Raw genomic sequence first — 275,370 nt, 5'->3', positions numbered from 1 at the left:
GATCAGGCTCCCTGTGTATTTGGGAAAGGAGATCCTAAACACATTAAGAACTCTATCCACATTCAATACACTGATAGGAAGAAAAGTAAATCTCGAATCCTCAGGTCTCGTAAGAAATGAGGTACAAAGGAAATAGAAAAGTCTACAAGACTAGCCAGACATTTTGTGAATGCCAGTAGTGTCTAAGTGCTGTTCCTTAATAAATCACAGACAGGAGTGGGTCTCCATCTTTGATAAAGGGTAAAAGCAAGTGTAATTGGGTAATTATAGAATGACATGTTGAGGTGGGGAACGCTTCCAATACCTTCAGGCAGCACATTAGTCTATGCCTTCAGGGATGATGTTTTTGTTTCCCAAAATCAGGCAATCTTTTCCAGAATTAAATGACCCTTCAATTTTATTCTCAAAGTTGCAAATTTAAGTGGACTTGCTTTCTAGTCTATTGAGACCTTGTCTTCTTGGCATCAACGTATGTTTTGTGAAAATGTCTCCTTAATTTCTTCTCTTTCCAGAATTTTTCATGTCTCAAAATTGGTCTTCATCTAGCTGAAGTGCAGAGAAGAATCTGCCAGCTCTTCGGACAGTGACTGTGTTTTCACATTTGCTTGAGTATTTTCTCATTAGAGATTCTGCAAGGTAAGGCTGCAGGTGTCTAAGGTATTCTGTGGGATAACTTGAGTTACCCCTTGTTTTACTCTCCTGTGTCTCAAATGTTTTGTTTATTCTGGCAATCAGTTTTCTGTTTTCATATTTATTACCAAATCTGTCGGGTAGTATTTTCGTCGTTTGCAGGGTGACATTTTCTCCAGAAGTCATTGTAGTGACCAGCTCTTATTTTAAAGTGTTATGCAGCTAGCAAGCTGTGTTACTGATATTTCACACAACTCTGTCAGGCTATTTATCTGTGTGCTCTCTGCTGCTCCAGAGTCACCCTGATGAAAAGTCACCTCTGGGTTGAGTTGTTGGCCAGATGCCATACATTGCCCTTGTGTGATCTAGCTCACATACCTGTCATGGTCCTGCTGACAAAGCAGTCATGTCTTGTGCTTCAGAGTGGTGCTCTTGCTTGGGTCTTATATTTCGTTTGTACCTGCACAGTTTTTAAGTCTGTCTGAACCACAGACACTGCAGGCCTAGACTCCAGCACTTGGGATCAAACTCTTCATATTTATGTTTTAAATCCCATTTTCTTTTCAGATTTCCACTTTGTACTTAAACCATTCCTTACAGACATAGCAATGCAAGTTGCTTTTTCACAGGACCTACTCTCCTGTATTATCTTGTGGCATGTGACAGAAAGAAACATGCCTTCTCACATGTCTTCTCACTCGGTATTTGCCCCCTACCCTCAGTCACATGTTGAATTTATAGGCATCAGCTATATTATTAAACTCAAGAATGCCTGGCAGTTTTCCTGGAACCGGGTTGTCTGTGCTTGTAAAGTGTTAGGACGGTCCTAGTAAAGAATTTCATGTGTTTATGATATTCCCCGGACAATTCATACACTTGGTGTGCCAAAGAAAATTGGCACAACTAAAGGCAGATTGCTTACAACCTGCTTGGTTTGAAGACTGTGGCAGTTTATTAATAGATTTGAGGTGGACTGTGATAATTGTTCTCAGTTACTGAAGGTGTGAGTCACATGTTCTGAAGCTGACATGCATTCAAGAGTACACTTCTCTTCAGATGGCTGCATCATCCTATGTATTTTACAGTGCAATCTATCCTGATCCATGTATATGGAAGAAATAGCCATGTGCCACAAAGACTTCAGCAAAGTGGTCCTTCAGTGCTCTATGGGCATCTTGCAGCTCCCTTCCACTCCTGCTGAAACCTTAAGCACTATCAAGCAAGAAGCAGAGCAGTCTATTTTCCTATTTATCCCACCAGTTTATTTCAGAATATTCTTCTCTGGTTTATGGAGAATTGTTGAGGTCAACACCTGGAAACGTGCTGCCTTCAGAAGAGAACTGGCAATTATGAGCTCCATGGTACTCTGTTGAAATTATCAGCCTGCCTGTGGTCTGTATCCACAAACAGCATTTTTTGGTCAAGGCACTGTCCATCCTTTTGGTCATCCTCCCTGTATCATCCTCTTAGAACATATGATCCTACAGAGTAATGGTAAATTGTGAAAATATCTTGCCAAAGAAGGGCAACAAGGCTGGTAAAGGGTCTGGAGCACACGTTCTGTGAGGAGTGGCTGAAGGAGCTGGGGGTGTTTAGCCTGGAGAAAAGGAGGCTGAGTGGGGAGGGACCTTATTGCTCTCTACACCTACCTGAAAGGAGGTTGTAGCCAGGCGGGATTGGTATCTTCTCCCAGGTAACAAGTAACAGAATAAGACGAAATGGCCTCAAGCTGCACAAGGGGGGGTTTAGATTGGTTATTTGGAAAAATGTCTTTACAGAAAGGGTGGTCAAGCACTATAACAGGCTGCCCAGGAAAATGGTAAGTTTCCACTCCTGGAGATATTTAAAAGACATGTAGACGTGGCACTTGGGGATGTGGTTTAGTGGTGGACTTGGCAGTACCAGGTTAACGATTGGATGGGGTGATCTTAAACATCTTTTCCAACCTAAATGATGCTATGGTTCTGTGTTTTTTAAAGATTCCCAAGACATACACAAATACAGAAAAGGATATTTCTCTGAAATGTGTGTACTTTGGGAAATGCTCATCATGTTCTCTAGAGACATTTCTAATTATGTGATACTGTGCAAAAAAGAACTGTCTTACTTTATCACCACTTGATAGCCCCACATGCCATTTTGAGCAGCCTGTTTGCACAAGTTTTTATCTGTGAAAGTAAAGCAATATTTGTAGATTATATCATACTCTTTTAAATTGCACACCTGTGGAATCCCAGAAGATAAGAGGCTAATGTTTAGGTCTCAGACACTGATAGCTGGATAGCTGTGGACTCAACTAAGGATTGTTGGTAATAACAGACAAGAATCGTTGGTAATAGCACATCATGAGAAAGAACAAGATGGGGCTGGAGGTGAGGGCCATACAGAGGTATAGCAGCACTTTTCTGGGACAAACATCCTTGTTTTATTTCCTGGAGATAAGCAAAAAATTTTGTGAGATTTTGCAGACCCTCTGATTTTTGTCGTTCCTTTTGACCATGAGCATTTATGAATCTTGGGTGCTCCCTTTCCTTTAAGGGTGGCATGTCACCACATCTGTATAGCAACACCAAAAATAAATATTAACACATATATGTAATAATTTATTGTTCAGTTTTATGTTGTATGCTCTTTATTTATAATTCATTGAAGTGATGAATGTTTAATAAAATTAACTTCTGTCACTGCTGTTACAGTCCTGAAACATATTTATTGACACTAGTTGCAACTGTCTGCAGATGCCTACAAGGTACAGGCCTAGATTTGGACAAGTTACCTTCAGCCCTTTTTATAGGCAATGAAAAATAATGGACATTTCCAGAGTTCAGTTTCCTCTCACACTTGTAGCATGCAATATAGAGGTCTCATCTTTTGCTGCAAAAAATCATCAGCAAGAACATGAAGATCTTTTCACCCCCATCTGCAGTACTCTCACTGGTATTCTCATGAAGGTTTTTCTGAGCATGTTTCTCATTAGAAGAAGCATGTTTCTCTTTTGCCACAGAACCCTCCACACTCTTTTCACTGCTCCAAATTCAGCAATTCTCCAGGGATAATTTTAAGTGTCCTTCTCCCACGCAAGTAGCTGGTGCAGAAGCTACAGATGAACTGCTTTTCTCAAAGTCCTTGGACAACTGACAAAGTCAGCAATGTCCAGAGGGACTCCAAGAGACAAAGGTCTGGAAGTTCCTTGCAGTGGTTGCTGAAGGTTGCCTGCAGTGGTTACTGGAAGTTTCCTGCAGTGTTTAGTGGCAGCCGTTCTGGAGACATCCTGATGAACTCAGAGACCTGCTGGGCAAAAAGTCCAAGTGAACTTCATGAGTGGCTCCAAAAAAGTTCGGAAAACTGACAGACAGTTGTAAAATGGCCAAAGCCACTAATAATTTCCAACATGCTGTAAAAGGAATGACAAGATATAATGGTTTTATTGATAAAAACACGTTTTCTTAATATAGTCCATGGTTGATCTATGAACACAATTGAGAAAATGGTGATCAAGAGCAATGGGAGACAAGGAGTGTTCCTGTGATGATAGCCACATTCATCTCTGCGTTGACAAGAGTTCCTTTGTGTTTGGGGGTGGTTATTTTCTTTTCCCTATTCTGCATGCAATGTAACACATTTAATTTCACTATACTAGGTTCATTGTATAATTTAACTATGCATCTAGATTTTACTTTTAGAAGAATGTTTTTATACCAGAGGTTATATCTAATTAGTAACTAAAAATGAAGTCCATCTCTGGAATAAATTCTACATGCTTCATTGGCTTGCAGTCTGAATATTAAAACATTTGTTTAGAGCTCACATCTTTCAAAATGGGGAAAAAAACCCAAAACAACAAACCAAAAACAAAAACAAAAAGCCAAACCAACAGAAATAATACAGAACTGTTTTCTCTAGAAGAAAAATAAATGAACTTTACAGGTGAACAAAATTGGCTACTGTGTGTCTGACTGCACTGAGTTGTGGTCTACTATAGAGAAACATCTGTTTTACTACAGGCTGAATTCTGAATTGCTTTGATTCTGTGTGTGTGTACATGGAAATCATATGAAAAAAGACAGAGACAAAGCTCTAGGGGGAGGAAAATGCTGAAAGCCTCATTTCTCTGTGTATACTTAGGGCAGGAAGAAAGTGGATATATGGACATCTGAACACGATGCCTGTCTTAGAATTACAGATTTGTCATAACAGACATGCCTGAAAGGAATTAGAGCTGATAATATCCAAGTCAAGGCAGTCAAGGAGTGCTCTTCTCAGAGATAACATTACATGGCTGAAATACAAGAGGAGTTTCACATGAGATCGTGCTCAGTTTTATCATCTCCTTAGAGAAGCCTCTTAAAGCCAAGTGCTGAAGTTCATAATGGAGGCAAAAGTCTAGAAACAGACTTCTTTCTCCTCATCACACATTTTCTGATTGAAAATGTCAGTCCCATTCTACACAAAAATGTTGTATACATTTACCTTACCACATTGTAAGTAAACACCAGGTGAATGTAATAGGCAACTGACCTCCACTATGGCTTAATTTTGTAAGACATAGATAGAATTTTTTTTAAAGTATTTATCTAATGTACATATGCAGTCTGAAAGTATGACTGTGAAAATTTTTTTATTTGTAACAGTTTTGACAATTTAGATGTGTTTTTCCATTATCAATTAATAAAGAATATACAAGGGGTTACGGTGTTTAAGTAACAAACCAAAGAGAAGTTGCATTAAGCATCAGAAAAAAATGAGCTTGTAGAAATACTGGTTATAGTGAAAATAAAAAAGAAAAATCAGATTTTTTTTTAAGTTTAGAAAATAGATTAACAAGGAAGTGAAGTGTGAAAATTCTCATAATAGCCTAAAATTTCAAACATACCTTTCAGGGGAATGGAAAATAAATGTCAGGTCCAGGAAAAAAAATAAAATATAGTAATAATTTAAAACAGGGAAGGTTTCTATTAGAGCTTATGTAAACCTTCCAACTGGAGTGGTAGTTTAGCACTGGGAAAAATTGTATCTGAAGGTTATGGAAATCACAATAGTTGCCTACCAGAGACTGTTATGGCAAAATAAATCCAGACATATTTAATGTAGAGAGACAGAACGACGCTGCTTTTGAAGTCCCATGTACTACAACATTTAATTATTTGTGATGTCTTTATAAGAATTTGGCCAAATCTGAAGATTTTGTTTCAACACCATGATTTCTCATTCATGTGAATCTTAGTGTGCCTTTACACAAATTTAGCTTGCTCAGTGATCTCTTCTTCCTCAAATAATCTTTTTGGTTATTTGTGAAAATATCCTCATGATAGTTTCTCTTCTCTTCCTGAATATTACATGGAAATATTTTAGTGCAAGCCTTAATGTATGACAGATTAAAACATAGCTCTTTACTTACTTTATAGAAAATTACAAGGATTTGAGAAACTTTTTTTTGAGGTTGAGGATTTTTTTCTAGAGGCCATACATGTGGTCATTCATTGGTTCTGAAAGGATTCCAAAGCTCAAAGGGGAGTCCAGAGTGAACAAAACAGTATTAAAAAAATAATCAGAAAGCTGTGCATGAAATTAATCCAGAATAACTGAGGGATGTCTAGTTACCTCAGTATGCAGCTGCTGGTCCACATTCAAAATGCAGACTCTGACCATCCGGATGAGCCTCCCTAGTGCATAGTAGGGCTGACCTGTACTTGTGAGGTGAGCCAAAGTGCTTAAGTTGGGCAGCAAGGTTCATGGCACAATCAATGGTAGGAGCCTGTCACCACCAGGAGAGAGGCTGAACTCTCCAAGGAGGTGCTGAGTATGAAATTTAACTTAGACTTTTCCATCAAAACAGAAAATGCTAAGAAAGAGATCACAAAGTAACATGGCTCTGTAAACTAATAGTTCAGTAGTAAATAGGCACTCAAGAATATATACATTTTTTCTTTATAAGTAGTAGTTTCCAGCTGGTAAAACCAGTAGAATGAGGATGCTCTCACTTCTTTTTGGGAAGTTAAATTCACCTTTTCAAGTCTGATTGAGGATGAGAGTTAGGTGGAAATATCTGTGGCTGCTCTGACCAAGATAACTTGAAGGACCTCATGGTTTAAAATATAAATCTGAACCTGACCACATTCAGGGAATATTAGCATTCTCTTCATTTATCTCAATCTTCTTAACTGTTCTTCAGGTTTATCACTGGCACCAAAGTAGGTGATCTGAAACTTATCTTGTGTGTTTTTCACAGTAGGAACAAATAAATTTGTGTGATCCTTATTACCTGAGTAGCTATCAATGGAACTTTACTTCAGAAATTCCTAGGATATTTTGCTTTTTAAAGATGTCTTCAAGACTAAAAACAGCTACTAAGGTAAGGAAATTATTTAACTGCATTCTGTCTATTTCCTTCTTTTGTTGAGCCTTTAATAAAACCTAGAATACTGCTTAGGTGGTGATACAAATGTGGGCTAAAACCTCCTCATATTCAGGGCGATGTACTCATCTAATTGTTCTTAATCTTCCTTCCTCCCCATCTCCAATTGTTTCATTAATTGATAACAATTTCTAAGAGCCTGGAGAGGGAATTTTGAAAGAGTGGACCTGTTCAAACAAGATTTCAGGGAAGTCCTATGTCTTGCATTATACAGTCAGAAACTATACTCATAGTTCAGCACTAGTTTTTCCAGTTACAGACTGGTTTGTGTTGCATTTCTGCTCAGATCTACGCAGTAAAAGACCTGATACCCACTTGGTGCATTTAAGTGCTGTGGTAGCTCCAGGCATAAAAACATTGCTAGTGCCATATGCCAGGGTCCCTAATGACTCAGGGAACGTAGAAGCTGGTTCCTTCCATTGATGGCAACTATCTGATTATCAAGAAATTCATAAGCATAAATGCATGCTTTGCTTCCAAAAAAGCTTCCAGTAATTCCACTGACAGTATTTATAAAGTATATTGCTGTACATCTCCTCTATCCAACTTCACATCCTGTTATCATGAATCAGGACCTTTTTCTGTCTTGCTTCTTCATGAGTGTTTAGATGCAGTAGAAATTCACATACCACTTTGTTCTAATTTTTTATGCATTGCTTCCTTAATTTCATGCCATTACAGGAATTGGAGGGATCCAAAGCCAAAGCAGGACTGGGCAGGGGGATTTATGTAACCCTGTACTGATACTGGATCTGAAATGGGGGACCTGGTGCTTATGAGCATCCAGCTAACATGAGGCTGAACAGCACTGTAAAAAGGCAATAAGATAGAGAATGAGTCAGTCCACACTCTCTGGACTGTGGCTCCCTTAGCAGCCCTGCTTATGTGGGTTCCTCTTATGAAGAAGGGGCACAAGGAAAGATAAAAGAGTTTTAGATTAAAGTGACCTTGAATGGCTGACAGAGAGTTCTAACCACCTCTTGTTTCTCTCAGCTACTCAAACCACAGCAGTCCCATCTCACTTCTGTTAGACCATTACTAATGCCCATTCAAATGATTCAAACATTCAAGTAACCAGTAAAAATATGTGATTAACAGAGAATTCTGAATCTTCTTCAAGCTCAGTCTGAGCATGTGGTTTTGATGTTTATCTGTGTCCAAGTCAAATTACACAATGTGCTGGCCATCCAAAAGCCTTACCTTCAATCTCAGCAGAATTAATCCTTTGCCTGATTATGCTGTTGAGAGATTCAGGGGATTTAGGGCAAACTCATAACAGGTATTGGAAAAAAGAATAGTATTGAACATGTTAACTTCTTTTTTGTACATCACTTATCTTCACAAGATCTCAGAATAGCAATCAAGACCAATATTTTTTAGTTTTTGCTAGGCAGTCAAAACAGGAGGAGCCAGCTCTGCAGCAGGTATTCCACTAGAGAGGTCCAATGCAACAGCAGCCACAGTAGAACCTGGGATTCTATCAACATTCTGGAGAACATCCTCCTTAGTGGTTTGGCCCTCCCAGACAGGGACAATGATGAGGATGAAAGTTATATATGACTAAATTCTTGGGACTATACAGTGTGCAGGACCTCCTAAGAATTTCCAGAGTTTGTGTTTGAGTGATATGAAGTGAACACATGACCACACATCAGGCCACAATCCATGATCACCCACCACCATACCCCACCCAAAAGTTTCTCTCTCTCGGCTACAAAACTGTTTTCTTCCCTTATTTTGTCTCTGAGTTTTTTTCTCAGACATTAGATTAGAAGGAAAACCAAAAAAGGGTTTTTAAAGGGTATTTTTAAAGCTGAAATCAGAACTTTACTGCACATATCTGATTGAAACTCTAAAATAAAAATACTGTTAAAGTAAAACCATAGACTTCATAAAAAGAAAGAGAGAGATGGGGAAGCAACTCCTGTATGCAAACTGGGAAGGAACTTGTGAAATCCCCAAGCCTAGATGTTTTACTTGTTTGGAAAACTACTGAAATAGAGTTAGACGCACAAAACCACATCTATATTACATACATTTATAAAGAAAGTTTTTTGTTAGGGTGAGTTTTAGAAGTAGTGTTACAAGGAAGAGAAGAGCTATGTCCTCTAAGGGAAATCTGAATTTAAATGAAAAGTCTGAAGCTACCCTTAGAGAGGGAAGGGTAATGCAATACTCTAGGGAAGATTTTAGAGGAAAGCAGGTTACACTGTCTTCATCTCATGCTGCACTGCATCTTCCTTTTATATGTTCTATAAACCATTTCATAGGAAAAGTTCTGACATTTAGCCTTGAATCACAGGATTAATCTTTGTTTATTCTGGACTCACAAACATTTTTTCTTAAGGTTGTCTCACAATGTCTTCCTAGACCCTAGACACCTGGCACAGCAATTCCCCACCTTGAATAGATGCAACAGAGACAGGGCAAGCCTTGGAACTAATACTCAATTTTGTTACTCCAAGGAATAGGCCTGGGAGGTGGGTGGAGGTTGGCTCAGGCTGAGCAACTCCCCCTACAAGGAGTGAAGAGGAAGGTGGTGGGAAAATGTGTAGAACTGGATTTGCAGCTTCTACTCATTCCCAGGAGACAGGGAAATAAGGATGGTGCCTGATGCTTGGTGCCTGGAAGGAGCTCCCCTTCCTCCTCTCTCCAGCACTGCACAGCAGCCCACTCATGATAGAAAGACAAAACACCTTTGTAAGGCTCCAGTATCATAAACCATGGCAGGGGAGAAGGGCAGATGTTTTGCTTTTTTTTATAATCTGCTTTTCTAAGCAGCTGCCTACCTTGCCCAAGGCTAAATCAATCATCAGTAGGAGCAAGTTAGTATCACTCGACACCTGAAGCGCAGTTTCTACTTTGGCCTGTTGGAGACAAGAACAAGGCAACCTGGGGTCTCAGAACAACACTGACAGAAATGGCTGTGGGCAACCTCTCATGATATCATTGATATCTGGGTGCAGTTCTGTTTAATATCTTTACTGATGATTTAGATGAGGGGATTGAGTCCACCATTAGCAAATTTGCAGATGACACCAAGCTGGGGGGGAGTGTCAATCAGCTGGAAGGCAGGAGGGCTCTGCAGAGGGACCTGGATAGGTTGGAGAGTTGGGCTGATTCCAACGGGATGAGGTTCAACAAGGACAAGTGCCGGGTCCTGCACTTTGGCCACAACAACCCCCTGCAGTGCTACAGGCTGGGGACAGAGTGGCTGGAGAGCAGCCAGGCAGAAAGGGACCTGGGAGTTTGGATTGACAGGAAGCTGAACATGAGCCAGCAGTGTCCCCAGGTGGCTAAGAAGGCCAATGGCATCCTGGCCTGGATCAGGAACAGTGTGGCCAGCAGGTCCAAGGAAGTGATTCTGCCCCTGTACTCAGCACTGGTGAGGCCACACCTCGAGTACTGTGTCCAGTTCTGGGCCCCTCAGTTCAGGAAAGATATTGAGGTGCTGGAGCAGGTCCAGAGAAGAGCAACGAGGCTGGTGAAGGGACTTGAACACAAGTCCTGTGAGGTGAGGCTGAGGGAGCTGGGGTTGTTTAGCCTGGAGAAGAGGAGGCTCAGGGGAGGTGAGGGTGGGGATTGGTCTCTTTTACCAGGCAGCTATCAGTAAGACAAGAGGGCATGGTGCCAGGGGAGGTTTAGGTTGGCTATTCGGAAGAAATTCTTTACAGAGAGGGTAATCAGGCATTGGAATGGGCTGCCCAGAGAAGTGGTGGATTCTCCATCCCTGGAGGTTTTTAAGATGAGACTGGATGTGGCACTTAGTGCCATGGTCTGGTAACCACAATGGTATTGGATGAAGGGTTGCACTCAAAGGTCCTTTCCAACCCACCTGATTCTATGATTCTATGATTTATCTCAAGTACAATCTACTGATTGGGCTGATTTACTCTTCTTTATCTAGCTAACAGGTTTATTGGTATTAGTCCAATCTGATGAAAGTTTCCTTTTGGGAAACTCATCAGGTATTTCTATAAAAACTGCAAACCATTGTGTTTCCTCCATTTGGAACATTTCGTACTGTGGAGTTCCTGTCTAGAAGTTGTTCCTGCTACACCTCTTTTTAGTGACTGCCTTCAAAACGCCAAGACATGTCTCCTCATTTCTCAGCTGTGCAAATTATCTTTTTACAGGCCTTCAGATTCAATATCTGAGTTTGTGATCTCTGTATGTGATAAGAAAGGCATATAAGGATTAACAGAGATAAGATAAAAAACTTATTGGCGTCTGCTCATTAGTACAGGGACATGCCTCTGACTACAGTAGCTGGTACCCAGGAACAGTCAGAAGATCCCTATTTCATTCTAGTACAGTGGCTCTCCCCTATACCTGGTAGTCTGAGTTATCTGGGGACCCTTGCAGTGGTTCTGGAAGGTGGTCCTTTCACTGTAGGAGTAGACAAATTTACGTCCTGTGTTGACAGTTCATTCCTGTCACTGAAATAACACACCACTGCACATTTTTCAAAGTCAGAATGCACCTTTACCCCACTCTTTTAAAATTTTGATGGATTTTAATAAGATTGGGTAATGTAGTCATGGCTATTGTCACAGTTATGGCTATTGTCACAGTCATGGCTGGTATCCACAGGCATCCATTCATGGCTGGCATCCATCCATCTTTTTAAATACTGAATATGCTTTACACACTGGCTTTGGTTCTTGGTGGCAGCACACAGGGTCAAGGACTTCTGCTTCTCATAGATGATTTTCTATTGCCTTGGTTGTGATTCTCTTTATCAGTGAATGCTACTTCTAAAATTTTCTTGCCCATTATGTACAGCTATTGAAGATTACTCTCCAAGAAGGAACGTATTTGGGGATTTTCCTTTAATGGACTAAACATCTCTGGCTGTTCCTTCTCATTAGGATTTTCTAGTTGACACAGTGAATATTGTTATTTATTTCCTGAGATGCTTGTTGAAAATTGTAATTTCAAATGCTACTTGTCTGAATTCTTCATTCTAGTGCTTCACCTGAGCAGTGGCTACATCTTCTATCAGCAATATAATTTCATGGTGAGATGTTTAACTACTTTTGAAAGAGGCTACATGGCTTTTACTTAGAGAAACAGAGTTGATCTCATGCTTTTACTTTAAGTGCTGTATTTTCTTACTATAAACAACATAAGAATCACAAAAAATGTTCATTAACTATGTTTAAGTGATGTATGTATATGTTTTTTAGTAAGTTTTAATATTTTAGTTGTATAGAAATTGGATATAAACTAGTATGGGCTAATATTTAGTGTCAGCTCATTTCTGATTTATTTGCATAGATTTGTACGATGAAAGCCAGCAAAGTAATTAGAAGCTTATGGAGAACATAGATACTTTGTGTGAGAATTTTATTTCTTAACAATCTGCTTTTAGGAGCTTTTTGAATAACCAATGTATATTTGTGCTTGTCTTCAAAATAATTCTGGAACTTTGATGCTACTGTAGTTATTGACAGGCAACACCAGGCTTGTTATAATGTCTTACTTTGAATAAATTGTTTAGGAACATTTTAATTTTGATATTTCAGGTAACAATTTCTGAATTTAGTCTTTTAACGCTTACTGGACTGGAGTTTTGAAACCTTCCTTAGGAGCAACAGATATTGGAGAGTGTAAGGCTATGCTTTTTCACCCCTTTAAGTTGCCAAGTTGAATCAAATGAATTTTCATTTCTCTGCTGCTGCATCATACCAGCAGTGTAGCTGTTCTGAAATGGCGAAAAATGAAAAAAGACCCAAGAACCACCTCAAAGCACCCCCAAACCTATTTCTGGTTGTAAAGGGCATGGTCCTAAGCTACACTTTCCATGTTTGGTTTGCTGTTATCAGTGTGGGATGTCGATCTTTCAGTTAACAGAACGCTGCTTACTGGAGCTCCTTCTCTCTGTAAATGTGGCAAGATGAATGTGATCATGCCTCCTTACATTCCTTGGGAGCCCTTTGACCTGTGGCCACTCAGCCTTTTACTGTCCAGAGAAAGGCTCTCTGTCCAGCACGACCGGCAACTTCTCTGTTCCAAATGATTTTTTGGCATTTGTACATTTCCTACTAAAGAAATGAAACAAATGAATCAAACAGATGTTGAAAGATTTGCTCTTCTCTTTAGAGTGGGAGAATATCAAAGTTTGCTGGGGCAACACAAAGCTTGGGGAAAGGGATATGTTATTGTAGGTTTCTTTTAGATGTTTTCTCAAGACACAGACAGCAGCTGCTGTGATTCTTCTGCTTTGGCATTTCATTGTAATATTTGACAGCAGTCCTACAAAAAAAAATAAAATTAAACAAATAAAAATTAAAAAAAGGATAATTTCAAGCTAAAATATACAAAACAGTGATTGCTATGAACTTTATTTGAAAGGAAGTATTCCTGTGACCTGTCTGCAATGGAAATAAAAAATCCAAGTCAGAAAAGCAAGGTCTGAAAAGTTATAGAAGGAAAACATAGCCGTACTTTTCTAAAGTTGAAAAAAAGGGGAGCCTGGTCCTGACTTTTGAGTTACTGCTACAGTGGTATTATTCTACTCACTCTAGGGAATTTATTCCCAGTCTGCTCCATACCAGTGTGGAATATCCTTCTGTGTCCTTAACTCTTAAAGAACAAGACATCAGCAACAGGGGTTGCTGCAATGCTGAAGCTGCAAGAGTAGCAGAGGGTATGTTATTACCCTTAATAGGTTTGTGTATATGCAATGAACACAGGCACGGAGTACTTGGTTGTTTCTGTTTTCTCTCTCATGCTTTGTAATAGTAAGAGTAAATTTGAGAAATTTATTGCACTATAGGTGGATAAAAGGGGGTTTAAGATCTTTGTAGTAAATTCTTGCTATCACATGGTTTCACAGATAGTGTTTCAGAGGAGCAGTTATTCTGGTATTCCTGCATTTCCCACAGCTGTGGCTCAGCAAACCCCAGGCATATTACTAGAGCACAGGTCCTTCCCCTGATTGCTCAGTGATTAGATGCCACTTCCTGCTTATTTCACTCAAAAATGTGATTACTCTTCAAGATGCAGGAAGGCTCAAGTTTAGACACAGTTGGAAACTGCACAATTTTTTTTCCAGTAGAACAACAGGGACAAACTGTTTATACAAATATTGGCATGCTTGTCCAGCAGCACTACACAAAATGCAGATGGTTGCTGGCAGTTCTGTGCCACTCCCAGAGGCACAGCTGAAGATTCAGTAAAGAAAACCTGTTTCTACCAAGCACTACAGAGAAAGCAAGCTGACTTAATGGCCACAGCAGCCACCTATCATGTTTTCTTTAAAGACAATAAAAACTGTTCCATTTTGTGAGAATTTCAGTCAGTGTTTCTTTAATTCTTATTTTAGAATAAAGGCTACTTGTGTAATTGCTGGATTATACATTTCTAAACCTCTGACTCAGCAGTAAATCGATATTACACCCTCCACAGTTCCTCAGGCAAACAGTGCTTACTGCTATGACCCACCACAGCCAGTGAAAAATTCATGACAAATCTCTGTGCCTGTGAATAGCCTTTGCTAAAGGCAGAAGGAAGATTATAATGCTTGGGGAACTGAAGAATCGAGTTCTTTAGCCTCACACATTCAATATTAAATAATTCACTTAAAAAATTTGATTTAGAGTATTGCTGTCTATGTAGCAGCACATAATCAGCTCTATCCTCCTGAAAGTAAACGGGTCCTTTTGGCCATGTTCCACCACCACAAACAGGGTATCTAAAATCAAACCTTTGAGCACTCTAATTGTGTCACTTTGCAAAGCTAACACTGCGCTGGATTAATATTTTAAAGGACCTGTTCATTGCAGCTGGTAATTCTCTGCTGTAGCAGGCCACCAGCAAAATGCTGATGGTATAAAACAAAAGGTTCTCCAGTTTGCCATTGAGTAGGTGAACAGCTTCAGGTTGCTCAGCCTGTTGGTGTTCTGGTCTCAGCCTGACTTTTTCTGGCAGCACTTCATGCACATTTGTACCACAGTAGCTTTTTCTGAAATTTACTATGTATTTGAGATTATAAAATAGGAAATCACCATAAAATATTCAATAATAGAATGTAAATAGCTTTTTTCCCAGATAAATGGTCTCATTTATCTTTTCCAATTCCATTTATATTATTTGTATTTATATTTATATTTTTATTTTATATAATAAAAAATATATGTCTTTATTTTTTCTATTTATCTGTCCCATTTATATGATTAAGTAATAAGCATTATGTAATAACAACAAGCAATATTAGAAGTACACCTTACTGCTTGCCAGTTCCATTATTCCTGATAAGCTTAGTTAATATTAAGAAATATTTATTTTACTTGACGGGTTGTTTTTTTTGTGACCTGAGATAAAATACAGGGACATCTAACATGTTCTCTGTGCCTCTGTAAAATTTAAAGATACCTACTTTTTCTTCCTGTAGCAATATGCTTAGTGTAATCACAATCAAAAAGGTGGGGGAGCACTGGCTGCACAGCAAAGGGAGGGAGTTTGGAGATTTGCTGTCTATTCTGGTACCAGCTGTTTGGGCTCTGGGCCAAGCAGTGCTGGTTGAAATTGCAACACCCTGGTGAGCCTGAGCTGTGATTAACCAGCCAACTGACCCCTGGCATATTGCAAGCTGCAGAATTTAATGTGACTGCTCTCAAAGACAGCATAATAATTTGAGCTTCAATAAAACATATTTGGTTTTCATTAAAATGTGTCTTCAAATGTGGTTTGCTGGATTAGCACAGAAGTGAAACTCCAGTGGCATTTGGAGTCAATATGTTCTTGGCTGGAGGCCAGTTTTGAAGCAATCCAGTGCAAGTGTACCAGTGAATGATAGTCACTTCTTTGGCATAGAGCTGGCTCTAAAACAGGACAAATTCACAGCAAAAGACTGAGGTGATACATGAAACAGAGAGGAATGAATGATTATGAGATTATGAAAAAACATGGAGGCAAATTTAGCTAGCAGCTATATGCCACCCAGTTGAACTGAAATAAATGTGTAACCATACGTCTCTATCCACAAAGCGGAGAACATGTTGTCAGACAGTGGCACTTGAGCCCCTCAGAGAAAGGAAGAGTGTTAGAAATGGGAAATCTGTTTTCAAAAAGCTCTGATTGGTTTTCATGGCTCTCCTGCACTCAGTTTCATGGCATGGGCAGTAGTACAGTTGGCAGACTGGGCATGCTGAGTGTGCACCAGCAAGAGCTTCTGTTGAGGCAACAGCGAGTTTCAAGCTTTTAGTCCATCAGAATGATCTATGCCCTTTCTAACACAATTCTGACACAACTAGATGCTCCTAAAGTGAAAGGCCCAGCAGTTGAATTGAAATGGTGGCAATAGCATCAAAATTAGTGCAGAAATTCTGGTCACAAACTCATGTTCCCATGAGAGGTTTTTGGTGGGAGTGGAAGTTAGTTAGTTTGTGTAAACAATCCAAGAAATCTTCAAGTCTTTTTGGTGAAAATGTTTTAGTATAAATGCTAGACAATCCAGACAGGTCTATGTCAGGGAAATCTCATTCTCTAACTATTGAACCAGCTAGTCTTTATACTATGAAATTGCATGAACTTTCTTAATAGTATGAAATTGCATTATCTTTGATTTTCTGCCCACAAAAAGTGCTGGTAAATGTGTTTGTAGGGACTAAGAGGCAATGCAACTGCAGTCTAAAACTACTTCAGAGGAAATTGTAAAGTGAAAGCCAAAATATTCTCAATAATGGTTGATGTATGACAAGAGAAGAGAGCCAGAGGTTGAACATTTTTAAACATTAGAAAAAGCTCCTTTACTTAATAGGGGTGGGATAATACAGTATTGGAAGACTATGGAGAATCTGCCTTTGGAGGTTTTCAAAGCATAGCTAATCAGAGTTGCACCTGATTAAACTCTTGGTTTAAGCAGGAAGTTGGACCTGAGATCTCTGGATGTACCCTTTCCAGCTAACATTTCTGTGAATAGTTTGTCTTGTGGTTCTTCATTCTGCTCAAGTTCAAGTGGATGTCCATTTATCTAAAGATGTTACACTGAAGAAAAGGACTAGGAATTCACTTGAGATGTTAGGAGATTAACCTATGACTTGTACATGACTTCAGCTTGCCACTGTCTTACACCCTTTGCAACACAACCCGAGAGCACACTTTGTACACACAAGTGTAGGACTCCAACAGCAGGGAGAAGGAACAAGAAGTTCCCAGTGGCAACCTCTGTTTAAACCTATATTGGTTTCACGTGCCTAATGCTTGTGGGAGGGAAAAAAAGTGCCAGATGCATTAGATGCAGTGTGATTCAGTTATAAATTCTTCTACCTGCTGCCACCAAACAAATATTAAGCCATACACTTCATGACCAAGCAATGCAGTTGTGTGAGATTACACAGTACTGGGCCACATCTCTTCATAGTCCTGTGTGTTCCTTCAAAGCTATTAATGAGAAGAAAATTTTTCTCATCTAGTAACATGCAATTGTAGTTAAGGATGTGGGGAGTGGGGAGTACTACCAGTAATAATTAGGCTTACATGACACTGTAATAAATACCTTTAGCAACTCAGTCCTACCCCTTCTTTCAGTTTTTTTTTTTTAACACTCTTGTAAATTGCTCTGATTTATATTCTTACTTATTTCATTTTAGTTTCTTTTTTTCTATAAATCTTCTTAATTTCAGATAAGAGTTTTGGGGGTTCTCCTTTTTAGTATATCAGACTTTGACTCTGCTGATGCAGCTGTATTTCACCTGACAGAAATTATTGCTGAGTCAGCTGAATCCCGAATTCCGTCATAGCTGGGCTGGGCAATTTGACCTGGTAGATTAACCATGGCAGGATAAGCCGGAATTTGGTCTTACGAAAATGATCCTTCAGACAATCTTCTACATGTACAAGTACAGCGGTTTTTTTTTTTTTGTTCCATAGGTGGAGATAGGAAACAGGTGGTGATACTTTGGATCCAAATCTCTTTCTAGATCTGATCCTTAGCTCAGCAATAAAATGCTGCCTTTTATATGAGCTGTGATAAAAACTCCATTTTATTTAATGGTGAGTGATGAAGCCATTAAACATGAATTGCTAGAACATAAGTTTCCTTACAGGAGATGTCTAGAAACTCCTTATTGATTCTGTTTGACACCGAAGAAGCCCCACAAGTATCTGTATTATGCTGCAAACTTAACTGTGAGGATGGGGTTAACTTGCCTGTCCAGCTGCCACGTGCCATATTTATTGGCATAAATATGTATTTAAAATAATTAGGCAACTCCTACGCTTTTACCAGCTTATGTGATTCCTCTGTTTGTACTGCTTCAGGTTTGCTGTATTAGGAAACATATCCAGCTGGAAACTAATCAAGGAAAAAAGGGGCTTGGTTGCAATGATTGAGAAGAAGGAACAAATCAAGGGCCAAGAACAAATACCTGGTGTCACATAAGGAATGCTTAAAATAGTACAGCCAAAGAAAAAACGAATGCCCAAGTCTTCTTTTTGTATGTACATGCTGAACTGCTTTTTTAGGAGATCTTCTGTTACAAAAGACACTTCAATGTGTTCCTTCCTGTGGAGAAAACCTTTACTGCCCAAAGCTCATTTTTCAGTTCTGACTTGCAGCAATCAGTAAGCTGTACATCTGCTGAAGGGATGCTCTCATCACTCAGGAATGGTGTCCAAGCTGACCATCTGATGTAAATTGTCTCACCATTTAATTAAAAAATGTGTGGCCACCACCATCACCAGCTGCAATGTGTATGACCACTGGCTTCTGAGACAGATCCTTTGTGCTGCAGCTTCTTTACATCTATCAGCCTTCAGACTTCATATTTAGAAGTCAACATTCTTAATTTATTCCCTTCAAAGAAACTGGTTGTTTTTAAAAGCACAATTTCACCACCAAGCTTTCAGGACAATATACGATAACAACAGTAATTAATAAGCACGCTCTTTCTAAAGATCTTGCTGAAAGTTACAGGAGTTTCTAAGAAATTAGCCCTTAGAACATCACTGTGATTAAGGAAAGATCTATGATTTTTTTTTTTTGCATTAAGAATATCAAACTTTTACAATAAATCCCTTATCTAAGATACGGAAACAAATTCTGACTACAGACTTGGAGTTCCATCAGAATAAATGAGTTTAATGATTTGGTGCTCATATCAATAGAAATTAACTCACTCAGCTAAGGCAAGTTTAATAGAATTAGCTGGGCTGACTCCATAATTTGACCATAAATTTTTATCTAGTTTTCACAAAACTAGATAGAGGCTTGTAAAGATGCATTCAATTCTTTCTCTGTGGGCAATAGTCTTTCTCTTTGAGTACAGATATCTGTAGAACTGTGCAATGCACAAAGCTGTAGGATTGTACAAAAGGCAAGAAAACTAATCCTGTTTTAGGGTCGTTCATCCATCAGGTAAGTTTTGAGTGAGTCTTTAACAGAATATAAAGAACATGTTCCTCATGAGGAGATGCTGACTTAAGGTGATCTATATTTGTGAGTTCTGGTGGTTCAGAAAGGTTTGTCCTTTTCTGCTGTCAGGAATATACTGTAGAACAAGATTCCCAGTCCTGCAAACGCTTAAATGACTCCTGAAGTGAGAAGACTTTTCTTTGGTTTAATTAGTTGTCATATGCAAGTTGCAGAGGGGTTTTGTTCTTTGGGTCTAGAAATGTGATATACAACTACTAGGCACCATTGTGGCCATTTGGGTACTTTCTGCCATGGACCACGACAGAAAGCCAACACAAGGCATTCTTTGATCCCTAAAAGCAATTTCTGCTTTATTTAAGCTTCTACTCTTCGTGGTCAGGCCAGGATGTCTAAATGATCAACTCTGAGGGAAGGATTTCCTTGACTCTGTCTGTAAGTAGTTTTGTATGTAAGTGACTCTTCACTTCTGGCTTTCCTGTCACGAGTCTTATTCATAATGTGTAAGCTATTTTTGTGCCTTTTCTGATACTTCCTCTTAAAAATAGTTCTTTGTCCATTTACCCTAGAGATTGTTTAATTGGAGCAGTTTTCCTTATACGTGCTTCGAAAACTTAATCTCTAATCCGTGTCTTGAGGGCCCCTGGCTCCCTGTGATGTAGTTAGTACAGCTCCTCTCCCATGCCTCAAGTCTTCACAATATTGTAAATCAAATTTGGAAAGTCACAGATAGATTCAGTCTATTGTGGTGACTTAGGGGAAAGTCTATGTGTCCTCAAAACAGGACTTGGATGTAGCTTAAGCCATGCTATACGCTTGCTGTACTTCAATGTTGTAATTATTATTTCTTAGCTTTGGAACTCAAGCCCCATATTTGTTAACAGCACAGATGAAGCACTCAGGTCACCAGTGCATAGGATTTAACTGTTTTATGTGTTTCACAGAATCACAAGAGTATGCTTGGAAGGGACCCACAAGGTTCATGGAGTCCAACAGTTAGCCCTGCACAGGACCATCCCCAAGAGTCACACCATGTGCCTGAGAGTATCATCCAAACACTTCTTGAACTCTGACAGGCTTGGTGCTGTGACCACTTCCCTGAGGAGCCTGGTTTGATCTAGCAGAAACTATGGAATGATCCATAGGCACCCAAAATATATCTTAAAACAAGCAGATAAAAAGAACTTTCATTGGTTATGATTTGAAGTGTTTCAGAGGATCACAAATATTATAATTTACGTATACGGGTAGTAACAGACAACTAATTATGAAAGAGAAAAGTTTACACAGTGGCTATGTCAAGCCAGTCAAGCTTTCTGATATTCCTCAAAATATGTCAATTTTGTTTATAAATATCTGTCAATTTTGTTTATAAATATCTGTCAATTTTGAGCAAAAGTACTTTTGCCTGTCAAAATCGAGACGAATTAGAATCAGTGGCACTTTTGCTGGAGGCAGAAGGTTTTCAGCCTCAAAGGTTAAAAAGTGATCTTTGATTTATGCAACTTTCTTTCTTAAAACTCTGTCACAAAATCACAAAATTTATGAAACTTTATGAAAGAGTCATTTCATACAAGAGAGCTTAGGGATGCCACTTCCTTGGAAATTGTAACACAAGTGATTACTCTGTTCTTCCAAGACTTCCGAGACTTAAGCACTGCCTTAAAAAGTGACAGATTGCAGGTTGACATTTGTATCTTTAGTTGTAGACGTTGCTGCAGTTTATGAAAAATGCAAAAGAAAATCCTCCAAAATTAAAACAAAGCCAAGAACCCTCAAAAAAACAGTAGGAGTTTTCACTACTGTCTTCAAAAAAAGATGAATCAGGATTGTAGATTCTGTACTATTTGCCAAAATGATGCTTTGAAGGTGATGAAGGTCCAGAACATGCAGCCTGGGCAGTGTGGAATATTTGGTCCACACCTTGCAATTCTGGATTAGGGAGCAATGTGTTAATTAAAGAATATTTTGTGCAAACGTGGTGCAACCAACATTTGCGCAAACCAGGAACGTTTAAGGGTTTTTTTCTTAATGAATAATTATAGTATTTACTCTTAATTAGTGGGATTACATTGCTTTTTCTTTTCTTGAAAAGAAGCACACCTACACAACAAATCAACATCTGAATGCCAAACAGCTGCAGGAATAAGAACATCTGCACACAATACCTATCCTGTCAAATATTTGTGTCTCGTAATTTTTGTTAGTCAAACTACTCTTCAGAGTGCCCCAAAGTGAAATGAGTAGAAAGGACAAAAAGATATCTGCAGAAAAAAACGAGTTGTTGGCAGTGGAACAAGTGAGCAAAAGAGACAAAAGAGCATTTCTGAAGGTCATCTTGCTATCAGCTTTCTCTTGTGCACCCCTAGAACTGCTGCTCTGTTCTCCTGAACCATGCCACTTCACTCCTCATACCTGGGGATCACAGCTGACAAACAGAAAGCTCACTTTAACTTCAGGGGCCAGGAGTGAATCAGTCAGACTCCTTGGTATTACATGAAATGACTAATTTTCAAAAGGATGTAAAAATTGACACAAACAAAAAAAACCCCACTGATTACACCTTCTTGAGGTCTGTTGCCTCTCCTTCGCACAATTCTTTATTCATTTAAGGATTTTCCTTCTCATGCTTTGCCACTGAGTTTTCTTCAGCAACATTTGGTGGATGGTTGAGCTGAACAACTTTTTCAAACTGAAGAGACTGCATACACAGGCTTTCCCATGTCCATTATTGCTCACTTCTTCAAAGAACACTCTGAGGTATGAGTTGCCTTGACAAAGGGGAGGCATTTAGTAATTCTTCTCTGGTACTTACTTATTTCCTTGACTTATGTCAGAATAGAGTTCACATCACCTCCCAGTTTCAAATTAACAAAGAAAAAGTCAGAGTACTAAGTAAGATTGATATCAGACTACAGGGTTAATGCTTGCATGGGGACCTGGAAGACTGAATATTCAAAAACATAGTCAGTCTTCTAAAAAAAAATCAACTATTTAACAACTGAAAAAAAGTTCCTCTCAACTTCAACTACTTAAATTTTAGGTAAGAAACTAAGAAGGAGAAACATAAGTAGTCTGAGAGGCAGTCCTTCATATTCTGACATAGGACCTGATTATAAATGAAATTTTGATGTTTTCAGGCTTCAGAACAGGCTCTAGGAGTGGGATTCATTATGCTGGCATATACACCTGAAAGTGGGATGAACATAAATGCAGGTGATGGGTTATTGCACTCTTGGCAACAGTACTTTTATTTTGTTCAGGAGTCTGGTGGTTAGGAACATAGTGTTAAAGGCTGCAGATCAAAGTTCAGATTCTGTCTCAGCCTGTCCCATACCACTCCTTTGTTGTCCAAAACACCATGGAATAACAGAAAGGAAGACAGGAATTAACCATCATAAATCCAAGTCAAAATGTTACAAAGACAAGAATCCAAGATTTTAGAGTACCTGCGAAGGAGTTCACGTTGGCAGAAGAAGACATGGTTACTAACAGGAGATGGCTGACTATTTTTATCACCTTATCAAAATTTAGTTTCACTTATCTGTGAGATTCCTTCCCTCTTACTCTTTTTTTTTTTTGTGCAGCCCTTCCCTTCCCTTCTTTAGCTGCAAAACCGCTGTGCTTATGTGTAAAGGTTGAGGATTCTTTTATTTTTCTTTTCATTAAAGTTTTATGAAGGTCCATGCTTGTGTGTCTATGTGTCTGTATTACCCTAATAGTGGTAAAGTGCAGAAATTTCCCATTGAACTTGTTATATCTTGCTTGTGTCTAGGCCTCTCCTCTGTACCTTTTTCTCTTTTCTGCTTCCTTTCCACCTGCCTGTCCGGACTGGTGGCCAGCAGCACTTAACTATGGTTGAAATATGCCCTGGATTGCCAGTGCTGCTCATGCAATTTCTGGGACTATTACTCATCTCCACCAGGGAACCTGGCAGACAGCACCAACCAGAAGAGACCAGCTTAGTGATTCTAATTGCAGCTCTAATGTTATGATTTGCTTTCAGTTGCTGGTAAAATTACTATAATCATTCTATCTCACTGTTTAAAGTAGGCCAATATTATCTTAATCCTTTACCTTTATAATTTGGACTGAGTTCTAAACAATGGATTAATCCTCTACTGTTTTGATTTATTTCCAAGGTCAGAGATACAATAAGAAATGTTCCAGAGCTTTTCTGCACTTAATTTTTAACACTCTACGTAAAGCAGAATAAGATAAAAGCTCTTTACAATGACATGGAATACTGTAGGATAACATCTATCTATCCTGCCTCAGATAGGGAATATTTTGTTTAATCACTTGTGATCATGTTTTCCCAGGCTATGTTTCAATGCTGAGAGACTTTAAACACTTTTTATTGTGTCCTCTTTCAGATAAATTCCTGTTGCCAGAGAGGATTTCAGGACTTTGCCTTACAATTGATCTTTTACATAAATAAGATGAGGATGTCTGTAAATAAATTAATTTGGTATGCTGACTGATTTTAAAAAATCCCAACCAGTTATTCACTGCACTAAGTATTGGACTCACTCTTGTAGATTGAAACTTCTGTCTTTACTAAAAAATAATTTCCTACACACAAGAACATATTGGTATACTTCTCAAAAGGTGATTGCACTCATTGCATGAGTTTGGTCTATACAAACAGGGCTTCTAGGCTTACTTTTGTTTTGTATAATTTTGGATAGAAATTGCAACTTAGACACTCCAAATAAAAACTTTGATTTCAGCAATCGCCCACAGTTCTTGCTGAAGGAAAAGAGCACCCAGCTTCTCTTTACCAATCACATCTGAACACAGAAGAGACTTTTCAACTGTAGGACACATAACTGAGCTTTCAGCTTTCTTCAAACATTAATAAAGTACAGACAGCAGCAAAAGAACCTTATTAAGTCAGCTTTTGTTCCTGTCTGCTCAACCTTACTTACTCCAGGGCTTTCTTCAACACAGCTATCAGGAAAGCAATCCTTTAAAGAAGGTGTGCTGAAGTGGGAGGACAGGAAGGAAGGTCGGGATCTGCAGTCATCAGTCGGAGCTGTCAGTTCAGCCCAACTTTTCTGTTTAAATGAAGGCACAACACGGGACAAGGGGAAAAATGGTTTACACAATGTGGAAACCTTGGAGTGTAGTAAGAAATTTAATACTGTTGAGCAGTTCAGATAACCTTATTTTAATTAAACAGACACAGTACGAAGCCTGAAAAAAGTGATGATGACTATGGCATGTCAGAAAAAGCAGAGACTCCTGGAAGCTCTCATGATATGGCAAAATTAATATAACCTCAAAATCTCGTTCATTGCCTTGTCCCTTAGCAAAAAATAGTATTTGCAATGAAAATATACCAGTCTATTTACCACAAATAAATGCAATCTCACCTTTTCAAGAGAGTTGCAATCCATTGTATTGTAATTAAAATTAGCATGAACTGCCTTGTGATAATACATCTATGAATACTCTTGTTTAATTAAAGTATATTAAATACGTCTTGAAAGTAGTTTTATTGCTATTAGAAGGCTAATATGCTACTACACTTAAGATGTTCAACTGCAACTACTGCATTTATATGCTTGTTTTTCCATCAAGCCTTGTGTTGCTGTTGAATTATCCTTTTTAAATAGGACAATGTTAAAGCACCTGGGTGGTTTGAAGTAATTACTGATTTAGGCAGCACTGTAAGTGACAGAATTTATAATTGCTAGATGGATTATGAGACACCAGAAATGGCGATGCACAAAAAAACAAAATTGAGAAATCCTTCCTTGGACTTGATTTCGTCTTAACGACTGAGACAAGGTCAGGCCTGTCTGATTCGTGATTAAGGGCCGTCTTCCTTCTTTTGTTCATGTACTTCTCTGAAACCCTGTGACACTGGAGAATCACTAACAGAACGTTACTCTCATAAGTAATGCTTTTTATTTGGATTTAATTCTCTTACTTTTATTCAGAATAATTTAAAAGAATAACTGGTTCCTTAGATGCTATTGAAATAGCTGCATATTGCAGAAGGTTTTCTTACTTTTTCAGTTAGATTATTGCCAGAAAATCACTGCAAGGTTAGATGAATCTGAAATGTTAATCCATCAAAACAAGGCTGTTTATAGAACATTTACTATAACAATTTCCTGCATTTGTGTGATTAGAAATTGTAGGAACAGGAGTTCATTTTCAAGGACGTTCAGAAGTGGTGTCTAAATATCTTCTGAGTTAAAAAACCAGTTGAAACATAGAAACCCCCACTGAAATTTAACAGATCTTTAACAAAACCAAAGGAGGAAATCTGCCTCTCCAGGCCCTTTTTGGAAGTCTGTAATAATGTATTTTAAGTAAACATATATGCTTTATTTAAAAACTGCTAAGACAGCACTGATTCTTGCAATTTCTTTTTCATTTCTTCAGCAAAAAAATGTAAAAGTCAGATTGCTTTCTGTGTATAGTTCTTAAATGCTTACCACTGTGCTAAACAAAGAGAAAATCTTGTTTAAAATTATTATTTGCTCTCAATAATTATGTAATAATCATGTATTCCAGTACTTAAAATGTAGCCACCAGAATTCCCCCAAAACTATGATAAATTTTTGCAAAAATTGGAACTTTTCAACACACACGAGCCCACCACATACCCCAGGAATAGTAAATTAACCTCACTAGAATTAGGAGACTGGATTCACTGCAATTTTTTTTCTCCATTTTTCTGCTATACCTCTACTAGCCAAAAAGTTTTCTTCAGAAATGAAAACTGAGATACTCATCCTGAAGCTTGACTCTACAATTAAAGACTCATACCATCCCCATGTCTGTTGAGTAATGCTGATTTCATAAAATTCAAAGCTAACTGAAGGCTGCAGGTGTGTCTTCTCTGAGAAACTGCCAGAAGTTCTCCCCATGTCTGACACAGCCAGTCGCAGTCACTCCAAGAGGGACCCACCGCTGGCCAAAGCCAAGCCCATCAGTGACAGTGGGAGTTCCTCTGTGATAACATATTTAAGAGAGGGTAAAAAGAAAAGCTGTGCAACAGCTGGGAGAGACAGGAGTGGGAAATTGTGAGAGAATAATTCTTCAGACACCAAGGTCAGAAGAAAGGTGAGAAGGCGCTCCAGGTGCCAGATCAAAGATTCTCCTGTAGCCCATGGAGAACACTATGGTGAGGCAGCCTGTCTTCCTTCATGTTGGAGAAGTTCCTCGAGGTCTATTGCCCATGGGAGGGACCCCACACTGGAGCAGGGGAAGAGTGGGAGGAGTCCTTCCCCTGCAGAAGGAGGAGTTGCAGAGACATATGGGATGAACTGATCACAACCCCCATTCCCTGTCCCCCAGTGCCACTGAGGGGGAAGACATAAAAAAGTTTGGAGTGAAGCAGAGCCCAGAAAGAAGGTGTGTGTAGGAAGTTGGGTTTAGATTTGTTCTTGTTGCTCATTATCCCACTCTGCTTAATTGGCAATAAATTGAATTAATTTCCCGAAGATGATTCTATTTTGCCTGTGTCAGTAATTGGTGAATGATCTCTCCCTGTCCTATGAGCTTTTCAGTGTATTTTCTTCCCCTCTCCAGTTGAGGAGGAGAGTGATAGAGCAGCTTGGTGGGCACCTGGTGTCCAGCCAGAGTCAACTCACCACACTTGTCTAGGGTTTTTTTCTTAGCTATTTTTACCATCTCTTTAGAATCTTTACTTATCTCCTACTTTCACTCCACAGCACAGTCAAGCTTGAGGGTTATTAGTCAATTTGCTGTCAAGTCCCTTGAGGCTGTTCAGATAGTACTTAAGTGTTGTTCTCCATTATTAACATCAGAGTTTCCTTTACCCTTTTACATACTCTTTGGATTTAAAAATTGCCTCCCAGCTTTCCTACAATTAGGCATTGTTTCTACGTGTCTGGAACAAAATGATTAAAAGGGAAAAGAGAGGCCAAGTATCTTTGGGCTAGTGGCCTCTGAATAGTCATTCTTGGCACTCATTTAAGTATGACTTGTGCAATGTCAAGATCTGTCTCAGTCCCAAAATGTTTCTTACACTTGGCTTCTTACTTTCCTACATCGCTGCTGTTCTTCCCACAGTTACTGCCAGAGCCATTAGAGACCCAAAGTGCACCACATGTGGTTCCAAGTCCTCACAAAGTGCAAGAAGTATTCTTGTGACACTTTGTTCAGTAGCTTCCTAATTTAACAGGGATCAGTGTTTGTTACAACTGCTCAGTAGGGCAGACGGTCTTTGAGCACAAGATACAGACATTTTCAATTTTCACGCCAGATTCTGCTTTCAGATCCTAATAATAATGCAAACAGAAGAAGATGTTGAACACAGGTTTTTATTTGGGCTTCTCATTAATTAGAAAGTCTGCATATTCCACAGAGGAAAAGTTTGTTTACCTATGTTTGAAAATGTTGAAATAAAAGAATATTTTTTCAAGATACAAAGAGATCAAATTCTTATCACTGCTCACTTCACAGGAGAACAAAGCCTCGAGGAAGCAAGAACTTTCTGGGCATTCGTGTACTTTATTAAAGAATCCTTCATTTCAGAAGTGCAACAACCAGATTGGTAAAGTTTACACTTGTATGTAAAAGCTTAAAAGATAAGAGTTGTAAATAATAAATTAACATTTTAAGATATTAATGTTAATGGTATCCTCTGCTGATTGACCTGTGGCCTGATTGTTAAGAACTTCAAGACACAGATGTTCCAAGAAAGATGTGATGAAGAATACTTGGGCCCCACTGGAAGCCAATACTTGTTCAAAAGACAAGGTATGTTCAATCTTACATTTTAATCAAAAGGTGTTTTATTTTCCAAGCAAAGGTGCTGTATCTGTAAAAGTGAGAGGCCAAAGAAATGAAAGCTAATTAAAGTCTGTTCAGATGAAACCCAAATATTAAGGACATTTGCAGTAGGAAAGGAACTAAGCACTGTGAATGTTCTGCTGGAAACAATTCATCTGACTCTGGTGTGCAAAATTCTGAGTTATGTGGGTAAAAAAAACCAACAGAAAGTTTTTTTGCTTATGTTTTGAGAGATAGCAGAGAACTATCCACTTGAGCAATCTAAATATGGGGGTTTTTGGGGTTTGTTTTTTGTTTGTTTGGGGTTTCTTTTTGTTTTTCCCGTTATTACAAGCAACTGTTATTTGGCAAAATAGAAATAATCTAAACCAACAGCTTTATTTTTACAGTGTGTACAGACTGTATAGACAAACACAACACTTCCAATTATTAAGTAATCAGCAATTTTATATTTTAAAAGTTTTTTGGCAATGCTAATCTCTCTGTTTTGAGGAACATAGAAATTTCAGTTGAAAGGGATCTGCTTTTTCAAAGAACAAAGAGCAAACTTCATAAAGCAGCTATGTAAATTTCAAGGCATCCAGTACAATTTGTGACTTCTGAGAATAACAATTTTAGGATTTATGTATATTATCATATTGCAGTGTTTGGTTTGGAAATAAAGCCAAAAGTGCTGTTTTCAGGCATGCTGAGACTAAAAAGTGTGCATGGAAATAAATGGGCTTTATCTCTGAAAAACTGAATAATACCATGGAACTTCTGATTTTCATCTGCGTTATATTTATGTAACTTCATTACTTTGTTAATGCAAATACTTTTGGATTCCTGTGACCTATCACTTGATGTGGCTTCTGTATCTAAATGGCTCTGAATAATTCGACTCAGTCAAAGAAGAGGACAATTAATGTCACTAATTCTGGGCATGTGAGCAACAGGATGAGGTCAAATTCCTCCCCTGACATTTTGGTGTGCACCACGGGAGTTTCCAGTCTCACCACCTGGACTTGGCACTGACTTTCCCCTGGGCTCTGTGGATACTCTGTGAACACACAATTACCTGAGTAAATCTGTCTGGGATGGGTTGTTATTAAACAAGGAAGTACAGCGTTTTGTAGTTTCTAAAGTCAGACTAACTTTTAACTTTTTAACATGTACAGAAAGTAGCAGCAGTATATAAATTTCTCTTCATATTTTTTTTCATTACTTTAGAGACTGTTAGGCTCCCTCTTCACAAAAAGCACGTAAAACAACATTTTCAAGGGCTCTAAAATTTATAAACTTTACAAAAGTTTATTTCTCATGTCAGAGACTGAGCTACTGAACTTTTCAGGAACTATTTTGATTTCATTCAAAAGAAATAATCTTGCCATCTTACTTGCTATCCTACTTGAAGCACCAATTACTCATGTAATGCACAGCATAATGCTGTTGTACTTTCTGAAAACAAATGTGGCAGCACTATCTCCCATTTTGTCATGTTATTGGACATGCCATACAAACAGACATAGATGTCAAATATTCATCATTGTAATATTATTTTATTAACATCACTAAGTATTGCATAGTGTAGATTAACATGCTCCTTGCTAAACCTTAATATTGAACTAATTTATATCTTAGTATCTAATTAATTTAGACCCGTAACTGTTGAATTCATATGATGGGTCCATTATGTGCCTCTAAAACTGCTTGAAGTAAACAACTGTTTGGAATTCCATCAGCACTCCATGACGTTTAGGCCTCATGCATTGGAAGTGCAGAACATTTGACCAGAATAAAAACTTTATGAACCAGATAAAATATGACAATTTCATGCTGTGATAATTTAATAAAGAGTCATATGATCTCTTTGAACTGTGATGAAATTCACCCTGAGCAAAACCCAGGAACAATGCTCATAGGCTGTTTAAATTCAGGTTATGCCACTGTATCAAGTCTCACTAAGTACAGTCAATTTTCAGGACCAAACTCTTTCCACAGTAAGTAAATTTGAGTCAAATAAGTCTGAATAACAAAATGAGGATTAGAGCAGGTCAGATAAAGTTTATAATATAATTTTATTTGTTTCTGCTCCCTTCTGAAGCCTCACGAGTTTGCATAGGAGATATTTCTGAAATCCTGAAATTCTTTCAAAATTTTGGAGTCCAGTTTTGCATACTTTTTGTGGGTATTATACTGGGTATTATTCTTCTTTTTTTTGCAAAGCAATAGACACTAGTGGCAGATAGCTCATGAGAGCTGCTTTTAATTTATCATATAGTAAAGATGAGAAGACTTAAGTCCTAGAAATGTGTATTTTTCTCTGTAGACAATGAAGGGATTCTGGGTAGACATTCAGATGTCTACAATGTGGACAACTAACCGCAGAAAGATGAATCCCACCCAGAATAGCAGGTCATTTCCTCTACTTCACAAAATGCATATTGATTCAGAACTGAAGATTTTTCAGGAAAAAAGAAATATGGTCTGTTGCATGATATTTGCTGGTTTGTGGGGGTTTTGTTGTTGGTTTGGTTTGCTTTGGTTTGGTTTTTTTAACTAAGAACTGTTAACTTTTAGTCCTGAAAAAATTTACTGAAGTTCAAAGACAGGAAGCACTGCACTGGCTCAGTTGTCCTGGGATGCTTGAGGGCTGCACATCACCTTCATTGCAGGGAACAACAGCAGCATGAAAATTTCCTGCAGTAAATTGGAAGATGTCACATATACAGTTAAAGGCAAATTTATGCTGGATTTTGATCCTTAGAATTGTAAGATCCAAACAAGGTATGTTTTCAGGTGATCCAGAAAGATCTGGAAGTGAAATTAGGTGACGTGTACAGCTAAAACATTTACATTGGATCTATACTTAGGAAGTTGGTCTCGTCCCAATTATAAAATCTGCACTGGGCACATGCTTGGTGTATAATGTGAATTAAGAAGTACTGAAGTGGTATTTAGATGAGGAATAGCTCTAAAAGTGGCAAACTGTTCATGGATTAATTTCCTCATAAGAAAATGAAGGGTACCTGGAAATACAGTAGCCACATCAAAAAGGTTTGCAGCACCTCAGAAAGCACCTCGGTTTAAGCAGCACACTAAGTGTGGCAACATGCCAAAGAAATAGGCCTATATTACTGCCACGTTCTTCAGCTGAGGAACCTGGATGGTATTAAAAGTATGGCTTTATTAAGGCTCTGCAATGAATCACAACACAATTTCAAAGGTCTACATAAGCCCAAATCCTCCCAGCAACACGCAATTCAGTGAGGCACACATGGAAGTTTCCAAGGAAAAGGTAGTATTTTTCAGGGTGCTTGCATGGTGGAAAATGGCAATAGGCAAGATTGCAAGAGGCAAAAAGGCTCAGCTACCCACTACGTTACAGGAGACTTTCTTTGAAACTGAAACCAGGCACCAGCACGTATGTTTGTGTGTACATGTAAGCATGTACAAAGTATTTATTCGGTCAAAAATCAGATATTATTGCCCTTAATGAGCCCTTAAGGGCCTTCTCATTTTACTTGGTCAAAGGAAAGTAAAATATCCACAGGAAAATATATTCTCAGGTTTACTATCCAAGAAAACATAAGACCCTCTTACAAGTCTCACCAGTTAATGAGGCAGCATATGCCTGTCATGCCAAGATAAAGACTCTTTTCATTACATGCAAATGAAGAATCAAAATACTAGGAACTGCTCGCTCCAAATGTCAAAGACATTGTCTTTTAGTAGCTTTTTCATAAACCCAATAGAAGAGAGATTTCTGCCATGAAAGCTGTTGGAAGGCCATGAAAAATCATCTCCACTGCAATTGTTTCTGTCTGTTTTAAGGAGATTTGTACGTCACATGAATGTGCACACAAACACTATTAGGCTGTAATGTGTACATTACAATCACAGACATCTTAAAACTATAGACAGAGGCATCATATGTAATCAGACAGATATCAGCTGATAGGTGTCTATGGTGTTTGTTTGACCAAGATGCTGGAATGCTCCCTTAGGTACGCAGACCTTGGACAATATAATGTTCAGATAAGACCTAGAATGTGTAACTGTTGTTAAAACAGTTTTCACACACAGAAGCATGGTGGGAAAAAAGCTTCCCTACTGCATGAAAGTGCAATGCTGAGATGAGCACATAGAAGGCTTTTAGAGGTACTGTTCTGATATGGGCAAGATTTATCCTGTGAAAGCGGGTGAGCAGACAGCCTCGTAGTGAGGCTTGGGGAAAGGAAGAGAGGTCCATGTTAGAATCTTGCAGCAAGAAAAGGAATTCTGAAAGAAGGACTGGTGAAAAACTAACTAGGAAAACCACAAACAGGGCAAAGTGCAGCATGGAAGAAGGGGTTGCCAGAAGTTGGAGAGACAGAGCATTTATACGCCTGTAATCCTGTGGCTGTTACTACCCAGAAAGTCTTGGGAGTGTCCTGCTGAATCCTCTCCAATACCATTTTGAGAATCTGATAAGTAACTATTGTTACTTTTTGCCTAAAACAGAGAAGCCTGAGTATAATTACATGGAGGGTGTGTGCTTTACCACAAACATGCCTGGGGCGTTTTATACTGTGACGACATGTTTACAATTCTGTCATCTTTATCCTATATAATTTTAAGGATTGTGTTTAAATGCTAAACACTAACGAGTGCTCTGACTTTCAAAGCACAGGACAGAGATGAAGGATACATCGTATTTTCTTTCTAGCTGTTGTGGGCTGGAAGGAAGGGCACAATATTGGTTTGGGTAGTCCAATATGCCTGCTTTGCTACTGGACCTGCCTGACCCTGCATCCAGAGAAGTCTGAGCTGTTCCCACCCTCGTCTCAGATCCTCTCTCAGTTCTGGTCCAGGTAAGATGAGGATGAAGCTTGCTTTTCTTATCTGGCCCACCTGCTTCTTTGTGTATGGGTGAAGCTGTTCAGTATTAATTTTCTTAAAAGTGGAAGGACTTCCAAAAGCATGCTGAATGACAGCTGGGCAGAGAAATAGATAATGGTCAGAAATACTGTGGGCTTTACTGTTTTGATGTTTAGGAAGGAACACAAACAAGAATATACTACAGTATTAAGTTACCAAACTTAAATTATTATTTATAATTAACCTTTTCAGGTAAGACTTGTCTGTGTACAAAAGAACACTGATAAATGTGCCTTTCATTTACAATCACTTTTGATTAACTGATGGTGTGAGAAGGTTATATACTAGAACTTCAGGCAGAGGGAAAAGAAGAGAAGTGGGAGGAGAAAGAAAAAACTATCAAGGGAGATTTGGGGAAATATAAATGTTAATGCCAGGGAACAAGGACAGAACTGATGGAAAGCTGTAAATTCTGGGAGTGGGAAAAATACCCTAGAGGATAATCCAAGGGGGGAGGAGACAGACTAGAGGAGATGCTTGGTGGAGGAGTGACTGCTGAGATGATAGGGTGGAAGATGAGAGAGGTATACATAGAGCTGGAGGAGGGAGGAGATTCTTGGAGAAGGAAGGGGGGGTAAAAGGAAGCATATGTAGAAAGGAAGGCAGAAGGGAAGTCTGGCAACAAGCTGGAGGCTGCAGCTGTGAAAGCCACACAGGAAGCAACCAACGGGACTCCAAGAAGACCAAAGGTAGAAGAACAGCATTTACATAAAAGGATAGGTCAGAAAATATCCAGATCAATGCAAATTTCAGGAATATTTTTGATTTCTACCTTTTCTTTGTAACTTCATTTTCTGACTAACTTTAGAGACGTAGAAATTTCATAGAAAGTCAGGTGAAGAGGTTTATGCCATGGGGTACCTCTTGAGTTAGTACATGTAGATGTAGTTTTATAGCTACTATTATACTGACTCACCTCCAGGGTCCTATTAATCCTCTGGGACAGCTTTTATCTTAATTATGAAAGCACTTGGCAGACAGGCTGATCACTGTTGCTGTTTGCTGTAACTGTCTGGAAGGAGGTGCCTCAAATTATTGTTCAAATAAAAAAAAATACAGTGCTTAAAACGTAATAATCATCCTTGCTATAATAAGTATCATCCTTGCTATAATAAAAGGATTTCTCAAAGATCCAAAAAGACTGGCAGAGGAAGCAATACTACTGCCACTTATCTCAAAAGTTCATTTAGACAACCAAATTCTGAACCAAAGCCTGTGGAAATTGCTAGAAGGAGTCCTGTGAATTTGAATAGCTGTACTCACAGCTGGGATCCCTCATCCTGAACTGTCTCTGTGTTTTGTGTAAGTAAATATAAAAAGCCCAAATTGGAAGAGTTATCTCTAATATGACACATTTCACCTGGCTTCCAGTACATTGTGGGGATTAACTGGGATTAGACTATGTTTGCAAAGAGTTACTGCAAAGAGCAAAATCAATTAAGCTGTTCTAGATTGGCAACAGGGACCTGAAACATTTTTCTGACTGCTGGGAATTGCAGAGGGTAAAGATATCAAAGGCAAAGGCTGGTCCTGAAAGAGTTTCTTGGAGCTGGTCTTTCTTGCAAAGCATAAGTGTAAGAGAGTATTATCTTGGGCTCACAGGTTTTATAGTTCCTTATCACTTGAGACAGTTTAGCTATTAGGGAGTTTAAAAGGTCTGTGCAACTTTCTATTTCTCTTTGTGGCTAATGAAAGATCAACTGGCTGGTAGGGCACTGGGCAGCAGGGTTGCTTTGGGTTGCTACAGCAACTTGATTTTTCTGTGAATAAGGAGATAACTTTGCAGGCTCTTCTGCACCTCTTCAGTTCCTGGTGGCAAGAGCAGTGAGAGCAGTTCTCCCTGCATACAGGTATGTGACCCTGCTCCAGGGCTAAAGGCAGTTTCTCAGCACACAGTTGGATATTGTATTCATTTCTCGTGACCATACTATTGCATCCTATAACTTGCAAAATGCTCTTAATTGCTAGTTATTAAAAGCAAAGACAGATGTCATCCAGCCTCTATTTCGTGCCTGTTTATAACTCTAAGTTGATTCACTAAAATTTAGAAAGAGTAAATATAGTGGTAATCAAATTATTTCACTTGCATATTAGTATCTTGATAATATTGTACATATTACTAATGTTTCACTGTGATTAAGAATAAATATATTGATATTCAAAGTGCAACAAGTGTATTAAGAATTTGCCTGAGTCATTATCGTATACACCTTTGTTATAAAAAATATTAATGAAGATATCAAATTTATGGCTGTATGCATTTAATAACTGTGTTATAAAATAACATCTGTAAATACTGTAGTAATTATTAATTATGGGAATTATGTAATTATTCATTAGGGTAAAAGGCATATATCTGCATTTCTATGTTGATTTAAAATTATAATTTGTGTGCAGTAATTATGCTGATGTAACAGAAATTTATTTTTATATGAGAATCCTGAGATCAACTCAGTACATACAGCATAGTCATTTACTATTTTAGTGATCTGATTCTTTCAACAACTGATATAATAACTGATATTTACTCAGTGTTTTGTTTTATTTTTAACTTGGCAAAAATATCCTATTCATAATAAATGTGTAGTCTGTAGTTTAGTTTGGGATTTTTTTTTTCCCTCAAGTGAGACTTCAGAAGCTTTTATATAATTGGCACAACCAGGAAAATGGTCAGAAATGTAAGGGGTTTGGATTAAATTACTGTATTTTGGAACTACTTTTTTTTCCTTTTTTTGTAACTGATAGTTATATGCATATTTTTGTATCATGTTTTCATCTGACAGAATAATTTCATGTCTTAGCATCAGAAAATTACATGATCTCAGAAGTTCAGTATATTTATTAGTTCCTTCTTGCATTCATTGCTAGTGCACAGAAATCACTGCTAGTACTTTTCTACTGCTCTGTTCTTCATAGCTGTTAATGTTTCTTAATACACAATGATAATACACAATTTTTTATAATCTCTTTAGAACTTCAGCTTCTGTCAAGATATCTCTTGGGACAAGGGCGATTTTATTTTTCAGTTTAGGGTGGGTTTTTTTGTCTGTGTGTGAGCTACATTCTTTCATTGTGGTAGTTAAATATCTTCTCAAGAAAAATATGTAGAAAGGAAAAATTCATTTTTTTATCACACACAAAAGAGCATCACATTAGCTCTTAGAATAAAGAAGATTCTTTGATATAAATATCCTTTGACATAAGAAAATTTATATAATTAATTTTCCATATAATCAAGTCGTTTAAATAAAGTCTAACTAACCAGCTCCATAGAGAAAGGCTATAAAAGGTGAGAAACTCTATGGCAGTCATAGCACATGTTCTTTAAAGTACCTGAATGTTTCTCCCTCACCCAGAGTGCCAGGCAAGACTCCCCCAGTCTGCACCTCTGCTGCAAGCTGGAGAAGAAAATCTGCTTTTCTGAGAGTGTTTCCATCAGCTTCATGCTGCCACTGCCACAGTCTCTGAGATTTCCTCTGGAGGGAGAAAACTTACTCAGGAAGGGCTTGGGCCTGAATTAATTCTCAAGAGGATTTGCTATGTCTCCCTTTCTATTGGTAGAAAACACATATCTGGATGGCAGAGGCCTAGATCCTGTGGAACTATCCCAGCCACCAATTCTGGTTCTCAAAGTGGGGCTGCTGCCCCAGAACATGGGATGGCTTCAGTAAAGGTTTCTTCTTGTGCTGGCCTGATAAGGAGCAAGGTTTTTCCTAGCAGTAGGCTCATGTTTTGGCTTTGGTGTTTGAGGCTGAACCAGGTCCCAGGGAAGATCTTCTGCACATTGTTCAGACCAAGGACATTTCTCCAGGTCTGGAACATTTGAACTGAAAGAAAAGGATTTCAGTTATTTCATGGGTCACTTGAGAAGTCATCGAGAATTTGACCTTAAGCTTAGGTCTTCACCACTGGAAAAATCCCTTGTACCTTTGTTGTTCTTAATTACTACAGAGACAAAATTGCAGTGTAGTTGGTAGGCAAAATCTAACATAAGGACTACCCAGTCATTCATCAAAGCCACTGACATTGTCTGAGATGATTCATTTGGTGACTATTTCTCAACTAGGTATTGCACTGGTGACAGATTTTAGAATTACTCCATTATTCTGTGACTTCTTATCCAAGGAGAAGAGTTTTGCAAGAAGTGGAATATATCCAAGTAGGGACAAGATTTATTAAATTTCTCTTGACTTTCAGAAGATGCCTGCTTTAAAATTTTTCTCTCCTACCATTGGAATTTCCTCTCTGTACCCTTCTTGTGAAGTGTAAGGCAAATTTTTTGTCAGTAGAGTTGCCTTATTGAAGTTTAGGGCCTGACCTGCTTCAAATGTCATAGACTCAGTGCGGTAAAAAATTTTGGGAAGAGTGTGCTACTGCAGGTCATTCAAGATAAGAAGAAACCAAAGGGTTAAGCAGAACACCCAAGATAAGAAGAAAGTAACAAACCCAGCTCAACAATGATAGAATATCAAACACTGATGACCACCAGGCTGTCCAAGATAAGAAGCCAGATCAGCATAAAACAGAAATAGTCAAGTAGTAAATAATGAATATATTAGATAAGCAGAATATATCAAAATTAACAGCATATAAAGAGTGCTTGTCTTTTCTGCTTGGTGTGCTAGCTTTGTGTACTTACCACCTAGCACCCAAATTTATAAAAATATTGAATAAACAAATACCTTGGCTCTGTGTGTGATTGGCTTACTGGACATCCTGATTTTTGAGGCAACACTTAGGTTGCAGTGAGAAGGGTCTCTAGCATTAATAGACTGATCCAGCCATTTAAATAACAGATTTTTATATCTCCTTGCTGTTTCAGACTCACAAGAAGTGTATATTATTATATCACAGTTTCTGTATTCGATCCTTTTGTACTAAGTTCCTCCCTATCTACACCCTGAGTGACTCTCACATGAATCCACAATCAGTGAAGAAGAGCTGAGAATTAATATTTCCAGGGAAAAAAAAGTGAAGCAACTACTGGGTCTTCCATCACCCATTTTCCCCTTAAAGAACCTAGTTACAGTTTGACAGAGGAACTCATCAGTGACAGGAGCCAAATATATCACACTGTTTCCACTGTACTGCTGCCAAGTTGGCCTGAGCTGTTGGTATTTTAGGACGTTTTCCATATCGTCAGGACACACTGAGAATCACAAGGGACAGCACCTTAGGTCCTAACTCTTCACAGAGCTGGGAAAGCTACAGCTGGGAGTCTTTAGTGGGTAATGATGGAGCTACACACCAGTTTGGAATGACTCTTCCAAGCTCTTGTGAGGAGAAATCAGGTATTAATGCATGTTTGGGAGCATCTTTTTTCAGGGGATTGAAAACTGTTTGATATGAGTGGTTGGAATATGCTTCAGGGCATGCATTGGCAAGCCTTGAAGGCCAACACACCTGCAGTAAAAGTCTGTGATGTGAGCTCGGAAAAGAAATGCTACACCATGTCTGCAATCTTTGGCCAAACTTTCCATTAATGTCAGGTGGTTAATATCTTGAAGTTTTCTTCTTGCTTCACAAGATGTATGCATTTAACAGAACCTTGTATGGCTGCCCTGGTACTACTGTCAGCATGATGCACTGATGTGGAGTGGAACTGAAAGACCTGTTTGGAGAGTTTGAGTGGAATTGTTCTAACGTTGACATTCTAATCATTAGAGGTCTAATTTAAGTCAGTTGTTTAGATTCTCTGCAGTTAAAAGAGAGACATCTGTAGCTCTAAAGGTTATGCACCCCCTGGAAGTGTTCAAAAACTGACTAGATATGGCACTTTGTGATATGGTTTAGTGGGCATAGTGGTACTTAGTCAAAGGTTGGACTTGATGATCTTGGAGGTCTTTTACAACCTTAATGATTCTATGATTCCATATATTCTTGCCTAAGATAAGCATTTAAATCACATGGGATGAGTTGTGTTCATTCCTCTCCATTGAGAGGAATTCCTAATTCCTAAGAGGAATTAATTCCTCTTCCTTAGGCCAGCTGTCTGCTTTTAGCTGGATAAGTTTATTTGCAACAAATATTTGCAATTAACTTTACACAAAAAAAGAATTATTAATATGAAACTATGCCTTTCTTTTATTTTAGGTCCTTAGAGATAAGATATTAAAAGCAAAACTGAAACAACTGAAATATCTTTTTACTTCCTTCCTTTTTATGTGAGGTGACTATTCCTGACCTACAGAACTCTGTTCTATCCTGTGCCTTTTGGAAAATGAGGTGGTACAAAGTAGCAGTCACTATGAGACAAAAAGAGTAAACACAAAATTCAGGAAGAAAAATATTAGTTCTGTATCACTATTTTATAATTTGTGTGTCATATATTCATGTTCCTTATGGGTAATACCTGAAGATAGCCCATGTTCACTCTAGGGGAGGTTCTTGTTCAAAAGAAGTGAATTCACATGTGGTTTGGATGGATAGCTCAGGTGCTGCTTCTCATGTATTATGAGATGAAGGTTTTAATTTCTTTAGGAAATCAAATTAACTTTCATGGATACAAAATTCACTCCCTATAAAACAACACCTCCTAGTATCTCCAATACACACAGAGGATCAAGTCTTATGCAGCTGGTGGCATATTGCACATTTTCTTCCCTAGACTGTTCATCTTGATTATTCTCCTCCTCAGTAGAACTAAGTGTACATGGGTGAACATGAGAGCTTATTTGGGGACAGGAGCAACAGGATGGTTTTTTTTGTTTGATTGGTTTTTGGGGTTTTGTTTGTTTGTTTTTGGTTTGGTTTGGGTTTTGTGGGTATTTTGAATGATTTAAGTCTTTTACTACTGAGCAAGGTACAACACTTCCTGTGGGACTTCTCCACTTCCAGTGAAGAAGCCAGAGGGCCACTAAGTGGTAGCAACAGGATTTTTAGTAGAGAGTGTAAAAGCCACATAAGATGATGCTAATAAAATAACCTGGATAAACAATAAATTTGTGCTTTTACTTACCATAGAAAGGGCAGAAACATAATTCCTCACATCTTTATTTCAAAATAGGGAGAGTACTCAAAAGTTCCTAGAAAATCATGTTTTGAATGCTAAGAATATTAACCTCATCTTTGGCTTGGCACTTTACCTAAGAACTAGAAAGTGGATTTTGTTGGGGTTTTTTTAACAGTTATTGTCCTTAAAAACTTGATAGGGTGCAAAAGCACAGACAGGAGTTTCCCAGAGCCTTCTAGTTTGCTTCCTAACCTCATCTAACATATGGTAATATTTCCACATCTGAAAAGGAATTAATGTTAAGATTGTTTTTTATAAGTTTCATGATAGGCAGCTGAAGAAAAACTCTGTCTCATGACGATGGAATCACAGGAATATAAAATTCTGTGCTGTACTGTATATCAAAGAATTCCCATAGGGATGTGGAAATGTTTATGTAAATCTCCTAAAAATTCAAATTATATATACTGTAAAGGTATTTCATACCCCGATGGACTGGATCATAATGTAAAAAAAAAAAAAAAAAAAAAAGGAAAAGGGAAACATAGACTGTTTAAGAACCTCAGGGCATATAGGAAAGAATCCCAAATAAAGTGCTTTCCAAAAGACCCAGCTATGAGATACCTATTAAAGGCATAAATAACACCTCTTCAGCATTTTCTTGTCAGCAGTATGTTTACTCCAGGAAATGTAGGGGGACTTTATTTGGAGTTAACTGCATTTCTCTTTTTATGCTTCTTGCAGTTTTCTGTGTCTTCATCAAGTATGTGAGTGTCATTTACCCTATTTCTCCTTCTTGACAGTTTTTCCTGGTGGGGCAGCTTCTCTGTTGTTGCACCACTGGGGACTCCAATGAAGTACATAATTGTTTGGTTTTTGTGTCTTTGCTCTGTTGTTGTGTGTCTCTACTTTCTTCTCTATAACCTCTGAACTCTGATGTGAAGCCAAAGAACACAGGACCATTAGGCACTTATGGTTTGTTTTGCTTTGTTTTTAAGAAACAGAAATGACTGACATCCAGAAGTTAACAGCTTCTCTCTGAGTTTCCAGTTCTTATAGCTGGTTTCTGCAGTTGAACCAAGTAGTCCTCATTTCCTGGGCGAGCACTGCTGCTAGGAGAGATTTTGCTTATATGGGATGATAATAGGTTATTGTAAGTCACAAAATTAGGTGATACAACTCAGCATGTGTATGCTGAAAACTGAACTTCATTACATCAGCATTAGTGCCTTTAGGATTCCAACAAAAAACAACAGTAGATATTTTCATCATGAATGGTGCACAGTGACTCCCATACACTGCAGAAAATGAGCGTGGCAGGGACCACCTTCATGGGCAGCAGTGAAAGAGGCAGTTCAGCCTGGAAGAAAATCTGGGGGATCCCAAACAAGAGTATCCTCAAGGGAGCATCACATGAAGAGAGGTCCAACAGAAACAACTAATGACAATATTGACAAAAGTAGTGCATGGGACACATAGTGTGGAGGGCTGCTTCTTTCAGCGCTTAAATTCCACTCTTTAGTTACAAAATAGAGGAAAACAAATGTACTGCACTTTTCAAGGATGTGAAACTGGAGTTAGCTAGGGTCACTAAAGTTCCCTGGCAGCCAGCCTTTTACACAGACTCCCCTATAATAGGTTTCCTTCAAAAGGCCAGGCTCACTTTCAGTCTTGCCTTCACTACTACGAGATAAAACCTCAGATTCATTAATCTTCATCCACTTTAGATTTACTTAGCAGAAGTAGATTAGAAAACAGCAGATACAAAATAGCAAACAGTCAGTCAAACCAGCAAATACTAAACATGGGAATCACAAACTATTCAGTGCCGTACCCTGAAAGTCTGGACCTAATAATCTATTTTTAGAAATATTTTCTCTCTTATAATTAGGCCAAGTAAAGATCACTTCCTCTTGCTGCTGCCAGAAGAATCTTTTAAAACAATGCATTCATTTAATTCACCTGAGATGAGGACATATTTAGAAAATATTTGTGCAAAAGCTTGGCAAACTTCATTATTAGTAGACACTATGATGGAGCGACATGTTGGTTGACAGAGATAGCAGTGTAAAAATAAATAATTTTAGATATGTTCAGAAAAAGAAGTTTCTGGCATGATGTTATCACAGAATATTGCAGAATACCACAGAATATGATAAGTTGGAACTTGCAGTAAAAGAGGAAGGGCCTTAGCACTTTGTGAGGAAATGTCGTAATCCAGTATCTGAAAAAAATTACTCTGAAAAATATTCTAACATTTCTTGATTCTTATTACTTTCAAACATGCTATCATGATGATTAAACTGAAAAGATAAACAGCCTGAGTAGCTCACACCAGTGAGTGTATTTTAACAGGGAATGACTGCAGTAGTAAGGCTTTATTTATAATTATATAGCAGACCATGCTAGATAGAAAAGAATATTTGAAAATATTCTGTATCTTAAAGAATCTATCAGGAACTGGTTGGTCATAACCTACTAATGTGAGCAGTTTTAAAGCAAATATATATTAAAGAAGTGACTAGGAACCAAATAAGTAAGTTACCCTTTTGTCTCCTTGACCTTTGACTCACTTGGATCAAAATTTGATAAAGACTGCAGTTGCTAAGTATATTACCACGCGATGTAGGTAGTGGCTTTTAGTCAGACTGTAAAAATAACCCCCTCCCCCAGCACGAGTACAACTTAACTTTTTCTTCTGGCAAAAAGATAAAGTGGGAACTGACGTCTCCTGGAATATATAAACACTCCCTCAGAGTTCAGAGCCTATGTGCTTGGTGGGGAGATTTAGCTGCTTGTCTGCTGGTAACTTGATGCAAGTCATGTGTTAAGTACTCGTTTGTTCAGCTGAAAAATCAGTTGCCCTTATTCAAGGTGAGTCATATGATACAACATTTAAAATCAGAAGGTTTTCCTCAGAAATACTTCACCGGTCAGTTGGTGGAAAGCTCTTGAAAATGTTTATTTGTAATGCAAAAAAAAAAAAAAAAAAAAGATTTTGCAAAGCTGTTTGCAAGCAAGAGTGAAATTGTACATGTATTAGTAAAATGCTTTGTTATTATGATAACAATGGTATGTTATGTTCAGTATTGCTGGCTTTCCCAATTGCATTCTATCTTTTGATATTTAATATTCTTCAAACTACTGTTCTGAAGTCATGTGAATTTATAAGAAATGCAGATTTTTAAAGTGAGATTTCTAGCATTTTCTATTGCAATTAAAAAGCTTGGAACTATAATTTCAAAGTACATCAAATATTAAAAAATAGCAGAAATAATCTCTTTTCTGCAAATGCATCTCTGAAGAATTTCAGGATTTTTAAGTCCTCCATCTGACCTTGAAGAAAATGGAATTAGAGTGTGATATTGTGTTGCAACTCTTGAGTTTTCAAAACACATTTTAATTTTCACTGCTTTTTCACCACATAATTGCTCTCATTTGGAGCAATAAAGATGATTCTGTTTCAGAACTGAAGCAATGTTGAGTCAAACAGTGTTTAAAAATTGCTGTTAGAGTTGGAGAAATAATTAAGAAAATATAGATGAAATTATTTGGGTTTTATAAGGACTTGTTTTAAACTGAAATGTACAGAAGTCTAAGTTAAGTAGAGAAAAAAGAATTTAGTAACATTTTGCATCTTTCCTCCTATACAGTTGCTTATAAATTGTCTTTTCAGAGATTTGAATGGACCATTTTCATTGTCAATATTTTGTGAAGGATGTTTGAAACAATACTGAAAAGTACATATCCAGCACTCTAGAATGGGGTAAATATTCTTATTAATCCTGTAGTCAAATCTAAGTTTAAATTATACTACAGTCTCATAGACCATATCTAATTTTGTTATGGTATTTTCTATTCTGCTTAGGGTACATAATAGTCACTTGAATATGAATCCCCAGAAAGTGCATTCTCATGGGAAATTTCTACCTTAATCTTTATATTTTGCATTCAATTCTGATAGATGAGAATAGTTTGTTGACTTCTATGTGCAATTGAGTGTTATTGTGTGAGTCTCTTCACTGCAGTTGTGTAATGGATAATTTGAATTGCATAAATTTGGATGTCTAGACTCTCATTGTGTTTGGTGGGAGAAGGGTGAATATTTTACAATTTGCAGAACTTGGAATAGACATAAGTTGTTAGCAGTCAGTTGCTTGCTAGCTGTTTATTGCTAGTGCTCATGAGGGATGCCTAGTCTGCCTAAAACAAAATAAAAACATTGGAAAAGCTTGCAGAAACTTAGATGGAAGTGTTTCTTGGTGGAAAGTGTATTTCTGTTGAATTTGAAAAGCTTCTGGAAGTTAAGTCAAGAAAAAAAGCCTGATGATATCTAAAAGACTTTAAACACTTACGAAAAAGAGCTAATTTCCATTTTAAATTTTAAAACATTTATTTCCACACTTTAAAAAAGATCTGCTGAATAGATAGTATTATGGGAAAAATCAACTGGAAATATGTACTTTTCAGAATGTGATTCAATTGAGAATTTTTTGCTTTTCCTTAGATTTGCTACAATGTGTAACCACAGTCAGGTTTTCAAATCCCCACACCAACTATCCAATGAGTTGCACAACCATATCACAGTCCTGCCTTTGCTAAACTAAAACTCCTGATCTGAACCTAGCTACAAAGATATGAGATTTGGTCCTAGTGACTTTCACTCATAAGTTCTTCAGGTCTAATGAATTTCTAGCTGAAGTTTGCTTCGAAATTTGCCCTTAAACACATTATACATCCATCCATAGTATCAGAGTCTTTAATGACTTGACAGTTTTATAATTCAGTTAAGTCAATTTCCAGTTATCTTTGTGAAAAGTGCAACAAAATGCATGAAAAGTCTGAGAAAACTGATTTTTTTTTTTAATGTTACCCCTGTGATGATTTTCTATTGCTAAACAAGCACAGAGTAACAGAGCTGGTAGAGAGGAGAGCAACTCAGTAAACCTGCAGTTCAAATAAGGTGTACCACCTCCAGTAGAAAAGCCAGTTCTACAGATGTAAAGTGACTTAAGACAAATGTAGCTTCTTTTAGCTCCCTTGTATGTACAGGCCAAACAATCAAAGGTTTAAGCTTTCAAGTGGGAACCACATGGAATGACCTGGTGGCAGGTGGACGGACCGGATGACTTTTATAGTAAGGACATTTTTCTGAGGTTGTAAGCAGTCTTTTGGTCATTCTGCTTGCAAGTATCCAAGGAGAAGTTATTAACATACCAAATGAGCTCAAATGTACAGAAATAGAAATTGTTAAAAGCAAGAGAGCCATAAACTGCTGATGGTGCAAGAGCCCGCAAATGGTGGGTTTCCAACGCAGCTAAAAGGAGCTGACTGGTCTCAGGTACAGATGGGATAAATTGTGAGTTTGGGATGACAAGGGAGGACACATCACTGGCCTGATGACCATGCTAACTTATCTGTTAGGGCATGCTGTATGTCCTTTTTTTAATAAAAGGACTTCATAACTGATTATGAAAATGCAAGACACACTATTCCTATAGCTGCTTCACTATGTAGAAATTCATGAAATCCTTTGAGTCCTTTAGGTATCATGAGCAAACCGGTTCTTTCATTGTTCTTCCACTTCATCTTTCTGTTTTCCTTTTCTCTCTGAGTTTGCTCTTGAATGCATAATTAAACCTGCAACTAATACCTCCGTAGAAATTTATTTAGAGATGATCACAACATATTAACAAACAGAAATTGATAAAAATAAAAAGGACATAGACAGTGGCATCTAAAATAGAAAAGAGCAGATTTTCTGTTAACTGGTGGTCTAAAGCAAATAACAAACTTGCAAATTCTCTGAATGTCACTAATTCCCGACCAAGAATAAATTTTAAATTAGGCACCTCTTTGTCTAAATTATTCATAAATGATAACAAGTCAGAAAAAATATCACTATGAGTTTATATTTTACCATATCTTTCAACACTGGTGCCATTCTGATTTTCTTTACAACTCCTTTCACTAGGGGCTAGGTCTTAAGGTATGTTAACACATATTACCAACGACTCTTGTTTTCCAAGTAATTGCAGATGTTTTTCTTTTGGGACTGAATAATCTTGAAATTTAAGGTATTACATCTTTCAAAGATCAAGCTCTAAACTCGCTTTAAAATCTCTGCTGCTCTGTAAGGCAGTTGGGATTGATGAAATTTGGTGGTAGGAATGCAGCTCAAGAAAAAAATCCAGTTGTGCCTTTGTCATGAAGTTGCTGAAACAAAGTTTTATCCCTTCAGTAGAGGACTGTGGACTGATGGAGATCTGGAAAGAGGCTTCTCACAATTGTCTCTCTCTAGGGACTGCCATTCCCACCGAGGTGCTGATGGACTTGGGGACTGTCTTAACTGGCATAATGCAGAAACAGCCTGAGTAGCTCACACCAGTGAGTGGTGTAACTCCCGGTTTTGCCTGAAGTGGGTGCCATGGGCATGGCAGGCTGAGATCAGAGAACTATCCATGTCCTCCTTGTTTGGCAGAGAGAGATTTCAGAGATGTCTACATCAGGAAGGGTGTCAGCTGAATAATAACTATATTAGATTGCCCTAATGCAACAGAGATGAAAACAAACAAACAAAACAAAAAGGCTAATGAAAGAACTTATTAATCTGTTTAGAGAACTGGAATGAAGAAAGATAATCATACATAATAAGCGATCAGCTTTCCAAAACTACCTGCAACTTGTTGTTTTGGTTTTTTTTTACCAGTGGCTGGCCACTGACTGGCTGTTGTAGACTTGTTATCTTCCTATCTTCTTCATGTCACGTACTTTGTACTTTGAGCTTTGGAATTTGATTTTGGTTCACTTTTTGCTTACATTAGCAGCTTCTCTGCTGAAGATCAGTGAGTCTGTTGGGACCAAGAAGTGAGGAAAAAGCATCAAGCCTTACAGCAAGGATATTTGTACATTGTCTACCTGCACTCTGACAAAGGAGAGGAATGGGCTGTAACAGAAACTGTGGGCTCCTCACTGGGGCCATTGTTGGCGCTGTGCTGGCTATCTTTGGGGGAGTCCTAATACCAGTTGGAGATAACCTCATAGGCAAAGCAATAGAAAAGGTACGGTTTTTTTGATTTTGTTGTTTTGGGTCCATTATTGAATAGTTATTATTTTTAAATCTTGTATTCTGTTTTTGCTTTGTTTCCTTTTTCTTTTTCTTTATTAAATCTAGTTTTTGTAATAGATGGGATCCAAACTTCTGTGGAAATACAGGCTACAACAGTATTTTTTTATAATATAGATGGGATCCAAACTTCTGTGGAAATACAGGCTACAACAGTATTTTTTTAAAAATATATTAATTATATGGCCATGTTTACTTGCTTGCTCTCTTTCATGCTTCACATTAGCAATCAAAATATTTTTTTCAAGATTGTGTTTTCAGTATGTAATTTAAAACTAAGTGGGGTTTATGTTTGTTATATTTATGATTGTTTCTAGTTTCTTTATCTTTTTCTTTATTTATTTTACTGGGGCTTTTTTGCTTATTTTGGTACTCATTTCATGCACTTATATTTATGTACTGCAAATAATCTAAACAGTATTCTGCTGCAGAATCCAATCCTACACTTCCTGTATTCAGCTACATTCTGTGATTATATGATCCAAGTCAATGTGCTCCACAGGACTGTAGGATCTGATCAAATATCTCTCCTTGGCTTAAGTGTGGAGAACAATTAAAGTAGAACGTTGTAGACCAGGCAGACACAGTTATTTTCTGCTTTTTAGATAATTTTATATCTCAAATCTAGTTTTATCTTTAAAGGAAAATGAAAAATTAATTTGTTAGACCTTTGGTGAAAAGGGTGTATAACTGAGGCTCTAAATCATGGAGTAATCTGGAGCAAAAGACCATGGAAGCCCTGGCATGTCCATTATGGAGACAAAAAGTCTCCTTGCGGTCACTGCAGCAAAGGTGGGTTCTCCAACAGTTAAATATCTAGAAATCTTAAGGTCTGTGGCTATTGCTTAGTGGTCTGCTGTGGTGCTGAAGACTGTGGACATCTTGGAGACACTTAGGCTTTTCTGGAAGACTACCCTTAGCTCAACAGCTGTTGAGTCAATTGAGGAGGTAGATATATGAACTATCAGGAAATGTGGAACTGTCTGTTGAGTCCCTGCCTAGATTATAGAATCACTTTTTAAAAAAAAATAAAAATAGATGCTTCTATATAACATCTTTATTTTGTCAGCCAACTCAGTGAAAGCCAAACTGTAGAGGAATTTTCCAACTGTTGTATTTTTCAAGAATTTTTCAAGTGTATAAAGAATAAAAAAAAATATCACTAGAGAATGTCTCAAGCACCTTGCAACATTTTACAAAAAAATCATACTCTATATTTGCAAATAATTTTGATTGCTGTACTGAGGAAGTGAGATGTTTTCTAGAAAACACATCATTTTGAAAATGTGTATCTCCTTACATTAAATATTTACTTTGAGTTAAACCAGTGTTGTCTTATGCCATCAAGTATTTTGAAAGCAAATTACAAATATTAGGAGTATTATGTGTTCATCTGTTTACTTACAATAATGAACCAGTTATACAGCATGGTTTGCAAATGTCTACATATTTAATTATACCTGCATGAGTGCTTAGTGGTAGAGCATTAGAGGGAGTAATTTTTCCCTCCATCTCTTTATAATTTTCTGCATTGTGATCATGTTTTAGATACTCGTACCTATTTCAAGGCAGCTTGTTTGATGTGTATAAAAAGGAAAATTTGTACCTGTAATCATACAAAACATAAAAGAGTAAATTTGTAGAGGCTTTATTTATTTATGTAAATGAGTACTTTTTTTCTAAGCACAAGTCATACTAGACTATTGTCTTTCTACTAAGTGTGCTGACTGTTCAGTGAGACCAAAAGACTCTTAAGACAACTCCTTTTCAGCCAAGGTGTGCCAACGTACAACAGCTGACATATGTGATCATTTCAGCTGATGCTCAAAAGGGACTTGAATATAACTAATTATGATTTAATTATGTTGATGAAAGGTTTATTAATAAAAGCAAATTTGTCATTCACTGCAGTTATATTTAGGATAAATATAGAGCTGACTGCAAATCAAACAAGTTTGCTGATCACGGTGTACTGAAAATACATTTTTTTCTGGAATATTTCACTTTTGGAAATGTAATTTTTACAGAAAATCTTTGGTAGAAACAGCTCAGTTTCAAAGACAAATGTTTTTTGAATTTTTGAAGAATAGTGACTCTAGGACAGGAAAAACCCAAGGAGTGAGTTATTCTCTCAGATATGGCCTGTAAGCATTTATATGGAAAAGACTGCCTAGGGAAGTGGTGTCATCACCAGCCCTGGAAGTGCTAAAAAAAATTAGTAGATGTCACACTCCAAGATATGGTTTAGTGGGCATGGTGATATTTGGGCAAAGGTTGGACTTGATGATCTTGGAGGTCTTTCCCAACCTTATTGATTCTATAATTCTATGATATTTCCATTTGGACTCATATGACGCAAAATTTAAACTTAGGTACTCACTCGCTGGATGAAATAAAAACTCAAAATGCCATATTTTTAATGAAAGGGGAAAACTGTTTCAGATACAACCATTACATTCAAAATCTTGTCTTAAATTCTGCACAGTCAAAGCTTGAAAAAAGACCCCTAGTTTTTCCTCTGCCTATCCTATCTCAGCGTACATCTCAGTTCCTTACACAAGTTAACAGCAATGTAGTTAAGACCAAATCTATATTTCTAGGGGAACTGTTGCTATCATATGTTATTGCTGGATTAGAAAAACAAATGTTGAACAGTTTTAGGACACTTCATACTATAACAAGTCAAATTGTCATAAATTAACTTCTTATGAAGATTTGGTCAAATAACATGACCATCAGTTTATTCTCAAGCAAGTCCAGCTAAACTTCTTAGCATCTCCCAATAAATAGGGAGAACTTTAATTTCAAAAATCAATGCAATCAATAGTTCTGTTCTTTTCTGCTAGCAGTGGAAGCCTAAGCGTGCTTCTCTTGAGCACACATCTTTACACTTCATCAAATCCTACCGGCCTCATTTCTCCTTTATTGCAGTCATTGTGAGATTAGCCTGAGTAAACACTGCAGAATATATTTTGCTGGAAGGCTGCATACTGTTGTTGAAGCAAAGAGAAAGCATCTGGAGGTGTATGGGTAACCTCAGGTGCCATTAGAATTTGTACAGAGACTTTGAGGCTATAGGTGCTTATCTCCTTGCAGGCAGGTGTTGTGCTCCACCTACGAACAGTCCATGAGCAGACAACCCAAGCAAAGTCCATGTAACATGGAACACCTAAATGTCACCTCTTGTTGTGTTCCAGTTTATTATTGGACATCCATGCTTCCACACAGAACACATGGTGGTGTTTTCTAGCTCCAGACCTTTTTTGGATAAGTTGTTTCAACTCCTACCTCCAGCAGGGGACGGGTTGTTTTGGTTTTTTTTAAATCAACATTACATATATTTTGTTAGTCTTTTTCAAGGCTCTTTAAAGAAACTGTTACTTGAAGAGCGCACTCAAAATGACACCAGCAGCAGCAGCATCTTGGCAGGGATCCACTGCAGGAGATTAGTACTAAGCTATTTCAGCCCTGATACTATTCATGGAAAGGAGACTTCCCCCTTAAAAGGTGTCTTTGATTTCAGGACCAAAGGGCAAAAGTCCTAGTTTCCCCAAATACTGAATCTATCCAGAGGGGAGGGACCTTTTCATGAAGGTTGTAGAAAACTGGCCTTGGTAGAGTTACAATGAAGTAGGAAAGTTTCAGAGTTCTTTATGAAAAATATTTTGTTTGAGATTGTCAAAATGTACTTTTTTAACTGACTCCACACATTTCAGTTGCACATTAGCATGTCCGTTGTCATCATTACTGGATATTATCGTGTCTAAAATTAAAAAAAAAAATACAAAGAAAAAGAAGTGAATTCAAAACAACAAATTATCTGATACTGTTGAATGAAGATATTTTGACATGGCTCAGTTACTACTTTTTGCCTTTCCTTCCTTAAAACAATACTATCTATTTAGGAAAAGTTCTCATAACTTCAGTTATGATTTTTTTTTTTTTCAGCTTATCAACTTTTGTTTCCAGCTAGGTTTAACCACTCAAAGCTACTGGTTAACAGATTCATTCACCAGAAAAGTCTCTATCACCACTTCTCTAAGATCTTCTGCCTTCTGAGTGCATGAGCTCAGGAGTTTCACAGAAGTTACATAATAATACTTAATACGTTGAATTCCTGGTGAATTGATAATACAGAATGGTGTATGATTTGCCACAATGCCTCAGTGCTGCTCTGGGTTAGTCTCAGTTATTTTTAGAAATAAGGCTATCCATTTTAGCTATTATTATGTTTAGTCACCTGTCTGTCTACATATATCTTTTATCTATGATTGGCCAGATTATATCTTATCAGCTACCAGAGGCATTGGAAACACTTCTAATTTAAAACTGCATTCATGACATTCATATGCCAGTTCTTTATGCAAACTAATGAAGCAAGTTCTAGCTCTCAGCAGAACATAAGTGATCTAACCACACATATTCCTGCATTATCAATTATAAACTTGATTGGCTCCCCTAATGTTTTACTATCAAGGACTGAAAAAGGGCTAAAAGTTTTGATCCAACAAAGCCTGAATAGAAAGGCTAATAATAAGCTAATAATCATCACTTAAGAAGTAATAAATGTATTCCTACTTCCAGCTGCAAAATGGTTTTCTGGAGCTTAATTTGTTAGGTTTTACACAATTGTATTGTTTTTTTCCTCCAGTTTAAATAGGCAGACTGACATATACAACACATAAACTAATAACAATTTTGTTACAGCCGAAAGTATTTGTGGCATCTCTCAGTTTTCAGAAAAATGGCATCTTTTGTCCTTCTGGCCAGATCCTTCATCGAGACAGAAACCTTGTCTTAAATTTTGTATTTCTTTGTCAGAAATCCTGATGGCTGAGTTTAGTGTAAATTCAAAGTACAACAAGCTTCTATTGCTGGCTGCTCAGCATTCCTTTGAATTTATATGTTGCTAGTTGACCCACATCAAGTGGGGAGAAAATTATATCAGAAACAAAAAGGTGTTAAAATTCCCACTGGTTTCACTCAGTGTTGCCCAGTTAGGTCATGATATGAACTTGGCTGTGTAGAAATTAGATATTGTATAGCTACTTTTGCTAACAGTAATTAACTATTATGTAAGATATTAGAGCTGATGCAGATTGAATAGGGAACTGAGAAGTGTTTTGAACTATCAGTTGCAAATCACTTTCCAAAATTACTCCATGTTTCATAACATAGCATAGCAGTATTAATAGAGAAATATACAAATGACCAGCCATAGAGAGGTAATATCTAGGGATGGATCACCTGTGATCAAACAGTGAAAATCAAGGACTTGCTGGTGTGAGGATATTAGTTTTATTAAATGAAGACATGAATAAGGACAGAGCTCTAGATTGCCTTCCACCTTAACTCACCATTGGCACTCTCAAAGTTTGTGTCAGAGACTCAAACCCACCTCCTTTGTGGGAGAAATGTTATTAACAATAATGGCTGAATGCCACTGAAAATAATGGTCTTGCTCCCTTCCTCCCCCTCCCTCTTTTGTCTTTCTGCTTCCCTTGTTTTAACCCTGGTTCCCCCTACACAGACCCCTGAGCCAAATAGCTAACTGGTAGAAAGGTAACGCAGAATGAAGCAAAAAAAAGGGAAATAATCTTCCTCCTGTCCAATAGGGAGAAACTCCTGAGGAATGACAGCTGGCAAAAAGGGAGGCACATAGATCAGGTACGGGGGACTGCAGGAGCCACTTGCCCCTTTGGCTACAGTACTGTAGGTTGGATCAGCTGTAGTCTTGGAGCATCCCCCAAGAGTGTTCACAGTGCATTAGTACAGAGTGAGTGGTGGGCTGCAAATCCACACAGTAACTCATTGTGACCTGGCAGAGTGCAGTGGCTGAGTTAGCACATCATTCTGAGCTGCTCTAAACCCGGCAAAGGGTTCTAAGGGGAAGGGGAATGGATGGAGAAGAAAACTTTTAAAAAGTAACACCACCTTAAGATCTATTGAATAGATCTATTGTCACAAGGTTGAAAATTTATTCACCTATGTTCCTGAATGTTGTCTTCTAGAGAGATCAGTTTGTCCTCTTGACCATATAGCTGCAAGGAATCCTTAATCATTTCCCTACCCCAGTTACACAGAGGTGGGAGGTCAAATCCCACCTCTGTCCCCATCTCAGGATCCTGCTGAGTACAGATCACAGGCAGACAGATTTGAGCCTTTATATCAGCCTGTTTCTCCCAGATTCTTTGAGCAATTCTCCGTGAAAACTGCAAGGGTGATTTCTGAACCATGCAAGCATGATTTCTGAATCATGCAAGTTTTTCCCTCTTCATCAAGGACATGGTCTGTCCCACGCTGGATCACAGCTGTGATAGTCTTTGACCTTCTGAGGTTTTCAAAACAAGACTGAATAGAATTTTAGCTGTCAGGTCTGAGTGCAAGGCCTCAGGATTGTAACACACTTTCTGTGGCAAGGTTTCCTTCCATTTTTGCCCTTAAATTATAGCAGATATTTAGATAGCAAGCCCAGTGCTTTTACACTAGTGATTGCTAAGCAAACTGTGGAGGCATAAACTAGAAAGAAAATCTAGCAACTTCTGATTTAAAATGTCTTTCCTTGCTATCTAGAGAAATTAGAGCCTTTTTATTCCTGGAACTCCGTAAATTGTGCAAATTAATTCATATTGAATCACTCTAATAAAAAAAATATATGTTTTATGTTGGAGACAGGCAGCCTAGATTTTTCTTCTCATTGAAAAAACTTCTCTGAATTTTTATGACCAAGGGGAAAAACTACACTATCCCAAATCTTTGGGAAAATCCTATAGAAGGTGATGTAAACCAGGCAAAGCAGGCATTCCCCTGACTATGCAGGTAGCATCCTTTCAAACTCTCCTCACTGTACAGTCCTGAGGACTGAATTGACGTTTACCAGATGGCTGAATGCCACAGACTTAAAGCTACTTATTCCTCTAGTGTGGTTCCTGATGTGCTGTCTTGTCCTTATAGCTGTATTCTACCCTGATTCCCTAGACCTAGGAAACTTTCCTAACAAAATGTTACCAAAAGCAGAGAGATTTTTTATAAAGTCTCAGTTTTGGTGATGAAAGTTTTCTGACAAAAAAGCAGTTCTTCAAGAGCACTATTTGACTTCTCTGGGTGCGTAATTATCTAGTACCTGAATAATGCTCAGAGATAACTCTTTTTTCCTCCCTTGGGCTATTTGCAAATGTATGAAAAGTAGTTTATGAATTCTATAATCTGCTGGGTGTCATTCAGTCACTCAAAGATTTTCTCTTTATAAATAATCAGTGGCTTTAGCAAGTGTTTGAGAACTAAGGCAGTGCCCCACCACAGCAATAGGAAAGTTCTGCTACTGGGTACATCAGCAATTATATCAGCTTTGTGGTCATTTGTTTTAGGGGGACTCACTTTCACTCTCACTGAGCAGGAATGTCAAGCTGCCTTCAGATGCTGGCCAACTCCACTGTATGCCTCATATTGATGATAATGGTGCTTTTTTTCTGTTTCCTTCGGAATTTTCTACAATAATCCATAAAGTAAATGCAACTTGTCACTTGGGGCTTTTTTGTGGATAATTTTAGCTTTGATTGTTGTACTTTCAGGAAGCTGTCATTGCAAATGGTACCACTGCTTACCAAAATTGGGTTGTGCCAGGAAGCTCAGTTTACAGAGAATTTTGGATTTTCCATGTGCTAAATCCTTCGGAGGTTTTAGATGAAGGAGCTCGTCCAAAACTTGAACAAAGAGGACCTTACACATACAGGTAAGAAAGGACCCTTGAATATTTGACATCATATCAGAAGTTTTGTTAAAGTCAGAGAAAGGTCTGCTGAGTTAAAATTTATTTTTTAAATTCCATCATTGCACTTTAGTCAGATTTGACAAAAATGCCTGAATTGCAGCTACACACTTTCTGGATTGAAAGTGTGACACTTTCTGGATTGAGTCTCACATTAGGAAAACACAAATAGAAATATGTAATTGGATATGAAGCTGCTTGCTCTTGTGCAAAACTATTGCTCATAGCCACAATAACACAGAGGCAGTTGCATTTATTCCATTTTCAGTTTTGCCAGCTTTATACATAGAAGAAAATACACCAGATGCCCTAAAACCAAGAGATTATCTTATCACCCATAGTTATTTTAATAATGTGGTTTGGGTTTTTTTCTCCTATATGACTTTTTTTCATCTATAGCTTTTCCTTTTCAAATTTTCCTCGGAAAATCATTCCTCTTTCTGATGATACTAGCTAGGGCCTAGATGCAGCAGTCTTCCCAAAGTCAAGGAAGCTTTTAGTTATTTGTTTCATTTTAAATGTGATGTTGACATAGGACTAGTTGATGCTTCCGGAGTTATTAAGTGCAGTATCCAGCTATCACTGGCACTCTTGGTAGGAAATTGCTTTCCTATGATGATAGGATATTTCTTTCTTGATATCTTTGAGGATGTATATTATATTTGCAAGATGGTTATCCATTGCAGCATACACAGCCTAGGTGCTTTGACGTCTAAAAGCCTATTTATTTCTCATTGGAAATAGAGAACTCTTGGTTCATAGAATACCTGGGGAGACAGAGGAAATTGTTACACAGGAATTAGGAAAACAACCAGTTAAGAACTTCTGCAGACGGTGAATTCCCACCAAACAGAAATGTTTTGCTCTGGTGCTGACCACGGTCCCTGTTTTCTCAGGGACAAATCTCAGCCAGAAGTGTAGATAAGACTAAGTAAAAAATTATGACTGTGGCTCTTCTCACAGCTGCAGTCATGTCACCTGGGATATTTGATCTACCTGAATAACTGTGACATGGGGTCTCTCTCTCTCTCTCAATCTTCATTTAAATACTTAATAATTTGTTATAATGTAGAAAAACTTGAAAACACTACTGTCCCCCTGATTCTGTTGGGAAATCTTGTTCTAGATCTTCTGTTTCCAGTTAGAAGTAACATTAATTAGAAAGAAAAATCTCTCAACTTTCAGGTGCTCTACACATTAGGCCATTAATTAAAATGACACGCACACAAACCAATTCTGAGAAGCCAAATCCAGCTGCTCTTCAGAGAAGACCCACCTGAACTGGCTACATCTGTACCATGGGAAAATGTTCGCTGTATTTTTTGTATCCCCCACACTCAGGCTGGAAGATCTGATGGAGTGTCCTGAAGATCCCTTCTGGGACTCAGCTGGAATAAGCTTTCTTGAGCCACAGCATAGGCCAGGTGATTTGATCCCTGCTGGCTGCCATGCCTACAGAGAGGTCAGCAAGAGGATAGGAACTGGAAGAGTTGAGCTAAAGCTGGACCTGCATCAGAGATTTGTACCTTAGAGATCTGCTGACAGGGCATGTCTGAGACAATCTCAGTGGGGCTGAAAGAGTGCTTATAAATCCCTACGTGCATATGAAATATTATCAAAATGGTATTATAGGTGTAACTTGTAATCTGTTTTGTTGCAACACATGCCTATCAGATCAAAACTTAAAGAGTATTTATCAACCAGCCTGTGTCATCCCTTCTAATTACATGCAACCATGAATTAGCTTATGAAAAAATGTGACAAAACATAATTAAAAACAAAAATATAAAAATATACAAGGTACATTAATGATATAAAAATAAAAATAAATATTTGTTTTCATTTTGGTATCAACAAAAATATTGCATTTGACACTAAAGAAATATTTTCAAAAGAAAAATATTTTGCAGAAAATGAAACTTTTACATGAAAAGTTTAGAACCTTTTCACCGGTTATAAAATATTCAACATTCATCTTACAGAAATTTTCATCAACTTTTCAAAACCTTTAGTCAAGCATGGTTATGTGTTTTCTCAAAAGTCAAAGGTTAAAAATATTCTGCGTTTGTGTTTTGTATTTTAAGGGTGCGATATTTACCCAAAGAAAATATCACGGAAGATGAAAATGGCACGATATCCTACATGTTGCCTAATGTTGCTCGTTTTGAACCTAATATGTCTGTTGGGACAGAAGATGATAACATCACCTGCCTCAACCTTGCTGTTGTTGTAAGTAAAGAAAAAAAAAAACATAATGTCCAGATTCAAATGCTGAGGTACTGAAGGAAATAGTGGAGAAGTTCATAAAGTCATAGAATGGTTTAGATTGGAAGGATCCTTAAAGGCCATCCAATTCCAAACCACTGGGATGAGCATGGACACCTTTCACTGGACCAGGGTGTTCAGAGCTCCATCCACCCTGGCCTTGAACACTTCCCAGAATGGTATTAGCATTAGTAATAACGAAACTGTCACAGGATAAATTCCCTCTCCATAAACACAGATGACATGAGTGTCAGATACACTGAGGAGAGCTGTATTACTGTATTAACAAATAAATATAAAATCTTAAGGTTATATTGCCTGACTGTCTTGCACTAACTGTGGTGTCTACATGTGAGCACTCAGGATTGCTGTGAGGGGCGGAGTATAGAGACACATGGTGTAGATACAAAACAGAATCATAGCAGCAATCACAGAACCATAGAAGAGCCCTTGTTGGTTGAGATCTCCACAGATCATCTGATCCAACCTTTTCTGCAGTTCTTACTTGGATATGTTCAGAATCCATCTGGCCATGGTGCTGGGCAACTAGCTCTCGGTGGCCCTGCCTGAGCAGGGGGTTGAAGTAGATGATCTCCAGAGGTTCCTGCCAACCTCAACTGTTTTGTGATTCTGTGATGAGGGATGATCTAGTGAACTCATGTGAGCTGGAAACTGGCTTTGCCAGAGATTTCTTGAAGTCAGTCTCTGTGGTTTTTGATGCAAAGCACATGCAGAATTTGATGCTAAACATTAATTGTGTTGCTGTTGTAGGCTGCACCTGCCTTGTACCCCGGCACTTTTATGCAAATATTGTTAAACACTTGGATTAAATCTTCTAAGTCAACCATGCTGCAGAACAGAACAGTAAAAGAAATACTGTGGGGATACACAGATCCCTTCTTAGACAGTATTCCCATCTCCATAAACCCAGTTCTTGGAGTGTTCTACCCGGTAAGTGAAACCAATGAGGAGGCAATGCCTTCAGTTATCATTCTGTGAATAAAACTTAAGGCAGCTGCTCTGACAAAATAAAATCTGACAATGGTACCATTTTTTTTCAATATTTCTAACTTATATTCCTTCTTGTGTCTGTTACAGTATAATGGGACAACTGATGGACCTTACAAAGTCTATACTGGGACAGAAGATATTACAAAAACAGCAATAATTGAAAGCTATAAAAACAAAAGGTATCATAGCAATGTAGACCAAAAAACCATATATATTTTCAAGGTATGGCTTTTAAGCCTTGATTCACTAAGAGCTACAGATAAATGGAAAATCTTCAGCAATTCAAAGGAAACAAGATCAAGCCCTGGGCTTAGCAAAACCATCTCTTTCTTTCAGCTATTAACAGTTCTGTTAGGAGCTGGATTTAAGACAGTTATTGGTTCTTTGATATAACTATTTTTTTCTGTTTTGCATGCTTAAGTAGCTAGATTCCTTTTATCCTATTCTAATGCATCTTACAATTTATCTGAATAAATGAACATCTCTATCCTTTGCCTTTGCTAATGGGTAAGGCTTATACTGGAAAGTTATATTTAGCAATAGAGGTAATTAAATTGCTTACATGGTATAATAAACTACATGCAGCATGACTTTTTTTTTCTATCTTAAAGGAATCTTTCATACTGGGAAGGTCACTGTGATATGGTTAATGGCACAGGTAAGCTATTAAATCTTTTTAAAACTTCAGTACTTTTCTTAATATTGCTGGGGAGTAATGAGATACAATATTTAAATTAATTCACCTGGGCTTCAGCAGTTCTATATTCTGTCTATTAAATATCTTTATACATGTATATATACTACTATAATGATGTATGCATATGTGTATCTATTAAAATACATATTATATGTTACTATACATTATTTTACATGTACTTGTGCACATAGTCTTTACATCTACAGTAGATGTGGAAGAGTCTCAAGAAAATAATCTGGTTCTCTTGTTTCTACTAATTATCTTCATAGTACAATATAACTAGGAATCTTTTTCTTTGCTATAGCAGTTGAAAATTATCTTTGGATTTTAATAATGCACATTCATTTACACTGTTGAAAATTTAATTAAATGTGCCATAGTGGGTGTCCTGAGTTATGTAAAGAAATTAAGGTGACAAGGGTGAAGGCTGTCAGATGGATGGTTTGTAGGTCACTAGAAAGTGAAAAGGGATGAAGAAGAAAAGTTGTTTAGATTGGAAAAATTTTACCATAGAGGAATATTTTTAAATTTGCTTTTGGTATGCATATGAAAACAGGTGAGTTGTTTAAGATACATTTGTTCAAGGTGATATTTTTCTTTTTGGTAAGTGAAAGAATCACTGTGAGGACACAATCTGTGGAGCTGAGGCTGACAGATGTCTCAGTGGAGGCTTTTGCAGAGAGCTCTAGGCCTTCAGTAAGCAGGCTTTGTGTTGGGCTGTTGGGGTTTTTTTTTCTGTTTTCCATTCTGCTTTTCCTGGCATAGATAACTTTCCTTATAACCCAGAGCATACAGTCAGTTATTTTGAAGTATTTAAAATACATCACAAGAACCTGATCTTCCAAAAGTCTGTAAGTCACAAAGGATTAGTTCCTTTTTAAACCATGCAATTAATTTTATAAGAAACAATATTTTCTTAGATTCTATGACTCTTACAGGGCCTGAAGTCTTTTTTTTACCTACCAGCTTTTTGTTTTTTTCTTCTTCCACAGCTAAAAATAAACATACTCAGCTAACCAGATTAAGTGCTCCAGTACAGTGAAAATATGGAGCTTTTCCTTGTTAGCAAAGATTATTGCACAGTTTACAAAAGCATTCAGTGTGACTGCTTAGGAGAGACCATGTGTTTACAGAGGCAGCAGGTTTAAATAGTCTTGTAAGTGTGAGAATGTCAGCCTATCTTGTGAGCTTTCACACAAAAGTTCAGCATGTACAGTATAAGAAAATACAGAGACAAAAACATTGAACAATACACTTGTATGGGCTTGGAATGACTCCATGTTTGCCAACCTTACAAGACTGCCAAGACTTAGAAATAGTGTGTTTAGGATGATCTTGAATTTTCTTCAAGAAAAAGTGCTTCTGTCAGCAGTGGGCAAGTGGCAGTATGCAATTTAGCTTTCTTGCTCTTGCCAACTAGATTCAGAGAGACATCATAGATGTTTTCAACTCCGTTGTTATGGCTGCTGCCTGAGAAACTAAACAGAGATTGTAGCAAGAATTAACCAATGTACTGGTTTGTTACAACACCTTGATAGGGAAAATGGCAGAGGGTCCTCTTACGTAACTCTGGTGCTTGCAATGCAGAAATACACATCTGAACTGTCTGAACTGTTTTTATATTGAGTGGAGAGAAACACAACACCAACGTGCTACTCCTCTGACCTGTTTTGCATATCTACTATGGTGTGACATGTATTGGATTGTGCTCTAGAAGTGCTTCCTTCTCTCCATTAGCTCTAGAGGGGACCTCAGCTTGCAAAGAACAGGTCAATTTGAGCAATCTTTGGTGAAACAAGGTTTGATTATTAAACAGACAGTGTTGAAGTCTAAAGCTGTGTTTTTTGTAAGTGTTGTGTCATAACTGCAGGTGAACCAAAAATCTCTAGGAAGGTTTAGGTCTATAGGCTGCATAAACCTTGAAGCAATGGCAACAGGCTTCATATTAAGCAGGATTTTTTTTTTTTTTTTAATATCCTCTGTTTTTAATGGGCTTGGTCATAGAGCTTCACATCTGGGAAAAAAAAAAAAAAGGTGCCATAACTTGGCTCACTTTCAAAAACAATTAAATCTTATCTGTGGAGTGCCTGTCACTGTGCAATAACTTACATAAATATTTTCCCCATAAATGACTCATTTGTTTACCTTTTTCACAGGTTTATAGGAAACCAACAGCTGAGTATTGCGCTAGAAATTAAATCATGTCTTCTAAGTGGAATTACTTTCAAGCCTTTTTTCTTTTTCATTTTTTTGTTTACAGATGGAGCATCATTCCCACCATTTATTAAGAAGAATCAGGTACTACGCTTCTTCTCCTCTGATATTTGCAGGTAGGCTGGTCCCTTCCTGGAGTGTGTACACAAATGCGTGTGCCACTGAGTGCTCTTTCCTTTCAGAGAGTGGCTGCAGTGGCTGTGCTTGGGCTCAGGTCACTGAGGCAGTGCCACATAAACATTTCATCTAACCATAAGTAAAGTCGTGAGCTGGGCTCATGATTCAGAGCTTGATTCCACTATTTTTTAATAAGGTTAAGCAACAAGATATTTATGATGTATTTTATTTCAGACAGTTACACATGTATAATTCAGGAAAATCTGACATTGTTGTGAGCTGTTAGAAATCTGTAACTGCCTTGATCATAACCTGCCTTGTTTGATCTGAGAAGGGAACAGGTACAGCAGGGTCCAGTTAGATCTGTCTTTGGCATTTCTGGAGAAAATTATCTATGTAGAACAGGATTTACTGTCATTCATTAGATACTTAAAATTGTTTTCTCACAGGATATTTTTACATATTTTATTTTTATGTATTTACAAACAAACAAACCTGCTTAATACATCCCATACTGATGACTTTTAAGCCTGCTGCTTCTGCTGTGGCTATCCAATGTCCCTGAGTTCTCCAGTGGGATCACTGAAAGCAATGTTAAAAGACTTAAAGTGCATCACAGTGTATTTACTTTGGGAGGTTCAACCTCTTTATTTATTTTGCTGCCTGGAAACAACTACATCCTTTTTTCTTGGTTTGAAGTAGGCCATTTGCTTTGCAGAGTGTTTATTTTCAAGATCAGTGTTTTTACATGAAGTTAAAGTTCTTCTTTTTTTTGTGTAGCAATTGCATTCCCAAACTGGAAAACATTGCACAAGTTGTGGAAAAGGGAATTCTATGTAGAGGAGAAATGATAAAATTCTTTGGATCAATTGCACAGAGTTTAAGAGATCCCTTTGGCCATTTAATTCTCACAATTTATGAACAATTAAGGATGGTAACAATCACCCTAAGGTCTTGCTGAAACAGAGTCGGGGCAAATGGTTCTGTCCATGTTGCAAAACCCGGAACCCTTCTTTTGTTTGGCTGCAATACGAAGTGCTGCTGTCCTGGTTACCTTATTGTGTAACAGCCATATCCCTATATCAGCTGATAATGAATTAGCAAAAAGAAGCTTAAGTGATATGCTGATTCATATGCAATGGAATAAAGTTATATGCAGGATGTTGCCTGCTTTATAAAGCTTAGATTATCATTAGATCCGCAAAAAAACTATAGCAGATCTGATTTACTTCTCTACTGTAGTCCAAAAACTTTCAAAAACCTCATAATGACAGAGGGTATAGAAGTATGTAGGGAAAAGAGATCTTAATTAATTTATTAGTTTTGTCTATATTGTTTATTCTTAGTATTAGAAGTTTTGTCTGTCTTTTGTGTATTGTCATGCTCACCTCTGAGCTTCTGCAACCTTTTGTGAAGGTGGGGAGTATTCTCCACTACAGAGGGGCACCCCTACAAACTGCTGAACACAGTGGTGGGAGCCTGGACATTGGCTAGTTGTTTGCTTTAAGAGGGAGACAGTTTTTGCTTTAAGAGGGAGACAGTTGGGAGATCCTTCCAGGGTATTGCCACGAATTCAGATTTTTAATCTAAAATGACTGAAACATGCTTCTCCTCTTTTGTATTCAGATCAATCTACGGAGTTTTCCAGAGCAAACAGAACGTGAAGGGAATCACCCTCTATCGTTTCTCAGTTCCTCGTGAAGCATTTGCATCACCAACCGAAGTGGGAGATAATTATTGCTTCTGTACAGATCAAGTCATATCACAGAACTGCACATTAGGTGGAGTCCTAGACATCAGTGCCTGCAAAGCAAGTATGAAACCTACTACCAAACACTCCATTTAACTGGGGAGAAAGAGTGTGTCCTGTAACTGAGGCGTTGCTCTAAGATCCAGGATGTTTGTGTTAGTCTGTAAATTCTTGCACAGACTGCCTGTGAGACTGTTCACATTTCTGCAGCCTCATTTCCCAAAACGAGGACTATAATATTTCTGTATTTTGCATAGTGCAATGTAAAATTGTGATACTACAGACTGTACATTGAAACTGCAGGAATCTGTGTAGCAAAAAGAAAGAAGGGGCACTGTATAAAAGACAGACATAGTCACAGTCCCTGCATTTGTGGCAATTCTCACACAGCAGGGGGTGGGTATGTGCACAATTACATACACATTCAGAACCTGAGAGACACTACTGGCTTAGTTTACTGTTGGCATAATAAAATAAATATATACAGAGTCTGTGTTCAGTGCAGAGTGGATGGCATGGGGTCCCTTCAAGCTAAAACAAGATCATGAAGGTGGGGGAAACAGTGACAGTCATGTCCTCACTTCAGCATGAAACTGGTAGCACTGCCAGCTCCACAATGTAGACAAAGACAGGCAGGATTTGTGGCTACAGTTTATTTCACCATGCAAATTCTCCTCATGACAAAAGAATCACAGAAATGCTCTTTTTTTTTTGGGGGGGGGGGGATTAGACTTAACATTTTTATCAGGATTGTACATATTTGTACTATATTTGAAAAATTACCACAGAATATGAGCACCGTAACAAGGCTTAATGATTCAAGAGAGTTTGGGTTTTTTTCAAACAGAAAGACCGGTATACATCTCTCTTCCTCATTTTCTTCATGCAAGTGATTCTATATTGCATGACGTGGAAGGCCTGAGTCCAAATGAAAAGGAGCATGAGACATTTCTAGACATAGAGCCTGTAAGTACAAGTATTTAATAACTGTACCTCTGTAAACTTGCAATGTTTAAATTGAATAGTAGTAGAGTTGACCTTTTACCAGAGGGATGAGCGGAAGATACAATATTTTCATGCTTGCTTTTGTAAGATCTGCTCACAAAGAGGTATGGTTTTAACAGCGAAAATTTAGAGCAAAAGTGTATCTCATTCTGACCTTCAAAATTTGGAAAGCCAATTTTGATTTTTACTTATTGGGAACGTGGTATTAAATAGATTCTGTGGACTGTGAAGTATGCTGTAGATATGTATGACGTTCAAGTACTTTGAGAAAATTATATTCTGTGAAAGTTCTGCTTCCTCTACACTTGTGGTTTTTTTGTTTGTATTTTTTTTTTAATTTTTTATAACTAGCCATTTTTGGATAATTACTATCTCAATTGAAGCTAAATAAACATAGATTGACTCATTTCCAATTGCTAGAACTCTGAACAGACTGATCTAGAAAAGATGTAATATAGTCTTTGTGGCTTGGATTGTCCAACAGAGCTCCCAAACAGAATGAATTTATGGCAGCTCTGATTTTGATTGCCTTCAAATTGACCTGTATTTCTGTTCCAATGATTCAGATCTTTTAAGTGCATTTACCAAAGTTTTCTGAATTGTATGATGAATTCTAAGGTTCCAAAATTTTACTTTGTTCTCAATTTGAATGGAAAATCTAGAATTTTTCACTAAAATATTTCTAGTCATGTAATTTGACAGTTAAGCTATGTAACTTCAATGAGGAGATATGAAGTTAAATCTTTGTTTCACCTTATTTGGAATAGAGATATGAAATTTTCAAGAATGACACCCTATCTTATTTTTATGGAGGATAGAGAGTAGAAGAAGGAGATAAAGAAAAGGTTTGACCTTTATATAGATATGTTTCTTCTGATATGAAAAGTTTGGGTTCTGCCCTATGTAAGTTAAACATCCTTCATTTTAAAAAAGAAAATTCAGCTGATTTCTGGTGGAAAAAACCCTAAATCATATTTTATATGAAATATTTCAATATTTATTTAGTATTTTTAATTATTTTTTTTAAATTTGCCTTCAGTTTTAAATGTAAATTACAAAAGTAACTATGGTAAAGCTGCAAAATTAGAACTTAAATGAGAGACCCTTAGAAGCATAAAAAATTCATAAAAAAAAATCCTTCAAAACATAAGAATAAAATAATCCCAAAGTGCTTATTGACACAGTCCACACGCTAGGCTTTGGCATCAAACTAAAAAATTTAAATTAATGGGTTTAGTTGTTGGTTTTTTTTTTTTCTGGTTTTAGATCACTGGTTTTACACTACGATTTGCAAAAAGGCTGCAAGTAAACCTTCTTGTAAAGCCTGCACCAAAAATTGCGTAAGTGCTACTTCATTATTTTATATTTAAAGATGTTTTTTCAAGAGAGATGACTGGTTATGAGAGTGTCAGTAGAAATGTCTGGGAGAAGAAGGAATAAAAATAAGCCTGTTCATCTTTCTTCCAAAAATTTCAGTCATGACTTTTCAGAGAACATGAACTTCAGCAAAAGAGCAAACCTTCCTGCGAAAGGCACTGCCCAAGTATTTTAACACACGTTTGGTTTCCCTACAGAAGCTTAGAAGGCAACATGTTCTTAAAAATAACATTCTTACAGAACCCAAATGGGGGCCATGAGGATGAAGTAGTGAACAAAATGTATTTTCTGTAAGAAATCCAATGAGAGACAGAGTTTATGTATTCCCTGTCACTAGATGGATTTTATCACAAGGATCAGTGGGTGTCCAGCTGTTTCTCTTCTCTTTGTTGGCCCAAATGTACATGGATAGACATGCCCTTGGGATCTTGTACATCTGGCGGGTGAACACCAGACCCTCCCACCACACCTCGCTGTGTCCAGCCTTTCTTCTGTCTGACTGCCCACATATGGAAGATCAGACAGAAAGCGATGGTTGCCCAATATGAAAAATGGCTGTTATTAAATGTAGAATTATTTTTTTTCACTCCATAACTATGTTAAAAAGGTACATGTGGAAGTCAGAAATGCAGTTAGAGGAGAAGAAAAAAATTAAGTAGAAACTTATGTAGCAAACTAAAAAGTAACACGCTGTACTTATTTTCTCATTTCAGCGCTTTATCAAAAGTTAAAAGCCCTTATATTTTTCCTGTTCTTTGGCTAAATGAGGTTAGTATATTTTATCTTTATTACCCTTCACTGTTTAAAAACAAACAAACAAAAAACTACCTAGCGTTTTCAGTCTTTGTGCCCTGAAATTCGGTAATCAAACTCAGGCTGTGATTTGTGCACACCAAAAATATATTCAGCAAGTGAGGGCTTGCACATATACACCTTTCACTGACATTTTTCTCATACTGTTTCAGTCTGCTGTTATTGGGGATGAGAAAGCAGAAATGTTCAGAAACAAGGTCACCAATCGAGTCCAGCTGCTGAACATACTGCAGTTGGCACTACTGATCGGAGGTTCTGTGCTGTTCCTGGCGTTCATGGGCTCCTTTTTCATATGCAGATCGAAGAAATTAAAATAAGTAAGTAATCACTAATGGCTCAGTCCTCAGTAGTAATTTTTCCTCAGGATTTCAAGAGTTCAGAACAATTACCTATTTAGCTGTTCTTATTTTTTATATACTAGAAAATTCAGTAGTTGTTCTGTGGGAAATCATCCAGGTAATTTTCCTAATGTTTTCAAATTCTCTTCCGGGCTTTAATCTTTCAGGATGCTCTTAACTTGGGAGAGGGCGTTGGGAACTACATGAGAAGAACAACATTTATTTTAATTTCAGAAAAGACAAGAGGGCATGGCCTTAAGCTGCGCCAGGGGAGGTTTAGGTTAGACATTAGAAAGAAATTCTTTACAGAGAGAGTAATCAGCCATTGGAATGGGCTGCCCAGGGAAGTGGTGGATTCTCCATCCCTGGAGGTTTTTAAGATGAGGCTGGACATGGCACTTAGTGCCATGGTCTAGCGGCTGTGGTGGTAGTGGATCAAGGGTTGGACTTGATGATCTCAGAGGTCCTTTCCAACCCGTCTGATTCTATGATTCTATGATTCTATGATTGTTGGGATTTTTTTTCAAATGGATATTTTTGTCAAGACTGCTAAAATTCTCAGAAGTGTTCTCTAGTACCTCTCTGAGAGAGAGGCCTCACAGCTGCAGATTACTGTGCTCTTCCAGGACATACACCTATCTAAGGTTCAGAGTGAATGATACTGTCTATTGAGTACTGGATAGGGTTGCTCACTTTTTTCTCTCAGTTGTGTATCACTGTCAAGTTAGTCTAAACATCTCCTGAACGTACCTAGCCCACAAAGACAAATTATAGTCACATCAGAGGTAGCCTGACATCTAAGGAAGCAAACACATTTTTTGGAATTATTTAAAAAAAGTGCAGAGGCATGATGGTGAAAGAGATATTAAAGAGATATTTTTAAGATGAAGACTTACCTCATCATATGCTGAATTCTGATTTTATTTCACTACAGGTAACAGAAGACTTCAGAGGTAGTCAATGTTTAATTGAAATTTCAGCCAAGCAGCATGTTAAAATTCAGAGACAAAAGGTATGATTCAAGGCACAGTCAGTCCACATGCTGTGGAATTCAATATGTTTTCCATTTTGAGAAGACCAACTCACTAACCCAAATAAACTGATATTTCCAAAGGCCCACACTTCTGACATCACTAAAGAGGCCACCACGGAAACTACACTTTCAAAGAACTTTATTTGAAACTTGTTACAAATTTTAAATTACATTCAAGCAGACTGAAGTTGAGGTGCAGTGGATTTTAGTCCACCTTCTGCCATTTATGCAACTTGCTACTTATTTTCTTCTGGGATTTGCAAGACAAATGAAAGCTGTTTGCTGATGTTCTGAGCACAGGCTGGGAATGACAAGACTTTTGAGCTCATGCTGTGCTCTAGATGCTCTCATTGCAATACTTCTCTCTGTTGCTTCAAGGAATGGAAGCTGCTGCAATAGCATTGCTCTCTGTCCTCTATTCAGGGATGTGAATTGCATTGAATGTGAAGTTTATTATGTAAAGTTACTAACTGTAATACAGAAAGAAATTTTATAAAAGACTTACTAAAATATGTGGTGTATACATTTTATATGGAGATGGCTCATTGATACACCACAGTCATTCATATGTTGATGGAGCTCCTCAACATTTGGCTCCACAGCTGTTTATTACTCTGAGCCACTCCTGAACTCCCAGCCTCCTCCACTGCCCTTCCTGTTGCCTCCTGTGTGCTTTTCTTTTTGGCTCTTGCTTGAACACCAGCCTGTGCTCTGCCCAAGGCCTCCCTTAGAAAATGATCTCACCTGACAGGTCAAGAGAAAATACTCCAGAATGCTCCAGAGACAGGAAAGACTGGATAATGATTTTGATCAAACATCAGAGGGGTCCACTTCCTTCCTATAGAAGCACATAAATGAAAGCAGGTAGCCCCAATTCTTTACTGATAAACCACCTGCCACAAGGAAATTTGTGCAACCATTTGTTTAACGAGGTGCATCAACCTGTAGACAGGTAGCAAACACTGCCATCTGCAAAAATGGTTCACCTTTTCAAGTGATCTGGATGCCATGTCTTATTCTGAGAGTCGATGGGGCAGATATTGAGCGTTGTAGGGTCTCTTTTCCCATGGACTCATTGAATTCAGAACAAGAGCCTAAAGCCAGCACTTTGTAAGATTTCTTCTTGGATCTTTTGTCTCCTTATTTAAGAGCTGTAAAAAAAAAGGAAAATCAGACATGACCAGACTCTCAGAGCCAGGTGTTTGGAAGCAATGCTACAATGGACTTTAACCATAAATGTTTGTCTTGCTAGTAAAGGACGATATCTTTGGTTGGGTATCTTTAGTAAGGTGTCATTACCCTTTGGAAATAAAAGGGAAACTTAACAGACTAAAGCATTGGTGTTTTATTCTCATATTCCTTGTGGACAAAATTGTGTAGCTATTAATAGAGCTGATGAGTCACAGAAATCCCAAGGGATTATTCTTGAAGGTGAGGTCTGTGTGGTACATGGCTACACTCTTTCCAGCAGTGAGCTGGAAATGTAAGGTAACAGGGCAGGAGATGTGAAGGGGGCATGACACTCAAGAGAAATGCTGCTCTCAGCCCATGCCGTTGATTACTTATGGTGCTTGCTAGTCAATGAAAAACAAGACTTTTCTCTCATATCTACATTATTGCGAGTGTCTTATATGATACTCTGTTGCCAAACTAGTCTGGGGAAAATCTGACACAACTAAAGGCATCCCTGAAGTCCTGTGGTCAAAAAAGTATGAGGACAGCTGAAGTTATTGTCACCATCTCCTCTGAGTCAAACACAGCTCTGCTGTGTTTCAAGACCTGACACCAAGTTTTTATAATAAAATGTCTTTTGTGCCAGAACCTAACATGAAAGAAACAAGAGCAATGCTCCTGTCATGTTTGATGTACTAACATTTCAGCTTCATTTTATTTGAGTTCAAGTACGTTGTCGGTAAGTTAGTGTTTGCGTTACTAGTGTTGTTAAGTGCTATGTGGTGCTCCTGCAGCAGTGATCCAGCAAGTCAGGCCATGATTTTAAATGTCTCAGGGCCAAATTTTACATGCACAGAAATATGTTTGTCCATATGTATAATCTCATTGGTCTCAAAGCAGGTTTGGACTTTCAAACTATGTTCAGCACCTAGACTGCACTTGAATTATTTGTAGTTATTTTATCCAAAGCATCAGTTACAGTTATTGTTAATTCATGATAATGAGGCTAATGTTAAGTATTTACACTTGTTCAAACAATAGAGGATAAAAATTTCATGGAAATGTTAATGAAAATACAAATACGATAAAGCTCAAAACCTTTTTTCTGATATACCTATGTCTAATTGTAAATAAAGCCTTCTGTGTTGAATAATGAAGTCCTTGTGTCTGCTTCCTTGGCTTTTTGGAATATGTTTTCATTTTCTAAAAACTGATTTTATAAATTGATGAATAAATGAGCCTATGGCAAACCTTGTTAAGTCATTGTACTCTGGCACATTGCAGCTTCTTAGAAGTGCATATCACCATTTATGTTGCTGTGTAATACATTATAAATACCAGTGACATGCGACATTTATGCTCTGGATTACAAAAAGGAGAAGACAAGGTGAGCACCAGCATGTCTGAACTGAAGCAATTCTAAAACAAACCCAGGAAGCCAAGCTCAGAGGTAGACCTGTTTTCAAATCCTTTGAGCTGGAGGTGTTGGCAGAGTGGTGTTAGCACATCCAGCAGCACATTACAATATCCTTTCCTGGCACTGCTAGCCCAGCAGGTCGGGTGGGAGGCAAGCCTGGCTATGTTCATACCTCATGTTCCCCACCCATCCCAGGTCCTTATGTGTGAAAATTACTGGTGAAAGTCTGATCTGACCCAAGATCTAACAGCCCACAGCTGGTGTGCCAGCTCTTGATCTCTAACTGTAAATATGCTTTGAAAGCCTTTCTTAAAACCTGTTCTTCCCACCTAGCCTACTACTGTCTGTTAAGGTAATGTAAACATGCTACTATACTATGAAAAAGAAAGAAAACCGATGCTTTCTCTGTTCTTTTAACTGTGAGAGTAGGCAAGAACTTGTTTTGTTCATGGGTGTACATATCAACATATTAAAAAAATAAATTTCATAACTAATTAAATATGCTTACAGCTGGTTTTTTTTCCAGTAGCCCTATAAAAACAGAAACCAGAAAGACAAGTGACTCACACTTACCAAATGCACTCTGCATTTATAAATATACGTTATTCATTTTCTGTTCTCTGTTCCCTCTTTGCATATCAGATAGCCCTGGTGCTCTGTGGTTTCGCCCTCTCCCAGCTGTACCCAAAAGAGACAGGGACTTACAGCCCACCCAGCCAACACCAGGCTGGGACCTTTCTCAGCTTTATTTTGCAAAAAAACAAACGTAATTTTTTGCAGTGGGCGCCACCCAAAGGGCATCCAGGTTTTTACAAGTTCTCCTGCTTCATTTCGGCATAGGCAGTAAAAAATTATGCTGGCTAAAATTAACTTTTGCTTCTTCTGCTAGTTGACATCACCAGATATAATTACAACACTTTTAAAGCAGTACAAGAAAAAAGGCCATCCTAAGTGTCTGCTAGATGACAGACTGTTGAATGCAGCACTAATACAGAAATTTTAATGGCCATTAATATTCTGGAGTCTTATGCTAAGATCAGGGTTTCCCTTAGGTTCTGTGAATTGGTATTTCACAAAATACATGGTGGATATAAGTAGGTTGCACCTATAATTTCCAGGACTCTATTTCTTGCTCAGCATCCCTTCTATAACAGCAAGGATGCGTGGACAAATCAGGACTTACATGGAGCCTTGTGTGTGCTCTTTTAGGCCACTTAGGTTTTGGATGCACCTTAAACACATTTGCAATTTTAACTCTACTAGAATATTTGGGTGTAGGACTAGGAAAGTCACATTTTTGCCCTTACTTTTTGTTCTCATAAATTTTCCAATTGGAAAGCCCCCATGTGAATGCTTCTAAAGTTAAATTTCTTGATTGATACCTTCTTTCATGATAGGAGCTAAAACAGCAGCAGAAGGTAAAAGCCTCTGGGAGATGCAGGTACTTTTGTGTACTGACATATAAATACAAATATTTCCTATGTTTTTTCCTCAAACATGGAAGCATATGCTTTTCTATGCATTCCCTCTATGATTGTAACTATATTTGCACTGGTCAAACACTGGGTCTGTTTTGCAAAATCAGAAGTTATCACTACAGTTAAATACACACAGACACACACAGACACTGTGATGTGGCAGCAGATACATTTTATCCTGCACACTTTGCTTCACAGCTTCACGAACATGAGTGGTCTGTAGCCCTGGCTGCAGTGATGGAGGTCAGATAACACCACATCAGAGCCTCCCAGATAGCAGATGATGGCTTTTATTCCATAATGTCTAATATCTCCTTATTCGCTAATAGTTGAAAACTGAATATTATTAACATTCCTAAAGTGGACTGAGACAGCCCAAGTCAACTAGGTATCTGAGTTTAAACCATTCATGATGGTTCTACCGTAAATTAATACATCTGACACTGGATTTCAGCCTCTCTAATGAGCACACAGTGGATCATTGATCCACTTTGATTGATCTTTGATCAATCAAATCTGAGCTGAGACCTATTAAATGGTTTTATGAATATTTAAATCTTTGGCTAATGGTTAAATTCTCCTCTTTGGTCTTCATCTCAAAGAGATCAGAAGTTCTCACTATTGCACAAAGGATGATGAAATATGTTTACAGACACAAAGATATATTTGTGGGGTCCATAGTTCATGGTATACAACTGTAACAACAACTCTTTCAAAACAAAACTCAAAAAAATATAGAAGGGAAGGAAGATGAAAAGAAAGAATGGAAAAAAAGGGAATATGCTCTCAGGTGGCTAGCTGGGATAGGAAATGACAGGGCTCCCTCCAGAAGAATATCCTCTTCAGGATATCTTTTCCGGTAAAGCATTGCCTGTAAACACCATTTTCAAAGTAACTGCAATTACATCTTGATCTTTCCACTGTGACACTTTTTCCCCTCCCTCATTGTGCTAAAAGAGTTGGCTGAGACAGGATTCAGTCTGGAACAGATTTTGTATCTCTAATTGGCTGCTGAGCCTTGTGTGTGTATGTTGCTTGGAAATGCTAATTGTCTTAACAACTCATCTACTATGCTCTACTTTCTCCCTCATATACGGCTTTGAAGTAAAAATTATGAAATGGGGAATGAAATGTAGAGGCACTCACATGGTGATGGGAATGACTTTTGACAACATCCAACTGAACAGCCATAACAGCAATTTTTGAGTGCCCCTTTGCAAAGTAATCAGGATAACAGCACTCTGGAAGGCTAGGATAGGGAAAACAGCTGCAGATGCTGGTAGGGGCATGCAAGCAGATGACTATAAAGTGAAAGGTAGGCTGAAGTGCTTCACAAGAACTACCAGGCTGAACACAGCAGGCCCTGGGAACAACACAGGTTGGGACACCAGGAACATCATATCACTAGTGAGTTTGTTGCCCACCAACCCCAAAATGCTATCTGCTGATACCCTACCAAGTATGGGTGTCTACCTACACACGTGCAAGTAAACCAGGGAAAGCAGGAATGCTCAGAGAAGTCTCAGTTGCCTATCTGTATAAATGCAATATATCTCAGTACCTCATTTTTTATTAGCATCTAGTTTAGGATTGCATGGGTCTCCCAATGAGTCCATACCATACGTCTTGTCCCTCATGGATATCTCAAATATCTCAGAGGATGTCATGTGAGAAGTCTTCCTAGATAATTTGACAATCTCTCTCCATGGTTGCCTTTTTCAGGACTGGGCTCCTTAACACAGTTACTAGCTGTAAACCAGGCAGAAAGAGAGGTCACAAGTACAGGAGGCCACGAAAGTAACATAGGAGGTAAGTCACTATTTGTCTAGCTTTGGCAGAGTCCCTCTGAGACGGCTGGCTTTGCCTATCCCCGTCTCAGATACCCAGTCCTCACTTACTGAGCAGGCAAGTTACCTTATTCATAGGTATTTAAAACTTAAATCCTTTGCTGTTCTTGCTTCACACCTGAGCCCTTTTATGGAACCTTCCCTAAACCTCTTTGTAGGCAGAAGAAATGAATGAAAAGAATACCCAACTAAATAATTCAGGAGCAGTTTTCTATTAACTTCTCTTGCTCATCTCGTCTAAGTTTCACAGTGACTTCTTGGATGTTCCAAAACAATGTTTAGGAAGAAATGCTCTCTTGTAGCCTGAAACCTCAAATGCTGTGTTTAGATACAAAAAAGCATATTTTGCTGTTTTGACAGCATTGAATATTTTTGTGTATTGGATTTGTGTGTCAAGGTTTTTGTAGCAGAAGGCTATAGGGATGGCTTCTGTGAGGAGCTGCAGAAGCTTCCCCCATGTCCAATAGAGCCAATGCCAGTTGGCTCCAAGACAGGCCCACTGCTGGCCAAGGCTGAGCCCATCAGTGACAGTGGTAGCACCTCTGGGATAACATAGTTAAGAAGGAGAAAAATTGTAGAAATTGCAGCTGGAGAGAGGACTGAGAATACATGAGAACAGCAGCCCTGCAGACACCAAGCAAGGTCAGTGAAGGAGGAGGAGGAATTGCTCCAGGCACAGGAGCAGAGATTCTCCTGCAGCCCGTGGTGCAGACCATGGTGAGGCAGCTGTGCCCCTGCAGCCCATGGAAGTCCATGGTGGAGCAGAGATCCATCTACAGCCCCTGGAAGACCTCATGCTGGAGCAGGTGGATGCCTGAAGGAGGCTGTGACCCTGTGGGAAGGCCACACTGGAGCAGCTCCTGGTGGGACCTGTTGCTCTGTGCAGAGAGGAGCCCACACTGTAGCAGGTTTGCTGGCAGAACTTGTGGGCCTGTGGGTGACCCATGTGATAGCAGTCTGTTCCTGAAGGACCACAGAAGGGATCCACACTGGAGCAGGTTGTGAAAAACTGCAGCCTGAGGGAAGGACATTGGAAAAGTTCATGGAGGACTGTCTCCCATGGGAGGGAGCCTACCCTGGAGCAGGGGGAAAGACTCTGAGGAGTCCTACCTCCAAGGAAGAAGGGGCAGCAGAGGGAACATGTGATGAACTGACCACAACCTCCATTCCCTGTCCCTCTGTTGCCACTTGCAGGGCCACTTGACCCATGAGCCTTTCATTATATTTCCTCTCCCCTGCCCAGCTGAGAAGGGAGGGATAGAGTGGCTTTGGTGGGCACTTGATGTCCAGCCACGATGGTTCACATGCATGCATGCAGCAAAGCTTGGGAATGACATACACCCACGAGAAGTGGCAGAGATCAGTGTTTTACAACTCACTGAGTCACTGTTCACAGTGTAGGAGTAATGCGCAAAATATGGAGCAATCCCAAAGGCAAACAGTGAATAATTTTGAATGAGAAATGAGAGTTCTGTATTTGCATTCAGATTGCAAGCAAATACTGAGCTGAAAGAGGAAACACTGTGCAAGGGTCACCGGCAGCTTTTCCTTTCTGTATTTATAGGGAGAGGGTACCAAGGCTCTTCTCTGAGTTCTCCTACATCCAGGAAAGGAAAATAGAAGAGCTAAGAGTTTCAAATTTCTCTTGCTGTTCCCTCAGAACATTGATTCCTGTTCCTTTAGAAAAAGAAGGAATGAGGCTGGGGAGTACTATTAAGACTTTTGTTCCGCCTTTGCACAACAACCCTGCAACCGAACTTTTCTGAAACCTCTGCTTCCTTTTCCAGGTGTTTAGTGCTGGGCATCTCAACTTCCCAGCCTCGCCGTGCAGTCTCAGCGATGTTCACTAGATGGCAATGCAATATCTAGTCTGACAGCCGAAATCCTCCAAATGTCCTGTCCAGAACAGCTCGCCCTGCACCAGCTTTTGGGTGGATACACTTGGACGAGACGAGCTTTCAGTTGAGGCCCCTTTTTTCACATTAATCCGGAGCATAAAAAATATGCATCACATCACCACCTCACACAATATGGAATGTTGTAACAGTTAGGGTATAGCTTCCACAGGAAATAGATATAGAGAATGTTTCTTTTACAAAGCTACATTTCAATATTTTAACTAGAAAAGGCTCTCAGGGTTAGTAAAGATAGTAAAGTTAGTAAAGATACTGCAGTTGCTGTTTGCCAGCTGCTGCAACTCCTGATGCCTGCTTTGTGAGTCAGACTGGACACCTCTGACGAAGGACATGAGAAATTATGCTAGACCATCATGCTCAGCAAAACCAACAGCTGCCCTCTACCATACCATCAGAACATCAGGTCCCACTTTTCCTCCTTTTCTTCATCCAGAAAGCTCACCTGCTCTGTTTGTCTCTGCTTCCTGTGGCTATACATAGGAACATCTTATCATGACCTGCCTGAGCATTTCAGCTCAGTTTTACTTACAATGCTGTCATGTCTAAAAATGGCTCTGTATGTATTTCTGTAATTTTGTATTTAAAATATTTGTTTATATATGGTTACAGCATCCCTCACAGATTTTCTGTTGTAAATCAAGGCTCTAACCATTAAATGATATGCTACCTTTATTGCAGGAGACGTTTTGGTTGTAGATAAAGGTTATGTTTCTATTTTCTCTATATGGGAAGAACACATGTATTACAAAAAAGTGGCTAGACAGAGACTGGGAAAACATATTTGTACCAATGATAACAGCATCCAATTAATAGGATGCCCATGATACAGTCCTAAATGACCGGAACAAAAAAAAAATCATGTAAATTGCAAACTTTACTTTTTTGCTTGCCTTCAAAAATGTGTCTACAGGGTGTTCTGAAGCAGGATATGAGCCATTTCTAATCCCCATTGTCAAACCCATAGTTCAAGACCTGGTGAGAACCAGCACATCAGTAAGCTGGTCAGGTCTAATTGAAATTCACTCTTCACCTGTGACCATTATTCATGCAAATGAAGTATTTATCCATCTGCATGTATTTTTAAACATAAAATATATATACTTCATGGAGTTATAAAGATACTTTTTAGAAATATTTAGAAATATTTTTTTAGAAAATCAAACATAAAAAACATTATTTTTGGTAACCAAATCATATTTTAAGTTAAAAATATTTAAAATATAAAAGGTCTTTGAGGAGAATATTGAAAAAAATTCTCAAAAATATGTTTCCCTCAAAATAACAATTTTTAATATATTTATTTAAAATATTTTTTTTGGCATTGATAAACTTCAGGGAAAATATGAGAAATTTTGAGTCCTTCCTGAAATTCAATCACATTAAAATTGAAGATACCATAAAAAAAAAAGAAAAATAAGATTTTTTTGGGTTTGATCACCTGGATTTCCAGGTGATTATTTGTGGATGCATGGGAGGCATGATATGTATATCTCTATGTGGTTTTATATATAATTACTGCCACAAAGAGTAATGGTGGAATCTGTGCCTGAAAACTCATGGGCTGTGATGTCTCATCCAAGTGAGATGACATCCCAACACCTAGGTGAAAGCACTTCTTGTAACACTCAAAAGATTCTTTTAAAAGATGGAAGATCGGTTTATTTTTCAAAATTAAACAGCTCAAATTGTATGTACAGAGAGTCAGAACTAAACTCTAAGTTCTTCCTCAGAGAAATAGGGACAAAGATGTTACATCAGAAGTTCTCTGTGCTGCTAAAGAGACAAGGTGTCAAATGCTGGGCTTATTCAGGTTTCCCTCTCTGTTCCCATTTGCAACATGCACACGTGGAAGTTCTGAAGATATGGTTTCAATTGGTTGGCCTACAGCTGGTATGAGGAGGATATTGAATGTGTGACCAATTGTCACTCTATATTATGGAAGTCTCACATAACAATTTTAGGATGAGAATTTAATCTTAAATTTTACAGTAATTTAGTATAAAATTTCTCTTATGGTCTTTTCATATATATATAATTACCACAATGGTCTTTTCATGTATTTTAAAAAAGAAACTTCTACCTTTGACTACTAGCTGAAATTAGTTTTTGGCATACTTGCCATTCACTGCAAAAATGAGTTTTAAGTAGCTTTACCCATACAAACTGAACTTGGCACCGAGATAATCCTGTGGGGAGCTGGTACCATAGTGAAGGCTTTTGTGTTCTTGCGCTTTAAATGATTTAGAAACTTGTATCCATTATCCAAATTAGCTCCACAAATGAGCTTTGCAGCAAGTCTTCCCTGATTGAAGCTCAGCATATGGTAGTTTATCTCCTTGATGAAGACTAAGCCTTCAAGCTGAGTGCCTGGAGGGCAGGGAGAGTGTTTCCAGGTCTGAGTGGGTGGTGGAGGCGTGTTAAAATGATGGATATACAATGTGCATTAAACTTTCTCCATTACTGGCTTTGCCAAAGAAGATTCCATAGGCAGCTGCCATCATATGAATTCATCTCCAGCTGCTGAATCCCCAGGGAGCACACACAGCTGCTGTTATACAAAACACTGTCTTTCGCTACTTCTGTCCCCATCGGTCTGCTTCCCCCAGCCCTCAGCAGTGGCTGCTGACAGCTCTTCTAGCCAGGCACTGCCAACTAGCAAACACTCAAAAAGCCATATTGTGAAGCAGAAGTTGCTGCACACATGACATCATTACCACATACCCACATAATTGAGAACAAAAAGTGAAATTGCACTGCCTTATGTAAGGCTGGAACTCTCCATTGCACCATGTGCAAACACACCCATGGCATTGCATGCTACATCACACTCTCCTGGTTACACATTTCTTCTGCCTTGATAACCACCCATTGCTTTGATAATAATTGTTTTCCATCTCCCTCCACAACTATACCTGAAACCCCCAACTACTCAGAGGGATAAAGTCAGATAACTGGCAGTGAGGCAACAAAAACACATTTGAGAAGACAATAGCTACCATGGCCCTTCAGTTGGGTGTGGCCCCACACTCTTGAGCAACTTTTCCATCATAAATAAACAAAATAAAAGTGAATGCAATAGGGGAAAATATGCAGAAATGTGTTTTGGACATGCTCTATCTTTTTCCTGCATAATGCAGCCCCGTACACAAATCTGATAATGACTTTAAGTTCCCTTTGCTTGAAGAACCCTATGTGTCAGTCCAAAAAATGTGTGTCCAGGGCTTTTCCATGTGGGGTATTAATGACTTAGTGTGTGCCGACAGTTTGTTCACAGCATGGGGTGATGTTTTAGTGCAGAGCTCTGCAGAGCCTGAGCTGGGCAGCCTCAGTTCCACAGGAATTTCCATGTGCCATCCATTTATGAGCATTACAGGATTAGGAAAAGGATTGGAAAAGAGTCACAGGTTTCTTGGCAGGACTGCTACCAAAGCACACTTTGGTAGCACTATAACTGTGCTACCAAAGGATAAAAACCTTTTACACCTTTTCCAGGCCATGGTCCCAGCTCTTGATGGTAGCAGGTGGGACTCAGGGAGGAACTTCCCTCAGGCAGCAGTCCTGTCGTCAACAGCTTAAACCTGCACATGCAGGGCATTTAAACCCCAATGTTCACAGATCACTGCATGTTCACAGATGATCGCTGCAGCACTGCTTACACCTAGGACTCCTAATAATTTCAGTAGATCTTAAATAACAGTTAGTTAGGCTCAGGTTGCTTTGGTTGTAATGAGCCCAGGGCAATGGATCATAATACCTACTGATACCCACCTAACCCAAGGAGCAGCTGATAAGTATAACCCAAAGCTAGCTATAATGGATGCCATTTAAATAGCACAGGCTTTGATGGCAAACCACTTGTGAGCTGCTGCACGTGGTGACCTGGTTTGCCTTCAAGTAGATGGCCTGCCCCAGCTCCCATAGATCCAATGGAAACTTTGCCATTAGAGCAGTCAGTGCTGGTTCGAGATGTTTGGCCATAACCACAGGTTTCTTGCAGATGAAAACTCATCTGCTGTGTCCTGTTTCTCTGTTGAGAGATCGTGCGTTGCAAACGAGAAGGCATGAAAGCAGCAAGCATTTACCAAAGCTCCAAATAATGCCTCCAAGTAAAAGGTTTTACTCTTTCTTGCATGCATTTTTCTACTGAAAAATCAGTGGTTAGTAGTTAAAAGTTAATAAATGTACCAGCTTTCAGCATCTGGAGAAATCAGAGTCCAAAATAAGTTGTATGCTTTACATATTATTTAGCTCTGGTGTGGTCACTTGATTCCTGAGGAATGAACACATTCTGTGTGTGCAGGACAAACTCTTCACCCTAAGAATGCAATCTAGCAAACAACAGCTGTTTAGGGTTTTAGCCAACAGAACAGGAGTAAAAAAATCAAATTTAAAAAAAAAAAAGCTAGAAAACTGTATTTACAGCTGCATTAACACTTAATAACAAGAATTTCTTTTAGACTTAAGAACAAAACTGACCTTTAAGAGTAGCAAACTTAGAATATAAATGCAAAACATGGCCTGATTATGAAAGCTCTGATAGAAAGCAGGTTTTATTCTTACAGTACTTGTCAAGCCCTGGACTTGGAACCACAAAGCTCTTTGCTTACTGTGTATTTCCAGGCAGATGATAAATCTGCCTGCTTTGTACAGTTTGATATGACAGCATGGCTCGTGCAATTCTTTTAAGAAATGGAAATACGCCCTAGACCACAAGATTGTGTCACAGATAAAGGAGATCCCTCTTGCATGGTTTTTCTTTTCCTCAAGGATGTTAAGAGTATTGAAATGTTCAAGGTTCATGCACATATGGTCAATTATTGATTGACTTTCTAGATCCAGTTACCGCAAATGACATTATACGCTCTCCTCCCTAATTACTTAATGAAATCCCCTTGGGCTGCAACAATTTCCATATCAAAGTGGGTGGTTCATGCATAAATATAATGACTAGAGCTAAAGCAATTCTTTAAAAAGCAGAGGCTTAAGGCCAAAGGCCATTTCCTACAATTAAATTAGGTAATTTAAAATGAAGTTGGAACAGGTGCTGTGGTCATAGAGGTGTGCTGGGTAGTCTCAGTTACTTGTCAGAAGGAACATTAACATTGTGTATCTCTCCTGTTGTAGTGGCCTGGAAGCTGGAAAAGGTGAAGGAGGCAGCTCCTGGGAGCAGATCCCCAGCAGCATAGAGAGGTCAATGATCATCCAGGTGTATCTGCCAGAGTCAAGCAACTTAGTTATCACTGCTGCCTTCCACTGTCCTGCCCTGTGATTCCTGCCTCTAACCTGCCTGGCTGACCTAGAGGAAGGCCATCATTTATGTATTTGACAGGGACCAAGAGCAGAGGAGTGCTGCTCTGGCCTAGGGTCTCTAAGTGTAGTCACAGTGCAATATGGAGGAAGCTGATAGTCTTCAGCCAAAGCACTTTGCCTTTCTCCTAGAGCCAAGGGATGAGGGGAAGGAACCCAGGGCACTCGCTGTATGTATGTGCCAGTGCATGTCCCTGGGTGAGCTGGCATGTATAATCTTTCAGCTGCTCCATGGTGTTGGTGTTACTGCTCTTCCTCTCTTCCAGTCATCCCAGGAGGAAGCTGTGCTGAGGCTTAGCTCACCTAGTGTTAAGTGTTGGATTCCAAAAATTGGATATGAGAAAAAGAAAACTGCTAGGTTTAAACAAAAGCCTTGGGCTGACAGAGACTGGGAAAAAACCTCCATCTAGAGTCCAGACAAGGACCCATTGATGTCGCGGATTTGGAATGTCCTGCCCCAGCCTGGAGAAACCATGCTCTGATCTCATCAAACCTGCGCAGAAGACCTTTTGTGTTTTATCTCTCCCTTTGCATTACCTGTTCCCTCCATGTAATCTCCCTAAGATAAAATGGGTTTTCCCCTATGATGTAAGTGCTAAGACCCAAAAGTTTGTAATTTAAGATTTCCCCTTTACCTCATCCCTGTGAAGTCCCTAATTGTGATAGTTCTGCCCCCTGGTAAATATGTAAACCCCCTGTTGAATATGTAAACCCTAAACCCTTTAAATATGAACTTGTGAGACCAATAAAGCATTCCAGTTTTCTACCTCCGCTGGGATTGTCGTAGTTACTGACTTGCTACAGTTAAGTGTCCTTACCATTGGTATTATACCATGACATTACACTCTTTGTATAATTAATAGACAGAAAGAGGCACTTATCAGTCATGATTCCTGTAATCTTAAGATTTGTTATGAGATACACCACAAATGACAAAGGCTTATTTCTAACTCTTTGACCAGGGAATTGAAAGAAGTATTTCATATTAATGCCTCCACTCATGATATTTGGTGTGTTTAGGGCTGCCCAACACTAGAGAGAAGGTCTGGGGTTTTATTTTGGAATTAATCTTTCATGTTGCTATGTGTGTCATGGGATATACCTTCAGGAGAACTGTCTCTTCATCTGTTTCTGAATGCCTAAATCAAAACTCCTACTTGATCTAAGTTACACTTCCTGTAAGCATCATCTTCCATCTGAGCATCATCTGCCCACATGTGAGCACACTGGTTACCTAAGCTCATAGGAGTTTTGAGGTTTTCCACAGCAGGTATCATTCTGATTAAAAGGTATGAGTCTTTGTTCTCAGATTATGTACAACCACAGTTAAACACATCCAGAGGATGTGTATCCATCCTCCCTTTTCAGTCATAGGTCATGGCTTAACTCAAATGCCAGTCTCTCCCCAACCAGAAAAGATTTTTATTTGCTTCTCTCAACCAACTTGAGGCTAGCTCTCTCACTGCATCTTGAGCAGGGGAGTCTAAGTATCACTTGCTGAGGTTCCTTTTGCATGGAGAAGGGAAGAAAGGAAAAAAGAAATCTCACAAGCCTCAATAGCACAGTGCTAAGGGCTGTCACCTAGCAGACAAACCAACAGTCTGCTCTCTCTGAGCATTGAAATCTCCCTTCTGCACAGAGTGCACTGAAAATCCAGCTCAGAGTATCCACCTAGTTTATACTACATGAGCAGCCCAATGTTGTGGCCTGAGACTTGCTCAACACCTCTTGCCTCATGAGGGAAGACTGACAGCAGCAAGTTCTAAATGAATGAATCAACGAGTTCTGCATTTATGTGGCAGGTCTTTTTGCAATAATTTGAAACTTACTCCTGCAGAAGGTGTGTTAATGCTTATTTGAAAGCCCTTTGACCTCATAGAGGTATTGTTTTTCTCAGTATATTGGGCAATAAACAGCTGCATCAATATTTACCTTAACAGAAAAGTGTTTTCTCTGTATCAGTTCTCTTCTTTTTTTGTGTTTTCTCCAGCACATGGGCTGCAAAAAAAAAAAGTCTCTTTTTAACTTCAGATTTCAAACTGGAGGGAAGAGGGAACTTCCCGCTATTTTACAAACATGCAGCTACATCTGTGGCAACAGGTGAGCTGTGGTCAGCTTTCTCATGTTGCTGAAAGTCACTGTGGGATGGTAGAATGCTCCTGCAGACCTTGCAGCAGTCAGCACACACCAGCAAAGGTCCAAATCATCTTGCCAAGGCTTGCTATAAAATACCAGCAATTGTTTGCTTACAAGCAGAATATGATGGCTGTATAGGTATACATTATGTTTATTCACTCTAACTCTAACTCATTTTTCAGCAGTTCAACCCCTTTTTTTTTAATCTTTCTGAGAAGGCCAGGATGCAATTTGGGGTCAGTGGTGATAAGATAAGCTGAAAATATTGAGGTTAAATATCCTCTGAGACTTACATTTTCATTTCAGCTGTTGCTCTGTGTATGTAGCTGTCCACAGAACAGTGTGAGATGTGGAATGACATATTCATTTTGAATTGCAACCAATTCTCTGACCAGCCAAATGAAAACATAAATTCAGGCTGTGCTCAACTGTCTCTGCAGCTCTCCCATAGTAATTAAATCACATGTTTCTTCGAGTCAGTGGACCCAAGTGAGTTACAAATAAACAAACAAAGAAAAACACAGAACCACCCTGAAAAGACAGTTTGGGAAATCAAGGGGCAAGATTTGAGGCAACACAGAAAATTAAATTGCACAACTGGTACAAATTTCTATATTAAGGAAGACAAAATAACCTTCAGAGATACGAAGCACCAGTTCGCTATGGTAATGGAAGGGATTTTTAAAATTTACATTTTTTAAAGTTTTTATCCTTAAAATCAAGTCAATATTTTGTTAATGGTGCGCTGTTAAAAGTTTATGGTCCAGGGCTGACCTATAGAACTGACTCATTTTACAATTTTTAAGTGTGGAGGTACACTGTAAAACCAAGCTTTAAGTATTCTCTGATCAACAGTAAGGAGAATATGAGCCATATGCTCATAAATGTGATGCAGCAGCATGTTCTAGCACCATCTAGCCAACTTTAAAGGCAATTTCAAGGCAGCAAACAGGTCCCAACTGTCACAACTCATCAAACTGGAAATAATGGTGTTGATGTAGTTGATGAACTAAACAGAATAGTCACAGGACAATCAGGATTGCAAATTCTTCCAAGTTTCCCCGTTTGGTTCAGGATTGCATCCACTCTGGAAAAAATGTGGTTCTTCCCACAATGGAGAACCTCCAGTGAAAAAAACTGTTTAGCAAACTTACTTATCACTCAGTGTGGAGGAAATAATCCAGTGGTTTGGGATATAGAGATGATGGAGAGAAATAAAATTGTCACAGTTATAACTGAGATTTGTCAAAATCAACAGAAGAGTGCATTTTAATTTCTCTTTTACTATATAGTGCCAGAAATCTGTAGGAGATCATTTAATTTTAATTTTGGTTTTGACTTTTTTCTTAATATTGTTGAGACCATTTTTCTCTGCTTACTTTTTTTTGTTAAATATTTTTGAATAATTGAAATACTGAATAAACATTAAATAATTGAATAATTATTATATTGAAAAATTGCATAATTTCTTGTTACTGTGTTTGCAATATCCTAAATTTGTATATGGTTACTATGGCCATAGTAACCTAAAATAAATAACACAGGAAACAAGTGTTCTTCTCAGTGACTTGGAATGAATTTATGAAGAGAGGTTATAGATCACCCTTGACCAGGTGGTGAGAAAAATTTCAAATTCAGAAGACCCAGGACACAGGAAAAAGGAAACTGAGCATGATTCTCAGAAAGCTAAATCCCTCAGGCCTTATTCAGTCCTCACTCATCCAAGCTGAGCAACGTCAGTAGGAGTTTTCACTAGGAACCTGGCTTAAGGAGCTGAGAAAGGCAGTACATTAGACTTGCCTGCAATTTAATAAGTCTTCAAGGAAATACTTGCTGGATGTTTCCTAGGATCTGTGGATAGGAATTGCTAGATTATGTGTGCATTAGCCAAGTAGTTTATGACATTGCACAAGATTTGGGATATTTTAGCATGAACTGCCTTGACTTGAATTCTGATTCTTTCATGAATTACATAGTTCTTGCTTTTCTCCAGTAGCTAATTTTCAAGTTGAAAATATGTTGCACCTTGTTTAGTGAAATACAGGTATGCAGCATGCAGAAAGCACTACACAAACTCTTCTCCCATCTTACAGCTGAAAGAGGTCACTACCAAGGATTATTTCAAATCAGAGCGTTCCTGGTTGATGCACCAACCTTCCCAGTGCTGTGCCCTTCTTTAGGTGCTAATGGGGCCCAAAGCTGTCTTTGTGCAACTTAGTGCTTTGTCCTGGTAGAAGGATTTAAAATAACAGCCTAGACCCAATGGTTGCTTTGCAAAATTCTGGGGATGACAAGCAGCTGTGAGTTGACTTAATCAACCAGTTAAATGGTGTTTATGACTGTCTCAGCTTTCTGGGACAGCACAGAGTAGTTGGAGTTAACCGAAGGAGAGGCCCAGAGTTGCCAATCTGAGGTAAAAGAATGGGGACTGCACTATCTCCTTCTCTTCCCACACTGACAAGTAAGGCAAAATCTGGTGTAAATGGGGCTGGGGGAGGGTATGCAGCATCTGGCATGGCATGACTCTGTCTGCCACACTCAACTCTGCCTTCACAGCCAGGAACAGCTCAGTCAACAGCAGTTACTTCAGAGGTTTCCCTCAGAGTGAGATTTATTCTTGGCACCCAAACCTGAGTGCTCGCAATGCAGGAAGGCTTGTACCAATTCCAAGATTTCTTCTGGCTGACTTTACAGTTGGCTAGAGGATACAGGGGAAGTTTCTGTTCAGCTTATATGGTTTTCGCCATCGTGTCGTTAGCTCCTTTCAAAATAACAGCTTGCCTTCTTGACAGGAACGAATAAACTGGCAAGGCAATTCTTTCTTTGTTAATCTCTAACTGGTCTCCAGCAACACTATAAAATGAACTGTTTCCAAGTCCATCTAGGGCTCCTTGGCCAGTGTGTACAGCACCACAGCAGCCCTTCTTCAAGGAGATGATTAGCATCCTCCAGACAGCCAGGTGCTGACAAATTGGCACCAAATATTATTCCTTACTTCTGGAGCCCTGGATAGTTCACCAGGCATGTTATTGTCTGCTTTAACCATTTCTTGATAGCTCAGACATTGCTAGGTGGAGGGCACAGCAGAGGACAGATCCAATCCATACATGGGAAAAATCCATATATAGGTAAATATCATAAATCTTTCTAACCTTCAGAAAACATGTGAAGGGAATAAAACTTGTGAATTCCTTTTTGTGAGCTCCTTTTTGTCACACATATGCAAAGGAGGTACCTGGATTTGTTGCTATGATAATAAAGGTGATCTTTCCTTTCTGTGGCAAAGCCATTTAATCTTTCCCTCCAAAAAAACGAGTCTGAGGAACAATTTTTGTACCCATTGTTTTGGATAGCTTGAAATAATTATTTTCATTATTGACCTGAGTTACAAAATAATTTATCCTACAGGTAATTTAACTGAATGATTTGTGACTGGTAACCTGACAAATGGATCTGTATGACATTATCTATTGATATTTTTTTCTCTCTATCCTTTACTTTATCTCAAGTTCCCCCCAAAAAAATCTTTTAGCTAGGGTACTTGTAGTGTCAGGCTTGCAATAAAGAATAGTCTGCAACATGAATGTAGAGCTGAAAATAAGAGAACATAACGTTACATATATGCTTTTTGAGTGTGAACATATACATACAATTTAGTAGCCTTGTTCTGACCCTTGTTCTTAAGCTCAAAGGCTACAAACATCTTGAAGGTACTTTTTATATTGTTTGCTAACTGAAACTACAAAGCAGAGAAGCTTGATGAAGCAAATAAAGTGCAGCATCTTTTGAAGATTGTAATAGGAAATATATTTCAGAGCATTGATGTGAAAAGGGGTTATAATGACAACAGTTAAATTAAGTAACCCTTATGGGACTACTAGCCTGAGTTCAGCTGAGGAAAGGAAAAGAAATAAAGAGGAGTCCATACAGGGGAATAGCAGAACCCTATAGGAAGGAGGGCTTTTGAAGGAAGCGACGGTTGAATTGTTAACAAAAATTAAGAGGGGCATAAAAGCTCTTGAAAGGGCTCAACTGAATCCTCATTGTGAGCTGTGAAAGGACATTAGTCTTGGTGAGCTTTGACCTATGGGAAAATTGGGCTTTCAAGGCTAATATAAGAATAATATTTTTGTATGTAGAATTGAGTAAATGTTCACGGTGTTCGTATGACCATGGCATATTCCATGGCTGTGTTTTTTCTGGGATCCTGTTCTTCTCTCTGTGTCATTCTGAGCAATGTCTTACAAATACTGTAAGTTTTTTTTCCAAATATCCAGCAACTGAAGAAATTATTTGGGCAGATATCATGGGCAAAACTGTATGTAATACTATTTTTGCTTAGGTCTTATTAGACAAAAGACCCGAAGAGATGCTGTGGACATCATGTCCTAAGCTATCAGTTTGAAAACAAACATAAACCCTATGACTCTCAGTGGCCTTTGAAAGGGAGACAGGGAGAGCAGATACTGGAAAAAGAACTACTGCTAAGAGCCAAGGAACAGCAAGTATCCAAAAGAGTTGTGAACCTAAGATTAAGCAAATGCATTTTTCTTACTCCTTCCCCATGCTGCATGTTGCTGTACAAGTTGCTCAGCTAGAAAACAGTCTTTTCTATTGACTCTCATTTCCCACAGACAACAATACTGGCCATTTTTTTAATCTGTGTTTTCTTTTCTAAAATCCTTTGGAAAAAATGTAAAATGTTGGATATGTGGAAATCCCTTGGCCTAAACTGTCTTGAATGTGGAATTCAGCAAACATTGGGGTTTGTTTATAAGGCTGGCATATAAGGCAGTTTGCTTACAAGGCATTCAAATGAGGAATAATGAAGCTGATAGAGTGCTAAGAATACACAAACGCTATTTGCTTTGTAAAGCTGTATGTGGAATCCAGTAATGAGTCCTGGGATACAGCACAGTCTATCACTGTAAAGTAATTATTTGTTGACTGCTGAGCCAGCTGGGTTGAATTTGCTTCTTGGAGTGTTCAGAATGCCAAAGCACCTTTAAATCTCAGTCTTCAGTTTAGATTAGACATGTTAAATGACAGCACATTTTTTATGTCTTACACTGTCTTAGTCTCCTGATGCTAAAAGGAAATTCTTGTTGAGATAGTACAGAACAAGGTAAGTTAGAAAGGAGAGTGAATAAAGAAACAGCTTTCAAAATGCTCTCAGAGATGGTAATAGCTATACCTGCAAGCTATTGATATCTTGGGACTGTGAGGCCTGATTCTGCCCATGTGGAAACAGAAAAAGTACATATATATAAATGTTGAAGAAAGGTTAATACTGTATGGAAAGAAAAACTTCTCTGGATGCAGGTAGCTGTATGTATGCACGTGTGTCTGGGACCTGCTGGTGAGTATCTGTGTGTAGTATACTTGGGCTTAGAGCACACGAAGTCACTTCTCCCCAGACCACCCTGGGGTGCATGAGAAGGGCTTAGCAAAGTTGCAGTGCAAAGGATAAAGAAGCATTGGTCTCCTGAGATCTAGTCCATTGCTTCAGGCAAAAGCCACAATGCCACAACCTGCCTTTTACAGCCTGCCTCACAGAATTACATCTGCTGACTTAATTCTGGAGGCAAGAATTAATTCCAGAGGCAACAATCATCTGGTAGCATTGGGAGCCACCCCAGTGTTAGTGGTACCTCCTGTGCAGTCCCCTCTGGGCTTCTCTGGCCACCTAGAGGAGGTTGTGCTTGACACTGCTCTGTCCCATGAGGAAGTGAGTTTTGCATCCTGCTTTTACTCAAAGGGAAACCTTAGAAAGACACTTGAACATCTCGTATCTGATGTCCAGAGAAGTCCCATGTCTTGTTTTGCTACTGCTCAGAGCTAAGGAATCAAAACCTTAAGTGTTGAACCCTGCAGAAGGGGGCAAAGAAGAGTACAGGGAGAAGACCAGCAAAAGACAGCTGAGGAGGATGGACAGAGGACCAGACCTAGGAAAGGTTTCTCAGAGCATAAAACTCTGTAAATGTCCATCTTTTTTGGAGCCTAGTCCATACATTTCCTACAGCACATGGGAGTGCTTGAAACCTCAGCTTCCAACCCAAACTGGTCTGAGTGCCGAGCAGGTAACTATCCAATATCAGCACATCTAGGAACCAGCCAGCACGGAAATCCTGGAGTGAGGTAATCTTATCCACTCACACCTCATAAAGCCTTGCAGCAACCTATCTATCTGGGAAATCCAAATCCAGGTTTAACGATCCAGAACCTTGTTGTGAAGGTCAGTATTTGTGACATTTAATTTTTAATTATTATCCCAAAGAACTGAGGAGGCCCCATGCTTTCTTGTTAAAACCCATCTGGAAAAACAGACAGTAAGAAGAGCAGCACTAACATTGCTTGGATGATAAACACAGGAAAAAGGAGTGTCTGTAGGTGTCAGGCAGGTTATTTCACTCCAAGTACACACCAGGAAACAGGAGAGAGCTGTGACTCCCTGTGGCACAGCCTCAGCAGCCCTTATTCCCTGCAGTGGTGCCTGGAGAAGGCCAGGAGCATCAGCTGAAAGAAGGAAGATTTCACAGAATGTGCTTGTTTTTTGTTGGGTTTTTTGGGGGGGTTGGGTTTTTTTTGGGGGGGGGGGGGCTGGTGGTTTGCTTTTTGGGTTTTTTTTGGGTGTGTGCTTTTTTCTTTCTTTTTCTTTTTTTTTAAATGTAATACAAGTAGAAAGCATTTACACTTAACTCCCCTTTTTTTGTCAGACATTTCTGACTGACTTTATACCAATTTTTTCTTCTCTTTTTTTTCCAAAGGAATAATAAGTTAATCTGCTTATACGCAAGGTGTTTATAAGGGATAATTTCTGAAAGAATTAACCTCTGACTCCTCTGACTCCTTGATATCTCTGTGACTGAGTCTTTTGAGCCCAGAATAGGGCTCAAAACTGACCAATACCTGATGCTACAAGTATTTTCTTGTTTGGAAAGTCTAAGGGATTGCTTTTCAGTTGTTTTTTTTCTAAGCTTCCTTATTTTTAACACACATCCATAAGGGGGAAGACAAAAAATTTTAAAGGTGTTGCAACACACTTTATTTTGTCAGGCAAATAGCATTTTAGATATTCAATTAAATAGCACTATGTTAAACTACATTTTGTTCTTTCTTACACACTATATGATGCATATTCACTGTAATGACAGTTTCATCATGCTAGGAACTTATACACATACCTACACTTTTAAAAACCAGATTTTCTTAATAAAACACACATATCTACAGTAACAACAATTGCAAAGAACACACTGTTAGGTCAAGATTTCAGCAAACTTTACAAACTACACCAAATAAAAATAGCAAAAAAATAATCAGTACACGGTGAAGTTCTTAGCAGAGAACATATCTTTACATTTGGTGAAGTTATGCCTAGAAGTCATTTTTGCTTTCATATTTTTTTAAGGAATAAAATTATATACATTATTTAGTAATTCTCAAAATAGGAAGTATTAAATAGCACAAATAATATTACAGTCTTAAGTTTTGGTGTTACCTACAGTAGAGGGGCTACTTTAAACAAATAAAAATTGCAGTTTGTCTATTCTGTACACTTAAGGCCAAACCCTCAGCTGGTATCAACCACAGTAGCTAAATGGACAGCAAGGAAGTTACATTAGTTTATACCAGCTGAGCATCTGGCTCCTGACTACTCTATACATGGGGAAGGTTCCTAAAGCATGGGAGCTTGGACCAGTTACGCACTGACAGAAGCTTATTATATATATATATATATATACTGATGTTCTCATGCAGCAGGAAAAAATGTTAGCTTAAGTATAATCCCTTAACAGTCATACCATAATAATGGTATATGAAGCAGCTTTAAAAATATTATTTTATAATCATATGAAACTCTGAGCTATGCTGATTGTTTTAATGGAATCCCTTATTGCCAATATTCTATTAGAAAACAGTGTAACTGTAATTTCTGAGGCCTAATGGGGGCCTATTAAACTATCACTGTACCTAATCACTTACAGGGCAAATTGTACCCTTAAATACCTATTAATCACTGTATTCCATCTGGAAGCAATTATGAGCCTCACAATAGACATTAGTATCACACTAACTCTGCAGTGAATCTGCTGGGAAAATAGGAAGGGCATGGCAGCATACAGAGAATATGCACTAGTGTCATTCCAGGAGGTAGTTCTATTTTATGGCACTCAATTTTTGGTTTGTCACTTACACACTTCAGAAGTCAGTCATCCTCAGGAAAAAAAAAAAAAAAAGAAAGCAGTGTGCTGCACTGAAAGTCAGCTGGCAAAAAAACCCAAACCCAACCAAACCCTTATTTTCTCTCACCCATTTCAGGTTTTTTTATTTTTTGGTTTTGTTGGTTATTTTCTCCAAAGTCTGCTTTGCCAGGTCTTGGGGCCAAATCCAAGCTCACTGAAGTCAAAATTTCCTGACAATTTCCATAAGAAGGTCCTTAGTTACCAGCGGCTAAATATTGCTGAAATATGCATTTAGGCCTTGATTAAGGAAAGCACTTAACTAGATAGCAATATATGAGCAGGCTGGCACTGCCATGTTTTTTGATGCAAGCAATAATAACAAATTAAATTCAAAGGGCTCCCACCAGCATCAAAGGGATTTAGAGACAATGTTTAAGTGGTTAGATCAGGGCCCATTTCCCAGCTATTCTGCATCAGGTGGTGATAAAGTGACACATCTAAGTGATACCAGGTAAATACCAGTGTTACTTCCATTACCAGATCTGTGGGCACAAAACCCCATGCCTTGTAGAGTTACTCCCAGAGTATTCTAATAGAAGTAGCATTTTAACTTAACATAGCTCAGTCTTGAGCCGAACATCAGTTTGTATTTTTGAATAGTATCATAAATAATCATAATTTTTCTAAGGTACTCACACATTTTTAATGCTTCGAACAGACGCAGTGGCTTCCAGAACACTCTTACATAGTAAAATGATTGATGATTTGTCCCTGTTTTTTGGCATTAGTGTTGCTCAAAAAAAAAAAAAAAGGTGATTGTTTTTCTTAGGATGGCTTGATGCACATTCACCCAAGTTTTAACAAAACCTTCTTCATTAGACCTGACAGCTGCTTCTTAAGCAAAAGATTTCTTTTGGTTTTTGACCCAAACCCATTTTTCAGTTTTATTTTTCCCTCATTCTTTTTTTTTCTTTTCTTTTCCTGATCTGCTTTTCAGCAGAGAACTGAAAGCAGGAAGAAGTTGGGAAAATAAGGTAGAAAAGAAAAAGGGTACAAAGACTGGAAAATGGGAATGGTTTAATTAAAAAATTCAAGTTAAAATATTTGCAACTTTGAGAAAACAGTTGAAAAAATAATGTTTTAAATTTTTCTAAGATACTTATGACTTGTTTCCACATTGCAGAACCAGCTCCAATTTAATCATGGAACAGAATAAAAATAATCTATGATTTTCATTTCTGAGTAAACACTAGACAGTATACCTACATTCTGTCCTTTGCAAAAAATTGGAGTGTAATCTGTTTGAAAAATAGCTAAAATACCTAAGTCACTTAGGTGTTTTTCAAAATTCTGTGTATAATGAACATTCTTTTGGTACCTTTGTGCTGCTTATAAAGCTACATAGTGTTATAGGACACCCTATTTTAATAAAAATCAATATGAGCAGAGATATTTTAAGTTACATTCCAGATCTCACTAATTTATTACAACTCATACTATGCACAATAATCAGTGCTTCCTTTGATAAAGTATAAAGTCTTTGTTTTTCTTCTGTTTGTTCCTTCATTTGACCTCTGGATGAATGAAACATTTCTACTATACTTTACTTGCTTCCTATCAGCATGCATTCACATGATTTGGACAATGAGTGAAAGCTGTAAACCCAATATTGAGCAGTAAACAAGAAGAAACTCATGTTCTTAAATGCAGTGCAAGAAATCCTAGTACCACCCTACTTTGAGCATACATCTTACCCCAGATTCTTTCACCACCATTCTAGCTGGTACAGTTCCAGAGGTGCAAGTTAATTTTGTAAAAATTTCTACTCAGCTGTAATTAAATACTGAGATGTTAAAGATGAATCTGGTTTATGATGAATACCCAGTGCTGCATCTAGGACAGAGCCCAGCCTAGTGTCAATAAGCATCTAGGAAAGAAAATGCTCTAAGTTATTTTCTTTAGATAAGTTACACTGCATTTCATTGGGAGAGAGATCTTTTCCAAGGCTTGCTGGCTTTTCATTTAATTTTTTTATCATATTTGCTCAAATTTGTTCTCAACAGACAAATATAAGCCCCCTACAGTGAGGAGAAAGATACCTATTACTACAAAATAAAATTAAGATCCAGGTAATTGATTCCTTCTATTTCTACTTTTCCTGCTATTGATGAGGGCCTTCAGTTTGCTGTAGTCACCTCTCATTTTCTGGGATTCTTCCCTCTGCTGACTTGGCTGTCTGCTGTCTTTGCAGTACTGGTTAATCATCTGCATCTCGGAGTGGCTGAAAGCTCCCACAAAGTCCTTTGGGTGGAACTGCAGCGCTCGCACTGAGCTGGCCCAGGTCCAAGGGGACCACTTGTCAGTCATGACGGCCACCATCTCTGAATCTAACACCTTGAAGTTGATCTTTGCCAAGGTCTGCTTGAAGCTGTTCTCCGTCGCGATGCAGTGGTAAAGCCCCCGGTCACTGTCTTGCACAGAGCGAATGAGGAGTCCTTGCTCAGTAGCTATGATCCTCTCATTCAGCTTGACCTGAAGAGCAGAAAGGCAGAAGGAACTTTTTAGGGAATGTCATGGAACAACATAGTATCGGACCTTTTGGTAAGTTTCACTTCAAACACGACTTCCTTTCTTAAAGTTGCTATATTTTTATATATATATGTTTTCATAATGTTCAAATAGCAGAGTTGAAGAAATGAACTTTTATTTGCCAGAATTACACCCCTGAGAATGTCTCTTCCAGCATCAGAGATTGCTGCTGAGACTCAGCTGAAGAAAGGTGCAGGACTGAATGGGTTCATTTGGCATTGAGCTCAAAGTGGCTTCTCATTAAATATTTTGACTTTGAGCAGGTTCCTCGGGCTAACTTCTGAAGAACTCTTATCTGTTCTTCAGAGGTTATAGCCTGGTATAAAAATTATCATCGCAGTAGCCTCAGCTTGGACTTGGCTCATTGGAAACCAAAAGCAATTCTACTCTCCTGTGTTCTTTCTGGCTTCAGACTCTGGACAGTCCCAGGAGACGGTCACATGATCTGAAAGAAGCAAGTTACCATAGCTTGTTGAGTTATCATCCAAAATAAATGACTGTGCAGATGTCCTTTTGCATATCAGCTGTGAAGTAAAAATGTCTAGTTCAACCCATTATGAAAGAAAACCAGTGGTAGTATTTTTGTGAATGATTTTTCTATTTTGCTACTGCACTTTGCATTATACCTAATACTTTTGCTTCACTTATTATAGTATTATTCTATTGTAAAATTTTGTAGGTATTGTGGAGGATTTCCAGAAATATGAGGGCTTGAAATGTAATTAACCCTTTGACTGCTTTAGTTTGCCTGTTGCTATTTGAAACTGCATTGATTCTAATTCAGTTATTGAACATAAGAACAAAAAAGGGAGATGTTCTGTTGAAGCAAAGGGTTAAAGAACTGCACCTATTGCCAGCACATGGCTTGAGTCTTTGAAGAATAAGTGAGAAAACTCACTGAGAGGCTTCTAAGTCCCCTCTGTTTTTGCAAAATGGCCTGATAAGAGAATAATGCTTTTCACTATTTATAACCTATCAACAGACACCACATTACTTAATGGTTCCTTTTGAAAGATGTTTCTTTTTATTCATATAGTAACTGCCTTGGATTTGAAATGGATTTTTTCCCCTTTTAAATTACTTAAGGAAGGTACATTCCCCATAAACAATCATACTGTATATCACAGTGCTGAAACTCGAGAGCCATAGAGACTGTGGTAATGGAAAATGTGATTGCACCATGGTGAGGAAATGCTTTTGTCAATACGTGTTCTTACCCTGGACTAGTTTCCTGCTAAAGAAACCTTTCACATTTCTCCTACTTTTGCCTTTTATCTCTTCAATAGCACAGAGGGGCTACTGCATGCTGACTTCTTCCTGAACTTTATGCCAGTTATTGCTTTTGTGCCTATTTCCTTAGATCAAGAAGAAGTTCTGAGTGCTGCAAACCTTCAGTTTGCAATTAGTAAGGTGTGAGGGAAAAATTCTTTAATTTTCTGATAGCTGTTTTGATCTGATAGAAACCACTGGGGCTGAGAATGAAGTCCCAGCTATACTGAAGAGTCTGCTCTTATTCATATGAGTCAATGCTGGTCACTGTCCTGCATCCACATAAGTAAGTTCTCCAGCTTCACTGTAGCCAGACTACCTGGTGAAAACACAAACTGTCCCCTGCCTTTGTCTGGGGAGGGAATGTGATGCTGACTGAGGATCCTCTCAGAGCTACTGTTCACATTACTCACCTCTTTCCTCCTGTCATTGTCTTTCTGTAGCAGCCACTTAATAGAGGCCTGAGGAGATTTAGGTGTGCATTCCAGAAAGGTGGTGTTGTTTTTCACTCCATACTGAACTATTTCTGCAGCATTTCTGTATGCTAGAAAAAAAAAAGAAAACAGGTCAGGATACTGTGAATGGTGATTTAATGTAGAAAACAGGTAGCTGTTTGCAATACAGACAAAATGAAGTATGTCTAACTCCGATACTGACCAATAATAAGTAATTTAAGGGAAAATTTTTTCAAAGAAAATAAATGAAATGTGAAGAAGCACATTCAGTTCCAAGTACCAATGTTTTTAGAGTGACATGGTCTGTTCTGAGAAATTAGGATACCTGTATCCTGGTAAGCCTTGCTGATGGGGTAGCTGAGCCCAGGGATATTTTTCTCTGAAATTATTTCATTCTCCACTATTCCAAAGGAGAATGAAGCATTTAATATATTTCTTCACACTTCACCATTCACAATGAGTTGAGGGAATATGGTTGTATGACCAAAATAGAGCAGCATGACCTAAAGAAATCTCCAGCTACTCCAGCTGCGAGCAGCATCACAGGGAAGAGAGAGAGAGCAGGCTGGGCTCCTGCTCTTCTGCTTCTCTTCCAACACAAGGAAGGGACTTGGCTCTCAATCTTAAATGTGATGAATACATAGACAGGCCAGCAACAGAGAGAAAGACAGATTTACAGCACTCCAGTAACACCTGGGCAAGTGCTGAGCATATGTCATCGCTTAGACTTGTTGTGTCCCTTTATAGTCTCAACGGATGAACAATTGGCAGTCACTGACAGAAACTTTTAGGTGCTTATTGCTTGGCCCAAACCATAATATTTGTCCTCAAAACAAAACACCTCCAGATTTAAAAGCTTGCTTCATAAATGAAATACAATTCTTTTTTTTTTTTTTTTTTTTGAGAAAGGAGCAATGGACACCAAATAATATGAGAAGTGCAAATACCTAGAGGTTACATGTCTAAAATCTGACTCTGTTTTTGAACAGTCCTAAGACTGGTTTTCCTCAGACTCTACTTTATCTCCCATTCTTTTCAGCTACTTTCATCAACTGATATGTGAAATTAAAATCTATTCTACTAAAGGAAAGAGACTGCCTGGTTCTAGTCCTTCAAACTTTTTAGCACATTTATGATATTGTACCAAAACCAATTCTAACTTTAGCAGAATAATGCAGAAGTATTTTGCATTCAAAGGCTATAAGCCACGAAATAACTTATCTGTGGGCTGACCTATCTGTAGCTGTGGAGAATCACAGGTGTACCACAATATTACTTTTATGTATACTGGAACTAGGTGTACCACAGACAGAAAATTTTCTCTGTTTAATTGATTAACATATATCTAATGTTCTGCTTACTCTATACTACTACAACTTATACATGCTGAGAAAAAGATTGAGAGAACACAAATGCATTTCTCTAATGGCCATAAGGGCTAACACAAGCATAACAATATTAAACAGACATTTGAAAAGCAACCATACAAGACCCTTAGTTCTTGATGATGTATTTAAAAATTACAATATGCCAAAAATATTGAGTTTATACACGCTTAGAGGTCTAAGGCACACAACCTACTGTGTTTAAAGGCTTTGATTCAACATTATGGTTCTCTATGAACTTGGAAGATTTCTTGCTATTGCCTGTCTCTCTGCTCTTTTGTCCTGTAGAAAGATTTCATTTTTTCCCCCAAACATAGTAGTTTTGCTATATATGGCCCTAATTATATTTTGAAATAGTCTAAATTGCTGTTTCTTTTTATCTTGTTTTCCACCAGGGAAACAACTGCCATCTACCTATGCTATATCCCACTTCTGCCACTGAGACATCCTTTATAAAGTTTCTAAAACACATAAATCTATAAATACATCCACATCAAAAAAGAGGTTGGAAAACAAGAAACCTGTTTCCCAAGACTGTCAAGGTTGAAACATTTGTTTCCCCTCAGCCCAGAAGGCAGAGAGTTGACATTCTCACATTTTCCACATGGAATGAGAAGACACCCACCCTTGGGACAGACAATGGGTGGGAGGTCACGGCACATGCCTGCGAGGGAGGATACACAGCTCAAGTTGCTTCAATACAGATCTCTCAGAGCTCAGGTGCATATTCTAAGGCTGGGGTCATCTTTTGTAGTTACCTGTTCAAGCTACTCAGTTTCATATAAATGACCTAATACTGAATCATGGGGAAAGACCCATTTGAGCTGAGGAATCTACACCCGACTGACTGTTGTGGTCTTTTTTGATCCAGGACATTCTTTTTTGATCCAGGACATTTTTCTGAGACCCCGTGGAGACCGTTTCAGTAGAATTATTATTAATGGAATAATAATAATTCTTAAACCAGTGCTCTTCTATTAAAAAAAAAAAATCAGTAAAAAATTTACAGTCAGGTCTATTATTTGGTCTCCAGATGGTACGGATGAGAATGTACTTCAAGATTCAGGATCATAAGCAGAAGTGAAAGGAGCATAATTCTCTGATGTGTGCCCCTGGTCTGATGGCATATATGGCCAGCTTCTCATTTTGAGTATGATGAACTATGTATTTCATGGTTCATCATTCTATCATATATATGCAAGTTTCATACAATTGCAAGAAAAGATGCTGAAACCAAACCAACCCAAAACTTGGACTTGGAAAAAAATTACGCTTTACCAGTAAACCACACAGATAATGTGAGTTATGATGAATCACATAAAGGTTCTTTATATAGCATGAGGATCTCTAAATTATAGTACCTTTCAGGTTGAAACCTCGGCACTGAGTCAGAGGGTTTCCATGTCTCACATCTTGCCTGCGACTCCTCCTGCAGTATTTTGTAAAAAAAAAAATGTTACTCCAAGATAACTACACTGCAAATAAACACTTTTTTATTTTTGGATTTGGTTTTTTTTTTTTTTTACTAGATCAACTGGGAGGGCTAGTTCATGACCTACTGTGAGTGTGCTTTACTCTTGGCAGGCTTGCTGGAGTGGAGATACTGTTTAAGTGAAGAATCAGTTTGTTGAAATTTATAAAATAGTTGTAGTTTTGGTAGGTAAAATAGTTTTCCAATGGAGGTATAGAGTTGGAAGGATTAGAAGTGATACATGAAAAAGACATCTGTTCACTCATGAAGACCTAACATTCAAAGCCAGAAGCCCCAGCTGGAGCTCTTCATAAAGGCAAACACCTAAGAATGAGATGCATGAGAGTCATAGTGCTCATACCTAATGCACCAGCAGAAAATTATGATATAGGGCATGCTCCCTCCCCAGTTTTAGCAGGCACCATATTTTTGGAGCCTGTAACCACCTTGGCAGCAGAGTGACTGAAGTGTTCATCCAGAATGGTGGAGAGCTATGATTCCATTCTGTTATTTACTTGAGGGATGTGACTATTTCCAAAATATAATAGAACTCAGTAAGTATCAGAATACTTCTAAATGGATACTTTATCATATTATCTGGATGACTGATTCAAAATCATAATTCTGTACCAAACTGTCTAGGGAGCTTACCGGGACTGGGAATACTGGCATTTCAGTCCTCAGCTAAGAGGTCAGAGCTCACAGAATTCAGTGCATGAAAAGCTGGTACACAAATTTTTTAATCTTAAGATATATTATTTTCTTTGCTAAATATTCTGTAAGGTAGTTCAGTATTTATCAACTAGAAAAATATATTTGTGATAGGTTGTTGCAACTGGATGTTGCTGTGATATGTGACAGCTCTATTTTGAACCATTGCACTAAGGGCTCTCAGGATCCGAAACCGGAAAAAGCCCCAGGAGCTGCAGTACCACTGAGTGAAGGGGGATGCCTCTATGGCCACATTATTCCAGGTAGTGTACAAACACCCAGAGATAGTGCTTATAATCCTCTGTCACCTGATCCTTCACTGTATTGTTTGAAAAGGAGACATTTGAAAGGTAATGTTTCAAAGGAGTAATTTCTGACATTCCAAGTATAGTTTTGATGTTTACCATCAAAAATATTTCATGCTATGCCTTGGGTTTCTAATCCTTGTAAAGTATTTATGTGAGTCAAAGGAGGTAATGGAGAATTTCTGAGTAAATGTCAGGATTCCTGTGCTACTGTGAGCTGCTCCACAGTGTCATTTGCATTAAACACTTCTGAGAATGTAAACTTACAGTTTGATATTTATAAAAAAAAAAAAGGAAGTGGTGGTTAGAAAATTAAGCTAATACTGTCAGGAGTTTGGGGATAAATCAATGTTGGATGAGGAACTACAGTAATTCACGGGAGACAGAAGTGTCAAAAGAAGGAAATAAGCAAATGCATGCAGCAGAAACTACTGTCTAGACTATAGGATTTGGCTCTAGTCACCAATGTTTTCTCCTTCATACTCTGTCTTGTTAGATAAATTTCCTTCACATATGAAAAACAGACTTTTTTCCAGACAGTTTTTAGGGGTTTATTTTGGTTTGATATAAAAATTGCAAACAAAATGTCAGTGTGAAAGCAAGCCCCAGTGGAAATAACCCTGGGTGGGTGTATATAATGGGGATGGCAAGGCATCCACTGGAAACTGCAGAGGCTGGGTATATCCAGCAGCTATGTTAGTGTAGGACTAAGGTGGCCTGAGACTTGGGGATTTTTCTTTTCTCTTCTCCCCCGCCATCTTCTGACCTTTGTTCTGTGGAAGAAAACAATCAGTCTGCAGACTTGTGGCTCAATGAAAGCAGTAAAAACTGCATGTACTTTACCAATTGCTACATGGCCAGGTTGGGCTTTACTTTGTAATCTCAAATAAGGAATGAGTCAAGAAAACTCTGCCATGACAAAAAACAATTGTCTTTAATCCCAGGGGATGACATTGTCATCAGTTGTTTGGATCACTGGAGCAGATCCAAGCTTTGCCTGTCTCCCTCCATGAGGATACAGGAGTAAAACCCGGCAACTGTATTTGTGGCCTTCTGCATATGCAGCTCAGGTGCAGGCAGTGAGCACTGTGACACACAGCAGGTAAAGCTCTGGCATGGAACCATAGAATAGAATCATGGAATCATCTGGGTTGGAAAAGACCTCTAAGATCATGGAGTCCAACTATTAACTCAGCACTACCAAGTCCACCACTAAACCATGTCCCTAAGCACCACATCTATGTGTTTTCCGAATGCTTCCAGGGACAGCGAATCCCCCACTTCCCTGGGCAGCCTGTTCCAATGCTTCACCCTCTCAGTGAATAAAGCTTTCCTAATATCCAATCTAAACCTCCTCCAGCACAACTTGAGGCTGTTTCCTCTTGTCCTCTCACTTGTTACCTGGGAGGAGAGTCTGACCCCCACCTGGCTACACCCTCCTTTCATGTAGAGTGCATGAATCTGAAAGATTTGTCTCCTCTGCAGTAAGACTTCATTGTGTATTCTGTAGCTTCATTTGTATGTGAACTGAAATCTTAGTAAGACAAGAACTCACTACAGCCTTCTGCTCTCAAAAGCTTCCCCTGGGAGCAGGAAAGTCGCTCCTGTTTTGCATAAGAATTATGAGATGGACTATTAGCTCTGTTGTAAATTAAAGAGAAATCACTTTCCCTGTCTGCTTTAATAAATCTCATGTCAAAAACCCCAAATCTGTAGGCATTACATGGAAATCACATTTGCCTAGAAGTTCCCCGGCAATAATTCTTCTCACTTAGGAGCAAATGAGGAACAAAAAAATATTAATGAATTTATTCCTCAGACAGCCCAAGAGATATTTAGCTGTATTCAGGGCTACCATAATTACATCCATAGAAGGCAACTGAATTTAAAAAAGGGAACAAATATTTCACTGATTTTTGTGTGCATGAGACAGACGGATTAATATTTATGATTAGGAACCATTTTTTTCCTTTTCTTTTTTTTTTTTCTGTCCATTGCTTTAAATATGAAAAGCCAAGCTCTTTATCACACACTCTAGCAGCATACAATCCTAAGTGATGAATAATTCCAAGCACAATCTGTATGAAGGTATTGTTTGTACATGCTCATGAAAGGAATGACATCTCACTTCTCCATCACACTACGGCACTCCAGGCCACACAGCAGAACAAAAGCCTTCCCTCCTTGCAGATTTCACAGGGCCTCTTATTTCACTGCTCACCTTTTTCCTGTGGGATAAAACCTGGAGCAGGAGTTGCCATCCCAGGCGCAGTAGGGATCTCGGGCCAGGCAGCAGTCGGCACAGGCGGTCCCGTAGATGTGGCAGCGGTGGAGGGACACCTGGGTGACCCCTTCATCTGAGCTCACATACAACTGTTGCTGCAGGAGGAAATGGAAAGATTTATTTCAGATGTGGAGGAGTTTCACCCGAGACTCAGCTAACACACCTAAAAACCTTTCGATTAATTTTGGAATTAATTCAAGAACCAAGAGGGGAGGACTAATATACATAAAGTCAATATCAACAGAAATCTCCCAGCTGAACAGGCCTATAATATTTCTACCTTCCTGCTAGAAAACACCTAGAAACATTCGGGAATGTAATGGATTTTCGGACATTGAGTGTCATTGTTCTGTTCTTGGGCAGACAGGCTGAGTTAATATTGCTCAGATTTGAGAACTTGGTTCTTATTCAGTGAGGATTACTGGCTCGAGCCTTTGAACTAAGTATTTTCACTACACATAGTCACTTGAATAAATATTATGCAGAGTTCCAAGCTGGATTCTCCACAGCACAGATTTCCAAGATGTAAAACCAAGAGATTATGTTGAGGCTTAGGGCCAGATTCTGACAGCCTTATATACCTGGAAAAATAAGCCAAATGAACTTTCATAATAAATCAGAGTTTTTGCAAAAGAAGTTCAAAGCGAATAGGTTATTACCAAAATCTGAGCCAAAATGACTGTTGTACTCAAAAAAAATTAATCAATTTTTCTTAAAATATAAATTAATTTTGAACAAAACGCTTGAAACTACTTTGATCTTTTTGTCCTAAAAGTTGAACATTACACTGAATTCAATTTAGTGAATAATGTTTACTTAGTAGTAGCTTTGTGAAATATTGAGCAACATCTTGCTTGCAAAATCATAGAATACATCTTTTTAGTTTGGATGGTTAACATTTCAGCAGAAATCCTCTCAGCTGTTTTTGTTATTCTTATTGCTATCCTTTATTATTAATAAACAAACGTGCACAATTGCACCATGGACCCAACAGCCCCAACAATGCCTTTTTACATTGATCAGACAGACTTCCAAGGGAAAATTTCTATTTAGGACTTTGGAAAACAAGGGGAGGGCAAATTTCCTCTTTTAGTACTTTTTTTGGTTCCTTAACTACCAAACAAAATAACAAAAAAATTGACACTTTCAGTGATATAGAAATTATACATAATGAACAGAAATTTTATCTTAGTGGCTCTGGGGCATATAAACAGCTCCTGCAAATGTCAGTCAAGTTTTCTGTATTCATTATGGAAAATATGCATATACTTAGTATGCTCCACAAGAATTGATATCCTAACATCTTTAAGTCAATTTGCTTCTCAGTTAATAAGCACTAATTAGCCACTCCACTTTTCTTTACCTTTTTAGATGAAATCTTCATTGTTGTTATAGGAGAATTACTCTGAAAGACAAAGTTACAAACCAGATTGTCAAGAACTCTCTTTTTAATACTGTCCCAACATTAAAATTTAAAAAGCACTAAAACCTAAATCCTATCTAAGAAAAGCATACATTTTCATATCCTGGAAAGGCATCACTCACTCCTACTAATTTTTTGCTATTTTCAGAACTAAACAAATGACATATGTACAATTAATGTCTTGCTAATTGTTTTACAAGACATTAAACTCAACCACGTTATTATTACTAATGTGCACCAACAAGGTTTTTGTACACTTATAAATAACCTGCACCTGTGCTATCTCAGCAATATAGGAACAATGTGTTTTGAAGCCATTACTCTGTGTAATAAAAAACCATTTTTTTCTTAGATGATAATGATAAGGAAAAATCATACAGTAGCTCAAGATGCAGATAAGAATATGACATATTTTTCCTACAAATTACTTATAGTACATACAGTTTGGTTACCATCCTATATACAAATTCAGATAATCAATTACTAGAATATTTAAAGTGGCATGTGTGTTCTTGAACGTTTCTTTCCCACAGACAGTACTGTATACTACTGTGTGTCATCACAGCAGTCAGTTAGTGTCTGTCCAAATCAAATGCTAAAGAGCTGGAAAAGAAATTATTACATTCCTTGCCTTAAGCAAGTGATACAAGTCATTATTTCCATCCAAACAAGTGATAAAATTAATGGTAACAAAAATGTTCAGCATTTCTTTAAGATTTAGCATTTGCTCAGTCACAAATGAAAGCCATAACACTGGGCTAGGATTAATTGCAGTTGACTACAACACAGCAGGGAGGTCAGGACTAGAAAATCTGGCTGCGAATCCTGTGAATTGGCATAGGTTTGAAGGAGTTTAGAGCTGTGGTAGTACTTCATGAACCGTCTGGAGACTCAAGGTCAAATCCAACATTGGATTCAATGTCACATTCTCCTTTCCTTGCTTATACTCTGGAAGAGAATCACTGCTTTGCTGCTCTCAATATTTATTAGCACACAACCAGTGATCTCATCCCTGCTCTCTTGGTGAGACATCTAAATACCACCACGCTGCCACACAGATTGCAATGGTAGGGGTTATGATATCATGATTTTTAGGGTTCAGGATAAAAAGGTCTGTGCATAGAGGCCCAGAAACTAGGTTTAGGGTGAAGATTCCTCTCAGCCCACCTATCTTCTTGCTATATAATATCTGTTTCAGTAAGTGGAATTAGCAATACTTTACTGAAGGGTATGATTTTAGGTAATCTAAGGAAATCTGCAACAAAAGCCTAGAAAGACTAACTGTGCCTTTATGAGGGTTAACACAGAGTGTATTCTTTTTCTTAAAGAAACTGTTAATTCTGCCTAGATAAAAAATCTTAAATTTTCCTTTCTGTATTCCCTGAAGGAAATAGACCATGACAAAACCCTTAACTAAGTTTATAGATGCATACTACCATTTGCCCCGAGACCACTGTTTAATGAATAGCCCATTCAAATATTTGAAAGAGATTTTTTAACATGAGGGAGAACATTTTCTTTAGGTTATTACAAGCTGTTACATGCCAGAGTGATTGACAGAGGCTATTCCCTTATTTCTCCCTGCAGTTCTTGTGTTTCTTTTCAGCTTATGTTGTGTTCACAGCTCATAGCTTTCTTGACTCCAGAGACATGTGGCTTTGAAGAACTGAAGTTAAGCAAAAACAACATTAATTTGGTTCCGTTCTGCAGCTCAGAACCAGGAAGATTATCAGATAATCAAAGTACAGAAGTCTTAGATTCCTTCTGTAAATAGTGACAGTCTCAATACATGATGCCAGTGATAAAAGTTGCCTTCTGGCAGCTACTATAACATGACCTTGTAAAAATGTGATTATCAAAATCCTTCTAGCCAGTACAACAATATAAAAAATAAGCAACTGAAATATAGAAGAAAAGGACTTCAGCTAGCTACAGCCTTCATAACAGTGGACATTTTGTATTCCTCTTTGGGTATTTATCAAGCTGACAGTATGCACATTTACTTGATCTTTTATCAAATCACAGTTGCCCTTGCCAAAGTCTGTTAGAACAAGTGTTTGTGTGAACATACACACTGGAAGAATAAAAGTAGGAGCAAGCCAAACCTGAAAAACTTCCAACTCTTCTAAAATGAGTTCTCCACTTGCAGAGAAGTTTGTGGGTAGGACAACAACTTTCTGTACAGTTCCTTGATCTGGAAAACGTGAGAACAAGTGAAACCATGTGAAGAGAGACCAAGGAGTGAAAGAAAAAAGGAGATCAACCTTTATTAATTATAAAAAGAAACCATCAAAGCAATTACTATGATATGGAGAAAGACATGAAATGTTCAGTAATTTAGAGGGTTTGGGGTCAGAAAGAACAATAAGATGATTCCTTACATAGGAATATTATATATAGTATTATTCTCATATATGAAGAAGTCATGGTAAGATTGGAGTTATGATACTATCATTAATGTTACCATTCTACACAAAAAGATCAATCAAAACCAGTATCTTCTGTAGTAGTTGCTGTAGGCACACAGACAGAGGCAGAATCTCTCCTAATGATCTTAAAGTAAAACAAAGCAATATAAACAGGTAAAAGGGAGCTACTGCAGAATTTAATATATATTCATATTCAGTAATAAAATGCTATGATAACTGATGACATGACAGGTAAGCCTGCCAAAGAATAACTCTATCTACACCTAAATACAGTAAGATAAAAACATTTTCTTAGGAAATACAAACAATAATCAATCATTACATACTGCTAGGAGTTAATATTTTGTCCATATGGTAAAAAGGAAAAGCAAGGTGAAGTTATAGTAGCTATTATATCATAGCTGCCCTCTCAAAATACAGTTCCAAGACTCCCAAATCCACTCAGATTAAAGGAGTAAGAAATAGAAAGGATGTGGCACTGACAGTGTTTTTGCAGGGTAGATGTGATGAGTGAGATCAAAGGGAAATTTGTGATTAGTTTTCCAAATTTGTTATGCGGAAAAAATATATGAGATGAAGGAGTCCATCTGTGAAGGCTCTTAAAGGATGAGACAGCCTCTGAAGTATTTCTGGTGTGGCAGAAAAGACAGAGTGTGGGATAATCACAAGGACAAGTATTTTTACTTGGAAGAAGCACAGCACATAGAATTCCTCTTGCCTGAAAGGCCTAGAAATTAGCCTGAGTAGATTAAATATATTTGCTCAGTATTGATCCTGAGGAATGAGAACACATGGTATAGATTCTGTACGGTCATCAAAACTTTCATAAGAGCTGTGCAGTTAGTAAAACAGTACAGCACAATATAGGCAAGATATATATTTTTATGATTTTGATACCAAGGAAAGGAAATTTCAGCTTCCTGTTTGGCAATTCATAATGCAGACAACATAAGCTGAAAAAGTGCAATTTTGCTTTTGCTTTAAGGTCAGTGACTAATTTCCATAGCTAGAGCTGCAGGGCAAGTTGGTTACTGTAAATAAGTTACATATTCTTATTTCCCCTGAGGAAACATCATCATCATCATCATCATCATCATTATCATCATCCAATGATAATATAATGATAATAATAATAATAATAATAATAATAATGATAATAATGATAATGATACTAATAGTAACATAATCAACAACTATTATTATTTTTATTTAAAAAAAAAAGGTTTAAAGCCAGAATATTGATATTTACTGACCTGACCACACACAGAGAGCACATTGCAGTATTTTGTCTTTAAAGAAAAGAAGGAAAAGAGAAACCGAAAGCTGACAGGACTTAAAAATATGCAGCTATCAATTGTACATGCTCAGGGCATGTTAGGCATGAATTTTTCACAAGAATTTTCTATGGAGACATTTATTCTCATTATACAATGGCATGATAAACCAGTTCCTTCTGAAGAAACTTTACTGAAACTAAATCTTGTGGTAGCACAGCTGTGGTCTAGCCTGAGTGCCAGTATTAGCAAAGCTGTGAGAACCTGAGAGAGATTTACTAACTGCCAGGACCCACCAAAGCTTTAAACTGCTGCAGATGTATCCCTCATTGAGGTAAGGAGAAGCCAGTGTGTGTATTTCTGCTCCTACTAAATGGACAAACCTACTCAGAAATATACACGGCTCCAGTCCAGTCCACCTTTGCCTCTTTGCACCCTTTTATCAATTCCCTCTCTCTCACGTTAGGCTCTACATTACAAAACACTTATTAAGAAGTGCAGGAAGGAGCTACAGCCCTTTGTGGTTTTTTTGCAACTGCCTTTTGTGGTTTTTTTGCAACTGACATATAGGGCACTAACCATGTTGACAGTGACCTTACCTGCAAAGGAATGTGAGGCTGCTGAGCCTCTGAAGAACCGGTTTATGTCAATGATCCATTAGCACATGCCACACATTTAAAATTCCTAAATTGCCTTGAGTCCTCAAACATTGCCCTGAACTGAAGTCAGAACCTCAGGGGAGATTTTATCCTGGGCATTGGCACAGAAAATACTGATAATGCCTGACGCCAAGTCCTTGTGTCCTAATAACCTTTACTATTTGTAAAGTAGGGTCCTATCTACATTTTTGTCACACCCCAGCAAAACACACAGAGTGTGTATTCATTCCCTTTGGCTCAATATTTTACCATTTACTTTGATTCAGTATTATACCATGAGGGACAGATCCTTGCAGAAAGGAATGTTCTATTGTTTTAAAGGAGACTTAATAAAAGAATTAAAATAAATATTCAAGTAGGCAGTAGAAAACTATTAATTAAATGAAATTACTTAAAGCAAGAGATTCCAATAGTCTGTACATATATAAAAATAAAATACTTCCAATAATATATAGCTTATAGGCTATAGTCTTCCCCTTGCTTCTAAAAATAGTTTTTCTCCTGTTGCTCATCCTCTTCCTTAAAAACCAAAAAGCAAATATTTGTGCCCAATCCCCCCTTCTTATTTCTTTCTCAATAGTACTGCTGTCTCCAGTGTAAAGACAAATTGGTAGCTAACAAATCAAGTCACTTACACGTGTTCATGTCAGAAAACTTATGGTATATTTGAGTTTTGTTGGAAATATTATTTGCTTATTTCCGCTAATGGTGAGGCAGTGAACTAAATTCCCTGGGTCAGGGGGAAAGTTGGAAGGGTTGCAGCACTGTGCACTGCAAGAGATTTATGCAAAGCAGCAGTGCCTGAGCTGTTTCCCAGTGTATTTCTCAATAGATAATCTTTTGCACTGTCAATCAGGCAGAAGAGATAATCAAAGAAGTACAAGTCAAATTTTTTCAAGTTTGGATCAATGTATGAAATTATAAGCTAATTCTGTAAAAATCATAAAAATTAACAGGATGGTTTCCTTCACCATTGACTTGCTCCTTTCAGAAATCCACTTGAAAGCAGGACTGCATTGCTATGATTTCACACTGTCATGAAAAAGCTACTGCGTCTCCAGAATATCAATCCACCACTACAAGTGAAGAGGCAGATTTATGCTCACCACTTCCCTGACTTTTCACCGGGAGCTGTTTGCAGCCTCACATCAACTCAGCAGTCTGTGAGTTAAGGGCAGACAGACAAACAAAAAGGAATCTCCCTCAAGCTGACAGCAAGAGGACAAGGGCAACTTAAAATGTTTTTCCATTTCAAACCTGCTTAATAACTGCAGGTGTCCCAGCCTGACATGAAGGGCAATGATAATGAGATCACGTTCCCTCTGAGAGGACTAAGAAACTGGAACAGCAAGGGAGGAAAGTGAAGATGAAAACATAGTGTAGAAAGTATGCAGAGTGGGAAATAAATGGAAAAGGAAGGTAGTCCAATAAATTGTTTAAGGAAAGAAGTAGAAGAGACAAATAATAATAATAATAATCAGAATTATAATAATATTCCTTGAAATGCAAGGTGTGATTCTGGGCTGATGTTAATCAGCTAAGGTTCATCAATACCAGTTAGCCTGTGCCTGATTACACTAACTCCCAATAGGGCTGACCACAGGCAATGGGGGAAAGCAAAGCTTGATGAACAGAAATTACAAATACAGAGGCGTTTGGCTGAATCTGAAGGTCTGAGTTTAAACATCATTCTCTGAATTTTGACCAGCTTTTGTTTCCCCAGTCCTAAGTGAACACTGCAGCTGTCAGTAATGTGAGCCTCAAAGAGAATCAGGACCCGACCCATCTACCCCTGAGCCACATCACATGCACAAACTGAACAATCGACAAATAAAAAACCCCGAATTTTCCACATCATAAAAAAAATGACTGCAATGGGCAGCAATGTCTACTTTGACATGGGGTTTGAGATGCTTCTTGCAGTAATCCCCACCCCTGATGTGTCTTGACACTGCTGGAGACCTTCTAAAAACTTTTCTTCCTGTTGTACCTGTCAGCCTAATGGCAGCTTAATTATTTTTGGTCTCTAATCTGAGTTGAACCTGATGCACATAAATAACATTATAAAGAAAAAAAGAAAGCAAAAAGTTTACCAAATGTTTAAAATCTGTCTGAGAAAATGCTGAGGCTCAGCAGAGCACCTGAGATGGTGGCAGGTTAGCAGTCAGGGCTGACAGCCACGTTCCCACGCCCTCGACTGTCCTTGGGTGTCTGCTGTAACTCAGAGCTCCCACCACAGACACTAATCTCTCTGTGCTTAGTTCACTCATCTGTCAAACGGGCGTAATTTTTTTCCAGCTCATAGTACCACTGTGAAGCTTCATAAAATTCAAGCTGCATCAAAGGACAAAAAGACAGATACAAATGCTCACACTTGAGGGCAATATTTTTGTACAGCCCCAGCTCGGTTAAATTTTGGGACACAATGTGAGCTTGTTTGAATAAAAACTGAACAGAGGAAATGAAGCAGGTGGAGGTACGCCCTCTTAACTTACATATCCTCTTAAAAGGCTGTGAAAAAGCTTTGGATGAGTGGGTCAACAAAAGGTTTCAAATGACTCAGGCACAATGACCAAGAGGAAGAAGGAAACTCTATCTGATGCCTGTTGTGCCACTGTTGTGCAACATCATCTTCCAAGCTCACAGTCACGAAGTTGCAGCCAGGAAAACTATGGGAGAGGCAACCTTGCTCTTCTGACCAGATTTTCTCTCTCCATTAGACTCTGTAGATCATTACATGATTTTGGCTATTGCCTTACTGGAGGCTACCACTGTCAGTAAGGGTTAGTTTACCAAAAAGACAGCCATCACATGACACCATGAAAATGAGTATTACAACCTTATGCTCTGGAGGCACGCACTGCATCAAGACTTCGAAAACAAATGTTGCATCAGAAAAGATAATAAGAAACATTGATCAACCTAACACCACATGAGACGCATGCAGCCGACATTAATCATCTGAATAAGTCACATTGAAGTCTGAAGTGCCTTTTTACAACAGTAACTTAGATCTCTTTCCACAAAAATATATCCTATCTTGATAGCAAGGAGCTGAAAAAAAAATCCCATTGGTGCCCACAGCTGTTTAATGTACCCAAGTTTGACCCAGACATTTAAATATTTTCATAACACAAGAGCAATAAAAAACCCCATGCATAATCTTTTAGTTGTGCAATCTGTGTGTACTTTGACCAAAGGTTTTCGTACTGCAAGCAGTAGGTGGCATGCTTAATAAATAAATATTAATCTCATGAAAATGTTCTCATGGTGTTTTACTGCTGTTTTAAAATTCAGATGGAAAACAATCTACCAATGGATAAACACAGAATATTGAAAGCTCAGGTTGTTTAGATAAAACTGAAATGAGTAAAGAAATCACAGTACAACTCTAGGGTGAATCAAAAATTCAGGACTGAGTCCTGGCCTATCATGGAAACAGGATAATAGAAACATAACTCTAATCCCAAATTCCTGAACTGAATATGTAATTCTTCATTTCATAGGGAAAAAAATATCATCAGCGTCAAATATGCAAATATGCAAATGAGTGACTACATTCTTTCCAAGTAAACTATGTCATGTGTTTCTGTTTGGGAAGACAAGGTAGACAGCACTGTTCTCTTGTAGCACTGCTCTCTACCAGTCAAGACTTGCTCCTTGCTCCAAGTCAGCTCATGCCAGAGGGGAGTGAAGAGATCCCTTTGGCTGGACCTAACAAAATCAGCAAGTTTTGTTAAGTGTTTTGGTTGTCTTCATTTTGAAAAGCAATGGCAAAACAGGAGATGGTTATCATTTGAAAAGTGGGTGGAGTGCCATGAGAGCAATGTCTGTCCCTGGGATTTTTGTTTGTTACACAGGCAAGCAAGGGAGAAAAGCAGCGTATTAACTGTGGGCATGGACCAGCCCCTGTGAGCTCAGCACTTCTGTCTGGGAGAGCAAAGGAAACACTACATTTAGTTCACATTAATGTGAAAAAATTACAGAGCTGCCTATACCCTCCTGTGCCATGGCTACATGATGAAAGCCACTGGGGTTCTCAGAGCTTTATATTTCTGTTGTTCTTCACTTACATTCAGGAACTGATTTATTACTAAGGCTATCAAGGAGGAAGAGAGGAAAAGCTAAACATTTTGTGTGCTCTGCATCTGGCAAGACATAAAACACTCCGATTTCAAGCATGAGACAGGTCACTGACAGTGACAGACATGGTTGGCAACATCGCAGTTCAGCAGCAGTAACTCATCATCTGAGCTGAGTGTAATTGTCACCAGGTGTCAAGTCCCGTTGTCTCTGTTTGGGGGGCTCCGGGCTCCCAAGAAAATTATCACATGAAATTCTCCTATACAATGTGGTTTTTGCATTTGCCGGGATGAACCGACACCAAAGCAAATCCCCTCTGCATTCCTTTTGACACTTAATATCTCTATCAAATCCTCCTGAGTCTCACAGAAAGCAGAGAATAAAGAAAACAAGTTTCTCCTCTCAGTGGCTGAAACTTGATCACTTTTATTTGAAAGGGCTGAGAAATGCAGTAACTTACATTGCATCAATTTCTTTTGAGGAAGACCTTGGAAGCTATTCATGTCCTGTGCCCTACTCAGGAAGAAGAATGTGTCCCCTCCAACTAACTAGCAAGCAGAAAATGATCCTTGTCTCCAGTGTAATGAAGAAGATAAAGTAATGAATATAAAGTATCAAGAGCTTCAATTATTTACTTATCTGATCCATAATGGGTCCTGTGCTGATACACAGAAGAGGATTAACATAATGTAAGAACAAGCTGAAGTATGTTGAGTTTTTTTAACATCTCACAAGTGTCTGTATGAGACCACACTGATCACCTAAAATTAGTCAGATGGTCATCAAAGTATAAAATGAAATTACCTATATTTATCTCTTGCAGAATTATTAAAATGCTAACAATTAATACTGTGATTTCATGCACATTTCAACTTTTGAATTCATTTCCAGTTTTAACTATCACTGCTGTATTAACAATCCTATGCGAGTTGGAAACTTATGTCTTGATCTTTTCCACTAATGTTTAGTAGAATGTTTCCCCAAATAACATTAGATGTTTATAGAGCATTTTAAAACAACGTCACCACTATATATTTAAAAAAATAATAAAATGTGAAGGGAAAGAATCCCTTCCATCAACCTGCTGGCTGAATATATCTCTACTCATACAGCACAGTATGCAGTTGGCTCCCTTGGCACACGGGCACCCTGCTGATTTTGATAGCTGGGGAGGTTTTTCTAAGAAGATTGTAGAAACTTCCTGTTAGTCTTGTCCCTTGAGGGGACATTCTTGAGAGATTTTTTAGCACCCACTTCCTAAATCTATTATAACAAGATGGTTATTCCCAGCCCCATGCGAGTTTGTTGGCAGGAATGGTTATTCTACAAACAGAAAACAACCAGGACCCCAATAATATGTGAACCATAAAAGCAATACAAGCCACCTCTGTAATCATTTTCTGATGTTCAGACATGTATTTGTTCTCCGGGAATTCTTTTCCTTTGTTCTACTTGAAACCATCTGTAGTAAAAAAGATCAGCCTGTGTGCCTATCAACCTACAGTGCCCTGTTAAGCCACTGGGAGTTTCAGATGTGAATGAGTCCTAGGATCTATCCAGAGTACCACTCTGCTTGTCTGCTCCAATGAAAACAGTGTGATTCATATCTAAATATTTCAAAAAATCAAAATTGATCAGTATGAGAATCACAAGACCCTGCAGACTTCCGAAGCATAACACCAGCTTCAAATTTGATGTAACTAGAAACAAAACGTAGGTTATATTAGACAGAAATTATTTTAGAATACTTGGATCAAAGTCTCTGTGTCCACTTCAGCTAGGACTGTGATCATTTGTTTCCTTTTCTCTGCCAAGTACTTCCATATTACTACTCTTTTTTTGGCTGAGTTGCTGTTTCTGCCTTTGCAATATCCTGATCAGATCATGCTTTTCTTCAGAAGTAGTTTACATAGCATATATTAAATAATAATGATGAGAAAATACAAAAATTAGAACGCTAGATTTGGGTATCAAATTCTTATATGGAATCATGTTGCAGACAAACCATATTCAAGAGAACTATTATTAGTTGGGACCAATAACACATACACTAGTGTTGATTTCTGTCTCAAATAAAATTAATATCAATACATTGTATTTCTTGCACATAACTGATGTCTATAGTAAATACAAAAATGCACAGAAAGTAAAATGAACCTAATTTATGGATTTCTATAGACATTTTTGTAGACAGCAAATGTTTCAACAAGTATTTCTGAAAGCTCTAAGTTGTACAAATCAGAGTTGATTGTAAATTTTATTGCAGTGGAGGAAAATGCATGCTGCTAATTTTGTCTTACCTGTTCCAAGAAACAAGACGTGGTATCTTCCATCAGCAGCATTCACTCGATCCACAGCAATCTTTGTATACTTGTAGTCGGCTCCTATCCGGATGATTAACGGCCTTTTGTGTATTGGGTAAATGGGATTAAACATCAAAGGGTGATTCCTAATGAAGGTCACAACATCGTCTGGAAACTCTTTTGTTGTCCGCATATTAGGTGTGAATGCTCCTCCCGGGCACTGTAAGAAACACGCACAGTAATGGTTAACAATACTAACTATCTTTCAGAGAGTATTCATCTCCAAGTCATTTGCAAATATTGACAGATAAGTTGACAAAGGAAGTTCCTGAAAGAGCACTGCAGACTGACCAAAACTTATGTTCCAGTAATGGGAATGAAGTGTTGAATAGCTATGCTTTGAACTCCCATCAATGCTGATAAAACAAACACAAATGTATTTTTGCACTTTCAGGACAGAGTTTGATGACTAAGGTCTTTAATTCTGAATGTATTTTCACATGCTTTATGCTTCCAAACTGCCTGTTGAAAAAAAAAATTGAAAAAATCCAAGAGATCGGTATGGGAAGATATCAAACTTTTGCATCCAGTTTGTTACAGAATTAGTACAAAGACAAAAGACAAAATCTGACACTCAGTTGTAATTTGGAGATGATGAAAGGGCCTGTGACTCATCTTCATTTGAAAAAGCAATAATATGGAGTTGATGAGGGGGTCCTGTAACAACTCATTTATCTCTCAGAAGATTGTTTATACTTTCCCCTCTGCCTGAGAGATAACTGAGGTCCATGAATACTCTGGATGCTTCTTTAAGTATAATGAAGAACCATCAAAATAATTAGCCCCAAGGCATTCTGGACTCTAAGGAAAATAAAAAGCATCTTAGAAAACTCAACTATTTATTGAGAGTGAAACTAAAAGAAGATTGGGAAGAAAACATGGCTATGCCAGTAACTGTTACAATGTTATGGATATACTTATGTTAATTTACATTATTCTTTTTCAGCTACCATTACTTCACTTCCTATTGCTGCCCCTGGGCTTTCATTTTCCCCCTTACTATATTTCTGAGCCGTGAAATTCTCCTCAGAGTATTGGAGCTATTCAGAAGTGTTTCAGTGCAATATTTTTCCAATTGGAAAATGCTGATTTGTTCAATAAAAAGCACTTGACGGAAACTTCTTTATTTTGATGAGGGCCATTCTTACATCTAAGATGGAATTTCTGGTCAAAACCACAGACACAAAATAGCCAGTAGCTTAGGGAAAGATTTACCTCACCTGACTTCTACTGCCTTAAGTCAGACATTTATTCTTAGGTTTCCTCTGAAGTCAGTAATTCAGACTAAATGCCCTGCTTTTAGATGGCTAAAATTACATAAAATGGATCATATTCTGAGAGACTTGGAAACTGTCTGGGGATATATGAATCATATGTCCAACCTACCTGATGAGATGACATGTTGGAATTTGGGTCTTCACCTCCCAGGGGATTCCTCTAACCACCAGGCAGGAGTGCCTGTTCTACCCTCGCTGCTAAAAGCTAATGAACTATTCATTGGGCATACCAGGAACCAAGTAGAGAGGAGACTTCAGCCTAAACCCAGGCTTCAGAATCATCTTCTGACTCAATTAGGATTTAATTATTCATACAAAGTAGAGTAGCTCTGGTAGGAGTTCTTTAAAAGAAATTGCTCTGGCATCAGTTACCTCCAGGAAGAAGAACCAGAACTCAGCTCAGATATTGGTTGCTTTTCTCATTTGACATCCTTGACAACTGATTTTTCTGGGCCCTTATTTATCCTAAGGGCTTTTTTTTGGCTTTCATCAGACTGATACTACATGCTAGCCCTCTAAGATTGTTCACAAAATTGAATTCTTATTATCTTGCTTTCTCTAGTCTTCCCCTTCCTGGCATATCCATCCACAATCTTCCAGAAAATTTATAGGACTATCTGTTAAGATTAGCAACAAATGATGAAAAAAGAACTGTGTTCATCATTAGCAAGATTATTCTGTTTGGTAGTGCTCTGCCAGACCCCAGTTCCTCTCAAGAGGGATTCTGTTTCATAAGCAGTTCAAATTAAACTTTCCTGTCTCACATAGCTCAGTTAAAAGACTTTCTATGATACTTTCAATCCTTCCATTCTTGACTTGGTGATCGTAAGACCTTTGTCTGTGACCTCCTGCAAAAATGTCTGTGTTATGGTTCACCCCAGTATGACCCTAAAAATGTACATTATATTGCTGTTCTGAGTAAAGCCTTAACAAACATCTTTAATCAATTAATTCTTTTGCTATCCACTGTATAAAACAATGACAAACAAAAAATGTTACTATAGAACCCTATAAGCTCTCCCTTTCCTGGAGGGATTGAATGTGTATCCTTCACACCTCATTCAAGGACTTGGCTACACAATCTTTCGTTCACAGTTGATCACCATGCAGTTAGATTGCAGAGAAACCCAGAATTCTTTAATTTACAGCATATTCCCCCAACATGCTGTAGGTACAAAAACTATTTCTGTAAACTCTGAAAAATGGAAACTATCCTCAAACATCACTGAATTTAGTAGCAAGCTGCCAATTATGTATTTTTCTTTTCCATAAGTAAGTTTTGCTTGTGGAGAAAGAAGAAACCATTGGTATTTAGTGAAGGCCAGCCAAACACTGCAGAGCTGATCATGGCCAAAAGAACCTATTACTTTATTTAATCCTACTGAAACTACAGCAAAGCCTTTCCACTGTTGATCCAAGGTACTGCAATATGATGAACGTTCGTTTCTGTCCAGAGGTTTAGTATGAATATCTCTTCAGGCAACTGTAAAGGAGGATTTTCCATGTCATATAAAAAGGCATCCCTGTTTAGCCCAGCATCCCAGAAGTTGAGAGAAAAGTACATTCCAGAGGAAAGAGGATCATACCCCATAGTCTGCTAATCAAAGTTAACTCTCTGAGCTCAAATTCTGGGCAGCAAAAAATCCGCATATCCTGATTTTCACAGATGTTTTGACATAAGTGAAAACTGGAAATTTTGGGCAGTGAAATAAAATCAAAGCCAAACAAATTCCATCTTATAAAGTATGCCTTTAAGATATATGTTGTGGCTGAATTGTGAGGTAGCACAGAAAAGCCAGTGATCAGGAAACTAGCACTGATCATCTAAAGGAATCTCTTTTGACTTTGTTTTTTTGTGTGAGCTATGATCTAAGAATTTATCTTCAAATTCAGAGCTCTTCAGCACATCTCAAAAATTTAGACAATTTCTGTCACCATATTAAATCCAAATCTAATTTTTTATCCCTTTCCATTGTGCTGCCCAATTTCTTCAGGCCCATCTGGAATACCACATAAGCCTCCATGAGGTGAACCAAGAATAACATGGCAGTGGTTGAGGAAACACATACAAACACAATACTCTGAAGCAGCAAGAAACCTTGAAATGTGACTAATGACAAGAGAATGAAACTTCCGGTTTAAATGGATCAATTTTTTTTTTGGTAAAGTTTAAGTTTAAAGCCGCAGTGGACTCATGAGATTAGAGCTGTATGTATTAATTGCAAAGAAAGACTAATGCTAGCATTAGACCTTAGTGGAATGTCAAGTATTGATTAGGTAATTCTAGAGATCTGGGAACATAACTCTTATAGCCTGTAATATCACACTAAAATGTCATGAAGAGTTGTGTGAATAAGGAGAGCTCTTCCATGTATCTGAGCTATTCTGTGTACGAGAGAGAAAGAGAGAAAAAGAACAAGATCTTGCAGCAGGAAGACAAATCAGAATAAAATAGTGACATGGTTAAAGGTTCTTGCAGAGACTGGCAAAATTAAAACAAAATTTCATTTCCTGTGATAAATGGAAAAGCAACAAAATTTTAATCTAAAAAAAAAATATAACTACATTGTTGAGAAACAATTTATTATTCTCTGTATACTTATTTCCTTCTGATACTTAAGAAATTTTAAGACTTCATAGGACTCAACACACATCCACACTACTGTACTTCATTTAGCAAATATGGATTTAGGGAAGATTCTAGAGGAAGTTCATACATTCTTCATTAAGGCTGGAAATATTAGATATCATATTTCTGCTAAATCTAAATTAAGAATAGTGGAAAAAGTAAGTAAACAAATAAAGAAAGAAGTGCATTAACAGCAATTTTTATGCACCATAAAGTTGAAAAGTAAGAAAAAATAATAGTTTTGTTTCAAATATTTCATGAGGTATTTTTGTACAACTTGGAAACAGTGCTAGTTCTAATGGTATACAGAATTTATTGGAAGATTATTACTACCCCTAACACAGTGAAAGAAAGTCCTGAAAAATTTTCAAGGCCTACAAAAAGCATTCTTAACAAGGAAGGCTACTGTGAGCGGATTGGCATGAAAACACATCTATTTCTAGGACCCTCTTCTAAGATTCAGTACCTGACAGGGTACTAGACCTAACCAAATGACAAGTCCCAGAAAGCTTATTCTCCTCTAAATCTCCTACTATATCTCCTAAGCATCTGAGTAGAGCTGCAAAACTTTAGAGAACTATGGAAAATTCATACAGACTGAAGACAGACTTATGGACATTTGGATCCAGACTGTAGAACACACTCACAATGCTGTCTTTGTACACTTATTTATTTAGCTACATTTTGCTCAAATATACTCACAAAATGGAAGTGGATATGTAAATAAGATGATTTGCACGTAATGAAATAATTCTTTCAACAGAAAGACTGATTAACATTTTACATGACTTCTAATTCTTTCTAGAGGATTTCCAGATACTACATGATTTGTATGACAACTGAGAAGCAAATAAAAGAGTTTTGAACTGTCACAGTCACATACAGTCCTTCCTCCTGAAATAAATAGCATTTATTTATGTATTAAACAAAGACAAGCAATTGGCAAGTCTGCATAAACATCGTTGTACTTACGGTGCCAGGTCGCGGGTATGGAATTCTGCCCTGATATGGAATCAGCTGGTGGTTTGGGCCCTCCTTGTGTGCAAATGGCCCATTGAACACAGTCTGGATGTCAGATAGATGATACACACACACGGCTGAGCCTTTAAATATGGAGCTGGAAGACAGTAGGAAAAAGTTAGCACTGCAATCTACCAACTTTTTTAAAGCTTTTCCATCATTTTGCATGGTCCAGTGATGAAAGATACCTCTAAAATAATATATTTGATACAATTTAATCCTTCTATAGCATGGATTTAATACATTTAAAATCAACTAATCTAGCTGCTCAATATGTACCACTACTTCTTAAGACTTAGCACCTTTTTGAACAGTGAACTGAAAAAAGAGGGAGGAAGGCACTGTCTTACTGGTGCAATAAGAACACTTCTTAATGCTGAATATAAAAAAAATATAATCTGGCTCCAGTTAAATCAATGGCAAAAATATTGCTGACTTTAGTGATACAAGAGTTTTATAAACTTTGTACTGCCAAGCTCAGCACAGGTTTCCAGAACTCCCTACCAGTATATTAACCGCAAGATCTCCACGAGCCTCCTAAAATACAAGGCGAAAATATTAATCAAAATATCCAGAGCAATTACAATTGGTTGGATAATTACAATCAGTTGCTAGCTTTTCTAAGCAAAGTGGGGACATACTGTGGCTGTAAAGGAATTATTCCTATACAGTCCACAAGTCCACCCACAAAACTGGTCTTACAAAGACCCAAGTTTGATGCTTCCTGAGGAGAACCCAGGGAGTCCTCTAAGAAAAGGGTATGGTTTTCCCACTCCTCTAGGCTTAGCCATGGGTTCAGTTAGCACAAGCCCTGAATGGCCTCCATCACCCCGTGATGATGAAGGGCATTAGGGGAATAATTTCCAGACTGATGCTTGGACTGACTACAGTAAATTAACTCCTTCATTTTTTCTCTCAGTGCATGCAAGGTTTGTGATATTTATCTTTAAAAAGTGGAAACTCCAGACAGTCCAAAATCTGTCTGATGTTAACTGTAGGATGAAGATAATCCAAGTAATTATTTTCAACTGAAGAAGAAAAAAACACTCCAGAAAAAGACATGAAAACATTACACAGTGTCTAAACAAGGAAAGTGAAATCCACATTGCTCTCAGTTGGATTAGTAGAAGGAACCTTTTAGATGGATTATGGTACTTGTGGAAATTTTACTATGTATTAATAGATTTTGAGAAATTTATTTAGTCTTTCCAGATGTTTTATGTTAGCTTTACAGCATATTATGACAGTAAAATAATTTGCTTCAATATTACTTGGTTTCCTTCTGTATGATCTAGACAAAAATACTACTAGTTATTAGGTTTCTGTGACGTTTCTATCTTGCTACTGTTACGAGTTGGAAGTCTACAGAGGTGAAGATACAGGAACTGTTAAGCAGTAAAAATCCTAATGGCTGCTGCGTTTAACTAGGTAGTACATTCTATAGTTGAACAAAAAGAAAGCAAGCAGAAACCATGTGGTTCATGGGAACAGAAATGCATGAGTGTAAAAACTTCAACAGAGAGAGAAAACAGCTTGAGAGCCAGGAAAAAATGAAGTTTTCTCTTTGTTGTCACCTTATATGGTCCTGTGATTCAAACCTCATTTCCACTGCAGAAATACCAGAAGATTTGGGTAGAAGTGTTTCCAGTTCAGTCATGTTGCATCCACAACCTAATCATAAGTGTGGTTTTACTGCTAAACATAACCTCATCATTTTCTCTTTTTGTGAAGCAGGAATCATAAATTGCAGACAGAACCAAATGTTTACTAGTTATGCGATGGGTTTTTTTCCAATTAAATATCATAAAATCATATTCTCCTGTGTCATTTACATATTTAAGAAAGCAGATCCCTGGATGCTCATGAAAAAAATCCTATTGGAGGAAAAAAATTATGAAAGGATTTTTTTTTTACTAGAAATTGCTATTAAAAGAATTATTGGTAGCAAGTTACATAATTTGCTAATTTGATCAAATAAATTAAATAAAAATAAAAAAGCGCGGAAAATCTCTTTGAAAGTAAGAAGTAACAGGATAGTAACAGGAAGTATAGGATAACACATTAGAAATCAGTAAGCAGTAACTATTTCTACTCTATACTAACACTATGTGGTGAGGGCAAGAGAGAAAATGAAAAAAAATAAAAGAATCTGTGGGTCCACCTGTCAGTCTATCTTTGTGGAGAGTTTCAGCACAGTAAGCCAAATCTAGTGCTTCCACCACCCTTGGGAGCTCACTAAGTGCTTTCTAAACTGGACAGTAAGTGAATACTGACTGGTAGCAGGGTGCTTAGGGCTACAAGGAGGTGATCAAATGCCATAGCTTGTCCTTTTGTAGCCAACTGAAGCTGATATGGATTATTTGCCATCTGTATGATCATCTGCCAGCTGAGAGACTGGAAATGATTTGTATGAATTCATGTAAGAATTCTTGGTTTGATCTTTCCCGGTGCTGGATGTTCTTCAGGAGGTGTTAAGTGCTCTCAGATGCCACATAAGTTCACTGTGTTGAAGTCATTTAGCTTTCTGCTGCTGAGCAGTAACAAGTGGCCCTCCATGGAAATGTTTTCCCAGTGCCAGCTGACAGTATGTCAGGAAGCAGTTTGTTCCAAGAAGCATAGCTCTAACATGGATACCAACAGTAATGGTACTGAGACTCTTACTCCTGCATGCAAACAATAGCAGCAGTAGACATACAAAATTGCACAGCACAGCCTGGTCCACAAAAATCAACTTGAGTTTTCATAAATCAGGCAGAAAATCAGGCAGTTCAGAAAGGTAATTTTTTTCAAACCTCCCCATTTACCTTGATGTTGTAAAAATTCCATACACAAGCGTTGTTCTGGGGTTATCTGTCTCTAAAAGAAACACATCCTCTGAAAGAAGGAAAAGAAAAAAGAAAAATGCTTTGAATACTAATAAAACTCTTTATTTTCTAGTTTAACTTATTACTTTATTCCTGCTAAAGTCAATGGCAATTTTGTCTCAGACTTGAACAGCAAAAAGCAGACTTACCATATCAACAGACCATATATGCATAAATCTAGCATTTGAACATTCAGAAACAGATTTGGAAATTAACTCCACACCATCTAGCCTTATGGAGACAGAAGGCAAAGATTTTCAAATACGTTCAGGATCCATGTCACACATTTCTCTCAGCTGGATCTTGTTTCAGCAGGTTGTTTAACAGTAGGCAAACACTAAAGTTGCAGTAAGTTAAAGACAAAGAGTTCCCATAGATGGATGTAACCAAAACCAGGGAAATTAGGTGTTTTATCATCCAGAACGTACTCTAGTGCCCTCACAAGCTCATTCTCAACATGATATGAATGACACACAGCTTAGCAGTGAAGATATTGAGAGATGTAAACCTCCCAGCTCCTTTGTGTTGGGATTTATTGACTGCACTGTGCAAAACTGTACCTACTCACTGAACTGAATTTGCCCACTGTTACCTCTGATCTATTGATTCTTTCTTTTACACTTCAGTGAAAACTACTTTAATTTCTGACAGTTTCTCCTTCCAAATGTTTTTAATAACTATAATCATGCTACCTCTTAATTTACAACACAAAAATGACTGAACTGTTTGAGCTTTTTATCACAGAATATGTTCTTTAGTTTTCCATAAATTTATGTGGCTCCTTCACTTAACCCTCTGAATTTTTTAAATATTCTTTTCAATATGTCAAAAGCAAAAGACTTTGCCATGCAGAACTGGAAGTGTTACACTCTCCTGCATTATACATGAACACAGAAGCATGAGTTTGCTCTCTCCCATTTTTCCGAATTTCCAGCTGTGATTGTATTCTTCCTCTTTGCTAGGGAATTGTGCTAGGAGCCCACGCTGAGAACATTGTATCCTATTCACTATGGTCCTACATTTTGTCACACAAAAAACCCTAAAAGCAGTTATCCTACTGCATTGTGGAGAGGTGGGGGTTGGTAAATCACAGTTCTGAAAGGCAAGTTGCTGTGGCAGTGCTGAGGCACTGTGCACTTCAGAAAATCAGTCCTCCAAGCACCTTGCACATTCTGAGCTAGAGAAAGTTAGGATCTGCTCCTAGGCCCAGGTTCCACTGAAACCTTGAACAAGTACAGCAAAGAGTTGTAAATATATAAACTCAAAAAGATTCCAAACTCAATTTACTATTATGAGGAATAACAACTGAGAAAAGAGTGAGAGGATACAGTGGAGAGAAGATCAGAACCAGATGCAGACCCAGTGCAGGGCCCATTAGCCATTTACATTATTTATATTTCTACTAATGCACATAACAAATCTTCCAATACTTGGATTTATAACTATGATTCAGCACACTTCAGCTGCACACTTCAGTGGACAACACAGAATTTGAAACCTTCTGATAATGTTATTTGGTAATTAGGTATCAAGATATGCATCTATTAATTCCTTAATGAAAGGAACCCTCTTGTGATTGCTGTATAGATTATGCACTGAATATTTACAGTGTTTCACATGTTGAAATAAAAATCTATGTGACTGAATGATTCCTGAGAAATTATATCTATTCATAGTATTACTGCTGATGCAGTATTATCTTGAACTACCAAATTGAGGCCTCTACCCTGTGATCAAAAAATAGAAAAACTGTATTGTAGAAAAGCTGTGTGTTAAACAGCGGTATAAGAAACAGTTTCAAACAGATTTTAAAAAATCTCTATAGTAAGCCTAAGTGGTAGAAAAATAGTAACAGATTAACTTAGACGTTCCCTTCCAAATATTAATTCTTTATATATATAATTCCTTTACAAAGTCAAGATTAATTACCTTTATTTCAAAGGTAATGACACTTACGCAGAGAGACTTATGAAGAATTTTTTAATTTCCTGTCACAAAACCGCAAGGGAACTTGTGCCATGGATTTCTAGAGCCAAGATTTCACTGTAAACAACTTGACTAAGAAACTGTATGAACATCAATGATTAAATATGCACAGAGTGTAACATTTAGATAAAACGTTTAAGGGATTTTTTTTGTGATACCTAATTCATCAAAGTACGTTTCTGTTCCATCTTCATCCATCACTGAGCACACAAGTCTTGCTTTCAAGAATGTTGTCCACTTGTTCACGAGACTGCGCTGACCACCTGTGTCATTCTGGAAAGGAATATTATATTCAGAAAAAAAAAGTACAACACAACTAACATTTTACTAGTCTTTCCCATTTTTTTCTCAAGTTAAATCATCATCCAGATAATTATCTGGTAAATTTAATATAAAAATAGATAGACCTAAACCAAATCCCCTTATCTAAACACTCCATATGCAGAACTAGTTTTCTGAGCAGGCTTTCTCTGCTGGGCTAGCAGGCTTGGAGAATCAGGCAGCAGATTCAGTGCATGTAGTAGAATGTGTTTGTATGATTGGAAGGGACTGTGGAGGTTTGTATCACTCATTGACACCCAGTGTAAAGTCCATGCTATCTCCAAAAGGTCTCATAGTACCATGGAGGGATGTTTTTTGCAGTCTTGACAGCAGCTGCACAAGACCTAGTACACCATGCCGGCACATGAGGTGCCAGCTCTGAAGTCATAAATGATGGCTAGTGTGGGTCAGGGTAATTTTGCACTGTTGCAAGTCCTGCTAGCCTGCTCCAGAGCTGGCCTGGTCACAGCTCACTCAAGGATCTTTCCACTTCTCTCTGCTGCAAGGTGGAAACTGTAACTGCCAAACCAGATGGTGCAGCATCAAGGTGATAGATCTGCCTCATCTTGCTGGTGAATGCCTTAGGTAAGAGCAGTGTCTTAAAAACTGCACAGCATGATGTCACCCAAGGAAAGGGAAAAATGAAAGGTAGAAGCTACTGAAATGCGATTTTCATAAAGTGCTGTGCATGTTTCACTGGTAATCCTAGAGTTGGTAATCTGACTTTTCAGGTGATTTATAAGGAGTCTTTTTGTGGGATCTTTGTTAGTACCATTTTATTAATATATTTGGCCAGTGTCAAAAGTGTTGATGTATGAATATGGTGGTATACAAGTATACAAATATGACTGGCTAGATTTATTTTCATTGGCTTTGGGGTTCTGTCACTGACTTCAGTTTAAGTCTAAACAGGATTAGGCCTTTCAAAAATCATCTGGGCTTCATTATAACAGTAAAAAAACCAAATACAGCTGTAATTGTGTAAAATGTCTTCTTGCAAAATACCCAAAAAGGCCTTCAGGCATCCTCACAAAAATACAGAGAACTGAGATTATAAAAGAGATCACATGCCTCATAATATTGCCAGAGAAGGAGTTTAGCACAATCCCATACACGCCCTCACACCCAGGCATAATAACATCACAAAGCATCAAATTCTAAAGAAGACCTAAATTAAAGTAAACACACAATTATCTTCTTGAACCTTTCCAAAAGAAGGAATGAATAGGTTAGCAATAATCACGCATTTATAATTTTTCTCTCATTAAAAACCATCCATTTCACCAGATATTAATAGTTGCTTCAATCATTTTTCATCTACAGTTGATTACAGATATGAAAAAAGAAACAGAGACAATGAGGAGTGCTGTGAAAATAAACTGATTTTTGCTCAGGAATAGCCATAACTCCTCAATTTAATTTTCCTGTGCACATTTTTAAAGTTAGGCTCACACATGCATCAATGCAAGAACTCAGAAAGAACAGATATTGTAAAAATGAAAACAACATTTGAAAGTTATATCAACCCATTTAAAAGCTTGATATTTGCCATGTGCTTTAGAGATTTTGAGTGTGACAATTTTTTGAGACTTCACTGGTTTTTAGCTCAGTTTTTCTAAGAAAATAATGTACCCTATTTGTGCCAAGGACAGCAAGTTTGAAAATTCAACACCGGTAAGTATTCTGACTCAGTCAGAGAAATACACAAATCCCTGAATCTCTAAATTTCCATATCCTTACAGGTACAGCCTGATATACATAACATGTTCAGACCCTAACTATGAGTTCAATAACAGCTCTTCTTAATTATGAAGGTGGACGCAGAAACAGGAAATTTGTTTCGAATATAAATCAAAGGCTTATCCCAACAACCTGGTAAACAAAATAGTCCTTACTGGGCATATTCTTGCAATCATTGAATGAATTTGCTTTGTGCTGCCGCTGTTGTCTGTGAGTCTCTCTTTGAAGAAGAAGTAGATTTTGGCATCATTGGGGTCAGTGCCATCTGGGATAACATGAGCATCCACAAAAATTGGCTCTGTAATGAAAAAATTTACCAAAGAGATGAAACCAATATGTAAGTATAAGAATAAGCAATTAATGACTTCACAGTTACTGACTGCTTCAAGGAAGCACTGTGTAATGCATATAGAGGTACTGCTGTGGAAGGCTAAGCTATGTGCTCTAGCTTCATGTCTGTATATAACAAATATCAGCAGGTAAATGGCTCCTTGCTGGCAGCCATATGTTTTTGCATCTTAACATTTTATTCCACAGCAGATTTTTAGAGGAGTGATCCAGAAGCAGTAGTATTAGGTTACTGCAGAGACTCAAAGACTTTGAGGAAGAAGAGGGAAGAATCTGTGTGCTATCTGGGGCCCCTAAGGAAAGTCTCATTGAGACAAAACATAAAATAAGGTGCAACAGCTTAGGAAAATAACAGATAAGGTTCATAAATAAGAGAGGAAAACAACTCGTGGAAGAAAAAAAAAGGTAAGAAGGATACACAAATGCTTGAGCAGCATTTAAATTCATATCAGAGGCTGTTAAACCTAACCCAATGTGCATGCAAAACACTGCAAAGGAGCACTAGTCAGAGAGTAACATAATTTATAACCTTAACAGCAAGTATATAATGGACAGTGGAAGAGTCCTCAGAAGACCTTCTCCTTTGCCTGAAGGAAGAAGTGGACCCTCTCCCTGCACGAAGGCTCTGTCTTTTCAATGATCATGCAAGATTGCTTGTTTGGTTGAAATGCAGTACAAATTTTGAAACAGTCTGATACAAAGGTTGACTGTCTGACAGAAAACTCCCTTTACACTGCAGCATTTTTCTATTCACATAAGCCTATTCTCAATTAATAAGTGTCATGACTACAGCTCTAAAAGGACATGAAAATAAATTGTACTTTCATGTACCTGTTCTGAACATAGGTAACAGGCAGATTTTCTAGAAATTAGGCATTTTTAATTGTTCTTTTTCTCTAATGCATATGTCAGGGTGTGCAGTTAAGTGTAAGAAAGTATAACAGAAGAAAAACTTAGAAAACAGACATAGTTTCCCATCCATAGTGAACTGAATTTATTCTGATTCCAACCCTATGATTTCACTGTAGTCACAGCCACATAGGAATGACTAAAGAGAGTCACGTTAAAAAATACCAAGAGAAAACCGCAGTAACTTTACTTCAACATACCTGAAGGCTTTCTAATATTGTAACTGCTATGTTAGTCGCTCTATAAATTTTGACATCTACCTTTGCTCAGAGGCATAAGCACCATTTAAATTCAGAACAGTTTATTTGGAAGGAGTTTTCTTACCAGTAAAGACAGGGAGAATTTTCACAGTGATGTCAGTGATGCAAAGAGTGAAGTGCTCCCACTCAGATATGAGTTTTCCTACTGTGTTTAGATAACCAATTCCTTATCACTGAAATAAGCAGCAATAATCCTCACTGACTTGTCTGATAATGAGACTCTCTTCTGCACACATTTTGAATGCAAGTGGTGGTGAGTCTTCTGCATAGATGTGGATCAGCTTGAATTAACTGAAGCTGGTACCTTAGAATCAAATACTCTAATTTAAGGCAATATCTGATGCATTAGAGGTGAAAGCACTTTTCTAGAATTCAGACTGTCTGACCACTTGCCATTTGAAAGGTTGCCACACGCTGTCCCTTGAACAGTTTGGTTCAGTCTTAATGCAAAAAAGGTCCTCAGGTGGGGTGGCCTAAGAGGTTTGTACATGCAGTGAATTCTTTACATCTGTGCATTGTCTACAGTACGTATTTACATACACTTCTTCATGGTTAACTTCATACATTAAATTCAGAGACAAGCTCTTTAAAAGATAAGCTCTTTATTTTAAGCAAAGCAAAGCAGAATCTCTGTGACATCCATTAAAAGATCTGGTAAAACAAAGGCATCTCACCACTTAGCCACTTGGAGTTATGCTGGTCAGTTCTCACCGCATTCCTCCTGGTCAGACTCCGAAAAATGGCCGCATCCGTCCCCATGAAATCAATATACATTCCTGAAAAAAGCTCTTCATCTGAAAAGAATTGAAATGGAGGGGAAAAACTCAATGCATTGTTACGGCTTTTGGGAAACTCAAAAGTTTATTTTAAATTCATCAGCTCTTTATTTACACAGGAGTCTATACAGATAAATAGTGCGTCACGGAAATGGGGTTTCCTCTGATTTACAATGACACAAACTAGAATCAGATTTTTCTTAAAGACTTTTAGGAAACTGCATCATTAAATGCCACAGCAGAGCTGTATACATGGTGAACCTCTTCACAGGAAGTTTAGTTGCTCAACTTCCACTGCTAAGGATCACTGGAAAATCAGACTAGTGTTATCAAAAATGTATCACATCCAATTTTTTAAGGATTCACTTCAAATAAATTTTTTTGCTATGGAAGTAGACAAAGTGACTGGCTTGAATTTATTGCTGTTGTAAACTGGCGCAACATTTATTGCAGTCAGTGGATCAGTGCCAATTTATACCAGCAGTATTGTCACAGCTGCCCCAGGCAGCCTCAAGCTGACTTCAGTATTGCAGAGGCCAGACAATCATATTATTGAACTTTACTCAAAGTAATAAGGAGCAACAATTATCCCCTTTTGTGTACTTGATTCCAAGTATAGGGTCATTATGCTTGAACAGAATTAGACACGCAACTCCTACATTAACAGAACTATGAACTTCTGCTCTCTGTGCAGGGCTGAACACACAGTCCATCAGTCAGGATGTGTATCTGCATTTGTTTGAGTCCATGTGTGTGCATAAACATATGTATATATAATTATAATTACATATACTATCATTTTCCACTCCATGAATAACCAAGCAATTTCCACTGACTAATGACAATGAAACCCCAGAGCAGAAAACAGTAGCTAAAATAAACTCTAACTCTGAGGGTGGGAGTGGTGGCTGAATACATTCCAGTACAGCTGGGTCCTTTGATTGATGTTTTTGTCTGAATTCCTGGACTACCCAGAGAGTGTGGTCAAGCTGGCAAGAGTCACAGGTTCAGAAGTTCTTGAGGCTATTTTCATGCTCTGTGTGTGTGTGCATGTATGTTCACACATCAATATGGAAGATTACTGGCTCATGAGAGAATTACAATAGGAGATTTTGCTTATCTGCTGCTAACTGGAGCCTGAACTGAACCCCTGTAGAGTATCCAGCAGCCACTCTTCTGCTTTCACCTCTCCCAGTGATGATAAGGTTCATACACAGAAGATTTAAAAAACACATTCGCTGCATGTTGGTGAAGTGTTTACTTCCTCAGCAGGTATTGACAGAGTGATGTTGGATCTATACACATTTATAAATGATTTTGCATATTTGCCTCCTTGTTTCAGTCAAACATGCTTACTTGAAAGAGATGAATTAGCTGAAAGAGATCAGGTTTATGCTTCCTGCTAAATGTTATGTACAATTCTGTGCACATACACATATGTACACACTTTAACAATAGTGCTGTACTATGTACTATTAATCCTATTACGTATCAGTGCTATTAGTTATGTCTTAAGCATTCCTAGTGTCTGCTTGCTAATCGTGTATCAGATGAAATCCCTCAGTTCCACTTCCTTCTGGTAAAATCCTTACATTCCACACAGCACTTGGTCTGCACAGCACAAGGAGCTCACACTACTTCACTTTGTTACTGGGGGGAATTACTGAGTTGATGAGGTCTGCTTTTATAAATATCTGAGTCTTGGTGGGGAGAGAGACATACATCCTGCACATTAGTTATGCCAAGCTGCTTCAAAGCACATTTTTCATTGCTTCGATGCAAATGTGTCTTTGTACAATGGCAAATTGTATGAAGTTCAAATTTGTTTTTATATCACCGCTTTCCTCTGAAAGGTGAATCAGCTTTCCTGCTGTATTCTAGGCTGGTGATGCCCAAAATGGTCAAGAAACTGCATCTATGTTTAAAAATGGTTCTTTCATTTTGGAAGAACTAGCCTGTCTGGCAGTATTTCCTGTCTTCTGAAACAAGAGGAGGGAATCCCTCCTGCAGATTGCCTGAAGAAGAGTCCAGTGCATGGGCTCAGTCCCCTCATTATAACACAAGCTGTGAGCTACAAAATGTTCCTTTTTCTGGTCTGGATACTGAGGCTAAATTCATTAGAGCTTAATGTTTTTGAACTGACTGGACTTTGTAGTAACAGGGAGGAAGTATAAAACCCAATCTGTGGGACTCTTTTTAAAAGGAATATGACCTTCGTGGAATAATTTAAACTTTGTAGATGTCATGAAAGATAAGTCAAACATTAGGGAAGGTCTCTTCAGACCCATAGCTGAGAGATCAAGGAAGGTAACAAAAAGTCTATTAAGATGAACAAAGCTGCCACAGATCTATTGTACAAAAAAATCAGATTACTCTACAGACAGTAATGCAGAAACAATGTACTTCAGTGGTACTACATACAATCCAGAAGGAACAAGGAAAGAAAACTTTAATTTTTTAATGACAGTTGATTCACTTAATAATACCAGAATAGCAATGAGCAGCAAAGGACTTATCAATCACTGACTTTGAACAAACATTTTCTTTACACAGCGAGTGTCTGTAAACACTGTCCTGTCCCTAGATCACTGATGAGATAAAGATGTAAGTACAGCCAAGGTTCAGACAGACATCTAGGTAGCATTTACCTGTTCTCTAAAGGTGCTTTAGTTCATATATTTGTGAATAAATATATCTGTCCTTTGTACTAAATATATTTCCAATTCAAAAAAAAGGCAATTTACATTTTGAACAGACCCTGTAGGATAAACTATATGACACTTCACTTAAGATCCATGAGATTCAAACTTTAAAGGAAATATCTGGCACAATATTTAATTGCCATTAATTTCAGTGGAAGCTGAATGGCAGAAACACGGCACATTGTTCCCTTGTAAACCTTGGGTGAAATAAAAGTCTGAAAAATCTGTGCAACTGCTGTTCCTCTCAAAGCCAAAAATACAGCAAGGAGTAGGCACATGTTGAATAATCAAGGCTTTGGCACTGTATGTCTGTGAACATGATGCAAATGTGAAAGGTCAGGTTACACAGAGTATATATAACACGCTTCCTGGTTGAAAAAAAAAAAAAAGGGATCTTTTACAGATTACTTAGGTTGCACAAAGCATATGCCCCCTTTGAGTTTTCTCTTAGGTGTTTAATAAGCACAGCAGAAATCCTTTGTCTGGGCTATATCTCACAGTCAATGAGTACAGTTGCCACCAGTTCACACTAATATTTGAGGAGTGGCAGTTGTATCACTTTGTGGCCTTTCAGATGGAAGAAAATTGCAAAATTGGTTGGGTATAAAGCCAATTGAAGAATGAAGAGCCTTGCAATAACGGGTGGGCTCTACAGCAGAGATGACAACAAAAATGAAATTCATAGCATCTAAAGTCTTCAGGCTTTCTTTCCCTGGCTACTCTGAGATTTTACAAATAATTAAATGAGACACAAGTTCTGTCTAGGATGAACAAGGTCAGAAACCATTCAAACATAAATGCTAGACAGGGTAATGTAAAGTTGAAACTAATCCTGGGAAAAAATGTGTAAGCTGGAAAATGGACAACCTTTTGTTTTCTCTCTCTCTCCCTTTCAAAGACGTCTTTCTGCATTTCATTTGTCCACCCACCTCTAGTTTCATATAAGCCTTGAGACAAGAAAGGACCCAACCTTGTGCTCATCAGCCATTCAGGAGGCTGGATTATGTGTCCAGCTCCTTTTGGGCATTCCGTCAATCCTCATGACCACACATGATCATATGGGTTTAGACTCAGCAACTTGGAGTATCTTTACTTACTGATCATAACAGACACCGTGTTCACGTTGGGGTTGAAAGAACAGCGTCCTTTTCCTGATTCACACTTGGAGTCAATCTTGAAGATTTGTTCCTGCAAAGTAGATTTATGTGTCACTTCTCATTTCAGAAACCATCAGATGTAAAACCATTTTTATGCCTGGCCGTTTCCAGCATTAACAATGCTCTATTAGCACTGCACTATTGGGTACTTTTACTGCACTATCAGCAGTTTAACTGGTCTATTCAGAATTCCATCATCTTGGTAGATAAGATTTTCACTGATACCCAGTTATTTTCAAGACTCTTGTTACAAATTCAAGACACTGAAACAAAGAATTTTTCCCTCTATCTCAATAAAGCTATGGAGAGGTTGACTGATCTCTGCAATATTATCTGTGGAGATTGCTTCTGTGTTTTTGAAGTTATTTATCATTTATTTGCTGAATACATGGTTATACTTACACCAGCCTAGGACATTATAATAAAGCTACTAGAACAATAATAACAATAATGCATATTAAATAAAAATTTCTTATGACAACTGTCATTTGATGATAGTATAAAACATTTGGTCTTTACTGATCTATCAGACACCCAAAAATCCCCTAAATCATACTTATTTTCTTCAATACCATCTCTTTGATAATGTGTAGAGCTCCAATTCCATAGTAATAGATGATTATAGCCTGAAATCTCTTGAATTTTTTTTTTCTGTTTAGAAATCATGGTATGGGGATTTGTTTATATTTTAACGTGATTTATGAACAGGGAACACATTTAGCAAAGTAGATAAAACCTGGACTACAGCTTGAAATACAAATAACCTGAGTATATTTAGAATATTTGCCCATTTTGGTGTAACTTCACTTCTTGGTTCCCACCAATACTAGCACAATGTGCTGAGCAAGAAGTGACTCGTCCAAGCCCGTTCCTTAAAAACTGCAGACAGAGACACTGATCCATTGCACATCAACTCACATACCACTGCATTCCAAACAGTTTGTTCCTAGGCTCCTGTAACAAACTTCTAATCTTTAATAAAAAGCCAAAAGACAAGTTTGCAAGAAAAACCAACCAACTAAACTTAAAAAATTTCAAAATAAAAAGGTAGCTGACAAAAATTCCACAGAAAGGCTTCTGTGATCTAGATGCCAATGTATTAGTTATTTGACAAAGGACAGCAACTCCTTATATTCTCTTTAACAGTTAATGTAAATCACAGGGGAAGGGGGATGCCACACAAATCCCTGAGCAGCCATTTGGCACCAGCAAATTGGAGATTCCATCAAGCTCAAATGCACAGCTGCAGCAGGAAGTTTTCATATCCATTATCCCCTCTCTTTTTGCCCTCTTCTGTTTTGCCTAATTTAATCACAGAGATCTTATCTATTGTTTCAGTAATAAGCTCTCTAAACAATGTTAAAACATAGGTTTAAAGTTTATAACATGATCTTGGGTGGCTTTTTGTTGTTGTTTCGCTTCTAGATTAATATGTAGCTTGATTTTAATCCATATTTACTATATTATACCACTATTTACCAATTCAAAACGCCCATTACTGCTCTATTAAACTAGCTCCAGGCTTACACTTGATTTTCATATATATTAAACTACCTTTTAGTCTATAATTATATCACATAGGATTACATTTCCTTCTGTTTGCATTTACTTTGACATTAGAATATATTTGGGTGACTAAGGGAGTAATTACCAAAGAGCAAAGTATGAAGTGTGTTAAGGAAGAAAATTAATTGTTGTATAACCTCTGTTTCAGGGAAAAGGTAAAAATTCTGCCTCATCAATGAATCCCCCTTTTTTGTGAGCTTATGTAGAATCTTGGAGCAAAACAAAAGAGCAAAACAGGCCCAGTTCTTATGATTGTTGGATACGACTCTGTCAGGTTTTTTAGCTTCTAGAGAAAAACAGATGTGCTTTGTAAAATATTCATTTTGCACGTGCAAAAACAGCCTTCTTTGCATGGAAAACTGCACTAAATTAAAGGTGAAATGATAAAAGCAGAGAAAAAAATGAGTTCTCCCTAGTCCCATCAGAACTACGCAGTTCTTCATTCTGCTCTAATAATTAGTCATGCACAGATATATGTAATGAGTTTAGAAGGAAATTCTTGGTTCTAAACTGTTATGCTATTGTTGGCCTGTACAATAATGGCTTTGAGCATGCAATGCCTACAGTAAAGTGTCTCACAGACTCCAGACATCTCAAACAGCAGTTTATTTAATCAATTGATATAGGCATGTAGCTATACAGACAGGCTAAGTGAAGCCAGTTCTTTTCCAAATCACGTATCTTTACCTTTCATTTAAACAATTTAACATATTGCATCATCTGGAGATGTCGTTTCCTGCATTCCCCTCTGTTCCAATTTCATTTAAAAAACCTCTGAAATAATGCGATTCAAAGTTCTCTGGGCTGCAGATTATGATAATAAAGGAATATTACATTAATTAGAGACAAATGATATAACTTCTTATATTTTAAATAATTTCTCAAGAAATAAGATGATGCTGAGGAAAGGTGACCCCTGTTTCAAAATACATCAAAACAAGTTAATGCCAAATTCATTAACCTAAGGGATGGATTTACTTAGTCAGTTCTGTTTGCTTGCACTTTTAAATCCAGGCCTACAAATCTCTTCTTTTGGATAATGTTTTAGGACTGAAGGCGCAGTGATTCAGTCTGCATACTCTGCTAAGGAGGCTGGAGCCAGGTAGGGATCTAACAAAAGTCACTGAGATCATCCTGTGCAAACCGATCTGGAGAGACATTGACTTATCACCTCCCTGGCAACCTATGCAGTATCTTGGTTCTTGGCCAGAATTCCCATCCCACTCCCAATTAAATCAGTGATGAATTTTCCAGTGTCTTCCCAAGAAGCCAGCCCAGCTTTTAAAGCTGCCCTCACATGGCAACACTCCAGGTAGGACGCTCTGATCTTCCTTCCCAACACATCTGCTTCCACATTGTTCAGGAAAATATACTGCACACCCCTGGGCCTCCAGACATGAATCTGACCTGAAAGCTACTGAGGTGCTGCCTCTTGATAGGTGCCTTTCCTTTTCCTTCTGGTTGCTTAATTTATTACCTATTACATTTGCACATAAACAAACATTTCACATTCAAATCAGGAAAACTGAACCATATACTTCTGAAACATCTGGTACTTTATATATTGAAAATGAACAGTGAAACTGAATACAGAAAAACTGGAGACTCCTCTAGAAAAAGGAAGATATCACAGTGAAGTAAAACTTTCCAACTTCACCCAGGCAGAATCTAGGGCAAAATTTGTGCAGTAGATAAAGTTCCTGTACTGGGATTGCATCTAGTGGGTGGTAAGCTGAAGTCCAGCAAACTTTTGCATCCCTGAATAGTTATCCAAACTAAGGGCTTCTCCCAGGAACCAGTAACACATGGAAGCTATAAAAAGTGGACTGTATATTTTACTGGCTAGTTCCTTTCAAGTATTTCTTGGGCATTTCCCCACCAAATGGTAGGAATGAATTCACCAGAAAATGTCGAATAAAAAGTAGTATCAAATGTCACCCAGCATTTGGTATGACTGTGGAATTTCGGACAACCACCATATTTCGGGCATGGTTTCTGATCATGGCTTTCCTTCTAGCTGGTAACACCTCAGTAAACTGTGGACCTTTGCTCTTTTGCTATTTAACACGGGTGAATGACCCTATTCGGATCACTGATTCTTTTTGCGTTTTCAATATTTTGACTTTTCACATCACACCAGTAGGATGCACCAGAGAAGGGAGTGGATAAAACGAAAAGAGACTCACCTCAGACCTGCGTCCCCTGTTGACGTACACGCACACGGGGCTGAAGGCGCCGCTGCCGCAGACGTACAGGTGTGTGCGGTTGTACGACTGTATCACACGCACAAAGTTTCCACAGCCGTGCTGCAGGAAGTACAGAGAGCAATAATTTCACACTGGCAAATGTTACTAGATGTTGGGAACTCCAGGGAAGAGACGTGATTTATAATTTTCATAGTGTCACAAAAACAGCTACTGAGTTTCTTAGTCTCTGGATTTGAACAGCTGCAGATTCTCTTTCTTTTCATGCCATTTTGCCTAGTCTGGGAACGGGGCACTGATAAGGCACTACAGAGGAGTTATAGAGGAGTGTGTGTAACTTTCCCACTTCAACACAGCAAACCAGTTTTCATTTTCTTTTTCCCCCTAATCTGTTCATCATAGATGGAGATTACCGAAAAGCAAAGCAAGCCCAAATCTCAGATCCCGTTATTTGTATAAATATTTTCTTTCCAAAACTTTAAAAGGAAGTTTGCAGTGAATTGTTGCTTCATTTTAAAGACCTACAGTAACATCTTCAAATCAGCATGAAAACTAGAACAGAACGTTAAAGACCACATAGTTTCACACCATCAGATTTATAGTTTTCTCCTTCCAGCATACCCCTTTCTTCTCTTCCTCTTTTATTTTTAACTGTGATCAACTGTTAACACACTATAGGTTGAAAACAGATTTTTTTTTCTGGATATTTTTTTCTTACCGAGACCCTGAAACAACTTTCATATTCAATCATCCAAACCTCACCAAAGACAGTGAGAATTGCGTGAGTTCTCTGAGCACAGGATTGGAAACTGTGTCATCAGTCAGCTTCATGAAAATCAGTAGAGTTAATCCTTGTTTAGCAGACTGCACTGGTTTATTTACATTTAGAGGCATTCACATTTTTGGTACAGCAGGAGCCAATACCACACTACAGCATCTGAAAGCTGGTGCTCAAGTGGGGTCTTCAGACTGCAGACAGTGGGTACCACCCACTCTCAAAGTCTGCTCCTGGGGCGAGCAGCCAGCCAGAGCACTTCCCCACTCCAAAGAGCAGCTCACCAGGCTGTTGAGCATCACCCAGGACATATCTGGAAAAGTACTATTACCTGGTTTGATTAGTGACAACAACAAAAAAAAAGAGAACGTGGACACTGCATATCTTTTCCCATCTGTCAAAGTCTGAAGGTACATTCTGTTTACATTGCCTGCTTCTCCAGAATTTCACTTTATAGATAGGCTTGCAAAGCATTTCGAAAGCAAAACAAACACTTCTTTCATTTTGCTTTGGCTGCACTCAAGGTGCTCTTACTTTATTGCCAAGTATGTAATTTGTGTATATGTGTGCATGTGGATTATAACTTACTGTAGGATCTTTGCCAGCCATTTTGCACTCTTCAACCTTGTTTGCTGATGCTGGCCAGGAAATCTGTAAGGAAAGAAGTATCATTCAAGTAGCATATTTTTCACATAATTTAAACAAAACATTTCACCGCCTAACTTACACTAATACTTTAATACTTTGATATCTTACACTTTCATTATAAGGAAAAAAAGAATTTTCATTGATACATGAAAATATTTTTGTCTTAGCATGCAGTAAACAAAATAAAGGTCCAGGTGTTTGGGTCTAAGTTTATTACATATTTTCAAGGCAAGTTAATCAATTTATTTAGATTTTTTTCTTCTAAATAAGAGAGATTTTTCACTTTTATTGCCTAAAGTAGTATCTTTACTTTTTTACTTTTACTGAACTTTCAGAAATTATGCACATTAGAAACCAGAAGGCTAAAACAGTGCAACAAAGGTTCTTGTAACAATTTTTTGATTTTAACATCAAAAGTTTGGATAGATTATGATATAACCTGCTTGAAATCTCAGGATTTCAGACTGATTTTGTTCACACAGTTTCCAACAAACACCTCAATGTCTGAATGTTTATCTGTTCTATAATCAAACTCTAAATATTTTGAGCTTCTTCCATTATTTATTTTGATTTTGAAATAGAAAAGACATCCATTAGAAATTTATCCCTAGAAATCTAGTAAGTGACAGAGCCTGATAACACTTAGCCTCAAGGTAACATAAACAATAGCATTAAAAGATCTCTGTTTATGTACATATATACATACATATGTAGAATTGTGGATTTGAATGCATATATGTACAGGATTTCTACAGAGGTATAAGATCAGCACAGTGAATCTGCCGTAAAAATAAATAAACAACCAGAAGACTGTGTGGAATTGCAGAGATTCATTCTGAGCCTAATACTGAGTGAACACATTCACTGCCAGAAAACTTTGTGTGTTTTTCCTTTCTGTTGACTTTTTTTATTTTTGTTTGTCCAGGCTGCTGAAATGCCTCACAGCTTTATACTGCAGAAAATATTTCATGCAACAGAGGCCTTCCTATCAGAATTAAACTGGACCTGCCACAGGCGGGAGAGAGTGTGTCATGTGGGGCACAGCTCCTCCCAAACAGGGGTGGCTGGATCACTGGGGAGATGGAACTTAGCAAAAAAGGTCACAGAAGCTATTTCAGATCAGAGAAGGCAGCCCTGTTTCAGAAGGAGATTTTGGTACCATCAGAAGGAGGGAAGGATGCATTCACACCATTGAACAAGAGGCATTTAATTTAAATGTGTAAGTTAGAGTGAGCCTCCCCGGGCTCCCTGCACAATCAATTCAGGTAGACAGGCACGTCCAGAGGGTGATTCAGAGCAAAGCCTAATTTAACTGTGCTCCATCACTCTCTGGCAGGGACCCTCTCTCTCCCCTGACACATTAAAAGCCTTGTCTCTCAAGGAAAGCATTTATCTTCCCTGCTGCAAGCTGGGTATCACTGCTCCTCAGTCCTTCTGAGGTACAGTAATAAAGCCCTGAGATTAAAGGATTGGATGGATTTGGTGGAACAAGGCCTTTATGGTACTTTTTAAGGCAGTGTAGTAGCTCTGGTAGTCTAAAGATAGGCAAGACTAAGTCTGTAGAGAGGTAACAGCTTAACAGTCAAGCTTTTGGGCACACAAGTACTTCTGCAGGTCACCTATTTCAAAAGCAGAAAAAAACCCAAATGAGATGTCTCAGCTACCCAACTGAAGGGCAAGGGCTGACAACAGACATAACAAGAGACTGGAAAATAGTTCAGCGATTAGGCTCCAGAGTACAAAACAAAAATAAATGTAGTTGAAGATTAAAGGCAACTCTGTCCTTGTCTGTTTCCCTATGGCCTGAGAACGACAGCATGTATCTTATTCTTACTTACAGGCTCCTTTTAACAGTGCATCTCTGAACTATCTTATCTTATCCTGGAAAGGAGTGGAAAGCATCAAACCATACAAATTTTCCTTATGAGGCCAGGCCAAGCTGAATGTTGCTTCAAAAGTAGTAAGCAGGTCAGTTTTAAACAGTGTTCAAGGAACAGCTTCATCTGTGTTACACGTGAAACAAAGACTAACAGTTCAATAAGGTGTGGGCCTGGACTTTCATGCAAAATAATGAAATACATATTTTTTTGTCTTAAAAACAAAGGCATGTAATAAAGCAACCTCAGATTCTCAAAACAAAACTCGAACTTACACTGAGAGGATCCTGGCTTATATTGTTAATATTCAAAGACAGAATATGATCTTTACTGCCCACGTAGATCCGATCCTGATCTTCATCCATTAACAATATCCGGTAATCCAGGGGACTGTGGGATATTCTGTGATATTCAGAGGTTTTAGTTTCTTGCAGCTCTGAAATAGTAAAGACAGTTACTTAACCAAGAGATTCAGTCGCCTTTTTTGCTTCTCACCTGCATTTCTTTCTAAATAAACACATCTTTGGACATAAATGGGGGCAGTAAGAGAGGAAAAACCCTCATTAGACACTACCTAGTAATATAATGGTTGAGTTAAAACAAATTTTCTTTTCCCAATTTGAATACAATTCTTTTGTACATTAAGTAGATAGACACAGCTCATAAAAATCAGGCAATGCTATTATTCATTCATCTAATTAATTCTTATTTTAATGGATATAATTATTTACAGCTTTGGCTTTTAAGGAAGATAACATTAAATTAGTCAACGTGTTCAATACATTTTGAAGTTTATGACTGCAGAAAATCCACAAAATCAATGAAAACTACGCAAGAACAGTTTACTTTCTTTTCCTTACAGGGGGTTCATTAAGAATAGGTTTTTATCATTTTCAAGGTCAAAGTTTATTTGGTTCATCATCATGCATGGCTTACTTAAAAATAAACCAAAACTATTCAGTCAAGCCTAAATGTGTCCATTTATTCAGCTGTTTGTTTATGGGCTTTGGACCAAACTACCAGAACTATAGAACTAGCTCTACTTTTCAACATAAAACTTTCTTCAATAAAGTGAAGTGAAAACATCCTTTGATCTTAGTAGTGCAGGATCAGGCCTGTTACAGGAATAGCATAAGCATCTGCAATATAAGTATTACTTGCTGCCCTCAAGAAAGCTCAGCCTTCCTGTCTTTGCTTGGCCAATATATTTTGGCCCCACTCAGATTGTTTTACTTTTCAGTAATACAGAAGGGATATTTCTCAAGAGCTGAGAATGGAAAAATAAAACCTTAATAATCGATTTGCCTTTATTAAAATATTTAACATATAATTATGCTTTCTTACTTCATGAACATTAGCATTGAATTGTGTTCCCCCTGACACTAAAAGGGTGGCAAATACACAGCACATATGAAAACAAAGCTCTGGTATAATGTTTAGTCATAAATCTAAGAACTGAGTCCACAGTTCTTAGTTGCCAACTTTGTCTGGGACAATATGGTTTGTCACTGTTCCTAAAGCTTAGGATTTTTAAAAGCAACATTTTTGCTCATTCGTTACCTAGAGAAAACAGTAGATGTCTTATACCAAACTAGTCATCTAAAACTATTGTCATTTTGGAAAACAAAACTCTCAAAACAAATATTTCTGGATATGTGCTCTGTTTAAAAAAACAAAAAAGTGTGCTAAAAAATGTGTTCCTAAGTATGCAGCTTCTGTAAAATCATATTTAGCTGAAAGCATAATTTTTTTCTTTGAAAATTTTTTGGAGAGCAATTTTTAAAAGGCAAAGCCTGAAGTCCTGGGATTCTATCAGATATCTAAAGATTGAAAGAATATTTGTCAGAATATAATTTGCATTGATAAATATGATACATAGCTCCGTTTAATTTTTATCATGATTGCTAAATAGTTTCATGGAAAGATGAAAAATATCCTCAGTTACTGAAAGATGTGCAACAGCTTTCAGGAGCTGAATTGCCTACATGCATTTATTTATGGTAATATTAAAAAATACAAATAATATTTCTATTTCATATGTCCCTCAACAAAAGATAAACATACAATCAAGATTTACAATCTGTGCCTAAAAGCTTAAACTGAAACACTACTTGTTAAATATACATGAAAATTGTCCACAGTACTTTCAGAAGTCTTTCTCCAGTGCTTGAAAAATCAATTGTTTTATTTAATTTCAAAAAATCCTCCTTGTAAGCTTTTAGCTAGCATTTTCAAAGGCACTCGGGAGACTCACCAGCATAGTGCCATTAACACACCGTACCTTTGCCTGCTCTGAAATTCTCAGACTGACCTTTTACAACCAGCCTGAGAAGTCAATGTTCATCCCTTTTCCTGGTGGCATTATTAACCTTACCACAACATTTGGCAGCTGTAAGGTGAAACTGAAGCTTCTCATAACTGCACATTTGATATTCTAGGAAAGCACAGATAAACTGGGAGAGTTTCCTGCCCAGCATAGGGTAGATGTGAGCACAATGACTGCACAAAATAATGTCCCTCCTTATCGCTTCAGTGACTGACAGGGGTGGACAGTGAAAACACTGTGATTGACATAAAAGATAATCATAATCATGACAATTGTTTTTAAGCAAGAGACAAAAACAGTGACAGATACTTGATTTCCATGACTTTCTCTTATTAAAATCCATTATTTTCTTCAAATTGTAACCTCTTTGCAATGGTATTATTCTTTTTAATGTTCCAGAAGGGTAATCTGTCTCCGTCAAGCTGCTGATAAGCAGAACACCTTATTACACATTACTAGACTATGGAAACTCAATGCCATTCATAAGAGGAAGGAAAGCCATGAAAAAAATATTTTCATACAGATTTATTAGTTTTATTTCTTTTAGTGCTGAAGCTTAGAGTTTATTAGACTCTTCGGGCTACTCAAGCAAGTGGTGAGGGAATTTATAACTAATCAAATTTTCTTTTCATGTAACAAAATTTGCCACACAATCACCCAAGAAAATTTGATTTTGTAAAGATTTACTATCTGTGTGTTATTACTTGGAAAAAGTGGTGGGTGGAAAGATGCTGTATAGTCTTCCACGTTCCATTCATCTCCAAGTTTTTGCTAAAAAATCAAGTAAACATTTACTGACATTCAGAGCAAATTCTATTCCATACTTTGGGAATTAAACCAAACGCTGAAAGCAGTAAACCCTATATGGAGAATGATGATGTAGACACCTCTCTGAATATTAAGAATTTTGTTTGACAATAAAACAATATGCAAGTAACTTTCATCCTTAATGACAGAAGAATAATCTTTGCTCATCATTTTTTTCATTAGCCATTGAATTTAGTTTTGCCTTTCCTCAGGGATAAAACCAAAACCAATTTGATCCCTAGTGTAAGAAATCTGATCTTAGAGGACAGGGTATTTTAATGAAAAGATAAAAGCCTCAGTGAATTCTCTTTACAGAACCATGTGCATTATTGAACTGCACATTTTGGAGATCCTATTGACTGGGAGTTTTCTCTGTACACAGTGGACAGCTTACTGAAAATTAGACAGTTTAACACCTACTTTAATTATCCTACTAATTCACCACAAAAAAAGCTAATGCAAGTATTATTTTTAAAAAGTTATGCTCTCCCAGAAGAAATAACAAAATATTTCTGCAATATCTATTACTGACATCACAAAAGCCTTTGTAACACAAAACTCAATATGTTGGCCAGAACAAAACAAATTACACTTATTAGAGACTGGGAATCCAGGTGTAGTTATATCACGCAGCCTATTATACCCAAATTGTCCAACCTGCATAAGGATATTTGAGCTAGATCCACTCATCAAGTAGTCCTCCAAATGTCTTATTTAATCACTCAACATCAATCTTTCATCACTCCTTAATTCAAATTCACTGGTGTCACAATGTTGAAAACAGCATGACTATCCTAGCCTAAGGACTATAATAATGCCTAAAATGTAAGATAAAACCCTAATATAAGTGACTTCTCTGGTAGACATCTTATACTAATAAGGATGTTTGATGCACACGCTACTGAAATTTATGCATTTTTTAGCAGAAGCTTTCCAAAATATGATTATTTCCTATTTGCAGACTCACATAACCACTTATTACTGAAAGGTTCAACATAACCAAGAATTATCTTTACCTTGCAGGGTTTTATAAGCTACAGCATTGGTATGCAAGCATCCCCAGCCCCAGTTCAAAGCAATGAGTTTATCCACTGATTAACTGTGGATAAACTGTGACACATGAGAGACTGGACGCAGTCATGCCTGCACTATGCCATCTTTGCATTTCCAGCAAGGCTACTTTGAGAAAATCCAGGATCCTCTGTGCTAAAGTAAAAGAAATAATATGCTTTCCTCCTCTGTCCTGCTGGCATAAGGATTCAGTCTCAGAAGGCTGTTTATGGGGAAGTTCAGAGAAGAAGCAGAGGTTTGGTGCACGTGCCTCAAAACCAGTCAGGGAGTAAAGCACAGCAATCCCTTCACACGCAGCACCACAGTGAAGGGCATTAACACAGCTTTCTAGGAAGATGGGCTACTTCTCCCCAGGGAACCTCTGCTGCCCAAACTGGCATGGATTTTATGGAGCCTTAGTGATTTGGAAATCAGCAGTACAACAAATGCTCTTCTATTTTCCGTTCTCATGGGGCCTGGGGTGCACAAATGACACACCTTATGTACATCCAGCAGTAGGCTCAACAACATTAGCATCCAGTTATGGAAGCTGTAAGACTCTCTCAAGCCTCATTAAGCCTTGAGTTTGGGCCAACAGATATGCCAGCCTGAGCCAAATGTGAAACTGCAATGTAAAATCTCACCTTCTAGGAACTGGAATGAAAACTCAATTTTATTTTTCTTTCTTTTTCTTTTTTTTTTCTCCTAGAAAGAAATATTTAGGTAGAACAATGTTTTTGCTTAGAGCATCAGATGGAAATGGCCCCCTTTTACTCATAGGTCACGTTTAAACAGGCAAAAAAGTAATTTGGTCATATAAACTTAGACAGTGTACATAACATTACTAGCGTTGAATGAAAAGTGTGAGTGGAATCTGAGGTATCTGCAAAGTTATCAAAAATAATTAAAAAAAATACTTCAGCCAAAAGAAAAGGTCTGGGTTTTTTTCAGTTTAAATATTTTCTTTTCTACTTTGCATTGATTAACTTCCCTGTTTTGTAACTTATTAGTAGAAACGACTGGAAAAGATCTAGTTAAAAGGCATCAGATTTCATAAGAACCTGATTTTAATTATTGTTTTCTTGCCCTTACTTCTAATTTTTCAGTAAAAAGACAATGAAGAAATAAATGTATTATTTTTTTTAGTTTACACAGTGCTTGTGGAAACAGTGTGCTGTTTATAACATTGCTTTCCAAGTCTGAGGATACAATAGGCATATTTTTTAATTTTATGTATGTAAAGAGAACAAGTAAAGTCTGAGTATTTCTTTTCAAAACTTCAGAATGAGTCACCTTTGCACTGTCAATATTTCTTTTCTTTGAAGAAATATATATTGATTCCTTCTACTTAAGAGGATGAGACAAGAGAGCTGCTAAAGCATTTTGCCACTGCTCATGCAGTGTTCAAACTAAACCCCACCCCTCAGCCACTCTCAAGCGAAGCTGATTATAAATGGGTACACAGTCATTTGGCCAAAGAGACATAAGCAGCCAGATGTGCTACTAGTCAGTCCCTTGTGTGCCTTAACCACACAGGACCCAAAAAAGCTCAGGTGGACCTCTGACCTTTTCTTTATCTCTTTATCTCTTCTTCATGCATGAGGGTCTTTGCTCTTTTCTTCAATGCTGTTACAATGAAATCTGGCTTTTTGCATAGGAGGTAATAGGTTTATAAGGAGTGGAAATCACAGATGTGCACACTTGCTTGCTTCTGAATCTGACTGAAAGGGGTTTAATTGCATTTTTATTAAAAAAAAAGAGCAAGTGAGAGGGGAGAAAATAGATTTACAAGTGCTCATAAAATCACAAGCTAACTAATTAACAAGATCTTTTGGAGGATAGAGAGGAAGAGAGTTCAGACAGTACAGGCTGAAACAGGAACGCTTTTTGCCCAGAGCTAAAATGTATAATCTGCTAGAAGGAAACTTAATTGCTGTATTTGGAATGAGAGTAAATAACAAGGAAATGTCAATGATATCTAAATATGATCTGTTTTAAATATACACCTTGAATACTTGTGGGTGTATTTGCTTAATGAGTTGAAAGTGGAATTTAAACATTACTGGACTGAGATAGTGCAGTCTGTTATAGAGAGAAATCAGAGCACCAAGGTGAAGTCCTTGGAGAATCAGGCCCAGAGGTGACTTTAGCATGTCTGAAGACCAATCTGTCACCTTGAGTAGCTCAATATAAATGTTAGGACCAGTAAAACACTCAGTAGCTCTTTGTGAAGGGGACCATGTGTTGATAGAAAAAGACATCCCAGTTAACAGTTGACCTTAAGCAGAGCGTTCACATATGTCAGTAGATGAGTCTTTTTTTTACAATTTGCAAGACACACAGAAGTCCTAAAATCCTGGTAACTCACAGACTTAAAAAAGGTCACAACGCAGTATTAACTACTTTTAATGCTGGGCCGTTTTAGAAGTTGTACTGAAAGGGGAATCACTCATAACAGAGTGCTGTTTTATTAAAATTTACCAAAAACTACGAGGGAATTTTTCATCTTTGATTTAGTACTTCGAAGAATGAAGGAGGGGCAGATCCTCTGAGGTGTGGGCAGCTGCCAGTTTTGTGCAGAAGGAATGTGCTTTCTAAGCAAAGGCAAACACACCAGAAGAGAGTCACTTACTTGTGTGCGGCAAAATGTATTAACATGGCTCTGTGGCACACTTATGAACCCAACATACCCGACAAAGTTACATGCACTTTTACTGAAGCTTTACATTGTGAAGAACAGATATAATTTTTTTTAACTTAAGTAGATATTGTTGTGATGAAACACCACATTCCACAATAGAAGACCCACATGTCAATGTTTTTCAAACTGCAGTTGCACAGCTATCCTAAGTCTTGCCAAATATTCCAGTATTGAGATTCCTTCATTGAGCATTACGCAAGACCACCCACACCCTGCAGCCATCCAGTCTCACTAGGCTGTAGACTCATCTAGCCATAATTTTCAGATTATTCCTCCATCTACCTTGCTGTAAACCTGGAATAACTCCTCTAAAGTCTGTATAGGTATTTCAATAAAAACACTGAAAAGCGGGCTTTTTATTTTTTTAATAAGTACTGTGCAGTTATAATTTTATATAAATGCAATTTGTATGTTTTATATCAGATGTTACAAATATTGCCATTCTACAGAACTTTCCAGAAGGTATCTGATTCTTCAAATATCACCTTGTTCTTTTCTGCCCATTATTATCCTGTCCAGGCTGAAAAGGACAACTTTGGCAAGCATAAGGACAGGTCAACTGAGTTTAAGATTACTGCAGCTGAGTTAGCCATTCAGATGGGAGCCAGTCTTCTCCGAGCTTTGTGTACAAAAAGCTTGTGTATAACAGCTCTGCAGAACGCAAAGTGCTCTCCAAGAGCTGTAAGCTACATACTTCCAAGTCTGCACAGTTACACAGAGTTTACCCTTTAGTTTCTGTCCGAAAGCTATGGAGAGAGGGTCCTTGTCACACTGTCAAAGGCTGCAGAAGCTCAGCTTGGGTGCACTCAGTGGCTTTGCCATTGGCACTAGGGATGTTTTTGTTTTCCAGGTGCAGGAGTGAGAAGCTTTCAATTGCCAAGTATGACATTATTTTTGAGACAGAGTAAGAAATAAAAGCCACACCCATGGAGAAGTCGGACAAATTCCACATAATTTTACTTCTTTTGGGAGAAGTATATCTTTTCATAGTAATCTCTTGTGTTTTTTCTCTTCCCCTTTTTCTTCAGTGGACCACCAATCACATCACTGGAGGAACGGCTGTGATTCTTCCTGCGATGCTCAGACACACAGAGAAATGTTCCAAGTAGCTATCAGACCAACTGGCCAGCTGAAGCCCTGACTGTATGCAGACACCAAAACTCTTTGATCCAAATTTACATAGAGATATGAGAAATGGAAGAAAGTGAATTATTGTAATTGTCTGCCTGAAAAATGAATTAAGACTGAAGCTTGTGCTATTCTCCAAGTCAGAAGTGGGCAGCAACATGTGACTTGGGAGCTGTTCTCCCGTCATTCATCTTTATCCCATTTGTCACTAGTGGGTTGGCCACTGGGAGGAGAACAAGGTCTGAGGGGACTTAGTTTTGCATCTCATTCAGGCTATTGTTTTTGTGATAAAAGCAAACCTTTTAAGGTTTGGATTTAAGTACCTGACTATTTACTCCCCACAAAGGGATGGGACAGAGATGTCAGCTCAGACGTTTTTGAATATTGGGGAGGGAGAGAGAGGAGCAGGGAGAGTGTAAGGTGGAGTGAAAGGTAGGTTGTTTTACTGATAGAATTGTTTTTCTTTGCAAGTTTACCTTTCTGTTTCAGTGTAAGCACTTACTTTGCAGATTTACTGAGGGAGCCTGCAGACAGTGAAGATATAATTTGCCTTTTGCAAAACTGATAGAAGCAGCTACTCTCTAAATGTGCAGTTCATTGATGCAGCAACTGTGCCTCTGAACTGTAGTGAACTATTAAATGTTGTGGAGTGATCAACACCTTAAATAATGAAAGTATGATAGTAGTCTCTTAACTTCTTTTCAGAGTGGAAAAGCTCTTTACATCAACTCACATGCAGTCTTTTTCTCTGAGCATATTGTCACTAAGCTGCCCAATTACTCTTGTTACCAGAGCTAATAAAAACCCATAGAGAAAACACAGCTCAAAAACTGAAATATTTCATTATGGTTTCTTTAATAAAGTAAGAGCCCACTTCACTGTGGCGAGGTAGAGGAACCCTTTTCATTATATTCCTTTTTCTCCTTCAAAGAGTAACCTCCCCAGAGATACAGATAATCTCTGTATATCTACAATTGGCATTATTGCCCTTGCTGCAGTAATCCTTGCCTTTATTGATGTTACCAACTGTACTGCAACTCTAGCCACGTCACTTTATCCACAGATCTCTTTAAAACATATTGTTCCTATCTTCTCCAGTCACTTCTCACCCCTACTCAGTATAAAAAAAGGCAACTTAGTATATGCAGGCTTGGTTACAGTTTCATTATTATTATTATCAATTTAATCAAATTAGGATTAGCCATCAGGCAAACATCAGGCATAAAGAGATCAAGCTAAATCCCAGTGCTTAGCTTTCATTCATTCTTCATTAAAATAATGTAAAATTTACCCAGTTATGAGCTGAAGAATGCTTGGAGGGCAGTATTTCACATTCAAAAGAATTTCAGTAATAATTTCAATGGACTACTGAATTAAAGGGTGGTATTTTTATACACTGACAATTTTGAATACAGAGGGATGCTCATAAAAACAGCCATGTTGTCCATAGCAAAACCAAGAGATGGTGGGTACCACATATAAATAGGTAAACCACTGCTTCCTTTTTTAGTGTGTTTTCCTGTTTCCTCAGTATGTCAATGGTATGCATATACCTGGTGTCTGTATACTCATGTCTATATATCAGATAAACATCTCTGTATACCAGCTCTAGATAGTTAGCAAGCTCTGCTTTACATCTGGGAAGGATAAAAGAAAGAGCTATTCTCACTCCACTATGTGAGAAAACAAAGCAGCTGGAGGTCAACAAATGGCATCCCCCCCTCAGTGAACCTTCAATGAACCCCTAGTCCAACATGATGCCAGAAGGTCATTCTATTGGAGATAACAAACTTTACCAAAAGCGACAGCCATGCTTGATTCCACGGTGGCTTCACGACTGGATTTATCCAAACCTTCTATTGTTATTTCTATTTGTAGAAATATTAGAATAACAGAAAACTTCTCCACAATATTCTTCATTCCTTTTCCTATGTTTCTTTGTTGCTCTGTATGGTTAAATTACCCCTCGTAGCCTAATTTGAGCTCTTTTATTAAATTTTATTTTGCATCCGAGAGGCCACCCAGCCTTTTGCACTGACAGGAAGCAAGCTGCTTTCTGGACGTGGGTGTTTGGGATGCTTTCTGAAGCCAAGGAAAGTTTGGTTTGGGAGAAAAGCAAAGGTCAAGCCTATCCTTAAATGTTTTCCTGTTGGTTCTTTTCTTTCCTTGAAATACATTTTTCTGGTATATTAAATACATTCACGCCCATCAGAGGAATAGCCATGTAGTTTCATTAGATTGCACATTAATTTTTTTTTTTTTTTTTTCAAGTTACTGTTACCTGTTTCATTGAATATAGGGTTTGGCCACGTCCCCCAGAGGACTTCAGCGGTTGGACACAACTGGAAATTATTAATTTCCTCATCAGTGTTCTCTGTTTGTGCTGAACACCGAGGACTGTTATGAGTATTTTCAATATTAAATTAATTAAGACTTAGGGGGTTTTTGATATCAGCTTCAAAAATAAAATATTTCCAAGCATGTATGCAGTGAAAAATATTTTACTTAAGCTTATTTATCTGCAGATTTGGAAGCTGGAAGTGGGTCTGTCACTGTTAGGTGTCATTTATGAGATGTGGCTGTCCCTACTACTGGCTCAATGGGAGCAGGAGTGCTCCAGCCCCACGGGCAGACGTGCTCATGGGCAGCAGGCTTGCTGTTCTAACACACAGAACACACCCGTATTTCACTCTTTTTTGCACCATGAAGACTGACACAAAGAGTGAATTTAGGAGCACATTCCAGAGCTGCATGCTACCATCAATCTTCAAGTGATCACCAGCTGGTATTTGGGTGCACAATAAAAGTCATGTTCAGAGGGCTGAGCTTAGCCTGGTGGATTAGAGTCCCCTCAACTCTAAATCCTATTCTGCTGGTATTTTACTTTTTGACTTTAGACATGTCACATAAACTCACTGACTTACATATGTGAAGTGAAGGTAACAGTTCGGTATTTATTTGACCGGGTTGTTTTTTGGGTTGCACTTGGTAATGTACAAAAAAGCCTTTGAAATGAAAATGAAATAGCTGGAGGAAGTTATTTCAAATGTATTTCACATGTAAAAAGAGATTTTTTGTTTGTTTGTTTGTTTGAAGTCCAGACATTTCAGACTTAATAAGCTCAGCCAAAACTCTGAGATAACTTTTATGCTCTTCTGTTTGGATTTCATTTGAATGGGAAGCCATTAAAGTAAATAAACCTTCTGCAGTCACTCACTTCATGTTTAAACTAGACTTGCCATATTTATTTGGCAGGATGACCATTTAGTATTTGATCAAAAGAATTGGAAAAAAGCATAAGAACTCCCTCTTTTGCATTTAGGCAGATAGAAAAAAAATTAGATAAAACTTTTTGTTTATATTCAACTTTCAGTTATGAAATCTCTCATGATTACAACACTATCTCTTTCTGATAATGGTAGCTCTAACAGGAGTGAGCTATTAGTTTACTTGGATATGCTGAAAATTAGCAAAGGAAAAAAAAGAAGACAAATCATTGCTCCCAGGAAAAAGGTAGAAGAGTCAAGATGAGTAACTACTACTATGTGGACCTCCTACAGGTTCAGTATAGAAATAGAAGCTTCAAGGAAGGAAGAACTCAATCAGCAAACCAAACCTGAAGGGTATTTAGATTCCTGACAGATTAAAATTGGCACACTGCAGGTATAGGATAGGAAGTGGCAATAGGATAGAAATCAACCACAGTCAACCACTTATCTCTGTAGCAAACTACTAACTGTAGCAGAGGATAATGCAAGTGCTCTCAGTACATAACACTGTGTCCTCGATCCTTAAACAAAAATTGAAATAATTTAAAGGCAAAAATCATAGAGTGTGTCCTTTGTATATGCCCTGTACTTATATTCTGGAAGCACAAGCAAAATAATACAGCTATTCATTTAAAGTGCAATGTACAAATACATAGAACAAAGGAGATTTGTTTCATGATCAGAACAGGGAACTATACATCAGAACTCCTGGGCACTTGCTCTCTGACCTTGAACAAATCTCTCACCCTCCATTTATGTCAATTTAACCATCTGTTATATGTTTACAGCAACACTTACCTGTCTTTCAGAATTACTATCGAGTTCAGTTAATGTATGTTTGTTAGAAAAAAAACAAATTAACGGCATTTTTATGTTCAAGGTAGTATTCTAATTCATGTTCCTGCTAACCATTTAGGCTTGTTGCATAATACATTTAAATCATTCAATTTTACAGGTACATATGCTTTAGTGTTTCTGTGTCATATAAAGTAATGCTGCTTAATGCACAATCCATTTCAGCTCCATTAAATAGATAATGTCATGAATTCTATTGTAGTAGAAAGGAAATATCTACCATGTGATTGTCACAAGGCAAATAGAGACAGTTCTGAATAGCTTTTAATCAGAATTTGTTTACTAAAGGCATGTTAACTTCAGCAGATTTACCCATGAGGAAGAATGCCAAACAGTGACCTTTTGAACTCAACTTGAATGAAAAATATTTTCAACAGGTTTAAGTCTTTTAGCTGGTGTTTATTAGATAGGGCTTTCAGTATTATATGAGACATATTTTGACTAGTTTCCTTAAATAGCTTCACCATCACAGCATTTCATAGTATTCTTTTATCTTTACATTTTTACAAACTTTTTATCAGTTATAAAAACTAATAGTGATTTCAATAACTTCCAAATAGCTGTTCCTCTTGCTTGGCTCTGCTTGCTATTCCATTCTGGGTTCCTGGGTAGTTTACTGGTACTGAAAGTTCCTAGAAGAAAGAGCCTCTTGCATCAGATACATATTTAGCGTAGAATAAATAACTTCATCTTAATTTTATGTATTTTGATGTCAATCTATTATAAAGCCTAAATATTATCCACTGAAAATATTACAATCTAGAGATAGCTATCCTTTTCATTTGTGCTACGAAGGTTATCAAATCTACTCTTGCTATGTGAGTTTACACTGCTCAGTTTTACCATCACTGACTACGTGTCTAGTGACCTGATTTTCCACTGCATTGCTCTGAATGTTCAACTCTCAACACCAATAAAACCAACAGAGAACCACTGGCATAAAATATAGCAATTAAAGCATTAGGAATCAATTCTCAGCTCTTCAAAGAACGGTCAGGAATTAAGTCTCCAAATTTATCATATTTACCAGTTGGCTTCTGGTAAAATTTCAAAAATTGTTATAATATGAGCTCAGGGTGAGAAATGACCTAGAAGTTCAGATGCTTGGGCTCTAGTCCTGGTGTTATAAACTAAGCTAGAGCACAGACAATCATTTTCAGAAGTGTCATTCTCAGCTTTGCAATACAGGTCAGACTCTCCTTCTGATACAGCAACACTAAGGTAGAACTAAGGAGAGCACACGTATGCAGCTACTTGCAAGAATATTTCAGGCATTATTCTGTCTTTTTTTACAACTATCACAGACCATCTGGTGAAGGTTGGTAAGGCCTGACCATGCATATGAGAGTCCCTGAAGAATTTAGGCAGAGAAATGATTTTGTTCTGCCTGCCAATACACCTTAGGCAGTCACCTCCTTTGCCAACCCAATGAAAAGAGAAAACTGTGCAGGGCATATCCAGTAATACAGTTTTCATCAGTGCAAATATCTGAATATGAGCTCGGCTGGATTTTCTTGAATTAGTATTCTGAATTTAGGCTCTTATTTCCCACCTAGAAGTCAGTTTAGGTGCATAACTGGTATATTAAATTCCTGGTTACACTTCCTTGCCATAGTGAACTTCCCCTACTCTAGCTTTGGTCATGTCACAACTACTGTCATCTCTTCTACGGTTAAACTCTGTACAGCAATGCCACTTTATGTTCCAAAATAGGTCCTCCAAAAGAATTCACCAACACCTGCTGATTTCATAACAAAGGAAACATGCTGGAGTCTGGGGAAATATACTGTCCATTTTGTACTTCATTCTGCTTCACATGTGCCACAAGAAAAACAATCATGCAGATACAACAGTGTAGCTCAGAAGTCTAATGCCTGAGCCTAGTCACAGGAGGCAGAGCGGACTTGTCACTGCCTATTGATGGCCTGTTCCTTTATCATGTCAAATCAGTGCACAGTAGTCCAGCAATAGAACGACGTAGGAAAAATGATTAGTGATTTACAACTTGTAAGACAAAGAACACACAAAGAAGTCCATTCGTCAGTGTTCCTCATACTGAATGAAATGGTCACAAATCCTGCGCTACCAGAAAATAGATCACCTTCTTCAGGCTTAAAACAAGACTAGATGAGGATGACAGTATATTTTAGCCTTGGGCATGAAAAAAAGGAAACCTTAACAATCGACAACTACTCTGGGGAGAAACACTCTGCTGAAGGAGGGAGAAATAAAGTAATTGTTTCCAGTGTTTTCTGCAATAAAGAACAGTAACACAAAAACCTAACTCATCCAAACTGACATAATTTTTTCCATTGTTACTGATTTTAACCTTATTCTTAAGGTTCCTGTTTTGTTTTCTTTTGTTTTTCTCTAATGATTAGAAAAGAAGCCTGGATGGTTAACTCAGACTAGGTATCTAACATTTACATGATAGCACAAGAATTTCTTGAATATGATGAATTTGAATTTCCTCAATATGATAAAAATACAACTTTGCCTCACCTGGACCTCAAGGGACAAGTGTAACAATGGCAATAAAAATCCAACAATCTGAAAACAGTTATTTAATGGTTTTGGGTTTTTGTTTCAATGCAAGACTTTGGGCCACTGAAATGAAAAGGATCTAATTCTTTGTAAATATATTGAACTCAAATTTAATTGTATAAAAAACCTCCAAGCAAGACAAAAATCACACAGACTGTAGTGTGACAAATTAATTTGCTGGAGTTATCATCTTAGAAAGCAAGTGACACATGAGGAGAGGGAGGAAGGGAAGACAATGAAATATCTGCAATGTGAATATATTTGCATTAATTTCCTGACAATATTAAATACCACCTAATATCCCCCTGCCCCTCACACACTAGGCCAAAGCAAATCTGCAGTATTTCTCCTTAAAACACTATTCATAGAAGCAATCAGAAGGTGACTTTTCATAGATGCCAAAAATTGATCACATGAATAATGTCTGCAGGTTTTGTCAAGCTGCATGTTCAGATCAGTTCTCCTTCAGTTCTGCTTCCCTTTCTCCAGCTCACTTATAAGTCAAAAGACTATCTTTTCAGCTGGTATGAACTTGTGCACATCAATGACGTGACACATAGCCTAGGCCCAATGTTAACTACAGTAAGCTTTCAAACATTGGTTAACTTTTTTTTTTTCAAAATTTTAAATGCTGCTGCTAAAAGACAATTTTTTCTGTACCTTGGCCCCCAAATTATTGATACCCTGCAAAAATTCTGCTACATGTAGCTGACACCAAAAATCCATTCAATTGTTCACACAGAGCATTTCAAATATCTTGCAAGGTTATTTATAACTATTGTATGATTTTAATTAAAATAAGACCTATCAATTACATTAATTAATAATGTTAGGGTGTGGATGCATGTGTAACAAGGGAGTATAGGGTGCAATTTGTTTGAACTGTTTTCTCTGCTGTAATGAAACTGTTACTCAGGAAATATTAGTACTTGGCTAGATTTAATTGAACACAGGAAACTATGTCAATAGCCTTGGGAAAAACACTCTAATCAGAAATGAACAAGTATTTAAACAAGTTTGCCTCTGTACTGAAGAAAAAATAAGTATATAAAAGGCATAAAATAACTGCTGATGATTAGGATATGAGAACGTTAAAAACATGCATTACCAGTTTGGAATAGATAAAATATTAAAATATTCACAGAATCTTGTCTCTTCTGCTGTATGTCAAGGTAAAAAGCACTGAATTATTGTGAGTGCGTATGTCAGAATATCCCACTGTGATAAGGGACACGTTATTTCTGATTCCATTTCATGACATGGGAGACGATGCTCTTACATCTTTTGTCTCAGTTTGTGACTTCATTAAATCAACATATTTTTCCTATGTCTTTTCTCTAATATTATAGTGAGTAGTTTCTGAAAGTCAATTAGCTTGTAGCTAGCATCAGTCAGGTTCCCCTTACTGAAAAAACACATATTTCTGGTGACAAGCACCTTTTAGATTAACTTGAGCTCTACCACTGGCTAGCTGCAGAACTGTAGGTGCATTATTTCATCTGTCTATTTCTCCTTCTAGCTTTGGTTTGTCTTGTTTATTTAGATTATAAACTTCTCAAGATTGGGCCACAGACCAGCTTCTGAATGCCTGTGGAGAAGGGCTGGGGTGGCCTATTACATAATTTCAGTCAATTGCAATATCAATGCAAAAAAAAAAGTTTTATAGTAGCTTAAATACTTCGGAAGTACGTACATACAAGCACCTGGGCTTTTTAATTAGTTTTTAAACAGTGCTTTTGGCTGAAAGATTTTAGGTCCCCAATTTGAATTTTGAACAGAGACAGAGCAATATTTTTACTGGAAACTTTCTATCAGGTTGCCTCCTGCCTGCTCCACTCTGTTAAGAGGTCCAGGGTAAATATGTTATCATTCCTATTGAGTCACTCAACCACATTAACAGCCCAAACCACAGCCAAACCCTCTGTGGCCATTAGGGTTACAAGCAATCTAAGCATCATCTTCTGGAGCAAATCGACAGGCAAGAAAAACACAGGAAAACGATATGTAACAAGTGGATTTGAATATTAAACAAGGCAGGTCAGTAGAAAGTCAAAAATATTTTGTATGGCAGCACAAACCACAGGCCCAAAGTCAGGATTGCCACTAAGTTACAACAGACTTGCAAACGTTCTAGGAGGAGGAAAAGCAAGGGCATTCTTTCAAAAACCAATGGCTCCATCACCCTTTCTGACTCAGTGAAACATAAGCCATTAAGAGGGGCTCAGGAGGCCCATTTTAAGAATTCCAAGTTATCTGAAGGTTACATGGCTTGCACCAGTCTTTCTTTTCCATTCATAAAGTCAAATTCCAAAGAGGTGTAAGTTTGTACATAAGCTGATCTGGCAGGCTGCACAAAGTCATGGTCTGCTGCAGCCATCTGAAGTACAGAATTTAGGAGCTCAGTTTGTGGAAGCTTTGTATATTCTCACTGAGAGGGAAAATTCAGTGGGTTAAAGAGAGAAGGGGAGTAGCTTAGATTCTCCAAAGCTCCATCTGAAGGAACCTGGCTTGATTTATTGAAGTGAAATGGGACCTAAAGGGATGAGGCTCTAACTCCAATTTACAAATAGTTCTCAGTTTGCTTGATCTGCATAAGGGCCTACCTGATGCTGAAAATTCCCCATGAAAACTCAGAATGGGTGGAAAATGTAACTCCTTGAATAAAACATCATGGGCATTTTTCTAAACACCAGGCCCATAGGTCAGTGGTTATGCATTTTTTCTTGCGAGTATTTGAAAATGCTGCAAGGTGATGCATGTCTTTTACAGGAATCATTAGCAATACAAAAGTAATTTCAATTAATAAAACTTCCATCTTCCTTTTATGCCCTTCCAAAGAGATGAATCATTTTGAGAGCTAATCCAGCCTCTGCAGATCTTTACCCCTGCGCTCACATCTTTTGCAATCAACCGAATTCACAAGATTCCACTGAAGGACTGTTGGCTGTATTTTTAGTAGGATGAGGCTAAAGGACTGAAAAAAACCAGGATCTTCTAAAGAATTCAAAAAGTGTACAAGAAGAAAACTAGGGCAGGTTTTAATCTCCTGCAGTTGTAACATAGTCTACTCCAGAAAAATATTAAGCATTTAGAATTTCACTGAAAACATACAAGAATTTCCACTAGGACTTGTCAAGAATGCAAGTTAAGCATCTTTAATGCTCTGTTGGACCAGTTTTTAATTTCAGGTAAAAAAGAAAGTGAAGAAAGATAATCACTTATCAGGTAAAAGAGAAAAAACAAGCAAGGAAATTAAAATATTGGGTTAGTTATTACAAATGGCAATAGTTAGTTCAATGTTTTAGAATACACAGTAGTGTCTTACTGAAAGACAGCAACCTAAATTTTACCTGGAAGTTGTAAATAAACACTAGCTGCCACAATAATGTATTGCTATTCCAGCAGAGGAAATAATCAAGAAATAAGAGAGTTATGGAAAAAAAACCCACCAAAACAAAAGGAGAGCGAGAAGAGAATATCACCCTAGAAATAAGATTGTCAATGCAGCTGAAAATTGGTTTGCACACAGTTTTCCTCCTCTTGGCTCAATGCAATCTTGCCTAGATACTTTTAAGAAAAGCCATTCTCAGGAGTCCCTCTAGGTTAACGATACAAAGAGGGATTGTGGAAGGATACTCCTCATAAATCAAAGATGCTAATGTATCTATCCGATAATTTACTTGTCAGCATCAATTTACTTCAGATTCAAAGCAAAATTGCAATTCTGTGCAACTGAAACATACAGCAGAACACAAACACCTGTCAGAAACAGTGGTACCTTTGTAAACAAGTCAAAGAAGAGAAATGAGAAACATAAAGAGTGAAAGTGTCCTGACAAAAGTCACCCAAGACCACAACTGCGAGGGGCTCTTCCTGCCAAGGCCCACTTTCATGTCCTGTAAGATCAAGGGTGGCAACTTGGCCTTTCCTTCTGCAAAGGGAGAAATCATTTGGGAAGAGTCATCCCTAAGAAGACTGCATGAGGCAGAGCCGGGATCCCTTCTCAGAGCTCCAGTGCAAGTTGGCTCCTCTGAAGCCTTTCCAACGGCCTTGGAGGACCAAGTGAGCTGGCTGTGTACTTCCATGAGTAGGAGATAAACAGCACACGCTTGAGGAGAAAAATTAGGAACCCCCTAGTTTAAACAGCCATTAATGATTTGTGGCTTAACTAAAAATGACGACTGGAAATGCAATCTGAATTTGTTTTTTTCTTTATGGGTTCAAATTACACTGTGCAGTGACCAAGATATTTCACGAGATTGAGTCCAATGAGGTTCACATTTTCCTGTCCTGGGAGGATAGGTTTGCCATGCATCCCTGGAAAACTTGTCAGAAGGAAGTTTCTTTTATAAAGCCATGCTAATACACTTCACTCCCAGCCTCCCACATTAGAGAAAATTGAGTTAAGAGATCATTCAGCCCATATTCCTCTCCTACCTCCTAAATGTGCCTCCCTTGTGTTTTAATGGTATATATTTCACTTAGTTAACTGTTACTAATGATAATTTTTGAGGGACAATGAAAAGTTTGATGTAAGTAAAAAGAAGTATATTTTCTCTTTTAAACAAAGAAAATAAATGCCTAAACACAGATATTCTAGAGAGAAATAAGCATGCAATCTAGCAGCAGAATTTTTGGCACACAAGAGCCTCCAAATAGGGCATATGAAACAGCAAAGGCTTGTTACTTCCACACCTTGCCACTGACATCCAAGTCCACTGACAATTCTTAGGTTTTCCAACTTGTCTTATTTGACATGTTACTCTTGCTACATTTCATGTGCTTTGCACTGAATGTATATGAAGCTATTTGTTATTTCTGTTTCCTATTAGCATGGGATTTATGTCACTGCATTAGAATGCTATTACAATGAATAAACTCATCACCACCCTCAAAACAAAAACAACAGGGAGAGTAGGAAGAAAAGAAAAAGAAAACCCAGATGCACATCCGGAGAGAAAAAAGTTCTAAAGTTCTCTAAAAAAATATATATTTTGGCCCTGTACATATATCTTGCCGAGCCAATGAACCAAACGTAAGGGCTTTGGTCCAAAAAGTAGAAGAATTTTTGAAACAGCCACTGACACATCCAATAACAGAGATGTGCTTCAAAGAAAATTCAGTGAGTGAAAAGGAATGTATGTTTCCCACTGTGTGCTCAGAAGGAAGTAGCAGGATCTGCTGGTCCCCAGTTAACCCTGCCATTCTCTTCCATGTCATCAAAGAAAGGTGCAAATTTTCATTACTCTTATAAATAGCACTGCCTTGAGGAATATTACACAAGTCAAAGTTCAGATAAATATTTTTTTTTAACAAACAAATATAGTTGGCAGAAAAGTGTTTGGAGTAATCTAAATAGTGAGACAAATACAAGCATTTTTGCTAAACACTGGCCTACACAGCAGAAGTGTAACTAAACCTAGTTTAAGACCATTTCCACTAAAGGAGTTTAGGAGTTGAAGGTTTAAGAAAACAAAGTCACTGGTACTGCAAAGACCATAAAGCAATCATGAAAACTAGCAAACTATTTCTGTCTTATAACAAGAACATAGCAAGATGACTCCTTATGAAATAAAACAATAAAACTTTCTCTATTCCCCTAAAGAAAGGCCAGTTTCTAAGATTCAATTAAATATGCATTTCTTCCTTGAAATCTTATGGTGAATATTGAGTCCCACTATTCCTCTATGCCTCAGCTAGAAGAATAAGAGATGAACTCTCACAGGAAATGTGGCAGCACCTCCAGTGTGTTGGGAAGAGGTTTTCCTGAAGTGATGTTTCCTGAAGTTCTGTAATTTTTAGTTACTTTTTCAGATTGTTTCTCTGACATGAACTGAAGCATGATGTCAGACACAGAGACAGTCAATTATCAACGCTGAGTCTTACACAGGGCTTGGTCCAAGCCCATTAGAGACCTCCCAAGTTTTTGTTTCCGAACACTCCAGGCTCCACACGCGGGGTCATGTGAACGCTTGCATCCCCCACATCAGGGCACTCACAGAGGGCGGGCAGGGGTTGGGGCTGCATCTAAGGACTTCTGCAAGGGAGTGTGCTTTCCAAACTGTACTCCTGAGCATTTCCTTGGGTGAAATACCCTGATCTCTCTGCCCTGTAAGCCCATTTTCCCAGTTCAGCAGGCCAGTCAGTGGGTCCTAGCACACATCGCTCCAGAAAACTATGAAATGGAAGGAACTGATGTGAAGGTGACCATATAAATTAAATCATCTGTATAAAGCATTTGACTTATCAGGTATAGTATTAGTGGCAACAGAAAAACTTCAGAGAAAAATACTGAAATTCAATAGAAAACTTTGTTCTCAATAGGTCAGGGAGACAGCAAACTGATGTACACTTAATCAAACAAGGTGACATTAAGGCCAGGCAGCAGTAAGTCAGAAAGGGCTGAGTGCAGTGAGAATGGGAGTCAGCCTTCAAACTTCTTGTATTTATCACCAGCGAACAAAATCTTGCCTTTATTGAGGCTGTTTTCATCAGTGATACTGACTGAGCTGTAAAAATACGCCACATAGTAATGAGGTTTTCGGTAAAGGTTCTCAGCACAAATGTTTCACAAAAGCTTCATTTGTTGCCTAACACTGAATTCGGAAATCATAAATCCTAGTTAGAAATATACAGGTCTTTAAGGACTCACAATACATTTGTATCTGGTACAACTAGGATTAAGCTGTATAAGCTATACCTGCAGGCTAAACAATAGCAGGTTTAATTAATTTGTTAAAGTCATATAAAGTATTCAGCCTTCTAAGTACAACAATTCTATTCATCCAGGGTGACTGGATACCAATAATTGCCTAACAGCAAATCTAGCTATGAGACAATTCAAGCATTCAAACTACAAACCTTACATATAGCAATTAGTTAATATGATTAAAATAACAAAGCAAGGGTTCATAGTGAAAAAAAAAAGTGATAGTATATAAAAAAAATAAATTGCATACATTATTGCACTCGATAAAGAAACATTTTTTCTCTCAAAATTATTTCTTTCTCCCTCAAGGGGAGCACACAGCCTCACAGCCATTGTCCAGGAAGAGCTCTTAATCCTGCATGCTACATACATTCAGGGAAAAAGCAAAGGAATTGACTTGCTTAATATTTGGAGGTTTTCATCTTGAGTAGGAATGGCCTACTTGACCAGACAGAAGGACCTTTCTGTGACAAGATCAGCTACTTTGGCATGAAACTTTGTTTCCATTGCTCTGAAACTCACTCAGGAGGAGAATAGGATGTGAAATATGGATACTATTAATATATTTTTAGTAGTTTTCATGAGGAAATCTAGTGGAAGGTCAGAAACTGGACCATTGTCCCCAAATAAAAAGGTTTGTACCCTCAACATTCTGATGTGCCATTCTGAGTATTAGATTTACAAATTTAGGTCATTAATAGAAAGCAATTTAAAAAAGAGTAATCAACAGCAGGTAGTAAAACAATAACACTCATAACACTGCCCGAGGATCCAAAACCACTTTAATTAACTCCTAAAACATAGCCCAGAGGAGAGTGAACACAGTATAGAGAACACATCTCTCAACAACCAGCTCCAGGTTAAAGGGAACAGCTGTTTCGCACCACGTAGCAAACAACACTCAAGCTTGGGGATAAGAATAAAAGTAAATACTGAAGTCGAACAAAGCCTCAGGTGGAAGGTCAAACACAAAAGTCAGAGGCTTAGAGTTTACACAGCTATATATGGGCTCAAACTTTACGTCTGAGTCTTCAAACTTCAGTAAATTGACCTTTGTTTAACATTTCACCTAAGGGACAGCACTTCCAACAGCACAAAGTATCCAGCTTTATTCTGTCTGTACTGATAGTCAGCCTCTGAACTACCAGCCAAACTGCAGCAGCAGCTGGGTGTGCCTGGGTACCAATCCAGCTCCCATTAACTTCACAGCCTCAAGGGCTGGCAGGATCCTTGGGCAAACCAGAGCAGCTGCAAAACCTAGGTGGAGTGAAGTCTCAAGCTGCCTGTAATGCACATGAATTTGCTAAGTCTGGAAAAGCAGACCATGCAATATATACAGTAAAAATTTAACAAAGCTATGTTTTGACTCTGAAGACAAAGTTCTGTGGCTTTTGAATATCTACTCAGAAACCTGTCAGTAATACTGGTTTATAGTCCATGTCACACTCTAACTATCCAGACCTAAACACATAAAGATACATAGGTATAAAGATCTTGGCTGTTGCTCTCATCTGTATTTGCTAAGGCTGAAAGCAAGCATTACAGAGATCAGTACTCATGATGAACACTAATTCACTGGTAAAATGCTTAAGAAAACATGCATGCTACAAATACACAAAAGGAGGGATTCCACCCCCCCAAAAAACCCCAAAACATTAAAAGGAAAATACTTTCTATGTCAGTGGATCAATCTTAACATGCTAATGCTCTGCACATTCGGATTTTTCCTCCTTTTTTCTCTTCTATTGCTTTGTAAGAGGCACATTGGCATTCAGGCCAAAATGTGTATTTATAGGCTGACAGTGCAACAGATAACCAAACATCACAACTTGGGGCAGAGGGGTTTTTAAATGGTGTAACCTGGGCATGTGGACGCAGATTTCTATTTAATAGGCATGATCTGTAACCATTAAAAAATATCTGCTGCTTCTCATGGTCAAAATAAAAGTTGAATCCTCATCCAGAGACCAGGATTTTTGGAAAAAGTTTTTTTGTCTTTTAAGTTGTAGTTCAGTAAAACAAAGCCCACTCATAAGCCTTGAAAAACATCATGTCCTTGAAAACCTTTTTAAACCATCTTTTGGAAAAAATGATGAGAGAGGAGTACCGTATTTTTTATTGTTCACTGCTCTTTTGTAAAGGAGAATTAGACTGAAAATAGCATGTTGAACCTCCACAGCTACTGAGCACAGAGAACCCACAATAATCTTGGGAATATTTTCGTTATTTCTCAGTGTTAGCAAAAAAGACAAACAGATAAACGAGAAAACTGCACAAAGAAGCTAAGAAGTCTACTGTTGTGCACTTGACTGCATTGCAAAAATGTGTCTACATTTGTATCTTCAACTTCTTTAATACTTCATCAACACTGAGGAACCCTGAATGATTTAATGGCCATGTGAGTTTTTTCTGTCATATGCATATAACTGACCAAAGCTTCATTGCCTGTCAGTAAAATCAAGTATAATTAGTTTGGCCTGTAGAAATAGAGAATCTAATTGTCACCTGCCAGTCCTCAGTGATCATCACAATACTTGCTAATTAACTGCTCAGAAAAGGTCAAGGGAGGAGGCATCGGAAATGAGATTCCTGTGGTGAGGTCCTACGTACGACTCAGTTCGACCAAAAGAACTTACATCTGGTCAAAATTAACACTCATACTGCAGATTCTTTGAACTCTAAGATAGTGGCCAAAGTGGCTTGGATGCAAATATATGTATGTGTGTATATATAAACACAGACGCACACAACTCACAAGGACTGCCAACCAAGTTTTCTGTAGGGACAGCCACAAAGCCTTGTGAGGAGCTGTGTCACATCTGTTAGTGCTACACTCGGGACACTAACCACAGGCAGAGAGAAAGCACATAATGTGATTAAGTGCAAGATGCATACGTGGAAACAGTAAAGGAAAAAAAAAAAGGACCTGTGATCTTTGAGGGCACATTAAGTAGTGAAGAGAACTGAGCTTTCAGATGTAAAAGGCTTGTAATTTACAATACAGGAGTCTAAAAACGTAAAGAATCTCCTCATAGAAGCCAGGTTAAACATTTGAATTCCAGCATGGAAAATTATTCTGTTGTTAGTTTTCTTCAGAGCTTTGATTCTGTTAACTCCTGTATGCCCATCTTGACTCAGAACTGCCAAGACCGCATACATCAAGTGAGAGAAAAGATTTAAGTAACTTCTTAAAGTAGCTTTCCACCAGTTGCACTAATATTCTCTCACTGATTTTAAAATTTGATGGCTGATAAGGTCTAGAACTTCAATTAAATGCTAAATGTAAAAGACTATGTCTTCAACATCAGTGGAATAAAGCCAGAACAATGTAACATTACTGCAAAACTGGCACGGTTCATAGTAACTCTATATAGCTTTCTAAATCCAAAATTTAGGTTTGCAACCAGCAAAAGACTTACTGTTAAAATGCTGGAACACATTTGTCACTTCCCATAAAAGTGTGCAAAGGAAGGACATATGTGACACGCACTCAGATTTCTTGTTTCCGTACCCTTTCTTCAAAATATTCTTGTAAAATATGCCACCAACAGCACAATGCCAAGTGCCTTAAGGGTCACATTGGGCTTGCTTCAGAGGATACAATGATTATACCATGGTGGCGTTGACATGAAGCCATGTCCAAACAGCTGCTAAAGAGATGACAGGATACCATCTGTCAGTAAAACCATGCCCAGCTGCTGTCTAAGCTGAAGATTACTTTGCTGACATGATGCAGATGGCATGAAAAGCTTCATTACCAGGTTAGTTAACCAAGTCAAGAAATCCAATGTTACAATAGCAAAAGCCTTTCTACAGCTGTGACAATGAGGCCTGAAGTAAATGTTGTCCACAGCAGAGTACAGCAGACAGAAGATGAGACCTAACAAGATACAAAAAAGATCTGACAGCTTCTGCTGTAAAGCTGCTAACACTCTCTGCCAGGACAACTTGTTCCTATAAACAAACCACGTCTGTCCTCCAAGTTTATCCTCCTCTAAGGCTGCCCCATAACACAGAAGTGTTATCAAGGACCTCTGAGCAAGGAAACCAGTGGGTTCCTCAGTACAGGTACCTGCCAGCAGGCGCCTCCAGCACTGGCCTATGGAGCAAACTTAATTCTGTGAGAGAACAGATCTCATGCAAAATGCACGAGAGAACATTCCCATAGGCAGCTTCATCACCTAGATAGCAAGGAAAAGGTTTTGTTTTCTGGAACATCACCTTTTCCCTTCTTACTATTGAATTGGAATTAATTTTCTTCATTGCTTTGCACCTCCAAGGACTTCAAAGAGCACAGCTGCTGACATCAACAAGCCCCACTGCTTTTCTTTCTGCTGCTTCCAAGAAAAAAATGTTTGCTGTAAGCAAAAAGATGCTGAAGTTCCCCTTTTAATATGTTGATATCTTTATAATACTATGATCTTGTTTTCTTTGTGATTCACACTGCGTGTCTGCTGATTGGAATAATTACACAGATTTCACTCCTGTAATGTGAAAAGCATGAGAGGAATTTTCTATCTAAAAGATTTAGCAATACCAGGTACTTTCAGTAAGATTTGTCCTGCCAGGCCATAATTGCTCCTGAGTGCCCCACCCTCTAGTACTTTTAGAAAAAAGATAATGTCATTTCATAACACAAGCATAGTGTGTTTCACAAATATGTATGGTCCTGTAGTCTCTTGCAAAATTCATAAAATGAAAAAAGATAAGAAGCAATGACAAATGCAGAAAAGGAACTTTGTTTTAATCATGTACTTAGCTTACAATCAGCAAATGCAGTAATTCCATTTAAGGTTGCAAACTCAGGATGCAGAACTCATAAAGAGCACAGACAGTAAGGAAGCTGGATGAGTAACATCATCTTTTCATGCTTTTTCATTTCTTAGGGAAGAATTTTTAAATTACAAGAAATGCAGGGACAGTATCAAAACAATTGCTTTACAATTAGTAATTTTTTTAGAATTATTTTTCTAGAAATTATGGTAGGTTTATAAGAAATGCTAATTAAATAAACTGTAAACTGTTCCCTCTCTTCCAGTACATGCTGTGTAGCTCTAAAAAAGTTGTGCATGAGTATATAAGAACTCATTTGATTAGTGATCAGCAAAGTGAAGATTCAGAAGCCGAAATTCCCTTTAGATGTTTATATAAAGCATAACTACGTAAGCCTTAAGATGAAAGTAAATAATGGAAATGAAGTCTTGATTAAGAACTCTCTGTGGACTGCACTGACCCAGACTTTGCAAAACTGAATCCCTGTTGAAGTGACTCAAAGTCCAGACATACACAATAATAAATGCTGTTATTGTTCTGTCTTACATGCCTATGGTTACTATAATACCTGCCTGATTTTTAAGTGTCTTTATTCTCACAGTATACCTGTGATGTATCATCAATATTGATCCACTGATGGGAAACTACAGACAGAAGACTAAGGTACTTGCGCAGTTTGTTAAGCAGTAGGGAGGTGAACCTCCATCTGCAGGAGGCACTGCAGCTGCTTGGTCAGCCTTCTGCCAAAATATATCCAGGCAAAATTGGCAGAAAGCTAATTCTGGTTGCTTAAATATAAAAACCTGGATCAGGGTACGTAACACTTTCAGAAAAGCAGTGGGATTGCCTTATTATGCTCATGCCTGTCTCTGAAGGAGTAATGTAGGCTCTCTTGAACTTAATATTACTTCTCTGTCCTTCAGTTTACCTACTGGATCATGTGCCCTGCAAAGCTTTTGATGTTTCTTGAAAAATATTATTAAAATGCTAATTGTTATTATTGTTGCTACCGTTCAAGTTTTTAAGTCAGTAGAACAGGTCTGAGTATCTTACAAACAACTACCCTGTTGAAGAAATTCTTTACATACTTTTGCTGTGTAGGTTGACTAAACCCCTGTAAATATAATGGTTTGGTTCACCCTTCTTTATAGAAACTGGAAAAATTTCAGCTACTTGGGGGGAAATACATTTTATATTTTTGAAATCAGTGTTTTCCTTTTGAGGGGAAATATTAAATCATAAAACATATAATAAGCTTTCCACTATGTTTAAAATAAAAGCTAGAAGCTTCATTCACATATTAAATGCACGCTGCTTATGCTGCTAGTCTCAGCGAAAACTCTCTTTTCTAACACTGCTGTTCTAACAACAAAATCTATCAAAAGGGAGAAATTGTACTGCCCACCCAGCACTCGCTGTATCAAAGTCCAGACAGTGTTGGTTATTGTCTCTGCAATATCCTAAACATAGGAGTGAAAAGCTGCCAGTAGCCATTCCTCTATGCCTTTTTTTTTTTTTTTGTTCCCTCTGCATTTTACTAAGAAGCAGCAGCTCCAAGAACAACTCTCTGGCAGGGTGCATGCTGACTTGGAAACTCATCTCTGACTCTAATCCAAACCAGCAGGCTGTGAACAAAACCATAGTCTCTGAAGTGCAGCAAACATTTCTCCCCACCTCCTCAGTCTACTGAGACACTGTGTCATCAAAGATTTTATTGTCTCAGTAGGTGGGGGTAACCTCATAGTTACCTACAATTTCAATTACAAGTCAAACACAAGGCATTGTTATTTAAAGGGACAATTTTTTTTTGTTAAATAGTATGAAAAGCATTATGTACAGTTAGAAAGATATATCAAGTCATTCAGAAAGCAGAGAGTCAGTGTGACAGACCAGAAATGCATCTGCAGTCACAGGTACCTTTTAGGAAGATTTCATCTTATAGAACAGAAGAGTTATGCAAACAGATGCTGACGAAATATTTGATTCAACCCCCCTCTAATGAAAAAAATTCTTAATGCCATTGCTGCCATCCAGTAAATCATCTTCAAATACTTGCCCAACCAGAAGATCAGTTCTGTGTCAGTACATGCCCTGTACCATCTCCTTGCATATTCTGCATTACTGCCAAGTAATTTTCATTTCCAAAATATTATGTTGATATTTTAAATACTATGTTGAACAACCTTTACATTTAAAGTCAATAAGACAGAAAACATCACTTGCCATATCCCTAGGAGTATAGTATGTGGTATATCCCCATATTATGATGTTTATGGTGTTTTTAAAAGCATTAACCCACCTGGAAGTACAAGGTTTGTACCCTGCTGCATTACTGGTGCAACAATCATCTCTGATATAATCTAGAAATCTTTAATTATTGATGGGAAAACCTTGTGTTTTGCTGGAGCATAGGAGAGGACTGAGATATCAAAAAAATGATACTGCTTTAAATAGCTGAACGCTTTCAATATAGAAGCCTACAGATTTCAGGCTCTCCCTTTTCCTTCATATGGGTAACTTCAGTCTAGCACCTACACTCAGAATTATAAAGCTAGTTCAGAGCTGCCCTATATTTTAGTGCTTTTCATAGGTCCCCTCGATTCTCAGTTCCAGGGATGCAACATGGAACCATACTGTATATAAGACTCATCATGTTAACAAGAACTAAGGTTTTTAGGGTAGCTATAACAGTTTCAGACAAATAAAAGCATTCCCCCTCGGTCCCTAATATTTAATCATGAAAACATTAAGTAATTTTACAGCTGGAATTCCACCAGAAAATAGATACTGTATACATTCAGCACATTAAGTATTCATCATTCTTTGTGGGAGTAGTTGATAAGAAATGCTAACAGGCAAGTGGATTTGTCATACATATGAGGTAAGGCTGACCTTCACAAAAATGTGATTGATCAAAAAAAATGCATTTAGAGCTTACATTGGGGATACCTTTCCCTTCTGCAGATCCAGCACTGTTTTTAACCCAATAATGTTATAACCAGATAAAGCATTTACTTTACACTTCTACTAGCCAAACCCACATAATTATTATTAGTTCCCTGTAGCCTTTCTTATTCTTTATCAGCATAATGAATCACATCAATCCAACATGACAAACGCATCTAGCTTCCAGTCTGCTGTGCTTACTTCAGGTGTGGCAGCTTGGACAGGTCAGTCCAAGCAAAACATTCATGCTGAAACTCAAATAAAAAGAAAACCCTAACTACAAACCACCAAAAGATTAAGTTCTGACCTCAGCCAGAAGCTCTCAGATCCTTCCTGTCCTTCCTTGAAAAAAAGTACTGCTGCTCAACGAGGGATGGTGGCTCACCTTGACTCATTCAAAATCAGCTTCATCAGTTGTTTATTCATTCCTCTGCACCTCTGTGCGGATATCACTAATTCAAAACCAATCTTGCCCTAAAAAGCTGTAATTTTTTAGTTTAACATAGGGGTGCAGTAACACTTACTTCTACACAAATATATTCTGTATATATATGAGTTAGGTTGGCTAAATGCCTCTTGTAGTAATTTAGTATTTCTCTTCAAATCCTGGCAAATCTAGGCTAGGCTAGCTCAGTTCTTGGCAGAGTAGGTTGCTTAGGCACTCCTTGCAGGTGTTAAGAAGTCACATGCAAGCAGTTGGTAAATACCAGCCCCACTTCTATGGCTTTTCAAGACCACTGAATCAAGTAATTAATTTTTTGTTTTACATCCATATGCTTGATGCAAACGTGTAGTCTAATTTCACAAATTGTTTTATAGAACTATTTATAATTATTACTGACTTTTTTGGTAGAACTGAAGTCTTTTGAGATACTACCAAAATGCCACTACAACTGGTAGAGTAAGAAACAATTCTTTTCCTGGATTTCGTTGCTCATGATTTGTTTGTTTGAGGACCTAGTACATCATGGAGAAAAATTCTTTTGTATATATCAACTACACCAACAGTATTAAAGTCTTCTGGTTGTAGTTCTAGCTAAATAGCTGTTGCAATAACCCATTTAAGGGTGAAAGGGATGAATAACACAAAATTAAGCTATTTCTCTCTGCACCTCCCACACTGAAAATGCGACCAATCCACTTAATTTATTGTACACTTGACAGAAGAGCATATTCACGATGAGCAAAACGAGGCTGCTTATTTACTCATTTGCAGAATACTAAAAATACATTGGACAGGATCCAAAATCATTTTAGGAAGGATTGTAGAATCCTGTGGAAGCCAGGGTGTAAAATTTCTATTTCTCCCCTTAGTACATTGCTTTTTAACCTTTTAGCAGCAAGTCTTTTAATATGCTGCACTCTCTTCCTCTCCTGCCCTGTGTCACTGCATTTTTATTCACCCTCAAAGCCCTGTGGCTGCCTCCTCACTGGCCTCCTTTCTTCCTTTTCCCTCGGGGTGCTGGTGTCTGCTGCCGTGCTCAAAACCTTTGTGAATGTGCCCAGAGAGCTCACAGGTCATTTTCCCCTGCTTCCAATATCGAAGGTGGGCTGGAGCACTTTCACAAACCCATGCACAGGAGTTCAATATTCACGTTCATTTATTATTGATGACCAAAGGCACTCAAGAAGCAGCGAGTGGCAACTCAAGGTGAGCTTGAGATCACAAAGAATGCCCTACGTACATAATCAAGGTACAAAACCATGAAACCAATAGAATTGCCATGACAAAACCTACTGGCAGTAACAATGGAGTTACATATTTTGATTTACATTTTTCCTTTCCTTTCTTTCCTTTGAGGTCATCCCAATAGCTCGAGTTGTATTTTCTTTGAGTATATCGTATCATTCCATATAAATTTATGACTCAGTCAGAGTTAGGGTAAGAACATGAGACTTTCCTAGAAGGATTCCAGAAATGTTAATAGACATCTTCAGTACAGGAAATTCAGCAAAGTATGATATGGAAAAAAAAAAAAAAAAGGGTGAAAAAGTATGAAAGGTGAAAGATGAATGAAAATTGTGGGAAATGCCAGGCTTATAATACTATGCACCATATCTCAAATGATGGCATCACTCATAGATGGCAGTCATCTCAGAGCTGTATCAGGAAACATGTAATTTTGCAAAAGCAACTGAAAAGTGAATTTTGAAGCAACCTTTAGCCTAATAAAAATATCTGTCTTCTTTCCACAGAAGCTGGTGGCAAAATATTGCCTGATTTTATGGGTTTGCTCATTTTCATTTTAAAAAATGATCCATACTGGAGCCAAAAATTATGAACACTAGTATATTTCTGGAGAAAAAGGTTAATTTCTAGGTTTGCATAGTGCTCACTTCTAGGTATTTCAGTTTTTAATAAGCAGTCCATAACCCCTAGTATACCGTGGTGGAGAGATCATGAAAATTAGATAACTTTATTATGGAAATATATGGAATAAACAAAATAGAAATGTGTGAAAGAGATCTGTACTATTAATTTCTGATATATGGAAAATATATAATTCATTAACATCAAACACTAACACCTTGTCCTCCTACAAAACTACCAGAGAAGTAACAGTTTTCATTAAAAAAATGTTAACATTATGGATTACTGCCAATTCCTTGACTAATTTATATTTCAGCAAAGGCAATAAATGTATGTTTTATTTATTGCACCACTCACATGGAAGCTAATGTAATGGACCAAATCAAAATGGAGAATCATAGCTGGCAAGGTTCACCCTGCTAAGCTGAAGAAGAACCAATATATGTAGATAGGCTCGCAATGTTTTTTTCTGATAAATGTGTAATTCTCTGTGGATCACCTCTCACATTTTTACAACACAACTTGTTTAAGTTTGCACACGTTTGTCTTATGAATCCACACTAAAAATTAAGTCAGTAGCTCACTGCCTTGTCCTCCATGGATCTGGGGAACCACTGATAAACTCCCATGGCTGTAACAGTTTTGAAGACTGTTATCAAGTTCCCTTCTCCCACATGATGAGTCTTCTCCTTTCCAGACTAAACAAACCCAGTTATTTCAAGCTTTCCTTGCAGGTCATATCTTTATACCTCTTATCAGCCCTGCTGCTGTCCTCCAGACTCCCCTCACTTCGTCTACATCTTTGCTAAATGCAGTGACTAAAACTGCATTCATCAGTGTGAAGAAGAGTAATTGCCTCCTGTGACTGAAATGGACATTTCCATGAATTTATGTGACACACTTATGTTATTCCTTTCTTAGTCTGCAAGGTAGTACACCTAACTCCAGTTCTGTGATGCTGCAGCACAATTTTCTCCTCTTATTCATTTGACCATTTAATTTCTTCTCCCTAATTGCATACATAGACTTTGCAGTTCTCCTAATTGAATTTCAGTTTATTGATTTCAGACCATTTTTCAATTCAGGGAGATTATTCTGAGCTCTGACCTTATCCCCCAAAAATCTTGAAATTCCTCTCAGCTTAGTGTCATGTTCAAATGTGGAAATTCTATTCCATCATCCAAACTGCTGCTGAAAATGTGTAATAGAAACAGATTCCAGACACTTTGCAATCACACTAGAGAAGTCTTTCCAGTTTGACAACAAAACAGTATTCTTAAGTTATTTTCCACCCACTAAGCATACATTAAATTAACCTAGACCTTAATTCCATAGCTTACTTAAATGAATTTGAAATGGGCAATGCTAAGTCAAGCTGTAACAGATGCACTTCCTCACATCCATAAAAGCAGACACTCCATCAAAGAAGGAATTTGGATCAGACTAAAATCTACTTTAGACCTTATAAATCTACTATCCTTCAAATGCATTTAAACCGACTTTTACAGCATTTTGGTTAATTTGGAAGCTTTTTGGTTCCTGTATTATTGACATGTCCATACTTTTTTAAACCCTCTGTTTACCTCTTTGCAAAGAGCAGCCCCATCTTTGCTGATCCAGCATGCTCTGATCACTTGGACATCACCATCCTTGAAGGGCTCTTGAAAAGACTCACTAATGCTGAACTTAGCAAGTAAGAAAAAGTCACTATTATGTGAGTAACATTGAAGACACAAGATTACAGTGTTGAACTGTAGTAATAGGAGCCTGGCATTGTTTGGTAGCACTTTCCCAACCAAATATGAGTTAGGGTTAAGTATGGAAATTTCCAGGATAGATGATTACCAGCAAATGCTTTGGATGCAGATTCCTGTTTTGGAGGTAAAGGTAATTTTTGGTGTAGACCTGGGCTGCTTCATGCCCCATGGCATCAGCACCCAGGAAAGTTCCTAGAAAGTTGTACTTGTTAGTACAACCATAGACTTGGAACTGGGGACCTTACACTTTCCCTAAATTTGGCTAGGATAAACTTAATCAGCCTCTCACATTTGAAAATATCTAGCTTGGATAAATATCCTTTAACTTGTTCTTTTTGAATTATGATCACTGTTTTCTTCCTTCCTCCACACTAAACCGTTATACTCATAAGCACAATATTTTTATTTGCTCTCTTTTCAGTCAGCTACAGAGTTGTACTTTTCTTTTGCATTTCTTACTCATATCAAGACCTACAGGACAAAAAAAATTTGCATAACTCTGAACCAGGCTTACAGTAAATCATCAACCTGTTCTAAACTAACTCTTTTGCATAACAGCAGTTCATGTGTTCTTCACTGATTTGTCAAGCAACAGTGTTCCTAGGACAAAGCTAGGGTTTAGTGACTTTATTCTTAGAACATGTATTTCAAAATAATTTTATATCATTATGGAAGCTTTTATTCCAGTTTGCTTAAAAGCATTGTAACACAAAAAGAACATGAAGGTCTCTGATACACATGTTCATTTGCACTCTTGGTCAATTAAAGTATAGACCTTTCCTAAATTACTTAGGTAATCAGATTTTTCTATTAATTTAGTAGCCAGAAACCACCACTTTATCAGTCTTATATATATTTTTAGATTATACAAAGGTTGCTCTCAACACATTTGTTTTCAGTTGCTCAACTAAAATTGTTGGGACTAAATTTTTCCATTTTGGCTCTTTGGCTTGGGCTGGAATTTTTCAGCTACACATTTCTGCTCTTCTAAAAAAGAAGGCTGAATATAATATATACTTTTAGCATAGTCATGTAAATAACATAACATAAAAGGTTTGAGCATCTCTTCAACAACTGCTCTGAAATTTTACAAGGAAGTGTCCTCTACTGTCTTCTGGAAAAAGCAGCCATGCGTGACCAAAATGGGCACTTCTGAGAAATTATCCCGTCTGTGCCCAGCAGGGACATGTTTCAGCCTGGACCAAATGCCTCATGTCAGGCCATGATATCAGACCAGAGAGAAAGGAACTTGTCTCAGATGTTGCCTTTTTTGCCATAAACTCAAGACTTACATCTTTTTACCTTACCTTCCAACGCGAGGTCAGGCAGAATGTGGACATAATCCCTTCTACCAAATACAACGGGTAACACCAGGAGGGAGGTTGCACTATGGTTAAAAGTGACTTCTCTAGGTTTCATCAACAAGGGTCATCTCATTATCATTGCCAATTAAGTGGCAGAGGATTGAACAACCTCAAAAATCATATATGGTTTATGATTTTTATGAGCATGAGCATGATGGGAGAATTTCAGCAAAAGAGGAAGGAAGTACTCAGAACGCTTTTAAAACACTGTTGTTAAGTTTTTTATGAATTCATTCAGCTTTACTTTGAAAGAAAACTAATGCTGCAAATTCAAGCACTCAGGAGATGAAAAGTGCCTGAATAAAATCTAATTTGACCTCTGTGTTATTGTGAATTATAATATTATGAATTATAACATGTTTCTTAATTACATCAGCACATTTACCTTAGTACTCCAATTAACTCATTCAGTGCATGGAATATTGAACAACCTTGAAGTAACTCATTTTTTTTCCATCTTCATTCCTCAGTGATAGAGATCATTTGACCTCTCTTGAAAACAATATTCTCAATTACTCTGGGCTTTTCAAAGCGGCTCAGAGAAGCACCTGAATGTCTTTAGAAATGTTAACTAAATTACTACTATAACATGTCTATTAACTTATAGATGGAAAATTGAAAGTCTAAATATTTGTCACTTTTGCAATCAAACAGAAATTTAGCCCCTGTTAAAAGCACTGGTTGACCATTTGAAAACTACTTAATTGTCTGGTCTAGAATTGTCAGTGAAAACTGTGGAACAGACAAGAGGACGCAATTTCCTCAGAAACATTGAGCGGAAATGTTTTTCTTCCACTTTGTACCTTCCACAAATAACAGTAGAGATCCACAGCCAGGAATCATATCTCAGGCCCTGATTAATTCCAAAGATGCAGGTAGACTACAAATAATTGGAATGGTAATTTCACAATGCATGATCACAAAACAGCTGAGTTAAATTTAGGCTGGCTATTTTCTAGTCTTTTAGTGATTGACTTGATCCTTCAGCAATGCCCTCTTCACACGGTTGGGTTTTTTGAAGACATTTGTAATGCATCTAATTCTCACCCATGCTCACTTATCAGTTCTATTTCCAGGCTGACGTGAAGGGGTAGCTCTGTGAATAGCTGACCTAATATACTGAAAGGCTTCACATTTCACAAGCTCTTATGCTTTCTGATATTTGATAATATAGTTTGTCAGTTTTTCCCTTTTCATCCAACCTGGGATCCTATCAGAGATTTCCGACAGGCTCCCTCTGAGGCAAGAGACTCCACAGCAACATTTAGGTCATGGGAATCTTTCAACTGACTTTAAGGGACAGTGGATCAGATTTTTAAAATATGCCAAAAGGGTATTTGTCTCTTTATTTTACAGAGCTTCAGACCACTGTTCAGACAAAAGGCAACACGCTAGTGTGCTGTGACATCGAGCTCAGTCTGCCAGGCTGATATGTGTATGTAGGAGTTCTTGACCTCCCCATCAACTGCAAGAGAGATTCCACGGCTCAGAGCTAAGGTAACCAAAACCTTTGAAGTAGGCTATAAACATGCACAGTGCACAAATAACCTGGTGGTTTTGTTTCTTGCTAGAGGAAATTTTCGGTGTATTTATAATGTCCTTTGATGCTCCCTGCAAATTCACAAACAAGAGGCCACATGTCCTTTCGATGAAACTTCACTTATAAATGTATGTAAAACAAGCTGATGGATGAGTTTGGAAGAGTTTGAAATAAACAAACAGAAAGAGTTACCCGTACATCACCAAAATATGGTTTAGTTACAATTTAAAAGCTCAACAAGGCAAGCTCTGGCTTCTGCAAGTTACAAAGGGTTGTTAAATAGCTCTTTTTAACTAGTTATTTAAACTAAGTACACCATGTCCAAACATGAGATTAAGATATACACTGGCTATGTGTTTCAGCTCTTTTTAAATAAACCCCCACAAGCTATGCACATTAGAATGAAGCAGACACAGTTAGGAATGGCATCGCTTCTTCCTGCACAAAATTTCACTCATTTCTAGAGCTGAACTCAACCAAAATCTAATGCAAGGATCTGAATTATTCAGACAAGTCATTTTATCCTAAATAATAGAAAAGGAGTGGAAAGGACTGCCTCAAGACCTCCTATATTAGACAGAAGCAAATTTAGAGAGGCAACTTATCTTGAACAGGTAGTGATGGGAATGAGAAGTAGGTTTCATAACATGGGCTATGTATTACACGCTAAGTGAGAATCTAAACAGAAGCCAGTTTAACCTGGAAGTCTGGATTTGTTGTTGGTCACCATTCATAATGAGAGGACAGAAATCCTGAACTAAAAGCACTACGAATGGCTTTGCAATGGCACACAACATAAAATATAGTTGTTCCCACAAACTTTGATCCACAAGACCTGTAAACATTGTTCTCCACAACAAACCACAAAAAATATGAAAGCAGAATTCTTTTAAAAAAACCACCTCTTTTTAGGCCTTTCACTTAGGCTCTCTTTTCAAAGTACACATTAAATCCAGGCCTTGATGATTTCTATGTAGTTTTGTAAAAAATCTATCCAAATTTTACAAACATATTTACAATTTTTGTTTTCTGCAGATTTATTCCAGCTTATCCAAGTCTAGAGGGTTTGATGCATATGCATGAAAAAAACCAATTTAAACTATATTGTTTCATGTGTCAGTCTTTACAAATATGAAAACATCTTGCAGAAAAAAACTATGGACTACTGTACACTGTATTCCTTGACAGGATCTCCAGAGTAGCAACTATAGACAGGCTGCTCATCAGTGAACAAATTACCATTTTGATCAGCTTTTACAAACATTCATCTTTTGCTGCCCCAAACATTTGAATGAGACTAGTCAACCCTTTCATCTAAATGAGCTGCTGTTGCACAGTGCACCATTAGCTTATATAAACCTGCTGCTGTAAGCATCCATTACCACAGCCTGGTAGTGACATATTGATTTTCAAGCTGGAACTACTTCCCTTGAGACTAAAGAGCATATGGCTGTTTGTTAGACCTGCTGGGTAAAACATGTTGATGGCTAGAAGGAAAAAGATGGGAAAAGTAGGTGTCAGTCTTTGTGATTTTTAAAAAATTATTAATTTTAAATCTTATTTTCATTCTTAAAATAAGAACAATAACTCAGTCTTAGGAACTGCCTTTTTTTTTAGACAGAATGAGCTTCAGAATTGGGTCTTCTGCTGTGTTTATTACAGACAGGAATTCATAAGCATTGGGCTTACAGTCAATAGTGATATCAAGTTGAAACTATTAGATTTTGAGCTAAAACAAAGTATTGAAAGGCAGCACCAGGGACTATTAGTATATATGTAACTGAGATCATAATTAAACACCTGTTGTACACAGTCTGTCCAGACAGCTGGACAGCCGTGCAAGCTTGGAGAGTCTTCCTGTGAAATGCTTAAATGGGCTTTATGTTAGAACATAAAGAAAGCTGGTTTAACTCACACTAAAGGTCTCTGCTGTGTCTACCCCAAAATAGCTACCGGGGTGGAATATAATGGAAATAATTTTTCAAATGAGATTCCATCTTTTCCCCAAAAGAATGCCTCCACACATGAATTAAATCAGTATTTGGAGTGCTAAATTTCTGTGTTTAGCAGTATAAAAAGTCACAGTTATTGAAACTTTTTAGTCTGGACATATAAATTATACTAAGTGGTAAAGTTAAGCATTGCAAATATATTCTAACTGAGGCCCTCCGAAAACTTGTGCAGAGTAGGAACACATACAGTGGAAGAGCAGCACACACAAAAACTTTCACAGGTGCTAACGTGCGTAGGAGGAGGGTGGTTTGTCACAGAGGGAAAGCAAAAACCTTTTGTGAGAAGACAGTTTGTTCTTCAAACTCTTCCCTCCCCATAAATCTCTTCAAAATATGCTGTAATACCAAAGCATGAGACAATTATGTTTCTGGACTGTTACATGAATGTTAAATCTCCTGGAAAGCCAATGAGCCCCTCGTGGCAAATACTTAGGAGTATTACAGAAAGAAAAGGTGAAACACTTGAAGCAACAGGGAAGTTTTATTCATCTTTAACATGATTTAATGAATACACACTTCTTCCTTCCATGGAAGCCAGTAAGTGGCCCACTGAGTTTAACTAAATTAGACTCCATGACAAACCAACCAAAGCTTTTCTTTACTTCTTTTCTAGTGGGGAAAAAAAAAATTCTTTCCCACTTTAATTCAGCTCAGTACTTTCCTGGCTGGTCCGCTCATTCTGAAGCAGAGTCCACTTCTGCTTTCCTCCTGCCATCACTCCTCACTCTTCCTCTCACTCCTCCACTGCTGATCAGAGCCTGCTGCTGTGGCATATTCACTAGTGGTGCTAATGCTCGTTCAGCCCACATTACTCCAGGACCGATTCCTGGAAAAACTATATTCTTAAAAAGCTTTTCTTTATTAGAAACTTGAAAACATATTTTAATAATTTTTTAAAAAATGTTGAGAGTTTCTAATGAGCAGAAGTAATTGCTGCCCATGAGGCAACTGAAACAAACCAACCTGCAGCTGCAAGCTCAATCCACTTAAATTGCATTGAGGACTGTCAAACTAGGTTTTACTAACACTGTCAGACCAGCGGGTTAAAAAGCAAGCACTCAAGTGCTCAGTGTCTCTTGAACTTTTCCTAACTACTTCTGGCACATCTTTAACTGTAAAGTTCAGAGACTTCCAAAAATACACGGCGTGAGACACAGCTGCCCGCTGGCAGTGGCATCTCTGTCCGGGAAGGCTGCTCTGCCTGGGGGGACGGCCGTGACCCCAGACCGGATCGCAGGGCAGCTCTGTCATCTCGGCAAAAAGTCAAGAGAGCTCAACCACGGCATGGGCAGCAGCACTGCAGAGCCTGCAGTCCTGTCTGGCTGTGGTGGTCGCTGCAAAGCCCTGCTGCTCTCATGGAGGCATGGAGGTTGGACAGGGACACAGAGCTGCCCACGATCGCCCCAGTAAAATCCAAGTCCCTGTTCAGACATGGGGAATAAAGTGTGAAAAGCACAGGATCAAATCAGGCTCAGGAAGAAAGATCACTAGAGTTGCTGCAGCATAACTACAGAAAACTCTGTATTTGAAGGTGGAAAGTAATAATGATAATGAAGAAAAGCAGGAGAGAAAATTATGTAAAATGTACCTGAAGATCAGAAGCACTGATTTCTCTTATTTTCAGTTCTGATGTCTCATATGTATTGAAAAGTGATAGTAGTGTCTTATTTTCCTACCAGTCCTACAGATTTCAATGCCATTTCTGTAGTTTACTCAGTGGCTCTCTCCTGATATGGTTAATATTGCACAACGTTCTCATCCGGGTTTCCTGGCTTTTATGCAAAAACTCTTCACAGTAGGCAATAAAACACTGCTTTAAAATCCAAGGAAAAATTCTAATGACGCCAGTCAAAACATAAGCATTTTCTATTTTATTTCATACTTGTTCAAATGCTGCTTTCAAATTTTTTCATACCTTCAAGGGATTGATAAAGCTAATGGGCTCAAAGGTACAGCCTACATTTATTTACCCTACTTAAAGAACAGTAGCATCAAATTAATTAAACATTATTAATTGAACAACATTTCCTATTGCATTTCATTTTGCATATATCACAAACCTTTGAAGCCTATGCAAGTTAAAACTGCCTTCAGGCACATTATGCACCTAAAAGGAAAAAAAAAAACCAAAACAAAAAAACCCACCAAAAATTCCCCCAAAAACAAACCATCCAACACATATAGGTCTAATTTAATTTGTTTGTTATATGTACCTGGGTCTTATTTTGTAAGGATACAATTGCTAGACAAATATATCTTATGCATTAGACAAAATACAAGCTTTTCCTGAACATCATGGTGAGTCTTTTGTTTTCTGTTGTTCTTTAACAAAAGCCCATTCACACCCCTGCAAGCACTTGCTTTTCTATACCCGTTTTATCCTCCAGCCCAAGAAACTGTGGATCTGTTAAACTTTCTTAAGACTGAAAATTCCTCAACAATTCAACTTATTTTCTGCTATACAGTAAACAAGCATAAGGAGATGATTTGACATGCATATTGCACAACAGCAGTAAAGACTCCACTGATGAACTACATTTTCATTCTCCTTTCTATCACCAGCTTCTTTCAGGGCATGCAGAGGCTGCTTTCTGCAGGGTATGTCCTGATGCTGAGAGGCCAAGGAGGCAGCAGATTGCTAAATAGTGTAATAAGGAGAGCTGGTACCAGTGACAATTGTCTGAGTAAACAATGTTACACCAAGCTCGAGGCACACACAACACCTTAGACATAAGTATCCTTGTTGGTTAAGTAGGAGGCTATTTAGAGCACAAGTCTATATGCAAGTCAAAATCCTGCTTTCAAATGAAGCTATTAGAAGAAGAGATGTACCTATACACATGAAGAATGTACAGAAAAAGGTTTCAGCATTGGCAGCAGGACTCTGATGAAATCTGCTTACAACGGAATATTCCAACATCGGTAACGATACTGACAATAGCAGTCACATAGTTAAAAACATGTTCCTACATCCTGAAGCCCCTATTCCAGTACTACAACACTGTCTGGATCTCTCTGCAACCAGCAGACTATGCTGACACCTAAGTGCTACAGGGGAAAGCAAGGAGACAAAATCCTGAGATAAGGTAGTCTAATTCAGCACTGCTGCCTGCTATTACCAGCAACCCAACTCCACATGGGTCTCCCCCATTACACCTGACAACGTGATCCTGTCTCAGGTACCACTAAGGAAATTACCTGAGTGGCCTTCAAGTGTGTGACTTCAGGTATCATTTCCTTTCATGGGTAAAACCTGAGATTTCCCTCTCCAGTCAAGCTGAATGGCAAAATGTAGGAGGAATTAGTCTGAAAGCCTCTGGAACAACATACTCTCTTGACGCTTCTGTTCTACTGCACATGTGGTCTTTAGAGGGCAAGAATAGACTTGTGCCTGATATAGGAAAGAGTTGAGAACACAGGCCTATGCATTTGTACAGTTGGTGAGTCAATGGCAAAATGACAAGCTTCAGGAAACAGCGCGCACATCAACATGTAGAGTTGTCCAAAGTCTTGGCTCTGTTAGTTCACTAGTTCTGTGTCACTGCTGATATGGGAATATGCCTACGGACTTGGCTCACTGTAGTTTTACCATTTCAAATCTAATCCCTTAATACACAATTAAGAAGGTGATGCATATTCACCAACTTCAAGGGAGTTAGTCTGGATTTGCACACATTAAATTACCATTAGAACAATGGAAGCGTATGCACCTGCAAGAAATTAATTAAAAATGCACTGAATTGTATTTAGCATCACTTTGAAGCCTACCTGGAAGAATCCCACCAAAGAACAGCCCTTTACCACCCTGAGTTTATCCATGGAATAATGAACTTTCCTGCTAAGTTCTTCAGTGTTAGTAATGTGAGGGACAACTCGCACAAGTTTGGAACACTAAGTATTCAAGAGACTTAAGAAACAGAATTATGAAGGAACACCAAGAAAACATGAACAAACAAACAAACAAACCAAAGCATGCCCAGCAAGGTCAAAAAATTATTATTGTAAAGCAACATAGCAACAGTTTCTGTGTGAGTACACTGTGCTCAAACAGGACAGGATTAGGACGGTGCACAAAAGTATAATTGACTGTTACAAAGAGTTACAAAATAGAAAACAAAGGCTCATAGTTAGAAAATAATTCTTCTTGCTGAAATAACAGGAAAAAAGTTTCTGTGCTTAAGACATTCATTACTGAGCAAGAGAAAGCACTTCAAAAATGTGCTGGGGCAAACACTTTTTCAATAAAATTAGGTGGATTAGAGGAGTTAAGATTTCTCATATTTCTGTTTTTCACAGTTCCTATATTTATAATACAAGTCTTAAGATAGAGGTCTAACAGTGACCTTTTGTGCCTGTGTGTAAATGTGTGTGCACACATAGACAAAGGAACAGAATTGTGTGTGTACATGTGTAAATCAGGAAAAGAGAGAGATTTAGACACCTTCCTTACCTGGGGCAAAAAACATAAAGTGTTCTGAATTCACAAGTATCTTGAATAGATATCTATTCTGTTGCTTGAGGGAACGAGACATAAAAGCTCCGAGAAACAAGCAAAGTTAATGAAACAGAGCCAAATTCTCTGCTGGCATAATTTCATTAGAGGTAAATGCAGCTGCCCCCACATACACAGCTGAGAAGGCTACTTGAATGACGAAGAGAGAAAAGGGAGTCAGTCTAAATGTGTGGTTTCAAACTGTATTTTTCACTGTCAGCACAAATTCTAATTGCAACATAAGGAAATTTTTATTCATTACACACTTCAGAATTAGCTTATAAGTTACCCTGCATTTCATGGTTTTTAAATGAGTATCATCAGGGTTGTTCTGACACATGTATTGACTACAATGTATGCCTTATTTTTAAGAAATGTACGATTTTCACCCTGACTAATTTTATCACTTTTTTTCCCCTTTACTTCTGCAAAAATAATTTAGAAAACTAAATTCACTTTCTTCATCATTTTATATTTGCTTTCACTGCAGTAGTTTCCTTCAAGTCATAAAGTAAATTGTTCTTACAAAGTACCAAATGACAATTTAACTAACCTTGTAAAGTTTTAAAGGAGTTATTCACCAGGGCTTAAATCCTTTCCAGAACACAGGCATCTCTGTATGTCTATATATAGCATTTGGGGATCGCTATCATATAAAACTGACAGATTTGTTCACTCACAACAGTAAGAACCTAAAACCTCCAAGCACAGGAGTACCTTCTGGCAACATGTACAAAATTAACTCAGTTTTGGCATCTGTGAGCCAGTTTAAAGCCAGGCCAGAGTGTTACCAGCCTTCCAAAATTAGATGTTTCCCAACATTCAGTCTGGGAGATGCAGCACAACAACTGATGTATGAGGCCTAATCCATGCAGAAGACAGTCAAAGAGAAGATTTTGGGGCCACAAGAATCATCTGGTGGATGTGAAGAAAGGAATCGCAGTTGGCCACAGCTCTGGTCTTCCACCATCCCAAAGGCTATACCAAAAGGACAATTTCTCTGTTTTACATAGTTACCAGCTGCTATAAAATAAAGTTGTAATTATGAAAACAAGACACTGAACGTAGGACTTGGATCTAACCTGAGCTACTTATGCTTCTCAGTCGAGTTCAACTCCTTCTGAATTATTTTTTGTGTATCACAGCAGAGCCTACAGAGAAGAGTGAAAAGCACACTTTGATTACCTTACCTTATGTCTCCTACTTACAACAGTTACTTAAGAAACATCGTCTGGAATTGGAACTTCTGACTCCTTCCTTCCAAATTAATATGGAAATTAAAACATTTTCTCTCTCTCTCTTTGTTATATACAATGCAGCAAAGAAAGTAATCTCTGCTCAGCTCTTTGAATGTAAACTATGCAAACATTTCTCTTCAGGCAATGATCCTGTGTGCAGATTCCAGGCTAATAGCAGTACCTCCCTGAAGACCTGAACAAGACAACTAAATACTAAGATTTGTGTTCTATTTCTGTCCTCCAAGATTATCCCCTTCATACTTCCAGGTAAAGTTTAAAGAAGCACGATGATTTTTGGAGTATTTGTTTATTTGACAGGGTTGCCTAATTCTCCCCATGGGCACAAGAACAAGCACAGACACAAAGACACAGTGGCTTTTAATTCCACTGCAGGAGCCAGTCACATATTTTTGCCAGGTATTTCAGCACATCATTTTTCTGTTGCATTAGCCCTCACTCTGTAATATTGTTTGCATGCAGTCGCTATCTTTTGTACATTCCAGCGCACAGTATATAGCAAGTAGATTGTTAAAGCTCATCCAATATATATTAATAAAAAGTTTTCAGGTATTAATGTCAGACACCTTTGTATGTGACTGTGCCACTGCACGTTAGCCATTATATAGTTTGCTAGTGGAGTGAGAAGAAATTAAATTCTCAAATCACAGCCCATCAGTTACCACAGGTATCTGTCACTCACCTGTAATGATCCATCCTTTATTCTAGAACAGTAAGGCCTGGGAACGTGTAAATATGAGGATGGTTGGGTGAGAATTTATTGTTATTGCATAAACCTAATGCAATCTATCCAGACATAAAATGCATTCATTTTTTTTTTATTTTAAGCTGAGCTACTAGTGCATCTACTAAGAATACTCTGAACACATATTTTAGTTTCTGTTCTTATTTCTAGCTCTAAGGCAAATACTTTTAGGTATATTTTTTTTTATTTAATGAGACATATGCATGTCTCAACTGAGTGCTTAAATGCATTAAAAAATCCATGGTATTTGTCTACTAGGCTTATACAGTATGTAAACCAAACTATGAAAAGGGATGGTATTCCTACTCAGTGGTTAAAGGCACAAAAGAGCCATGGGAACCTTGCTCTGGCCTTTATTTTTGCCTTAGTAAAACAAACCCTAATTCTTTATTTGTCAAATTACTATCTGTTACAGTTTGAACTTTCCTCAAGCTTTACTCCACTAATGAAGTTTAATCTGCCTCTGGCTTGGAGCAAAAGAGCATTGTGAGTTCGTCTGTAGGCAGCGTGAATGTGGTTTTGCAGAAAAGGAAGTCTTCTGAATGTTGGGGGCTAAAATCAATGGAAAATGGAAGTCAGCCTATTGCCCTTGTTTTTCCAGCTGTCAAATTTTACTCTTATAAAGCAGACAGTATTTCTTTACAACCTCATTAGTTTTTCCTAAGCAAACTGACAATACCATTCACTGTTCTGTGAACAGAATCTCCATAATTTATGCTATTCTTCTGTGAGAAATACTCTGAACACTTGTGTGTAGAAAAATGAACCTTTCAGCAATGTGTTCAGAGGCCCAAACATCTCTTCTACTTTATTTTACATTTTAACTTGGACAGGGAACTAGATACAGAAGGGAGAAAATGTGAATCAAATTGGAGGAGACAGTAAGTGTGAAGAATTTTAAGGGCAATGCATATTTTAGCCTGGCAGAACAGTATATAGTCTCTTAAGGAGCTTAGAAATAAGTAACAATAGATTTTATAGAAAGAGAAAGGCATTACAAAGATTGGTTCTCTGAAATCCTTCTGTAATTATAGTATTTTAAAAGCAGCCAAATTGGGGATGGGGAAAGGTCCTTTACTCTGCGAGACGATCTATGATTTAACTTGGGATCTTCATTTTAGACTTGTGCCTACGCAGCAGATCATCACCTTTCCGACCCATGGTTTTGTCATGAGTTAAAATTTCTCACATGTGTTGTACTGGTTAAGATTCAGCAGGTCTAGCTATGACAGGAGTCAACAACTGAGCAGGAAGAAAAACTTTGCATCCATTGCAAGCTACAGCTACTGACTTTATATAATCAAACTCAAACTGGCAAGGCTGGCATTTGGGTTTTACTTTTTCCCTTCCTCTAAAGATTTTAAATGCTTGGAGAAATGGTCCTACTCTCAGTCTGTTTCTAATGAATCTTATTATCATAATGGAAAAAAAGGCAGCTTTAATCAGTTAGGTATGAGACATATTTAATTGACTGCAGGAGAGACAGTAATGAATTATTGCTTCCCATACACCCCCATGTTTTTCTCACTGACTAACATAAGCATTAGCACTGCTCTGATGAAAATGGGAGTATTTTGCTTTTGATTTTGCCTTCTCTTCTGAACTGTAGTGTAACATTTCCTCAATTAGGAAAATTAAATATTCTCAAATGTGGAAATATTAACAAACTGTACAAGACAGCAAAATTACAGAGAAGGCTTGTTTCTTCAACCTTTTTCTGAACTTGTAAATTACTGATTTCTTTTTGTGGTAGTTGCTTGACATGCCTCATTTCAATTGCTGCCAGTTGTCATAAGATGGCAAAGTACACAAAAATCTTTAATTCTGCTTCCACCAGACAAACCTCAACAAAAAGCTTGGGTACAGTCATGTTGGATAGTGGCTAAAGAGAAAAGCAGGAAAAAACAAAACTGCAAACCAACTCAGTCTCTATAAATAATGCAAAGTCACAATTACTGGTGTGGGCAGAGAAGAAGGGACAACAGCAAACGTGCCCTGTTCATCACTGGCAAGAGCAGTAGCAAGGCCTATCCTGACACGTGTAAGTGCCACCTTTTAATGCATGCCCTCTTCCATGGGCTCTGAAACCTCTGAACTGAACAAACGCTTCATGCTGAAGCTTGGACACAAGATAAAAGTTGTAAAAACATATAAGCTGATATTAATCTATTCTGTTTTCATTCTAACTTTCATTAGAAAGTTGAATACTCTCTTACAGTGAAAGAAAGCATTGAACATTGCCATGTATCACTGTGTTCATAAATGCACACCCTCTTTTAGGGTGGAGAGGGATTAAATGTAGATTTCTAATTGAAATACTGCACCCATTGGAAAATATGATCATAATCCAAAGTTCAGTAACATCATTGGACTGCAGAAAGGGTTTTTTGTCCCCACAAAATGGAATGTCTTTTTAGTTGTTGTTTTGCCAAAACCAAATGGAAACATGTAAGACAGAGAAAGACTGCTGCTATATAAGCATTATGCTGGGTATAAACCTCTGTGGACCATTTTGAAATTAAAACACATCTGTTCAAAGTGTATGGAGACACAGACATGAATACGGATTTTTTTTTCTTTAAATTTTGTGCCACAAGGTTTTGTAACACACAGTTCTGTAACACAATCTTACTTTAATTTGTGTGTAACATCCATAAAATTGAACTCGGAATGAAAGCTGAAATGAACATCCCTCCCATATCCTTTTTCTCCTTAAGAGTTTCCTTTGGTTTTGACATTTTGGCCTGCTTCTGTTTGAGGGCCCATTCTATCTAGAATGCCCGGGTTATGCTGGAGGAGCAGTTTCCAGTTGTTGCAAAGGTGACTTAAAAAAAACCCAAAAAAACCCAAAACAAACAAATAAAACAGATAAAACAAACAAACAAACAACAAAAAAACCAAAATAAAAGCACTTGCAAGACTTATTCCTGCATTCTGGATCACCATTACATGTCACTATGTAGCCAAAACCACACTGGAAGACTATGCTCTGTTCCCTGGGCTTAAATACAAGGGTACCATTCTTCTCAGGTGGGATATGCACATGGAAGCAAAAAGTCTTAATCCTGTTAACATCATTTACATTAATTATCATCTACAATTAGAGCAGCACTAAATCTCTTATTCCCTTTACCTTGCTTTCAGCCTCTTCACATACAGGAGGAGAGAAGGCAGAGGAGGTGTGGCAGCTGGGCAAACAGAGGTGGTGTATTTTGCTATGAACTGTGACCCCCAAATCCTAAGCAGTATTTGTGGAAAAGAACAATCTTTGTACTTTTTTCTATCAATAAAGAAATCATCAAAGGACTTTTTTTTCCTAACTTAATTAAGAAAATACTTTTATTTGTTCTTAAATCCTCAGCTTGTCTAGTCTTTTTTATCACTGGCATTTATTATAGCAGATAACAGCTGCTGAGAGCCTTCAGTCACAGAGCTTTTCAAGCTTGATGGAAACATCAAGCTAATATTTTCAATGGCTCTGGGATCTAAACCCATATCTTCAGGATTAAGGCAGATCAAATGAAAATGAATATCCCATTACAGACAAAACCCATCTATCCTTTACCACATGGAAATGAATTTGTCTGCAGAGAATCTAAAGGAGTGAATTGAGATCTATTCTATTTTATTCTTCATATACAAGAGATTTTGCTCCTATTTTGGTATTACCAAATGATGCAATGCTTTGGATTGCCCCAGTGACAAGGATTAATGCCCAAAATGTAAATTAATAGGGAACTGGTAAACGTGTTTTTCCTTTTAAACTGCATATAGGAGTTATGTGAAGGAATCAAAAGGCATCCTCAGAAAGTTATAGAGAAACTTCTCTGAAATTGGCTGCAGGTGAGTTCCTCATAATATCATGAAATCCAACTTCAAAATACACTAAACAACTGCCATGGGTATTCAAATCACATTTGTTCACATTCTCTGGAAAAAAAAACAACAAACCAGCTCAATATTTGACTCTAATTGCATTGGGGCCAAAAAAATCTCCTTTTTCTTCCCCAAATGGACACTAAACCAACTTAATAGTCAGTGAGTGTACACACAGAAAGATATATTGTTCTTATTCTGATTTTAGTCAGTTTTAAAGTGGCTGAATGATGAACTCTTGTAATAGACATAGAGCCAGACTCTATTCCTGTTATACGCAGAGATGAACCTGGAGAGGAGTGAAGAGATCGTGAGCAACTACCGAAGCAAGCAGCTCAGCATTAGAATGGAAGATTAAAAATAAGCCAAGGAACAAATAATGTTTCTGGACCACGGGGCACGCATGTAGAAATGAGAGAACAAGGTCTGTCCAGTTTTAAGAAATGAATGAAAAGGGGAACTTTCAGAATCAATCATAGAATGGTTTGGGTTGTAAGGGATGTTAAACTTCATCTCGTTTCATTTCCCCATAGGCAGAGACACCTTTCACTAAACCAGGTTGCTCAAAGCCTGATCTAGCTTGGCCTGGAACACTTCCAGGGATGAGGAATTAGTCAACTTACTTATGCATGAAATGACCTGCTGGGAGGCTACTGGAACACTGATACTGAAGGGTGGGGTTTCTGCCATTGTAGTTATTCAGGCAACCTGATACAATCAGATCTACTTTGATACCGTTGGCTGGGGGTCCCTTCCAAACCACATGATTCTGTGACTACAAAGACAGGAAAAACAGAGTGACTCTGATGAATAATGCCAATCAGAGACCATCACAGCCTTGTAGAGAGGTTAAACAAACCTTCTCTAAGTCTGTACAGCCTAACAATCAATGCAGTCCCAAGGAATTTTTCAAATATTCAAAATATTTCAGTATAGATCACATGACAGCTAAAGGTTAAACTCAGAAGTATGCATCAGATTACTAATTTTTTCTATGCTGGTTGTGCATATGTATGTGTGCATACACATCACTAAAGAGCAGAGCTTGAGTGTGCAAACTCAGCCACTGAAAGGAAAGAAAATTAAATATCTTGGACAAATTTATGCATTCAAAACAGGATGTGGCCACGTAATTTAGAATCTTTTACTCTGGATTTTCCATTTTAGAATTATTTTTGCAAACATTTTTTGCTAGACAACTGTCATACATCAGATAACATAAAGCTTGCCCAGAAGTAGACACATATACCTCCCCAAACACAGCATGTACTGTAGAAGTCTGCTTTATCTGCTCTATGCAACATTACACATATGTACAGATACAAACTTCAAAAATAAACCAGAACCAGAACAAGTTCTAATACCTGTTGTGAGACCAAATGCATACTGTGAAATTTGGTCAATGTTACTAATATAATTTAACCTTTCTTCTGACCTGGTAATAAAGGAGTTCAGTAGAATTTCAAAACTAAACATATAAATTATGCACCTGTAAATTTAGTTACATAATGCACACTCCATCATAACGTGTACTGATTTAACAAGAAGGCAATCTCTTTTTCTCAAACAAGAGAACAAAGGAGATTATGTACGGAAAACATAGGCAGAATGATCTGACATTGCTTTCATATAATTTTATTTAATGCTGCATATCTAGGATTTCTGCCATTCTTTAGAAGAGGAATTGTTATATTTTACTGTGCAAATACAGACAGACTCATGTCTTTCTCTTCCACACCAGGGAAATCTATTGTATTAAACTGTAAAAAAACAATTTACACGACATGCAAGGTTTCAATCTTGGAAACCCACACTTCAGGCATAATAATTTGCAGTAAGCATCTAAATAAAAATTCCTGATGTTGAGTGTTTATAGCCTCCATTGTGGACACAGGCTGCCAGGTCATTTGGGTCAGATTTCTTGACCTTTTTGAGAAAAGCTAACTTTCTTCTTCAGAGCTGCTTTAATAGATAAGCTGTGCTGCAAACACTGCCAACACAGATACCAACGCCTTAAGACTCACACCTGCTGATACTGATAAAAACACAGAACCACAAAACATGCAGGTTGGAAATGACATCTGAAGGTTGTGCCAGCCAAAATCCCGCTCAAAACAGGACTACCTACTGAAGTGAGCACACGACCTCATCTAGCTGAGTTTCATATACCAGTGGAGAGTCTGCTGCCTCCTTACACAACTGTTCCGATGTCTCACTATGCTTATAATTAAAAACCAAACCAAACCAAACCAACCAATCAACCAACTAACAAACCAACCAAAAGAGAAAAAAAAGAAGAAGAAGTAAAAAAAGTCCTAGTATCTAAACAGATGTCACTGTGCACTGCTAGACGAGTCTGACTCTCCCCATCAGACAGCCACGAGAAGAAACTTGGCTGTCATCATTTCCTTGTTTACCACATGCTCCAACACCCATAACCGCCTGGTGGCCCTTCACTGGGGTTCCTCTATTTTGCCAGAACCTGTTATGCTGGCAGGGTCCAAAACCGGTCACAGCAATCTCTTTTCCAAATCTTTCATCTCCACAAATCAAAACAAATGAATTGGCACAGCTGTAGAAAATTTTAACATATAAATGACACAGTAGGCCAGAACCATGCTCCATTCTTGTATAAAGAAAGCAGTATTTTGCCTCCTAAATGACCCTAAAGAGAATACATATGGACTTTCTCCAATATGAGAAGATCTGATATCAGATTTGAAATCAGCTTCAAAGGAACTGAAGATTACCTCTGGAGCAGATATTAAGGCTGAATATTCTCATACTGCGTGAGCTGGGGTGCAGAATCTTGTGCCTGTGAATAATCTCTACAAGATTATAATCTCTTGCCTCTTAGTGCCTCCTGTGCCACCCTCTCACTCTCCACTGATGAACAGTTGCTTTCCTGAAAGAGCCTTTTAGAGAAAAAATGTCCCACAAGCTGCTAATTCACTCTGACACATTTCCACATACACTTATCCCTATCAACTAAAAGTCAGACTTATTTTGAAAAAAAGTCATTTTAAACTGCTCAGCAAACAGGTTGGGGCTATCACAGACACAGGGTTGGAAAAATAAGCAAAAGGAACAGTAAACAGTGAGCGGCCACCTTGTTTATTCAGAGTGCTGTGGTTTATTGATGTTACAATCTCAAGTTTAGTTGATCTTAGATGTTACATGTTTTCTCTCACATCCAACCCAATCTGAAAGGGATTTCCAGCTGCCTAGGGATGCCTTCAACAGCCAAAAGCAAGCAATAAACCCCTTCCAATGCCATTGTACCCTTGTGTAAAAGACAATAACCTTAAAGCAAAGGTCCTTCACAGTCACCACACAGACTGAAAAGAATAAACTCAGCTGCTTGCCTCTTGGACAAGACCAGGCAGAATTCTTTCACCTCTTTAAGGACAAGATAAGAGAGGAACTAAGGATACAAGGAGAAGCACAGGCTGCCTCATAAGCAGCATTCCATGCTTGCCCAGAGTACCAATACTAATACCAACACCATACCAATAAAAATGCACTGAATTGAAGCACAAATATAATACTAATAGTAATGGAGAGGGATTTCATCACTGTACTTCAGTGCTGCATGTATCTGGAGTGTTTTTATGAAGGAAATTTCTTTGGCAATGGCACCCTGAGAATCTGGAATAATTTTTTTTTTTTAAATAGCAAATGGAAATTAAGTCATCATTTGAGGCAGATTCCTGTATATGCAAAAAAAAAAAAAATCAACTCCAGAAAGATTTACTGGTTTGTTTGTTTGTTTTAACAATTCTATTTGATTGCCCCCCCCAATACATCTAAATTACCACAGTAGGTATGAAACCTGCCCCAGTATTGATTCAGCTGGCACAACCTTCCTCTACAAAACCCTCTTCAGAGCCCCTGCATCAGGGTGGTCTGTTCTTCCCAGATGCTGGGGAGATGTTGAATTCCTGTGCTTGCCTCTCTCCCCCAGCGCCTGCTCTAACCCATCCAGGGGCAAATATACACAAAAATGAAGAAAGACTCATGTTCTTTTTCTTCTGTAAATGCCATGCCAGTGCTTCATGAACCCACTGCTCATCTTCTGGGTGCTGGGGAGGAAGAATTCATCAGCTAAGGAAGTACAAACTGTGCAAGCAGATTCTCCCATGTCTCGAAGCAAAAAATGGGACCAGATACAAGTCTGTGGTTTGCTGGATAGACCTGGCTGGTGGGCCAAACTATGCTGGCCAAGTTTGTAAGTCTTCTAGATTCACTTTCTGAGCACTACTAGCACAGATAGTAATATATCTGACTACATCTGAAAGTTTCAAATTATTTTTTTGCAATTTTATGCAGTTTAGTTTTTAAGGACACACTTTTTCAGCTGTTGGTGTGAACTTAGGAACATGTTTACCTGAGATCAGGAAATAATACAGAGGGAGGTTGAAGGAACATTCAATGAAATAAAAATCACTGGCAAATGACTCTTTATTCCTACTATACTTCTGAAAATTTTATTTGAAAAAGTCTTACATTCCCAAGCATCCATAAATAAAAAAGTGCTTCTACTGGAGAAATGAATGGCTGACAACCTTCTCATTTTAAAGGGACTTACCAAAGCTAGAAACATGATAAGTTATTAAATCAGAGGTAATAGCTTTACAGGCATATATGCACAGCTTTAATTCCCTAATGCAAACCACAATAAAACACCTTATGTGGGCTTTAAACTCTTTTGTCTTTGCTGTAGGTTTGTCTGCTTTAGGAAAAAAAATACAATAAAATTATAGTGCATTATTTTCAACAGTGGCAGGAAGTGGGTTTTTACTGAAATCAGCTTAAAAAATTCCAGCTGCGTTCACGTTGAAGCCATCGAAAAGTCTAAGCCTGGGATCATTTCTACATGCCAACTAAATCCTTTTCAGGCCTCAAGAAGTAAATTTTTGAAAAAATGCCAAGCCTCTCCTTGAAAATAACATCTTAATTGGTTGATATTAAAAAAACAGAGAGTGCCATTCTGACAATGCAAGTGCTCACACTTTTGTGTACTAATTTGATATTGTGCCTTGTAAGAGCACTCAACATACTAACACAGAGACTATCTCAGAGAACTGCAAAGAGAGGCATGCAGGCTGGTTACTCCAGACAAGGAGGAATTTCTAAGAACTATAAAAACTAGATGTGTTATGATGTGTATCCTGTGCCATTGTTACGCACCAGAAAGGCCAAAGAAGTGTGCGATAGTGTTGGCCCCAAGGAAAACACAGTGGTTTTTTCCCTGGCTGGTTATGACTCAGTGGATATCTCAGAGGATAAGGAAAATCCACTTTCAGTGGATCAGTAGCTATTTTCAAGGAGTTTCTGTATCAGTGTTAGGTTCACACCTAGTAAAATGTTCAGTATCAACGAACAGAAAATGCGAGTTTACATACTGATGTACCTCTGACACAGTGTTTTGAACACACACCTTTTTGCATTAAAAATAAATTATTGCAGCATTATAAATACATCTACTGTTAACCATCTTTCCCTCCCTACTTCCTATTACAATTGTGGTGTCCATATATACCACGATGCTTATCATCTCCTTCTGCTGTTCAAAACTTTGCATTCACAAGAAGGAAAAAAAACAAACCTCGCCATTCCGAGCCACTGAAATGAATTATCAGACACTTGCCTTGCATATTTCCCTTATCCTCCCTGTAAATTAAACTCTGCAGCTCCTTTAAGCTGGGAGACTGAGAGATATAGCCTGATTTACAAAGATGTTAAAAGAAGACAAATGTTTTCCCAATTTAATTGATTCTTAGCTGAGATAAATTGATTTATTCTGCATAACTCACAGCTTTTAAAAGTAAACATATTTTTCATTAAGAATGGTAAAGAGAAATGGTATTAAGCAAGAGAAGAAAAAAATCTTAGAAAAAACAACAAATGATCGTGAGAACAGGTGACTGAGAAAGCCTATTACTCTCAGGGAAGGATTTACTAGACCCTGTGTTTTTCAGTTGCGTTTCAAAGCAATATAGGAACTGTGAAATTGCAAAGGAAATTCTAAAAGGAGACCATAGTTGAGTTGATAGATAGTTGAAAGTGAATTTTAATCCATTACACATTCGCCATGTAATTCTAAAACAATTTTTTACTTTAATTTTGGAATGCCAGTCTGACCTGTTTAATGGCTGAAAGCAGTGCCTATAACTAAAAGAATTTGGGTTCAGCTGACTTTTGGGCTAGTTTTTTTTTTAAATAAAAGTAACTGCCAACACACATTTTTTTTCCATTAAGCAACTTGGCAGTCCGAGCTGATTGTAATGTCTTCTCATCCATACTCTAGAAGATAATTTTGGTGAGGCAATAATTTATTTCCAGAGCAATGAGTAAAATTAAGCAGAACTGTTTGAAAGTCTGGGTATTAATTCCCAGACTTCTGAATTTTACTAAATGTTGCATTTCACAGAATCGTATTTGCATTTGAAATTTTTACTGGAAGTAAAATCTTCTCATAAAAAGAGGGTGTATTTTATAAGAAGTGTTTACTTACAGCCCCCAAATAAAAATTAAAAAAACACCCACCAAAAGAGCAAAAAATCTAAACCATTCTTCCTTCCCCAGAATTATCAATCTCATTAAAATGTCATATAACATTTGGGAGATGGTGGCCAAATTAAAAATTAAGAGCTCAGCCCTGAAAGGTGCTCACAGACCAGTCTCTAAGCTCATGGTGATTTGTGGGCATTCATACACCAGATCTGAAATTCGCTTTCTCTCCCTAACAACACAGAGTTCCTAATAGAGCCTGTGTTTCTTGGGACTCCCTGATAGAACTCACTATAGTTGTGTATTAGTGAAGTGCTGTTCCAGAGATGTTTTCTATTGAGGTGGTTGGATGGAGAGTTTCAGAAATTTTTTCTCTTTTTTCTGATAACGATGAAATACCACGGACTACAGTTTCTTGTAGATAAGATATAAGATGGCAGCAGGACATCTTCAAAATGCAGTCTTGGAATGTAAGATAAGCATTCTAAAATTATTAGTTAAAACTATTTGTACTGTGTTTCTAAAAAAAAAAAATCTATCTATAATCTGAGCAGTTGCAAATATCCCAAATACTGCTGTACAAAGGAACAGGAAACAACACCTCCACTAACTTTACCCAAACAAGAATTGGCACACTTAACAGTAAGATAGGACATTCAACATCACCCTGATTCACACAGGTAATATAGCACTCAGTTGCATCCCTGAAACCCCAACTCTCTAATTAAATAAACAGGGGAAAACATACAGCCTTCTTTTAACCTGCTGTCTTGCTGAGCCCCTGCCATCTAGACATAAAATAAGACAAGAGAGAAGGTGCACTGTGAATCAGTAAACAGCATTCCTAAGGCATAGTCCTTTCCCTGAGAAACAATGCCTGTCTTTTTACAAGGAGTGTTCTTAAGAACACTGAAAAGTCAGCAGCAAAAAGTACAAAATACACATGTTGAGGAAAGAGTCAGTTCAAATGACAGGGTAAGTTTCTTGGTCTATGTATTTATTCATGGCAGGATTTCAGTCAACGCACTTCAATAAAATGAGTAATTATTGTGAGTCACGTCACTAATTACATCTGATAACACAAAAAGGCTTGTGCAGCACCACATATCAAAATGCACTGTGAGCTCATCCAGTATGGAAAGGGCTCACAGAGGAGCTCTTGTTACTGGTACCAGAACAATCCTGAAAAAGACGGGATATTAGAAATGTCTGTGCCATTTTTCTCTCATCACGTTTTTTTAAACATAAAAAGAAGATGTGTTGTACAATAATGACAATGTAACTGCCTACATAGGGACTTCAGCATTTGCCTTGGACAGGCAACACAGGGAAGACTTGTAATGTCAGAGCAGTGGAATTGGCCAAGACAAGCTGCTTTCTTCTGTGAGAAGCAGAGAGTGCCAAGATGTGTAGAATCTGTCAAAATGTTCTCAGATAAAGTTTGATTTTTCCATACCAAAATAAAAAACAACAACAAACCAACCAACCATGAGCTGGTTCAGATACAGGACAAATTGACTGAGTTGGGGAACAAAAAGATGTAAGTCATCTGTTAGATAGGAGATCTACTTATTATCATGCAAGAAACAAACAATTCTTCTCAAATTTTATCAAACTTGGACGAGTTCTTCATCGAAGAGAAGGATTAAATTTGTAGGGTTTTCCCATAAATTTGTTGCCTGATAATTAACCACCTTGAAGACATGTACTTATTTGTGCTTTCCCATGAGGATACCTCTTATACTAACTGTGGAGAACAAACACAGAACTGGACCCTGTGACTTAAGCTTTATTGCCTGATCATTTTCATAACCGAAGTTAAATTACACGGCACAATTTAACTAAATACAGAAAGAATACATTAAATTCTCCTTTCCTGTACACTTATGTCAACAATAATGACAGTGAAGCTAACTCAGTGACACTGCCACCGAATAAGAGTGTGAAAATAAGTAGATTCAATGTCATTTGGCACGTGGGATGTCTACTCATGGAACTGCAGAAAGAATACTGACATTTCTACATAATGCTTCCTTTAAAATGCTTGATTTTTTTTTTTTGTTGCTTTGTTTTTACATTTAACTCACAGCCTGTTCAAGCAATTCAACTTCTGTAGAAGTAAGATTTAGTAAGATTTATTGCACTAAGCCTCTGTTTATTTCAACAACAGAGAAAAAAAAAGAAGAATAAACAACAAAGTAATGAAAGAAATATACAGAAAAGATAAAAGTCTAAAAATTGTCCCCAAATACTACAATTTGTAAAAGACTATAATTTGTAAATTAGGCATTTGTTTTTAGGAACAACCACAGTTGGCAATTAGAGGTCCCGTCTGGGCCTCTACATTTCTGGTGTCCCCAACATAAGGACATTGAACTGTTGGAACAAGCCCAGAGGAGGATTAAAAAGCTGAAAAGAGGAATGGAGCACCTCCCTTACGAAGACAGGCTGAGAAATTTGGGGCTGTTCAGCCTGGAGAAGAGAAGGTTGTATAGAGACCTCATAGCAACCTCCCAGTATCTGAAGGGGGCCTACAGGGAAGCTGGAAAGAAGCTGGAAAGAACTGTAGTGATAGGACAAGGAATAATCAATACACATTGAAAGAGGGGAAATTTATGTTAGATATTAGGAAGAAATTGTTTACTGTGAGGGTAGTGAGACACTGGAACAGGTTGTCCACACAGGCTGTGGATGCCCCAACCCTGGCAGTGTTCAAAGTCACGCTGGATGGGGCTCTGAGCAACCTGGTCTAGTGGGAGATCTCTCCACTCATGGTACGGCTGAGGAATTGCAACTATATGACCTTTAAGGGCCATTGCAGCCCCTTAATATTCTCTGGTTTTATGACCAAGGGTAAAAATACCATCTTCACTACTAAAGATAAAAAGAATTGTATTTTTAGTTGAAAGTATTAAGTTTTTAGATTTCCAGTGAGAGACAATTAAATTGGAAATGTTAACACATGGTTGATGTTCAATGCTTTATAAATTAGCATTATTTAAATCCACGAAGCTGTGAAAGCCATAAATCAGTTAAATTTGAGAAAATATGACCCAATTTGCTGAAAATTAGGCAACTGTATGAACATTCAAGATGAGTTTTGCATTTAAACAAAAATAAAACAATGGATCTCTTCTTCCTCTTTCTCTATTTTTTTTTGCTTTGCTTCTACTTCATTTTGCAAGCAGCTTTCATTCTATGGACACTAAAAAAGATCCAATCAACTATTTGAGCATAAACCTTTGCCTACTAGACTGTCGTCAGCACAAAGTCCCTCAAATAATAAATGAACTTTTTATTAACTGTGGTAACATTAACATTACAATGAGGGATTGTTTAAAAACAAGTTGTACTGCTGTTGCTCAAGAGCTCAAAGAAAATGGTTCTCAGCTCCTTTATTTTTCCTTGAGGGTAACCACAGGGGTTGCATTAAATCTTTTAAAATATGTTGACAGTTGAATAAGTGCTGCTGTTGCTCTGGTGACATTTTATGCTTTTTAATTGTCATTAATGAAGCTGACTGATACTTTCTTAAAAGTCCTTTACGTGTTCTAGTAATTTTATGACAAAGAGAGGAACAAAACTGTCTGCAAATTAGCCTTGATCCACTTCTCATATGGAATTTTCACGGGAGACAATGGAAGAGTCTGCATGGGAAATATCTGCCAGACCAGATATTTGAGGTAGGAATGCATTAAATGTTCCCAATAGATTGTGAAATTATCACTTGGTTGTGCATCACCATAAAAATTTGAATCTCAAAGAAGGTTTGTTCGAGTGTATTTTAAAAAATAAGTACTAAATCTGCTTTTATTAATTCAGAATTTTATGTTAAAATGGTACAGCCTGACATTTTAGGGTTGCAATAATCCAAAAATAAATTTGAGATGGTATGAAACAAATTCAAACACTAACCTGGGGTCTAATAACTCCTTCCTGATTCTGATAATACTCCCACTGATTTGAGAAAGCTTTTTCCCCTGTAAAGACTGAACGATACAGCTCCCAATTATCTGCTCGGGAACATGCAGTAAGAAAGAGGAATGCACATAGTTTGAGAAACTGCAGGCATTATACTTGATAGTTCATAAACAGATAAGGTAAGTCTTTTGCTATGGAGAGAAAATAAACTATGGTGCTTTAATTATGATCAGCGATTTAAGTAGATTAAGAAAGATCTATTCCAAGGACAAGGAGCCAGAAGAGCTGGGAGGAGGGAGAATAGTACACCAAAGGCGTAGGGTGACATGCTGAATCCTTTACTTCCCCCATCCCAGGTTCCCTCACACCTGCATCCTCCACAGCAACACAGCAGATGATTCCCCAGCACTGCTGCAGCTGTCGCACCACAGGCTTCACACCTTTGCAATTTCAGAATCAGAAAAAGCTGGAGCCATCTTTCTTCTTCAACTGCAGTGGCTCTGCAAGTGCAGATGCTGTACAAATATTGATGGTTTGAACCATCACCGTTGAACAGGACAACTGGGTCACGTCAAATTACTCCAGGCAAACTGAGAGCCCCTTTGCCTGACTCTCTGCAGGCCCAGTGCTGTCTATAACCATGTATACCTGTGCACGGCAAGCAGTTCAGCTCCAGCCTGACCTTTTCTTTCAGCTGAGTAAATGCCTATACAAGGTGCAAAGCAATAGAAATCAGGCCTCAGGGTTCTGTACAGCGCTGCAATTTTCAAGGCACTCAGGGTGCAGACAGCAATAAGTTCCACACTCACGTCATACGCACAGTTAACAATCTCAGCTAAGTCATGAACTACATTTTAATTAGACAAGGGGCCAGGCTTTTGATTTCAAAAATAGAAGTTAGGGTTGCAGTCCTTCATCCATTGAAGTTAATTGCAAAATCCCCATTATCAGGCTCTTGAGGTATTACCCAGGCGTACTTTTTAATTACATTTGATTCTTAATGAAGTTGATGGCAAAGAGAAAAGCAGCCCATGATTCAAATGATTCGCATTTTTATCTTTCCTGATGAAAAACAGAATAGGTCAAGATACTTGCTGGATTTTCCCATGAGAAATGCTGCAGTGTGAATAAGCTCAATTGACTTGATCCTGAAGGAGCAGGTTAGCTTTGAAAAGCATCACTCATTTTCTCCTCCTGTATGCATTCTACCCCCAAAACTTATGTAATGTAATTGTAGACACCAAGCCAAATCCAATTCAGAACTTGAAAAATATCATGTAAGTATCCTAAGCTTGAATGACTTGTCTTTATTGTCTAATGTCATTTAAAACATAAGGAGACCTAATTATAGTTTTATTTTCAAATGATGCACTTTAAAAGAGTGACAATTCTCCATAAAAACTGACAGCTTCTCAGGGCAAGGAGACGGCCAATAACTTGATATTCCTACATGACTTAAAAACAATACGCTATGAAGCAGCTTATGAAGAAAGCGTGTTATCACACTTTGCTAGAGATTAACACAAAGTTTCACCTTTTTCTCTTTTACCAGTATTCATGTAAATGAACAGATTTATAGAACATAAGTTCATATTACAGGTGGGGCCATTACCTTGTTATACATAACAACCTGCAAACTCTTCTGACATAATGAAAGCTGTTTCTTACCATCTGGAAATCAAGTTTAAAAATAAAACTACTGTTGACATATTATACAAAAAATTTTTATTTCAGACATAGTTCTCATATTATAAAACACAGAATAAATTGCTTTTATGACTTCAAAAGACCCATTAAAAATTTTGGACTTCAAAATATTTTGTTTGTTGGGTTTTTTTTGTTTGTTGTTTGTTTGGTTGGTTTGGTTTTTTAAGGTTTGATTGCGTTGTTTTTTTTTTTAAAGGTTGACTGTTAAGTATCAGGGAAAGTAAAATGCCAGTTTTGGGATAATCAGATAGTATTGCAAGGCTCTGGTGACACTTACTTTACCTTAACTTTCACCAAGGCTAGAGACTCATTTTCACTCATGCAAAGCATCACTTTAAAATCAAGGAAAGGATATAGGACAGTCAACTACTGTACATGATATTTCAGAAACAGGTCTAACCAAGGCAGCCAAGCAGGGTTACAGCAGGAATCAGTGAGGTGAGGCTGCGTCCCCAGGGCCAGCAGAGTGGCAGGGCTCTTGGGGCCAAAAGCTCACCAGACTGAGGGGTCACTGCAACATAAAGCTGTCATAGCACCTTTTAAAGGAAGGAGGGACAACCTCCTTCCAGAGAGGAACGGAGGAATTAAGATTTTCATTCAGTATTTTTTTTAAATCCCTAGATTTGGGGTCTTTTGCCCTATGGGTGCTTCAGTGTTTCAGACTTGCAGGATACCTGCGATGAAAAACAAATCTCTTGAGTCCACGTTAAAACCATTTGCCCCTCATCACAATTCTTTCCCATTCACAAGGCTGAATAACACAAAACCTGAACACTTCCTACTTCATGGTCATACCAGAGATCAGGGGAAGCCTACATTACTTTTAAAGGCATCAAGCAGATGATGTGGAAATCCAAATCAGCCTGTTTTGCATAACTGTGGCAAACCTGCAGTGCAACACACAACCACAGCCAAACCTGCTTCTGTGCTGAGTTGTCCAGAACAGTTATCACCCACACTATCTAAGCAAGGAAAAGAAATTCACACCTCTACTTCTTCACTTGGCAGTTCCCTCTTGGAATCAATTCCTAATATTGCTTTTACTATAACCATGCCATTTTACACCTAGTAAGTATTGCACTCATCAGTTTAGGGCCCTATGCTCTATAATATACAACACCTTGTATTGATCAGTCTCTGGGTGGTATTTGTGGAAGGTCTAACTTGGCAGGTCTCCTTCTGGGTGTCTCTCAGTCTCATGATTACATAGTTATGATCACTGTGTCAAGTAGCAGTCTGAGATACTTACTAGTCATGATTATTTTTAAAGTGATTCTTAATGACTGTTCAGAGCACACAAAATATTCCCATGACAGTTGCAGGGCATCTCAACACTAATGAACCACACAAGCCATCCTACTGCAGACAGCATCAGGTGCAGGGAGTAGCAAGCATTCATAGCTCAAAGAGGCTATTCTACGAAAAAGGCAGAATGCTCAAGAAAGTCAACACCCCTATAGTTACTGACAGAAAATTTCAGCTCAAATTTAACAGACACTGTAAGGTGAAGAAGACATACATTCTGAAGTGGTGGCTAAAATCAGCATTTAAGACAGGGATTAACATTAGAAGAATAAATTACTATTAAAAGTAATACTGGGGTAATTGTAGCAATGAGGTACTGCTCAGAACTTCAGAAGTGAAAGCAACTTTCTTTTGAAAATAGTAATTTTGATTGCTTGTTTACAATATGCAGGTATCAGTGATTGCTACATGCTACATACATCCTACACACTGTACAAAGTGCACAATGAATGATGCTTTTTCAGAGGACTCGGCCTGGCTAACTATTTTGGTAAACCTTCAGGCAGCCTCATTTTCAGAGTATAAAGCGTCTCAGTTGGGCACTGAATGAAAGGAACTCAAATCATTCATAGCTTCCACTACATGCCATATGCTACCATCTTTCCCAAGCAAAATTAAGGATAAGAAATAGAACCTTTGGTTGTTAGTAAGTCATAATAAGTCAAAACAAAGAGAAAGTCTTATTAAGCATGTATAGCTATAGGTAGCTTCAGGTAAAAAACATCAAATTTAGGCTGACAGGTACATTAGCAACATAAACCAAAATAATAATTGTGGACGCAGATCAAAAAGCCAGTTTATACTCAGTTATTGAACTTAAGAAGAAGAAAATGTTCAATCATAACATTTGCTTAAGAATGTTTATCTTCTTTCTTACCATTGAATGTTAGGAACACCCTTGCTTGAGGCTGGGAAGATCCTTTTACACTGCTAAAGTAAATAAATATCCCAATCAACACGTGCACTGCAAGAAAGGCCATCTCTTCAGTTTTGCAACTTAATATCCAAGAAACAAAACCTGAAAGACAGAGATATTACATTACTCTTCTTATACAATTTTGTGGAGCAAAAACAGCATGGAAGATCTGTGTTAGAAAGCTCTTCCAGCTGAAGCCATAAAAACTGATGTGAAGGAGGTACAGCACTTCTGTTTTCTCTGTATGTCTGAAAATGGTTTTCTTCAGCAGTCTTCTACGCTGGTACAAAAGGAGCTCTCTGCCTGTTCATAAGAACCAACAGAGCCCAAGTTTCGGTTAGGGTAGACTACATCATCAGATTCAGTTTATTTAAAATGAGGACAATTTCACCTGCTGGAAATATAATTATACTAAATGTCAAGGCAGAGCAAAGCAAGGACAGGAGATAAAGTTTCATGAACAAAAAGCTGGCTGATATTTTTAGACATGTCTCCCTCATGTTCAGAGGGGGAGGTTTGGGAAATTGGTTGCTTGGTTGTTTTCTTTTAACATTTGAAATCAAAGGTTCTTGGAAATGAACTTTAAGTTTTTAGTAAGCTGAGCTCTCTAATAGCCTTTAGTTCTTCTTTTAAGAAGTCCTGACTATGTTCATCATGACTTTCAAAACATTGAAACCAAAAGTATTTCAACATGCTTGAAACTGTTAGTCAACATTTGCTTTTTGGGCTAGCTCGTTTCGGGATACTTACCTGCTCTCATAGACTTCTACAGAGCACTAAGAATCCCAGAGCTGGACAGTGCATTACACTTGATACTTCTGCTACCCCTCCTGCACATCTGCTGATTCTACATTCATTTTATAGGGTTTAGCTGCTGAGAAGCCTGAGCTTCTCAGAGAATCAGAAAATGGTCCAAAACTCTGCATCTTTTCTTAGCTCAGGAAGGACTTGAGCTCACTGGAGTCATGGCACTTTCCTAATAATTCTAATGGACTTTGGACCAGATCCATAAAACCCAGCAGACATCAGAAGCTGAATATTACATATCGATATCATATCTGCTCCTAAACTGCATCTCTCCAAAAATTGTGAAGTGCAAATTTCATTTCACCTATCCTAACAACTTTGTCAGCTCAGCTCCAAAGGTGAGAATTAAAAACATCCTCATTTTAGGCCCATTCTACTTTGCTGCTTATATATATATATATATATATATATATATATTGTCTTTTTGGTGTAAACATCCCTTCTACTAGACACCACTTACTAGTTCATCAATCAGGTGATATGTTTGATTCTATGGCAACTGGAAGCACTTTGAAAGATACAACCTCTACAGCTAGAAGGCAACACTAAAAGCTATACATTTATTTCATTAAGAGATTTGTTGCCTGTGCAATCATCTTGCATTTTACCTCAGCTCTCCTCTAGCACTACAGTCCCTCCAGTGGAAGCTAGTATTTCTACATGCCTCTTTATTCGGCCCCTCTAAGGTTCACACCTGTCCTTAAAGAACTGGCTGCAAGCACCACGGCACGGCAGGAATGAGCTGTCAGGCAGGGATGACTTTAGGTCACCACCGGTTTGGGTCAGATCCACACCACTGACTTAGCGGTAAAAGCCCCGTATCTCATTACTACCTCTGTCATTCCCGATCCACACTCACTGTAAATCACTTTGAAAGGCTTCTCTCTGCATGAGGACTTCATATAAAGTTGTGGGTGGGATGGAGAGCATGCAAGTGACCGCACAGCTCTGCAGCCCACGCTCTAGACTCCCCTTCATGATTTGCTCTGGAATACTGAGAAATGCACAGAGATCAAGTAATTCTACAACTCTGCTAATTGACAAAAACACCCGTGTCATAAACTTGCCAGCTACAGATCGGGTCTGTAGGAGAAATATATCCATTCTGGTCCAGTTCCAAATTATCTCTAAAGGTCTGTTAACTAATAAAACGATAGTTGCAGAGTTTTTGCCAAGAATAATTTTTAAACAGGCTGCACGAACTCTAGTACTAATGCTGCTTTGTGGGCTTTAAATTTAAAACCTTGTGACTAGCCCATGGGATATCCTTTTACTTACCCCTCTTTTAAGAGAGAAGTGGCATTAAATCCCGATAAAATTTCTTTGTCAGGCCAAAACAAACAGCCAATCATACAGAACATATGATTTAACAGATGCAATGGGATTAGTATTTTACAGTAGTAGCACTATGCTTTCTTTGCAATAAAGATAAAAAGTCAAAGAGGAACAAGTGTGCAGATTTCCCCCTTCCTTTAAATAATATTGTAGGAAATAATAATAGAAAGAAACCCCTTTTAGCATTCCTTCCCTCCCACTCTCGCGCCTCCTGCCAATTCCAGTGCAATCAGTTACAGGAGTGAAACATTGCTACATTTCATTGCTCATATTGCAGATCTTCACCGTTAACACAGAAGTGACAGGCACATATACGATTCAAATGCTGAGCAGCATGGTTCCTACCCAGCTGTTAGACACATAAATAATATATGCATACAGTGCCAAAAAGGCACCTCAGGGTGCCTGACATGTGAGTTACCTAATGGAAATAGGTTTAATTTCAGAGATTTACAGAGCTGGTAGCTGAATTGCAGGTTTGACTCTTGCTTTGGGCTTATATCCCAGTTCTGAATTTATCTCAGTAAGTCATGATGCTATATTCAGCATGTCCCGTGCACATGATCTCTGCTGACAACTCACAGACCTAAAAGCTTGAAAGTACTTTTAAAGAATCTTACAGGACAGACAAAAAGCAGTATCTAATTACATTTCTGCTCTTACACCCTATTCCAACCGTAAACAAACAGACAAACCGCTACTAAAGTGAAGTGGTGAAGTTTCCCTGCCACGGAGGTCGCTTGCACCATGTGTATTGCTTTTGGAAAGTACAGTATCGCTTTGCTATGAAGTGCTGCGCAGGTGTCATGTGCCACAGGCTGGGTCCTACGCTTAAATCCTGTAAGAAAAATCATTCAGCAGAGGAAAGAAAAGAAATAAAGGAGAAAAAAAAAATCCCTGCCAAACACAGACTATGCCAATCTGGAAAACATTGCTTTTAACTATCTGTGAACAGCAGGAAAAATCAACCCTCGGAGACATTTCACATCTTATTACAGCAAAGAAAGAGAACTTTAAGTTATGCTTACCCGGCTATTAGAGGCACCAGTAATACCGATTTCTATATGGTTTCTATCAGTTTATACACTCCACTCCCGCTACCAGAACATTTTAATTCCAAACCTGGATCATTGTGGAGGGAAAAATAAATTAAAAAAAAAAAAAGAAAAAGAAAAAAAAAAAAAGGATAAAAAGAAAAGTCTGTCTTCGCGGTGGTTGCAGGGGTACTCCCGTCTCCTCCGTACAGTAATCCTGGCAGCCGGACTCCTAAGGCACCGGGCGCGCTTCTCCCCTGCCCGCAATTACGCACCTTAGGAGTGAATGGAGCTGCCGCGCGGTGACGGAGCCGGCGCTGGTTTCCAGTTACAGGCGCTGCCCTGCCCTGCCCTGCCCGCCGCCGCTCTAGCGAGGCGAGGCTCGGCGGCCGCCGGTGCATCATTAGCTGAGCAAATAGGGGCTGGAGCTCATAAATAATGGCGAGGCCACACCCCGCCCTGCGCGCCGGCGGCTGCCGCCCGGCCCGGCCCGTCCGCCCGCGGCAGCGCCGCTGGCAGCGCGCAGGGCGGCGGGGGGCACGGTGCAGTCGGGGGCTGGGTAGGGGCGCAGCCCGCCGGCGGCTCAGCGGGAGCAGCCTCCGGCCCCATCCGCGCCCTGTGCGCTGGAGCGGGCAGGGAAACTCGCCGGGAAAGTTTGTGCCCCGCCGGGCGGGTCGTGCTGGGGCTCCCAGCGCGCCCCGACGGCACCAAAGCCCGGGCGGCAGGAGCGGACTCCGGGTCGGGGCCGCCGGGCAGCGCTGGGAGAGGCGGCGGGGCAGGGGCAGAGCGGGGCCGGGGCAGAGCGGCCCCGGGCTGGGAGGGTTGCAGGGAGCGACCGGGAATGCCGGTAGGTGTCACTGTGAAGAGGGAATGAGGCTGGGCTGTGGGAAGCGGCGAGCCGGGTGGCAGCCAGACCCCTCGGAAGGGGTCTTCTCCCCCTCCCCCACAAGAATTATTTAATCGATTTAAAACTTGGAAAGAAAATGAGCAAAGAAGAGTAAGAGAGGAGAATTCGAGCGGTGCTTAGGTTGAAAGTTCGTTTTCATAGTTGCTCCAGAAGTTTTACCCCAGCTTTCAGAAGCTTTTTTGCAATGTAGGAGACTGGGAGCTGTATTTGCTCAAACTCATTTTTTCCCCAAGGTATATTGAGCAATATTTCCCATTTGGTGAGATTTGTGCTCTCGTGGCAGTGGGACAGCATTGAAAACTTTACCCAAGATGTCTTGAAAATGTGAACTGCAGCACAGCTCCATTAAAGCCACAAGGATTTTCCAAACAACTCTTTTTGGGTTCTGGGTTAGGTTTTCCAAAGTTGTCTTTCAAGCATATTATGTGCTGCTCTGACCTGCTGGGTGCAAACTACTTCTGAATCAAGATTTCCACCTTTGCAGAGAGAGATGGTCTCTGATCCAGCTGAGGCAGTGCAGGGTAATGTCACAGCATTACTTCAAGGGAGCACATCTTGTGATACACTTGGAGCCATCTCCGACAGCCAGAAATATGTTAACAAGTAAACAAGTACCCACAATGAATCAGAACACAAGCTTGAGTTACAGTTTTGTTTCCAACTATTAACACACTCTGGCCATACTAACCAAGGCAGTCAATAGTACTGATGCCTTATAGCCAGAGAGCATCTGAATGCAGCTCCCTGACTAAACAAATTTTGTCTACACAAGTGGATATCTTTATGGCCTGATTCACCCCAGATTTCAGTACCAGCCTAGTAAAGTTAGTGCTCTATTCAAGCAAGAAAATGCAATATCATATGGTGCTTTTTATCACAGAGAACACAGAATGGGATGCTCCTTCCTCTGAAATGGAAAGCCAGATTTGCAGCTGATTCCAGAAAAGAAACAAACCCAGAATTTTTAAAATCTTGCCCACTTCAGATCATGTCTTCAGATGAACTGAGCTCTCCAGATCATGAGTCCTTAAAAAAGTTGATGCTCTTCCAGTTCTCCTCCTTAACACAAGTAAACTACTCAGAAATGTGTGAACATTTACTGTCCTAGAGAGCGGTTAAACTAAGCCATTAATTAGCTTGTTCTCTCCATGGGCAGGCAGCATGGCTGCAAACGTGATGCTGCTCATCCCTGAAATGTGGTGGTGTTCAAATGCCTCGGTCTAACAGCAGTGCCCTGGCAAAAGGAAAAGTCACTTGTCTGCGTTGGAAAATCCCCACAACTAAGTGCAATTACAGATCCCACACCAAGCAACAGAAGTGAGTCAGCTAATTCAGTGTTCTCCCTCTTGCTGTGATCTATGCAGAGTGATTCAGAGAAAAATGCACAGAAAACCACAAAACAAATACAAAATAACTTCTCTTTTAGAAGATTTGGGGGACATGTGAAATGGGTGGCGATACCAGTCAAAGAAAAAGAAGAATGTTACCATGAAATACCAACCAGGAATTAAGATGATTCTCTCCTCCCCAAATATTTTTGCTTTAATTAAAAAAAAAAGTCTACATTTTTCCTTAAAATTATTAATAATAATTTTCTAGGTAAGATCACACATGCTCCTAATAATATAGCATTAGAAAAAAGACAGCAATAAGAATAAGCTCAAGTATGAATCAACATCAGCATTAGTTAAAGTCACTTGTGTTTGTCAGAGCTTTTGTATGTATGGGCACTGGGGAGCCAGCTGGCTATCTGCATTTCTTTTTCACATATGCTAGCTACATCACAGATAAAAAGGTAAAATGGAACACTAAGGAAAATTATGGGGCTTTCCGACACTCCCTCAAGGACTTTGGGTTTATAAAATAGCAAATGAACTACAAAGAGACAAATGCAAAACTTTAATATGTGAGATACCATCACAGGCGTATATCTGATAGGCAAAGCAAGAGTATGCTAATTTTAAAAACAAAAAGCAAATTGAAACAAGAATAAGCTTGCCATATTGATTTATTTGTATTTAACATGTGCATATGTGCAGGTCAGAGCATGACAATTAACTTTAAAAAGCAGTTTGAACTTCACAGCTGGGCTAAGAGAAATGGTTAAAGTTTTACTTTAGGTGTTTTGTAATAGCATACATTAGCTTCAAGCAAAACTCATGGAATGGAAATTACTTCTCCCAATTATGAGGTGGGGTTTCAGCATTTACTGGCATGAATCAGCCCTGTGAGTGAAATGAAAAGTATGCAGGACACTTGCTTTCCAGGCTTTCCAGGCTGCGTATTTTACAGCCTAGCATGGAGATGAGGTCAAATAAATTGGACTCTGCTTTGCAGCTGATTTTTAATCATTCCTCTATTATACAAAGCATACAGTGTGTTGTACAATTTGCTTCTAGTTCTGATTTGTTGCATGTGAGATTTATAACTAAGGGCAGTTATTCCAGGTCACATCATATGTGTGAGGACAGAGTCAGGCCCTCACACTCAGCGTCAGAGTCGGAGCAGTTCTGACTCTTGCAATGTGATCTAAGCAAGCAAATCCCCCTGGCCAAAACAAACAGAGCTGATTTTGTTGTATCAGTGCATGGTGTTTGCTTCTTACCCAAACAAGTCATCCTAATGGACCCAGGCCTAGCTTTAGACCTAAACACTAGCTGAAGCCAGGAACAAGAAAGACAAGAGTATATTTGGGCGTTTACGTTACATTTGGATTTGGGGTTAGCTGTTTTGTTTTGTTTTGATTTGTTTTGTTTCTCCTCACATAAATTACAAGCTCCTGAAAAAGTGAACATATTAGAGGAGGCAGTAGGACCAGAAGGAACACAGGTTTGAAAGAAGGAAAACAGAGGCAGGAAAGTAAGAATGATGAAGATGGCAGAGGAGAAAGACACCAACTGAGAAGCAGTTGGATGGTTAAGGGCAGCACAGTGGAAGAGAATCAAATAATTTAACTGGATTGGCAGCAACTAGCCATTATGAAGATCAACAGCCTCAATAATCAGATTCTACTTTGAACACAAACACAGATCAAGACAAGACCAAATGCCAGCTATTATAAAAAAATGTAGTAAAGGTATGATAAAGTGACCATCAAATGGAATTCATTCCTTTCTTAAAAATCAAAGGGAAGGTGTATACAGTAAGTGTCCAGATTCCAAGTGGTGACAGAAAATGCTATTAACTTTTATTTCCTCTGTCCTCATTTATGAGTGCCAAATCACTTTAAAGAAATGCAGGGTCTTTGGGTAACCCAATTAATTAATCTTTGTTTATTTTCTTTCTAACAGCTACAAGAACTGGGAAAAGTGTGAAATATATGAACATTTTATTGTAGGAAAGCTATTAGGTGTTTGCTTTGAAGGTCTACTAATATGAATAGCAGTTCATATTCTTCTGCATAACAAATGGTTCAAAGATTCAAGAGATAATAAAGCTACTGCTGACACCACTGTGTGATCAGAGATGGCCTAAGGTCCTTGGACATACTGTCCCCTAACTTGTCAATAGGCTTATTCAGGTGGGTCAGTGTCAGTCTGCTCACGAAGAGTGAAGCTTCCACCAAGGTCAAAGCCTTATAAAACTACTGGCATGTGACTAACAATAAGCTGTCAAAACTGAATTAATCAGTTTACTTTTTACTGTTTAAGGTTCTGTGAAAGACAATTTGTCTTTTCACAGCTTAAGAAAAATTAGGTGCTTAGGATTGGTGTAACCAGATTGATGAAGTACTATGACCTGTATGGGAGCAGAGGAAAACATTGTACTATTAGCTTGGTAAAAGTCCAGTTGTCTCATCAAATAGGGCCAGCACTGAGTGGCTTCCCTGGAAGTCAGTGAGCCAGCACTTCATAGTAACCTCTCTAATGACTGTGATTTTGGCAAGGTTGTCATCAAATAAGTCCTTCTGTGTCTGTACACAAGATGTAAGTGTATTCCTGGTACGCTACCAGGCCTTCATGCTTCCCCTTTTCAGTAAGGCAACCACATTATTGCTGTTTCTAGGAGAAATACAGTGTTTTGGTCAGATTTTCCACTTTTTAGCAATTGTGACTAAATGAGGTCAGTGATACAACCAGAGTCACTGTTCTTGCACAAAGCTAGGCTTGAGTTTATAACAAATCATATAAGTCATCATTATTTTGCAAGTTGATGAGTAAGAATATGTACAATAAAGATGTGAATGAAAAGGGATGGGTGGTTGATGCACCAAGGATGGCTTCAGGCCAAGCAAGCTACAAATAGAAGAAAGCACAAATACATGAAGGATGCAACAATGTGTAATCTGTGCATTGGAAGTATTGTCATATGGTGTAAGGAGTTCTACGAACACACAGGGAAGTAAAGCAGAAGCATTCAGGGAGAAGCTTTTTATCCAAATAGACAAATAGAGGTAGAAGGAGAGAGGAGGGGAGGTAAGAAGATTATTGCAGGATAGAGGGGGCAGTGGCATAGCCCTGGACATCATGGCCTTTTCCAACACAACATACCACTCTCCAGCCTGGTGCTTGATCCATTGCTGCATCTGTGGGGCTCACAACACTCAAGGGAGTCCTCTCATTCTGTTGAAAAGACATTTTGGAAAGGTAACTTTTTGTCACTGATTGAGCTACTTCAGTGTTTATAGAGCATCATGTGAATCACTGGTTCAAAAAATAAATAAAAATAAAGGAAGGTTTATGATTTTTTCCTACTCATCATAGGTTTGAAACATACTCCTAGAACCTTTAGGAGTAAACTTTACATAAAACTAGACACCCCCAGTCTAATGTCTGATAATATACCAACAGAGTCCTGTTTCCCACTATCCTTCATCTTCAAATGAAGACTAATGACTGCATATCTTACAGTGTTTGATTTGTTTTGTTCTCTGTAAGTACAGACTAAGCCTTACTGATGATATTTGCCAGCTAATTGCTCACTGCATGTTGTTTGCATTCTTCAGGCTGTTATTTTAGAAGAGGAGCAGAAGAACCATTCTGCATGTGCCTTGTCCTTCCCTAACACGTCCTGTTGGCCACTGTCCCTTTTATTCTCCCTGAGGAAGAGCAAAACTACCAAAAAAGTTTGTAATTTAAAGTATGTATACCAAACAGAGCATTGACTGAAACAATCTGAATAATGCCCACTGTCCCCTGGAGATGTCTGTGCATATGGACCAGAGAATGATGAGAAATGGAATAGGCTCCAGAAGTATCTCCTCTCCTACTAATCAAGCCTGATCCTTTTGCCTTATGTCTTAGCTATTACTGTAGTTGGGAGTTTAAAACAGATCTCTCAAGTACCTCAGGATAACTTTTTTTACCTTTTCTTGAGGAAACTGAAGTAGCATTGGCAATTTTAATGTAAATCCAAAGGACCCTATGATTCCCCCAAGGTGGGAAACATTGAGATGCTGTATAATTCAAGTCCTAATTCTTTATCACAATACTCATTTCTCGAACAGACTGTGATGTTTTCTGCTATGAAACAAGGTTTGTTTCTGGAATTGTTGTGGTACAGGTGGTGTTGTACTGATGTTTTACCTGTAATACTGATCACTTTATTCCTTTGTTGTATAGATACCACTGCATTCCTGTAAGGTTCTAAAAAAGATGAAATTGAAGCTGTGCTCTTGATTGTGCCCTATGAACTCTCAGGTAATATGAGCTTTGTCATTGTAGAAGATTTTGTCACAGGTGCCTCCAAATGCTCGTGATTCATAAGGGCAGGAGCTCTGTTTTCCTTTTTGTAACTGTCAGTGCTCTAAAAATGCTTTTTTCAGTATATTAATTTATCACATTTCAGTCATCAAAACCCTTCTTGAAAACTACCCCACTGTGTTCATTAGAACTTGTGTGGAAAGCATGAGCAAACACTTGGCCTGGAGAGCGAAAGCCTATGAAGGTGGTGTGTGTTCAGTGGGGCTTAAGAGGGTCTGCTGACTTCTTTGTAAGGTTTTTGGGCCTCGGGACAATCAGGATATGGGTTAATTTAAAATAACATTAAGTCATCAGCTTAAAATCATATTTTATTAGTTAAAAAAGGACTTAGAAGTAGTTGTAGATTCTAACATATGTATTTATTGGCTATTATGGATTGAAAATACACTTTATGCCTCTTATTTTATTAATTGCCCACTCAGAGTTAGCACAGGCTTCATGGAAGCACTTTATGCATCCAAAATACAGCATAACATCTGACATTGGGAACCAAACCTCAGAATTTGCTACCAAACTGAAAAGTTTCTGTTACTTTAACTTGGTTCTTGGCTTCTTATTGAAAGAACTACAGTTTAAAGTGAGCCTACATTCAGTTTTTTCTTGAGGACCATAAACATTCCACTAAATATTTATCTTTTTTTTATGTGACTCTCTCCAGAACATCTGTTAATTGAATCTTTATTTGAATCTATTAGCATTAGTTTGTTTTAAGTCAAGAAGACAAAAAAAATTTTAAAATCTATAGTTTGGATGGCAGCCAGAACACAGTATCTTCTCCAAAATTACACCTTTCTAACTTAAATTCAATGTATTCTTTGCCCATTATTCAAAGTCAGTTAGGAGGAAGAAAAGTCAAAAGAAAAATACTGAATTGATTCAAAATATTTATTAAAAATTGCAATAGTTGCCATTTTGCTATTGCTAATGTTTAAAACACTTAACTTTTACTGCTTCATAAAAATTTATCTTAGTGTGCTTGAACGTATTGTGAAACTAGAGATAAACATTTTCAGTAATATTTCAATGCAGTCTTCCTGTTTATTCCTTGTGGTTTACTTATATTACAAGCAGTTTCAGAAACCAGTTAAATCCTTTGTTGTCAATATCAATAAACATATGTATAATACATACTTGCTTTTTGCTTTATATGCACTCAATTTAATTAAGCGATTGGCAAAGAACACTCATTAAAATGTTCTAAAAGTTAGTTCCTTATCATAATCGTTAAAAAAATGCTTTCAAGACAGGTTTATCCTCTTAAATATTGGAGAAGTGGAAGAAGTATAAAGAAGAAAAAAGTTAGTATAATGATTATGACAGTAACATCATGCACAAGCATATTTTTCCTTATAATTACTTTGTCCTCCCAGAATAAGTGGTTTTTTTTTCCTTAAGGTTAATTTATCATGTAAATAATCTTAGACCAAATAAATTTTGGGGAATCCCTGAATTTTACCATAAGAGGGCATTCTTCATGCACTTACCATAGAAAATTCATCTTGGTATAACCACATACATTTTAAGAAATGGCAATTCTCTACACTCATGCACCAAGTATTAATACTTCTGTAATTAAAAGTACCTTGAATGAGTTACTGGGACAGGGATAGTTCATTGTCTTGTGTTTTCTTACTGGAGAGTCTGAAGATACAAGGTAAGACAAAGAAGAGGCAAAGTACTGCTTTTGCAGTTTGGAAATTACCACAGGAGATGACAAAGCCAAAAGTGGGTGGTTTGACCTACAGACACTATTCAGAAGGTAGGCAGGGTTAGCATTAAACACTTGTTTATGCTCTCCATGCAAATGGAATTTAAAGAGTTAGAACATGTGTGAGACAAAGGACATGAATTCTTAAGTTCCTGCTCTGAGTCAAAAAAAAATTTTAAGAAAAGTACTTAATCCTGAGCCTCTAACATTTTTTATGAGTGATGTAAGCTGTGAGAATAGGAGGAATACAGAGATGTGCTATATCAAAATGTGGACCCAAGAAACCTTTTGGATGGAAAAGAGATTCTCTTCTCCCCTCCGCTCCAGAAAATTCAGAGTAGAAGTTAGTGAGATCCCAAAACATAACGTAATGGCTTCTGCTAATGTTGGTGAATGTTGGATTACTTCCCAGAAAGATAGGAAATCTTCATTCTGGAACAAGAAACAACAAAATAAATAATCACTGTGTGGGACTTTCAGAGCCTTGAAAGACGGTTACCATGTAAGCTGCATTTCTGTTTTTCATGAGCAGAGGAAGACTCAGGACTGCACGTGCTGGGTGTCTTGGGCAGACATTGTCCATGTCTCACCCTGTACCTGTTCTGTCAGGTATTGCAGATGTCTCTAGACTAGGATTTTCTTGCATCATCCTTATTCACCCCAATGAGCAATGTACTCTTTCAATTGTGAGTCTCTCAGAACAAAATTTTCTGAGTTAATATTATTTAGCATATACCAAGGATATATTTCACTGTCCTGTTTCCTAGAATTATGTAATTTATCACTTGCTCTCTACCTTTAAATCCCTTTCACTGACAACTATAAGGAAAAACAATTTGACAAGCAGAATACAAATTGCTTTCAGATATGTCTTGGGTATTCTCCAGCTTGTCAATTCTTTTTGTTTTCCACTGGCATATACCAGAAATGTGCAGAGATTCTGTTATTTACAGAAACTGGTAGCTGAAATGAAGAGTTGAATTTGGTCATTTTCTCATCTGTGTAGTTTTAACTTTTAATTAATATTAAAAGAATCCTGTAAGGTAAAGATTTATGGGCTTTGAATTTCGACCCACTTCATCATTGCGTGGACATTACGAGTTGAAAAGCCAGAACTGCAGTTGGCACAAAAAATATTATTCTGGTGAAGCCGGTAAGTCCACTGAATTATGAACTGACAAATAATTTATGTTAGCACCTGCATATCTTTATAACTTGATACACCCCCCAAGGCAATGCTACCTCAGTATCTATATTGGAATCACTGCCGTTAGAGATGAAAATTCTACTAATGAAATTCTGCATCTACTGCATCAGATTTTTCATCTTCTTTCTGTTTGAGAAAAAATGACAGGATTTTTGTTAAATTTAGCAGATAACAAATACTTGGAATGAAGGAATACAGCCCAGCTGAATTCCAACGTACAAGCTGGTGTCATTATTTGGAACAGGTTCAAATAAGGCAGTTCCATGAATGGCTGCTTTTGGGAGCACTGTGCTTGCTCCACTTGTGGCATGACTAGTGGAGTCACTTGCATGGATTTATGTACATGCCTGAACAAAACTGTAGGATTTTTTGTTTGTCAAACATACCACCTACTGCTCCTCCAAAATTCTTCCTGTATTTTTTTTTTATCCTTGTTGATATTGCTGTGATTCTAATTGTTACCTACATACTTGAAGATCTGAAGTAACAGATGGCAAATGGAAGTTTGCAGTTAAATGTAAATAATTGGGAAATTATAGTCACTAGTAAAGAATTATTCTGACTGTTGGGCCTTTTATGTGCAGCAAAGTCTGATGGCTCCTAGAAAGGCAGACACTTCCATCAAGAGCATCCATCCCATCCTTGAGACCCAACTGAAGATGGGCATACAATCTGCCAGGCAGTCTCCTTTGTATTACTAGCAGGCTTACATCATCTTTTAATAGTAATAATTGTAATAAAATGACAGTGTGCCTTTTCTGCTGTTTTAGTCCTCTGTTTAGCAGAAACAGAGTTTATACATCCTAGTAACGCACAGTAGGTACAAGTTTCAGGGGGTTTCAGTATTTTTCCAGTACAGATTTCAAGGTTTTTCAGTGCTCTTCCAGTACCTTTAAACACCAACTGCTTCATGAAATGTTATTTTAGGCAGTTTATTAGAATTAATTTGAAAACAGAGTAGTGATATATGAAAGAGCTATTACTAGTTTCTTAGAAGAAAGTATCTGTTATCACTTCAAGAGTCACTTCTGTAGTCACTTCTGTAGGCCAGCAGATGCACTTTCCTTCAGTCTCTTTTGTGTCATTACTCTAAAGGAAATCTGCAGCCTTCTACACGCTTTAAACTTTTACTCAGCTATCTCATTCTCCAGTTTCTACCTGCTTTCTGTGACTAGTTTTATTCAGTTTGGGCCTGGTAAAAAAACAATTGAGACGATAAAGAAGGATTTTCGATTCACTGCTGCTGGCTCAGGATTAAAAGCAAGCAATCAAGCAAACAAATAAACAAACTTTCCCCCAACTCACACCCTATCTTCTGTGATCTTGATGGTTAATTTCTGTGTGTCGCAACTTCACCTCCATTTCTATACACCTTGACTTTACCTTACACAGAAAAGGAGACAAGGAGAATCCCTCACCACATTCTTTCTTTAGCTTCTCTGTTTGAATAGGAAACTTTTCAGAAAGGATCTGTCTCTTGGTGCCTTCTTCACCTAATGCTATATTGCCTTTAGGTGAATTCTCAAAACTAATCCATTATGACTCAAAGAAAACACTGAAAAGCTTTTAAGAAGCTTTCAGCAACATCCAGTAACACCAGAGCATACCTGTGTTTTTGATGTCTTACAAATCTGCTTTGTCGGAGATGGCATCACACATTTGCTGTGTTTGTATGAGGCAGCCTTTCAAATCCAGAGAAAGCATGAAGTTAGCAACCTAGCTAAATTTGAAAGAAGTCACTGCAGAAAAAAAAAAAAAGAATATTTACCAAGAGTATTTTCTATCATCTTTCAATCTCTGTCTATGAGCATTCAAAGAACAATTCCGATATGCAAAAAACTCCAAATCTTTTAAAGTGCAAATGAATATTTGTGAGCCACCTCAAACAGCCTCAGGACTCACTCTGGCTTATCTTCATCTTTGTATAATGACTGGTTGAAATATTTTTGAATAATGAAGGCATTGTCAAAAATCAAGTCTATTCACAAAAGGTGCATGAAAAGTAAATTATGCTCAAGTTGTTGAATGCATTTTTCATTCTGTATAGGTTATTTACATCTTAGAGAGGATGTTGATTTCCTAGTTTTAAAATACACATTGACTTTGTAAATATTTAAAGATGCTAATTTTATTTTCGTATCATAGAAACTAATTTTGGACAATAATCTTTTAAAGCATCTTTGTTAATGAGGAGGTATTTTGAAACTCACTGGTGACTACTTCACACCTTGTTTGGTGGTTTACACAGGTGCGGGGTGATGTAAGTTGCAATCAAAAGAGAATGATTTGCTTTTTAATTTTATTTTTATGTTCTCTTTAAGCAATTGCAGTAAGTGAAAAACATGATTTCCAAAAATGGTGTTAGTGATTTCTTATGTCACACAAACAGGGAATTTGTACATAGATCATCTGCTTTCAGTAAGCTGATCCTCCCCCGTACAAAGTTTAAACAAAAGTAGTTTTTGTATGGGATGTAGCAGTATGAGGGAAACAAAAAAAAAAATCATTTCAGGTTTGGGTTGTTGTTTTTTTTAATATATCACTTAGATTCCTTTTGGAGGTTATATCATCTTAGTTGTTAATAGTGAAAAATAAACTGCAAATAGCGGCATCAAAGGGAATTCAGAGTAAAAGTTCACTTTCTGAAAAAGCCACAAACATAACAACTAGTTATCATCATAAGCTCTAGAAAATTATAAACAAAGTATGTTTTACTAGTATTTACAGATCTAAAAGCTTTTATTTTTTAATCTCTAATCAAAAGAATTTCAAATCCTTTGGTATTTAAAATATACAGAAAATCTCAGACAATAAAATGTTCAATTTTTTTAATACTGTTTCATATTCCTGTTCTTTAAGGTCAACATTTTCATTAGAAATTTTTCTCTGAGGATGAAGCAAAATCTTTGAAGCTATCAAAGCTGTTGCTCTAAGTCAGTAAACTTCTATTCTATAGCAAATAGCTGAAAGTGTTTTTTCTTTCCTCATGTCTGCTAAATTCTAGATTTTATCAGAACATTACGTAAAAATTAGGCTATCATCTGTTGGGGGTTGCTTAAATGAAAAAATTATCCTATATATTATATCATCATATCATTCCATATTAAAATATATCATACATAATATAATTCATAATAAAGGAGTGTATGAGTTTCATTGGAAATTATATTCATGTAGCAAAGTGTTACTCACCTGCAGTCACTGGAATTATCTTGTTGACACTTTTGTCACCTGAAAAATGAATTTAACTGAACTGCAGAATCACAGCATGATTAAGATTTGCAAGGATTTGATCTCATTCAATCTGTCTTCAAAACAGGACTAAGTCTGGAGTTAAATCCAGCCTCAAAGTAAGATCACATTTCTCCTTATCCCATCAGGTCCTGAAAATCTCCAAGGGCTGATGTTCAGTCACCTCTACAAGCAGCCTGCTTGAGGAGGTGCCCATGGGCACTCTTATAACCGAGAATTTTTTCCTCCTTTCTAAACTGGAGTTTCCTCCTGTCAGTTTTGGCACATCCTTTCCTTGACCACCCCTTGTCCTTTCACTGTGCTCCCAGAAGAAAAATCTGCCTTTGCCTTTGCAACTCCTTTTTGTGCAGTCAAGCCTGCTATTTGATCTCCTTTGTCTGTCCTATTTTCTAGTTCTGTTTGCTCTTCCTTGCCTTTAAGCTAGGATTTGGATGTCAAACTTCAATTAATTCTGAACATGGGCTAGTGGCCATGAGATAAAGCTTAGGACAGAGTATGGGGTAGGGGGAAATCAGGTTTTGTCCCCGATATACAAACAGCAGGAGGGGATTTCTGAATTCATGACTAAGTGGGCATAAAGCAAGAGAGAAAGAGCCAACACAGTTGCCCAATCTGTGCACAAAAGGACAGCTGCAGCAGAGAGTTAAACTTTCTAGGATTCATTTTTAAATGGAAAATTTAATAATCAATGTTGGCTTCAAGAACCGTTTGTACCAGCTGAAACTGCCTCAGCACATCCCTGATCTGAGCAATGATATGTATTTCAATTTGTAATTGAGGGCTGCTGTTTATAGCACAAGAGTATGTATGAATAGTATATGAATGAATACCTCACTGGCAATCTGGCCAACTTTGTGTAAGGGAAGTGAACTGATGAATATATACCATATGTTTAGATTGTGTAAGTGGAGGCAATCCTCGGTGACTTCAGAGAAGCTGTCCTTGTTTACACCAGCTAGGAGCTAGCCTTGTGCATATAATTTTCAGCTGAATAAATGCAGATGTTAGCATTATACAAAACTTACAGAGTTTCAGGTTACCTTTCTTAAACAAGGCATCTAGCCCACAAGTTTGTATTTGGCAGCAACGCAATGCACTGCTGTCTGAGAAGAGACATAGGTTTGGAAGTGAATGTGGCATTTTTGAGCCTTTGGAAAAAACAAATGTTCGTATATCCTACTGCACCAGAAATGTTCCAAGGCAGAAAAAATAAGAAAGTGACAAGGAGGCTGTACAGAACCTGAAACAGTCAAATATGACAGGATAATACGTGTACCTGAAACTTCGCACCTTACATGCCTGCCTTTGGCCAAAACACACATCAGTAAGTGCATCAGCTACAGCACTGGTATCCTAAGGATGCTCAAAGGTTTTCTTCAAGTCTGTGTTCAATGTATTTACCCCCATTGCAGAAAATACAGGGCTTCCTGAAGGTACTGCCATTATCTAATGAGAAATGCCATAATAAAATTTTGATTTGTGCTTAATAACTCCAGCAATCTTCCTGAAGTCAGTAGGAGGACTCATGTAATTTAAGTGCTTCCCAGCAAGGAAAAAGAGTTGTAAGGACCAAACCTTTAGTTACTCAACAGCACTAGCTAGATTTTAAATTTCTTGAGCGAATGTCAGTTAGGCATGAAAAAAATACTTGTGATGATGATATATTTTATTTCATTATGAGAATATATGGTGTATTAAACTTGGCTGACATTTTCAGCAGTGTTTGCAAACAAATCTTCTGGGATAAACAGCAAATGAACGATACTGCTGACAACAGTCTAACCAGGCAAATGTCTTTTGGTACAAACTAACACATACAAAATTTGCTGTTGCTACATCTGTACTGCACCACCCACGAGTGGTTTCCTATTTCCCTGCAAAGGAAAGTTGGGTACTTGGCATAAAAGCAAAACAGTGCATGTCTATTTGTGCCAACTTGAATGACTGATGGGTCAGGATCCCAAGGTTCGTTGTAACTTCAGAAAAAAGTTGAAGATGCAACCTGTGTCTTTACTATCATGTATATGCTGATCAGTATAGTATCATTGCTTGAAGATTGTATGACTCATTCTCTGCTGTTTGTTTGCTGTTTCTCATGTTTATTTATCACGAATATCTGTGTATGCTATCAACTCAATCATAAAGCTTATAAAGAAGCAAAATCTGGTTTTGTTTCAGTATATTGAGAGATTAAAATTGTAGTCCTCCTGTTATGACCCGGCATACAGTGATTAAATAAAAATCCTAAGGCCTGTGCTAGAGTTAGAGTAGCTAAGGTTAGAGCAGCTTGGCAGGGTGAATCCTCCAGGCTTTTTGTTCTCTGATCATACTGATCGAAAAGTTATTGTGGAAAAAAACCTTATTCCACAATGTAACAGACCTTGCCACAGATATTTTACAAGACTGGGGGAAAAATAATCTCTCTTAAGCAGTCGACAGATTTTTCCACAATATCAAGTGCTTCTCTTCCCACTTTCTCCTTCATTTACTGTAAGGTTTGCTCAATCATTTGCGCTCTGGAATAAATTTACTGAGTTGACAAGATTATTTAATGAAGATAAAGACATCCAGATCTTCAAAGCACATTTTGGTTTCTCTCTCTACTTTTCCTGCTAATAGGAGCTCACTTCCAGCCTGAGTTACAGGCTTACAGGCAGCTCTGAATGCCAAGCAGGGACATGCTGTATTCATTTGTGTTTTTAAATAATTGCACTATGTCTTTAACTTTAGATGCCTTGACTGTAGCTTCCTGTGCTGGTAGCCAGCACAATGTACAATTTCTGTAAGTCCCTCTCTTTGATCTTCTGTTCAAACTACACCTTATTCTGGTTTTCTGTCTAAAGCTAGCTATCCAACTGGCATCCTTGCTCTTTCTTACAGTGCTTTAAAAGCATTCACCCTGAATTTAAATGCTGACTTTAATAAGCCAGTGTAAATTGCTCTTTTCAACTATTTTATTTTTATAGTACTCTGAACTTCTTCCTCCATTGGAAAAAAAAAAATCTACATTTTGCCTTTTCATATTTCATATTTTCAGGACTATATTGTCTGTCCCTGAATAAAAGTCTTTACACTATGAATTATAATAGCTACACTATTAGCTGTAGAAGTAGAAAGTATGTCACTGATCTCCCTTTAAATGATCAGTATCCATCCTGGGTTTTTTTTAAACCCAAGTGAATCAACAGGACCTAATGAGGAATAATAACATTGCATAGCCTATGCATGGGAAAAGGAATTCCTGCCAAAAGCTCTTTTGGAGCTTTGGAGAAGCTATACCAAGAAGAGCTAAAAGCAGAGTAGTGAAATATTCAGATAATTCAGGTGTTATTGCAATTCTCTCTTTCAACAAGAGCAACTATTTACCCCTTCTCCTCAATTCTAATTCAAAAGACCAATGTCTCTGATAAACAGCATAAACTTATGCCTTCGTTATCTAAAAAAAAAAGGTATATGAGCATAAAATGGATATTCTGGCACTGTGGGTACAGTTTGGTGCAACAGAATGTTGAATTGAGGTATGGAAAGTTTCCGGAATAAGTAGATTTTTTAACTGACAAAGAAACCAGCATTTGCAGCACATAGAAACCCAGTGACTCCCAGCACAGTTCTGTAACATCCAGAAAATCAGTCACATCAAGACATCCCCAGCCTTGTTAATGTGGCAGCATGGCTCTTACACTACGGGTTTTTAGCACAAAAACAAACACTTGAAACTTTTAGATTGAATTCCTAAACTTCTCTCTCTATTTTTGGCTGAGTTTTTGTTTCAACAGAGAAATTCTTACTATAAGAATTTCAAACTGCTGAGAGTGCTGCTGTTTTCTTCAGATGTCTAAAGGCAAAGAGGTAGAAATCAGCTCTTGGGACTTTTTATAAAAAATACAGCCAGGGCAGTTGTAAAAATGGATGGCACATAAGTGTACAAATGTGTCATAGTAACATACCATTTATCAGACATCATTTTAGGGAAGTGTAATGCTACCTTATCCTCTTATAGTGCCACACCTGAATATAGCCAGGCATGAGTACTCCAGTATCCAGGCTGCTATAGATGATTGCTCCTTTGTCAGCTAAATGTCTCTCTCCCATCTTTGAAACATGACAGATAAATTCAACAATAAAAGTTTTACTATGTAGCAGAACTACTTAGTACTTAACGACTTTTAGTAAAGTCTCAGATGTTTAAAACACACTGATATATTCCTATAATTTTTTTAACCTCACTGATACAATAGTTTTATGGAAACAAGAGCTCAGAGTGTGTCAGTGGTCAAAAAAGCAGATAAAATATGAAGGATTGTTAGGAAAAGAAACAGTAAGAGAAACAAAAAATCATAAAAAAGCTAGTAAATTATTTTTTTTTCATAATCTGCGTACCTTGCTATATCAAAAGAAAGAAACAAAGAACAGTAAGGTTGAACGAAGATGTAGAGCAACTTTCACATAAGCAACAGATGAGTAGGTTGGACCTCCTTAACCTACAAAAGAGAAAGTTTATGAGTATGATAAAGCTTGGCAAAATAATGATTGCCATGGAGAAGGTAGGTAGGAATCTATTCATGCTTTTTCCAGTACAAAATCCATCAGATGGTCCTCCTCTACTATCATCTTGGAGTAGAGAATTTCAAAACAAACAAAAAGACGTGATTCTTCATTGCAACAGGTTTTATAACTCTGGAATTCTTTGCCAAAAATGCTGTGTTTGCAAGACACTTATATGGGTTAACAGACAGACTGAAGGAACATTTAGAAAATAAATCTGAAAGTAGATGAAGACGAACAGAATATTATGGGTGAAATACTATACCTGCTCTGATAATTTCTTTCCCTGTACTTCCACAGGTGGACACTTCTGGAGACATTACTGGGCTAGAAGGACTCTCAAAGCGCTGTGGCTAGTTTTATATGGGATGAAAACTATCACAAAAGATGTGTCTTAGCAGTATTTATCTGCAGTGATGCTTCCATCAAAGAATGTGTGTTTCCTAGTCATCCAGAATTTAGAGAAAAGGAGGAGGTGTAAAGTGGGGACATTTTGCATCTGAACGTGGGTGACCAGGAAGTTTTCCACATGGAAAGAGATCACTTTTCTTACATTTCATTTTATTGTCTTAAGAAGACCAATTTAATGCAGAAGTCTAGCATGACATGCCTGAGGATGTTGACTCATACAGCAGGCAGACACATAGGAGCTTTAAAAAATGAGGGTTAATAAGTAAGTCTTCTTCAAACTTTGTAATTAAATTGATCTTACTCTCTTCTGGTAGTTTGGTGATGATCCATAAAGCTGGATGAGACATAGAGCTGATCATGTGCCATTATTAGATACCCCATAATTTACTTAAGGTCTGATCTCGGAAAGTGAAAACACTCCTGCAACATCTTAAGACTTGCAAAATTGCAGGGCTTAGCACTTACCCAAATAGGTGAATAGCAAGAACAGAGATGTTAGCTTTGTGGTCCTTGGCAAATTCCAAATAATTGAAAGCACTGTGTACAGTGCTGCCTACATTTTCCCTCCAATTTTATATAGATACAATATTTTTCAAACAGCCTCCAGAAAAATAGTGTGCTAAGTTAGAAAAATTCATGTTTTATGTTCTATATGTGGATGTATTCCAACAAAACAGAAATCCTGACAATGATTGCACTACTGCAGAACTGATCTCTTCCAGATAACTATTAAGTGTAATGCACTGACTCTGTATAAGGGATCCAAACATAGTAATTTTTTCTCATGTATCTAATATATAGACAGATAAATGGGTTTCACTGAATGGCTTAAAATCATAGCCTGTGACAACAGACATTGTGCATTTTGAGTATAAAAGAATAAGCACAACCCTTTTTTATACAGCTCATAAACATGCTTCATGAGTTTTTGGTGAGGGAACGTTGGAAAAAAGGAGTAGGGGTAGGAATCCTCACATCAAAATAAAGATCACTTATTGAACTTTCCTGTAATTCTAGAAAAAAAATAATTAAATCACTTCTCCTCCCCGTCATTTAGTGGCAGATTTTTTCTATATGCTCATAAAAGGATGTATAAGATTTGCAGATGATGGGTTATATCTCCCATATTGGCAGCTCTGAGCATCTTGACTGTAGACAATGCAGTCAGCATGTTCAGTAGTATGATGTCAGTTTACTCCTGATGAAGTCTGGGTAAGATTTTTAGAGCCTTTGAAATCTGTCTGGACCATGGAACCAGATATATATTTCACATGGAATCTGAATATTTTAAAAAGTCCTCTGGATAAAACACTGCCGTGATATAATAAAATATTAGGAGATGGCTGCAGTTATTAAAAATGTACTGTTTTCTGGAAACCATCTCTGGAATCTTGTGACTACCAAAATAAGATCTAAGATCTTTCAGGCCGAAATTTCTCAGCAAGCCCAGGTACAGGCCTAATCATTGCATCAAAAACAGAGGAATGAATGTGAGTTTCTGCTGGTGCAGGAGAAGAGAACATGTCCCATGTGGCTCTGAGAGCAGCCCGGCAGCTTTCCCCTGCCTGACTCAGCACAGGTTTCCATGGCAGTCCGGGCTCCAATGCTGGGAATGCTGGGGGTGAACAAAAAGAAGTTTTACATTACTCCCTTACTCCACTGCTGTGTCTAACTCTTACATTCCTCACTTTACCGTATTGGCAGCAAGCATTGATAAAGGTTTAACTTTCAAGCTTGAATTGTTTTTATAAAAAAGATAGTTCTCTGTACCAGGCAGCGCTAAGGGCAAAAGAAGAATTATAATTCTACATAATCAATTCCTATCTGTCTGGCAGAGATTCAAAAGATTTCAAGATGTTTTATCATACACCTATATGCTTTATCATGTGAATTCTTTGAAATGTTTGGCAGCAAGGTGTCTGTTGATTGCCAAAACCTCGTTTCTGCTTGGTGGTTGTGTTTGGTTCACTATGACAAATCACAGCGATAACTTGAAGCCTAAAGGTTATTTATAGTTCCTCTGTTTTATTTTGCTACAGATTTAATTTTCACTGAATCCCCCTTCTATTTCAGAAATGGGTTTTTAACTCTACTGAAACACCACCTCCCTGCCTCCCCAGGTACCTTGAGCTTACTTACAGTTGGTAGAGAACACAAATGTTTTTCTTTATGCTATACTTCTGCAGCATTTTGTGGTTCTGAGCATAGTTCAATCACATTGGATTGATATAAATAAACCGTAATACTTGACATTCCTAAAATCATACATTCATAGGCTGGTTGGGTTAGAAATACCTTAAAGATCAATTAGTTCCAAACCCCATGCCACTAGACCAGTCTGCTCAAAGCCCGATCTAAACTGACCTATGGGGCATCCACAACTTCTCTGGACAACCTGTTGCAGTGTCTCACCACCCTCACAGTGAAGAATTTCTTCCTTATATACAATCTAAACCTACTCTCTTTCATTTTGAAGCCATTCCCCACTTCTTGTCACTACATGCCCTTGCAAAAAGTTCCTCTCCATCTCTCTTGTAACCCCTATAGGTACTGAAAGGTTCCTCTCCATCTCTCTTGTAACCCCTATAGGTACTGAAAGGTGGGTCTCCCTGGAGCTTTTTCTTCTCCAGACTGAACAACCTGACTCTCTCAGCCTATCTTCACAGGAGAGGTACTCCAGCCTCCTAATTATCTTTCATTGGGATTAGATTGTTAAATTTTTATGTCTTTGGGATAGTAATTTCAGTTTTTTCAAAGTTTATCGTCAGTAACATTGCACAGGTGTATTTGAGGATGTACTATGAAGGCAGTGGGGTTGTGCAGGTGTAAGCAAAGGAAAAATATAAGGGTGAGAGAGGAAGAGAAATTTGTCTGCTGAATATTCATGAATATTGGTAATGCACAAATGATGAAAAGCACAAATTAATCATGCAGGGCATTAGCTGAGTCTTGGGGACAGTAGAGTAAGAAATAGCTGGGAAAATTGATTTGGCAACAATTAATACCTTCACAAGTTAAAATAAAATTGAATTTCAAAGTAAAAGTAGTAATTGAAAATCAGTTTGAGTATCTTAAGCATTTGTATCTGCTCAGGTTCAAATGAGTACTGATTGTTACATCTGCAACATATTCTAAATTGATTGCTCCCTGTGCTTTTGACAGCATCTTTATTTGTAGTCAGTAACGCAGTTTCCAGCAAAAAGGAGTGAGATTTTTAAACTCTCTTAGCTCACAGACCTATTATTTCTACAAATGTTTCTGGGGTTGTCTCTCCTCCTTTTTAGTACAATAATTGCGTTGGTTTAAAAGCTACACAGAACTTCAAAAACTCACACACTGAGCAAAGCGTAAATGATCCTGTGACCCTGTTAACACATTTAATCTGATGTCTGTTCTTACCAGCTCCCCTTGCGCTTAAGGGAAATTGCTGCTTTTTTTCCTCAGCAAACAGTTGTTACAACTTGGGTCAAGCCAGTTGTTCAATGTCCAAATAAAGAGGAAGCCTGATTTTATGGCGTGAGTCACTGATCTTATGATTCAAGCGCTGTGTTTTTATTTGGGCTGGGAATTTTGAAGGGTAAAGACTCAGCCCAGCATCAAACTGTGTATCCAGTAAATGCATGGGGATATTGGCCATGACACAGTCAGGAAAGACCGGTGACATCTATGCTGAAATTTTCCATTGATAATGGAAAAAATGCCATGCTGCTTTTTCTAGTAGTACTGAGAATCACAATAAGTTTCTGTTACTGTGTTGAACTTTGTCATGTCAGCTAAGTTTAATGAATATTAATCAGAATTGTAAAAATATTGAAAGTGCTTCAATGTTTTGGTGTTCCCATTTTGGATTTTATTTGCTTTTAGGGCTATAGTGCATCATCATTTTGTATCTAAAACACAGATGTGAAATTCTTAGTGTCATTACAAACTCTTAAAAGGGTATTTTTTTCCTTGTTCCTGAATGACATAGAAACTGTGGTAAAAACTGTAATCCTTTGCTGTCTGTTGTCTTCTATGTTCTGATTGATGATTTAGCTGAGAGTTAGGTTTTCAAATGCTATGTAGGCATGCAGAGCTACTACCAATGCACTTAGTGGGATTTTCAGAAGTTTCTGGCTTATCCTGATTTCACTGGGATATAGGACCATCCTGCTAGGCATCTGTAGGCCACTGAGCACTGATTTGTTTTCACATTCCCCTGTCAAAAATGTGTTATAAACCTTGGCCTTTGATCCTTACTGCTGTAAGTATTTAATCTCATTATTATTATACACTATTGTGCTGGGAATCTGGATCAAATCTCTCTCTTGGGAGAGTATTCTTTAATTTATTCTTCAAATTTCTGTATTCTTATTCCATGTGCTTTTCTTGGGTTGTTAGTGACTACTAAGCCTGCTAACAGATCTGGGGCAAATGCTGTAAAAGTATCTTCTTTCTTTCTCTGACTCTAATTGCCATTGTGCCTTACCCTTTCCTGGTAATTGGTAAGGTGACATGATAAGAGTGATTCCCCTGGCCTTTCCCAGCAGAGGAAGATCAAAAATTAACACGTTAAGTTGCCTGAACCTAATCAAGGAGTAAGCAGAAGAGCTTATCTGGGCATTTTTCAGCGGACCAAGTAAAGAAATTCTCAGGTATCTGAAGAATTGCACCTGCATCTGGTGATCATGTATTATGCACTGAAAGATTGAGTCTTCCTGCCTTTCTGCCCCTATGCTCCCATGCTCATACTTCATACTGCTGTATCTTCCTCTGAGCAGATTCCCAAAGAGAGAATCTGCTTTAAAAGAGAGATATGGACCTCTCCCTCCTCTCCTCCCCACAGTTCTGCTAGTTAGAGATGTGCTTTTGAACTCTTGATGCTTCTGCACTTCCAAAGACTGTCCAAACCTCCCATGGAGGTTTGCTGTGAATCACAATATCTGCAGCTTTTCTGGGGAAGTGCTACCATAGATGTGTAATGGCATTCTTGTAATAGAGGAATTTTCTTTTTATTTGCCCTTGGAGTTGTGCTCCCGCAGGCAAACCAATTGCTCCAATCAAGGCTAATCCTTAATCTTTGCAATTTCTAATTCATAATATGCAAATATATGCTAAAGTCTGTAAAGTTTGCTTGAATTACTGTGCTGCCTCCTTCACAGAAGATAATGGTAGGGTGATTAAAGGCGAGGAAAGGGTGCTGATATGGAATTTTTTATCCTATTATAAAGCAGCTAACAAGACAGCAGAGATTATTCTGGCTCTTTTGACACACCCAGCTGTGAGCAGACAGTTCATATGCACTCAGCAGTGATCTGGGCATATTTTCTTTCTCATGGCCATATCCCAGAAATCATAAGAACTGGAATGTGTTGCTCCCGTCACATATACAATGTGTACTAACTGTTGCTAGGCTGCTTTTTGCTACTTAGTGGCACTGATGTGCCATAGAAAGGAAACGCAAACAATAAAATAAAATAAAATAATAATAAAATAATAAAAAAAAAGACAAGGAAAAACAAGCCCTCTACTACAATTCACTTTTTGTTGCAAGAAATAATTTCATAATAAAATTTTGAGACCAAATCTTGAATATTTTCCATACCTTTACTGACGTGCCCAGACCCCTAATTTTTTCATGGGTATTCAGTATTTAAAGTCTTCCCTCGGCTCATATTGATAAACATTAAAAAAGCTGTGTCTGCCTCTCAACATCTTCAGTAGCAAGCTCAGTGTCTCACAGGATTAATCCATAATTCAAACTGTCCTTCTCTGTGTGTTATTACTCAAGTAGAAGGGGCTATAACAAGAATAAAAAAAAAATTGAGATGTCTGTAAGTTTTAATGCAGACTGGTAGAAAGAAAGAACCCTTATGATTGAATACAAAAACAAATGTTCAGGTCTTTTCTTTTTGACCAGATAGTTCATTTCATTCCTGGCTGGTTTTTTGGATTGTTTTTACCTTTTAGCAGAGGTGTAAATGGTCTCTAGAAATCTTCTGTTGTCAATGATAACATAAAAGTGATTTATCAATGATATGCTAAATTTCTTTGGCATTAAGGCTAAATACGAATTGCCCTAATTTCTGGGAAAAGCCTCAGTCAAAGTCTCTGAACATCAACACGCAGAACTGTTAGAATCTCTTGCAGAGGACAGCTAATGTAAAAGTACATGTAAAAGAAATGTCCAGGCAAGTTTTCCTGATTATGAAGAATTCAGGGTAGAAAACATAGTAGTTGCTCACCAGCTATATTATAAAGGCAGCCCATAATAGTTCAATGGAGTAGCTGGATCTAAATCATTCCAGACTTACTGAATGTCTTGCAATGGTATTGTCTTTTATTTGTGTTGTGTTGTTTAGAAAACTATTGCCAAGTCAGAGGTCTGGAGCTTATTATAATTTTGTGTATACTATATACAATAAAAAAAAAAGCTGATGGAAAGCTTTACTAAAAACAAGAAGCAAAAACTACCTTTATGATCACAGACATAGCAAGAAATAACAGGCAGCTCTTTGTGTAACCAGTGTCTTTGAAAATGACTTTTTACATTTGTCATTACCCTTTTTCACAAGGTTGTGAGTTGCTAATTTTTTTCTTAAGAACTTGCCTTTAGAAACAGTCAGTGTTCTGACAAAGAAGTCATTTAAGAAGAAGTCATTAACATGTGGATATTTAAGCTTTTTCTTCCAGGCAAAAGAGAAACAGTGTTGATTCCACTTTTTACAAATGTTCCTTTATACAATGAGTAGTGTATATACAGTTCTAATGATGTGTACTTGCAAACCTGGCAAGACCAGTAAGACAACACACACAACACACTTAAAAAACATGGTCCAAAAATCTTGTTTATTAAAAAAAATTAGAAAAAGAAATTAAGAAAAAAATTCACAGAAACAGACAGAGGATAATTTAAGAAAGTCTGGGTAAAGAAAGTCCATAAAACATTTTAAAACCATTTATATTTTTGCTTTTACTGTACTTCTGGTAATTCTTGAGGTTATAAACCTCAAGAAGTACAAGTGCATTTTTTATTTTTAAGATTTTTTCTCAGTATTTGCAGATCTCCGTGGATAATAAATTATGTCCAGCAGTGGATGGAATTCCATCTTGCTTGGAACTAGAAGTGATAAATCTTTATATAATTTCTAGAAGATTTGAAAAGGATATTTGGGAATTATTGCAACTTCAAGCACCTTCAACTTCATGAGAAAATATAACCCTAGTTACATGACATCAAATTGCTATATTAAACAAATTTATCATCTTATGAAGCAGTCAAATTACTAACTTTTCAACCCATAATAACCTTCTTAGTTGATGCAAGGACGTAGAGACTTTGATAATGACCAATTCTTGCAGTACATTTTTTGTACTCAGATATTGCATCGAGTTTAATTGCTTGTTCCTGAGAGCAAAACCTTCACTGATGAACAATAACTGTCTTACTGAGTTAGCCCTCTAAATCTGAATCTGCCTTCTTTACGTTTAAAACCATTTTGCCTTATTCTTCCACTACATACTCTGGTAAAAAAGTCTCTCCTCATCTTTCTTATAAGCCCCCTTATATATTAAGAGCTGCCCTAAGATCTATCCAGAGCCTTCTTTTCTCCAGCCTGAACAAGCCCAGCTCTCCCAACCCGTTTTCAAAGGGGAGGTGCTCCAAACCTCTGATCATTTTTATGGTTGTTGTCTGGACCTGCTCTCTAACAAGTCTAAGTTTTTCTTGTGTTGGGGACCCCAGAAGTGAATGCAGTACTCCAGATGGGGTCTCACAAAAGCAGACTAGAGGGGCATAATTTTGGACCCTGTAGGGACCCTTAAGGAACACCACTGGTTACTGATCTCCATTTGGATATAGAACCATTGAATGCAGAAGCTGTTTGAACACAGCCCTGCAGCCAACTCCTTGTCCACCTAATAGTCCACTCATCAAACCCATATCTCTCCAATTTAGAAGTCAGAATGTTGTGGAGGACCTTATCAAAGGCCTTACAAAAGCTCAGGTAGACAACATCAGTTGCTCTTCCCTTACCCAGTCTCTCATAGAATCATGTACTCATAGTACTGTTTTGATTGGAAAAGATCTCTAAGATCATTGAGTCCAACCGTTAACCTAACACTACCAAGTCCACCACTAAACCATGTCCTTCAGTGCCACATCTACATCTATTTTCAATACTTGCAGGATTGGGTACTCAATCATTTCCCTGCGCAGCCTGTTGCAGTGCTCGACAACAGCTTCTTTGAAGAATCCTTGTAATATACAAGCTAGACCTCCCCTGGTTCATTCCTCTTGTCCTGCTGCTGGTTGCTTGGGAGAAGAGACTGACACCCACCTGATTACAACCTTCTTTCAGGTAGTTGATAAGAGCAATAAGGTCCCCTGTTCCTCCTTTTCTCATGGCTAAACACTCACAGCTCCCTCAGCTGTTCCTCATTAGACCTGTGTTGATCTTTCCCAGTCAGCCCAGGTGGCATTTTTGTCCAGTGGCAGTTCCAAAAGGTAATGGAAAACCAAACACTTAATTCAGGAGAGTTTTAAGTTCCTATTTTTATCAATAATAGATCTTTATCTCGCCTTCGCTATTCAGAGCAGAAGGGGAACATCAGTTTTATATTCAGCCTCTCTACCCTGGAAGACAGGTGCTTTCTCTGAGCATCTGCAGGTGACTTCTGACTTTGCCAATCCTGGCACTGTCACACAGCTTTCTTAAGTTCTGAACTAGGAAAAAAGATGAGATAGCTTAAGTTAAACTTTTGTGGACTGTAGAACTTTTCCCATAGGATTTTTGTTAGACTTTGTGAAACAATGACACTTCAGTTTTCAAGAGCATTTTTTTCATAAAATACTTTACTTAAAACCATGTCAAATGAGTTTGACTATGCTTGCATTTTTATGTTAAAAGAAAACTCTGAGGAAGGAGGAAATCGTGTAATTTTAAATTTGACCAATTTTAATCCATCAGACTAATGCAAATCTAATTTGTATTACTGAAAAATTGTAAATGCACACGCAGGAGAAAAGTCCTTAGTTCTGTTGCTAAATACAATTTTTGTTCTCCAAAGTGATAGTTTTAGTGTTGCAAAATAACTTGGTAAATAAGGCAAGGGGTAACTAATAACATTATATGTGTTTAAATACATTTGCCAGGATGACGAACAGTTTGTTTTAATCTTTCTAGTCACAAATGTTGTGTAAGATAACCTTATTTCTCTTCTCCTGTGACTGTACCATATATCCCAGCTGACTTCAGGAGTTACTATACTATCAGAAAAGTATCCCTAGCATGGGTTTGGTGTTTGTCTCAGGCAAGTGTTGGGGTTGCTATTCATGTGTACCAAGGTTATAAGAACATAAGGTAAGAAATGCTAAATAGGAAATCAGATTGAAAACATAAAGATTTACTCTATATAGTGCCTACTATTCTAATAGTTCTGTCTTCCTGTGTGGTTATTTTCTAAATGCGAAGATGTATGTCAAACTTTTAGATGCTTCCATAAACATTAGGCTCTTCTAGTCATTTTCTGTCCTTCTGAAGTTGATGTTAAAATTTCACTGCATCCACACTTGTTAAGCCAAAGATAGCTTTTAAACAAGCCAATCAAGAATAAATTAGTATATGTTTCTTCCACAGATGGCATTTTGTTTGCCTTTCTTTTGGTAGTATCAATAACACTATTTCTCTTTGCATTTAGTTTAAATTGGCTGGAAAATTTAAAGCTGAAACCAAGAAGTTGACCTGAAATTCATTAAAATTATATATGAAATATGTTTATAATAAATTCTATAGTAAATTTCAGGGAATAAAATTGATTCACAGAGATGAGACACACAAAGCTAAATTGTTAATAGATTTTTCTTCCTACCTGAAAGTATATAAAACTGTAGTGTTCATATAGGGGAAATATGGAGCCAAATACGTGTGCACATGGCCTTGGTTTTCTTTCTCCCTTCCACCAAGAATTTTCTCCTTCTTTTCACAGCTGGCTGACCTAGCAGAGGCTCAAAGACTAGTGCAGCAATCATACTCTGAAGGATTAGCTGTGCCATTTAGCACTGGCTCCCTGTGCAGGGAAGTGCAGCTCCATACCTCTCCGAAAGGCAAACTTCTTGCACAACTCTCTGTGTGTTGTGTCATCAAACAAGCCGAGCCAGAGCTCTTTTTTTTTTTTTTTTTTTTAATCTCCAGAATATCGAGCTGTCTTTCCTTTTTTAGGCAGCGAATGCGTAGGGAGCAGGGTGAGCCTCTGGCCTGAGCCACTCCCTTCCTCTTTTGGGCTGTGCAGCTGTGCGTTGGCTTTTATGAACACGTGCGGATAGACGTGAACTTGTTTTGTCTGTACTCCAGGGTAGGTGGATGTGAGCCAGCTCCAATCTGTCAGAGAGCTGGCTGTGTTAGCACAGCACTGCGCTGAACCTGCTGAGCTCTGCTGAGACTCTGCACTTATCGCTGAGGCACAATGACAGACTCATGCATCTTCATAGTTCCAGAGACTAGAAAAGGGTTGGGTCTGGCCAGATCAAAATCTCCACAGGGCGTGTATGGATATACTTCCAATCTGGGTGTACATCTTTATTCCACTGTTGTGCAAGGTGGGGGGGCTGGGGAGGGGCAGAAATGAAAATTAAGCAAAGCCTTCTATGCATGCTTTCATTTCCTTGCTATTTAAACTTCAAGCAGTAGTGGGTTAAGCTACTCTAAAATAGCTATAAGAGAAGTTAAGGACCATTTGTCTATTTAATCAGTAGAGAAGTTGTCTATGTTTGATTTCATCACACATTGGTTTTGTCTTTAACTGATAATAACTTAAGATGGACAAATTTACTCAAGGTCCTTTAGATTATTTGGGACACATCTCCTGAGTATATATGGCAGTTTAGATATTTAATACAGGTGTCAAGAGCTGAGCTTTCGGTGGTCATCTACACTGTGGTATCTGATGGTGTAATCAAGCCCACCTTCTTCTTCTAACCCATCATCTGACAATAGATGTCAAACAAAAGCATACTGTCAGAAAGGGGAACTAATTGTACTGTAATTATGTCAAAAACATCTGAGAGTAGAAAATAACACTCAGATGACAACTTCTTCAAAACATGTAGGGGTAATATGGGGAAGAATGTGAATTTGTGTAAGGATTATGTGAAGTCACATAATCATTTTGTGTTACAGAAAAAAAAATTTAAAAAAAGTGGTGTCATCTCTATATTATCCTAAATAAAGTTAACTTGAAGGAATGAACTATCTTGATCCGCAGTACCAGACAATTCCAAAGTAATTCCACCAAATTTATGACTTGGAACAGGAAAATTAGGTAAGTCTGTCAATTAATTTTACGCTTTTATTATGAAGAGAACATGTTCCAGGGCTGCTCCAACAAACCACATAGATGAAACTGCACCAGATTCAGCTCCCTATATGCTAGTGATCCTTTCATACTGCCCCAGCAGGCCTCCATCCTTGCATGCTTGCAGCTACACAGTTCTAATGGCCTTTCACACTCTCTTTACTGGAAAACCCACACATACAGTAAATGTGTATTGAGAGAACAGACAGAACATATGGAGCCAGAAAAATTAGTGTCCCTCCAGTGCTGTGTAGTGTGGTTTCACCAGTGTGCTTTAGGGAAAGTGTTAGCCTGTTCACAAGCCATGCTGCATCATTTGGCTCGGGGAATCAGGGACCACTGCCTGGCAGAAGCATCCAGCTCAGTTAAGTAGGGCAGTAATATTTTTAAGATGGGGTTGTAAAAAACACCTTTAATTCAGGCCACTCCATTCTGACTACCTCTATTTAGAAAGGGAAGTCTAAACTTTGGAAGAACTGAATCTCTGAAATCTTATTTGGCCGAGTCAAAAGCTGATGTACTACGAAATATAGGTCTCAAGGGAAACTTTGGATGTCAAGCATCTGCCTAAGAAGTAGCAGCACATTTCATTAACTGAATGTCAAAGGAAAGCTGGAAACAGTATGTAGAAGTGTGAACACAAATGTGTGCATCTGTAAATACTTTATTTCTTGAAAAATGTAATGCCATTTGTCCCAAAGCTATTTAGACCCTAAGTTTACCAACTATTTTCTTCTGGAAAAAGTCAGGGCTGGCTTTGGAAGTGGGGAGCTGGAGGCAGTGCATTGCATGCTTTCCCTTTTATAATCTGGACAAGCCAATCATCCATGACTCCCAGGTATTTCCACTCTCCTAAAGAAATTTGAACAGGGATTTTCAGCCCTTCAGAATAATCCTTTATCCCTTTTCACTTTCTTGAGCTGGTTATTCCTCTGCCTCTCATGTTTTAACTGTTTTGTTTTGAATAGAATGCAAAACCAAGGAGAATTTTTTGTTGGCTTAAGCATTACTATATTTCCTTGGAATGGTTTCTGTCTCTAAATATTTCGTAATTTTTTCAAGACAAAAACATATTAGAAGAAGACATTAATAAGACTGAATGACAGAATACCCATGATCTAGTAGTTGTGGCACTTTCCTGGAAGGTAGGAAATGTAGCTCAACACTCAAAAGAAAAAATTAGTCTGAGACACCATTGTAAATGCAATGGAGATCCAAGTGAAATATTTATTTCAGCCCAAGCTCCACTATACTCACACCCCACACCCCACTTCAAACAAACAAAAATCCTGTTTCAGGCAATTTTAAAGGAGGGTTGAATTGTCAGATGACAGAAAAAAGCAACAATTGCACAATCCATTTGAAGGGAAAGACCTTATTGAGACAAGATGGAAATATAAACACTGGGCTCTTTATATTTAATGCCTGTGAAAACGGGGATGTTTGAGTTTGACACTTGCTCACAGTCTGCTGCAACTTACTGTTATTTTTTTCCTTAATTACACTTGCAAGCTATTGTTCAATTGGAATATATTAAAAAAATCACCCAGGAGAGCTATGGGTGGCATGCTCACTTCCCCAAGGTCAGTGAAAATGTATCATCGGGAATAAGTTTCATCCATTAAAGACAGAATACCCAGAATACACCTTTACTGGAAATTGTTTATACATATTATACATTGCAGAGCAATGTGGAGATTTCAAAGCTGTCATTAAATTAGTAGGCTCAGCCTTGCTGCAGCAACACAGAAGCCAACACATATGTTGCAAGCAATGCAGAGTCTGAATGGGATTTATTTTAGCAGCTGCTCCTTCCTACCTGACACCTGAGATAGTTAACTAAGGTCTGTTTGTAATCTTTGAAGAACAGAAACTCAGGGAACACTTAATCTCTTTGTAAAGGAGAAAGTTAGTGTAAGATGAGCTGCACCCTACCTGTTTATTTGTATTGACTCTGTAAAAAAGAGTAACGAGATCAAGTGTAGAAAACTATTATATACCTGCATAGATATGAGATGATTATCACAGTCCCTGACCTTGTCTTCCAGGCATCTGTGAGATTTTTAGCTCTTTATTGCATACAGCTGAGTCAAAGAATACCATCAGTGTGTCTGTCTACAGGCTGGTTTTTCCAATTGTTTCCTTATGGATGTTTCAGAGGAGAAAATAGGTAAAGTTATATGTGTTTTAAATGAAATTAAGAACATTCTAAGCTTTCATGAGTTTGGTTTGGAAATAGACAAGGAAGGGGAATAGTTGGTAAATGGACCCTTAATTGTTTTTTTCAAGATGCTTCCCACTCAAGGAATTGGAGTGCAGACAGGGAGTGTCAGTTCAGCACTGTGACATACCTCTCTGTAAGTGTTATTAGAAATCACAAGGCTCCAATAATTTTAGTAAAAGAGAGATTGTAAGAAAGGCAGTGCAACAGTAAAATGAAAAGGATTAAATTTCTGATTCTGTAAAGGAAACAATATTAATAGTGTTTCCTTGCAGTTGGTACAGGTTGTTTACAGTGTGATTGATAGGAATTAAAATTTTCAAGTTTTTTAATTTTTCAGAAAAAAATCTCAAAATTAGGATGGCTTTTAGCGCTTTAGGAACTCTTGGGTCTTTTGTGTCTGCAAAAACCTCTTAGTAATTTCCCAAGACAGGACTGTATCATGTATTTTCCAAGATTTAGAAATGGTAACTATATTGAAATTTTTGTCTAACTATGAAAAATACATTAAAATAAAAATAAAAAATACATTAATTTTAAAATATTTAGTTTTGGTTTAAACCAGCCAATTAATAAGCCGAATGTCAGTTTAAATTATTAAATTTACATTAATCTACTTATTATGCTGTTGGATTTTGAGTGGCTATTTTGGGGACTTTTAAAATAATAACAAATTAGCTCCCTTATATCAGTGATTTCTATATATTTCAAGTTTTGATCCAAGTTTTAATCCATACTTTACCATATTCGATATCAGAGGAGTCTAAAATATTTTTGCTTAGTTCAAAAAAATGGAGATTATAGTTGTATGGTTGTCTCCTGAAAACCCTGACCTGTGATGAGCAGTATCCTGGGACTATGTGGTAGTAAATCCAAGTTAAACCCATATCTCATACTCCAGCTTGAAGAGTCTAATATAAAATACTTTACTTCTGGGGCTTCTTAAATGTCTAAAACATTTAAAGGTTAGGAATACCATTTGTGGTCTGACTCTCCACAATCTCCTGGACTACAAGTGTTTTGTTAAATGTTTTAGTAGTGGAATAAATAATATAACCTTGAAAGACGTTTGCATTCTAGATTTTCAGTTTCTTTGGTCTGAGTATAATTAGAGAATATCTGATTTACATAAAAAGTTCAAGAAGCAAAACCTAATTTTTCTTTTTGCCTTTAAATATAGGAATTAATTTGAATGAATAAACTAATTGTGCTATTATAACTAAAAGCCATGTTAGATTGTCATTCTCAGTTTAGATTCAAATACAGAGAATTTTGGATATAAAACCAAAGGAACCCAAACTATTTTTTTTCACTGAGTCTCAATTCCAAATTCTTAGATTTTTGTCTTCCAATAAAATTAATCAAAGACATATGAAAATATGTTAAAGGAGAAGTGTATTCATGCTGAGCTGAATGTGAAAGCAGTTGGGAAACCTATAGGCTGAAGGCCAGCTGAATGATCTTCCAAATTCTGTCTGAGCAATTAGAGTTTGAGACAGATATGGGATTTCCAGACCTCAAAATGTGTATTTATGTACCAGGGATTAAGAAGGTGAATAGGAGTTAAAAAAAAAAAAAAAAAGGGCAGTTGTTTCAGGAAAAAAAAAGGTCATTTTACACTACACATTTTTAGTTCAGTGGTCTGTGCAGTATCGCAGAAGCTGCCTGTAGACTTGGCAGTGAAGGAGGAGACCAAGGCAAGGGGAGGAAACAATTGAACCATTAAAAAGAAAAATTCCTCCAAATAACCAAGTGCCAGGATATGAAGTAATAAATATTTGGTGCAACGCAAGAAGAATAACAGAGTTTTTATCCATACCAGTATGATATGGAAAGCTTATTTGAAACTCTGCTCAATCATGACCTCAGACTGAAGGACCTCATCACTGGAGAGGGCTTCAAGGATTTGGATTCAATGTTCTATGTGGGATGTTTTAGTGAAACAGCAGCTCTCTTACAGCCTCCCTGTGCATGGACACTGCAGTTTCGCAGCGAGAATGCTTTTTGGCAGAAGACTGTAATTCGCATCCACAGTGGATTATTGTAAACCGTGCAGACACCTTTTGTGCAGAGTTTCATTGTCGACTTGAGAAACAACTCTGGAGTACCAATACAAACAATACATTTCATGTTTTTTCATGTATAGAAAAGTGGGAAAGCAGCACATGGATGGACACTCTAAGTGAGAAGAGAGGAAGGCAAAATACTTTGCACAGCAGTTGAGCTGTAAAATTTCAAGGAGTAGAAAGGGGGTTGGTTCACATGACTAAAATATAAATAAAGTTGTCTATAAACTCCTTTAATGGTGCTAATACACACCATTTCTTTAACAACATAAAGGAGAAAAAAAGTGTTGTCCATATTGTTGAAAGTGTTTTAGTATCAAAGGTTGTCAGACTTTGAAATTTCACATGAGCTGCTGGAGCTTCTGTGTCTCATTCAAACTGCATATCTATAAAAGGTACAGGGTTTTATAGGTCAGAATAGAGATATGTAAAAGTGAGAAACACTGAAAAGGGGAATTAAAAAAAATTAAAAAAATCAAATTACTTGGTTTTTTTAAAAGTGTACTTAGAAAATAATATTCCATCTCCAGCCTGTGGATTGACTATTTTGTCAAAACTTCAATGACATTCGGAGTTGAAGCCAAAATTTGCATTCATAAAACTTCTCACCTGCATCATAAAACTTCTCACCTGCATGTAGTGTGTGCTAATGGAAGAAAGGAAAGATTTCCCCTGTCTTTTATTTTCTCCTTCACAGAAAACATGTTTTCCTGATCATCAACAGAGTACTTATATATTACAGAAACATTTAGGTTGGAAAAGACCTCTCAGATCATCGAGTCCAATATATTGTTGTATAGAACAGTACTGGCACTTTTTTGTATAAGCAAGCCTATATGTTTATGGTTGGACTCAATGATCTTAGAGGTCTTTTCCAACTTAAGTGATTCTATGATTCACTATCTATGTAAAAATAATTTCAAATATGTATGTGTGTATATATGTACATACATATGTATATATGTGCAAGTGTATATATCATAGAATCATGGTTTGGGTTGGAATGGACCTTAGAGATCATGTAGTTCCAACCCCTCTGCCATGGACAGACACACCTTTCCCTAGACCAGGTGGCTCAGAGCTCCAACAAACAGGCCTCAAACAGCTCCAGGGATGGGTGTATGTGAATGGTGGGTGTATATGTATGTGAATGTGTATGTGTATATACGTGTATGTGTCTATATGTATGTGCATACACAGACATACATTTATACAAATATATTTTTACACATGTATACATTTTTTGCTGTTCTTCGGCATTTCTGCATCATGAGAAATCTGTTTCACAGTATTTGAATGTACTACATTTGGAGAAAACAGATTGCTGTAATTAAGCTAATCCATTAGGGTTTTCTAACTATTTATCTATTTATTTATTTATTTAGAGATCCAGTCCTGTTTCTGTCGATTCTCTTTTGCCACGGTCTTTATGTGTGACAAGAATGGTCACTTATGCAAATCAGTTGAAACATTTCTGTATTGCTTTAGATGGACATGAATGGACGTGTCATCACTAAACTAAGTGGGTTGTTAGAAGTAAATAGAAGTTACTTTAATTAAAGGATAGCCTTGATGCAAAAATATATGTCTGCAAACTGCAAATGAATTCAAATACTTGGAAAAGCAAAAGGTTTCTATCCACTGAAAGAATGTCTTGGAGCATCCAGTACATAGAAAAATTAGGACGGTAAGCAGTGATTATATGATATGGTTGCAAGTGGCAATGGTAGACTGAATTTGGTGCCCTTGGTCTGTTTCTCACAGTTAATCTGTAACTCTTGTTTATATTGTAATTCTCAGAGAGATGCAAGCCTTGAAAGTTTTCAGTGAGCTCTGCTTTTGGAGCTTCACAAAGAATGGACTGGTTGAGTTTCCTTAAACTTTTGCCTTCAGACTGTCATGGAAGGCAACAACAGCTGTTCTAAGCAACTATCTAGTCAGAATAAAACAATTAGAATTAATCAATGAGAAAGGATCCAGTAAATAAATTATTGTTATTGTGGCACATATATTTTGGATCTGTTCTTGTATGTATCAGAGCAAAGTGCCTTTTCAAAATAAGCTAGGATATACAGTGACAATTTTCAGTGGTTTTGGCTTTACTTATTTTTAAACAGATCCACCCACATTATTAAAAATTGGTCATAGTTCATCAGCATAGTTGACTTCAGAATTACATACAGATAGTATATCCCACTGATTTGAAATATTTGGTGCTTTAACTTGATAGTGCTAAATTGATGTTTCTAAATTCTTACGTGTTTCGCGTTTGCCAGAGAGCATTAGAACTAAACCACATTACTATGATTGCCATATTTTGGCTTCAGCATGATGACCTTTTTTAGTTCAAGTATTATAACTATACTAGTCTGGACTATCCCCAATGCTTTTTTTTAAACACCAGTAAGCATTTGATAATGAATTTTCTGAAGCCAATGTATTTATCACTTAACTGTGATTCTCAAACTAAGAAGTCACAAAACAAAGGGTTTAGTGGCTTGTGTTGATCCCTTTCTTCTAAAAGTTGAACTGCAAATCTTATGAAAACAGGCTCTCTTAAGCTTTCTTAGATTGTTCCTCAATACAGTTTGGAAATTATTCAAAAATAACCCTATTTTCATTATTTCACAACTTTTTCTTCCTGTGCCAGAACTAGATAATGCAGACCAAAGGTAGAAACTATAAAAGGTCAGAGACTTTTATAGAAATAAGGTTATCATTTTAAGCAGCTGAGATTTATTTTCTGATTTTAAGCCAGTAGTTATTAGTATTGTGACTGTTTTTATAATTGATATTATTGTTGTTCTCTTGGTGCTGTTGTCATTATTACTATTATTGACATCATTCCTGCTGTAAATTAAACTGGAGAATATTTGTAGAAATTGTCAAATAAACATAATTACTGCCAAAATTCAGTCCTAGTACATATTCAGTTCTATTAGATTCGTTTGAAATTACTTATCAGTGGCAATGTGTTGAGGCATGTTTTTTCCCAAATATGTTTTTCATAAACTTGTGTTCATTTTTATCTTGCTGCTTAATGTGTGTGGTACATGTCTCCATGAATTGCTAGTTAAACTGCAATTTGTATCAGAAACATAGCTTTTTTTGACAAGGCTTCCTTCCCTTGCTGTTCATTTTCTTATGGAGTAATTATAAAATCAGCTGAGTATTTTATTAAGGGAATGTGTTCCCTCACAAAGTGCTTGACAGACGCCTCTGGTTATTTCTGAACAAGGCCCTACTGTTTGATTACTGGTTTTATATCTGACATAATGCCTTATAACTATGGTACCTGACTAGTAGTACACGCAGCTTTTTTTTTAATAAATATATGCAGCTTGGCAAATCTAGAGACTGTCCCACATATGACAGCTTCAAAACAGCAAATCCTTGTTGTCTGTCTTCCATCTCTCTCTGGGAAAAACAGTCCACAAAGGTTTCAATGCCACCATTTATTAGAAGTCGCTGAGATATAAACAAATTATTAAAATGAGGCATATGCGTCATTTAAGAGAACAAGAGAAGGTCAATCTGTCTTCATCCCCCTGCAAGAAGAAAAGGCTGTTTTATTTTAAAAGGAATGCAAGGCATTAGAAATCACTTGTTATTTACTAGAGCTGCAGCTATAAAATATCACACAATGTTGAAAGCTAGGCTTTTAAAATCATTTCAGTGCCAAACTCTGAGGTCAAGGTCTAGAGTAATTGCCCAAGTAACACAACTAATAGCTACAATTCTTGAAACTAGACACCTAGGTTGTAAACCAGCAAGAAAATTAGGAATTACCAATGTGGCTGAGACTAAGGAATCTCTGAAGGCTACTGCCTGAGCAAGACATCATCCTAAGCTACCCAACATGATACACTAAGAACAGAAATTTTTCTGAACTTCCCTTTTCCTTTTTAGCTCAAACATCAGGTCTTACATGATAAATGTATTTCACCTCAAAAAGCTGTAGGAAAAAAAATAGAAATAATTTGAGGTAGTTGTCCACATACTTCTTTACCTACAGGCAATTGCCAGGATGCTGTAATTCTTCTGGATCCCTTGGTCCTGCATTACTGGTTGTGTAGTACCCCAGCTTCAAAAGATCAGAAAAGTTTTCTTCCCAAAATTTCTATATACCTTCATTTTCTATTAGTACAAAAGCTCAAATAGTCATAACAGCATATGTCTTAGAACACTTTTCAGAAAAAATAAGGGTGCATTTGAACTCCCTCAGGTTAGAAATTAAATCAGATGTCTCACTTTTTAAAATTACTTACTACACTGCTGTTATGCAAATAGTGGGAGAAGGTCATTATCCGAGTGAAACAGAGTGAAAGCAATGGTTTATGCTGAAACATGGATTTGGTGGCAGTTATAAAGAACCATATTTCTTCATGGACATGCAAATTTGCATATTTCCCTTGGCTCAGAACTGCAGTTGGACTTTAAGCAGCAGCACAATAACCCAGGATGCTCCTGTGCTGGCAAGGATGGGGGGGAAATGTGGACGATGAATTGGAAAGTGTTTGATGAATGTGGAGTGCAGGGCTACAGTATGGATTTCATGGGTTATGGGACTGAACTGAGAGTAGACCTTTTACTGAAACTGTCTAAGGTGTTGAATTAAGCACTTCAGGGCCTTTCCTACAAAACTGTCAGGCTATGCCAAAAACTGCAGTTTAATGCTACAAACTACAGAATTTAACTCTATATCTGGTGATTAATTATTTTCCTTACAGGTGAAATCAGACTATTTTAGTAGCCTTTGGTTGTTGTATTAAAACAATTTAATGAAATGAGACAATAAATCTTCTGTACTAGCATATAGAAATAATAATATAAATTAAAATTTTACTATGTAGTCGAGTGGTCAAAATATACAGATATTTGCTTTGGACATACTCATTCCAGCATGATCAAAAGGGTAAAACACTACAAAGACCACCTTGATGTTTCAGTAATCATTGCTTTCACAGTAGCTGAAGTGCAACCATAGCATAAAATAATTTTTTATTAAGCCAAGTTTTCTTGGAAAGAAGAAAAGAAAGCATTAACAAAATACTTAAACTTGGAGGATTACTTTCAGATTTAAAGTAACTTATAAACATAAAATCTAGTGCTAATACTTGTGTGAAATAAGTTGCCTTTGAATACCTAGAAAGATGCTCCAAAGCAGGGCAAAGTGTGAAGTCAGAGATTTTTTTAATGAGAGAAGGTGTTATCACTGGGGGAAAAAAGGTTGAGAATGACTACTCTGGGATTTATTTAATTATTTCATTCAATGGGATAGAAATTGTTTGGTTCCTGTTGGTTCCTGTGGAGCAGAAGGGAAAGATAGCAAAGCCATTGCTGTTGTCTTGTGGTAAGGAAAGAGAGAAGAGAAAGGACAAGGGAGGAGTAAGTGTTTTTAAAAATTCAGTGTAATTTCATTTTGCAATTGATCCTCTAAAATTTGCTCTTGCTCATAGCAGTATGTGCTTACACCCTGTGGGAATGAGCTGAAACCACAGCCACTGATTTCAGTGGGCTTTATTGGCACAATTACATCATTACTACTGAGACTGGATGTGGTACTTAGTGCCATGGTCTGGTAACCACGGTGGTGTTGGATCAAGGGTTGGACTTGATGATCTCAGAGGTCTCTTCCAACCCAGCTGATTCTATGATTCTATGATTATGTTGCTTGTTTCATAGCAAATTCTTTCAGGAGGAGGAAAGATACAGAAAATCTTGGGAAAAGGTGCTCTGCATCACTTTCCTTTGTGAGGTCATAACTCCATGGGATACTGAGTGACACTTCTCACTGTGGTTCAGTTGTGAGTGACATGAAATGAAGTAAAACATATAACATATAACTTTATTTAATTCCTTTCATTGCTTTTGGAGTAATTCTGGTTTCTTTTTCTATCTGAATCATAAGGGTGCCTCAAGAAAGATATCAGAGATTGGCTTTTATTTGGGGAAAAATAATTGTTTTCCCCATATCCTAATAATGCAGTCATATAAAAGAGACTGCAGGTGCTGTTCACCCTCTTCTTTTCAAAGGTTGGACTTAACCCAAGTCAAAATTTCAACTCCATGAACTCAGTGAGAAAACTCCCAAAGACACTGCTGAGGTCAGGCAGGGTAACAGTAGATAATTATCATTCCTCTGTCTTCCTTTTGGCCTCAATAAAATAGGTTAAAATGGTTCTAACTCAGATATACAGATGCATAGTTTTTAAGCTCAAAAAGTTGTTGAACGAAAGCCGAGACACGTGTCCTTTAAATGACTGTAGCATGTTTGGGATATAGTTAAGTTACAGGGTGTGTACAGCAGGGAAGAACACTGTAGATTAATAATTGTTTATTCTGCAAATCCGAGGCAACATTCCCCATTTTTAGAGTTATATGTGAGAGCTACAGGATTTCTCTGAATGAACAAGATGTAAATCAAATAATAGCAAGAAGACATGTAAAAATGTGTTATTAACATGTACTTCTAAGTTATATGGATTTTTTTTCTCATTTATTTGGATAGATAAATTACCATTTGTATTATCACTCACACTAAAGTAGAATTGAGATTCTAATTGTGTTGGCTGCTTAACCAGCTACAGAGTAATCAAGCAAAAAAGAAGGAATTAGAGACAATGTGACTAAAAGTTTTGGGGTGTCAGTCAGCTTCATACAGACAGGTAGGGACAAAACAGAACCAGTGCTGGGGATTAAAAGTGCCATGTCCTAGAGCATATGCAGATGTTAATATATGAAGAAATTCAAGTCTTACACTAATGTACATTGATTTATATATTACCTATGTAATATAATGCAATATGTGTATATATGTAACATACATTAGTTTTCAAAGAAAAACTATTAGACTTTTCAATTCTAATAACATAGATTGGCTGAAGTTAAAACAAATGAGATTTTGAATGTACTGTCAGGTATTTAGCAGGCAGTTTTCTGACTGGGCAAATCTTAAATGATCACAAAAGATACCTGATTTTACATTAATTTTAGGTTTTCTGTTCTTGCTCATGTTGATGAATGATGGTTTTCATCTATCCAGAGGTTTGGTCTCATAAGAGGACAGAGTTTTGGTGAAAAATAATGAAACAACCAAAAAACTTAATCTGAACTGTTGAAAAGACAGGATTGTATTAAATAACCCTTAAGGGAAACAAAAGCAAAAGAAAGATCTTTTTATGTAGAAGTTTGGAGTAACAATATCCCCTTGGAAAAATGCACTTTACATAGAAAAAAGGCATAGCTAATTTCTCAACAAACAAACAAGATAGAAAATACAGAAATCAACTTTCATAAAGGAATTGCTACAAGAAATCTGTGTACTATCTGGGCTCTAGACTAGAGCAATTTGTTTGTGATCATTTGAATGCAAAACCAATATACAGCTCTAATTGAAGGAAGACCCATACAGTCATTGCTTACTAGTCAAAACAGAGATTTAAGAAAATATAGATTTGTCTTTATTCTGTTTTGTAGTTTTGGAGTAAATTGAGGAGTGAGTGTTCTGTTTAGGTTAGTTTTTGCTGAATGCCCCTGTTTACTTGCACTAAGTGCTGCTAAAGCAATAGAAGAAGACATAGACCAGACATTCTGTAATTTAAACAATCTGATAACAGAAAACACACAGTATGGTAAGGGAAAGTGTCTGATGATTTTGATTTACTTTTCATTCATTTACTAATTTAAATAAATTTTAAGCCACTTGCATAAATTTGAGCATACTTGACTAAGAGTTGGCCAAAGACCAGAATAGCTGCAGAAGCAGCACGAGGAGGGGAAGTCTTGCTGTAGAGTTAGAAATAAGATGAATTTTGGCAAACAAGCCAAAATTCTGAATGAAACTCACTGACTCCTGTCACAGCATGGAGAGAGTTAGAGAAATCAAGATGATGACCCAGTACTTGCTCTGAAGCAGAAATGTATTTAGCACAGGGCTGCAGCTGCACTGCAGACACCTCATGTCTGAAAGATCCAGATCCAGGCTTTCCTGTCTGCTCAGCACACAGGGTCCCCAATCCTATGACTGTTTATATGGTAAAGGCAATGTTTAGAACAGACTTCATCTTACCTGCTGAAAGTGAAAGATCAAAGTGTAGCCAAAGCCAGATAGCTGAAGAGAAAGTGTGACTGTACTCAGTGTTTAAGGTGTGGAAGTTGGTAGTTTAGCTCAGTACAAAACTTTCATAGTTATGGTACTGAGCTGACCTGGGCTGAGATCCCAGATGTTGGGACTGCAGCCTGGAAGGAGACATGCATTCCATCCACACCCTGTGATAGCGCAAACATTAGCAGAGGGACTGTGTTTCTCCAAGGTTAATGCCTTACCACAGGAATACAATCTGTTTTCCATCTGCCTCTCTGACCTCTTCTCCCTCCACCAGTGAATCCTGGAGCAATTTCAGCAGTAGGCATGTGGAGTGTACTTCCTTCCCTGAACCACAGAGTGATTAGGGCACTCTGCTGAGAGATATGGGTTTGAATCCCTATAAGCAGGTTAAAATATTATTACAGTCCTTTTTCATCCAAGTCCTGGGATTGAAAGCCAAAAGTAACATCAAAGCAGTATCACTTCCTTCCTATGCTTAGGGTATACCCTATGCTTATGGGTATACCATACTCATACAGTTTGATCTTGTTGCCAGTGAGGAAGATGTATGCTAATTGTAGTGGATTAAGTTGTCTGTCAGTCAAAATTACTTATTTGGAATATGATGGCAAAAAAATTGTCCCTCAGGAATTCTTTGACTTGCTTCTTTTCTGAATGGATTATATAGGAAATAATTTTATTCAGTGTTATCTCAGGTTAGGAAACACAATATTTTCTTCTTTTCTGGATTCACAACACCCTCCAAGCCCGTTCCACCCCCCCGTCTTGACCTCTTTCATTTTCAAAACATTTTTCTACTTGTACTGAACTCCCTGTGTTAATGCTTTCCCTGTTGCAGCACACTGGTGGAACGTACAGTCCTGTTCCAGATACAAATGTTTGGCATGATGTTCCCAGCTTGGAGTCAACTGTTTATGGTTTTCCTCAGCAGCACGACAGCACTCTGTGATTAAATATGTTCAGATTTCTCTCTGTGCTGCTTTAGTTTATGTTGACCAAAAATACGACAATTAAATTCACCTACTTGGAACAACACCAAAATGAATCATCATTATTTTTTTTGAAGTCGTGGCTCTCAGAACAAGACAATAAACTCCTAAAAAAACAAAGCTACAATAAGTAATAGGCAAGAATATTTCTACATGTAAAATGAATGTAGAATCAAAGAGGAGTAGAGCACTGGGCTGATATTTTGTCCATGTGCAGCAACAGAATTTTCATTTATTACCAACAAACTACTACTCTCTACAAGTATCTGAAACGAAGTCGTACCGAGGTGGGAGTTGGTATCTTCTCACAAGTAACAAGCATAGGACAAGAGGAATGTCCTCAAGGTGCACCAGGGCAGGTTTAGATTGGATATTAGAAAAAAAAATTCTTGACAGAAAGGGTAGTCAAGCACTGGAACAGGCTGCCCAGGAAAGTTCCTGAGTCACCTTCTCTGGAGGCATTAAAAAGATGTGTAGATGTGGCACTTAGGGACGTGGTTTAGCGGTGACTTGGCAGAGCTGGGTTAACTGCTGGACTTGATGATCTTAAGGGTCTTCTCTAACCTTAAAAATTCCATGTCAATTGCAAAAATTTTATTCTTAAATTGTGTGAATTTGTTCACCCTGAAGTTAATTGCTGTAAAATATGATTTAAAGTATTTCAGTTCTATTAACAGACTAACATTTTTAACATTTTCAAATAGTTTTATATATTAAAGGGTGGAAAGAAGAAGGAAAGGGAAAGGATTAAGAAAAGAAGAAAATCCCCTTTGTTCTGTAAGTCAGACTTCAAAGTAGTCACAGTATTCCTAAATTTGTCTGAAAGTATTTCCATGGATAGATAGCTTCTGTTTCTGACCTTGTCAGAAAGGTCTCTATCTGCCATGTTACAGTGTACATAGCAGTGGAGCTGCCAGGACTTCTGTTTTTTATGTTGAGCATTCAGACACACAGAAATATGTAACATAATAATTTTGTTACTTGGTGGTTTGGACACTGATAGAGTGCGTAGGAATCTGAATTTTTTCCTTTAGTTTAGGGAAATGGGTGTTTTTGTACAAAGCAGAACTGTAGCAAAGCAAAACATTTTCAATCAATGAAAATTTATCTGAAAAAAAACCCAAAAAGTATTTCAGTAGAGGTGGTTGTAGGAGAGTAATGAAGTAAGTGTTCTTCAGCTACGTAATACACAGTACCACCCATAGAACAGGCTGCCCTGTTCTATGGGCTGATAGCACCAGCTGCTATCTATTCTTTCACATTAATTACAAACTTTGTAAAGACAAAGGGTGATATCAGGCCCCAAAATATTTTTATGTCAATTTTGTGCTGGTTTTAGGTCAAGTTCTGGTTTATTTGGATGCAGTTCATTTAACTGGTCTCATAAGATGAATCTTTCCCTTTTATTTTCTAAACTGTTTGAGATTCAAGTTTGAGAAGCAGAGGTGATAGCAGAAGGATGATCTAGGAGTAAAAGTCTGCAAACCAGGGCATATAGGCTCAGATTTTAAAGGTTTATAATTTTCAGACATTCCTGCCTAGGAAATATTTCAAAATGAGCATCCAAAAATTAACTGTCACACTCCTGAAAGACTTGTCTCTGGTTTCTGGTTGCAAACTTCATCTTACTGCTGTTATATTTTAATTTGAAAACCTAATCATTTGCTACTTCTCCAATGAAAACAATTGAAGTATGCCAAAACCTCCTTAGATAATTGTTATTTCTAAAATATTTCTTTTAATAAGGCAGTTTATGTAAAAGCAAACTAAAATAGAGAATTTATGTAGTTTTAAAATTGATTTTACAATTAGAATGATATAAAAAATAGCCTTTATTGTGAAACAGGAACACCTGCAAGAAGGTCCAAGAACAAAGAACTGCTGTAGCCAAAAAGCCTGTTTGAAAGTCTGTACGGCTCTTTCAATGTCTCAGGATAGACAGATGAAGCCTGGAAAGCTAAATAGGTCCTCCTGGAAAAGCTAAGAGATGTTCCTATATGTTAGTAAGAGAAGAAAAAAGAAAATACACTACTCATCTTATTGACTTATTGGGAAAACACCACAACTAATAGGTTATTACAAGGACAAGGAAATTTCTTTCTCTTGACATGGTCCTGGGCTAGTATTTCAGGGAAAAATAATTTTAAAAAAAAGCCTGCCAGAGGGGAGAGTTTGGTAGGAAAGGCACCTCATTGTGGCTCTGGGATTTAAAGCATTCTTATATTTTGTGTTTTATCTTGCTCTGCATAACTAGAGGACAGCGTTAAGTTGGAAGTCTCACAGGGTTCACTGTTTTAGCATCAAAGTTTCCACACCCAGCACAGAAGGATTCTGGGCATCTACTATGATATTTGTTACTCCATATCAAGGGATTGGAGTCATACTGGGGCTTGACCTTTGAATCTTTCTTTTTCCTAATAGAACTTACAGAGGTTCAAAATTTTGACCTGTCAAGTAGATTCTGCAAAGCAAGAGAAAGTGATACAGCTATCAACTTCATGACAAATTACAGTGATTATATCTTAGCAGGCCATCTGCAACTAATTTATGGTGTCACAGGTGCACAGAAGGCAGGGGCAAGTAAAGCAGTTCAGTAGGGAAAGGACCTGTAACAGTGTCTCCATAGGGACTTCAAAGGTTAATTGATTAGAGAAAGGAAAACTTACACAGACTGTAATGATAAGGAGGATTTTATATCGAAATAAAAAAAATGCTTAGTAAAATACAGGAAGGAAAGAAGCTTCCTTCCTAAGGAAGGAAGGAAGGAAAATTGAACTATAAATGAAAACTATTTTTGTCTTTAAATTGCCACATTGTTTCCTTATTTAAAATGTTTTTAAAAGGCAAAGACATATTTTCAGTGAAAATATTTTCTTCCATTATGATAACCAGTAGGAAAACATTGAACAGCTGTAACAGCTAGAGTGTAATACACCCTGTAGCAGGCAAAATATGTACTTGAAATGAGCATTGGACTGCTAGAGCAGCCTGACCCAGTTCAGCAGGGAACACCTAAACGAACTAAGGTCAAAAACTGTTTTCCATGATAGTTAACACTATCTTCGAGGGCAAGTCTGCCTGTCTGCCTGTAACCTGGAATAAGCTGCTTAAATTTGCTCCGTAAGTGGAGGGATGTGAAGCAGCCATGTGATGGCAGCACTCCGATCTTTGACCTAGTTCAAGTTCATCAAAGCAAGGGCCAGGAGCTGCTCAAGCCAAACTTCACCCGTGGGATAGTTCCTGAGATGAAGAGAGCACCATGTCTGGCTGCCTTTCACTCCTCAAGCAGAGACCTGTTGATATTTGGGGGTAATGTCGGAAGAATATTTGGAATGATTTTTGGTTCTCTGGCACCTTATTGATCCTTTTGTAATGATCCTGGCCCACTTACATGATTTCTTCAATGAAAAAACCTGCACAAAATGAAAAGAAAAAGTGAGAAATCAAATTCTAATACTTGCTATATTCTGGAATCTTGAAAAATAGATTTCTGTTTTCATTATCTGTAATATATGCTTAACAAGAGCTTTAGCATGTAAACTGTCTTGCTTAAATATTAATCTTAAAACAAATAAATGCTGAAATATGGATTTTTTTCTCTGGATTTTAAATTCTTTACACTGATTTTGTTAAAAGATGGTACAGCTTTGCTTATGTAGGCATTTAAAATTCAAATATATAATACTGTTTTACATTACTAGAGCTTTAGTCAAAAGTATCATAAAAAGAATTCTCAAGGCAACAAAGCCCAAATTTAAATAAAAACAAACCAGAAAAAAAAAAACCACAGCCCCCCCCCCCCCTCCCCCCCCAGTTTCAGCAGCATTATTTTAGTTGCCCGCTGCATTGGTTTATTTATTTCTCTATGATCACTTAATTGTAATAATGAGAATGTTTATTTTAAAAAAATTTTCTTAAGCACTACTCAGTGTGTCTCTCAGGTCCCTTGAGCATGAATTAGAAACAGATTTCATATACAGTATGACTGTAGTGAAGAGTAAAAATAAGGCAAGTTTCATTGTAATTATTTTGGCTGTTTACTGGCCAGAAAAAAACCACATTTATTCAAACAAATGATCAAGATGTAAATTAATTCCATTAGCTTACATTGTGCCCAGAAAACTGAATTGTGAGTGAAGGCAGGGAATTCAAAAAAGCTCCATCTCATAGTCCTGGAAAAGAGATTTGTTAATAAGTTTCCTTGTAATGGTCATCTGAGCTGAGTAAACTAGTACAAAATATGACACCTTTATCACAGAATCAGCGTATGTCTAAGTAGAGGGGTTGATAAAGAGTAGGTGTTCTAATCTGTCTCTCTCTGTCTCTGTTTTGTCATTTCTCCGTAGACAAACCTTAGACCATAATCCTGCAGAAAAAAGTCAGACAGACTTACCCAACTTCATGCTGATGAATAAAACACATTCCTCCTCTAACATCATAACATTGTCCCACCCTTCTGAAATGCTTCTATTGGTTTATAAGTTTTAAATTTTATTTTTAGATTTCCCTGTTTTTCCAGTTCAGGAAAAAATAAAAGATTTTTCTAAGAAATGAAACTGAAGATGTCTTCCTAATGTAGTTGTTTGTTTCAAAAAATTGGACGCAAGAGAAACGTCTTGAATAATCTTTAACATAGAATGGTTATTGCCATTGCTGCATCAAATATAAGCATCAAAAGAGCAAATTATAAATCAGAGAAATAAGGATTCAATATTTTTAGCTTGAAAATTCAAGGACATCCTAAGTATTAACATCTTTGCTCTGTTTTCAGTGAAAATTTTATTACTTCACTTTGCTTTTATTATATGATTCTTTTTGTATATAGAAGGCTCTTTTTTCGGAGCTTCTTTTTGGTGCTTTTTTATTGCCTCATTTGAGGTGTGTGGTTTAGATGATCATTGATTCTTGCTCTCTGACTGGCTGAGCTCCTCTGATTTAGTCAGAAAATAGGTAAGAGCCTTTATTTTTGCCATCAATAGTAAGTGATCTGGTTGCAATATTGATTTTTCAGAGATGGACAAATGCCACAGGGAAAAAAAACCATACTTTTTTCCAGAGAGCTCTAAAGAGCTCTAAAGATGCTGTCTAGGCAGACAATGCCTTTTTGAGTAACATTTTCCCCAAGGTGTGGGTTGGCCCAAGAAAGTATTTGCTCTCCTGATAAGAAGCTTTTGGACATTTTCCCAGGTAGTGGAACTAATTCATATGATACATTTGTATAGTGTTACAATTTTGATATCTTAACCTACTTTTAAAAAAACTGTTGCATTTTAAAGTTCCACTCCTTGGCCTGCAGGTTAAAATTATTTCATTGTCCTTTCTACTGTGGCAGATCCTACATAGGATCCCTCATCTCCTGAGGGACTTTTTCATTGCAGAAGTATTTGAAAATATCATTTTCATAAACTAACAAATAGAAAATAAGCAGCATGGTTTGAAATTCAATCTTCAGGTACATTTTAAAGAAACTTAAAACAAATGCATCTCTAATATAATATTATACTTATTTACATTGGAAACAGCTTTAGGTAGATGAGGTTTGCCAGTGATGCACATATGAGAAAGTGTTATTTCCCTGCGTATGGATCCTGTTATTCTAAACAATAAATATGACTGTGGAGATCAGAACACCAGCTTTATAGATATACAAAAGAAGTAACAGGCTCACTAGCATTGATCTGCTTGTGCTTATCCGATTTTCCTGCTGGAGCAGAAAAATAAAGGAGAAAAAGATTTCTACCTACACAGAACTGATAAATACAGAATTTATTGCATAGGCACATACTCAGTTACTCTTGACCTGGGCAGACTGCTAGTCATAAACCACATATTTAGTTCCTTTCTTTGTCTTCTTCCTGAATTACAGGTTAGCAAATCACTATTTTGGCCTGCAGGCTGTGTGCTATCTGCTTTCACTGTTGCCTCACTCTTCCTCCTCTGTGCTGCTTCAGCAGCCCATGTTTCAAAACCATGCTCTGCTCTGTTATTTTTCTCTAGGATGTCTCAAAAATAGTTCTAATGCAAATTGTCTTGTAAAATCATTTTTACATACATAATTTTCAGGTTTCATACCAGAAATCTGGGAAAAAAATTCTTTTCACAGTTTGCAAAAAAAGCAGTAAAGAGTGATTGTGAAATGCCAATCCAAATTCCTGGGTTGCATCATGAGTTCTGGACCAGCATGGCAAAAATAAAGAAAAGGACACATTTAAATCACTTTATGTGCCTCCTTCATCTTCAAATCTCAGAGAAATAGAGAACAGAAGAGAACAATAGAGGTATTTATGATACACACCCAGAGAAATTAAAAAAAGAAAATTAATACTTGGCAAAAATGAGAGACAGAAATTAAATTCTGAAAATAATTTTGGATCACTCCTCCATTTCTTTCAAGCTTACCCTCATGGTGTCTTCTCTTTCTCCTGCCTTGTATTTGGACATTAAAATAAGTGCTGTAAGCTCAGCTCTGAATTTACATAGGACAAAATCTCAAATTAGCATTCAGCATATCCAGACATTTGTGCTTCTTGACGTTTGAAAGAACAGACCTTGAAAACTCACTGCTCAAATCAGAATTTCTTAATTAGGCTGTCAGAACCAAAATTACTTCTATTCAAGCTACAGAGCATTACTAAATCTCTGCTTTAAAACTCATATTTACCTCAATTAGTGTGAGGAGTGTGGTTGTACTTAGTGCAGTTAGGGAGAAGGGGATACAAAGAAGTTTTCTCCTCTCCTCTGAGGCCAGTCAGTGTCAAGTTAGCTCTTTCTCTATGCAGTGTAATGCAGTATTCAGCTGTTCTGACTGTTTTAAAATTTTTTTTTGAACTTTTTTTCCACCTGTATCCTATGATTTAATAAATCAGCTGTAAAATCTTGCATATTCCTCTTCCCTTTTGTTGACCATCAATTGTTTCTCACATGCACTAGATAAACACAGAAGAAAGTGTTGACATATTGTAAACTAGATCAGGGCCAGTTGATACAATGAACATTCCCTGCATTGTGAATTCCAGTTGCATGTAGCAACCACTTTAGGGGTTCAAGGGTTATGTCTCACTGTCCAAATGATGGATGGAAGATATGAAACAGGTGAAGTGCCTTTGTACAATGACTCAAGTAGAGCATGACAAATAAACGAGTATTTTATATTTAACACCCTCTCCATAAAAAAGAGAAAACCCCCAAAAAACAACCAACCAAACAAACCCACAAAAAACCTCCCAGATATTAAAAAAAAATAAAAAATGTGGCTTTGATATTCAGCGATTCAGTTAATGCTTATAGCAGCTTAATTTACTCAGATAGTATTTCTAGGATAGCTTAATGGCTTAATTAATGTTATCTGTCATTGTGGGCTGCAGTTGTTTAAAAGCATCTAGATTGATTTGGATTGACAGGTTTTATTATGGTTAGAAATTGAAATAAATGGTTGCAATGCTCTGGACATAGAAGCAGCGACAGGTAGTAGGGAAAAGGTGATGAGTGAAGAAGATGAAAAGGAAAGTCAGAAAACAAATGCCCCATCAAGAAAGACACACAGAACAGAAAAGTGAAGGGAAGAACCAGATGATGTTAGCAAGGGCAACTGAGAGAATGAGCCTAAGCAATGAGATTTGTTGTTTGCTTGCTTCTGATTATTTACTTGTGAAAACAGAATTAGTAATTTTACTAAAATCAGTTACTTTAGGATTTAACCCAGAGACTAGAGACAGTGGTAGCCTAAATTATGACAAAAAAAAATATTTTTGGGCAAAAGGGTAAGTGTGAAAGCTGGTAACAGGGCAATTTAGGCAACAAGAAAAAAACCAACAGAACATTTAACAGGAATAATTATAATTCCTTATATTAAGGACATAAAAAACCTCCAACAAAACCAAATCCAGCTATGTTTGCATGTTTTTATGCATCCATGTTCCAATAGTTGTATATTTCTAGGGTAGGCTTCAGCCAGAGAGAAAGCAGGCAGTTCCTTACACAGGTAGAGATGGGAAAAGCAAGGCTTTGAGTTTCCCTGATGAGGTGGCAAAAGCAAAGTTTTACGTTTCCTGGGGAGAAGATGCTGACTGGGAATATTCCATGTATAAGGAAAAAATTGTCAGTAAAGTCAAGGCAAGCTGTTTTTTTTTCAGCACGTTTGTCCCGAGCGCTGAAGCTGAGCTATGGTGGTTTCTATGGTTGTGTGATCACAGCAGATTTGGTTGTTGCTCTTCACCTCTGGCAAGAGGGGAAGAGGCAAAGACAAGCACTGAACTCAGCCAGGCACGTGGGCAACACCATTTCAGCTGCTTATTACTGCAGCCAACAGCTCTTGGTCATTTTGCCAAGCCACAAAATTGAATGTTAATACCATAAGGATTAGAGCAAAATCCTGTGGGATGGTAGTACATTTTTACAGGTGCTGGTGAGAAACGCTAAGCCAGGACTGTATCTTGAAGTAAAAATTTCATGTGACTGCTGTCAGTGTAAACGCTAATGAAAACATCATCATTGCTGAAGCTTCTTTGAGGGATGTACTTGAATTTTGTTTATTTTTGTCTAAATGCTATAAATAAAAAAATGTCTAAACACAATTGCCAAATGTATCTTTCAAAAAGGCAGTAGGAAGTAGGCTCAGAAATAAATTGCCATGTGATTAAAAACAAACAAACAAAACAAACAAAGACTCCACCCAACTGCTTAAGAGAGCAAAAAGTGTGTTTCAAGATCTGCGTAAGAACATCTTGACAAACAAGAAAAAATCTGGGATTAATTTTTCCCTCTAATGGAAAAAGAAGGAGCATTCCTGTTCAGAGACCTCCTGTTTTGAGATGCTTAGTATATATCTGATCTTTCCTGCTACATATAAATATATTGAAATTAGATAATAGAGGCATTTAGTTTCATTTTTTATTGACTCTACCTCCAGGAGACAATTACCCAAGTTTTAAGAAGTGAAGTGACTGGTCTTTGCCTGGAAAGCAATCCAGTCTTCCACTGTTTCCAATTTTGTGACATCCTTCTTTATACGTTTCTATTGTGTGTTCTTTGTTATGTCTGCTTTAATTTATTTTTTCATCCAAGATAAAAGAAGGGAGATAAGAATTTATATCTGGAAACAGAGTTTATAGGGAACATTGCAGAGAACAAAACCAGTAAAAATTCTAATTAACCAAGTAAATGAAAAGGATTTTTTCTTCGTGGGTAAAAAAGACCAGAGAGAAGTCTCTTTTACTAAAACACAGGTATCAATAATATTATCCAAAGAGTAACATTCCAGTGTTATTATTGAATACGTAATGTGTATACATATGCTATATACATAATGTGGAAGAATGAAGACATTAGAAGAAATGACTTAACAAAGCAACAATCAAGCAAAAAGACACATCTTTCCAGGCCAGTTTAAAAACTGTGATGTCGTATTGTTTTCAACCAGAAATCAAATAATTTGCCCATCTCCCACCGTATACCTGTACACATGGCAAAGAAATTTGCTTCTTTAAAGAGAGTAGTTCTCCCAGCAAGGACTCATGCACACTCCCTGTTTGCTGCCTGACTCTTCATCCTGAAGGGTTTTGAACCTTGGTGTTTATTTTAAGAATTTTTGGAGGACACCAACGGAGTCTGAGAGAAAACTTTTCTTTGTGTAATCAAAGTCTGAAGGAAAAAAAAGTCCAAATTCCATGGCAATAAATGAAGCAATTTTGGTTGTTTTCTGATGAGTTCTAGTTGATTTTGACTGTTCCTCTACTTTAAAATCAAAAAGGTGAACTGCTATTCTTTCTCTGAGACCAATTGTCATGATGCAGACTCTGTTTAGTTGCTAAACTCCTATTATCAAAGCCATGATGGCTTCATCAAAACTGCCTTTTGGGCACGGTCATAGGTGTGAATTAATCTCCAAAACTTTCCCTTACAGTGTGAGTCATCATGCTAGTTGGTCCAGGCCAAAACCAATTCAGTGATAATGCTAGCAAGTCATTATTACAGATGATGATGCCCCTACTGAGCTGTGTTTTCATGCTAAATTAATTCTACCAAATGAAGGCAGAATCATCTTTATTTTCATTTGGTTTGGTGACTAGAATCACAGAATAGGGATCCTAGATGAGCAGGGAAGGGAAGGTGCCTTTTCTGGTGGCTGAAGGTCATCCTGCTGCCAATGACTTCGGTATGGGCACAGAACTGATAAATCACTAATTGATTTTATTTTTTCTTACTTTTAACATTTCTGGTACAACCACAGTTTTCTTAGTCAATCTTAAACGCTTACTATGACCTGGGTTTCTGTTTGTTTTGATAATGCTCCTTGAAAGGTAACATTAGTTAATGGGGGATAATTATCTTTTTAGAATCAATCATTACACTTAATAAGGCTAATACTGAGATGGATTTATTAGAGGGCAAACAAACAAATAAAATCAATCAAAATAGTTTTTTCTCCCCACCAGCACTCTTTTATTTACTTATGTTTTATTTACCTATGTACATTTTTCAACCAAGAATACTGAGAGTGATGCCTGAACCTATAAATATATGTACTGTGGACTCAGTTGGGGCAAGAATGCAAAATTTAAGTGTCCTGGCACTTTTATGTGCTACGGAAAACTTTGTTTTCAAGTGCAACTGGACTGGAAACCAGATTTTGATATTATTTTTAATACTGACATTTTTGCTTGGGCTATACCTGTTTTCTTCCTCACAGTGAGGAAGCAGAAAGAGCACAGAAATAGTGAAGGAAGCACTCACTGGAAGGAAAGTGTGCTGTTTATTCCCCAGTTTCACAAGAAAAAACCCTTGAAAAACTCTGTGAAATGGGTATGGTCAGGGCAGTACATGTAAGGTCAGTTCCTGAGCTTCCTTTAAAAAGTAACTTTACATTGTGGTTCTACTGAAGATAACACAACACAAAGTACTGTACTAGAAAATGGTGCCCCAACCAATATAATAATATCACATAAGATTTTTCAAAGGACCTTCTTGAAGAGCAGAAATTTACAATTTTTTTTAACATGGTGGAAAGATTCCAGATACATGACAGTAAGCTGGAACAGAACTGTGGCCCGAAATCCTCAGAAAGTGTAAGACAGAAAATATTCACTTTTAATGGGGGAAAAAAAATCCTAAACCAACAAAAACCCAAAAACATTTGTATCTTATCGTAAGCCAATATGCAGGGATTAATTAGCACCTCAAGAAGGTGACATTAGTTAGTGTCATCCCACTCAAGGGGTTATAGGGGATGCACAGATGCTTCTCTACACTCGTTTGATAACAGCAGCTTTCCTTGGGTGAAGTAATGAGACAGCTTTGCAAGTACAGAAGAAAAAAAAATATGGGTTAAAAAAGCTGCAAGAAACCAACACACCCCCTCAAGACCCCAAACACTCTTTGCATTTGACCCAGCCTGGAGAGCCAGCAGACAGAGCGTCAGTACATTCCAGGAAAAAGGGAAGATGCAATGACACTGAAGGAATGTGGAAACTTGAAAATAGACTTGGCAACAAGTGAATAGCAGAAACTGATGACCAAATGATGGATGGGTAACATGAAGTGACAACGAATAGAGAAAATTATTTTCTTGGAAAGCAGGCCTTTTTGGGCCTGTATCTATTGCCTGTAATTTATTTTTGAATCTGATTCTGCAGTTAATCATTTAATTGTGAGGTATCTGCATCAATTTGTGAGGCCTTTTCATGCGTGTGCAGGGCTTTCTATGTAGATTTCATGGAACTTTCATGGGTTTTTTTCTTCCTCTGGTGTTTACACCACCTTAAGAGTTAAGTCTTGCTTATTACAGAGCTGTACAAAGGATGTCTTGCAGGTTTCAGCTTCTCTATCTTTAAAGTTACCAGTTCTTACAACCCAAACCCACAGCCTATATATTAAAAACTTTTTCAAAAAGGTTGTTTTATTGATTCTGTGGACTGTATAACTGGAGGAAGACAGGAGGGTCTAGAAAGACAGGATATTCCAATCAGACTTTGCTTCCCTAAATATTTTGAAGCCCAAATTTTTGAAAACTGTGCTTGCACTTGAATTGCCAACTTTTTCCAATTTTTAATTCCCAACTCAGAAGACATAATCTTTGAATGTACTTTTGGATGTGATTATTCACTCCAAATCATTAACTCTTTGCATTAAATGAACTGTCTTTTGAAAAGTCAAACTGCCTGGGCATAAAACTGTACTTTGAATCCCTTATGAAACAAGAATTTTTATGGAAGGCACCCAAAACCTGCATCATGGCCAGTTCAGTGAGGATCAGCACTCCAAAGGAAGGTGCTGGGTATCTGCATGCAGAGAAACATATTTTTATCTAGAGTCATCTGTTTCCATTAAAGCTTATTTTGGAGCAACTACTGTCATTTAGAAAAGAAATTAAGAGATTTTATTAGTCTCTTGTATGCAATAATTCATTTATCTCTCACATAAATTAAATTCAATATTAGCTTGGTGAATTAAAAAACATGTTAAACACATAAAATATCTGTCTTTACCAAGCCTTTTAAACCACATCAAGGATAGAGTTGAAATTATAGTAGCTGCCATAAAAGAACTTCAGTGTAGCAATTCAGCAATTATGTCCTTCTCAGAGACAGGAATGTGATATATCAGATACTCTTTGCTGACTCGGTAATGGTGATTGTGCTGCACACAGAGACGGAGTAGAGCACAATTAGAAATGCTGTGAAGAATTGAAGGAGAGGGAAACAAAACTGATAGTCAGGTAGGATATTCTGGCCACCGAATCTGAACTACACAGTGATTTCAGAACCTTTACTGTACCCTCTTTTTGCAATTTTTTATGCATTTGGTTGTAATCTCTTGAAGCATTGCAATTTATGTGATGTTAATCCCAACTCAGACTTAGTAATTCTGCTGCAAGAAGAAGTAGTGTCACCAGTGCAGTTTGAAGGAATACTGGCTCGTTTCAGTGATGCTGCTTGCAGGTTGCCTGGGGCAGAATCAATGACCCACCTACAAATACCTAGTAGATATGACCTTACTGAGACTCTGGCAGCGAAAGAGCTCCAGCTCTTGGCCCCAAAGGAGGGGCTGGGATGGACTACTGCTGTCAGCTGGACAGGGACTCCTCATGCCCCTGTGCCGCCTCACTGACCACAAAACTTCTCATTAAATACATAGACGACTCATAGCTGGGTCAGTGGCATAATTTATGGAAACTAATGGAGGTTCAATCCATAAGAGCTACTTTTCCATATATTCTGTAGTTTAATGGCAGCAGACAAGGTGCAGAGGAACCTCAAACTACATATGAGTTCAAAATAATTAGATATACAATGATATTTTTGTTAACTAAACATGAAAATACAGTCTATGGCAATGTAACTTAGCACTGTTACATGAGTGGCCTTTTCTTATACTTTTATGTGTCCACTGTTTATTAAATGAATATTTGGCCCCATATTATATGGTGGCTCTTCCGTAGCCATACAAGTTTATATAAAAGGCTAGTTGGATTATCCAACCTATTTTCTTGGCATTATGGATTTGTTTTAGAAAGTTGTTTACAGTGTTGAGTCTTTTTAAAGACAAAAGGGCTTTCATAATTTCTAATAGCTGTAAATCAGTCACTCTTCATCTTTGTCAAAAAGGCAAATGTATTTTTTTTTCCGGTTCCCAACTTAGTGGATTTATTGCATGAATTTACATACAGTTCTCACACTGAACTTGTAGAGACTTGATGGTTCATCATCTGTCTTTGTCCCCCATCACACTCACACACTCTTTTGAAACTCCATAACTTCAATATTTGAGAACATGTATATAAAACTGTGTATACAGCTGCAGACATCAGCAGAAGTAGCTGTACATTCGGGACAGCAAGGGACAGAAGAGAAATGAAATTTTTTGTCTCTTTATCCATGAGACTGTAGCAGCTTAGCTTTATGATAATTGGTTTAACCACTGTTAATGAAAACTGGGGTTTATGTGCTTGTAGGAAAAAAGAAGAAAACCAGAAGTCCACACACGATTTGTGAATTCAAGAGTATATTTTTTTTCCTTAGACTTTTACTACTGCTGCTGTTTTTTGCACTAGAACTTTATGCATGCTGATTTTGGCCTTACAATTTGGGCATCACAACTTTTTTAATCTGACTGCAAAGATGCTGATGAGACCCATGTTTCTGACTGCAAACAGGATTAGTCTCGTCTTTGAAAGGCCAGATAATAAAATGACAATGTTCTTCACTGTCTATGTAAGAAAGGCATGATTTATTATATTATCTATTTCCTGGTACTTCCAATTTTTTTCAGTGTAAACAAAATAAAAATTCAGCATAATTATTATCTGCAAGACACTTAGGGATTGTCAAAAAATTTGCTCTTATGAGGAGTATTTCCAGCCACTATTTCTAGATCCTAACCTAAGTGTTGAGCAACTTATAGTTTGCTGATATGAAAAAAATGCCCACGCATTAATGTGGTAATTCTGATATATTGCAAACCAACATCATTTTTTTGCATAGGTCTGTGACAAAAAATCAGATTAGGAGATATTTGGAGTCCAGGTTTCCAGCTCAATCTTCTATCGCCCCTTGAGAGAGGGAGAGGTTTTTTCTCAGAAGCAGCTCTTGTAACAACATCAAGTTTTGTATGTCACAGGCTTTTAGTTAATATGAAGTCATGAGGAAAAAATGTGTATTCAGTTTTCCTGGCTTCCTCTAAAGTACTACACAGAGCAGCAGGTGCTGCATGTAGCATGCACAAAATCAGTCATATGGCAGAATCCGAGCAGCAGATTGCAGATTTGAGGAACACAGTGATCAGGACCCATTGCTCTCCGTTTGTCAGCCAGTGTAGAAGTGCATAAAGAATTCTAGCACTGATTTTTCAACTTTAACCTTTTCAAACTGCTGCAACAACAGCATACCATGTCTTATGATGCTTCTGATGTCCTAGGTGCTGGGAACAGGCCTGTGGTCTACTTGGCCTGTGCACTCTCAGCCGTGCTAACCAAGATGCTGGTTACCAGCTCCACAGTACCATGTGCAATGATTGAAGTTTCAGCACTGTTTGTCCCCTACAGGGAATGTTCACTCTGGCATATATTGAAAGGCAGCCTACCCTGCATATTTGCTTTGCAGTCTATTCACTAATGGGTCTTTTTCTGATCATGATTTATGGATGGCTTTTAGACAATGAACAACTCTTTCAAGAAAGGTGGGTTATGGACAGATACTTATTCTTCATGATTCTACTGACTCTGATGGGGTCACTGATAGCAATGTGAACCAAAGTTTTTGTTTTTCCTTCTAAGAGTCTGAATATTGAAAAAGTTCAGAGTATTGAAAAAGCGAGTTGCTAATATATTTCTTCAAGAAAAAAGTCATCCAGAAACATGCTGGACTTCACATGGTAAGCATAAAGGTCAAGCTATTGCTCAAAAAAAGACATATGTTCAAAATAGTCTGGCTTCAGCAGCAAAAAAAAAAAAAAAGTTTAAGACCATTCAAGCTGAAGTTATTTTTAACCTGGATAATTCAAGTAATCCAATTTGCAGCACAGACTTGCAAACAGTTGTGTCAGTTGGATCAACTGGAAGGGTGTGATATGAAAATCGGAACAAACATCTTGAGGTGGGAAAGAAAGGGCCTTGCATTGACTTAGACAACAAAGCCAGCATGAAACAATAAACAGATTAGTGAGTGGATGTCTATTTACCTAACATAAGCAAGACAGACAGACAAGTTCCAACGAGGTAAACAAGAGCTCCAACAGTCTCTTAGAAGAAACTCCTCAATTCCCAAACTGTAAAGGAGTTATAATTCAGGCTTTTGGAAATTATTCTTGATCGGATTTGTCCATACTGGATGATTTCATTATAGGACTGTCCTGTAACTCCTACTTACATAGTGCAATTTCTGCTCACAGAGGGGCTCGTTGCTTTAAGATCAATGTTTAAATGGACACATATTCAGAGAGGAGACAATAGTAGCTAACTTTACAATAGCAAAAATATTTGCTTTCTACAGGCAGTGGTGTTATATGAATTGTCTTTGTACTTCAGCCATTCAACAGGGTACAGTCTTTGGCATCACCAGTAGAGCTGGGAACCTAAAGGAATCACTTGAAATCATTCAGTTTACAAGGATTTCCTCATATAATAACACAAATGGTGGAGGGGAAACTTTAACAGAACATGAAAACAGACAAGGAAATAAGAATGTGTGTGACCTACACAAGAAAAATAATATGGAAAACAAATTCTTTATCTTGATAGAGAATAAGAGCTATTATTGACAGGGAGGGGTCTGTGTACCACAAGTGATTTTTAGGTTTTTTTTCCTAGATAAAACATGTTGAAGGCCCTCAGTTTACTTGCAAATATAACTTGTAATTTCTGCTGTGGACACATTTAATGTGCTCCAGGGGCACCCAAGCAAATCAAGTCAGTAGGGCAGAAGGCACAGAGCACCACACTGTGCATCCCAGAATAGTATCAGCTTGCCCCGAAATAGTAGCTCCATGTGAGAGCAATGCTCTTCCTGAATTAACAAATGATGACTCTTCTTATTATAGAAGCTGTGTCTTGTGTGTATCACTCCTTGTTTGAGAGCCACCATAATAATTTCTGGCTTACTTTCCCTGTAACACACTACCACTCTATGATAGAAATACATGTATGAATAGTGAGAATAAAGAAAATCCAGTAAAATATCAAGACCTGAGAAATGAAATAAAATTTTGGCATCTTAAACAAACCATATAATTTTCAACCTATTTTATACATTACTTAAATTGTTAGTGCGTTGCTTAGTTTTCCTTCATATCAGTCATCATCTTCTCAACACAGGAAACTTTTTTTTTATTTTTGAAATAAATGTGAAAAATTTTCCAAAGAACAGACTGAGATAAGCATGGGGAAAAAAAAACCTCACTTAAGATTTCTCACTTTTCTGAGTGCTAAAACTTGCATTCAGGTGAATAAGCATTAATTGAAAAATTATCTTTTCCCTGCTTTAATAATACAAGGGAATAGTGAGACAAAAAATCTCTGGAGATCTGACAAAGGAGATATGAGAGAAATATAAATGAAAAAATAAACGAAACAGACCATTTTATAGTGTTAATGATGTGTAGCTATGAAATTCTAGGTTGAATCACCAGAACTACAACATATTTTCCCTGCTTAGCCCCTGGTGAAATATTTAAAAACATTTTACTGGTATGAATGTGAGTCAGTAGTTTCTGTGAAGTCTTGAGTAATGTTACAAAAACAGCTGAATGTTCTTTCTTGGCACCCAAGAAGGAATTTCAAGCTGAAAAGTTTAAAAAAAAAAAAATTCAGCAAAACAAGCAAATCTCATGCAACTAAACCCTTTTCTATACCCTCAGGCACAGCTCACTGAGCTCACGCTTGCAAACAGAGAGTGCTTGGTCAAAGCCTGTTGTGAAATCCCTCTCCCACTTCTAATACACTTTATCTGAATGGAGCGTTTACTGGGCAGGGGAAAAAAAGGAAATACTTGGTGGAAGTGGTGCAGAAGTAAAAGTGTTCAGAGACAACTGTGCCATGATAGTGAACAGCCTGCTCACTATTGCAATCCTGCAATCCCTGATTGTGGCAATTCTAGTGCACTCCACACACCAATGTAATCCAGAACATGTGCAAACCACACCAGCTAGAACTGCATTAGCTGGCATCATGTACTTTTATGGCAGATTTTTGCTGACTGTATGAGAATAGATGCTCTCTGCCCAGCACACAGCTCCCTGGTTAAACCTTCAAAACCTTTTGAACAAATCTGAACCAGAAGAAGGGGTTTATACTGGATCAGTGCTTTGTGGCATGTGGCCACACAGTTTTGGATCTGATAGAAAGAGCCTCGAAGCCAAATTTTGGGTCTTTTTGAACCATAGCCCAGGTAAACATGAAAATAATTTTTCTTCCATAGTACCAGATATAGCCATGCTTAATGATTAACAAATGGGATATATGTGATGTCTGTGAAATAAATACAGAATTTTACTTTAAAACAGGATCAAATTATAGCACAAGAAAATTGGACCTTATTTTCCACTTTTTTTTCCCTTTTTTTCTTTCTATTCAAGTTACTTGGGAACAGTGCTAACATCATGCTTGTTGGCTCACACCCTATGCTTACATTCATTCAGGGACATTGCATGTATCTGTTCTTCATGGGCAAAATTCCTGAGAGACATAGCACTTCCTGTTCCTTTCCTCAACCTTGAATACTGGTCCTAGGAAAAGAAACTACCCAGACACCAACAAAACCTGAGTCCTTGTCCACTGTGGGATGCTGCTCATACTGACCTGTTTGTTCCTAAAAGCAGACTACTTCTTACTTGTAAAAAGTGGTGTTATGATAGAGGAACAGATGAAAACTGTGGTGCTCTCTCCAACTCTCACTCTTCTTCTGAGTGAACATAACTGACTTAGGTTTTGAATCTGACTGTATCCTGAATTAATAATGTATTTTTACAGTAATTTTATACAACAGGGAGCATCAAGCAACATGATTCTTTTTTTTTTTTTTGCCTTCCAGAAACTCACTTAACTGAACTATAATGGGGTTTGGGAATCTTTTAAAGTCTTTATTGATAAGATAAATCTGTGTATGAGACAAACAAGTCAAATATGGAATGACACAGAATAAAAGCATCAAGTTGTTGTTTATATCCTTAGTTAATCATATTTTAACAGCCTCAGCACACAGAGATAGATTAAGGAATACCAAGGGACAAATGAAGATTTCTGTGACAGTTCTGTGCTAGTTCTTCAAATTTCTGGTTTCTAACCAGCACAAGAAAGCACAGATTTTTTCCTCACATCTTTTTTTCTTAATCTGCAATTCACTGGAGGCAGCAATTCAGTGGAGGGCTGATCCAGTTCCACTGTAGTCAGTAGAAAAGACGCTGACTGAGATTTGGATCAAGTCCTTACAACACTACAGGGTGGGGTTAACAATGTAAAAAGCTAGCATTTCCAGATCTATCTAAGACCAGATGTGCAAGGCAGGAAACCATATGATTAGATTCAAACAATAAATAAAAAAGGAGTTGCCCTTGTTTAGAAGCAATTTCCACCAGTGTAGATTTTCTAACCATGACAACATATTGTAGGATTCAGCATTAAGTCACTGAGTGGCTGAACCTCTATCCAGCAAAGCCTACTGAATCTTTGGGGAGTCAGGATTAGCTGAAAGAATAAATGTAAGAGATCACTTCATGTCCAGCTAAAGCCAACAAAGGTTTTAATACTGAACTTTCTTCTGGTTTTCATTTTCAGCATTTCGAGTTACTTATCTTATTTGAATCTCCTATTGCAGGATCCTTTTAACTGCTGTAGTGTGTTTCCAGTTAATAAAAGTAGGCATTGCTTGAAACAAGACATATTCCATGAAACAAACTTTGCCTCCCATTTCTTTCTCTCCTTCTTTGTCTCTCTCCTTCCCTCCCTATGACTTCTTTTTTCTTCCTTCTCTCCTCTTCCTTCCTTTGTTCTTTCCCTCCCTCCTTTCTTTTAACTCTTCCATGAAAAAACAAAACCATCAACACTCAAAAGAAAAATAAAAAAACAACCCCAAACCAAACCCAAATGGTCTGCATATGACAGTCTTACTTATTGCAGCAATGTAAGCACACCATGGTGGTTACTGAAATGAGCACACTCTTCTTTCTTTTACACTCTGTATAATGAGCACACCCCTTCTTTCTTTTACACTCTATAATAAGAGTTTCCTGTCTGTCTAAACTGGATTGAAAATATTTTATTGCAGCTTTTTTTTTTCAATCACTTTTGCAATTTTTTCCACTGAGACAAGTGTTTAAAGAAACTGTAAGGCAAATCTGTAATTTTCTAATTTCATGTATGCTCCATGTGCATGGAGGGAAATTGTGACCCTGTGACTTTTGCGGTCATTCACCATTGCAAAATATCCAATCACACATGCAGCAGTGAGAGAGAGGGAAATTATGAGGTTACTCACAACTGGATCAGCCCCCAAAACCTAATAATATATTTGGACAGTGTTTCCAGGATAAAGAACCCTGTGCTAACTTGTCTTTAAGTGAAAGTTTTCACAACTGTGAGTAGCTGGATCAGTGTTTGGAAGCAGCCACTGCGAAGAAGCTGCCTGAATAGGAGCAGAAATTAGTCTTAGACCTATTTAAAACTCTAAATTCACTAGTCACTACTTTCCCAGTTATTATCGCTGTACAAGAGAGTGAGGATTTATACATCAGCACAAAGGTGGACATTGTCCTGTTATAATTTCCATTCATTTCTCTGTCAAGGAGGAAACAGCACACACCTGGAATGTGAACCTCTCCTCCCACTCAAAGAACAGTTTGACAGAACAAAACACAACTGTTATAAACCCCAAGGCTGATGCTGTGAAAGCTTCTCACTCCCTTGCCACTAGTATCATGTTTATTACTATAATTAAAAGATCTCTATACTGTGACAATAGTAAGTAAAGGATAAAGTTAGATGCTATTGTTTTCCTCTACACAGAAGAACATGATAGAGGAACATGACTTTCCCAATAAGAAAATTGCCCATTATTTTTCATGCCTAAAAATGTAGGTTTAAAAAGCAAGAAAAGTAGCAACATTCCTAAATAATGAATTGAACTAATATGGTGCAGAAGGCAGAAGATAAGTTTCTAGGCTGTATTTCAAAACCACTGCAGAATATGTATGCACAGGAGAGATCGATTCTTCAACTTGATGGAGGTCAGGCCTGTTCCAGCTAAGGTCATTTTGATTAGTTTGGGCAGCTACTGAGCCAGCTGGTAAACAGATGCTTTCTTATAAGTTGATGGTTTAGAATAAATTAGGCCAAACACTTTGATTGTGGTTGATGCAAGAAATCTGATAAATACAGTCTTGTGTTTTCTTTAATTTTCTGTTTGAAATTTTTAGACAGCAAAAATATAATATTATACTTAAGAATAAGTAAGTTGGCAACATATAAACATCTTGAAGTGAAACTGTGCAAAAAATTTATCTGAGCTACACCATCCTACCATCGCATCACTGTGTCATTTCAGTGGGTCTTTGTAAGATCCCTGTGGCAAAAGTGCTGGTTTTCATTTATGTTACAGTAATTCTCTGAGGCACCAAGCAAGTCCTGGGTGTATTCCTGGGCGTACTCCTTCCTGTCAAGGTTTTATGTGTATCTGACTACAAGGCAGATGCACTCTAGCAATTTTTCCAAGGAAATCATTCCAAGGAGTGTCTGCTATAAAAGCTGCTTTTGCCCTTCTGAAAAGATGTGATGGGCTTCTGTCTCGGAATGAGCTACAACACTTAGTGCTTTTTCATTCCCTTTCACCACCCCTGTTTGAAGGAAGGGGTAGGGTTGGAAAGAGTAGTGTGGATTTTTTGTTTTGTTTTGTTTTTTTTTCATGAACTTTATTCAAGTTTGGTCTTAATTAGATTGTCTCAGAAAATTTACAGTCCCTGATAGTCACCAGTTGTTGACTGTTAAACAAACACAGCCACAGATACACTGAGTTGGATTCTTCTGCTGCTTCCTATATTCCCACTTTGTCCACTCACCCAGTGGTACATCGCTGATTTACACCAGTGCAAATAAGATCCATCTGTTGACTTCACAGACACACACTGGTTGTTTCTCTTGCTAAATGACACTTTTGTTAATTGTCTTTTCTGTAGGCATCTGGTCTCAAAGTAACAAAAGCAGGAGGTGTTGCAGAGAGGGACATGACAGGGACAGTACCAGGGTCCGTACAAGTACCAGGGGTCTGCAGAGCAAAATCACCTGTTGGTAGAGGTCTCAGGTCTGCCCAAGTCTGTTATGAGCAGGACTGCTGCAGTTACTCAGTGTTAAGCTCTTCAGAAGATACTGAAGGTGAGGATTAATGCTGAGTTTCTTTCATTAAAGTTGAAACTACAACCATGCTATGAAACAGAAACTGTTCAACATATCAAAAAGTTGCTGATAAAAGATGCATCTAGTAACTTATAGATCTGCTAGGACATATAGACAGCATGCTTCACAATTTTGTTACAAATCTTGGCATATGCATATTTCCCCTACAGTATCAAAACCATCAGCAAGTAATGAATGCAGATGCATATGACTCCGCTCAGGCACAAGTTGAAACTGAAACGAATGTGAAAGCCTACTTCATTTCATCACCTTTGGAATCACCATGCAGAATGAAAATTTAACTGCCTGGTCACCAGGGAGCAGATATTTTTATGCTGTATGTTATTTAAGGAACTATAAAATTTCATCACAAGAAACATTAAGTGTGTTGTGTATAAGTTAACAGGACCTAGACATTGCTTCACAACACTGCTAACCTTGATATGAGATGGTGGAAAAACTGCAATTATCTAGTAAATAATTAACACTATTAGTAAAAGAAACTTTTTTCCTAGAACTTTATATTAACATGTATATTCAGAGAATAGAGGTGAAGCATTTAACAGAAATCTTGTAAACTATGGAGAAATTCATTGCAACTGAGAAATGGCTGGAGATCGAAAGCACTCTCTTAGCCTTTAGTCAGCAGATGTCTTGCCATTTGGGTTCAGCACTGTTCATGCTCTCAAATCGAAATCACATGAGGGCCTTTGGGAAGCCGAGCTTTCAGGCTGTTTCCCCTTGCAATCTGTCAGAAGTTTTCCATTAAAAAATACCACCCTGAACTGGATCTTGTTAAGATCATGATTCCAATCCCAGTCCTTTCCTCTCTCTCTAATAAATGACCTTTCATAAGGATTTCTTCACTACTGATTATTTGGTTTTTTCTTTCTCCAGACAATTTTTTATCCTCAGTGTCAATTTTTTTTTTTTTGCCTATTCCCTCAAAACAGACTTTAAAGGTGTAGCTTCCCTAGAGAATTCACTACTTTCCTGAACCAGAATGAGATTTAGATTCATGGAAACTTTTCTCCCTCCACACTTCAGTCCCAAACCTCTGTTTTTTCCCAGGAGCTGTGCTTACAAATACCTGCTGTCAGCCCCTGGGCATGCCTTCAGGAGCTGCTGTTTAAAAGCTGCTGCACAGCTTTCCCCTCAGTGATGCTACTGATGCTTGGGAGCAAGTGGTCCTGGGACACGCTGGCATCACTCCTAAAGCTGTCCCCTCCTATTCAGCTGAGCAGTCAGCAGAGGACAGATACAATTCTGCCTTTTGGGAGCAGCTCAGAAACAACATGTAGCTTTCACAGATATCTACTTACCCAGTCAAAAGGCCAGAAATTGGGCAACACCTGTGATTTGACTCTTCATGTGATGCATACAGCTGGGAGCCATACACGAACAGGAACTGAATATGGAGCCTGACTTTGGCACAGCCTTTGCTGGAGGAAGCTGCATCCCCATTTTACTTCCTGACCTCATATATCTCATCATGAGACAAGAGAAAAGTGCTTCAAGTTGTGCCAGGGTGGTTTATACCCAATATTAGGAAAAATTTCTTCACTGAAAGGGAAGTGGTGGATTCACTATTCCTGGGAGTGCTCAAAAACTCTGTGGATGAGGTTCTCAGAGACGTGGTCCTAGGGTGGACTTGTCAGTGCTGGGTTAACGGTTGGATCTGATGATCTTATAGATCTTTTCCAACCTTAATGATTCTGTGACCTTATGATTCTATTCTACATGACTGGGAGGTTGTTAGACCAAGAACATGTATAGCAAATGTGCCTGTGAGCAGCAGAAAAGTGATTAATCCTGCCATGAAAGTGTACCATACCTCAGGAAACACGAGGAAAGGTTGAAGCAGTCGGTGTATGAGGCTCTACTGTCTCTCTCACAGGCATATCTGAGCTCCAGGACAGCAAAGGCAGCAGGGACTCTGTGCTGTCCCACTACTCTGGGAACCTCACCCTTGGGTTAAGCCCCAAAGTCTCCATAACTTGATCTTCATGACTGGGGCCAAGAAGTGGAATTCACTGGATTCAAGGACTCTAATTGCTTCTTAAATGTTCTTTCTTTTTTACTAGATAGTATTCCTTTGGATTAGACTGTTATTCCTAGGAATGGTTTTGGAACACCTCCTAAACTGTGGGTAGAGACTTTTTTTTGTTCTTTCTCCATTGCCAGTCTTCCTCACACACAGATCCACCCCGATGTGACCTGCCCTGTGTAATCAAACACTGAAAAGAAGGCAAGCGTAAGATGGCTCAGCTTTGTGGTTCACCACATACATGGCAATGCTGACTCCGAACCATCGTGCCAAAGCAAACCCTGGACTCAACCCATCCTTTAGTACGATGTGTGAGTTTTATCTAAGTGTGTCTGACAACTGATATGCTTAGATCAGCAGTGTCTAGATTAAAGTATTTATATCAAGAAATCAATAAGCCTCAACCAATTACTTCAAACGAAGCTTTGGATGAGGGATAATTTTAGGACAGTAAAATAATAGAGACTGATTGGATCAAAGCAAGCCTCTAAACCAGTGGTGCTTAGTTTGCTTCTGTTGGTGGTTCATTTTAGAGTGCTTGCTATTCTGAAAATTTCAGAAATACCCCTGTATCCTTACCCCAAATGGGAAAAATCACATATGTCTACAGCTGCATTCTGATCTTGTTCTGTTTTATATTATGTTTATTATTAAAAGTCCCTCATGCTTTATATCATTTTTCATATGTTGTTTATGAAGGGTTAACAGCTGATTATTATCTGTGACACAAGGCAAGCAATGTATTGCAAATGGTTAAGAGCACATCTGTACAAGATACAGAGAGTTACAACCTTTTGATCTGCTTGGTGTTTTGGCAATGGGCTGTGGCATTTGTTAAAGCAGATATCACTACTTACCAGGAAAAATACAGCATGGAGAGTGGAAAAAGGGTAAAGGAACTCCTGCAGTTTCCAGGCCAGTGCATGAACTTTTCTGCCATCTTTCCTTATTTAGTGCAGCCTGGTTTAACTTTTTTTCAACAGGCATGATGTGCTGCCCACAGTCATGCCTATCCTACAGTTTTCTGCCTGTTTTTCAGGTGTTTGCCAGGGTAATCTCTGTGCTGTAGTGTGAAGTAGCTGGAAAGGTGACATGTAGGGCTAAGTGTCTCTTGGGTCACATTTGTGTATAATGCCACTGAATATGAGAGTGTTTCAGATTAAGATCAGCTGCTACATAAGGTTTCCAGAGCCTGACTTCTGGGAGATGGAGGGGGCTTGGCCGCACACAGTACATAGTTTGAATAGAACTCCCTACTCAGCTTCCTTTCATGCTGCAAAGACCTTGGACCTGAAAGCCCTGGAAAATAGCTCATTCATTTTTTTAACTAATAGTTTAGTAAGAGGTCAGGCTATGGCCTTCTCAGCCTCCATGTTGAGAAGCAAAGTACAGAAAGTAATTGGTTCCTTCCTCAACTATGAACTCACTGAGTGTTTAAGGTAAATGGACCTATTCATGGTAGAGACTAAGTCTCTAATCTGAAAGGAGATTACTTTTTTTTTTCTAGAATACATCAGAAACTAGTTAAGATAAGATCCAGGCATTCCAATAAAAAAAAAAATTAATTAAATATTTGAACAGAGCTTATGATTTCTAATTCTGGATCAAATTATAAGCTCCAGTATGTGTCAACCAATGAGAAAAAACTTTTTTTGTCATAAAATCTGATATTTATTGTCCTTCATTGCCTAAAAAATACTGATAGAAAGTGTTTGGAGAAAGAATGTAGTACGTACAGCTTTTTGCTTTATTATTGAGCATTTGGAATTTATATAGAGTACAGCTCTGCAAAGAAATGCAAATAGAGCTATAAATATATGCAAAATCTTTGCTGAGACAAATGAGGTCCACTGAATGCCCTGCGCTTTTCAAAGCTTCCTAAAAAACTCCTTATCCTCAGGGTAAGAGAAACTTTAATCATCAATATAACAATTATAGATGCAGTAACACTTTTACTAATTAAAGTACATTTTTAAAAGTCTGTTTTCTAGCAGAATTTCATATACAGTAAAATGTAAGAGCCTGCCTTAATTTTTTAAGTTCTCATTTTGCATTTGGGAATTTTTTTTCCTCAACATCTGATGGCTTTCTGATTTTCATCAGTTTGTAAAAAGTAATGAAATGCTAAAAGACACAATCCAATCTTGATGCTCAATTAGATAGAGCCTGTAGCTTTGCCTCTTGATTTAAGTTTGACTGCAAGAGCATATGCAAACCCTGAAGGAATAATGCAACATTTCAGGATCAGAATTCCTTACCTATCTTTCTTTTCACCCACCCTCCTTGGTTGCAATAAGGTCTGTAAGGATTCAGTCCAGGTTGCTTTGGGTGATCACAGCCACCCATAAAAAGTCAAGTGATCAAGCTGTGTGGCCCAGAACAACAGTATATCATGTAGACTATTAAGGATTATTCTGTTAATTTTATTCATGTGTGTGGTCCTGCATATTTCTTGCCTGCTGTTTACATTATAAAGAATATTTTTTCTAGTTATTCAGAATATGATACAGATATAGTACCTCTTTCCTATTTAACTAATCAGGTTTTTCTTTCATCCATAAAGTCTTCACTACTGAAGTTTAGGGTCAAACTAGGAATAGATGAATGGGTGTTTCTAGTGGAAGAATCATTTAGTTTGATATATTTGAGGGGAATGATTTGTGGTAAACATTTGTGTATTTATATGAGGACTTGTAGTTGACCTCGATTACCCCAAGGGAAGGTTTTTGTGAAGTTTTATTCAGGAAAGTCCATATGTTTCAGTACTAACAGAAGGAATAAAATGACACATTTCATCTATTTTAGTTAAATAAACATCTTGCATGTCTTTTTATCTAAATTATTCTCTTCCATTTTACACGCTTATGGTTTCCCACGGAAAAAAGTGACTCCATAAGTTCTTCAGTGAAGCAGTATTGCTAGTGATTGAAAATAAAATGACAGAGGTCTTCCATCTGCCTACTTGTCTCCCTATCTATGTAAGAACATATTTATCTATTTATCACTCTATCCTCAAACTTTCAAGCCTTGCTACTCCCACACTTTCCGTCAAGCCTTTTGTCAGTTTCCCATCCAAAAAAGTGGCAGGCTTGGTTGGATTTCTTTTGCCTTTATTATACATTTGGTCAGCTTCCACTACATCAATTTGGTTTATTCCTGTTTTTTTTTTACTTTTTCTTCCTCCTGAAAATGTACCCTAACTATGTGTTGCTATTCATTCCCAGGTAGGACTCCTTTGTCCCTTTTACCTCTGTTTTTGATCTTCTTCCATTGTTATAGGAGGTATGAATATATTTTGTCATAGAATAATTGCCTTATTCTCCTTAGAAAACACACTTCACATGATGTCAGTTTGTTTTCACATGTTTTCTTCACTGCAGATTAGTCTTGCTGTTTCAGGAAAACACTTAATTGTCCACACCTGTCAGATACCTCTAAATCCCTGTTAACACCATTGTGTTGCATCTCTTCACTACCCTAAAGCTCTTAGCTGCTAAAATAGTATTTCTGAGGCTTTATTTTTCTTTCTAGTCTTCTGCCTCAGTCATCTATTATAAAAAATTGAGAAATCCTATCTTCTTCAGGTGTGCTCCTGACAAACCATAAGGCTCTTCTGCACTAAAGTGGTTGAAAGCAGATTGTCTTATATGCGGTCTTGTAGCACCTGAGGCCAAATCAAGCATGCTATGTCAGAGAATCATTGAATAATTCATAGAATCACTTATAGAATCAGGGAACATACTGAGCTGGAAGGGACCCATGAGGGTCATAATGTCCAACTCCTTCCCCTGTGCACGGGGCAGGAGCTGGAGGGTCTCCTCATTGCAGAGTAATGTAATGGAAACAGCATGATATTCCTTTAGCCATATCCTTACACCCACCCTGTGCATATCTGCCCCTTGCTTATTCTTTTAATAGCATCTCTGTAGGAGCCTTCTCCCACAAAGTTCATCACAGGATCAGAGCCTCATAGCAAAAGACAGGCTGGGAATGTGAAGAAGAATCTCAGCAACAAGATTCAACTCTTTTACTAAAAATGTATTTAAATTAGACCAGACGTGTTCCAAATGTAAAGATGAGTGAGGAATAAAAGCTTGTTTGATTCTTGATACCAATATTAATTTTTAATTGAGACTAGTGATTTGTTCTAATTAAGAAGCTGTAGTACTGTCATGATTTTTTTAGACCACGGTGATTTTCTTCATTTAACGGGATCAT

General features: G+C 37.8%; 2 protein-coding genes across 10 annotated transcripts; one reads left to right on the top strand and one right to left on the bottom strand.

The window, feature by feature from the left end:
• The first annotated feature begins 38,370 nt into the window (after nt 1-38,370).
• On the top strand, nt 38,371-69,897 carry CD36 (CD36 molecule). 6 transcript variants are annotated; one of them, XM_032688369.1, is made up of 15 exons: nt 42,795-42,927; nt 43,730-43,819; nt 46,878-47,114; nt 54,751-54,911; nt 57,032-57,176; nt 57,984-58,163; nt 58,311-58,402; nt 58,835-58,881; nt 61,181-61,250; nt 62,878-63,065; nt 63,849-63,967; nt 65,273-65,346; nt 66,097-66,151; nt 66,349-66,513; nt 67,469-69,897. In XM_032688369.1, the coding sequence occupies exons 3-14, from the start codon at nt 46,995-46,997 to the stop codon at nt 66,511-66,513; spliced, it is 1,416 nt and encodes a 471-aa protein (XP_032544260.1). In that variant the 5' UTR covers nt 42,795-42,927; nt 43,730-43,819; nt 46,878-46,994; the 3' UTR covers nt 67,469-69,897. The 6 variants fall into 6 exon arrangements, with proteins under 6 accessions (XP_032544263.1, XP_032544260.1, XP_032544261.1 ...); XM_032688370.1 differs by having other exon boundaries at nt 43,707-43,819; nt 46,881-47,114; XM_032688368.1 differs by having other exon boundaries at nt 43,707-43,819.
• Nucleotides 69,898-91,163: 21,266 nt separating this feature from the next.
• On the bottom strand, nt 91,164-205,181 carry SEMA3C (semaphorin 3C). Of its 4 annotated transcripts, XM_032688437.1 has the most exons (19): nt 205,061-205,162; nt 204,780-204,873; nt 201,571-201,711; nt 139,062-139,222; nt 136,850-136,912; nt 135,469-135,588; nt 131,657-131,747; nt 127,756-127,875; nt 125,720-125,862; nt 123,662-123,776; nt 121,458-121,527; nt 118,606-118,750; nt 113,665-113,887; nt 105,025-105,113; nt 102,860-102,901; nt 101,434-101,591; nt 98,087-98,154; nt 95,299-95,429; nt 91,164-93,559 (listed from the first exon to the last, which is right to left on the bottom strand). In XM_032688437.1, exons 3-19 carry the CDS (start codon nt 201,671-201,673, stop codon nt 93,146-93,148), a joined length of 2,256 nt encoding a protein of 751 aa, XP_032544328.1. In that variant the 5' UTR covers nt 201,674-201,711; nt 204,780-204,873; nt 205,061-205,162; the 3' UTR covers nt 91,164-93,145. The 4 variants fall into 4 exon arrangements, with proteins under 4 accessions (XP_032544328.1, XP_032544327.1, XP_032544330.1 ...); XM_032688436.1 differs by having other exon boundaries at nt 204,780-205,181; XM_032688439.1 differs by lacking the exon at nt 204,780-204,873 and having other exon boundaries at nt 205,061-205,181.
• Between the last annotated feature and the right edge of the window lie 70,189 nt (nt 205,182-275,370).

This window comes from Chiroxiphia lanceolata, chromosome 5, assembly GCF_009829145.1.
Source record: "Chiroxiphia lanceolata isolate bChiLan1 chromosome 5, bChiLan1.pri, whole genome shotgun sequence".
In the NCBI taxonomy this organism is placed as follows: domain Eukaryota; kingdom Metazoa; phylum Chordata; class Aves; order Passeriformes; family Pipridae; genus Chiroxiphia; species Chiroxiphia lanceolata.
Note: the sequence above shows the minus strand (reverse complement) of the source record. Positions and strands in the feature narration are given on the sequence as shown.

What these genes read in the sequence shown, in the direction of transcription:
- SEMA3C (XM_032688436.1), bottom strand. Translation starts at nt 201,673, where the DNA reads ATGGCCTTTCTTGCAGTGCACGTGTTGATTGGGATATTTATTTACTTT. An exon ending in GGTGTTCCTAACATTCAATG is followed by an intron (nt 139,223 to 201,570) that starts GTAAGAAAGAAG and finishes TTACTATTTCAG; the next exon opens with AGCTGCAAGAAACTAAAACC. An exon ending in AAGAGTTGGAAGTTTTTCAG is followed by an intron (nt 102,902 to 105,024) that starts GTTTGGCTTGCT and finishes TTTGTCTTTCAG; the next exon opens with AGTAATTCTCCTATAACAAC.
- CD36 (XM_032688372.1), top strand. Translation starts at nt 46,995, where the DNA reads ATGGGCTGTAACAGAAACTGTGGGCTCCTCACTGGGGCCATTGTTGGC. An exon ending in AAGCCTGCACCAAAAATTGC is followed by an intron (nt 65,347 to 66,096) that starts GTAAGTGCTACT and finishes TTCTCATTTCAG; the next exon opens with CGCTTTATCAAAAGTTAAAA. An exon ending in CTGTTCTTTGGCTAAATGAG is followed by an intron (nt 66,152 to 66,348) that starts GTTAGTATATTT and finishes ATACTGTTTCAG; the next exon opens with TCTGCTGTTATTGGGGATGA.